Source organism: Nilaparvata lugens, chromosome 1, assembly GCF_014356525.2.
Source record: "Nilaparvata lugens isolate BPH chromosome 1, ASM1435652v1, whole genome shotgun sequence".
Lineage (NCBI taxonomy): Eukaryota > Metazoa > Arthropoda > Insecta > Hemiptera > Delphacidae > Nilaparvata > Nilaparvata lugens.
In genome coordinates, this window is record NC_052504.1 from 53,298,129 (window position 1) to 53,527,163 (window position 229,035).

Below are 229,035 nucleotides of genomic sequence, written 5' to 3' on the forward strand. Positions count from 1 at the left end.
TTTTTCACACACAAGTCATGAGTTGAATGAGACTTGAGAGCACGAGCAATTAGCAGCTTACAGCTTAAATCATTCTTTAAACATATAGCATCTACCTGAACGACCAATACTATACCTGAATTATACCTATACTATACCAGTTAGCCATGTCGAATGGGCTCACATCCAAAAGAGTTAACCTTGGATTACTATGTTTTCATCCTGTGGCACTTGGAATATATTATAACATGATTACTATCGTTTGGTTGGTTCTCCTGTACTTTATCTAAATATACCTCTTGTTTCTGAAATTAAAATCACAGTTGAGCCTATCGTTTATTATAATATTTTTTTCAATTATTGATTTTTACAAATAAATAATATTTAGAACGTAGTGAACGAGATACATTGATGAATGTTCTCTATATATTCGTTATAAGTTATAAGCACGTTATAAGTACATCGATGAAGGGAATGTTCTCTTGAGTGTGGAAGTTTAGAAAATAGCATATTTATAATATAAAGGCGACGAACTTATCGATGTTGATACAGTAGCTTATTGAGTACCTATACATTTTTGGATCTGGCATAATAGTGATAGCCTAATCCAAATCTAAGGTAACAAAAAATCTACAAGATAATCAAACAAATTAATGGACTTGAAAGCCTACCGGGAGGAAGAGATATTTTGCACTGTTTTTATCCTTATTTTCACCATCCATATCTTTATTTTCGACAATATTCTCTAAAAGTCGACAGTGGAACAGTTTTGGGCTGCTGAGGCTGGTGTTCTTTTGGTCATTGTATAATAATTATTAAAATAATATATTATTATGGCTATAATAATGATTATGCATATGATTATTTTAATTATGATTGTGAATAACTTGAAGCATTGAATGAATGAATATCAATGTGGGTTCGAGAAAGGATTCTGCACAAAATTCCTTTAGATGGTGCTTTAGCGTAAAAACATAACATTTTCCCAAAATTCAAACGCTAGGAAATGAGCAACACAAACTTTCGTTTTAATTTTTTTCCATTTAAGGTTATGCTTACTTAAACTGGATAATTTTTCCTGAAGTTACATCCCATTTGGATTAGACGAATTGATAAGAGTTCCCGTGAGGGAAGACCTGAAGTTTCCTTGTAATGCGTGCAACCAGTAGGTGATTTCCCATTCCCATTGTAGTAGCTCTTTACTATCTATCCTACTGTATTTAACGAACAACGAACAAATCGCCGATAGAAAGCGTTCTTGTTCACTTCAAGCAAGAACGACCTACTCGGACAAATCAGATAAGCGAAGCTCCGTCTTTTAAAAAATTTATACTCTATTGTTTGCGGTGACAACTTGACGTGGTGAAAAGATGGAGGTGCTACTGCCATGCCACAATAATTATTCTTGCCATTCGCTGCCTGGAATAGAGAAGTGGCTTGTGAACCTTCTAATCTTAAATCATAGCTTAAATCATTGAATGTACTTTTGAGGGTACAAGAGAAGCAAAACGCATCCTGGTTGTTAGTAATAACTCAACATTTCCGTAGAAGAGAAGGGAAAAATGGAAATCATATTATAGAGGTGTATGGATGGTGCTGGGTGCAGGAAGCACTTTAAGCTAATTGAATAATTAGCTTTTTCTAGTCGAATACTAGGCCCACCTAAATATTACCAAGAACTACCCAAGAAAATAGATGCATTCACACAAAAGTAATGACATTATTGGACTCTCTAAATGTAAATTCAACTTCAAATTTGAAGATTCTAGTAAAATCTGTTATAAATTCTTCTCCTGTGCTTTCGTCAAACATATTGTGTGGACTATGTTCTTGTCTGTAAAAATATATCATGTATGACAAACTCATTCCGATTTTCATATAATTCTATAAAAAAAAGAAAACGTACATGATACGTTCTGGAGATTGATACAATTCTACTGAAATATTCAAATTTTCGCAATAACTGAACTTTTTCCATGTTCAGTTTGATAAATTCCTTGTTTTTATTGTTAACATACGTATATTTAGCTAATGTTTGCTTTTTCTAAACAATTGTAGTAGATGGAATTACAACACTAGTCGGATTAGCAGGCCAAATATCAGAAACTTTACGTAACTCACAATAATAGGATTGGAGTAGTCTTCCGAGAAACGTTTGAAGCACTCTAATTCTACACAATCTTCTCTGTACCATTTGTAAATCGTATAGAGGAAGAAAAGAGATGAACAATATACTTTGTGATTCAAGCTCAATGGCTTCCCTTGAAAACCTTTCCTTTTTTTAGAATCGAATACGACACTCGAACTTCATAATTTTAACTAATTTGAAATTGAATAAATCTTTGAACATGCCCTGTTTTTCCTGAATGAATAATTATTCTAAATAAAACTGCAACATTATTTCCTACTAAATTTCCAAAAATGAACTTTTTAAAAAATTAATTTACAGTCTTTCATAATAAGTTGAGGATTAAGCGGAAAAGGGGCTCTTATTGTCTCAACTTCACTCACAATGATTGTGAAGCATAAAATAAAGGCATTTACCTAGGTACCTAATTTTCTATGAGCAGCAAATTCATTCATGCTTGACTTGATTGCTTAAGACCTTTAGCGTATTAGAATTTGGATGAAGCTTCCTTTATCCTTGCTTTTCATAGTTTAGTATTGTGAGCATACTCATAATATTAGGGTTGATCTTCGACTGTGCAGATAAAATGAATTATTCATGAATAAACATCAATAAAAGCAATGCAGTACAATACAATAATTGTAAGGAATTATTCCTTGGGGAGGTGGATTTTATCCACTATCTACTATTATCGACTATTAGAACAATATTGAACAAATGCTGACATATTTATCAAAAGCTGTATTAGAACAAATTTAATGCTGAACTAAATAAATTTGATAATCTAGAAATTCTTTTAAAATAGATTCAAGAATCAAATAGCAAAACCCAGTTGGATGTGTTTTTTGGGAAGGGTTTTCCATTGTCCTTATTTTTTTAATTTGTGTGTGTAGATGTGTTAGTGCTGGTTCCTGCTCCTGTCTGTGAATGCGCGTTAACGGTCAGCCCATTCTGGGGAGTAGGATACCTGTGTGCTTCTCTGCCCCCTGCATGTTCAGACACGATTCCAAACTCCATGCACGTATACACATGCTCACACTAACTCACACACTAACGCCATCAACACTAATCACTTCAACTCACAGACGCACAAGCTCAGGGTTCCAGAGTTCTTTTTCGTTTCACTGACTCCTTCTTTCCTCTCTTGTCGTTTTCTAAAGAAGAGATTCTTTCTCCTACCTTCAGATTATTTTGTGTATCTTTCATGCCTTTTGTTTAAATACATTGCTGTAAGTACAATTAATAAATAATAATAATAATAATAATAATAATAATAATAATAATAATAATAATAATAATATAATAATAATAATAATAATAATAATAATAATAATAATAATATAATAATAATAATAATAATAATAATAATAATAATAATAATAATAATAATAGGTTCTTGATCATAAACTTCAATTATGTAAAATAAGCAGCATCCTGTGATTATAAATTGAATTATTAATCGAATAATATTTTTTTATCATAATAAAACTACTTTATAATGATTTTATAACGATTGCATCAATAACTATTCATCAAACTTGATCAAAAATTTAAAAAAAAACTATCAAATTATAAAAATTATTTTAATTATTGCATGTCTTGTCGGATAAATGAAATTATTTGAAAAATGAAAAACAAATCTTGTGAGAGCCGTCAAAGTTTTCAAGATTTTTCTAAACCGAGTTGGGTTTTTTATAGATATTATCGGAAATAATTTATATTATGATTTATATGGAATAAACTGTTCAATATAAAATGAACAATAACTGAATTTCTATTATTGAATCTCACTGGAAATATAATATTTCATTGTTAGCTGATATTGTGACGAGTAGGCTGAAAAATTCCCCATTCTATGCTGTGATAGACATTATGTGTGACAAGTGAAACTCAATTCACTGCATCCTCTCGACTTTTGCAACGAAAACATACAAAAACCACAAGGCCAGCCGGCCCTGGCCCTCACTCACCCCCCCCCCCACCCGACAAACCCCTCACCACAGCAATCGATAATAAACTGAAGACCAATAAATGCGAATCAAAGTTCAACGCAGCAAAAATCTATCCTACATTTATCATTGTTCGCCTGAAAAGGGATAGAGATATTGAACCAGCTACATTATTATTGTAATCGAGAATACAAGGCCTTCCTGTCAGCTTTTGGCCCTCAGTAGTACTCCTAATCTTGTTCTATGACATAAGTTGATAGACCTTCTATCATTGAATATATCTTTGATTCAAATAAATTTATACATGCAATCTATAGTACTACCCATTTCTATCTACATTTCTCGGTGATAAATTTTTGTTTGGCTTGGAATTTGGAAAATACAACTAAAATTCCTGGTGATGTTTTTGTTGATAGTTTGGCTTGAAATATAGAAAATAATTTTTTTTTAGAAAATTATAGTTTGTCAGTAAATGGAATGAAAATATGAAAACATTATAGTATTTTAGCCTATTCCATAGCAAATTATTGAGAGGTTACATATATGAATGTTGCAATTCTTCATTCCTGTAGGTCTATGACTTTAGAAGATTACTGTAACACTTGAAGATTTAACCTTCTTCACAAAATTAATTCATGCTTTTCAGACAGGTAAATATGTATGACTGATTGCCAACGAATACAGTGTATGAGGACTCATTTTCGATAATGACATGCAGAGAGTAGCAAGGCAATTGCTTGTATCTCGTTATAATTTCATAACAACCGATATTATCAATTCTAGATTTATAAATTTTCATTTATTCGATACGGAATACGGACGTAAGTACCCAGTTTAGAATTTCATTATTACGTGTGAATTTTGATTGTATTCAGATTTGGAACGACCAAGAGAATATGAGATGTATCAGTGAATGATGAGAGATTGATGCAAGTTTGGAATAACAAACGTGAACGCATTTCGTGTTTTGGTTGATGGTGGCTTATCAGTATTCAAAGTGATCTCTGGCTACTGGCTAGGCCACGAATGATGAAGGCTATCTGTTTGACTGTTTCTATAAGCGCCCGATTTCTATACACCACACAGCACACTGTCCACCACTCTTGACGTCACAAACGGAAATTAAAATTCAAAATGTCTTTAAGGCATTAAAATCCTTATCGAGACGGCTATTACAAACAAACCGAAAAACATAACCGATGGACCCAAGATTATGCTAATGATATCGGCAAAGTCAGACTGAGACCAAATTCAAAAGACTCCTCTTGTTGACTGTTTTTATACCTGTAAGTTCTTTTTCAGCATTCGAGGACCGTTCAATAGTAGTTTGTAATGGGTAGGCAGGCTATTTTCAACGTCGTCATTAATAAGGATTATATCCTTGGTAATAAAAAATTATTATCGCCTTCAATACTATTATTAATTCAGGCTGAGGGCTGAATTTAAACAGATGGCTCATTGGATACTATAAACAGCCATAGTTTACTATCATGGGTTTATAAACTTGAGCTTTTTTATTTCCTCGGCAACTTATTTCTGTGAAATTGGGGATAGAAAAGGAAAGCTTGAAGAGAGTTTCTGTAAACGACATGATTCCCAGGATAGGGTAGGAAACTCAGTTTTTGTTATTTTTAAAAGTACTAACATAAGTTCCTAATCGGAATCTTGGATGGGGACTGAAACTCAATAATATCCATTTTGAATGCTCTAATGATATAGATAGGCCTAAGCTTCTATAGTGAGGTTCACCACTTATAGGCTGTCAAGAAAGACAGGAAAACAGCGTTGCCGATTCTATAGAAGATAGCTGGTCCTGGTACCAATAGATCTGATGTGATATAAGCTGTCCATTCTCCTTACAAATAATAGATTATATTTTAATCAATGACTTGATAATAATAAGTTTTAATAATTGAGATTTAACACTTTGTTGATTATATCTCTAAATTGTTGAAAGACGACCTGGCAACGAATTAAATATAAAATTAGAAACACCAATGCTGATCAAATACTACCATTATAACGTGGACCTCATTTACAATTCATTCCACCTTGTGATGTCACGTTTGACATACTATAAAATAATTCAGAAAAAACAAACCATCTTAGATAGAATTTATTATGGAACTGAAAAACAGTCAGCCTAGTCAAGGTAACATTCTAATAAAATTGAGTCTTCTTTTTGATAAGAAGTAGTCGTACTATCCATAAAGCGATAAGAGAGCAATGAAAAGATATAATATGCACTAGTTTGAATTCTTTGGCAGAAATAATATTATAATATAACTTAATTTGTTTATTGGCAGATCCAAAAATATCTATATGTTTTGAGGTTGGAATTCTTATTATGATTTAGCAAGTCACATGATCTCAGATCAGACAACAATTTATTTGATTTATTGCTCGGGCAATCAGCTGACCGACCATCCAACTATTATGAAATAAATATATTTTATTTTTGTAATTGTATAAGTATTATAATATGTTAGAGAAAGGTTTATATAATTGAAAAGCAGTGATTATTATGTTACTTTGGATATTTATTAATATCTAGAAAATATGAAAAACAAGAGTGTACAGAGCTCACATAAAAAAAATTTATTCATTATTACATTATTATATATATCAAGATTCATTCAATTGAAATTCTTGCGGTCTATCATGTAATTTATTTAAGCAAGAACTTATTCATTTATTGTGTAACAAAAAGCTGAGGAAGCCCTGAATCCTAAATAGCCAATCATATCACGTCTTACAAAGACTTGAAAACCAATCAGACGAGGGCTTACAAATTTTAGAGGAAGAGATGAAAATTTTTCTAGGAAGATCTCTCTCTGGCTTGTGATCTCGACCGATACAGCAGCACATGAGGATAGGGTTCTTTTTCAATTATTTTTTAAAAAGCATCAAGCCAGTCCCTTTATAAATGTTCAAGTATTTGTAATTAATGTTTGTTTGTTTGTGAACTCAGTGGATGTTGAAGAGTTCCTAATTGTAAATATTTCCATTCATAATTAATACTGATTGAAAATTATATATGATCTGGACCATACCTTAGCCTAGCAGAGTTGAAATGATTTGACTAATTAATTATTGGAGATAATTAATTATTCTACGAGAACTTCAGCGAACATCATTTAAGTGAGTGATTAAACTTAATGAGCTCATCAAATAAGACCTTTTAGTGAATTGGGGAGTTATTCAAAAGCGCTATATAAATTTTGAATGAAGTTTGAATACTTTGCAACGTGTCAGACACTATAGTATATTTAGTAAGAACTCTTTTCATAAATATATTTGGAATCGGTAGGAGGCTTATTTCCATGTATGGCACGAATCCATATCCCTGAGATTTGGATAATTATTTTGTTAATTATTAATTATTGATTGAAATATTTTTATTGAACCTATAGTCTGAACAGGCTCCAATTTGTTAAATTTTGAATCAACCTGAATTTTCATATATCAGTATTGATAAATATATATTTTATAGCCAACAGTATTGTAAATGCTAACAACTCCAGTGATATTAGAGATATTGGAAATTTTTTTACATTGATTATATTTATAGAATATATGTATCTATATATATATATAGATACTATAATTGTCAATAATTATTTGCTGACTGAAGAATATGACTATCATCAAAGGATGATAAGTAAAGGTTGCTCCAAATATATCTATATATATATATAGTAATATATCTATATATATATATATATAGTAATATATCTATATATTTTTTATGGGAATATATTTGTGTTTTTTGTCAGCATACAAAGTGTTAAAAATCTTTATTCTTTACCTGATTCACCTCGTGATATACAGTTTGAGCTGTCTTGGTACCAAACATTCTCGTTGTGCAGCATATGCAATTAATGAATCATTAAAAATTGATCTTATTTGGAGCAACCTTTACTTATCATCCTTTGATGATAGTCATATTCTTCAGTCAGCAAATAATTATTGACAATTATAGTAGTAAGTCTACAATATATCATATAACGATCCAGAGATCATCTAGAACTGGCGTTGTAAGTAATAAGGAATTTCGGAAGGATAAATTAGTGCACACCTGTATTCATGACGAGCATTTTGAGACTCAATTAGAAGAATAATAGTTGATTTTCATTATTCTTGATTGGATATAAATGGTTACTGTAAATTGGTCACTGACTATCTTTTTGATTTCCTTATTGGTATTCTTCAATATCTTCAAGAGAGCAGCGGTAAGAATTGTTAATTATCAGTTACTCAAACCCATGGTGGTTTATTATTGTGAAAATATTCATGCATCTATCACTGAGCTAAAGCTGTGTTCAGAACCCCTGTATATTTGCGAGCCGGACGGCCTTAATTTTTTGCAAATTTATTCACGAAGTAGGGATCATAGTGCCAATATTGGACACCCCACAAACCCAGTTTCACATAAAATATCACAACCAACGTGGGACATATATTGGTATATCCAAAGTGTCTTCACAACCTTTAGTGGTAAACAGACCATCCATAGTTGGAAAGAAAATAATGTTAATAATTCATAATCACAAAGGTATACTATACACTATCAATACAGTACACAATCATATAGTGTCACTTGAATAAAAAATAACCTGTTATCCTGGTAATATGCAATGCATTCAATGTAATACGATATTTCAAAATTAAGTTCAAAATTTCTTATCATATACAGAGTTGGTGAAAATTAAGGAAACAGCTTAAAATTTCTTTTGAAGGGAAATTTGGCGATAGGTTCGATTGAGGATCCTATTCAAAATAAAAACTGCTTTTCTGTCGTTTCACATTTTAGGTCCGCCATCTTGTAACCACCATTTCGAATCTAACTTAATCTTTTAATAGGAAGGTGGTCATAATGATACATTATTTCAATACATAATTTTAAGAGAAAATGAATGGCGAAAACCGCACAACGATATCTTAATCCATTTCAAAGTTATTCACATTTAAAGATCAATATTAATTTTTTTATAATTTCATGAAAACCGTTCTTATTACAGAAATATACAAGAATAACTTTCCTCCAAATTTTATTTTACATTGAAAAATATTAATTTCACTCAAATCGGTTCACTGATACTAATGCAGCAATTGCTCAAAATGCCGTCCTTCAACTTGATTACACAGTCTGCACCTTTCAATCATGGACCGTCGAACTGCTATAAAAGCATTTTCATCATCTTGAATGGCACCTGCTGCAGCAACCACTCTTGCCACAAGGTCTTCTTCGTTTTCTACTGGCGTGCTGTAAACAAGGTCTTTCATATGGCCCCAGAAAAAAAAATCTAAAGGGTTGAGGTCAGGTGAACGTGCGGGCCACGGTACTGGTCCACCCCGCCCAATCCACCGCTGACGATAGGTCATGTTCAGAAAGTCCGTAACAACATTTCCGAAATGAGCAGGATCATGTTGAAACCAAATATTATATCTGTTTGCAAGAGGCACATCTTCCAAAAGTTCTGGTAGTATGTCTCTTAAAAAAGTAATGTACGTGGGAGAATTCAGACGATTAGGAAGAATGTATGGTCCAATCACGCGATTACCTAAGATACCCGTCCAAACATTCAGCGAAAATCTATGCTGATAACCACGCACTTTGACCTCATGAGGATTGTCTAAGGCCCAGACGTGACTGTTGCGAGAGTTGAAGATTCCTTCTCTTGTAAAGCTGGACTCATCGGTAAATAACACATTTTCTAGAAAATTTGGTTGGATAATGTCTTGCTGAAGAAACCAACGGGCACAGTTTACTCTTGGCTCATAGTCGCGTTCAACCAATGAGTGAACTTTTTGAAAGCGGAAGGGGTGAAGTCTTTCCTTGTTTAGTACACGCCACACAGAAGAAGCACTTGAATTGATTTGCTTTGCAACTGCTCTCGTACTCGTTCTAGGATTGAAATCGAATTTCTGCAATACTTCCTCTTCAAAAGCAACATTTCGAACTGCTCGAGGCCTACCAGCAATTACCCTGTTCCGTTCAAATGAACCAACTTCTCTCAGCCGATTGTGAGTTCTTGTGAACACCTTGTCGGAAGGGAGACGGCGGTTTGGAAATGCAGCTGCATACATTCTTCTTGCTTCGGTCGCATTGCCAAGAGCTGCTCCATACATGAAGTGAATATCGGTGTACTCCAGCGAACTAAATTCCATTACAATAATTAAATATTTGTGTAGAAGCAACGTAAGAAAATATTGAAACTGGAAATTTAAGATAGAAATAAGACCTAGGAAACGTGAGACTAAGAAATAGGAAGCACTACATCTGGTTCTTTACTTTTAATGAAACAACAATACTTTTACAAGACAAACATTATCATCTGAAAACCATTGTAAAATCATCTGTTTGCCCATATGGAGCCATACCGAGTTTCAAAGCTTCATCTTAAATACATCTGGAATTAAAAAATTAATATTGATCTTTAAATGGTGAAAAGTGGTCATGCATGCAGTACGAAAAAAATCAATTTCTCTGTTATTCTTCGACCAATCTTAATAAATTAGGTATCATTGGAATCGTGAAAAAATTTGCTAACTTTTTTGTCTCTTGTAAATTTTCTGTAAAATGGACGGTTTTCGAGATATTCGCCATCAAAAATTTAAAATGGCCGCCATTTTGAAAAATTTCAACGAAAATTTTTTTTTATTTTTATAGTTGAGTCTTTATAGCATAAATATTCATGCCAATTTCAGATCAATACAACATTCGTTCTTGAGATAAAAATTTTTAAGTGAAAAAAACAAAATGGCAGCTATAAGGATAACCGCTGAGTTTTGGACACTTCAAATATGACATTTGTAGTCTCCTAGCATCCAGGTACAATACCCTAAAATTCTCGACACTACTTCTGAAACACCCTGTATGTATCTATATATATATAGATACTATAATTGTCAATAATTATTTGCTGACTGAAGAATATGACTATCATCAAAGGATGATAAGTAAAGGTTGCTCCAAATATATCTATATATATTCAGTATATTCTATAAATATTCTATATATATAGTAATATATCTATATATTTTTTTATGGGAATATATTTGTGTTTTTTGTCAGCATACAAAGTGTTAAAAATCTTTATTCTTTACCTGATTCACCTCGTGATATACAGTTTGAGCTGTCTTGGTACCAAACATTCTCGTTGTGCAGCATATGCAATTAATGAATCATTAAAAATTGATCTTATTTGGAGCAACCTTTACTTATCATCCTTTGATGATAGTCATATTCTTCAGTCAGCAAATAATTATTGACAATTATAGTAGTAAGTCTACAATATCTCATATAACGATCCAGAGATCATCTAGAACTGGCGTTGTAAGTAATAAGGAATTTCGGAAGGATAAATTAGTGCACACCTGTATTCATGACGAGCATTTTGAGACTCAATTAGAAGAATAATAGTTGATTTTCATTATTCTTGATTGGATATAAATGGTTACTGTAAATTGGTCACTGACTATCTTTTTGATTTCCTTATTGGTATTCTTCAATATCTTCAAGAGAGCAGCGGTAAGAATTGTTAATTATCAGTTACTCAAACCCATGGTGGTTTATTATTGTGAAAATATTCATGCATCTATCACTGAGCTAAAGCTGTGTTCAGAACCCTGTATATTTGCGAGCCGGACGGCCTTAATCTTTTGCAAATTTATTCACGAAGTAGGGATCATAGTGCCAATATTGGACACACCACAAACCCAGTTTCACATAAAATATCACAACCAACGTGGGACATATATTGGTATATCCAAAGTGTCTTCACAACCTTTAGTGGTAAACAGACCATCCATAGTTGGAAAGAAAATAATGTTAATAATTCATAATCACAAAGGTATACTATACACTATCAATACAGTACACAATCATATAGTGTCACTTGAATAAAAAATAACCTGTTATCCTGGTAATATGCAATGCATTCAATGTAATACGATATTTCAAAATTAAGTTCAAAATTTCTTATCATATACAGAGTTGGTGAAAATTAAGGAAACAGCTTAAAATTTCTTTTGAAGGGAAATTTGGCGATAGGTTCGATTGAGGATCCTATTCAAAATAAAAACTGCTTTTCTGTCGTTTCACATTTTAGGTCCGCCATCTTGTAACCGCCATTTCGAATCTAACTTAATCTTTTAATAGGAAGGTGGTCATAATGATACATTATTTCAATACATAATTTCAAGAGAAAATGAATGGCGAAAACCGCACAACGATATCTTAATCCATTTCAAAGTTATTCACATTTAAAAATACCAATGAATAATACAAAAATGATATAGGCCTGAATGAGTACCTACATTAAAAATTCGTCAGATCAAACTTTTTTGTTTGTTAATATCTAAATAATTAATATAATGTATTCATTCCGATCCATCATTAGGCCTTTATTTATAGAGAAGTCCAATTTCTCGTCTTTCTGTTTCTTATGACTTCAAAATAGTGTAAGTACTTTTTGTACATGAAAATTAAAGAAGCATGATGCTCGTCTTCTAACTCGATTTTTTCAATAAACAAAGAAACAGAAAGCAATTGCACAAAAACAATAACAGACATGTGTTTGTTTTTAAATCTCTGATTATTGTAACTCTACAACTTCAACCATCTAAATTGATAATATTTTGCATAAAGGTGTTGAATGTTGAAAGAAGAAATTTCTTAATAGAGATTCTTAACACTTTCTGCAATTCGTAGCTCATAAGCCAACATTTGTAAATAGCTTACATTGTAGCCAGATCAGAATAGAAAACAAAAATCGTTTGATTGCCCTATTTTTTCAACTTCTCTTGTCTCAATTGCATAAATAATTAAAAGTCCACATTTGCAGACTGGTTCGTAAGTTTCTAGTTTGAACGACACGTGGACAGGTTCAAGGCTTATTGATGAACAGAACATAGACAAGTTGGATTAGGTTCAACAAGCGTATACTCCTATCTACTATGCCTTGGGCTGTAGATATACACAGTACTCTGCTCTCATGAACAATATTGTAGTATTGACAAAGCCATCTGGATTAGATAGATATCGACTATCAACTACAACGCAAGCCTTCAAGGCTCTAAAGAGTCAGGTAATTAATTTGTCAATAACAGCTATGTTTCAACTAAAGGTGAATTTGGATTAAATCGAGGCTATTTGTTCATTACTCTGCTGTCTCCTAGGTGACATTTACATATTCTGGTACTGGTTTCAATCTATATTGATTGTTGTTCTCATTTTCTCACATAGAATATATTCTTTGTTGCAAGAGGTATTGATTATTGTAGATATTGATAATTAAATGTTGATTGTCAGTGATGGTTGTAGGAGTAGGACTGTAGTTCCCATCCCACCTCTTTAAGACATTTCTACTCACCTATTCACCAGTTTCATCACTCATTCAGTTCACCTCTTCGAGTTGGAAGTCAGATGAAATAAAAATAGTTTCACGAGGAATCCATATTGTTAATCAGATGAACAAAAAAACAGACAATTAAAGATTACAATTTTGAAAGTGATTTTTTTTACTCATACTCATTTGTTCGTTTTTTTACAATACCAGGTCTCAATTATTCATTATTTTATACTCAATCTAATATTATTTTTAAAATATTACATGACAATAATATAGCTTACGAAAAATTAAAAAAATGACTGCTCAAGTTGAATTTGATCTTAAACTCAACGAAACACTGAAAGTAATGGTTGGTGTCAAACCTTCTCAGGACAATAAGAGATACAATTTCCTGTCCACTTTTTTATTGGCTCAAACTGTGAGTACCAGTTAAAAGACAATAACAGTGGATTCTACCCTTCTGTGGAGTATATTTGTCCATTCGAATGTGAGAGCAGAGAGGCAGTTCATTTCCAAGAGCAATGATCATTAATAGGATTAAACGATGTAGGGTTGCCAGACCAAATAACTCTAATCTCTATTTTCCTCTTCTCCAGTGGGTTTGGCTTTTGGCTCTCTCTTATTAGTATCAGTAGAGTAGTCGAATGGTTTCTTTTTCGTACAGCTCTCTTAAACTCCACTGATAAATCATTCTTCCATAAAACTCCATTTTCTCAGCATAAATAGAATTAGACGATCAATATTTGGTTTTCTTTGCCTTTGCTCTTTGGCTTATTAAGTATTAAGGTGAGTATGCACTAGGTCGGTGGAGCGACTGGGCGCGGAGCGTAGGAGAGCGGAAAATGGAAGGTCCATGCACTGCGAGCGCGGCGCGGTGCAACGCGGCGCGGCAAGGCGCCGTTTTGGACTACATAGTTGGTCGTGACGAAGACTTGTCAACTGCGATTTGAATTAAGACATAGTTGTTGAAGTTAGGGTTCTAATTGAAGTCAGTTCTTATTTGAGGTTGTGATAAAGTGGCGGCAAGACCTGAGTGATGGATGACTCAGATGAAGAAATGTTATTTTTGGCAGTTGTGGATAAAGCAGAGAAAGAGGAACTATCAAGGAAAAAAGAGAAGATGTTGGTACATCCTATAAACTTACCGTAATCGTAGGTAATGTAATTGATTAGAATGTGAACTGGAAGACGTCAGAAGAGCAGGCTGATTACTAATGCTTACTAATGCAGAGTTCGAAAACAGCCGAGCCCTCACGAAGTTACCCGAAAGCGGAAAAATTCCGACCTACCCTTCGTGCACTAGGAGCGCGGAGGTACACTCGATCACTGGTATTTAATTACAGGTCGAAAATTCTACGCGCCGCGCCGCACCGCGTCGCGCCGCTCCACCTACCTAGTGCACGCTCTACTTTATACATTCAGTTTTGATGGCTTACTCAGCCTACTCTGAAGGTGGAAACTCAGCGAACTATAAATTAATAGTTTTGGGGCTGATTACAGAAGAATCTCCATATTATTTTCTATTTTTAGAATAAGTTTAAATCATTATCATTGAAATACTGAACCTTTAAATTTATGAGAATCAGTAAGATGATAGAAAAATTAATATTCTTAATTGGAAAACTAGGCGTAACAACTAATATTTCTGTAATGATATTTTCCATGATTTCATTTTTACGGGTTTTCTTTTTGATATCTCACTGCAGTACTGATGAAAAACAATTTGATGGAGATAATTTTTTCAGTACCCATTTCATTATCTATGAGAAATTCTTATTGCAGAAAACTCTCAGCATGTTCCAATTTTATTTTCATCTCAAGAATGACTTATCACATCAATAACATAGTACTTTACTCAAAGATTGATGATCATGAAAGCTATTTTTGAAACCTGTGTGAAAATAATATTTTTCAACAATTTCTCAAGTACTTTGGTAAGCTACTTCGGGTATAAAGTGATTTACTACAGTTGTGTCTTGTATCTACAATAAAGATCACTCACATTTTTTCATCTATCCGTTGATAGGTACCGTTATTGGAGATTGGAGTACCTGTTGAATAATTGGATCTCTATATTAAGGATAAGAATAAGAAATTTGAGGAGAATTTGCAAAATTTATACCTATATTTTCATCATTGGGATGGGGATGTGAGGTGGAATTATAATGGAGTTTCAGCATACAATACTTCCCAAAATTTGCTTCCTATGTGTAACATTTCTATTGAACTTTAGAATTATTCCTTCGCATTAAAAGTCCTTGTTAGCTCTTCTAAAATCTTGAAGAAAAGCGTCATTTACCATTCAATATTATAATTCCTCAAAAGGTCAGAAATTTTATGTGAAAATACAATTATTACCAAGATTGTTAAATATAAATTTTAACAATTTTTATATTATAACAACAATTATTATATTCTTATAATTTATTCGGCTCTTCAAACTTTGTTATTGTTCAGCCACAGTTACACAAGGCACTAGAGAAGCCATTGTTGAAAAAATCACATTGCCGAGTGTACTTATCATCTGGCAAACACACATTTGTTGTATGAGTATTTAAAGTCTCGAAAAAGCTCCAGAGAAATGAAACGAGTGGTAAACATCATAGATAAGACTTAAGATGTTTGCAGCAAAGGCAATTAAGAACCATGATAATAATAGACACATCAGTTTGACTCTGTTCATTAGTTTTTTTTCGGGCTACAAGGTCTTGTTGCGGGATTTCAAGTGCTTCAATATCAGTAAATGAACACTCCTACAATACACAAGTAATGTATTTTGGCGATATAGTTAGCTATGAGTTTAGGAGGTTGATCGACCTCATGTATAGTTGTAAAATTTAAACAATTCTAGTTGTAAATTCAAAACCCAAGCACATATTCAATTTTTTCATAAAATAATATTAAATAATATAATGCACTGTGATATATTACATAGTTATATTTTTATCTTATAAAGTGGTAATCTCAACAAATAAAATCTCCATTCAATCACTAAAAATTGATTAATTCAATTTTTGGAGTTGAGGCTCTGGGAAGATGAATTATATTACGGAGGGAACTAATATACTGTATCTGGAATTTACTCATCAAGGAATTTCATTTCACTAGTTTTTTTACATACCATTTTCCTGTTGAGAATGTGTTTTGAAGAGCTCATGAATTCATTTTCTGGTTTATCATGATGTTTTTGTTTCTGTTTTTCTGTTTTATCATTGAACGCGTCTCTATAAAACGAAACCTTCGCGGTAATTTTTCTTGAGCGATTTGTATGAATTCGTTCAAAGAAATAGTCAAAGTCCACTTACTTAAGCAGTGGCGTCTCCAGGGGGGGATATGGGGATGTTTCCCTCCAAAAAGGGAACCTGATTTTTTTGTGGCTGAACCAGCCACAAAAATTAGCATTTAATGCTATATTTTCGTTATATTGTACTAAGTAAGTCAAGAAATATATAAGGGATGAGAGAATAGCACTGCAATAGCAATTATAATAATGCAGCAGCTTCTTCTAGAGAGAGTTCCCCGATTATGATGAACGGGCGAAGTTTCTACCGTGGACAGGAGGGACACATCCCCCTAATATTTGAAAAAAATGTTCTATCCACCCCTCAAACCAATGTAAGTTTGAACACTCAAGTAAACATAATCTAAATTGGAAAAAATTGTTAATAAAGTTAAAACTAAGCCTGGACACATCCCCCTAATATTTAAAATAAGAATGTTTCATCCCCCCCCCATGAAATGAAACAATTCTGTGTATGTTTGTGTGTGTGTGTGTGTGTGTGTGTGTGTGTGTGTGTGTGTGTGTGTGTGTGTGTGTGTGTGTGTGTGTGTGTGTGTGTGTGTGTGTGTGTGTGTGTGTGTGTGTGTGTGTGTGTGTGTGTGTGTGTGTGTGTGTGTGTGTGTGTGTGTGTGTGTGTGTGTGTGTGTGTGTGTACGATATCTCATCTCCCAATTAACGGAATGACTTGAAATTTGGAACTTAAGGTCCTTACAATATAATGATCCGACACGAACAATTTCGATCAAATGCAATTCAAGATGGCGACTAAAATGGAGAAAATGTTGTCAAAAACAGGGTTTTTCGCGATTTTCTCGAAAACGGCTTCACGATTTTGATCAAATTTATACCTAAAATAGTCATTGATAAGCCCTATCAACTGCCATACAAGTCCCAGATCTGTAAAAATTTAAGGAGCTCCGCCCCATCTATGCAAAGTTTGATTTTAGATTCCCAATTATCAGGCTTCAGATACAATTTAAACAAAAAAATTCGTGTGAAAAAGATTGAGCATGAAAATCTCTACAATTAATGTTTTGTAACATTTTCACCTAAAATTGAAAATAAGCTCGAAATTCGAGAAAATGTGATTACCCAATTGCAAACTGTTGATTTGACAATTGGCAAGTGTTGATTCTATTAAATGATTCACTATGAAGAGATAGTAGACCTCGTATGTCTCCAGCGTTATTGTCCTGTCACCAGCTGGCTCAGATCTTTGTTTATAAGTAGACTTGAGATGCGCGTGAACACTAGCGTCAGGTGATCATAACGGCAAGGAAAGTTGTGTGAGTGCGCCACACCAGATTTTTTAAAATCTTTATTATTATTATTAATAGTACAAATACATACGAATAGTTTCAATTTATGTAGCCTACTAGATACTAAATACAGATAAATGTAATACACATTATCAAACTCCTGTAACGAATTCAGTGATAAACCTACCAAATATTCCTTCTATTTAATACCAAACTTTTAAATATCTTCTAAAACTTTCAATTGTTAGCAATTTTGTAAGAAATCACCTTCCCCTGACCTTCCCCTTCTTCTCACATTCATATCTTTAATCTCCACCGAACTATCTTGACGATTTTAGAATTCGTTACATATGAATGAAACGAGTATGATAATTGAAAATACTTGTTTGAGGGAATCTTTTTCTCTTTCACACTCACCCACTCACTCCTCTCTCACTGACTCTCTCTCTTTAGTTCCAACTTGATTATTGCGAACGAGATCGACAAGCTGGATCTCATTCAATGAGATTGTGTGAGAACTGGGTTTTCATTCGATATGAGAAAACTTCTCTCTTGAATCGAGTCACTCAAGTTTTTCAAGTAGGCCTACAGTAGTACGACAGCGTCTCTGTCACTGCATTGATCGCCAAGCTCCGATACTCGCGAGCTCGCGAGCTCACCATATAAGATAAAACAGGTTTTATGTCGACGCCTGTCTTTATTCATAGACACAAAAACAAACTACTCGAACCAAAAGAAAAACAAATTTAGAAGAGACAGGTTTGTGTTCCAATTCACCTCGCTTTCAAGAGCTCTGTAGTAGCTGAGCTGCTAATGCTAAGCAATAGAGTAATATTCAATTTTGCAAGAGAGCAAGAAATATTTCACTCAATCTCCATGGATTTATGATTTATTTGTGAATATGCATAGGTTTAATATTATTCTGTATTGCTAGACCTAATTTTGCAACTTATATTACAGGTGAAATATTCTTTATTCTGTTGGAGAATTTTTTGAATAGCTTCAGTGTTCATCTGTTTAACTGTAACAGCTTTGTTGTGACTTGTGTTGGATCCCGTTTTAATACCTGCTATTTATCAATTGCTGTTGTTAATTGCTATTTACCAATTTAGTTGTAATTTTTTTTTTTACAAAATTACTACTTTGACTATATTATTATTATTTTAAAAATATTTTGACTGTTTTTAATTTTATTGTATATTGAGTTTGTTACAACACTTTGTGTTTTATGACAATAAAGGATTATTGATTGATTGATTGATTGATATAAAACGAAACCTTCGCGGTAATTTTTCTTGAGCGATTTGTATGAATTCGTTCAAAGAAATAGTCAAAGTCCACTTACTTAAGCAGTGGCGTCTCCAGGGGGGGATATGGGGATGTTTCCCTCCAAAAAGGGAACCTGATTTTTTTGTGGCTGAACCAGCCACAAAAATTAGCATTTAATGCTATATTTTCGATATATTGTACTAAGTAAGTCAAGAAATATATAAGGGATGAGAGAATAGCACTGCAATAGCAATTATAATAATGCAGCAGCTTCTTCTAGAGAGAGTTCCCCGATTATGATGAACGGGCGAAGTTTCTACCGTGGACAGGAGCGACACATCCCCCTAATATTTGAAAAAAATGTTCTATCCACCCCTCAAACCAATGTAAGTTTGAACACTCAAGTAAACATCATCTAAATTGGAAAAAAATGTTAATAAAGTTAAAACTAAGCCTGGACACATCCCCCTAATATTTAAAATAAGAATGTTTCATCCCCCCCCCATGAAATGAAACAATTCGGTGTATGTTTGTGTGTGTGTGTGTGTTGTGTGTGTGTGTGTGTGTGTGTGTGTGTGTGTGTGTGTGTGTGTGTGTGGTGTGTGTGTGTGTGTGTGTGTGTGGTGTGTGTGTGTGTGTGGTGTGTGTGTGTGTGTGTGTGTGTGTGTGTGTGTGTGTGTGTGTGTGTTGTGTGTGTGTGTGTCTGTGTACGATATCTCATCTCCCAATTAACTGAATGACTTGAAATTTGGAACTTAAGGTCCTTACAATATAATGATCCGACACGAACAATTTCGATCAAATGCAATTCAAGATGGCGACTAAAATGGAGAAAATGTTGTCAAAAACAGGGTTTTTCGCGATTTTCTCGAAAACGGCTTCACGATTTTGATCAAATTTATACCTAAGATAGTCATTGATAAGCCCTATCAACTGCCATACAAGTCCCAGATCTGTAAAAATTTAAGGAGCTCCGCCCCATCTATGCAAAGTTTGATTTTAGATTCCCAATTATCAGGCTTCAGATACAATTTAAACAAAAAACTTCGTGTGAAAAAGATTGAGCATGAAAATCTCTACAATTAATGTTTTGTAACATTTTCACCTAAAATTGAAAATAAGCTCGAAATTCGAGAAAATGTGATTACCCAATTGCAAACTGTTGATTTGACAATTGGCAAGTGTTGATTCTATTAAATTATTCACTATGAAGAGATAGTAGACCTCGTATGTCTCCAGCGTTATTGTCCTGTCACCCGCTGGCTCAGATCTTTGTTTATAAGTAGACTTGAGATGCGCGTGAACACTAGCGTCAGGTGATCATAACGGCAAGGAATGTTGTGTGAGTGCGCCACACCAGATTTTTTAAAATCTTTATTATTATTATTATTAATAGTACAAATACATACGAATAGTTTCAATTTATGTAGCCTACTAGATACTAAATACAGATAAATGTAATACACATTATCAAACTCCTGTAACGAATTCAGTGATAAACCTACCAAATATTCCTTCTATTTAATACCAAACTTTTAAATATCTTCTAAAACTTTCAATTGTTAGCAATTTTGTAAGAAATCACCTTCCCCTGACCTTCCCCTTCTTCTCACATTCATATCTTTAATCTCCACCGAACTATCTTGACGATTTTAGAATTCGTTACATATGAATGAAACGAGTATGATAATTGAAAATACTTGTTTGAGGGAATCTTTTTCTCTTTCACACTCACCCACTCACTCCTCTCTCACTGATTCTCTCTCTTTAGTTCCAACTTGATTATTGCGAACGAGATCGACAAGCTGGATCTCATTCAATGAGATTGTGTGAGAACTGGGTTTTCATTCGATATGAGAAAACTTCTCTCTTGAATCGAGTCACTCAAGTTTTTCAAGTAGGCCTACAGTAGTACGACAGCGTCTCTGTCACTGCATTGATCGCCAAGCTCCGATACTCGCGAGCTCGCGAGCTCACCATATAAGATAAAACAGGTTTTATGTCGACGCCTGTCTTTATTCATAGACACAAAAACAAACTACTCGAACCAAAAGAAAAACAAATTTAGAAGAGACAGGTTTGTGTTCCAATTCACCTCGCTTTCAAGAGCTCTGTAGTAGCTGAGCTGCTAATGCTAAGCAATAGAGTAATATTCAATTTTGCAAGAGAGCAAGAAATATTTCACTCAATCTCCATGGATTTATGATTTATTTGTGAATATGCATAGGTTTAATATTATTCTGTATTGCTAGACCTAATTTTGCAACTTATATTACAGGTGAAATATTCAATATTCTTTTTGAAAGTTAGTTTGGGAAATAATATGACATGTACCGATCACAGTTGCAGTCTATATACCGCTGATAACCTTTCAAAGAATAATTATTATTATCAATTTTTTGCTCATCTATAGAGAAGCCATAAGGATGCAGTGTGGAGGGACTTACTCAAACCCTTGAATATTAAAGATTCTTTTCAACGCATAATAAAGCTTATTAAAGTATAGGAAATACTGTGCGATGAGGTAAACTGATACGCAAGCTATTAATCACAAATCACAAGAAATAATACCAAACTATCCACGGAAAACTTGATCAGAGCGTGGTGAACATGATTTAATATCATGACTTTTTTGTAATTTAGTTTGATGCATGGAAATTTTTTGTTGGACTACTCGACAAAATATAATGAATTTTCCAACTTTTTGAAATAATCACTTTTACTCACTAATATTCTTAGTACAGTTGGGATGTTCCAATAAAACAACCCAAGACTGAATCAATAGTCATTTTGAAACAAAGAGAGGAAGACTTATCTAGGAGGTGTAATAAGTTGAAGCTGACAGGATAAGTTATGTAACGCCTGAGTTTCCTCAGTGCTGGGCAATCTTTTTTTCAAGTAAGCTTTTTAGCCAAGGCAAATAGAGGTAGAGATAAACGTGCAGCTGCATTACAAGGTTGGCGATACGATAGTGAAGTGGCGTGATCAATGCTTACTCAGTCAATACTGTAGGTAAGTTCTTTGTGGAACAGAAGTGCTTGCTCACACACACACATACACATACAGGCAACATCGTTTACATTAATTTTTATTGTGTGGCAAAGATAGCGGGCTGTTATCACAGGCGTGAGTCATAGTAGGCTGCTCTGCTCTGACTGGCAGCCTCAGCCAGCTTGGCGTCTTTCGATGCAAAACGTCACGTATCAGGCCAACTGTGAAACGTCACGTAAAGCTGATTTGCTGCTAGCGGTCATTAGTGGTTGGCTACCTATACTAGCGAATTGCATCACAAATTGAAAGGAGGTCCAGTTGTTCAGTTAATACTAAGAGATTTCATATAATTCTTAAAATTAATCGTCACCACACTTTCTTTATTCTGCTTTTGTTTTCGTTTCAATTTCAAATTTCTAATTACAATTTTACTAATATTGTATTCTAAGCTCAAAGCATCCTCGCATCCTCGCATCCTCGCATCCTCGCATCCTCGCATCCTCGCATCCTCGCTCAGATTCTCTCGAAAACGGCTCCAACGATTTTGATAAAATTCATACCTGAAATAGTTATTGATAAGCCCTATCAACTGCCACAAGTCCCATATCTGTAAAGTCCCATATCTGTAAAAATTTCAGGAGCTCCGCCCATCTATGCAAAGTTTGATTTTAGATTCCCAATTATAAGGCTTCAGATACAATTTAAACAAAAAAATTCGAGTGGAAAAGATTGAGTATGAAAATCTCTACAATTAATGTTCAGTAACATTTTCACCTAAAATTTAAAATAAGCACGAAATTCGAGAAAAATGTGATTATCCAATTGCAAACTGTTGGCAACTGTTGATTCTATTAAATGATTCACTATGAAGAGATAGCAGACTTCATATGTCTCCAGCGTTATTGGCCTGTCACCAGCTGGCTCAGATCTTGGAATAGTAGACTTGAGATGCGCGTGAACACTAGCGTCAGGTGATCATAACGGCAAGGAAAGTTGTGTGAGTGCACCACATCAGATTTTTGCATATTAAATTGTATAGGTGTCCCTTTTTTGTGTCCCTTATTTGATATCCTTTTCACCATACTTCCGAATTACAGAATATAACAGTAATTGGGGTCTATTAAAATATATCATTATTCAACTGAACGATGACAATGCGAAGTTATTCTCAATGGTGTTCTTCACATAGCCCTGTAGGCTTAGTAGGTGTAGGCTTTGAAGTCTACTAGCTGAAACCCGTAGCATGTTTCTTATCGAAAGTAATACTTCTCAGTGTGACTAAATTTCAATAAATATTCCATCTAGATATAATTCACAGAAGATTTTCAAGTAGTTCCATGTTCAATATTGTTAGTAAAGCTTCAAATGTGTATGAAATTTCTAGAAAGTAAAATTATTTCGTCTTCCGTTGTTTCATTTGAATACTTTTATTTTCCCACAAATAAAAAATGAGAAAACCTGATGAAAATGTTTTATTCCGAAATACTGCTCGACATTAGCATTGACCCTGAGCCAAGAGTGTAAACAATAGTCGAATAATAACCTGAGTTATGCAGCTCCCTGCTAATAAGTGTTATCACAATGAATGCTCCAATGCTAATAAACTATGCCGATTTTGTGTAACCTTGACACTCAAAAACAGTGAGGGGTGAACTTAGCTATAAGTTGAGGAATTACGAATTACTGTCATCAGCTCATGCCTTATTCAACTAGCTATGAGTTGCAAATGTTCATGTTTGTACTTGAAAAGAGAGTGGTGGATACCACGACTTGTAGAGTATTTTTTCTATTTATTTCAGCACAGTATTTAAATAATTTACAAAGAACAGAGCATTAGCATATCGATTAAAAACGTTTAGCAAACAATAGAATCACCGAAACAAGGTCAACATTCAGTTCTGTTAAAAAAAGAAGATTATAAAAGTAAAACATGACAATCTTTTGTTTTCTCTGTCAGTATTTGTTTAGTAATAACGTTTCTGTCAATCGCCAGATCTAAATTATTGCTGTATGAAGTATTTTCATCATGCTTAATAATTTCAATATCATCATGATGGTTCCAATCTACGTTATGTAGTAGGTCTTGGGGTATTTGACTATACATCTAATCTTTTAAATTTGAGAATCTATAGATCCCTAAAATGAAAATATATAAGTAGGCTTGCGAGGAGATTGGAGAAAGAACATATGGCAGAAAAGGAGAAGAGTGAGTTCAAGTTCATAAATGAAGGTCAGTCTAATAGAAAATGATCTAATTAAGACTTACTCTTTTAACGATTTTATACACGAAATGAAATAAATCTTTATCAGGTAGAGTTAGGACACATCACTCTAAACTATCCAGACGCTGGATCAAACTCTTACAATGAATTATTCCGTGTTATTTCAAGAATTTTCTATCGTTCTTCAGGATAGAAGTACAGTAGAACATCATTAGCCCGGACACCACTTTCTCGGAAGTCCGAACACTGGATAGATTTTTGGAGAAATTTCCTATATAGTTCAGCTTTGTATGTGCATTGTAAAGTGTGAATATTATCTTTATGTTAAACTACTTTGTGTTCTGAATAAAGAGAACTTGGATTTTTTGTAAGGATGCCTACGTTCATTTCTTCTATGTTCTCCCCATTTTCCGGTTTACCCGGATTTTCGTTAGCTCGGACCGGCTCTATTTGGCCCACGTTCAGTTTCTTTTTAAATAATATAAATTTGCATAGTCAATTCAATTTTCATTTTCCTCATCTAATCTTTCACAATCATAAAAACTCATCTTAAATAATATTAATTATATCAATCGTATCTATAATGCATCTAAAACTCGTTGAAAGATCAGGAAAGAGTTCCTGTACTTTCACTATATTCAACTCCTAATCGTAGTTACATTGGCTTGCGAAATAACCAATCGAAGTCACATGAATATTTTACTCACAACCAATTTTTTCATTCTGATTCCCAAACAGGTCTCGACAGGCATAATTTAGCCTGATGAGTCACTCATCATTGCTAAAATACTATAGGCTACGATGTTGATCAAGTTTCATTCTGATTCATTCAAATTATTATTCACCATGAAGTAGGCTATGTACGTCAACCGAAACATATTTCGGTTTCATGATTCACTTTTCTATTTTAATCTAGTCAAGCATCATGTTATGTTATGCATTATGTTAATTTCAGTTAATTTATTTGATAAATTCATTCATACTCGTAAGTGTTATTTTTCTAATATCACTATATCTTTCTAAAATATATTAGAACAATTATTAGTTCAAGTTTCAAGTAATACAATTCTTTTCATTTAGATTATATTGAACCATAGAGAAATAAAATAATAATACTCGTATTGTCTTTAATTGAACTATGTTTCTATAATCATTGTTTTGTTGAATAATATTTACGTTCTCATGATTCATTGCAATAATTATTATTATAACTGAATTTGTTGAAAAAAGAAGAACAACACAACTTTTCATACAACACTGATGTATACATTTCTTGATGAGAAAAATGAGAAATTTCATTAGTAATGAAATCCTACGTTCACACAACAATATAATGTACTGTAGGAGGTTTTTGTAATAGCCTACTTATGACTTACCGTGTATGCATTTAGAATTGTGATGTGAAGTTGCTAATGAAGAGAAAAACCATTGTTAGGAACATGATACTGAACTTTACTGTGCTTTTAGTTCTTGAACGAAACGTGCTGAAACGAAATAAAAGGAATAACATTGTTGAATACCGACTAATTAGAAAAACATCTGAAAAATAAAGAGTACAATTGAAAAAAAAATGCATAGAAAAATTTAGCAGAAGAGTGGTTTTGCTCTATGTTTCATTTGGCAAAATTGTAGACTGAAGAGGTGGGGTAGGACATAATAGGAGTTTCAGAGGTTGTTTATCGAGAAAGACACTTTTAGAGACGACAAATAAGTCTTCCCTGTTATTTTGAACGAGGGTTATTGATTACCTTTCTGCGTGACAGTGGTGGTTCCTTTTTGACTAGAGACTGGGGTCCATGAAAGGAAAGGTTTTCCCCATGTTTTTGTGACGCTGTAAATTTTTTATGTTTCTGAAATTTCTGGCTCCTTGCACAATAAAAAAACCAAGCATACTGTCTTCTCTTCTCTGTTTGTCTTTCTTGTATCTTTTTTCTGTCCACTAGTCGATTGGCCATGTTGTTGTCTAGTAGATGGAGTGAGTGAGAGGGTCACTACTCTCTATCATCTCAGGAGAAGCTATCAAAAAAAAAAAAAAAAAAAACAGAATTGTGAAATAGGATAGTTTTTTGGAGGGCAGCTTTCTTTTCTGGTCTTTGTCAATTTCATTGTAAAAAGTTTCATAACTTGCACTGGGACTGTGATGGGGGGGGGGTTCATATCTCCTCTGAAGTCAGCATTTTGAATTGTATTAACTGTCATTGAAGTTTTTGGCTAAAATGAAATAACATCCTAATCAAAAATCATCTATCTATTACCTATTTACTAAAAATATTTCCATTCTGCCTGATCAAAATGGAGCAATATTTTTGCAACCCCAGCGCTACAAAACTTGAAGATTGAAAACCAAGATGTGATTTCAGCGAGCCTGGAAGTCCCGATTGACTTTTCGGCAGGATCAGATTAGGCAAGCAAAGTGATTAAGTTCAAAGAAAATAATAATGGTCTCTTTGAACGGCGAATAACTCTTTTAGAAAACATTTTCAATCCTATTATAACAACAGTAATTGAGTTGCCTGTCTTGAAACTACTTGTAGAGATGTCCTTTCACTGCAGCCAATATGCAACTACTGAAATTTTTTCTATATGACATTTATGTAAGTTCATCCTGTTAGTCTACAGGAAATGACATGTATTCTATTTCATTCATCGTCAGAAAATCATCTTCAGTAAACCGCCTTTAAAACCGGCTCTGATTGTTACGATTTTCTTTATCATTTCTGATTCTCTTGGATGTATGCAGGACAACGAAAGAGGGAAAGAATTGCAATTATGAATGCTTCCAACACTACTTAAAAAAATAACTATAACAACAATATTTTTCAACTGTATCCATTTTTGAAAGTCAAGAGAAGATGAAAATTTGAAGCTTATTGTAAAAATGCACAATCAAATCTATTATGTCAGAAACATTGCTGCCAATTGTTACCCAATTATTTCATTTGTAATGTTTGTGTAGGTTTTCGGCTTATCATAATTCTGATGAAAACATTCAGTCTATTATTTCAGTTCTGTGTAGACACTCATTTAACCAACAATTGTATACGGCAATTTGAAGTGAAGCGTACAGAGGCTTCAGAAACTGCATTCGAGCGATAGTAGAATCAACGAAGGTCATCTTTAAAACAGAGTTCTGTCTATCAACCATGTCTGAATACCATACTCTTATCTGAACAGACATACTGATATTCTGTAGCGATTACAGAAAATCAGTGAGCATGTAGAAATACTGCGACTCATGTTTTGAAACTGAGCTGTTTTTGTGGCCTGGTCTTCTATTTTTTTCTGCTTTTGAAGTTACCGTATTTTACTTGAATAATTTACTGATAAGTAATGTTTCATTATAACGACACATATTATTACATATCTACATACAAAGGAAGGATAATATATCACAACAAAAAACACAACAATCAAATTAGCATTACAGTATTATGTTATTTTCCTAATATTAGAATCTATTGAAATAACCCTAAATCTAATAACTAATTCAGTTTATGTTGTGAGGAGGAATAAATAATGGTGGTAAACTCATTATTTCATGGGTTACTGATAAGTTACTTCTCTTGGCCAGAACCAGTTTGATTCACATTTTTCAATGTATTGGTAAGTATTGTTGCAATCTCAGCTATCTGAACTTCTATTGATGAGAATATTCGTTAGAATACGTCTACGAAATGTGATTTCATTTTTAAACATTCATAAATGATTATCCTCAATATAATGGAAATAACAGAATGTCTATTTTTTTCAATAGAGAAAATGAATGAGTTTGCGGTTTACATGGCGATATTAATACAGGATTTTCCACGTTAATCTAACCGCAAAAATTGAGGAAATCTTGCGTTTGTTAGGTCACCTCCCTCGTACGATGATTCAAAGTGTTCAAATTTCCCGTTGACGTGTGATTAGTTTATTAGAATATGGTTTTGCGGGAGCTTTGTCATCCGTTGTAAGTTGGCATGACTCCCATAACTTGGCAGTTAACTGAGCATTCATTCTCCAACTTTAAGCCCATGTTTTATGCTTTAGTTGCACATACGCAGGAACTTGGAGCTCACTTCCAGATAATCCCTCATTGCTGGCCATTCTCCAGGTCAGATATTTCCATGCCACTTTTAGTAACAGCCCCATGCTATACATCTCACAAAGTAGCATTGAACCTCTTCCAGGCTCCAGTCACCAGTCACTGACCGAAATAGCTTTTAATAAATTAGTTCCAGCCTCCAAATTGCTTTTTTTTCATATGAGAGCCACGATTAACCGAAAAACTAGAGAGACTGCTCCAACAACTTCTGTTTCTAAATCCATGAATGAACAATGGTACAATGGTTCATTCTCAACGTTTTGTGTATTATAAAACCAGTTCAAAGGTATTATTTTATCTTGATTCTAAGATTGATTCATCCAAATATATTTTGTTATTTTCACTTGTGGATTATTCTGAAAAATGAATAAAGATTGAACTGTGACAACATGGTGGGAGGGGGTTCTGGGTGAGAACCTTTCCTTGGGAAATTATGAAAGCATTTGGAAAGTGTAGAATAGAATAGAGAAAAGCGTTTATTGAGACGTAACAAGCTACTTTAAGCAATTCTTGAAGAGTTTGCTTGACAAGGTATCATAAAAAAATCTAATTCAAATATAAATATGTACATAAGTGAACATATTTAGCATCAAGAATTTAGCCTACTTGAAAAAAATCATGATATTAAACTTGATAATGATAGGCTCAGGTCTAAAAAAATAAAAAACACCGCAATAGTAGGAGTTTTATAAATTTTCAGACTTGTTTTGAACTCATACTAGTTCAATCTTGGAAATATAATTTCAAGTTGAAATGGCGTTTCTCTATTAGGCTGAAACAAGTGGACAGAATTCTGGAACTCTATCAAAGTGGACATATTGTCATATTGTGATAAAGGATTCTAATGGATTTATTCATAGAAACAACAGTCTGCATACTATTCTGTAACAGCTCTCTTGAGAAAAAATTTCTGGCGAAACTCGGCTTCTTCCGATTTATTATATATTCAGTCTTTCAAGTTTTGTTAAATATGTTCATTGATGCTGCCGTTTCAACAAAGCTGACTGAATACATGACATCTTTTAGAAATGGAATTACATTATAGAAAGAAGAGAATGGAAAATTATATTCCAAGTGAGAGTTCAGTGGTATTATTTGAAAACATATAAGTTTATTATCTTTATTAGCAGCAAACGAAGGTAAAAAAGTTGTAATGAGAGTGATAAAACTATATTCCAAGTGAGAGTTCAGTGGTATTATTTGAAAACATATAAGTTTATTATCTTTATTAGCAGCAAACGAAGGTAAAAAAGTTGTAATGAGAGTGATATTATTTGAATAATATAATATTATTCATATCATACACAAACTTGATGCCAAATAAGTTTGACAAGTTTCTCAACTTCATCTTATGCATATGAGTTGTATGAAAATATCAGACGTCATAACTTGCGTTTGTTTTGTTTTTTTAGCATAATACATATTCTTTCATGAGCGCATATTGTTGAAAACGTGTTAATTTTCACGCCAATACACAAGCATGGATTTGTTCACTCTTAAGTGGTATTAACCTTCTACCCACCACCATCAACAAGGTCAAGTTTTCAATTATCATAGAAGCTACTTCTGTTGCAAGGCCGAATCGCTCGCTATGCCTACCATTCGTTAATATTGATTACCAAGCTCCCAATCACACTCTATTCAGGTGTATAGGTAGGCTATGAATTTTGATTATCTTGTAAACTAGTTCTTCAATATTGATGTTATTGAACTATAATGTTTACCTCTGTATTCATTCCTCAGAAATTGATTTATCAGACATAGAAGATCTGCCCATGTGACTGTTGGTTGAGGCTGTTATACACATTGAAAGATCGACAAGATTTAGATGTCAATATAGAGTGGGGAAATTCAATCAAGTTACTTGCCTTTTATCTTCTAATGGTGAAAGTCAATGAGTTTACCATGGAAATTTACAATCACGAACTGACAACCACGAAATTTGGATGTAGACAGTGAGTATGTGATTTGGACTAAGCTACTTCCCTTTTCTTCCAACTTTCCCTGTTTGATCCAGGTTCCAGAATGTTTGCTGAAAGTTTTTTCACCGGTATATCGTATACAGTGACCTCTAGTACAATAAATATTCCAAAAAACTCTGTTTATCTCCTCTGAGAATTTGCAAAATCTAACTTCCGATTTGATGAAAGGAGGAACTTTTTTGGCAGAGATTGATAGAGTTGGATGACAAGGCAGGAAATCTTTTAACAAACAGTTGAAAGAGCTGCTGCTGGTGAGTGGAAGTGGGAGATAGAAGAGGAAATAAATTCTTACTCGTTTTAGGGAATCAGTTTCTGACTCTGCTCATATTTTTTGACAAGAGAGGATGACAATCAATATTTCTTTCATTTCCGTTTATGCTGCTGCTGCACCCTTGGTTGTTGTGCCGATCAACACCCACAACCGGAACAGTGTAGCTTTGCTTGCTGCTGGAAACGACTACAGGCAACCAGTCATAACTTTCATAAAACTGCAGAAGCCCCTTGAGTCACAACAAAGCATGCCAAAAATAAATCGACCATATATTTCTGTCCCTTCTCATAACCCTGTGCTCCCGTTCACTTGGCTCCACATTGGGCATAATAAACTGTATATAGCCAGCAAGGAGTTGAAGCGGCGAGTGCTTTTATTTCCTTTCCATGGAAATGCGAAAACCGAAATGTCTGCACGGCGGAAAGGAGCTGTTCACCGAATACAGAGGCAATTTCATTTCAAGATCAACAAAATACTGATGTAAAAGTCAACAGAATCCAGAGAAAGTTATGGTTATGTTCGTGCAGTGAGTTATTTGCAACGGAACCGGCTTAACAAATAATAGCCTGATGAATAATATGGAATTCATTGCAATAATAATGATTGAGAGCTCGACGATCTCCTTGATTTTCAATAGAGATGACTATGATTTATCAGAAAGATTGTATACTTTTCAGAAGTATAGGACTTTAGGACGAAAAAGGGTATTTTAGTAGTTCATCACAAATCATGAGAATCATGCATGTATTCATGATAACGAACTCAAAAGTCAAAATAGTTTATATTATCAACTCTTCACGTAAAAATGCTGTTGCCAACTTGAATATTCATTTTTTATGAGCGAATGTTGGGCTAGAAACAAATTATACCGCTGTATTAGGCTGGCACCAGCTACACATACATCAGTTTTGGGGAGTACGATTTTTTGCCGTCCTTATGAATTCTAGAGGATTGAACAGATGATGTCAAACCGATGATGTTTGTCAAGTTCCGTTTAATCTAGTAGGATTCATCAAGCAGGACGGCAAAAAATAGAACGTCCAAAAATCGATGTATGTAACTGGCTGAACTCTTACAATTATTATAATAATTATTAACCTTAAAACTTGAAAATTGAGATAAAAGATTGCTCATGAATTAGGCTGTTTACTGATTTCTTGTCTTGGCTGTGAACCAGAAGAGTAATCTCGTCAGAAAGCTGTTTTTGAATTCAAATTGAGACTAGCATCATCATGAAATTTTTCATATTGTTATCGAGTGTGCTTTTCTAAAACAGAGTTCTGTTTCCCATGAATAAGTAAAAAAAAATTGCCACGAGTGTTGAATTTGGAAAAAGTTAATACACTGTGTAATATATTCGACCTTGATTCATGATTCTCATAATCAAATTATGAAATGTATCTCTATATGGGTATGCACTTTATTCTTACAATGGTGTATGAAAATCTGAGAAATATTTATACAGTAGTATGGATTTTGGAGTAGTTTCACGACTTAATCGTCCCTCATTTCTTTATAACATTATCGAGTGAATATCATTAAATAAACTTAGAGCAATCTGGAATTGAATAACTGACAACTAGTCTATTCGATAAATGAAATGATTTCAAAGTAATTTTTAATACTGTGAAAAAATTTTAAAAAATCTCAACCTCTTCTCATGTTTGTCATGAGGAGATTCATGATTGTCATGGATCAGTTCATGAGATGTCTATATTAAATTATTGGTCTTCCAGCAGAAAACAAAAATGTTGATAATTTATTATTTTTCGTTAGTCTAAAAAGACTATAGAATTGGACCAATAGCAATCTGTGTTCTATTGTATTTCTAAATTTGCTTTTAGCAGGCTCCTCCGCTCCTCATCCTACGTTTTACAATAATTAAAAGTAGTATTCTCAATCACTTATCTTGTTCCACAGTCTCAGTTAATCGTCTCAATGAATGCTCGAATATAGAACAGTAGTGCTAGATAACATTTAACCTTGAGCAAACAAATATGACCGATGCAGTCGTTATTTTACTCCTAATGGACATTGAATTGTCATTAACGTATTACATAATACACTGTACGTGACACTGTACTACCTTCATCAACTATCAGGAATAATAACTCAGTATTATCAGAACTGCCAACGATAACGTTCATTTTAATTCACTAAATAGAAAAAAAATAAGAGGAACACCAAAATGGGTTATGGTATAATTCCATCATTTATTAGTTAGAATGATATTATATTGGAGGTGATTATTTAATCGATATTTGAAATTTAACTTTCATCAGCATACATTGAAACAAACTCAGAATTAATGCTCAAAATAGAAATTCTGAAGCCTCTACACGCTTTATGTATGAGTACTGTATTTTATTTTGACAACAGCAAAAACCATGCCAAAACAATTTAATTGGAAGAGTTTTTCTGGCTCCGAAAACTTTAATTCTGACGGTAATGAAATGTGCCAGTGTTAACGTTGATTAACACTTGTATGGAGCATTCATCGCAGGAACTACATTTGCATGCCTAATGCTGGCCATGTTTTGTGAAAATGGAGTTGCTGAAAAAAGGACATGTTCCTTGTTGCTGAGCTTGCAAAAACTGCCAAAAAAGCTCTCTCACTCTCGCACAAGCTTTTTGTCGCACTCCTCTCTGTTCAACCGTGATCAATGAAGGTTTGCAATGAAGAAACGAAATATGTTTCGTTACACATTTGAAACCTGAATACATGCAAAGTCCTCATTTTCGTAGACGTACTTAATAATGTGAAATTAAGCACATTGATCGGAGTCCTCTACAAGAGTTTGATACAGAATTTAAATTACAATCAAACATTCCAAGAGTTTGCAAGTTGACGGATTTTTCTAAGTAATGAAATAAATTGATTTTTTACGTCTGTAATGCTTGATAGTTTGATTCAATAAACATTTTTTGTGGATGACTCACATATACACAGAGTGGGTGAAAAAGTCCGAGAACGACTTAATATCTCATACACAAAGGTAATTTGACGGTGGGTGTGATTGAAAATCCTACTCAAATTGAAAATACTACTTGACTATGACTTTAAATCTGGTCCGCCATCTTGGTTCCGCCATTTTGAATTCAACTTTATTTTTTTAAATAGGAAGTTGGTCATACGATACATGATTTCGATACGGAATTTCAATAAAAAATGAATGGCGAAAACCGCATATCTATATCTCAATCTGTTTCGAAGATATTATTCACACTATTTATCAATACTATTCAAAGCAGAAATAGTCCAGGCAATGAATGCTCAAAAAAGGGTATAGAGGGAAAAGTTTGTTCACCACAGAACAAATATTGTAGAGAATTTATCATGCTTTATTTTTGAATAGTTAGTCATGTCGGTTGAACGCATTTTCCTCAAGATATGAGCGTGTAAGCAAAACATTGAAAATGCAACTTTTAAACTACCCTCATCCCTTTAGCACAAGGGGAAGGGATGGGGACTTTTGATATGTTCACCCCCTAACTGGTCCCAACAAAGCGGCGAAGTCAAAAAATGTGTTCAAAACATTTTCTCCAAATTCCTTTGTCAAGTGGTCTATTTTTGCATAACTGAAGATCTCACACTCAACACTGAAGCTGCTGCAACAGTCGTGGGGATGTGCGTAAACTTGTGAAATTAAACATAAAATTGAAGAGAATTTGATGCTCTATAAGCTCATGACCATCATGGGTTTTCCCATCGATATTAAAAAAGTTATAAGAGCAAAAATAGCAAAAAATCGAAGGAAATGTGTTTTTTTAAATGTCACATCTTTTAGAGCGAATATCTCGAAAAGTGGAAGATATATAGAAGTTAATGGATCAATATTGTAGGAAATTATGTAAGCTTCAATATCTTATAAAATAGTCATGTCTGTAAAATGCATAATTTTCGAGTTATATGCGAGAAACCAAAAAATGGTACCTTTAAACCACCCCCACCCCCTTAGCACATTGGGTAGTGGTGGGGACTTTTTTATGTTTACCTCCTCACTACCATTAACAGAACTGCGGGGTCAAAAATTGTCTTCCAAACTTTTCCCTCTATACCCTTTTTTTGAGCATTCATTGCCTGGACTATGATGCTTGTGTGAGTAATGAAATATAAGATGATGAAACACACTGAGCCCGGGCGGGATCCAATCCTCAATCCAGCATTCAATTTCGCTGTACTATAAATAATGTGGAGTCAAGATAAATTCCGAAGGTTGAGAAAGGTTACAATCTTATTTTAGAAATATCTATCTTGTGATTTATAAATCTATCTCTTTCATCCTGTTATTATCAATAAATTAAACTATTCAACTATGAAATTTCAAAGAAATTGGATAACACCAATCTTACTAATTTTGGTAATCTATGTGCTTTGTAGTTGAAAGCTGCTGCAAGCGATCCCTAGGAAAGAGTCCAGCAACAATAATTATTGAAAGCAATAGTTTTTATATAGTCCTGTATGATATAGTATTATAGGTCCAATTTTGGTCTTCAGCGTTTTCATCAGAGTCTCTGAGTTGAATAAGAGTGGATAATACACTAAACTAGGAAGCAAATAATCAACTTTATACATTTCTGATGACCAAGGGGGGCGCGACAGTCGAGACCGACGACATTCGAGGCCTACGACCGTAGAGGACTGTTTTACAATCCTCTACGGTCGTAGGCCTCGACTGTCGGGAGTGTACGAAAATTAGAGTGGCCTCAACAACTGTCGCCTAACGCAGGCGACATTTGAGGCCACTTTTTCAGGAGTCCTCTCCCGTCGTAGGTCTCGACTGTCGGGGCTGTACAAAAATTAGAGTGGCCTCAACTGTCGCCTAACGCAGGCGACATTTGAGGCCACTTTTTCAGGAGTCCTCTACCGTCGCTGGCCTCGAATGTCGCTGGTCTCGACTGTCGGGCCTGTACAAAAATTAGAGACTCGCTTGCAGCAGGCGACAGTTGAGGACACATCCTACTGCGATTCCAGACAAAATACATTTTATAATGATTATAACTTCTGATTTGTTGAAAACTAAATAATGGAAACTTCCTTCATAAAAAAAGCATATGAACTTTGAAGGTAGATAGTGCTTATCCTTGAAGGATTCTCAGAACGATCATCTTTGTGAAGAATTACAGCTTAATCAGTCAAGTATTTCAAGCGTGATGAGCTCACATACAAACAGACAGAAAGACAGATACCATCTCGTCTTATAGATGGATAGAAGATAGATAAATATTTAGATTTGTCAATGAAGGAGGCATAATGCAGTAGTAATGGATTCCCATTACTTGAAAATATGTTTAGGGACCATCATCCAAGTACTGGAATGTATATGACTTGACCACCTTTGTTGACGAAACTCAATTGGAGGATGGAAAGATGCTGGTATCTTTATTTTACATGCTGAACTTTCAAAGTTACACGAATTTAAAGTTATAAAGAATTTAAAAGTTACAAAATTAATAAGCTTCAGAGAATAGAAAAAGGTTATATACAGTAGTATGATGCTTAGAGTAATGAACAAATTTACCTTTTTATATAATCTAGGAAGTTGATTTGAAAAATCAATAACTTTACATGAACATTCTTCCTTAAAAATATTTTTTACTGTGTTTTTGAGGGGGCGCGACAGTCGAGACCGACGACATTCGTCGGGAGTGTACGAAAATTAGAGTGGCCTCAACTGTCGCCTAACGCAGGCGACATTTGAGGCCACTTTTTCAGGAGTCCTCTCCCGTCGTAGGTCTCGACTGTCGGGGCTGTACAAAAATTAGAGTGGCCTCAACTGTCGCCTAACGCAGGCGACATTTGAGGCCACTTTTTCAGGAGTCCTCTGCCGTCGCAGGTCTCGACTGTCGGGGCTGTACAAAAATTAGAGTGGCCTCAACTGTAGAGGACTGTTTTACAATCCTCTACGGTCGTAGGCCTCGACTGTCGGGAGTGTACGAAAATTAGAGTGGCCTCAACAACTGTCGCCTAACGCAGGCGACATTTGAGGCCACTTTTTCAGGAGTCCTCTACCGTCGCTGGCCTCGAATGTCGCCGGTCTCTACCGTCGCTGGTCTCGACTGTCGCAGGACTCTTCTGTCGTTTGCCTCGTTTGACATCGACCCTGACCAAGCACATTCAAGTAAATGAAAAAATCTGGCGTGGCGCACTCACACAACTTTCCTTGCCGTTATGAAAATTTATTACCTGACGCTAGTGTTCTGGCGCATCTCAAATCTACTATTCAAAGATATGAGGCAGCTGGTGATAGGACAATAACGCTAGAGACACACGAGGTCTGCTATCTCTTCGTAGTGAATGATTTAATAGACCAACAGTTGCCAACAGTTTGCAATTTAATAATCACATTTTCTCGAATTTCAAGCTTATTTTCAATTTTAGGTGAAAATGTTACTGGACATCAATTGCAGAGATTTTCATGCTCAATCTATTCCACTTGAAATTTTTTGTTTAAATTGTATATGAAGGCTGCTAATTGAGAATCTAAAATCAAACTTTGCATAGATGGGGCGTAGCTCCTGAAATTTTTACAGATATAGGACTTGTTGCAGTTGATAGAGCTTATCAATGACTAATCCAGGTATGAATTTGATCGAAATCGTTGGAGCCGTTTTCGAGAAAATCGCGAAAAACCCTGTTTTTGACAACATTTTCGCTATTTTAGCCCCCTGATTGCATTTGATCGAAATTGTTCGTGTCGGATCCTTATAGTGTAAGGACTATACGTTCCAAATTTAAAGTCATTCCGTTAACTGGGAGATGAGATATCGTGTACACAGACGCACATACACTCATACACACACACACACGCACATACAGACCAATACCCAAGAACCACTTTTTCGGACTCAGGGGACCTTGAAACGTATAGAAATTTAGAAATTGCGGTACCTTAATTTTTTTCGGAAAGCAATACTTTCCTTACCTATGGTAATAGGGCAAGGAAAGTAAAAACTGAAAATAAGGTACTGGAACGAGGTTTAAGTCTATGTAAAGACTCAGTATTATAAAATAATGGAAAAAACAAGTCGTTGAATTAATCTGCGCAGCACATGTACGTATTAAATTTTAAAATGAATATTGTGTGTCTTCATATTCTGAATATCATGGAGCAAGGCTCAACTCAACTTACTTAACTTTGTAACTAGGCCTACAGTGCTTTGGATGCACATCTCTTTTTTACAGTCACGCACTCAAGCCTAAAACCAGCTGATAAGGATTAGCTCTCTTGTTCTGGTGAGTATAATGCTGAATCTCTCTCCAGTCGCCTTGTAAAGCCAAGGATTCAAGAGCCTTCAATCTATATCATAGATTTCAATCTCTTCATCCACGTCTCTCATTTTACTCCATCCTTCTCTCTCATGTTTCTCCATCACACTCCAATTCGTCTTCTTGAGATCTATCTCACTCAGTCAAATCTCATTTAGCTTCTTCTCTCTTCTTGCCTTGCACGTGCACTCCACTCCTTTATTCTCTCAATTGCTCGTTTTGTTTCTCAGACCGTCTCTTTCGCTCTTATCAAACTCTAGCTCCTTCTCTGTAATCTTTTTCTTATTAACTTCAGCCCTCTCTATTCAAATCAGTCTCTCACTTGTTTTCCTCATAGTCACACATTCTCTCTTTTTAGTTGAATACTTTCCAGCTGATTTCTTTCTCATTCTAGCTCATTCTTTCTTAATCTTATATGTCTCTCTCTCTCCTATTTCTTACATCAGTTACTTTCCTACAAGAAATCCATTCCGAAGATCTTTGCCTCTCTCTTGAGTCTCTCTTTCCACATAATCTTTTTCAGCTGATATATTCCAACCTCTGTTCCATTTCCTATCTTTTTTACTTCTCTTCTCTCTCACTTTTTTTCTCTCTCTCTCTCTTTCTCTCTCTCCCTCTTTCTCTCTTAGAACTGTGAAACTACATGTATCTAGGCTATAAAGTATGCTATTCTATCTTGCCTGTTGCACTCTCTCTCTATGTTTTCTCTTTCTAGCTCAATAACACATATAATATAGCATTTTATATCTAGAGTTCTCTCAACTCTCTCTCCAAATTGTTTCATTACACTCAAACATACTTTTAATACCCCTTACACCCCCTCACACTATATCACACACAAACACACACACACTCTCTCTCTCTATTTCTCTCACTCTCTCTCCCCCTGTCCGTCTGTCTCTCTCCTATTTCTGTTTGTATCTTACTTCTGTAAATCAATTCATTTTATTCATTTAATTTATTTTACTATATCATCATCGGCAATTCAAATCCCTCTTTCACAACTAGTTATAAGTTATAAGTTCGAACCAAAACTGGAAATTATGAGCTATTATTTTCCTTAATTCTGTCCACTTGGTTGATTACTATGTTGCTCTAACCCCTGGCGATTTCAGGAGGGTAGCCTCTACTAGGCTGAGAGACGGAGACTTTGGAGGACTTGAACTGAGAACTCAAGGCTGCAGCGTCCTAAAACGCGAGAAAGAGTGAATTCAATTCATCACAAACCACATTTTTTTATTAGAAAGGTTACAGCTGAAATTGGATGGCCATGAAGGAATGGAGAGTTGAACCATTGTTAATTCCATGATTAATTTATAAGGCTTGGATAGCCTCAATGAAAAAGCACCTATATTATAATTCAGAATATTATTACAGTACGGATCCAAGTTTTATAGTGTTTGGTTCACAAGTAGTGATTACTCTGATGAGGATTATATTGCAAATGCACATAGACCAATCAGCATATAGAAGTAGTGGGAATTTGTGATTTTTCAGCTCACATTTCAAATGCAAAAATAAATAACCTGTTGGCTGTTAGGTCACGAGATACATTAATCATTTGACGTGAATATTGAAACTTGAAAATATAGTTTTCATTAAAAATATTAAATGAGAATGATGGATTACCGTCACGATTCCCAATAAAGAATATGATTCTCTAATGACTATATTCTATTATGTTAATATGACTTTATCCTATTTGATGAATTCCTTTCACTGATACCTTGTAAAGATAAATCATTATATTATTTACATTTAACTTTTGTGAGATTGAAACCTGAAGTATGTACGGTATTATTATAAAATTGACGTTTCCGATATAGCATTGTTCATGCATTGGAGGAAGAAAATTATTATTCTTATTCTTATTACTTGAATTATTCCTTATCAATAATGGGAATGAGTAGTTAAGTAGTTATGATTACACTAAGATACTATATTAGCAGTACTCCTCCATGTTTCAATATGAAACACTTCTCAAAGTAGGCTACTATCGAAGATATTGTTTTTGCTCACATTGACGTTCATCTCACAATTTTTGCTTCAGTTATTCTGATCACTTTATTATCTGCATTTATATAAATCAACGTTTTTATAATTTCAGTGTTTGTGCTATAAAAGACTTTCTATGAGAAAAATGTCTTTCAGAAATGTCTTTGAAAGGCAATGGAGCACACTGAAATAATTTTGTGAGAGATCCGATGCAACTACTATTTTATATGCAAATTTACGGTTTTTGGAGCTCACAACAATTAATTACATTGGATTCTCACGCCTTTCCACTTACAATATTATTATGCATGATCAATGTGTAACTTCAATGCTAGGAGATAGATATATAATATTAAGAGTTGTGTGTGCGTGAGAGAGTGAGTGAGATGGTATAGCAGTTTAGGAGTGGGAAGTGAGGTTGAGAAAGATAGAGATACTGTAATAGGAGAGTTTGATTATTATTTACAATGTGAAGACAGTGTTGGAGCTAGTGGATACAGTTGTTCGCTTTTGTTGGTAGTTTTGACGGAGAGGGGCGATTGGTAAGGGGAGTGAAGGGGGAGTTACGAGTTGCCAGGACAAGGCTAAACACAGTCAAGGCAAAACTGGGGTTAGGAACCCACAAGTGGGGCACAGGTCCGTTGCCCCGTCCCCCTCCATCAAGCTTAAAACATCACCTCATCAAACTACCAACCTATCACTCGCGCTCTCCTTGTCTCTCTCACTCACTCTCTCTCACTCTCTCAACACTCAGTAGGGCTTCAAGCTTTACTCACAGTAATTTAAACATTTGGATCTCTGAGTAGCAGAGTAGCGTTCTGAGGAAAATTAGAGTACCAATTACTGCAATCCTACAAACCACCAAAAAATTAATTATATCGGCCTTCATGTGAACGTTGCTATAATCAATAATTTGTTTGAAGTAATGTTATGAAGAGTAGGACTTATGAGGAATGGAATACTTCAATAGATTACTTGTATTTTACCATAAACCATATTTCGTACTCATCGTCGAATACAATATTCAATATGATTGAAGTAATATAAATAGAATGGAATAGAACCACTACATACTTCGTGCATTTCAATATCAATAATATAGGCTATTCCAAACAAAAAAAAAACTCTTGACATAATTAAACTTTACGATTTACTTCGTTCACTAGTAATTCACTAGTTCACCAGTAATATTACTTTCAACCGACTTGTAAGTTGGGATGTAATTCAGGGTGCTGAGTCCCATCTTCAGCAGGCAGGGAGTGCCTTGATGACCACACTTATGTAAGTTCCACTGTGAAAATGAACGGAGTAATTGAACTTTACTACGGTCTACTTCGTTCAAGTTAGGATGATAACCATAGAAGAAACTCTTGAAGTTGTACTTAGAGAAGTCATCAATGAAGTTGCTAGCGGTATTCTAATCCATTATTCTGCAGAAATTTATCTTTTTCTTAACAACATATTTCGAGTGGGGATCTTCATACTTGTATCATACTTGTAGGCTTGAAATTATGTTCTTTAACCTTGTCACATCAACAAATTGTTTTGCAGTTCCATACACTTTGTAAAGTATTAAATCTGGGCAGATAAAAAGCCCTAACAGAAACAGTAATAGGTCTGAAAATAAAGTAACTGGCTAATATCGCCAAATAGATAATAACTAAGATTAGATAGCATCAGCTTGTTCTGGCTAAATGGTACAAGAACCTAAAAAGGATTTGAAGGAAGTTTATTGCTCATAAATAGATTATTATATAAAATATTTGAAGATTGAGGTTATGTACATGTATTCACGGATCGGTGACCTAGAGATCGATCAAACCGAGGAACGTAGAATCTGACCAAAACCCCTTGGCAGAGCTTTATTGCAATCAGATGGTGTGCAATGTGAAAAAACACCTGTCCACGTGGCTAATTATTAGGTAGCATGGAATTAATATTAATGTATAGAATATTAGCTAGCATGTAAAGAGCATAAATAAAAAACCAAATAAAAATAATTTAATGTATTCAGGAAATAAGAGGTACCAGGCGCATGAATACCGAATAAAATTTGCATGCACCAATAGTAAAACGGCAGTTAATAGGCGGCAACTGTAGGCCAATTCAAAAATATTTCTATATATTTATATAAATGTACTAGATTTTGTGTTAAAACTTTGTATAGTCTATGTTATCGATATGGCTCGAATGCAAAGAAATTATTAATCATACAATCTAAGCAATATTTTGGCATTTTTTGTAAGATCTATTTGAACCTAATGGCGGAGGACTAAGATATTTAAATTTTATGCTAATTTGAAAGTCGGAAAGAGGATCTGTAAAACTTGAGAAAGAAGAACCAGCACTCGCCAGCCAAATGCCACCATAAGAGGACCCCAAATATTTTAGAGCGTAGTACCTTACTAATGATTTTGTAAAAGTTAAAGTTAAAGTAATTATTAAATTTCTTAAAAGACTTCGTGATGCTATTGTGAAGCAGAAGTCATTTTCATTTTGAATTAAACTTATAACCCCTTGGAGGAGACGATTCCGGCTACCATATTCCCGGACCACATGGAGTTGGATCGACATCGGCGGCTTACAAGAAGATTTTCGACACGTGAGTGATTAATTTGAATTAGTGATGGGCGCCCTAGTGCTTCGAATTAATCTGATGATCAAAGCTAGCTCGCCGAAAGGGTTTTATTATAAATTGAGAAATTAATAAGAGTAATACTTGCGCAAGTAAAATTAGTATTAAAGGTATTTATTTGAAAGAAAAATATAGATCAATATTTCAGAAATTTCTATTAAATCAAAGAAGTACAAAATCTAGGCTATTAAAACATATGTATATAATATTTAATTTTTTGCAATACAATTTGCGATAATTTATTATAGCTCTAATTCACTAGATGAATGGCTCTACCTATTCCGTCAGGTGCCGAATCTTGCACCCTGAGATAAAAATATATATTCGATACAAATAAATCTACTAAGTACTAGAGATTTTAATATATATATATATTTGGATTATTAGTGGCCAATTCATCAAGCTGATCTTAAAGCACACATTTTTAATTGAATTGTCCAAGTCGACAAGTATTAGCAAGCGCATATCGCAGCTACATGCAACAGAATGCATATGATTTTAAGATAAAGGCACATGGTAATGATTCGTGCCATAATCTAGAATATAAAGTTTAGCCTGTGATATTTTTATTGATTTCAATTATTGTTCTATTTTTATATTATATTTTTCTATCGCTCTTTATATATTTTTGCCTCGATTGATCTTTGCATTATTTGTGTAATATATGTATGAAACGTTTATGGTGTGCAATTTATTTATTATTCCTCAACACTATTGTATAAGTATCATATTTATATATATTTATTTTTTATTGAATTACAAGAGTTATAGGAGAAGCTCATACCTAAGCCTATCAAGATTTTTTTTTTTTTTTTTAGACTGAATACTATTAGAAAACCACGACCTAATTATATCAAATCTCATGCTTTACCGACTGATGCCAAGCAGGAGGCTAATCGTTATTTAAATATAAAGAATAACGTGACAACTTCAATATACGATTCTCAACATATTACAAGTACTTGTAATAAGCCTACACACCTTGGATATGATACAAGTATGAAGATCCCCACTTAAAATATTCTGTTAAGAAAAAGAGAAATTTCTACAGAATAATGGATTAGAATACCGCTAGCAACTTCATTGATGACTTCTCTATTTGAATGACTCTTGCACCCTTACCTCACTATCAAAACATTTTATTTTCATACTAGAGTTAAGGTTGTCTGAGGACGAAACAAGTCTTAGATAAGAAATTCTATTCACCGAATCGTCGGACATTACCCCGACCCCAACGTTAAGTACAGAAGATGGAATAATATCGCGCAGGCCGCTAATTGGTTTTATAGCCTATGGTGAGTAAGATTACTACTACCATAAAGTAGAGAAATACTACATAAATATAAAAAAAATATTATTTCTTTAATCTATGCTACTACAAAAAACAATTATCATACCTATAACTTGACTCCCAACAGCACTTCCAACCACAATAATGCAGAATCTCCATTGATTTGAGTATTTTCAGCCAAGAAAATTATGTACTTCAAAACTCTGCATTTAGAAGGAAAATTCATTACTTCAACTGTATTTCACATCTGATTTTTTTAATTAGCAGTATGATATCGTCTAAAAATGTGCTTATTTATGTATCAAAAAAACTAATATTTCTCAAATAAAGTAAGTTAGTCTCACGAACTTCTTTTACTAACTTATTAAACTAATTTAACTGAAACCTACATAACTATGAGGCTATTGCATGTTACCCAATCACTTATACATTATTTTTAGATCCACAGACTGTACTTTCAGAGCGATAGATTTGCATCTCATGAAAATCAATGATTTACGTGAAAATGATGGTTGAATCCAGGAAGTCATTTGGGCAATGGAAATCATGAATGCTCAATGATCCATCGGCTTGTTCTGCTATCATCACATTCAATGAGCTGTGCATCTAGACCGTGAGACAAAAAATTACCCCAACGATGGTTAGTTTGTGGATGTGGTTTTTCTAGTAATTATTGTATCTGCCTGAGGGATCCTCTACTTGTCATTCATGAATTTGTTCTCACCATAGAATTAGCTCTCTCCTTCTGGGCCTACAATACCTGCATTTACGGTAATTACAGACTTATAACAGCCACTTTCTCGAACTAAACGGCAGCCAACTGGTTTTATCAAACAGGCACCCGTTGCACTCAAACTGATAATATTATGCATTTATCGTCACGGCAAACAAACTAGAATATTGATGAGTTATTGGTGCATACTATGTTTCCTATCCAATGGTCCGAGAAATTGAAACTCTCCATTAAACTTGTAAAAATCATAGACAGGTACAAATTAACTTTCCTATTATGGTTATTCAAAAGCACAATAATATTGTGAAAGATTATAATGATAGTAGATTATTGATATTGATTCTTTGATATTTGATTGAAATTTATGGTATTTGTGAAGTTTCACTTCAAGCGTTGAAATTTGTTTTCTTCAAAATCATTGTTATCTCATCATGGTAGGAATTAGTCATTCATTGGTCATCTTTCCTCTTCAAACAAACGCTCATCTCTTGTCTTGGAGGAATTGTCAGAGCAGCAGATCCGTTTGCATTGCAGACAGACTTCTTCAAATCTTCATCCAAAAATCTAACTTCTCCATGCAGATCTAAGCAGATTTTATATATAATACGCAGACGGAAGTCTGTGTGTGTTGCGACATTCGAACTCCGGGGAAGGACTTTTTTCCGTATGTCTGCTGCAGTATGCTTTAGCCTTTAGTACCACCACTTTTGCATTATTTAAACACACTATTAATTTGCTAGATTTATATTAGGAAACAAAGGATAAATCTCCTTATTTGTTTTCTATATTAGAGACTGCTAAATTCTAATGCAATTAAACTTTAAAAACTCATCAAGACCTCAAGAAATAATCATAATTTAATTGAATTGGGTTATATTTTTCCATGATTGTTTTCTGTTATGGGTGAGAAACACTATTAGTAAGTTCTGCAGTGGTTGTAGAATTTATTTTTGAATAGTCTCCTTTTATTAATTATTTATAGATGTTCTGATAGTTTGCCTCTCATTCAAGTGAATTCTGTCACTTGAAGGCTATTAGTAACAGCTTTTTCGTATGCACCAAAAATTAAACTTGAGTAACGTATTTAAACTGCAAAAGCTTCCGAAAGTTTTTACACCATCTAATCATACTTCAAAAATCAAAGACTTCATCAGCCAAATTATTTCCGTATAATTCATGAACCACACTTGAACGTTTACATGAATTTCACTTTGTTCATATTGTGAACACACGAAGTACAGACCCATACGACTGTAGTTCTCTTACGACTGTCAATCAAAGTGAAGGTTGACAGGGTTTCTCATTTCAGTTTACGGTTGAAAATGTGTGAAACGGTAATTTCTAGCCAGAATCCACAAGCAGGCCATTCAGATAAGAAGGTGCGACAAACACATAGAAAACAGAGTGAAATCCGGATGGAATTGTACCTCTATCAAATTTACGGCTAGTTTAATGTAGTTGCACTATGAGCTTATGATTTGAGTATTTTCAGCCAAGAAAATTATGTACTTCAAAACTCTGCATTTAGAAGGAAAATTCATTACTTCAACTGTATTTCACATCTGATTTTTTTAATTAGCAGTATGATATCGTCTAAAAATGTGCTTATTTATGTATCAAAAAAACTAATATTTCTCAAATAAAGTAAGTTAGTCTCACGAACTTCTTTTACTAACTTATTAAACTAATTTAACTGAAACCTACATAACTATGAGGCTATTGCATGTTACCCAATCACTTATACATTATTTTTAGATCCACAGACTGTACTTTCAGAGCGATAGATTTGCATCTCATGAAAATCAATGATTTACGTGAAAATGATGGTTGAATCCAGGAAGTCATTTGGGCAATGGAAATCATGAATGCTCAATGATCCATCGGCTTGTTCTGCTATCATCACATTCAATGAGCTGTGCATCTAGACCGTGAGACAAAAAATTACCCCAACGATGGTTAGTTTGTGGATGTGGTTTTTCTAGTAATTATTGTATCTGCCTGAGGGATCCTCTACTTGTCATTCATGAATTTGTTCTCACCATAGAATTAGCTCTCTCCTTCTGGGCCTACAATACCTGCATTTACGGTAATTACAGACTTTAACAGCCACTTTCTCGAACTAAACGGCAGCCAACTGGTTTTATCAAACAGGCACCCGTTGCACTCAAACTGATAATATTATGCATTTATCGTCACGGCAAACAAACTAGAATATTGATGAGTTATTGGTGCATACTATGTTTCCTATCCAATGGTCCGAGAAATTGAAACTCTCCATTAAACTTGTAAAAATCATAGACAGGTACAAATTAACTTTCCTATTATGGTTATTCAAAAGCACAATAATATTGTGAAAGATGATAATGATAATACATACATTTTATTTTTTTATTCGAAATTCTTGGTCCTTTATTGATAGTTTTATAATTTTTAGAAATGGTATTATATCTTGCGTGAAGCCAGCATGACATTTGACAATACTTTGAATCAGTCAGCTGCGTTCGAACTGTTTTAAAAACATCTGATCGATAGTAAACAAAGTGTAACCTCAAAATCAGTGAGCAATTCATAAATAATTCGTGCTTTATTTGCAGAATAATTATAATTTTATTGAATAATTTCTCTAGAAAATATTCGGTACAGAACGGTGCTCTTATCTAATATACAGTTACTGATAAGTAAGCTTTATCGCTCGGTCGCTAACTATTCCTTTAGCAAATTCTTTCATTTTAAAAGGTAATCACAATTTTCTCTCTTCTCATGAGGTCTATTAGAAAGATTCATCACAGTATTTAAACTGCAAAAGCTTCCAAAAGTTTTTACACCATCTAATCATACTTCAAAAATCAAAGACTTCATCAGACAAATTATTTCCGTATAATTCATGAACCACACTTGAACGTTTACATGAATTTCACTTTGTTCATATTGTGAACACACGCATACAGACCCATACGACTGTAGTTCTCTTACGACTGTCAATCAAAGTGAAGGTTGACAGGGTTTCTCATTTCAGTTTACGGTTGAAAATGTGTGAAACGGTAATTTCTAGCCAGAATCCACAAGCAGGCCATTCAGATAAGAAGGTGCGACAAACACATAGAAAACAGAGTGAAATCCGGATGGAATTGTACCTCTATCAAATTTACGGCTAGTTTAATGTAGTTGCACTATAAGCTTATGAGTTCAGTATTTATAAAAGCTTTCACATAATTATTATCTTCTCAGATTAAACTACTACAGTATGTACACATTCTCTTCCAGCTTTTATCACTCTCCTTTCTTCTTCACACCCACCTAATCTCTATCTCTCTTCATTCTATTGTTGACAAACTTTCTCATTTCAATCAGCCAAGAAACAAATAAAATCATAGTTACCTATTCATTCCATCTTCCAGAAGACTGAAACATTTTCGAAATGAAATTTTTAAAACTACAAATTTAAAAGGTTCATCCTGGAATAGATGATTGGATAAAGATTTCCTTTCTGTTCGAATGTGAACATTGTTAGCACAGGAAATGAGATGTGTGAGGTAACGAGTAACAAGCGACTGTTTCCTATCCGACAACATAAACTTGAAATGATGAGCACTAGTTTATGCAAACACGTACCTACGAGAGCTCATTGAATCAACATAATCCTAAGTCGTCTTGTCAGGAAATTCTGACAGCACTTTAAAATGCAAAGGATTATTACTAATTACAGTATAGGCGCCTATGTACATTCAGTTTCATTTATTACACACACTTTAGCTTCTCTTCTGATCATGAGGATGTACGATGCAGCATACAATTCCAAAATATGCATTCTGATACTCTACTACCTTACTGCAGTGTAATGTGAGCAATCGCATGTAGAGGAAACAATTGCTTGTTTTGATTGATGTATCGTTCCAAATCTTGGCTGTGGGCTTCAATGGATTTTCTCTAGATTTAGATTTTGTTAAATTTTCTCCAACTTTTCCTTTATAACAAGTGGAATTTTTTCCCTTTGGGATTTGACAGTAATGTGTTCATGAGATGTACTGTATGAAACTCAGGGATTGATGAAACATAATGAAAATCTAACTATCGCCTTCATTGGGCGTTGTTACGCACTGGAAGATTCAAATTGAGATTTAAGCCTAAATTTTGGTCAGCTAGGATGACGTGAAAATTTACTTTACATATACAATCGTACTCTTATTACAGTTTCGATTCTTCCTATCTCGAATTTGTTGGCAGGTTGCGATATATTGTTAGTACTTTGCTTAGTATGTTAGAATGTACAGTCCCGAGCTGGAGACATTGGAGAGAGTTATACCCAGGTTGAGTGAGGGAGGCACGGACACTCAAGCAAAGCAATGAGATTTGAAGACCTGAGGAGGTAAGGGCCTGTGCCGCAAATGGAACGACATTTGTTTCATTAATGATCCGTGACTGCAATTTGGCAGCATGGGCCTCTGTGGTGTGCGAGGGGGGTGCCAGGGGGCGCCAGGGGGGTGCCAGGGGGGTGCCAGGGGGCTCTCTTTTGGTGCTGACGTCAAACCCCGTTCCAAACACAACACTCGCGTACGCGTCCGCCTCTGCACGGGCACTAAACTTCTCCCTACTTTTCTGCTGCTGTATTGCTGAGAGACCCTTGATATCATTCGCAAAGGACCGCCACCGACATCTCTCACTCAACGACTATCACGCGTCATTCCGGATTCCATTCTGTAAATATCATTCCAGTCATTTATTTTTATTTCATCAGAATGCTTCAGAATAACAATGGTTTGGGCGAAACTTTATTGTTTCCACATGACAAAGATTTTTCTCCCCATATTGCTATCGCTGTTTTATGTCATTTGTTCTGCAATTTATGATATCATTGAGTATTTGATGCACCTAACTCAGATCACAACTCCCCTCACAATAGATTGACACATTTCAAGTTCAATGGAGAATAAACTGATCTGGTTGATTGGTACTTTCAAATGGGATATGAAGAGAACTGTCAGGACAGTATTGGCTGAGATGTTTAAGATATTGGGGGGTGAAGCAATGAAACAAGGGACAAAATCAAAGTTTGATCGCAAGTAGCCACGACATATTCTTATCCATACAGTAGTGTGCAAGAACGATTGATTATAAATTGACATATTGATTTATTTCAATATTATATCATATTCATTTTTATGTCTTCATTATATAATATTTACTTTTATTTGATACTATTTTATTATATATATATATTGAAATGTCCCCACACAGTGGAGCCTGTATAGGGAACATAAATTAGAAATAAGGGAACAATATTGCATTTGCTTTTTGCGATGTATTTGTTTGTTTATTTTTTTTTTGAAAAAATAATATTATACTTTGTAATAGAGCTCACTCTTACTCGACTTGTGACTTACTCGACAATATATTATTACTTCTATTCATTTGTACCAAGGTAGGTAGATTATCTACCTTACCTGGTCATTTGCAATAAGAAGATTTGATAGGTGATAGAGTATTTTATTTGGAGTAGTTAGAATTTTTCTTAATTAATACAAGAATATCGGGGGATCGAGCTTTGCTCGGGAGTGTAAAAGCATAGAAAATTTGTAACGAAAGATTGAATTTATAGTTTATATTTATTTATTCATTTTCTCAGTCGTACAATTATTTATATTACCGTTATATGAGGAGGCACAACAGGCTTATGCCCAAAACTGTCCCTTTTCAAATTTATACTACAGCCAAATCAAAATCTAGGTTAAGCTACTATCACTCATCAAAATAACAATTTATTCAGACTTCAAAAAACAAACACATCATCAATTACAAATAGATATACTACTATGAATTCAATTTAGAATGATATACTATGTTTGCTACAATATTTGTTAATATACTACGTATCACTAACAGCATCCAGTTACTATTTTGGACTTTCTGAAGTAAGCATGTTTTCTAATAAAAAGAGAAATAAACGAAAATGAGTTTCTCTTGCTGAATTTTTATTCTCGTAAGATCAGCTGGATGATCCCACCCACACACATGCACTCGTTCACTCTCTTCCATTACGGTATTGACAGACGGCAAAATTTCCAGCTGTTTTTCCAAGGACGTATTTATCCTTTTAATCTCCTTCAGCGAGTTATCCAAGGGTTGAGACCTATTGCAATCGAATCTTCATATCATGAACCTACTTTGTTCCATATTTCGTGAAAATCGTTAAAGCCGTTTTCGAGATCCGTTGAACATAAATAGCCATATAGCCAGATAACCAGATAACCAGATATAAAAACATGAAAACATAAACAGATATACAGAGATTGCTCGCTTAATATAATAGGATATTGATTATTTTGTACAGTTCAATAAGAGTTCAGCTCATTGGGTACATCCATCTTCGATGAATATAAGCCTTATAAATCTTTGTTAATTCCAATCCCATTGAATAATGATTTAGGATGATGAACGAGGATAAAACATAGTCTATATTATTGTCTTTTTTTGTCTTTCTATGTTTTGCTTTCCAGAAAACTGAGGGATATTATGTGAATATACAAATGCCGATACTTGGCGAATGATTCGTCAAGTATACTTGGCGTGTAATCTCATCTTACATTTTGCGAAGATAGCAAATAAAATTTGAAATGTAACTGAGCTGTGTGACAAGGAATGTATCCGTGTACGATAGTTTCAAGATGATGAAATCTGTTTGGGGTATTTTTCAGCCTCTGTCCCAGTGGAAAAGGACTGTTGAACCCCTTCTATTCGTTGTGTACTTGAGAATGCAGTTACCCAGTACTATTGAAAACTTGAGTGCTGTGGAAAACTTTACGACATTCATTCGAGTTCCCTTCTCGTCTCTCGATACCCTGGATCAAGAATTCAGATGTGCCAGCCATTGTCGAAGATTTTACTATTATTACACCCAGACTGTTATTACAGTTCCTATTGTCCTGGATGGTTCTTCACAGAATACGCATCTCGATAAGAGCGTTCTCTTTTCAGAGCAGAAGGTGGATTGAAAAGCAACATCGACGTTGCATAATGTAATTCAACCCTTCAAGCAGAATGGAGCGTGTAATCTATTGAGCCTTGCTACCCCAAGTTTCACGGTTCTTTTCAACTGCGAATTCTTAAAACCTCTTCAAAGTACCCATTGAAATAATGGAGCGATGTAAAACATTGTAGCCTACCATAAACTCCTTTCCAGAGATAGAATTGTATTAGAGACCTTTCAAAAAACTCGTCACTTCTTCAACATATAAAGTAAAATGAAACTTGCTAGAAAAAAAATAATTTCATAGAGATCTTTACTATAAAGTTCAACATTTTTCTTTTTGGTGATAGGTCGATAGGTGGAAAGAATGATCTTATCCTATTCTGTATAGATCGAAATATTGTCTTTTATACTATAATGTCTTCTTGTACCGTGATGCCTTCTTGTACCGTAATGTCTTCTTGGAATTCAATAGAATTAAAATAATATTGATAAGAGGGATTAGCTTTCTTAATCCTTCTTATAGTCTGTCCAAACTGCCATGAGCCCTGAAAGATTAAGCCGACCCTTGCTCCCCCACGCGCAGGTACACACGCCCGGACTACCTGCGCCATTGATATACTATGCATACTACATAGTATACAGGTAGGCAGACCGTCCGTTTACTCACACACACAAAAGGAGACTGCGCTTGTGTGTGTGAGTAGTAGGAGAGTCAGCCTAATCCTTCAGAGCTCATGCCTATTTGGACAGAGTATAATCAAGGAGCAACCAACCCCCTTGACATCAGTTGTATTTGTATTATATACCAAATGTCCTGAAACCTTGATGGATGCTATCTGTGAACTTATCAGGCTCTTCAAATTCAAATGCACAGAATAAAGCAATCATAATAAATCTATTCGCCTGGTCCATGTAAATTGTGTATGTGTGCCATACAAAAATCGGGAAGATCTGGGATTCATGCTTATCAAGCTTATAAGCTTTCCCAAGCTTATCTGATCACAAAAGTGGGATTGATCCAGTGGTGGGATCCATATCATTTAAGTGGTAGTTTTTGTGGTGGATAGTATTACATATCAGTATCTGATATGAGGTCACTGTCCTAGCAGTCAAGGATACGATATTCACTACCATTAATTGCGCCGATAAGAGTGCTACAATAGTTACTCTAGCTCTCGTTGCAAAATTAGCTAATTCTATACAGATAATTGGAGGTGAGAATGATTGTAAACGAAGCGATGGCTGCAGTTCTCGCCTTGGTCACGTCATCAAGCTGACCTCCGCCTCCAGCAGAAAGCCAAGCTACGTGAGGAGTTGCATGCATGATAGCCGCAATTTCCTTGTGACCACGAGATTATCGCTAATTAACAAACATTCAGCTGCACTCTCTCAATCTCAAATTGCTACAAATTGCTACATCTGGCACGTTTCCCTCAACATTTATTCCATCCTTCTCATAAGAAACAATGACGATGTATCATTCTAGTATCTCTCTTCGAAGTTTGTATAGTTGCAACAGAGGAGTGGTCAAATTTATTTCCTATTTATACTATACTAGATTCAAAATGTTTAGTTATTATTCTAGACCAGGAATATTTGTATTTGAAAGTGATGACGAATCAACAACTTATGGACTAATTTTCAATCAAAAGTAGGGAATGGAATATTAAGGGCCTATAAGTCTGTTTTCCATTGCCAATCATTCTATGATTATGTGTTTTTGTCTCTGTTGCATAAATAAATAAGTTTCAAACTATTCACTGAATAACATAGAATTATTGTATTGTAAGAGGTTGCATTAAAATGTTGCAGCTCCAAATTGTATGGAAACTCAACTTGAAATTCTCTCTTGTAAAATTGATAGCAATAAATACGAGTGTAATAATTTATCAACTGAGAATTTAAGTTACAGTACCTTCATTGTAAACTTGAAACGTAGTGTAAGTACTACCGTGTCAGTGTAATTTACCAACTGAAAATTCTAATTCAATTCAATTTATTTTATACACTTCAATTCTATTTACACACATACAAGTTTGATACAGAGATCAAACAACAACAACAACAACAACAATACACATTAAAAAAATAAATAAAAAGAAAGTGGTGCAAAAAAAAGAGTGGAAGATTGAAGGGTTTTTCCAACTATGGATATCCATGTACTAGGAAAACCTTCAAAAGGTATCAGGAAAAGTAAATAGACGGTAGATATGAAAGGATGGGATGATGGAGGAAAAATAAGGGGAAGTATGGAAAAAGAAACCGGTAGGACCAGGTGTTAAAAGAAAATTTGAAAAATTTGACTAGATGAATAATACAAAGGATTGCAGAAAAAGCAAGCACATAAGTCAGAAGAGTACAAATATCTCATAAATATAATATATAGTATATAATATAAATATTTATCATATTTCCCTTCCATTTGATTTGGTCCTTCTATTCTGTTCTACTCCTCTTCATATAATTTTATGCAATTTATGTAAATATAGGATGATAGTTAAAATATGTTTTCTGTCTCAAACCAGAGTATTGAAAACAGATAAGTATTTCCCTAGTTGATATTATTTGAATAGCCCCTGGCTCACATTTGTTATCTTGTTGTAGGATATCTCGTTTTGCTTCAGTAAACAGGTTACAGATATATTAATTGCTTCGTATCAATCTGTTGACAATAACTTCATTCTATTGAACACTAATATTCATAGCTCTATCAGCTATTCTACCAGCTACTGCTGTAGTCAAATAGCAGATAACGATAACTTGCAAATAGATACGACCTTCCATGAAGTATTGTATTCCAAGTTTTGTAGTAAACAAAGTTGTTTTTGTCTTTGCTTATCCCATATCAGCACATGAAAAACATCAACAAAAATAAAGCTATCAGTATCAATTATTCTTATTATCCGCCCACTCCGAACCACAAGTTTCAAAAACTAGTGTGATAAATGATTGCACCTATCTTCAAATGATATCAAAATAGGAGGCTCAAATTTACATTAGGATTAGGCACATACATATGAATATTTTATGAATTTCCAGAAGGGATGAGTTGATGGTCACTCAACTCATGATAAGCAGCTTCACCCAATGTAGACACCTATTTTTCCCACGCTAGACCTCATCAACTTACAAAGAGTACCATATTTAGTAGTTGACTTCTTTTTATTCTTAGCTCTGTTATCATTCACCTCATTCTTATTCTTAATTCTCAGCATATAATTCACATCATTCTTGGAATGATTCCTCTCTTATTATTTTCTCATATTGTAAATGGTTTCTAGTATTTATAGTATAGTCTCTAGTATTCAGTATATTCAGTTTCTCATAACATTCTTTTCTTCACTAATATTAAATAGTTTTTTCCATGTTTCTTCCTCTCGATTTTCAATTTCTTTGTAAAGTGATTATTGTAATTTTTTTATTGGGGAGCAATTTCTGGGGTTTTCCCGTATGCTCCCATATTGTTGTAAATGAATAAATGATTATTGATCCAATATTGAAATATTTCCATCCACAAATGAACCTTCTAGTCGTGACCCTGGGTCCCAGGGACCCGGGAAATTTTTATTTTAGTTATAATTTTGCTTCCGCTTGCTTTACTGTCTATTGTGACCCATGTAAATTCATTTCAGTAGACACTTGAACTAGAGTGTTAGTGCTCTGTGACTTGTTTTTTTCGTGAAATGACATTTCTGGGTCCCAGGGACCGAAGGGTCACGACTTACGTAACTTTTTTCGTTTTTGCAAATGCACATTTCTATGCAATAGTGATTGGATTTAAGCAGTCAATATGTTTATTTTGAACAGAGACTTCGAAGAATGTACAAATTGACTTCTAGATCTCTATTTCAATAACATTAGTGATGCTTAATAACTCATTCTCTGGTGAAGTTTTCAGAAGCTCTGTGGTATTCTTATGAGTAGAGTTTATAAAATTTACAAAGCATTTTAAAAAACATAATAATTTACTCATTCTCGTTCCAGGAATCATAAAGTGGAATTTCTTTATTATTCTTGTTGAATCAGGCTCAGTCCCATTCACCCTCACAATTCTATTTGAAAGAATTCTCATTCAGTAAAATAGGAATTTGAGTTGATCTATTTGTTTGACGCAAGCCATTAAAAGTCAATTCAAATTTTCAATGTGAGTAATATGATGTTATACTGTCTCAACTCAACTTAGTTGAAACTTGGCAAGCAAACTTTTGGTTCCCGCTCGTTTTGAAATCCAATTAGCCACATCATCCCTACACTTCTAAAGGCTTCGGTTATTTATGAAGTTCTAGTCCCTAAAGCGACATGCAGGTCAATTCCATCATGAATCAGCTTTCTCAGTGCACTGACTCATGGGATTTAGTATCACAGATACTTTTGTAAGGTATCGGGAAAGTAGCTTCCACGTGGAATCAGCATTGTCTTCTCCTACATCATCAAAAAATTACTCATAGAGTTTTGCGTTCAATAGACGTGTTTACTGCATGCCAGCACAGTAGTATGGCCTGCATTGATTTGGCCACTTAATTGATCTCATTAGAACTGTGATGAATATTGTTCTACAGAATAAAGCTTGAAGATTGACAATAAAACGTTGCAGCTGTAGAATTTGTGAAGCTTCATCTATTTGTGTAGTACAATAATTTTCATTCACCATTATTGATTCCAGAAAATTATGAATATCGTCCATATATCGTTTCTTGATTCATAAATTACTTCATTGCTTCAATGGATGGTGGCTTTTATCAGTTTCAAGCTGAAGCTTTGCAGCGTTTGATTTTATTGCATGAGTGACAAAATATACTTTTCCGATGAATATTTGAACTGTAAACTGTAATTATCAGCTAGCTGTAAGAGACATATAACACGTATCACCAATAATTAGTGCACGGTTGTAACACTGATCACACATTTCAGCCGGATTGACAGTTAAATTGAAGCTGTCCCAAACAAAATTGTTTCGAGTATCGATTTGGCACAATACCGCTAATCTAATTGAAATACAGTATAGGCCTAATAATGGTCATTGTAAGATGATTATTGTTTCACTGTAAAGTGAGAGGTGCCTAAATTACCTTCCATTTTTCAACAATTCAATGCTGGTCCACATAATCCTTTTAAACATCTGCCGCATATTTTATTGAATACTGACAATGTATCGAGAATAAATAGAAATACATTGTATGTATTCTTGGTAAATTACCAAACACTATATCAAGAGCTTCCTTCTCAAGGCTTTTAATTCTCGAGCAGTCGTCCAATTTTCAATGTGAATGCCATCAAATAATATAAATCGGTTTCAATCTGCAACTATGAACCTATGATTACTTCTCAAGATTTTCGAAGAAGAAAGTGTCATTGCTGTGTTCTATGTGATTGAAATTGAAGAATTACTCCTGAGATTATTGAAGTAAACTACTATGGTGCTAGTTCAATGGAAAAGGATTATTCTCCCAACGCCTCCAAAGATAAACTGTTATCAAAACATCCATAATTTTGAACAATGGGAACATCAAATAATAGCTACCCATTCACTTGAACAATTTCCCAATCACAACGAACCATCCATTGTATCTTCCCGGTCAAATTCAGATCAGTGATTGGGATTTGCAATAGAGCTGTGTCAATTGAGCTTTCTTTTTTAAATTGACTCAAACACTGGCCAGCTAGTTGCTAAGTGGAAAGTGGAACGAATCTGACCGGTTGGATATCGATTTTGAAAACAGATCTTTTATAATGAGAATCGATGCTCGTGATTTATTTGCCTTGCTATGGCCGGCAGCGACAAATTGCAGCGCTGTTCAGATCGCATAGTTCGCCTGCGATTTCTGGATTCACTTTAAACTGTCGGCATTGGTATGATGGGATTCATTGATAATAATAAATAAAGAATGCTGGCAGATTGGAGAGAATCTCACTGTTTACGCGGGTCGGTGTCCCGGAGTCGTCACCATTACCGACCGCATCAGCCAAGCTCAACCGCCTTCTTGATTTATTAATTTTTTTCTACGAATCTATAACAATCGTGAACCTTCTATCACAATCACTGATCGCATCGAGAGCTAACGGAACGACTGTGCGAGCCAACCATTGCTTCTTCCGTTCCTCCTGACCGCAGAGTGACCTTATCTCCTGCGATGCTTTCCATCGACAGTTCTATTGGCTTGTTGAAACGTGATACCGGCATACAAAACGATCCATGTTCAACGCTAGGCCCGTTAATAAACTTGTCGAATAACAAGTGAAACAAACAATATATACATATATATATATATTTATTAATCGTATCGAATGAACGAAGAGCGAGTGACAATTATTATTATAATGCTATATTGTGGTTTTGAACACCTGGGAGACCATTGACATTGGTTTCATTGATAGAAGAGGTTGATCTGCTTTGTGTTCTGGTTCTGAGATTCAATGGATTCTCGAGTTTTGAAGGTTTTCTAAACCTGAAAATTTTTGATTTTGTTGTTTATTGTTTATAATAATTATTATAAACAACAAAATCTTAAATTATCAAACGATTCATCTGTTGCATAAAATATTATAGCTACCGTATCATAATTTTGAATGAGAGAATGTTAATTTCATATTATTTTGTCAATCAGCTGATTACATTATTGGCAATCATAATACAGTTTGATTCGATAATATATTATTAATGATTCTTCATTCATTCATACATCATCAGAATGATAGGAAGAGAAAAAAATAAGGCAACCTTGTGCTTCCTCACCCAAATTTAGATAGTCCAAAAACATAGTCCTAAATGGATATAAGCAGATATTAGCAGATGGATTGTAACAATTCCTTCCTCCACCGAACTGATACTCCTATCACATAACTTGAACAGTCTTGAGTTACATAATTGTCTCTATTTTATATTCCTATTCTTCTCTCATATCATCGTAGGTACAAAATGGCTGTGAACCACATTCATACAAGATTTGAGGTTAGAATTTGGTCAGGAAACATATTCACACATGATTGATGCCTGGTTGCAGAGCCGTCACATAAAGTTGAAAACAGGCAGTTAACTCATTTTTACGAAGCCATAAATTCACTTTCCGTTGCACAGATGTCAAAGTAAACTATTAGCTCCCATAAAAATAAAAATCTGGTGTGGCGCACTCACACAACTTTCCTTGCCGTTATGAAAATTTATCACCTGACGCTAGTGTTCCCGCGCATCTCAAGTCTACTATTCAAAGATCTAAGCTAGCTGGAGACAGGACAATAACGCTGGAGATACACGAAGTCTGCTATCTCTTCATAGTGAATGATTTAATAGAATGAACAGTTGCCAACAGTTTGCAATTGAAATAATAACATTTTCTCGAATTTCGAGCTTATTTTAAATTTTAGGTGAAAATGTTACTGAACATCAATTGTAGAGATTTTCATGCTCAATCTTTTCCATTTGGAATTTTTTGTTTAAATTGTATCTGAAGCCTGATTATTGGAAATCTAAAATCAATCTTTACCTAGATGAGGCGGACCTCCTGAAATGTTTACAGATATGTGACTTGTGGCAGTTGATAGAGCTTAACAATGACTATCTAAGGTATGAATTTAATCAAAATCGTTGGAGCCATTTTCGAGAAAATCGCGAAAAACCCTGTTTTTGACAACATTTTCGCACTTTTAGCCGCCATCTTGAATTGTATAGAAATTTACAAATTGGGGTACCTTAATTTTTTTCGGAAAGCAGTACTTTCCTTACCTAACATCATATTCAGAAACCAGATGAAACTCTTTGCGATCTGCTCTAGAAATCTTTTATTTTCTGATTGAGCATTGATCGATGACATGTCGTCTTTTCTGCTGTTGAGCTTCGGTTGCAAATAAAATAAATAGTGCACTTTTGCACAAAGCGCCCAGCGCCATCTGCAAAGGGTGAAGAGTGGAGGGTGGCCAGCCAGAATGAAAGGGTTGAGCTTTGTGCGAGTTGTGTGCGAGATCTGGGTCGTGCTAATAGTGTTTACAGAATTTACTCGACACGGAATGGTGTCAACTCGGCATTCTGGCAAACTTGGCCTGCTGTCTCCTGTCTGCCACCAATAAACTATCATAATACAAGAGGGCAGCACCAGACTATATCTATAGCTACCAATGTATACAAATTAGATGTATGCGCCCTCGTACAGCGCTCGACCGAGCGAGAGATATCACATTGGTGTTGGCAAAAGCCCCAAACTGCATAGAAAAAACTGTTATGTATCTTCGAAATAGAAGTGAAAAGATCGGAATGAACGTTGGTTCTTTCTATTCAAGCCAATCACTTCAAACATTCAAAGTTCCAGCTGTATTCACGACCAACAACAAACACGCAAACTTTCAACCTATCTGAAAACATATACCTGGCCATAAATTTATTATTGTTGCCAACAGCTACCTTCAAGTCATTGTTACAGCATTTATGGTTTGTGTGACCACTATTGAAGTTGATATGACTGTGAGAAACTCTTCCGTTGGTATAGAGGGTGCTCCAATGTAGAAAAAATAGTTATGAAGCAAAGAATAAACTCTATTGATAGGATCAACAGTATAATATTTGGGTCATTGCATGAAAATTCGAGAAACTCACTGTACAGATAGTTTCCACTCATGTTGGATGTAAGTCTATACACCCAAAAATAAAAAGCTGACATCAAAAGAGTGAGTAAATCAGGCCCCACCAAGCCCAATGACGTACCCTCCCCTAAATAAATATTCCAAATTTCAGAACACAAAAATTCATCCTTGCATAGAGAGGTCGCGAGTCGTTATATTAAACACTACTGACCTTTTCTGGGACCACTCCCCAAAATAAATTCATTGATCATTGAGATTTTTGAAAACCAAGTTTTATATTATTTCTTTAAAAAAAAATAACATTAATAGCAGTTATTGCTGTTATATTGAGAAAGAGGATTGCAAAATTATTTATATTATTGTAGTTTCTTCAATCAACAATTCTTAATCTATCAAGACGATGCGGCATTATTGAGAAAAAATTGTTAATGATACAACTGTTAATCTGATTGATATTCACGTTCCATCATTACAATTTTTTTTATAATTCCATTGAACGAGAGACCGAAAAATCAAGCTTAGTTGAGAAATATTGCAAATAAGAATGAAATTATTGTATTTCTTTACATGAAAATGAAATTCTCTTCATTAGGCTGAGTTAAGACGTGAAAGTCTTCTCTACCACTCAATATTGAAACTGCATGGAAGTAGAAGTACATGGAAGCACGAACATTGATATAGTGAATAATAAAGCTATAATGGATCAGTTTGCGGCCGTATCCATGATTTGTGAAACCTAAGCGATAGGAGTTGAAACGTGTGGATGCCGATTCGATTAGCTGATGTTCGATTGAGATGATTGCTCTGTTGATATCAAACTTGGAGTGGTACATGGTGGACAAAAGGTCACTTTATCTGAGTAAAGCTTCACAAAATTGGCTCGACCATGTTGTGGCTTCCTGTCAAACGACCGCATCCGCAACTATTGCAAGAACCTGTTCGTTCAGCTCTCAGATTTTCTCTTTCACTCCAATCCATTCAAAATGTCATTCAAACCATCATTTCCTCTTTTTCCGCTTTGTTTCCTCTACTCCTATCACAAACCACAACTCACTCAATCACCCCCTCAAACTCTTTATTCTTATTACTCATCTCTCTCACTCCCCTGTATCTCACAGCTTCTCTTCTTTAAACTTACTCCAACACTGCTATCCATCCATCACGAACTATCTCACTCTTCTACCTTTTACAGAGTCTACATCTCCTTATTTTTCCACTGTGCCTTTTTTCGCCTATCAATTTTCGGGAATTCATCAACATCGATAATACTGAAGATTGAAAGGAAGGATATTTCATATTTTTCAGAATTTCCCTCAATCAATTATTATTATTATTATCAGTTAGTAGTACTACAGTACTTCGAGGTAGAGTGGTAGAGAGGACTTAAGTCTTAATTCCGCCTGATAAAGAGTTTTCATTTTTCCATTTTAATTTTTATAGTATCATCATTCTGAAGCTACTAGCTCATTCAACCTTAAATTTAATTCTATAGTTTCTCAACCAGAACTAATATTCTTCTCATGCACAAACGTATAAAGAGCCGTTTTATATCTGTGGCTTTTGTCATGAGAAAAATTTAATCCCAATTTTTATGCTTTTATGTCATTATTTATTCTAAAACTCGATCAGTAGCTCAACTATCATTCAGATCAGAATGATATTTTTTCTCCTAGCAAAATGTACAGTACCTCCCAACAACCTTGTAGCTTGTATGACGTAGTCGTTACTAGCACATTATTGCAACAGCCCATCAGAAATCAATATTGTAACTATTTTCTTCTGTAGGTAAACAGATCAGTAAAAGTAATGTGCCTTGCCTTGCACCCTTCGCCCCGCACATAGGTGAGCTCTTCAGTCTCCACTGCAAAGCGAGCTGACATGGTGATTGGACACACTCGACTAGCATCAGCTGATGCGTGAAGCCCATTTGTCTACGATTGTAATTAAACTTGATTTATAGATCGCTCATTGATCAAGGCTCGCTTTCAAGAGAGGCGCTAGCGCCTCCACTATTACTTTCTGCCATTCTGTCTGTGCTATCCAGCCGAGCGGAGAAACAAACAAAATAAAAGACTGTTCGTCCAGAATAATACTTCTGACCAGAGGCGCCAGTTCTCTATTGTTGCTAGAGTCCTATTGATAACAATTAATTTATTATCGTTGACAGTGGCTGGCGAGTGAGTTCTTGATTGAGTTAGGTAATACGATAGGGTTTAATACGGTAGCAGTCTTTATGATCTTGTTTGTATGTTATCATGCCTGGCTTATTACAAGGCTGTATCTGTATATTCCAATTAAATTTGATAATAAAATTACTGAACTCGGTTTCAAAAAGGGAGCTAATTACAGTACACCGGCACACCGCACCCGGGAGAAAAGCTTGACTGTGACGAGAGCGGGAGAATGTGTCGTTTTTAAAATAGTTGAAATTATAAGTTTATTTCATTTCGAGCATTCAAGCTATTTTATTCTATCCCTGATTTAAGTATGTGACTTGGGGAAACACCGTGCTGAATTTCAGCCGGAACGCACCAGAGCGTACTGGAGCTAAACATATCAAAACTCTATTTAATTTGATCAAATCTGTATTTGTTTCACGTTAAACTTAATTGAAAACAGACTTAAAACTGGGTTTAAAAGGCTAAATTTTTAAAAATTTCCCGGCTCCCTTCCCCTGGGGGGTATTCCATACCCCCGGTAGTCGGGCCAGCTAGAGTTCCGGCACCTGAAAATTTACAAATTAAGCACTGTGGAAACAGTTGTCAAATTTAGTGAATTATCATTTACTAACGCATGCTGAGGTGAATGGTGACTTTCTTAACAGTATTGAAAAAGTATAGTATTTGAGTTTGGAAAAGTGGTGAGAAGCTGTTGGTTCAACTTCAAAGAGGTAGTCGATAAAAATTGAATTTCTTCATTACAGTAATTGGAACTTTATAGGGACTAATTTTGCTTAGTTATCACTTATCAGGCATCATTGCTTCACGACTCCTTATTTCTAATACTTACTGAACATACAGCTGCCATGCATGTTGGATGTACACATCAATGGATGTGCATGTTGGATGTACACTGAAATATGAATAGCTGACATAAATTATCATATTTTGATTATGAGAGTAAGAATTACAGAGTACGAACTCATTAATCATAGGAGTTTTGCAAAACTGAGTTTTTTATTATTTCTTCAAGGAATGATCACTTTGATGTCAGTTATTGTTGTTGAATTGGGAATGGGTATAGCAAAATTAATTCTAATATTCTAGATTTTTATATAACAAATTCAAACTATCGATATAATCTATCGAGGCATTAGAGAGAAAAATTTGCTAAAGTTATTTTACTATTTCTGGTTGCTGGTTACCCTGATTAGCCTTCACTTCTCATTATTATATAATTTTATAAGAAAATGAGAAAGAGAGAGAATAATATTGAATTGATCTGCCTTTTATTAAGGGCGGAGTTAGGACACTAGGTCCTCTCTGCAACACTATCTTTAACATTTCATACAGAAAAGAATGCATATTACAAAATCTAATTTAACATGGAACAAATTAAAATAAAATAGAACTTCAAAAGATAATAGTAAAAAATAGGAAGAACTATTACAAAATCGAAATTACATGAAATTTAAAATGAAAATCAAACTACTAAAGATAATGGTAGAAAATAGAAGGAACTATATATAACAAAATCATAACGTGTGAGAGAGAGATTGAGAGAGAGAGAGAGTAAGAGAAAGATTGATTGATTAGCTGCCTTTATTTGAAGCCCAGGAGAGCAAAGTTAGGGCGCAGCCGCAGCTGGCTCTCTCTTACACTCAATCATCCAATACAATACTAGAACAACTAACTATTTAAACCAACTTAACTAACTAATTAAGAAGCAACCAAATAGAGTAATTAAGCAAACTAGCTCACAGAGATTATTCACTTTGTTATGAACAAAAGTTAGTAATTTAAATACTTAATTGTTTTCAAAGTAAAGTTGATAGGTGAAAGTTAATTAATGCAAACAAACTGACTGAATGACATAATTCACAATATAATGAACTAAAGGTAATAATAATAATTAAGATTAACATCAACACACGACTGGGAAATAAGAGAGAGAGAGAGAGATAAAGAAAGAATTGAATTGAGTAATTGCCTTTATTAAGGGGGGACCTAGGACACTAGGTCCTCTCTGCCACACAACCTAAAGAGAGATAGATAGACAATATTGCCTTTATGGCAATTATGTTGTACATGATAATTGATTTTGATAGTACTTTAGTACTACAATAGCAGAATGAGATTGAAGGCTCGGAAATACCGGACTCCAATTGAATGATAATTTAACCGGACTCCACTTAAATGATAATGATTGTCAAATTAGAAGCGAGTATAACGATTTTCATTTTTCTAAAGAATTTGTTGTAATTGAAGTGATAATTTTTTCAAGTTATAAAAAATCATTGGAATTCGCTTATCAAGCTTCAATACAATTTGGAAAATTGTTACATCGTGATCACTAAAAAATTATGAGAACCAACCAATATGAAAAAAGAAACTGAAAGCTCCGTTTCACGTGATGATACATGGAAGTGATTCATTGATGTTCAAAATCAAGCTTCGATTGAAGAAGTAAGAAACGTGAGGTCATGGCCACACAAAAAGTTCAATTACTAAAGAAGATTACGGCAATTAACAACTAATAATTATTGTAAGTGCCAAATTCTATTACTAGTGTTATGTAACTAAGTTATAAAGTATTCGGAAGTTTATTGCTCTACTTCGTGCAAAACTTATCTGATTATGTCATAAGAGTTTTTATTAAGGAATTCAAAATACAATTAATTCTTTCCTTATTTTCATCTGTTTTGTGTTTAATTATCTATAACCATAGATACAAGGACATTATATTATGTCATGGCTCCTACAAGTACTTTACAACTACAAAAAAATACAAATAAAATTCGGGAAAAACAATGATTTATAGAAACTGCTCATATTCTTCGTAAAATGATAATCACAGTCTCATGGGTAAAAAAGGTGTAATTTTAATTAAATATCTTCATATCTTTGTATTCAACAATAATTCTCTCCTCTTTCAAGCTGCGGCTTAGAACAATATAAACTTGTACAGATTCATCAACCTGAATCTCAATTCTATTAGTAGACTAGCTACTATAGAAAAACAATTTCCTAAATGTGTGGAGTAAAAATAGACTGTTTTCTACTGGAGATGTTTATTTTCGTGAACATTGTGCAGCGTTCTTCACAGATTAATTGTTTTCAAAGTAAAGTTGATAGGTGAAAGTTAATTAATGCAAACAAACTGACTGAATGACATAATTCACAATATAATGAACTAAAGGTAATAATAATAATTAAGATTAACATCAACACACGACTGGGAAATAAGAGAGAGAGAGAGAGAGAGAGAGAGATAAAGAAAGAATTGAATTGAGTAATTGCCTTTATTAAGGGGGGACCTAGGACACTAGGTCCTCTCTGCCACACAACCTAAAGAGAGATAGATAGACAATATTGCCTTTATGGCAATTATGTTGTACATGATAATTGATTTTGATAGTACTTTAGTACTACAATAGCAGAATGAGATTGAAGGCTCGGAAATACCGGACCAATTGAATGATAATTTAACCGGACTCCACTTAAATGATAATGATTGTCAAATTAGAAGCGAGTATAACGATTTTCATTTTTCTAAAGAATTTGTTGTAATTGAAGTGATAATTTTTTCAAGTTATAAAAAATCATTGGAATTCGCTTATCAAGCTTCAATACAATTTGGAAAATTTTTACATCGTAATCACTGAAAAATGATGAGAACCTACCAATATGAAAAAGAAACTAAACATTAGAATTGTAGATCTTTTCAAGTTCACAAACAGTAGCTGAAAGTTATGTACTTTTGATAGATATTGTTTTAAAATCAATTCGACACAAAGCTATTTGAATCGCTGGTAGGCAATGCGGAAATTCAATTACAGGAGCTAATGAAATCACTGGAGACATACTCCGCGAACAATGCACCCATCGTATACACCACTCATTAAATCACCTTGCCACAACCCACAAGGAACACTGCCATGAATATTCACACTCCAGGCATACAATAAACAATCTGTATAGGTTTTTGTGCTGCATGTTATCATAGATGATCAACCGCGTATTGTAGGCTATTATGAGCTGGGTATCTAGCATCTTGTGCAGGAAAAGTAATACGCTATTGTTTCAGTTTGTAGATTATTGTATAAGTAAAATTGTATAACTAAAATTCATAACATACTCATCATCAATTCCATTACTCTTAGAAATATTCCAACATAGTCAAATTGATATGTTAACTTTAAATTCAATTCACGATTGCAACTTTATCAATATACCACATTACACTTACACTCGTTAATTTACCTAAGTTTAATGGAATGCCAATCAAAATTTCAATGTAACTTTGGATGATTTACCATAAAGCTAGCGTGAAAGAAAAGAGTGGAAAGACAATCGAATGCTGAAAAAAGTATACAAAGTTCTGTAGATCATCTCATTCAACCTTCATCGCTTATATGGCAAAAGAACGCAAGAGAACACTGTTACACTGCCTCATTGTAAACAGGAAACATGAAATTATTAATACTTGGTTTATGGAACTGAATAGGCTACATAAAATTATATACGTAGAGTTAGTTTTATGGTAAAAGATTGTATAGTGTACAATTATAAGACCCTCGCAACAAGTATCAATCAATGACTCCTGACTTATCACATCAGTTCAATTCGAGTCATGGCCATTTTCTGTAGCTCTAGTTTCAGAAAAGATCAGTGGTGTTTTCTGGGAAGGGCATCAAATTCGTGTAACATTCATGGTACTAGAATACGATTTTTCGTCAAGGCTCCGCTAATTGACTGACGTTAAGAACAATTGAACGCTGCAATCTGCTGGCCTGCCATTTCCGCAAATGGTTTTATTCATTAGCGGTGGTAATTCGGTGGAATGACGTAGCCTCAAGATTGTAGGAGCCCCCGGGAGGCAATTGGCTTAGGTGAGTGGCTAAGTTTGCTAAGTATTGACGACACGGTCGACGAAATAGCGGAAATTTCCTGGAAACCGAGCAATATTATCTGTCGGAGTTGTGCGGTATAATTGGAAGTGGCTCCTGTGCTCCTGTGCCTCTAATTAATTCGCTCGCGCGCTCCAATCTTTGCAGGGAAATCGATTACTATCGAAATTGGTTTTGGGGACAGGAGATGGTTACCGTCAAAGCGACGATTCATCTCCGCTGGTGTCATCAACGAACCGATGGGCCTACGGCACATGACACACGACACAGAGGCCGTTAACCGGGCCTACGGCACACGGCACACGACACAGAGGCCGTTAACCGGGCCTACGGCACACGGCACACGACACAGAGGCCGTTAACCAGGCCTACGGCACACGGCACACGATACAGAGGCCGTTAACTACGGCACACGGCACACGACACAGAGGCCGTTAACCGGGCCATCCGTACACGTGCAGCCGAACGCATTCACTGCCGAACTCACTATGTATTTATTCTAATCTGTCAGGATTCTTTTCAAATAACATCGAGACTTCTCGTTCAACCAATGCTGACAGTTTTAATTGCATCTCACTTATAGTTCTATTCTCCGAGTCGCGCTAATCTACTCTCTTCTCTTTCAACTCGCTGATAAGAACTCATCGTGTACAGTAAACGGGTGACCTTTTCCACTGCCTAAAACCAGAACTGTTGATAATAAAACGTTAACAATGAATGAATTCTTTAGCACTTTTTCATTACTTGATTATACTCATTTGGCAATGGATTAGAGATACTATTACAGAATATAAGCGCGGATACGAATAATAGTAACTAACATGAAAGGGTAATATCGACATATTAGTCTGTGCTATAAGCAACTGTGAGAGGGCATTGAGTTTAATATGAGAAGGGTACTTGGATGTAAATTAATTATATTGAAATATAACTTTAAATTAATGTTGTTTCACATGACGAAACACTGTTGTAGTTTAGACAAATAAATTACAACTTTAATAAGTAAGACTGTCGCAGGAAGACTCGATATTCATTATATATATATATATATATATATATATATATATATATATATATATGAAAATGAATGTCTGTGTGTTTGTTTGTTTTTTCCCTATAGACTTGAAAACTACTTGACAGAACGGCATGAAACTTTGGGAATATGTTGTGTGAATATTGGGGATGGTTTCTGATAAGAAATTTTAATAGGGGGGATAATAATAATTATTATTTATTGATCCATTTTACAGTCCTATGTTTTCGAAATTGTCGAAAAACGGCTACCGAAAAACGGAAATATGATCATGATTCACGATCATATTGTGATAATATGATTTAGAATCTTAAGTTACCAGCTTTGATAAACACGCCACCCTGTGATAAATTGTGTACTGGTATTAAAACGGTAGTTTGGAGTTGAAGTGTAGTTGATCTACCAGCTGTAGATAATGGTTCCTTCGTAGATCTATACAAATAATATTATCACTCCCCTATCATTGAGAAACTGGAAAATGTTGGAAAAAAATATTCACCTCATGAAAGAGGTTGTTCATATTGCATTCATTAATTACTGAAGAGTGACAGAATAATTTATAATTTTTTTGAATTTAGCTTAGCTTATATTCCTCCTAAAATGGAAGATGGATATAATATGGAATTCTGTGTGATTGATCAAGGAATTCATCGTGCATCACATATTTCCTGGACCATCAAAACCCATGAAAACATCAAATTCATCTTTGAAACACTGATTAAACTTATCTTTTTTTATTTTAACACTTTACTGATAGATGTTACTACCAATTGATTGAAAATAATATGTTTTCGGAATAATAAATGCTGCATGACTAAGCACATAGGAAGTCCGTATTGAAATAATACACAATATCAGCTGATAGTTGCAGTGATAGTAGTTTTAATTTTTCTGCTCAAAATTTTCAAGTTTATTTCAATATTATTGAAACTTTCAGATTGTTTAGTGTTATTTCCGGCTCTTATCAACCCTTCGAAATTCAAAATTCATCAGTCATATCTCAAATAGGTATTCTCTGAGTGTTAATCTTTGGTGAAAACAGAAATTTTAAACTTAACCTCACTTTGGACTATTTATGTGCCAAAATCAAGGAATTGAAGAAGTTTTGGGCAATTGCCTGTTTCTCTTTCCAAATATCGTGTTTGTGACTGTTCTAATAAATGAATAAATAAATAAATAAATGTAAATGGAAATATTGATTGTCAGATAAATTTCATGGATTCACCATATAAAGTCAAGTGTGACATGAGAAACATTGACTTTTTGGCGGTACAAAGTTCGCCGGGTAAGCTAATTATTAATAAACTAATCGTCCCATTTGATCAAATTCAGATAACAGAATAAACACATGAACTTGGAGGAGAAGAAATATGAGAAATATAGGAGACCAAACTTCTCGTCACCAAATAGTATGATGTGAGATGTCACCCACAAAGCTCTTTATGTTGTTTTAATATTTTTCATAACTCAAATATTCAAAAAGCTCTCTATTTAGGATATTAGTGAATGAGGTCAATGGGTTGTGATAAAAAATTTGTTATGTTGATATGAGGATCCACAATAATATGAATGAGTTTAAGTTGATATAGGTATAGTTAGTTACTACCTGTTAACTTATATCTTCCATATCATGGGATAATAGATCTCAGACAGGGAGAGCCTCCGAATCATAATAATTGAATAATTCCACGTGATATCCATTCGAGTAGCTGCTACTATAAAAGAAAGGTTGTGAGGATCAATTTCTACATATCACATCATGGTTCTAGTGTCATTGGAATAGAAATTGAAAACTTTTTATTTCATTCATGAGATCACAATCTCAAGGAAGATGGGAATAAAACTTTTTCATTCCAACGCTCCTTACCTAACCAATTTGTAACAAGCAGTTTTAAGCTTCATCCACGTTCTACCACATAATCGTGAACTGAGGAATTGTATTCTCCACTTGCAATATTCTTCACACATACGAGTTAGCGTAAAGTGTAAACAAAACAGCTCGCTAAGCTCCTCTCTGAAATAGAAAAGTTATATTTAGACTTGAAATTTATTGCCAAATAAAACAAGTCATTTTGTTATTCCTATGCAAATTAACTTCAGTTCTTTCAAGGTTGAACCAATGTCGAAAAGTTTCTCAGCTTGACCAAAAAATCTAGTTTTGTTTTTTTTTCTAGATGACGATGAGAAAACAAATAATTATTCAACTTTCCTAGATCGCGTAGGTGAAAAATTAAATTTTGTAGAGAGAATCTAAAGAATATAAAGAAATACCATTTTCTTTAATATTTATCCTAAAAACAAGGAAAAATCAATGATATTTCAAACAATATTATTGGCGTGGCTGAATTAGAGTAGAGAAGCCATGCGCTGCGCTCCAACCATGAACTTTATGGATTCGAGTATGCTATTGCAAATTTACAGCGATTATGAATGCATAAAATAAGAAAAGAAACAAACATTAAAATTAAACTTTGATACTATATAAGTACTAAATAATTACACAAAAGGATATTAAGTAGTATAGTCGATAGATACATGAAAAGGGGAGTGCGTTAGCAATATATATATATATATATATATATATATATATATATATATATATATATATATATTCTGTTTTTGGACTATATCTCAGTTCTCAGCTATTTTCGCTTAATAATCGGACAGAAAAATGTTCGTCCATGCTCGCAAGATGTGGACGCACCTTTATACTGTAAGGGATGGTCAGACGAGAGAACAGATATAATTTTCATTAATGAACACAATCAAATCAGTCACATACCTAAGTTTACCAAAGTTTGGTGATTTTATTTCTCCAAATCTTAATCCGCAGGGTATTCCAAGCACAACTCTAATGATAAGTTTCTGGATTGTGAAAAGTTTGTTGAAATGAGTGTCATAGGCTGCTCTGTGAGTGAATAGGCATGATCATAATAGATTATTCTAATAATATAAAAATATTCTAGAAGGTTTATCCTGTTGACTATATTTATTAAATATTCAAGTTTAAAGCATAGGTTCTGGATGGATTTAATATGCTGGTTTTGTGTTGAGTGTTGAAATGTGATTGATTTACTAAGACTCGACTATTGGAAGACATTTAAATGTTTCGTTCCAAGTTGAGCCTTTGGAGATTAAATCAGTATCATCGTCAAATGAAAGGACAAAAACGTTCAGAATTTCCTGTCTTAATAATTCATTTATTGATTGAATAAATAATATCCATCTCAATTTTTTAATTTCATTCTATTCAGTTACCGATGTAACAGTTAGTGAAAAAATCCAGCTATTCGCCATACTGTGGTTGTCAAGACAAGACTATAATAATTTTAGAATGACATCAATTTCTGTAATCTAACAGTAAAAGTTTAGGGATTCTACACTCCGCTATTCTGAGTTATATAATGTTGAATTCCTCATTACTGTTTCAGTATATACTATTATTAGTATTGGACCTTATATACTATTCCAATTCTACCTTGTATTTATATCATCTTAGTTCCCTTCATTTGCTGTACAATTCACAGACTGTCAATTCTCCAAATTTTGAAAAGGTCAACATTGCATCCACTAAAGTCTATTGACGATCAAAGTGACAAAAGTTCTCTTGGAGTGTGTTATTTTTCTGCAAAAGCATCTACAAAATCCAGTAGACTGAAATCCGTCTGCAATGATTATCCTTCAAGATATTTGAAGACTCTTGACCAATTGTCAACCGCTATTCAACCTCATTCAAAGGGATCCCTCCCTTATAAATGTTTATTGTTACTTTTAATAGTTTATTCGTTTTCTTGTGCGTGGAGGGTTTGAAGCTTAGGGGAATAGGAGATGGAGAATGAGAGTGCTTTGTTATGTAAAGTTTTGTAGGAGGAAGGCTTTCTTTGGGTAAGACATGAGTATTTACGGGCTGCTGGCTATGGTTTCACAGTCGGCCGTTACTTCCTTCGTTCTACCTGTGAGGGAGGCCTGGGGTTGATCAGCTGAGCGTGTGAAAAGGAGAATAAGTGCAAAGCACAAGGAGACAGGTGCCCAGACGATCGATGACGAAGCCAGCCTCTGGAAACAGGTGTCTATCGTATCTGGATGATGGCTAATCCTCTGCTCCGGCCGTTATCCGCGTCTCTTCCTGGCATTGATTATTTTTTTGTGTAGAAGCAGAAGAAAAGAAGCATCGTGTCCTTTTCGCCTGCTCACAGCTGATCGACTCCCCGAGCCCCGAGCGTCACGCTCGGCTGGCCTCGACTCTGCTCGTCAATGCTTGGCCTCGTCCATGTAATGCCTTTCCAACAATGAGAATGCACAATTCCTTCTTTCTTTCCTCGAAAAAAATCCAATGAGAAATAACATCTAATCGCCGGGAGTTGCGAGCCCGATTTGCTCTTCTCGAGCAAAAAATCATAAATTTCTTTGTCAAGTTACAACTGCTTGTCTTCCCCTTTTCCTCTCAATAGATCTTGTTCTGAATGGTTTTCAATAAGTCATCTTTCAAAGCATCTAGATCGACAGGTATCATTGTAGGAATAAAATCTTTGTATAAAAATCTCTCTATTTTTTATAAAATAAAGCATTTGGGCACAGCCGTGCTGTGCTGAGAATATTTCTATGGCCTTGCAAAACTAAGTACTGGAAAAGATCTCAAAATCGTTCATAAATACGGCCCTTTGAGCTCATTTGAACATTAAAGTAATATTAGTTAGACTGTTATAACTGTATATTACTCTTAATTGAGACATGAGTACATAAAACTAACATTTTTTGTTTCAGGTATAGAATAGAATGAACCATATTTTTATTTGATGTACAATCATTATTTATAAGGCATATTACTGATATATCTTTTCGATTTTCAGGTTCACTTATTGACCCCATATTCGTTGGGAACAAACATTCAGAAAATATCTGCGGTTTTTGGGAACATGTGCAATTTCCAACATGATGGCTGTGTGAGATAGTGGAAGTTGGTGTATATTTAGTCACGGCAGGAGCGTTTCTCATGCGAATGAAGATGCAACGCTCGACAAGACTTGACTTTTGGAGCCGGTGACTGATTTTTCGGTGGAAGAACAGAGGAAGAGGAACCACGTGACGCTGGCCGTTGAAGGAGGTGAAGATAGACACTGAAAGAAGTTGAAGAATAATAAGAAGAAAGCGGAACAGTCAGCTGTGGCCGCGGCCGGCTGGAGTGGAGAGGCTCATTACACAGCCGGCGAATAGGGATACTGACTGACCCGATAACCTAGTGAACAGGTCCAACCGAACAATGAGTCACACCACTAATTTTCCATCATCACAGATATAATAGCTCTGTAATAATAATGGCAGTCATAAATTGCTGGTCAGCTCTGCTTCATCCTACATTGAAACCGTATAAACTAGTCAAATCCATTTCTGTAAACTATAATCAGGAAAGTTGTTTCGTTGGAGGATTAATGCAAGTGCGATAGATTAAATTATTATAACAAGTGTAATAGCAAACTTCTTGATCTACTTCATCTTCGTCTATTCTAATTCATCTACTATTCTACTCTTCCCACTCCTGCTTCCTCTTTTTCTCTGCATGTGATTCTTCGCTGCTATTCTTCTTAATTCACAAATTGTACTAATAGAACAATTGCTTTATTGTTGCAAAACTGAAGATTTCACACTCAACACTAAACCTGCTGCAACAGTCGTAGGGAAATGTGTAAAAGTGTGAAATTATACATGAAATTGAAGAGAATTTAATGCTTTATAAGCTCATAATCAGCATGTATTTCTTCCATTGATTCTTAAGAGGTTATAAAAGCAAAAATAGTAAAAAATTGGAGGCAAACGTGTTTTTTTCAAAAATGTCACACCTCAAGGAGCGGATATCTCAAAAACTATGAGAGATTTATGAAAAGTTGAGAGATAAAAAATATTCTAAGAAATTATGTAAGCTTCAATTTTGTATAGAACAATCATGTCCATAAGATGCATAGTTTTCAAGTTATATGCGAGAAATTAAAAATGGTACCTTTGAATCACCCCCACCCCCTCAGCACAACCAGTAATGGTGGGGACTTTTTATATGTTTACCTCTTTACTACCCTGAACAGAACTGCAGGGTTAAAAATTGTCTTCCAAACGTATCCTTCTATACCCTTTTTGAGCATTCATTGCCTGAACTAACAGCTTGAATCTGTGTTACTATATACTGTATTAAGTTATATAGAATTTGGGAACAGAATAGTTTTGGGCTTTGCTCGAGTCCTTTCCTGATCGTATTCATATGATTTGTAATTGTATCAACAAATGAATAAATGAATAAGTTACTTGGTTTTCGATCGAAGAACTGCTTTTCAATCTCTCCAGCAACAGAAGTCAAACGATGAATAAACATATACTATATTACATCATTATGCTATCTAATACCAAAATAAATCACTTATCACGGATAATATCAAGTACTTAACGTGTTTTTTTCTTGCTTGATGAGGCCTACATCAGCGTTTTAATTGTGCCTGTGTAATGAGATTTGATGACATGAACACACAGCCAAACGCCTGGTAGGATTTGAACCCACCACTAGTCTCACATCAATTTATTGAATTCACAGTTTATCCAATTGTGCAGTCTGTAAGTTAGAATATAATAACGCAATACATATACAGCAGTGAGGCTACACAGCTCTCACTGCTTAATGTGCCAATGAATGATATTAAACATAAAAAAGTATATAAGGCATAATAAGTCATTGTATTTATTCTGAACTGAATAGATGAAATATCTATTTCAATATCATGTTTATCAATACTTTTCAATACGTTTATCACATATCGTGCAGTAGAAAATATTCTTTCAAATAATGTTTTTGAAGATTTTTACATATAAAAAATTGAATGCCCAGCTGGATCAATGATCACGTTGTCAGTGTGGGCAGTAGTAAAAATAGTTAAGAGATGCATGTTAACATTGAATTTTATTTTTTGAGTTGACCTTAACTATCATCACATTTCCTGATAATGTCTACAAATTGAAAATAAACATTCAGAATAAAATCGATAGTAACGTTGACGTCAATCGTATCAGACAGCCCTTACAACAAAATAAAATATTGCTTTATCTCAAAATTTGAGCTATTGTTGTCAAAATAGCTGTCATTTCTTTGAAAAAAAATGTCTAGAATGCTGCTCTATGAACTGCTTCCAGTAGAGAATAATACTCGTAAAATCATTTTCAATAGTGAAAATAAAAAATAGCATCGCACTTGGATCTACTTAGATCTTCCAACAAATTGTATACAGTTTTTATCTATTAAAAATTTCAGGTGCGACTGAAAACTCAGACAACAGACCTGAGCTAGCCAGGCCACTCGATAATATTATTATTATTTATATTATCAGCTATCCGTTCATGATAAATATTTGTACCACCCTTAAAAATAATATTAATATTTCAACCACCCTTTTAAAAGATTAATCTATTCTATTCCGAAACAATTCCATAAAAATCTATTGTGGCGCACTCACACAACTTTCCTTGCCGTTATGAAAATTGATCACCTGACGCTAGTGTTCCCGCACATCTCAAGTCTACTATTCAAAGATTTGAGCCAGCTGGTGACAGGGCAATAACGCTGGAGACACACATGAGGTCTGCTATCTCTTCATAGTGAATGATATAATAGAATCAACAATAATTTGCAATTGAATAATCACATTTTCTCGAATTTAATGCTTATTTTCAATTTTAGGTGAAAATGTTACTGAACATTAATTGTAGAGATTTTCATGCTCAATCTACTCTACTTGTTTTTTCCGTTTCAATTGTATCTGAAGCCTGACAATTGGGAATCTATCTGCATTGATGGGGAGGAGCTCCTGAAATTTTTACAGATATGGGACTTGTGGTAGTTGATAGAGCTTATCGTTGACTATTTCAGGTATGAATTTGATCAAAATCGTTGGAGCCGTTTCCGAGAAAATCACGAAAAACCCTGTTTTTGACAACATTTTCGACATTTTAGCCGCCATCTTGAATTGCATTTGATCGAAATTGTTCGTGTCGGATCCTTATAGTGGAAGGACCTTAAGTTCCAAATTTCAAGTCATACACACACACATACACACACACACAAACACACACCACACACACACCACACACACACCACACACACACACACACACACACACACACACACACACACACACACACACACACACACACACACACACACACAACACACACACACACACACACACACACACACACACACACACACACACACACACACACACACACACACACACACACACACACACACACACACACACACAGACCAATACCCAAAAACCAGTTTTTTGGACTCAGGGGACCTTGAAACGTATAGAAATTTAGAAATTGGGGTAACTTAATTTTTTTCGGAAAGCAATACTTTCCTTACCTATGGTAATAGGGCAAGGAAAGTAAAAACTGACTCAGCTCCCGTAATACTTCTACACTGGTTGAATAACTTGCAATAGCATTTTCGAAAAAATATACAGGACACATGTTAGTGTAATGATTTTTTGTCTCCTTTCTTCTCACTACGAGTCAATGACCTCGCAACCAAACTAGAGATGTCTAAATCCGCATCTGCTCTGACCTGGAGCGATATTCAAATCAACTGCCAAACACATAGCAAATGTATATATTTATTTCATCATCGTTATTATCAGAGAATGAATGAAAAGCACAGACTGCCCTCTGTAGAGCTATGTAACAATACAGTATTTATTTATTCATTTATCATTATTTACAATTAGCTTAAGGACAAAGAAACAGACTACAGTCCAAAACTTCTTTGAAATCTTTGTACAACGCTACAAAACAAATCTTGAACATGCTCTGATTCTACATCAGTAAATCCATCATAACCGTGGAACATGATCCACAGCACTAATTAAATTTGTAAAAACCCAAAAAACACTTATTAATGAAACGATGGAAGACGATGATGATTAAATAAAGGTCTGCCAGCTTCCACATACAGAGCTCTTATTTTCCAATACAGTTTGTGATTTTTGAGCATGCTTTTACTAACATCAGATTCTGCTTTCCAAGGAATTTATTAAACCTGGACCTCAAGATTCCACATTCCATCCAGACCACTCAGACTCACGAATAAGAATAGACAATGATAATAATTACAATAGAAAACTTGAAATAATTGATATTCACATAGAAACAAGAATTTTTCCAGTTCAACAATTCAGTGTAATATATAAGAGAGAAGATCGATGTAGATACAATTCTTAAACACATTTCCCAATCAACCATTATAAGAGTTGTAATATGAGACATATCAACAATCAACAATTAAGTGAGTTGTAATATGAGAATTACTCCTAAATTCGTACTGGCTCTAACAGTCTAATAAAATGATTGTTTCCAGAGATGAATATTGTGGAAAGAATAATAAAATCGAGGTACATGATAATTTGATCTCCCTGATAAAATAGAGAGCGTTAGAGGGAATTTGTTGGAAGATCATTAGTGAATTGGAGAAGGAACCAGGTGCGCCTGTGAACCAAGGTGTCGAGGATTATGTTTAATTACACATTAATAAATCATGTTTAATTAATGACTGCACTATGTGCTTCCTGTTTCTCATTGTTGCTATCAAAGTCGAATGCACCTTGAATTATAAACTTTCTTTATTCAGAATTCTTCCAACGTACGACAACAATTTGAAACGATCGTCACGTTTACTGAAGAATTCAATTAGCTTCGATCTGAAATAATTATTCTCATGCAAAATGAGAGTGAAATATGTAATGGCGATTATTTAACACAGTAGGTAATCCAATAGTATCTGAATTTCACTGCTGTCTAGTGAGTGTGACTGAGTTTAATGTTTACTAATATATTATAACATGATACATTTTATACTTGTTAACTTCCAATCAGACGACGGAAAATATGATTATTCTTTTACAGATATCTTGGAATGAGTCTCGCTATTAATCTAGCCTGAACGATATAAATGAATTTCCATTACGGGAACAGTTAGAAAAATCATGACTATTGATACTCGTAACGTTTTCTGGTTTCCCAAAATCAAATTAAACTTGACAGACACACAATTCCGTCCATTGTATCCGGAACGGGAATCGACTAGTTTAAAATTTCGGTAGCGATGTTCATTGTTTGTGTATAAAGCCTGATTTGATTGGACAGCTCTCCTTTGTTGCATGCAACTGCATCCAGCAACCAGCTGAGCTGTTCGACCATACGCTTTCCACTACTCTACAGTGATACTCCATAATATACTGTAGTATCTATAGAGTGCTCTATAGAGTATGGTAGGAGGCTAGTTCAGTACAGCGCATAGAAAACAATGGTGCCGTCGTTCTGTAATGAATGCAAATTTATATTATGCTTTCGCTTTGGTTTGTCAGTTTTGGAGACCATTGTTCCGGCAATTATGGCTACAACGTCAGGGACCGCCTCTGCTTCTGTCCGCTTGCCTTCTAGCCCCCTGGAATACTTGCCCCTTGCACCCCTAGACCTCCGACCCCTCTGACTCCCTTGCCCCCCTGACCTCCTGTCCCAGCCTCTGCACGAGTCCAGATCCAGCTCCTCATCAATCTCACAGAGCAGCCTCTGCTGCTGTCAGACTTCACCCGGATAATAGCTCAAACTGATGGCGAACGGAAGTTTTCTGTTCCTGAAAAATGTAAGTTGGGATTACAAATTCATGTTTCCTAAGAAATTCAATTCACCAAAACTTGTAAATAATTGGAAAAGAAGTTCCTGAAGAGTTCAAATTGGAATTAGAGTAAATCCATGTTTATCAAGATATTAATTTGTTCTACATACTTGTAAATAATTATTATCGAATGAGAAGAAATGAAATAAAATGGCTCAGGGAATTTAGTACATTCCAAACCTTATTGATTAGAAAGCGTCTAATATGATGAGAGTATGAGAATTTCTGATACTCTGGTCAATATATATATATATATATATATATATATATATATATATATATATTATATATATATATATGGTTATGTGGTTATATGGTTATATGTATATATTTATGTTCAACGGATCTCAAAAACGGCTCTAACGATTTTCACGAAATTTGGAACAAAGTAGGTTTGATATTATATGAAGATTCGATTGCACTAGGTCTCAACACTTGGATGACTCGCTAAAGGATATTAATAGGATAAATACGTCCTTGGAAAAACAGCTGGAAATTTTGTCGTCTGTCGATACCGTAATGGAAGAGAGTGAACGAGTGCATGTGTGTGGGATCATCTAGCTGATCTCACGAGAAGAAAAATTCAGCAAGAGAAACTTATTTTCGTTTATTTCTTTTTTTAGAAAACATGTTTACCTCAGAAATTCCAAAATAGTAACTAGATGCTGTTAGTGTAGAATAGTACATAGTATATTGACAAATATTGTAGCAAACATAGTAAATCGAATTCATAGTATATCTATTTGTAATTGAAGATGTGTTTGTTTTTTGAAGTGTGAATAAATTGTTATTTTGATGAGTGATAGTAGCTTAACTTGGATTTTGATTTGGACTGTAGTATAAATTTGAAAAGAGACAGTTTTGGGCATAAGCCTGTTGTGCCTCCTCATATAACTGTAGAAATAATAATTATACGACTGAGAAATTGAATAAATAAATATAAATTATAAATTCAATCTTTCGTTACAAATTTTCTCGCTCGGTCCCCCGATATTAATCATCTTAATAATGATGTCTTCTCATCGAATTCAATAGTTTTTAGAGTTTATTAGTTTATTTAGTTCATTGATAATGATGAATAATTGGTACAGTATTGAAATAATATTATCATAATCCAATTCTTGTTGTTAATTCTTTCAAGTTCAACGTTTTCATCCTACAATAACTGGCCAACCAGACTAACAAAATTTGTATTGGACCCATTGTTTAAGCTCATAAATACAATTCAGCCAATTCCTGTTCGAGTTTCATCTTGAATTAATGATTAAGTATATTTTCAGAAGTGTACAAACATGATGAATTATGAATAATTATTGTCAAATAGCCCGCTCTGGATCAAACATAGGGATCTTGACCTAGTTTCGAATGAGGCCTGAGATGGTTGAAGCCAAAAATAATAAGTAAACTTAAAACTGAAACGAATTTTAAACTGTTAAAATATAATGTTCGCTATACTTCCGATTGGTTGCATGTTATAAAATCTATATTATTCGAATCAATTTCGAAATCACAATTCCCATGTTTAAAAATTTGATTTGTTATGTTTCATCAGAGTCAAAGTAATTCTCTAAGTGAGTTTTTAAGCTACTTGAGCTTGGTTTCTTCTCTGAGAAATAATGATTTAATATTTTTATTCTAATCCATGTTCGACTGACTAGAAAGAAGTGTAAAAAACCCATAGGCCTATACCAAATTTAATAAACCAAATTATCGTCTTATCTGTGGTAATACTAGCAAAACAAAGAACAAATTAAGAGAACAATGTTAAATTTCTAAAATGTATTTCATTTTAATTTTTGAATTCTCATTTATTATTCTTGTTTTGGAATGATGATTAGTTTTTTGATTCGAAATTAAAGGAAATCCAAGCAAACCAAGTAGGCTCCTTCTTGTTAGAAAGTTTTTCCTCGTAGATCCTTCATCAAAGACCCATCCACAGCAATATTTTCATCAGTCCTCTCAATTGAATTTTCAATGTCTGTTTCCAAGTTTTCTCTCGTAATATCTGTGATTACATGATAAATTTGCGCCCGATGTATGTTGTATTTCACTGATAGTTGGCGTTCTGATATCCAATAATTTGTCGAAATACATATTCATTACTTGTGAAATTGGCTGGAGCTTTTCATTAAAATGTAAGGCTGACATCATTATCTTCACAATGGCTAGCTGGTACTGAGTCGATGCGCTCGCATACATAATGCATAATGAGAGAGAAAGAGAAATGCAAGACCGCTGAAGAGACAAGGCTTTATTCATGAGTGGCCTGCACTCTGCTCTCTGCATTGAATTGTATACTTACTTATTACAGGCTTTACTTTTTCAACGATGATAGCAGGCTTATTTGAAGCGGGCGGAGATTGAGAGTTTGTGAAGCTGGTCGCCCTCGCCATCACTTTTGGTCTAGTCACGACTTTATATTCTGTAGCCAAATCGTTTCAAACTTGGCTTCATAACTACATAAAGCTATCAACTGATGAAACATTGAGCGTGATTTATTCGAGTGAGTGTAGATTCCAGAATTATAGATTGTCGATAAATTATGAGCTGAGTGTTTATTGAATTACATATTTATTCGTAAATTTATAAGATATTGAATTACAAAATCGAAATACACATAAATTATGCAGTTAACATTGTATTGCCAGCAGGTATAATTGTAATGACAGCTAACTAAAAATGCGGCCATTTTACAGAAATCACCTGTGACTCCAACGACCTTTAATCTGGAACTTGTTTTCAGATTCCCAACAGATACGTTAACGTTTCATTCCAAAGATTTATTTTGGATCATATAGCGACTATGTTCATGAATAGCAATTCTAACACATTCTTTAAAAAAATGAAAAATCTATTTTTCCTACAATCTCAATTTGGACCCCAAATTAGCATGGAAAGTTTGCGATGAATCAGAAGCGACATTTTTCTGGAAAAGTGAGACATTACGAAAATAAAAGTAGAGTGAAGAGTAGAGGCGAGGTTTCCAGACCAGTGCATGAATAAATTATAATTGGCCATTATAGTGTGGCAAACGAGGCCGGAAAAATCGTGCTGGCAAGAAGAAGGAGAAGTGATGGTGATGGATGTGTGGTGAAGAAGAAGGAGGCTGACTGCTGGCTTTGTTGCTGGTAGGCTATGCTGCTGCTATGGCCCAATGCTGGGTCATGCACAATCAGACCGATGACTGAGCGAATCTACTTTTTACATGGCAAGAGGTCAGTACTCATCTTCATTATTCTCATATCATTCTCTGATCATCTTATAAGCTTCCCTCAAGTAATTCTTTCATTCCATTATAAATGTCTTTCTCATCACTATCTTATCCATCCATCAATTTCAATTCTTATAAATATGATGCTATTATCATTACTTCTCAAATTTCCTCTTTTCTCCTTATTTTTCTCCCTTTCATTTGGATCTTCAAGTAAACCTAACTGTTTTTTTCTAAGAGTGAGAATGAAATATTTGCTTAATATCACATCTTTTCACTCTGTCATCCTTTAACTGTCAGCGATATTTTCAACACCCCTCTCATCTTCATATTTTTGTAATGGGGATTTTACATTTGAGTTGAAAGCAAGATTATTCATGTATAGATTTTGATAACCTCAACAAATGTTGATCCCGTAAGGAAGGGTTTTTGGGATTAAGACTTGAAGACTCCAGGAGGAAAACTGAGAGGTATGATGTACCAAGCCTATAGCACATATTGTGATCATTATTAGCATATACAGAATGTCCCACGAAAGGTGTAACATTAAACTAACATTTTCATTTATCGACCATTTTTTTTTTATAATCGACCATTTTTTTATAATCGACCATTTTTCAATATATTTCGACTTTTCGATATTTTTGAAAAACTAGTCAATGACTAGAAAACTATAAGTAAAAATCTAGTTCTAAGGATATAGTTTAAAAAAGGGAAAAATCCAATAAGATTCATATAACTTGTTCCTTTGTTTGACGTTTTTGAAATTTTTATTAGCTCTCAAATTTGAAAAAGAATATTCGTTGAGTTCAAAGCCAAATTTGAAACAGTTTGAACTCTCATGAAAAATTGAAAAACGTTTAACAAAGGAACAAAGTTTATGAATCTTTTTGGAAATTGCTTCCACTTTGGATAAAATCATAGATTTTGACGGATGGTTTTCTAGTTATTGACAATTTTCAAAAATATCGAAAAATCGATATATCTCGAAAACTAAAGTTATTAAAAAAGATTTTACTGGGCATGCTTTGTTTAACAAAGAATAGTTGCAAATTCTATTCAGAATCTATGGTCTTCGGTTGTTACACGTTTCGTGGGACAACCTGTATAAAATAACACATCGGGTGAGTGCTACTCAACACTTGGATGAGAAGTTCATCATTGACTCTTCAAGACAAGTGCTTGAAGCTTCACTTCCAGTTTCAAGTGTAGATTGTAAAAAAAGTAAAAAAAAGATTAGACGTTAATTAGTGTAGACGTTTATTTTAATCAGTGTAGATTGTGCTTTGTGATTTAGAAATATTCATAGCAGTTATTTTAGTACTATGATAATATAATATTGACTCAATCAATATCAACAAGAGCATCCACCGCAAAACTGTGACTGTGACCACTACAATAGACGCAGAACAAGCAGAAGTTATAATATCGGTATCAGCTAAAGTAAAAAACCAGCTGTTTCAAGATCAGCAACATCTACAATTTATTATCAGTATGAGCTGCAGCAGCATAGAACATCAGCAGAGTACTCAGGGGGTACATGTACTGTAGTTGCCTGCCAACAAACGCGACCCAAGTACAGTAATGTATTAGAAGACAGAAAACACACCATTGATGGTTGTGAGATTCACTACAAACTGTTAGTATTGCTCAAATGGGAAGCATTGATATAAGAGACTCTGGCAAAATGAGATGGATCAACACAAAAGTCTGGCTAACGGTGCAAACAATGAATGCTCGTCGACCCGCACAATATGCTGATAACATGATGTCTTCACGAACAAATCTGATTGAACCTGACGTTGCAAGGTTGTTTGATGTGGGAAGACGCACGTGTAACTTCATTATAGGCCCGCCTCCAAAACCGCATACAGAAAAGAAACATGACATTGGTATTCTGGGTACGAAGTGGAGAAGAAAAATATATTTCCGAATTCGGAAGGTGTAGACACATTTCCACCAAAATCTCCTCCAAATTCCGAGATGTCAGTCATTTTACCGATCCTCTCTTCATCTGGCCACTCTTTATAATTCTCGATCTACTCCCTTCATCTTATTACCATTTATCCATTTTGCCTTTGAATTAGGAATCTAGACAAAGTAAGAGGAGTAATATAAGCTATGTTTCACTTTCTCCTGGACCCAACCTGTGTAGGTGATGAATTCGTTGGTTAGATGAACATCTAAAAAGGGATTGCAAATCCAAAAATTAAAAAAAAAACGATTATAATACTCCTAGTTTGTCTATCTCTATTGCTTTGGTAGAGATTCAAATATTTGCCATGAAACATATAATTCATAAAAAAATCAAAGAAGAGTTCCCCAAACAATAAAAATATATTAATAACAATATTCTATCAACCTTGATTTTTTTAAAAATTGATTAGATTGTGGGTGCACATCCAGGCTGGTATAATAATATGATAATCAATCACAAAATACAGTAAAAAGATTGAGTACTATTTGAGGTGAGAAAAGATTACCAACTAGACCTTTTTCACGTTACCACTTGACATGGAACGCCTTGAACGGTTTGTTAGTGGGAGTGATAGGCTGACTTGCTCGACATCACGGTCGAATCCTTTAAAATGCAACACCCACCTTCACGCTATAAACACCTGGCAGTTGTGCTCAGCTTTCGATTAATAGCTTTGTTTTTCTCAGCTCCATTAGCTTCATTTGACTTCAATTTATTACCACCTCATAAATCAGAAAAATATCCACAATAAAAACTGGAAAGACAATGGCTGAGTGTAGTTTTACATGAGAACTGATATGGAAAGCCATCATAATGAATGAGTGCAATAAAACGTGGAAAAGCTGCGTGACTTGTGTTTCAAAGTTATCAACAATACATCACTTTGAAAATAATGTTGAGCAATTGTAATTAATTTGATTGGTAAGGCCTGAAACTGTTGGAGAGGATCTTCCACATGTGCTTGAATGATAGAATGAGAGAATACTCTTACTTTCTTTGTCTTCTAAATTTTTGTTTTTATTTCCTGAAATTTTGTACTGGAACTGCAGATGTGGAATACACAAAAACGTTTGATTCACAATTAAAAGGTTTCATCAATATTCAACTTCAAGCCAATCTCGAGACTTAGGAGTATTTTTACTCAATGCCAAAGGTGGATTTTACTTGTGATTTATATATTTCAAACAATTCTAATACTATTGTATCGCTAAGCACTGGTGATGAACATTCTCACATTTGATTCGTAGCAGAGAAAACTTACTGACCTAAAACTTATACAAACTTATAATACTTACGATTGTTCTATTCTATGAAACTTCACCCTCAAAGCCAATTGATTGAAGAAATTAATGATGATTTCTGAAATGCCGTTTGCAGCTCCAGATGCGATGAAGTTTGTACCACTGCTAATAACCATTTCATCCATAAATTATGCCATAGAATAAAACAATCTAGAATAAAACATCTGTATAAGTTTTCTATACTTTTATAAGTAATGAAAAAAGGCAAGAGTGTAGATGAAATCTTGATTGAACGATGACACAAGAGATGATTCAAAATTGAAGTAACAGTTTCAAGATGAAATTATAATTCAGGGGGGGATATAATTTTTCATGCATCATTAGGATGCTTTTCAACAAAATTGACAACTATCACTGATGCTTGTGATGATAGATGGATCTCCGGAGTCAAAGGGTTAGATGATTATGTTTTTACAGTCTTGGGTCAGTATGACCTTCAGCACCCTTTTTCAGTGCCTGGACTCCATCTAAACTCAGGGACCGAAGACTGAAAGCTCTCCACTCTCCACCAGCCTCTTCACAATCATCATTAAACACGCTCTTTTCCCCCTTTCCGCATTTCCCCTTATCCCTCCACTTCTATGCTCGTCGTGTTCTTCTTATTGCTTCCCCTACTTGTCCATTCCACCACATTCGAAGCTGATTTGCCCTTCTCCTCCAGATCTTATCATTACCTTCCACACCCAATTCTTCTAGAAAAGGAGAGGAGCGAGAGCGAAGATAAGACCGCTCACCTCCTCGTCCATTGTTCATTGTATTTGCGAGTAATTGTTTTTCGACGTACAGCTTGCTGTCGTGCTATTGCCATTATCCCGGGGCTAATGTCGTGGAAAGGAAGTGCACGTATAGGGTGAGGGTATTAGAGTGGAGAGGAATAATGCAGGATAAAATAGGCTACTATTGAACCATGATTATTTTATTCTTCAGTAGTGAATGATAATAATGCCAATGTCGTCAGTCTTTAGAACAAAGATAGAATATGATTTGTTATCCGCACTTGAAATAGAAGCTAATAGAAGCTATGGCGATCAAAGTGAGTCACTTTGGATGGGGAGTATGATAGGGTTTTGTTCAAAGTAGAATTCCTTCTAGACCTAGGAACACTTCGAATATGTTGAAAGAAAAGAGAGAAAACCATGAAGATACTTTGGTAGTTGAAGTTTTTAACATGTTCCCACACTTTCAAAAGAAAGGTTTCAACACTATTTGCTAATGAAAACAAGCCTGAAGTTCCTATGAGTCATCTCCGAAGACGGCTTTGGTTTGGTCTCTATGGGCTCAGGGCTCTTCGTTATGGCTGATTACCATTCTTACTCCAAAGGGTCACTTGAATGAATGCATCCTGGATCCTCGACGCCAGTTGGCGTCATTTTCTGTACATCTTTTGAAAACGTTTTCTAGGGATGTTTCGACAGAAATTCTCTATAAACAAAGTATCTTTGTGAAAACAATGAATTTCGGCAGATGTGGGAGAGAGTCCATTTGCTGCTCATAGCTATTATAATATGCCGACTTTGAAGCAAATCTGTTCCAGGCACGTTTCTCTATACAACTTTCATTCATTTCTTTTCCTGTTGAAAGAAAAGAGCTCCAGGTAAAGAATTTGAAACTATAGATTTTTGGATGTTCCCACACTATCAAAAGAGCTTGAGACAAAATTTAGCAGAACGAGATGACAGTCTTGAATTTATTATGCTGGGATTCCCATGACTATTTCATTATCAAATTGTGCTAGCTTTTTCATTCCATGACATTCTTCACATGACAAGACTTGCAAAACCAATTCATATCAAACTATTTGAATTGATACCATACGTGAAAACAATTTCTACTATGATTCTGTACTTTGTTAGAGCGTTAGACTACAATACTATTAATTGTTATTACTGTGTCAAAATATTATTTGATAAGATTGGAATATGCGACAATTAATGCTGAACGTTTCAGTAACCCTGTTTGAGCGATTGGTTCAAATACAGTATATCACGTGTGCAGCAAATTGACAGGGGGCTTCTTTCACATTGGCTACACGGTAGCCAATTACAACCACCATTGTGGTTATAAGGACCCGCCAATAATGGAATTCAAAATCGGAAGTATTTTGGTGATTATTGCTAGCAAGAATCAAGATTTAAAGTTGAATCTGTCAGAAAAAAATGTGCTTCCCACACACTAATCTGAGTAGAGAATATAATTAATTCCTATGTTCCATTCGTTAAGAGCCTCCTATGTTACCAAAGTGTAATGGTTCCAAAGTTAATAACATAGAAAGAGGTTGGAGAAAGTTTGATAGTCAGTCAGGAGCCACTTGAAAATGATCTGTATGCTGGATGCTGCGGTGCGGTGCGGTGCGGTGGTTCTCTGACTTCTGGCTTTACTCTTCAGATCGCTGCTGCTGCTGCTGCAGAGGTAGAGCTAGCAGTTGGAGCTCAAACAAAAACAAGCCCAGAGCGGCCAGCCTCTTGAAATAAACAGCGCTCAAGGCTGAAAGCCTTTCAAAATAATGGCCTGGCCAGATATTTATTGAACCGTTCCAGATGAAAGTGTTGGTTCATTTGGTTGAGCGTTCGCACGCACGCTGGCAAGCGCACACACTGATCTCAGATACTTGTATTCAAATGTGTTCACTGCATGGAACCTCAACCACACGCACGCGCCGCCACAATCATACTACACTATTCTGTTTTATAGGCACTGCTAGCTGGCTAGAGCTGTCACTCCAATGCTATCCAGGTTGTTTTTTCTTCAGAACAAAATTAATGTTCTGAACGTAATGAACACGATCTCCGAATTTTAATGAGTTACGTATCGTAGTAGCAATTGGACCTTCACTGTTTTATTCTATGTTTTCTGCTGATTATTTTCCGTTCTGTGCCATAAATTATTATTGTTATGATGGAAGTCATATCTGTTGGTGTTATGGCCAATGTATTTCACTTTTTATGACATACAACGGGCGTAGTTTTCAGGCAGGAAAATGCATACGAAAATTATACTGTTGAGCAGTAGTACCTTATGATGTGATGAAGTGATGCATCTTGTAAAAATCTGGTGTGGCGCACTCACACAACTTTCCTTGCCGTTATGAAAATTGTTCACCTGACGCTAGTGTTCCCACGCATCTCAAGTCTACTATTCAAAGATTTGAGCCAGCTGGTGACAGGGCAATAACGCTGGAGACACACGAGCTCTGCTATCTCTTCATAGTGAATCATTTAATAGAATCAACAGTTTGCAATTGGATAATCACATTTTCTCGAATTTCGAGCTTATTTTTAATCTTAGGTGAAAATGTTACTGAACATTAATTGTAGAGATTGTCATTCTCAATCTTTTCCATTAATTTTTTTTTGTTTAAAATGTATCTGAAGCCTGATAATTGAGAATCTAAAATCATACTTTGCATAGATGGGGCGGAGCTCCTGAACTTTTTACAGATATGGGACTTCTGACAGTTGATAGAGCTTATTGATGACTATTTTAGGTATAACTTTAATCAAAATCGTTGGAGCCGTTTTCGAGAAAATCGTGAAAAACCCTGTTTTTGACAACTTTTTCGCCATTTTAGCCGCCATCTTGAATCGCATTTGATCGAAATTGTTTGTGTCGGATCCTTATATTGTAAGGACCTTACGTTCTAAATTTCAAGTCAATCCGTTAATTGGGAGATGAGATATCGTGTACACAGATGCACATACACTCATACACACACACACACACACACACACACACACACACACACACACACACACACACACACACACACACACACACACACACACACACCACACACACACACACACACACACACACACACACACACACACACACACAACACACACACACACACACACACACACACACACACACACACACACACACACACACACACACACACACACAACACACACACACACACACACACACACACACCACACACACACACACACACACACACACACACACACACACACACACATACAGACCAATACCCAAAAACCACTTTTTTGGACTCAGGGGACCTTGAAAGGTATTGAAATTTAGAAATTGGGGTACCTTAATTTTTTTCGGAAAGCAATATTTTCCTTACCTATGTTAGTAGGGCAAGGAAAGTAAAAAAGTAATAATGCTCGATTAATACAGGATAGATTGATTCATAGGTAGAATTCACAACTTATTTTACAAAGGGGCAATTCGTGAACTAATGTAGTAGTTGCCTACTACACCATATAGTTAGGTTTAGGTTATTGTGTTATCACAATAAAGTCAGCATCTGATTAAATTTGGCTGCTATTGTCTTTCATTAGACAAAGCAGATAGCTCTCCTTCTCCAACTTCGCAACTTTGGCAAATTGTTTGTGAACTGTGTAGAAATATGATGAACTACTGAAATCTCATCTCAGTTACGAAAATGTATGACTTAATCATGAAATGTTATTATTTTTTCGACAGAATATATTTCAGTCCAATCATATAAATAGAATCAACAATATCAGATTTATCGGGATAACTTGAGTCACAGATATCTACTATTGAAGGCGGTGGAGAAGGATAACCAAATTGACAACAATGCCTTCCCATCAATATTAAGTTAATTTCACTATTCACCGAACTTTCTGAATGAAGTAATTGTAAAATAAACTTTACTCCATTGTGGAATGACCAATATTGATACCGATATGTTTTTATTCTTCAGAAATAATTATTGTAATCTTTATTTTTGAATAGCCAACTCATCGTCTCCACAACCTCAGATCTGGCAAATGCCTGATCTGCCTACCTGCAACAGCCATTCATAGCAAGCTAGCTCTATCATGAAACATTGATAATAATTCAACATCCACACCAAAGTGTCATGAATTCTTGTTTGAAAGAACTATTATTTGTAAATTCATGTCCAATAGACAATATTTTTATTCAATAATATTCTTGTACCTATTAAGTAGCCTACAGGTACGTTCTCATAACTAGATTGTACATAAGAGAAGTAACTTATTATCAATGTTTAATAATGCTAACGGTTGATAACTTTCTTAATTTTGAAGTTCTCGGATATTCAATAAACTAATTCCAAAATCATCTGAATAGGCAAGTCATCGCAAAGATTCCATACTCCCAGTTGAGAAAAGTGTTGGAAGCGAATAATCTGAATGCATCCTTAGCAGATTTGCTCTATAATAATATTCTTGCTTCTCGAATGTTCTGGAGGAAAAAACTATTGAGCTACTGTTCATTTCTGCTGGCACTAGGTCATAATCATTTTCAAGGTTTACCGGTGTGTCTAACACAATGACCACAGCCTACCTGATAAGTCATTTAACTGGTCCGGTTCAATGTCATGAGATCATGAGTTTGTTCACAAGCTAATTGAACTATTATTTGTAAATTCATGTACAATAGACAATATCTTTATTCAATAATATAGGAACTTCCATCAGGATGTTATTCCACATTTCTATGGACTGCTTCTTCAAGATTGAGTTAACATGATTGATCAACTGGTGACTGTTTGAATACCAGAAATCGCAAAGGATTATGTATAATTATTATCAATGTAAAATTACTTTCAAGCTTCCTAGTTTGAATTGAAAATTTGATGACTACTCTCACTAAATGAAAATGGTTCTTTAATTTTACAATTGAATGAATTATTACGCTTATCTTCTTCTATGGGATTTCCTGGATTTCAGTTGTTTGATAATACCAACAAGATCAGAGAAACTAGTCCAAATAACAAATTCATGTATTTTTGCTGGAATCATATTGATAATGAAATACCTTTTCACATCATGTTCTAGTTCTAAATCTAACAAATTATCATACTACAATACAGTCTGGTAATTCGATTGGTAAACGAAATGTAATGAAATGCTTTCAAAGAATTGAGAATATACAAAGATTCTCGGCCTATTATTGTGTTGATTTCATTATCAATGGATTTAATTTCTCCATTTCTCCACAAATAGCAAATATCACGTTTCTTTATAGAATGATCTTGATGACTGAGTTTCCTATTTCATAGGAACTAGTCCTCTTATTCTAATTGCTCATTTTATTCTTCTTCTCTCATTCTAATTGCTCAATCTTCTCTCCACAACAAAATACATTATCAGATAGACTATAATAAGCTTATTGTATCTTCAAAAAGTGCAGCAACAGCTTGGATTTTCAATTAAAAATAAACAAAATAGGATGAATTTCAATCATGCAAATAATGTACCATTATTCATATGAACCATATAATTTGAAATATTCTATCACAACTACTAATTATTGCAAGGCAACTAAGCAACCCTCCTATTGAATGTGTTGCTGATGAATACAATGGTACATATTAATAATCCCTTTCAATATTGTACTATTAATACTCACGAGTTCTACAACATTACAAAAACATTAGATTGTTTCTCAACGCGTGGAAATGAGTCCTGTCACCGAATTTCACGGTTCCTGTCAATGAATGGCGAACTGAGGAAAAAAGCAATCAAGAAGACAATACTGAAGACAAACAAACATTAAATATGTATGAGCTGCAGGAAACACAGAGCCACCCTTCCAACACGTGAGATAATGGCCTTTGTTTCTGGTCCTGTATCGATTGTCGCCTCCCAGAACACAGAACACCTTCTAGTTGACTGGCATTCGGGCCAAATAGAATTTCCGAGTTGCATTTAGATAGGCTGTTTAAGGAGTCATGATGCATTTGTGGTCTCTCCTGCTGAAAGGTGTCTGGAATATTCAAATCTGCTACACGAAGGACCGCCCTCTGTTATGTGTGTTTACCGCACCACTTTCATAACAACAACTTACACCATTTTCGAACCAATTCAGTTGTGAGGCCTATTTGACATCATCAAGCTAGGAGATGAATAATACAAGGCAGAGGTCTACCTTGTGTAAACTTGTGATTAGATAGATTGGCGAAAATGGTATATATTATCTTCACTGTTTCTACTGTTGTCAAATCCTTCAAAAAAGCAATCGTAAAAGTTTATCCATGATTCGCCCATCACCAATTCACGCAGCTTGCGACTATACCAGTATTGTTATTCCGATTCATTATTCGTCACATTTAACATTTATACATTTCACATAAATATGTGTGAATGTTTTGAATTGATCGGAATAATAAAATAGTGAAATTATAACCAAGAAATAACAAATATTCTAATAAATAATGATACCACAAATTGATGTAACGCACATCCTGCTCAGTTAAACTAGCATTGTGCAAAATACAATGCTACTATCAAAGTACAAGTTACTATCCATGAAGTAGAGTACTTGACACAAAATAATTTAATAAATTCCAATCTTATTCTTATTTCATAACCTGTACTTTCTCATAGGACAGGTATTCTTAAGAATATTTTCAACTTGAAACGACTTCAAATTAATCACTTGCATGGATAGCAACTGCATGAGATAAATGCAGGCCTAGACGAATAGCCTAGTGGCGTGTCTTCTCTAGTGCAAAAGTTTCAAGGCGATTGGTCTGAGAGTATTTGCAAATACCTATCATTTGCAATGCTTTATGATAGTCATGCTGTCTGTCGTGCAGAGGACACACATGCAAGTAGAGTTGGCTGCTTATTAGGAAAATTGCATTGCGTTTTTCTGTCGCTTAACTACCTTGACATTTCCTAGAAGAGTCATCGGAAAAGAACATAATCATTCAACACAAGAAGAGCAGCTACAGTTTGAGGCTTGCAAGCTTCAGTTTGAAGCTTGTAGGTTATAGCTTGTACAGGAATGCAGTAGTTCTACTTAGTTTAACTGCTCAAAAGGAGTGTAGTAATACTATTCAATTAATAGGAGAACAGAGAATATCTTGGAAATCACATTACAAGTACTAGTAGCTCGGAGAACAGTAGAACTCGCTACACTCACCAACATAACTACTCACACACGCTCGCCTATTCACACACAAATTGGATTTAGAGTATGATGATATATGCAATAGGATCGGTGGAGGACGCTGAGAAATAGAAGCTCTTTAAACTTTTGGGCTAGGATGCACGGTTGAAAAAATTTGAAACTTGAAATGTGGGACTTGAGATAAGAAATTATCGAATTCTTAATTTTTCAAAATTTTGAACATGTGATATATGAAATAAGACAACCTTGGAGCGCTGAAGAATGAAGGTCCTTTACACTTTTGAGCTCAGAAGCACGGTTGGAAAGATAAAAAATCAGAAATTTTGATTGGGACTAGGAAAAAAATTTTAATTTAGAAAATTTAGAAATTTGACCATGTGATAATAATATATGAAATAATACCGCTTTGAATCGCTGAGAAGAATGAGCTCAATTTGAACTTGATCCGAAAAAGTATTGAAAAGTTGGGTTGATTTTTAAAGGTAAAATCTCCGAAAAAAGGGCCGCGATCTTGAAACGGAGTTGAATTAAAAAAGTTGATATATTCGTTTCTGCGCTTTGTTTCAAAGTACTTGTATACCATATTTCATCCAAATCGGGCCATAAATGCCACTGTAACTGCGGTACAACAAACAAACATATATACAAACACCGATTGACCGATTGAAACATAAAATTCACTTTGCTCATTCAATTAATTAAATCATACAAGTACACATTAGGTAGTATTGGTTTCCATTCAACTCCATTTCGAGTTGTCAAGGAAAACCGTCGAATTATCCTCTATCAATCAATAATGATTTTAGAAAATTCCAATTGTTTACATCCTGGTAATTCCTGACGAGTTTTTCACACACATCTATTGTTACATGTTGCACAAACAACTTTTAGTTGATTCAGGTATGAAGATAAGAATACTAATAATTTTCACTGTCACAAAGTAAAATTGTGACGAGAAAATAATAAATAATATTATTGAAAGACGCTCGGCTATCAGCAATGCTAGCCGACCGCGGAGATAAGGGAGGTACCGATGGCGCACCATCTTCCGCGCATCAAGACGATTTCCACCGCCTCTGGCGGCGGCTCAACTCCATCCCCTCCACTTTGGGGGAGTATTTAAAGGCCGGACGAGCCCCAGACCACAGCATTCCGCTCACAACCTTCCTGCTCCTGGTACAGCGGCCCGTTGGCTGCCGTACGTCCCCGACCTCCTGCCCTGGTACAGCGGCCCGTTGGCTGCCGTACGTCCCTAACCTCCCATCTCCCTAGGGCACAGCGGACCGTTGTCTGCCGTCCCTGTCCTCCCATCTACCTAGGGCACAGCGGACCGTTGTCTGCCGTCCCTGACCTCCCATCTCCCTAGGGCACAGCAGACCGTTGTCTGCCGTCCCTGTCCTCCCATTTCCCCAGGGCACAGCGGACCGTTGTCTGCCGTCCCTGACCTCCCATCTCCCTAGGGCACAGCGGACCGTTGTCTGCCGTCCCTGTCCTCCCATTTCCCCAGGGCACAGCGGACCGTGTCTGCCGTCCCTGACCTTCCATTTCCCCAGGGCACAGCGGACTGTTGTCTGCCGTCCCTGACCTCCCATCTCCCTAGGGCACAGCGGACCGTTGTCTGCCGTCCCTGTCCTCCCATTTCCCCAGGGCACAGCGGACCGTTGTCTGCCGTCCTGACCTTCCATTCCCCCAGGGCACAGCGGACCGTTGTCTGCCGTCCCTGTCCTCCCATCTCCCTAGGGCACAGCGGACCGTTGTCTGCCGTCCCTGTCCTCCCATTTCCCCAGGGCACAGCGGACCGTTGTCTGCCGTCCCTGACCTCCCATTCCCCCAGGGCACAGCGGACCGTTGTCTGCCGTCCCTGTCCTCCCATCTCCCTAGGGCACAGCGGACCGTTGTCTGCCGTCCCTGTCCTCCCATTTCCCCAGGGCACAGTGGACCGTTGTCTGCCGTCCCTATCCTTCTTCTCCCCAGGGCACAGCGGACCGTTGTCTGCCGTCCCTGACCTTCCATTCCCCCAGGGCACAGCGGACCGTTGTCTGCCGTCCCTATTCTTCCTTCTCCCCAGGGCACAGCGGACCGTTGTCTGCCGTCCCTATTCTTCCTTCTCCCCAGGGCACAGCGGACCGTTGTCTGCCGTCCCTATTCTTCCTTTCCCCAGGGCACAGCGGACCGTTGTCTGCCGTCCCTATTCTTCCTTCTCCCCAGGGCACAGCGGACCGTTGTCTGCCGTCCCTATCCTGTCTGTCCTTCCTTTTCCTACTTCACTGGAGCGGCACCGAGGCCGTAAGGCCGATACAAAATACATCAAAGTGGTGTCATCAGAGAAGAGAGCGACCTTCACGCCGTCAGAAGCACCAGGAGGTGCTGTTCACGCCAGCTGAGGGACAAAGAAGAAGGAAGAGGAACTTCGACTTGCCTCCTTTCCCCGCCCACATTACGACTGAGCGAAGTCATCCAGGAGCAACACCTGGGTATCAATCACTCACCTCTGAAGCTACTCAGGGTGTACGTGATAGATTGGCGCCCGCACTTGGGGCACGAGGCAACGAAGTAAGAATCATGAGTGAACAGGGAGAGTCTGATTCAGATGCTCAACACCAGGAGCTGACAGAGGATCAGTCGGTCGAGGACATAAACCCCGAGGTGATAGCCGACCCCAGAGTTTCCTGGATCTATAAATTGAAAAAGGAAGAAGCATTCAATCTTCTACAAGATTGGGGCATAGTGTCATCTGGAACACTTGCTGAGTTGAGAAGGTTGTTAGTAGAACAACATAAGAAGATGGCTGTACGTTTTCCCAGCCCAAGACCTGGAATAGTGAGCAGAAGCAGTGAGGAATCCGGACATTCAGCAACAGGTACTCATGCTGAAGTTGGAACCAACATTCACACAAACCCCCTCATGGACCCAGGGGCGGTATGTGACAAAGTAAGAAGCTGGAGACTGTCATTCGATGGCCAATCAGATGCTCCCAGCTTCTTAGAAAGGCTAGACGAGCTACAACAAGCTTATGGGCTCACTGGCAACCAACTACTAGTCGCGCTACCTGAGTTACTAGTTGGTAAAGCTACTCTATGGATGCGTAATCGTCGTGACCAGTGGAAATCATGGGACAATTTTGTGACAGATTTCAGATCACGCTACTACCCACTTACCTATGAGGAGGACCTCGAGAATCTTATTCAGACAAGGAAGCAAAAGGAAGGTGAATCATTTGACGAATTTCTCGAAGATGTACTGACACTCATGAGGCGTAGAGGAGGTTTTACAGACGAGAATAAATTACAGAGAGTGTATAAGAATCTCCTCCCACGGTACAAATTGTATATTCGGCAATCAGATGTCATAGTATTAACAAATTGGAAAAATTCGCGAGGGAGTATGAACAAATAAAAGCAGAGGAGAAACAGAATAGACAGAATTCGAGAGTTCACATGATTGAGGACACGAAAAAGATTACAAGGCTCAAGGTTGAGACAGTTATAACCCCTACTAGTAACAGACCATCTCTTAGTGAGTCTGAACCCATGTGTGGGCAATACAAGAGACCGGAGCACTGGAGATCACACTGTCCCAATATCCCACCATGTAAAAGGTGCGGAAAGAGAGCACTGAAATGTGTCTGTGATGTGCAGAAGGAGAATAAAACTCCGAACAAGACAGCAGTGATGCGAACGGCACACAGGATTCCTGTGATTGAAGAGTCATCAAGGGACTACAGACTATTCATTACTGTGACAATCGGTGGTAAAAAGTGTCGGGCATTGCTAGATAGTGGTGCTGAAGCTAATTATATGAGTAATGAGGTTTATGAAGTTCTCCAAAAAATAGGGATGATAAGGAAGGTACCAACTCATCACCACACAATATTAGCTGATGGACGATCTACCCCATTAAATGGGAAGCTGACAACTAATGTTACTATAGGACAAATCACAGTTCCACTAGTGGCGTCTATAATGGAAGGACTTGGACAAGAGTTGCTATTAGGCATGGAATTTATGCGTGAAAACAGAGTGAATATTCACACATTCACGAGAGAGGTAGAGTGGGATCCTCCCCAACTGAATCCTACAAGTCCGCTAATAATGTCGCGATCTCTCTTATTGGGGACTAAGACAACAGCAGTCCCAACAATATCAGCTGTACAATCCGAATCTCAGGACAACAAGGATTGCGACAGAAGGATGTTCAAGCAGGATGGTTTGAACAGAGTCGAACCCAATGCCTTGATTGATAGCAAAGCAGAGTTGTCATATGTTCCAAGGCAAGCATCCTGGGGCAAAATAGTGATGGATCACAGGAATGAGATGACTGACTCTGAACGCCAGGCCACGATTCATGCCCCAGCCACCAACACAAGTGGTGAATCCGAGAGGGATGTGGAAGAGTCAATACCACCCCCTACTGTCATGGATGTGGAGGAGTCAATACCCTCCTCAACTGAAATGGATGAGGAAGAGCAAACGCAGTCTTCAACTACCAATGAAGTAGTCCCACCGTCCCAGGAACCCAGACCAGGCCCCTCTCGAAATATGGATCCAGTGCTGTGCCACCGCAACACATCAGGCAAGTGCAAACGGGCTGGCAAGCCACGCATAAAAGTCCGATTATCAAATGGACGATGTAAATATGTACCTGTGGACCAGGTATAGATGAAGCTCATAGCGAGTGTCATACACCTCTAAAGGTGATGCCTGAGAGGTGTACACCTCTTAAGGTGATGCCTAGATGGCTCACGCCTTTCAAGGTGGTGCCATAGAGGGCTCCGAACACCCCCCCCCAAGTAGGAGTGGGGTGTCACAAAGTAAAATTGTGACGAGAAAATAATAAATAATATTATTGAAAGACGCTCGGCTATCAGCAATGCTAGCCGACCGCGGAGATAAGGAGGTACCGATGGCGCACCATCTTCCGCGCATCAAGACGATTTCCACCGCCTCTGGCGGCGGCTCAACTCCATCCCCTCCACTTTGGGGGAGTATTTAAAGGCCGGACGAGCCCCAGACCACAGCATTCCGCTCACAACCTTCCTGCTCCTGGTACAGCGGCCCGTTGGCTGCCGTACGTCCTCGACCTCCTGCCCTGGTACAGCGGCCCGTTGGCTGCCGTACGTCCCTAACCTCCCATCTCCCTAGGGCACAGCGGACCGTTGTCTGCCGTCCCTGTCCTCCCATCTACCTGAATGGCGAACTGAGGAAAAAAGCAATCAAGAAGACAATACTGAAGACAAACAAACATTAAATATGTATGAGCTGCAGGAAACACAGAGCCACCCTTCCAACACGTGAGATAATGGCCTTTGTTTCTGGTCCTGTATCGATTGTCGCCTCCCAGAACACAGAACACCTTCTAGTTGACTGGCATTCGGGCCAAATAGAATTTCCGAGTTGCATTTAGATAGGCTGTTTAAGGAGTCATGATGCATTTGTGGTCTCTCCTGCTGAAAGGTGTCTGGAATATTCAAATCTGCTTCACGAAGGACCGCCCTCTGTTATGTGTGTTTACCGCACCACTTTCATAACAACAACTTACACCATTTTCGAACCAATTCAGTTGTGAGGCCTATTTGACATCATCAAGCTAGGAGATGAATAATACAAGGCAGAGGTCTACCTTGTGTAAACTTGTGATTAGATAGATTGGCGAAAATGGTATATATTATCTTCACTGTTTCTACTGTTGTCAAATCCTTCAAAAAAGCAATCGTAAAAGTTTATCCATGATTCGCCCATCACCAATTCACGCAGCTTGCGACTATACCAGTATTGTTATTCCGATTCATTATTTGTCACATTTAACATTTATACATTTTACATAAATATGTGTGAATGTTTTGAATTGATCGGAATAATAAAATAGTGAAATTATAACCAAGAAATAACAAATATTCTAATAAATAATGATACCACAAATTGATGTAACGCACATCCTGCTCAGTTAAACTAGCATTGTGCAAAATACAATGCTACTATCAAAGTACAAGTTACTATCCATGAAGTAGAGTACTTGACACAAAATAATTTAATAAATTCCAATCTTATTTTTATTTTATAACCTGTACTTTCTCATAGGACAGGTATTCTTAAGAATATTTTCAACTTGAAACGAAATTAATCACTTGCATGGATAGCAACTGCATGAGATAAATGCAGGCCTAGACGAATAGCCTAGTGGCGTGTCTTCTCTAGTGCAAAAGTTTCAAGGCGATTGGTCTGAGAGTATTTGCAAATACCTATCATTTGCAATGCTTTATGATAGTCATGCTGTCTGTCGTGCAGAGGACACACATGCAAGTAGAGCTGGCTGCTTATTAGGAAAATTGCATTGCGTTTTTCTGTCGCTTAACTACCTTGACATTTCCTAGAAGAGTCATCGGAAAAGAACATAATCATTCAACACAAGAAGAGCAGCTACAGTTTGAGGCTTGCAAGCATCAGTTTGAAGCTTGTAGGTTATAGCTTGTACAGGAATGCAGTAGTTCTACTTAGTTTAACTGCTCAAAAGGAGTGTAGTAATACTATTCAATTAATAGGAGAGCAGAGAATATCTTGGAAATCACATTACAAGTACTAGTAGCTCGGAGAACAGTAGAACTCGCTACACTCACCAACATCACTACTCACACACGCTCGCCTATTCACACACAAATTGGATTTAGAGTATGATGATATATGCAATAGGATCGGTGGAGGACGCTGAGAAATAGAAGCTCTTCAAACTTTTGGGCTAGGATGCACGGTTGAAAAAATTTGAAACTTGAAATGTGGGACTTGAGATAAGAAATTATCGAATTCTTAATTTTTCAAAATTTTGAACATGTGATATATGAAATGAGACAACCTTGGAGCGCTGAAGAATGAAGGTCCTTTACACTTTTGAGCTCAGAAGCACGGTTGGAAAGATAAAAAATCAGAAATTTTGATTGGGACTAGGAAAAAAATTCTAATTCAGAAAATTTGGAAATTTGACCATGTGATATATGAAATAATACCGCTTTGAATCGCTGAGAAGAATGAGCTCAATTTGAACCTGATCCGAAAAAGTATTGAAAAGTTGGGTTGATTTTTAAAGGTAAAATCTCCGAAAAAAGGGCCGCGATCTTGAAACGGAGTTGAATTAAAAAAGTTGATATATTCGTTTCTGCGCTTTGTTTCAAAGTACTTGTATACCATATTTCATCCAAATCGGGCCATAAATGCCACTGTAACTGCGGTACAACAAACAAACAAACATATATACAAACACCGATTGACCGATTGAAACATAAAATTCACTTTGCTCATTCAATTAATTAAATCATACAAGTACACATTAGGTAGTATTGGTTTCCATTCAACTCCATTTCGAGTTGTCAAGGAAAACCGTCGAATTATCCTCTATCAATCAATAATGATTTTAGAAAATTCCAATTGTTTACATCCTGGTAATTCCTGACGAGTTTTTCACACACATCTATTGTTACATGTTGCACAAACAACTTTTAGTTGATTCAGGTATGAAGAAAAGAATACTAATAATTTTCACTCTGAGAAGTAATATAATTATAATATCTGATTCAGGTCAGAATCAGTGGTTTGTCAAGGTTAAACATTTATTTCATGAATTAAGAAATTTCCAGAAATCAAGTGGAATTCATTCATTTTCTTGTTCAACTAGGCATAAAATTGACCATTAATTAAAAAGTTAACCAAAATTTTCACTAATGCCTCAAATAATGAGGTGGTACCTCTGTGAAACCACTATGAAAGTCAATACATATGTGAGTAAACATTAGAATTCATTCATTAGACATTAGTCACTGAACTTCAACTAGTCAATGAAAATGAAGAATTCAATGATAGATAGATTCCACAATATCAGTTTCAATCTGCAAATTTCACGCACTTTTTTAATTCATTTGCTTTTTTCGAATTTTTCAGTCTATGATCTAAATGACAGGATCTTCTGAACTACTTTGATGTCACGCTGTATGATAGGATTTATAGCAAGGTGGCTTCATCCATATCCAGTAACAAACATCAGTATTAGTCCATTTTAAACAGAAGAGTGCAATTTATTCATAAATGGCTTAACAAAATCTGTTGCAATCGAGAATGTATGCTTTCAGAGCAAATGGAGGAGATCAACCAAAGCAAACCATTTTCCATGCTCAATGAGGCTGAAGGTTTCTAACAATTCAATAAGCCACAGTAATGAGCAAATTGAATGGAAAGCTATAGAATATTTCTTGCAGACTTATCAGCTGAGAATTCTGTTTATAATTGACATACTGTAAGTACCTGATAAAACATACAGAATATGCTAATTGAAAAATTTATATTCTTCGAACTCAACATTGTGTGAAACCCATTGATAAAGTTTTCCTAATGATTCCAATTTCCTTTTGTTATACCACATTCAACATGTGAAACTTCACGTTATCAGTTAATTATTCAAATTAAGATTCCTGAGTAACAAGAACATCGTGTAACGTATATGTCATGAACTGAACAGTACGATATAATAATTATAAAGTATCTGTCATATTATGTATTGAATCGTCATCAATATTCGGTATCATTATGCGTGATGTAATACCTCAAAAGAAGTTTGTATTTCAAAAGAAGAATGTTTAAACATTATGAAAATTTTGTTCACTTATAGAAGAAAAAGATCATCGATTATTATATTGCATTGCATAGCATACACATTTTGCTCTTTCACCGCATTGAAATGAAATGAAATGAAAAATTCTTTATTTGGTGGAGTTAGGACGTTTGTACACTCAAACTCGCATTCAAAATGTTCCTACTTTATGCTCCCCAGTTCCTAGTTGTAGTTATCGATTTGTCGAAGTAAAATTTCATTGCTTTGTTCAAACGTAAAGAAGATGCTAAAGATGGCTAATTCTCGAAATATTTCCAGAAACCCACTAGAATTTGAAAATGGATTTTAGATTCTCGTAAGACGAAATAAGTTAGCCACGAATGAGTTTCTAGCTTATGACTCATCCCTATTGGATATTGATTTTCAAATCTTGAAACACTTGTCAAGTAAACAAGAAGGCCTTACAATAGGAACTATTCCAAACTACTGTATAAGTTCAACTTGATTGAGTTTAAACGTGATTGAAACATGGATTTAGAATGAAGCTGAAGTTTAGAATTCAGGTATTGTAAAGCTATTGTGATCACACTATTAATGAATGTCACTAGTATTGCACACCATGTAATCTACCAAGTGCTTCTAAAATCATTATTAGTTTGGAAGATTTTTGAACTCAAGGCCACAGTTGCTCCCCGTCAGTTCACAACCAGCTATTGTATGCTGAATATTGTTTGTTAAACAATACCGATATCTCATTAACAAGTGAAGATCTGTTCACCAAAAGCACTAATAGGAATAAAAAAAAAATAGTTTTAAAAATATAAAAATCCAATAGAAGATAAAAAAGTTTCAGGAGTTTACTTCCAAAATCTGTAATGTAGTCTAATCATTTAAAAGAAGAGGATATTTCTTTCAATTTCCTCTCAAAATTTGTGATGTGATCAGGCGTTTACAATCAGATGTAACTAAACTTTCATAATGTATGGCTGTGTATTCTCATGGAAGATTCTATGAACTAATAATTTGATTTTTATAACAATTATTTGTAAGAGGATTATTCCTTCAAGTCGATGATTGAGTCCTATCTTCTTCTTATTGTGCCTGTCCGCTATGAACGTGGACGATTAATGATTGAGTTCTATCAATGATTCATAATAATTCGTAAATTCATGATGTGGCAACTAGCCTGTAGAAAAATATCTCATCATGTAGAGGTGAGGAATCGATGTTAAAATTGAATATTTTTATTCACGGATACTCTCAAATGAAACATTTATCTCAATGAAAGCACGCTTGAGTTTTATACCACTTTTTCTGCTTGATCTGTATGGAGAAAAGGCAGAGCTGTTTTACAAGAGCAGAGCTCTTGTCTCGTTGCTCTTCCTCATCATCCATTTTCAAATTAATTTTTGCAGCTTGTTTCTGGAACCGAACCAAATTTGAATAGCATCCTAAGCTTGGAAGCAGAAAGTGTTTGAACCCTTAATTGAATTGGGATTCAGCTATCTTTAGAGAGAGGATAGAGGTAGAGTGGAAGAACTTTTTTAAATCCAAGAATTGTTAGCATAATCTTTAAAAAGAGGACTACTACTCATTTTGAATCTCTCCAATTAGAGAAAACATGATTCTTTTGTTTTGAATAGGAACCAGGAATAAAAGAGGGTATAGGAAAGGTTGTTAAATTATTGTTGGTTACTATCAATTCCATGATATGAATTGTGGGCCTCCATCCATCCCAGACAGTCATTAAAAAGAATGTTTCGTATTGTACTTGATGCAATGTTCAAAAATGCTTATGACATCGAAAATGAAATTTTCACGTGAAATAACGGTGAAAGTAAATAATTGTAAGTGATTTCGATTTTCATTATGTTTTAACGTTGTAGATTCGTAATATTTTTCATTTTAATAGACTAGTACAATTTTCAGGCACGAATAACAAAGATTTATAATAATATGGCATGGCTTCAGGCCTCATGGAAGAATTGTCAAATTTGTGCCATTGCATAGTAAATCAATACTCGAAAAATATTTTGCAAAGCTTCACACACACACAATAATCATCAAAGTAGCTAGGTCACAAAAACAATAACATGTTTATACCATGGGAGTCTTGTTTTAGATGGGGCTTAACTTGTTTACAAGAAATACTGTGCTACCTTCTCACAGACAAGTGAAAAAATTAAAAGATTAGCGTAGTATCAGTAGTAGTGATAGTAGTAGCAGCAGCTGAGATTCTTATTTACTTGTTTCTTAGTATATAGAGCTGAATTCTCAGCGCTCACGTTATAATCTGTAATGAGGTCGATGAAATTGGCAAAAAGTTTGGCTTGAACCCAGGAGTGTTGATGACAGAACACAACAAAGGGTTCTTCTTTTCTACGTTCGTTGCTCATGTAGTTCATGGGTTCACGCGCGTTTCAATCTGAATGTAAAAAAGTTGGCAAAGACATTATCGAGAGAGAGAATCAGCACACGAGCAACAAAATAGTGTCAACTGCTCACTGCTACGATAACAAACCCATGCTTCAGAAGCTTTCGCGATCCTAGAAAGATAAACCAAACTTCTGGCGCTTTATTTTTTCAGCGTAGTCGTTAGTGAAGAATTACTTCTCAAGTCGGAAAATAGAAACTCATCTGTAAGCAAATGCATTTCTCTGCTTCATTGAACGTTTGAGCTAGTTAATGTGCAAAAAACCATTATTTCTCATAATTTGTTTACTATTTATGAAATAGATAGAAGATAGAAATCAAGCTATAAAATCAATTATTCTAAATAGAAATTCATTTAACAGCCGCCATTACATTAATACTAATATGAGATACTGATTTTTGATCTGCTTTACAAAATCATACTGTGCATTGCTATAATTTATTATGTTACAAATACAATCAAGGAATGCAGGCTATACTAAATACATTGGACACAGTGATACACAGACCAATGTTAATCAATATGAAACATAGCCCAATTGAACCATGTAAAATCATGGTCCCATCACAAACGGCAACGCAAGGGTTCCTAGTTGAATTAGTAAACTTGAATTAAAAAAAAAAACACTTTTGAAGTGAAAAAGCACTTACTTTGGTAGTAAGTGTTGTTGGTCACTACCAAAGTAAGTGCATTTTCACTTCAAAAGTGTTTTTTTAAATTCAAGTTTAATTTTAACAGTGAAAATGTATGGATATGCAACAGAGTAATCACGCCGAGAGTTGAATTAGTAGCTTATTGTTATTATCTTCTGATGCAATATAAATAATTTATCCTCAAGCATGCTGCACTCACAATATTAAGAATTGAAATTTGATTGATGAACCAAACAGAAAGCATGATTCATGAGACGATTTTGATATTACAATAATCAATTATTATACCAAACAAAAAGATTAGAGAACAAAGCAATACAGGTGATTCAGGTTAACATTATTTGAACATTATGACCTAGTTCGGTGATGGGCGTGCAGAACAGTCATTACTTCAATGAATATAAGGTGATTAACGCCTTCATGACTCACAGCTCATAATGTGATCGAGCTCAGCTGATTCAAGGTCAACCTCTATCGTTGATCGTGGTGCTTCCTTGCTTCGGCTTCAGTCGACAACTCATAAAAAATCGCCGGCCGGCAAAGCTTCAGTAAGATTCACTATACTGTCTGTATTAGTTGAATGAGAAGCATTGATAGTATTTACAAGGTATACTGCCACTTTAAAGTGAATTTTGCTTGCTTGCTTGGAACAAACAACAGTCGAATGTGGCTGATGCAATGATCTAGCAGTTTCACTCATTCTAAATCGCTTCCAAGGTCAACTTTGTTTTCATCAACTTGGAAAACAGTTGTATTTCAATAATCGTGTTAATTACAAAACTATATGCATTTGAAACTCTGATAAAATTCAAAAGCAAATGCAATCATGCAAACACTTATATTGTTGTTGAAGGTGCAATAAAATATATTATATTGTTAGCTTTCAAATAAATGCTACTAAGAATACTCTATCCAATGCAGTATGTGACTTTAAATTTAAGAATTGTAGGCCTACTGTACCACAAATTTAACATCAAAACTCATGACTTTGGCTTTGATGATTTTAAAATGTTATTTGTTGTGTTGTAACTCCAAAGTTAGGATCGAATTGAATAGAGAGCCAGTGAAGTGTCATTTTTGTACTATGATTACTTCACTGGCAATCAGACAATCGTTTCAAACTCTATAATACATTAGTATCTTAAATATAAAACATTTATTCTAGTACTGATTTGACAAGACCTTATACCATTTAAACAGGTCACAAGATGATAAACATATTAAATATGAAAAATGATTAATATAGACTTGTGGGTGTAGAAATTCTTTAGTGAATAGATCAATAAAATCTTATTATATTAAGCGAGCAATCTCTGTATATATACAGATAATATATATATATATATATATATAACAGATATAACAGATATACATATATAACCTATATATGGTTATGTGGTCTTTTCTTCTTCTTCTTCTTCTCTTCTTCTTCTCTCTCTATACTCTTATAAAAGGCTAAGCCCCGACAGACTGAAATCACACCACAGCCCAAACTACTGAGCCTAAAAACTTGAAATTTTGCACGATTGTTTATGGTAGCCTGAAAACATCCACTAAGAAAGGATTTTCAGAAATTTGCCCCCCTGAGGGAGCTGGGGCCCCCCCAAAATTTTGTACTTTTGAACCGCTCATTTCACAGCAAAGTCATGAGGAACTTTTTTGTTCAGCTACGAAAAAAAATTAGATCTATGCAGAAAAATTTCGATCAGGAGCACAGGGGGGTCCAGGAGAGGGCATGTTTCGAAAATTTTGATGTAAAATCACACTACAGCTCAAACTAATTGTCCTACAGACTTGAAACTTTGCACAAATATTCTTCAAACATGCTAGACGCGCACTAAGAACGGATTTTGAGATATTTTGCCTCTAAGGGTTTCAAAGGATGGAAAAGGATCCTATTAAGTAAGGTTATGAACATGGTAAGGTGAGTGCCATATGGAAATGAGATAATTTATTTATTGACATGTGATATTCTAACATATGTTGTAATCATTGGAAATAATAAAATAATATGATAGAAATTCAAAAAAGAACATCTGTTCTATTATTGCTTTCTACCTGTTTCCACTCAACCTCAATAATATTGTTCTGATAATTGATAAATATGTTCAATAATAATATTATTATTATTATTGATATAATAAAAGTATTGTTTTAATAATTAATTATTATCATTAATATAATACCGTAGTATTGTTTTGGTAATCAATAAATATTTTTATTTTCAAAAACTCTGTATAATTTATAATGGTGAATGTGAAACAGCTGCATCAAAGAAATTATCTCAAAAACATATGTTTAGGTAAACCATAGTTTTGAACTTCGTTTTCGTGATGCAATGTATAAGCCTACACGTGGCATGTATGATTATTTTTTCAGCTAGAAGAGTTTTTTGAGACTGCTAAATAAACGTCTACAGTTTTATCAATGCTGTATCGGCAATATGAAAACTCATGCAGTTAATATGTCTTTAAATAAAGGTGTTGATATCTACGTGATAATATTATTCTCTACCATTTTTATTTAATTAAAATTTCAAAATTATTCAAGCCTTGATAGAATGATTGACTCACTGTATAGTCAGTCGAAGATTTTAATATTGAAATGAGGGGTATTTTGGCAAGCTGAACAAAAAAGTAAGGCCCTATGCACCTCTTTGATATTATTTCTTCAAATGAAAAATGAGTTTTGTGGGTTGTCAAAAGGTCAAAACTCCCCCTGAAAGAGAACTATTCATTTTATCCTATCTTTTAGTAAAATAACAATGATTTCTACATTGAATAACACCTATCTTCCCAACAAGAATCGAACTCTTTGTGAATTTAGATATGACCTACACTTTAGATTTATATAATTCTTTCAATAAATTCATGGAAATTGAAGTACTATTTTCAGTTAGTTGATGATTAGTTAATGGAATTGATTATCAATAGAGAAAATGATTATAATTTTAACAATACAGAATTAGTTGAATGATTTGTCGATGTAGGTACTGAGTTCTTGGTCAACAATAATTCAATATTGGTATTTATCCAATCATTTTTTTTTCAGAAGTTATTTCATTTGAATTAGAAAATATTTATAAGCTCCTATCAATTTATCATTCGTAACAATGAATTCTTCAAAACATGAATTTAATCAAATAAAAAATTTCCCATAGGTACTTCTGTATTCATGTTCGCATGTTTTCCACTTGTGATGGATAGCCAAAATATTTTGGAGCGAGCTGCACGGCGAATTGTAATCGAGGGCTCTGATTGGCTGAAAAGTTCGGAGTGAGGTGAGGCGAGTAGTTAGAACAGAGGCAAGCGGCACGGCGAATGGTTCGGAGTGCGGTACGGCGAATGATTAACAGCTGATTTTTAACATTATGAGACATATGCTATTGTTCGTTGAAAGGCAAGATGTTCGGAGGAATGCACGGTTTGCTGCGCGGTTCGAGGTTGGTTCGGCATGTGTGGACGCACCTTTAGTTGTTACAGGACATTTATACAGATCACAGGCCAAAGCAACATAATAATCTATCTTCTTTTTCTTCTTCTTCTTCTTCTTCTTCTTCTTCTTCTTCTTCTTCTGCTTCTTCTTCTTACTCCTCTTCTCCTTCTTTCTCTTCTTCTTCTTTCTCTTCTTCTTCTTCTTCTTCTACCTACATTTATTTGTAGCACGGCCAGAAAAAGACAAGCTTGAGTACTAGCCGTGAGTTTATTAAATATAACTCAATATATATATTTTTTGTTAATATTTTGTGAATAAAAATTACAAGTTGATGAGAGATGCGAGTAATTCCTTATATTTGATCCGAATGGTTATTCATAATACAGTAGTCGGGGTCACTGCAATCAAAATTTTTTTTATTCTATACGATACGGTAGCTAATAAATTTCATACGTATTGATTGTCCATAATGTATCCAGTGTCCATAATGGAAGTAATTGAACTACTCAAAATTAATGGCTTACTGGTCCCTCATAGATTTATAGTATTCCTGGTGATTGAGCCTGTCTTTTTCAGCGTTGTCTATTTATAGTAAAGCTTAATTTACAATTAGCTTACCCAGCGAACTTCGTACCGCCAATGTATCTCATGTTACACTTGGTGAATCATAAAATTTATCTGACAATCAACATGTTCATTTACATCTCAATACGGACTTCTTATGTGCTTAGTCATGCAGCATTCATTATTCCGAAAACATATTATTCTTCTCAATCAATTGGTAGTAATATCTATCAGTAAAGTTTTCAATTAAAAAAAAGGTATATCAGTGTTTCAAAGAAAAATATTCAATGTTTTCATAGCTGTAGATTGTCGATATATGGTCCAGGACATATGCGATGTACGATGAATCACACAGAATTCCATATTATTTCCATTTTAGGATGAATATAAGCTAAGCTAAATTCAAAAAATTGTAAATTATTCTATCATTCTTCAGTAATTAATGAATGCAATATGAATACTATACATATATACTATATAATATATATATATATATTCTGACGTTATTCTTTATATTTAAATAACGATTAGCCTCCTGCTTGGCATCAGTCGGTAAAGCATGAGATATTTGATATAATCATATAATTAGGTCGTGGTTTTTTAATAGGATTCAGTCTCATAAAAATCTTTCTAGGCCTAGGTATGGGCTTCTCCTATAACTCTTGTAATTCAATAAAAATAAATATATATAAATATGATACTTATACTATAGTGTTGAGGAATAAAAATAAATTGCACACCATAAACATATCATACATATATTAAACAATAATGCAAAAGAAAATAGATCGAGGCCAAAAATATATAAAGAGCGATAAAAAATATAATATAAAAATAGAACAAGAATTTAAATCAGTAAAATATCACAGGCTAAACTTTATATTCTAGATTTATGGCACGAATCATTACCATGTGCCTTTATCTTAAAATTCATATGCATCCTTTGGCATGTAGCTGCGATATGCTCTTGTTAATACTTGTTGACTTGGACAATTCAATTAAAAAATAGGTTCTTTAAGATCAACTTGATAAATTAGCCACTAATAATCCAAATATATATATATATATATTAAAATCTCTAGTACTCAGTAGATTTCTTTGTATCGAATATATATTTTATCTCAGGGTGCAAGATTCGGCACCTGACGGAATAGGTAGAGCCATTCATCTAGTGAATTAGAGCTATAACAAACTATCGCAAATTATATTGCAAAAATTAAATATCATATGCATATGTTTTAATAGCCTAGATTTTATACTTCTTTGATCCAAATGGAATTTTCTGAAATGTATTGATCTATATTTTTTCTTCACTAAAAATACCTTTAATACTAATTTTACTTGCGCAAGTATTTCTCTTATTAATTTCTTAATTTATAATAAAAACCCTTTCGGCGAGCTAGCTTTGATTATTAGATAGATTCGAAGCACTAGGGCGCCCATCACTAATTCAATATTTATCACTCACGTGTCGAAAATCTTCTTGTAAGCCGCCGATGTCGATCCAACTCCATGTGGTCCTGGAATATGGTAGCCGGAATCGTCTCTTCCAAGGGGTTATAAATTTATTTGAAATTGAAAATGACTTCTGCTTTACAATAGCATCACGAAGTCTTTTAAGAAATTTAATAATTTGATTTAACTTTAACTTTTACAAATTTATTAGCAAGGTACTACGCTCTAAAATATTTGGGGTCCTCTCATGGTGGCATTTGGCTGGCGAGTGCTGGTCCTCCTTTTACAAATCTTATTTCCGACTTTCAAATTACCATAAAATTTGAATATCTTAGTCCTCCGCCATTTAGGTTCAAATAGATCGTACAAAAAATATCAAATTATTACTCAGGTTGTGCATTTAATAATTTCTTTGCCTTCGAGCCATATCGATAACATAGACTATACAATGTTTTAACACAAATCCAGTACATTTATATAAATATATAGAAATATTTTTGAATTGGCCTACAGTTGCCGCCTATTAACTGCCGTTTTGCTATTGGTGCATGCAAATTTTATTCGGTATTCATGCGCCTGGTACCTCCTATTTCCTGAATACACTTAATTATTTTTATTTGGTTTTTTGGTTATGCTCTCTACATGCTAGCTAATATTCTATACACTAATATTTATTTCATGCTACCTAATAATTAGCCACGTGATCATGTGTTTTTTCACATTGCATACTGTTTGATTGCAATAGAGCTCTGCCAAGGGGTTTTGGTCAGATTCTACGTTGCTCGATTTGATCGATCTCTAGGTCACCGATCCCTGAATACATATACCTAACCTCAATCTTCAAAATATTTTATATAATACTATATTTATTAGCAACAAATTCCTTCAAATCCTTTTTAGGTTTTTGTACCGTTTAGCCAGAACAAGCAGATGCTATCTAATCTTAGTTATTATCTATTTGGCGATATTAGCCAGTTACTTTATTTTCAGACCTATTACTATTTCGGTTAGGGATTTTATCTACCCAAATTCGATGCTTTACAATATATATATATATATATATATATATATATATATATATATATATATAATATATATATATATATATATATTACAAAAACATATGTTTGTAAAATGGATTAATAAATAATTATTATTAGCCCCCCCTATTAAAATTTCTGTTCAGAAACCATCCCCAATATTCACACAACATATTCCCAAAGTTTCATGCCGTTATGTCAAGTAGTTTTCAAGTCTACAGGAAACAAACAAACACACAAACAGACATTCATTTTTTTATAAATAGATTTCCATTCGGCTCAAACAAAAGCCTCTCTAAATGAAGGTAGAATGGTAAGGATTCAGTTCTGTTGTTTTAACATTTTTTAAATCACTTTCAAAAAGTTCATGTAGTACCTACTATCTATTGTGTTTGAGACACTTCTGGCGCTATCATAGTTTCACCACTATTCTGTTCCACAGACCTATCTCTTGCAGTCGTTAACTATATCTATAATAATTATAAAAAGTAAAGAGCTGGCTTATGCACGTACGGGATAGGAAAATTATGTTTGACGCATCATCACGTCTGAACTACTGGACTAATTAACTTGAAATTTTGCTTATGGATTCTTAATTAACCAAGGATGGTTAAAAGGCCTATTCTCAATTCTTCAAAATTTCATTACGTCAAGTTTTCATTTTGTCAAGTTTTAAAATAGATCCTTGCGAAGCACGGGTTCTTGCTAGTCTAGTTATGTGGTTATATGGGTATATATTTATGTTCAACGGATCTCGAAAACGGCTCCAACAATTCTCACGAAATTTGGAACAAAGTAGGTTTTTGATATGAAGATTTGATTGCACTAGGTCTCAACCCTTGGATAACTCGCTGAAGGACATTAAAATGATAAATACGTCCTTGGAAAAACAGCTGGAAATTTCGTTGTCTGTCGATACAGTAATGGAAGAGAGTGAACGAGTGCATGATTGTGTGTGGGATCATCCAGCTGATCTCACGAGAAGAAAAATTTAGCAAGAGAAACTTATTTTCGTTTATTTTTTTTTTTGTAGAAAATATGTTTACTTCAGAAAGTCCAAAATAGTAACTAGATGCTGTTAGTGTAGAGTAGTACATAGTATATTAACAAAACTTAGTAAATCATAGTAAATCGAATTCATAAGATATCTTTTTGTAATTGATGATGTGTTTGTTTTTTGAAGTGTGAATAAATTGTTATTTTGATGAGTGATAGTAGCTTAACCTAGATTTTGATTTGGACTGTAGTATAAATTTGAAAAGGGACAGTTTTGGGCATAAGGCTGTTGTGCCTCCTCATATCACTGTGAAAATAATTGTACGACTAAGAAAATGAATAAATAAATAAAACTATAAATTCAATATTTCGTTATAAATTTTCTATGTTTTTACACTCCAGAGCAAAGCTCGGTCCCCCGATATTTGATATTATATGAGTATTCAGTTATACTAGTCATGTAGTGATATATTTAGTATAATAATAGATTACCCTATGATTAGTATATTATTCTGTTGGGGACAAATAGCCACTAATCAAATCAAAACAATTTTTGTTCAAGTATCCACCCAACATAGGGAATAGTGATATGTCGTTCAGAAACACAGGATTCACTAGAGTAATTACCGTCAATAATGCAGCCCTCTAGTGCTGATGTGAAGAATAATTACCACTTCTAGAATCCAGAAGATGAGAGAACCTGACACCAGTTCTGTTACTTTATATGCTTCTGAATCATTCCAATTCACCTCTCAGTGCATGTCAATGTGTTTGACATTTGACGAAGTGGTTATGGAGGGTAGCAAACCTGTAAGTATTTTTTGGCATTAATTGTCGTCATTGTGATGCTTGTCATAGCAGTCAACAATGATGTGATGGGATGGTGGAGGACACAATGAGGCCATAACGTCAGCCCTTCAGCCCTCCATGCTACTTTTGACAAGGGTCTGCGCAACAAAGGACCAGCATCTTGCTATGCTTCTTGGTACAGTACCAATTTCACGGCCAAAGGAAAGCAAAGAAAGTGTGAATGGGGGGAAATGCTTTTTGTAGTTTGGTGGATGCGTTTTGTTTGTGTACAGGTGGATGATGAAATGTTGAGCGAATTGACAACATCCCCGGCCAAGAAAGATCCTGTCGTCATTACCGATTGTACTGGTTTTGAAGTAACTCTCTGTTCATGTTTCATCAGATTCTCTGCATGTCGTAACCTGCAACAACTGGTTCTCAATTTATACAGAGGAAGTGAGTCAGGAAACCGATAGCGGTTGGTCCGCTTCCATTTTCAAGTTGAATAAAGGTAATAAAATAATTTACTAAATTTACGTGTTCAACTAGTCTTCAGTTTCCCTTCAATTTATACTCATCTTTCACGATTTAATAAATAATTATTGACTTCTTGCATAGGATAATTACAATTTTCTGTTTCTTAGACTAAGTGAAGCGTTTGGAAGTCACTCAAAGAAAATAATTTCTTATATTCTTTGGATCTAGACTGATTTAGCACTCTTATCAATCACACTTTTTCGTTCAAAAGTCCACCTCTCCACTGTGCTCTTTGTGTGTCATTGCCTACAATACAAATTTCAGTTTTTTGTTAGTTCTCAAGAATGAGTTGTTCAACATGACTTTGAATGACACGGTGCATTCATTTTGCCAAGAACCAGATAAAGAAAGTCTTCTTTAATTTATATTGAACTGAGAAAATGTTGTGATTTAGGTATAGCATCCGAACTGATGAAGAAAAGTATTCCTAGATTCCACCAACACAATTATGCTATAGATAGGCCTACTATGGTTATGCGACAGCTTGGAGATAAGACAGTAAAATGGAAATTGAGCTGTAGCCAATAAATTGATCCAATGGAAATTGAGCTGTAGCCATAATTATTCACCACATATTGCAGTTTAACGAGGTGTAGCAGGTGACAGACGGTTGCCATGGCAACGCACCAATAACCCAAGTTCTTGAGTAAAGAGTGGTGCACTGCACTGCACGCACGCACCCACATCCACGTACTCCACTTCACTTCAATATTCATCATAACTTTGATAAGTGACATGCTGTGGCCAAGGAGTATCAGATATTCCATCAAATTCAATTAAATCTGTTCAAATCCTGATCGATAATAAAGTATTGATTTGCTTTTCAAGTCTAATAGGAAAAATATTGTTCATGCATTAGTCAGAATAGTTCAGCTCAGAGTTGTAATATTATAATGTCATATTATGAAATTAAAATAATTATTAATCAGTATTGTAAGTGTTCAATTGGTAATTGAGCATTGAACTGAGTATTGCACTCTCTATACAATATGATATAAATTCATTTGGAAACTAAATTTAAAATGAGCAATTTGGCAATCTGGTAGCAGACAAAGTTGCACATGCAGAGGTAGTCTACTCTCAGGGGAAGGGATCAAAAAAAAAAAATGTTGTGGAGTCCTTGCAAAAAGGAGGACGGACCCTTTTTTGAAGGGGGGGGGTATTGGTTGTGATATTTCATCTAGGGGGTTTCATCAGTGGTCTTGGAGGACACCCCTGATTTATGTATGCCAGATCTAGCCCTGCACATACCCTGCTTAGTTGCATCAAATTATTATAGTGACTTCAATTTCGAATACATTATACTATGATTATTATAGAAGAAATTATAGATAATCTAGGTGATGCATTGAATTTACTACATTTAAAATAATGATGATTATCTATATCTGTACTGTCACGGTGAGATTCGCCAAACAGCTTTTATCAGTAACTTTCTATAATAATAATCTAAAAATTACGACTACCACTCTTTATCGGCTGTTGAAATCACAAACAAATTTATGATTTATTCATTATTAAGATCTAGATTCACAAACAGCTGTAAATTGTTCTCGAATAACCTATAACAGCATAATAATTAATGTTTGTTTACAATAAGGGTTAGTTTTCGTCAATGCAAACTGAGCCGGCTACGTTATTAGTCAGCTGATAAACGGCGTGTCTGTTTCTGACTATTAACTGCTTGCTTCGATTTTCAATATTTTATTATATTGTTTATTGTATACTCTGACCTGCTGAAAAATCTGCTCACTGTTCCCCTATATTTGTTTTGCTTGTTTCTTGTTTTAATTTGTGAAACTATTTACTAGTAGTTCTGTGAACAGTAGACCCACGCAGTATTCTCATATCTCATTCACAAGTACCTGATTGAAAATATAGACCTTATGGAAATACAGCTATAGACTGGCTTCTCCACACATCTGTGTAATCACTTGTCAGCTGATTTATGATGAATAATGCTATAGTCTGATTTTTACTCTGAGTGGCGTTACTCTGGAGGAAGCACCTTTTTCCTTTTATATTATCCTTGAAATGCAACATTTCCAAAAAACTTGTATATATGTCGACGCACAATTTAAAAAGGAACATATCTGTCAAATTTAATGAAAATCTATTACCGCGCTTCGCCGTAAATGCGCAACATATAAACATATAAACATTTAAACATTTAAACATTTAAACATTTAAACATTTAAACATTTAAACATTTAAACATTTAAACATTTAAACATTTAAACATTTAAACATTTAAACATTTAAACATTTAAACATTTAAACATTTAAACATTTAAACATTTAAACATTTAAACATTTAAACATTAACATTTAAACATTTAAACATTAAACATTTAACATTTAACATTTAAACATTTAAACATTTAAACATTTAAACATTTAAACATTTAAACATTTAAACATTTAAACATTTAAACATTTAACATTTAAACATTTAAACATTTAAACATTTAAACATTTAAACATTTAAACATTTAAACATTTAAACATTTAACATTTAAACATTAAACATTTAAACATTTAAACATTTAAACATTTAAACATTTAAACATTTAAACATTTAAACATTTAAACATTTAAACATTTAAAATTTAACATTTAAACATTTAAACATTTAAACATTTAAACATTTAAACATTTAAACATTTAAACATTTAAACATTTAAACATTTAAACATTTAAACATTTAAACATTTAAACATTTAAACATTTAACATTTAAACATTTAAACATTTAAACATTTAAAACATTTAAACATTTAAACATTTAAACATTTAAACATTTAAACATTTAACATTTAAACATTTAAACATTTAAACATTTAAACATTTAAACATTTAAACATTTAAACATTTAACATTTAAACATTTAAACATTTAAACATTTAAACATTTGAACATTTAAACATTTAAACATTTAAACATTTAAACATTTAAACATTTAGACATTTGAACATTCAAACATTTAAACATTTAAACATTTAAACATTTAGACATTTGAACATTTAAACATTTAAACATTTAAACATTTAAACATTTAAACATTTAAACATTTAAACATTTAAACATTTAAACATTTAAACATTTAACATTTAAACATTAAACATTTAAACATTTGAACATTTAAACATTTAAACATTTAAACATTTGAACATTTAAACATTTAAACATTGAACATTTAAACATTTAAACATTTAAACATTTGAACATTTAAACATTTAAACATTTAAACATTTAAACATTTAAATATTTAAACATTGAACATTTAAACATTTAAACATTTAAACATTTAAACATTTAAACATTTAAACATTTAAACATTTGAACATTTAAACATTTAACATTTAAACATTTAAACATTTAAACATTTGAACATTTAAACATTTAAACATTTAAAATTTAAACATTTAAACATTTAAACATTTAAACATTTAAACATTTAAACATTTAAACATTTAAACATTCAAACATTTAAACATTTAAACATTTAAACATTTAAACATTCAAACATTTAAACATTTAAACATTCAAACATTCAAACATTCAAACATTCAAACATTTAAACATTTAAACATTTAAACAGTTCAACATTTTAACATTCAAACATTCAAACTTTCAAATATTCAAACACTCAAACATTTAAACCATTTAAACATTAAGAGAAATGCCAAACCGTCGACTTGAATCTTAGACCTTACTTCGCTCGGACAATTATCAATCTATATGGCACACCTGAGCACATTTCTTCAGTATAGTCATCCTATTGGTAGATTGGTTTTTCTGGTCAGTGATTTGTCATTAAATGGTCATGTGACCTTTTCTTCCCCAGGCCTTGCTTCTCAATTTCTGAGAAGAGAGAGAGATTAACTAAGCATGCTAATGTAGCTCCTATTTTGTTACTTTTTTCGTTTAAATGTTTCATTGTTAAATTTTATGTAAGAGTGCTGAATTCAATTAAAATGTAGAGTTCCCGTAACGTTAGAATTAATTTGATCACTAAGTCTCAGTTAAAAAAGAAGTTATTGATTATTAAAATCGTGATCCAATATTTATAATGAAGCCTAACGACGAAAGATGCCAGCCATGCAGTTGATAAAAATCTACATGATTGAGTGCGCGTATATATTATGGGCCCATATATTATGTGTGTGATTTATAATAATATAATTTTTAAATCTCTTCGACTCAATTTTCAAAAGACAAAATGGTATATCGTTTGTAAAAATTACACTGTCCAAACTTGAGTCGGGCAACCCTTGGGTGAAAGCACGACATGCTCAACCTTATCAAATTTATAAACTTGAAAGAACTTTTTAAAATTCAAATTATATTGTTTATGGGCTTAATCCTACATTATCATTTATTAATTATTGAGAAAACAATATTCTTATTAGTACAGGAAATGAATGCACAAAAAGGGGATACAACGTTTTTCATATCTCCTCTAGTTTTCGAGATATCCGCTCTTTAAGGTGTGACATTTTTGAAAAAAAAAACACGTTTGCCACCAATTTTGTTCTATTCTTGCTCTTATAACTTCTCAAAAATCGATGGGAAAATCCATGCTGATTATGAGCTTATAGAGCATCAAATTCTCCTCAGTTTGATGTATAATTTCACTCTTTTACGAATTTTCCTGCACCTTTTTCAGCAGCTTTAGTGTTGAGTGTGAAATCTCAATTTCTGCAAAAACCAAAAATAGACCAATTGACAAAGGAATTTGGAGGGAATGTTTTAAACACAATTTTTGACTTTGCAGCTCTGTTGAGACAGTTGGGAGAGGAATATATCAAAAGTCCCCATTCGAAACTCATGTACTAAGGGGATGAGGGTGGTTTAAAAGTTGCATTTTTCAGCGTCTTGCTTCCATGCTCATATATTGAGAACAATGCGTTCAACCGACATAACTTTTCAAAAGTGGAGCTTGATAAATTCTCTACACTTTTTGTTCAGTGGAATCTTGTGATATTCCCAACAGTTCTCGAGATATTCGCTCTTGAAGGTGTGTTATTGTTAAAATGACAGGTTTTTATCCAATGTTTTGCTCTTCCAGGGTATATAACTCTCCAACAATGCATCATAGAAACTGATGCTCATCTTAGGTTTGTAGAGCGATGAATTTTCTTTGGAATGATGTACTATTTCACTATTCCAAGTATTCCTTTCATTGTTATAGCAGCTTCAATGTAGGGGATGAAATTTTCATTGCTGCAAAAAGTGTCTACTCAGCGGTTCCACAACTTCAACAGAGGTGATAAAGATGCGCACTTTTGATATTTTCACCTAATCCAGATTGAGCTGCAAAGTCAAAAATTGTGTCACAGAAACCCCCTTCAAATGTCATTGTCAAACGATCAATTATTGCAACAATGAAAATTTCACCCCCTACATTGAAGCTGCTATAACAATGAAATGAATACTTGGAATAGTAAAAAATACATCATTCCAAAGAAAATTCATCGCTCTACAAACCTAAGATGAGCATCAGTTTCTATGATGCATTGTTGGAGAGTTATATACCCTGGAAGAGCAAAACATTGGATAAAAACCTGTCATTTTAACAATAACACACCTTCAAGAGCGAATATCTCGAGAACTGTTGGGAATATCACAAAATTCCACTGAACAAAAAGTGTAGAGAATTTATCAAGCTCCATTTTTGAAAAGTTATGTCGGTTGAACGCATTGTTCTCAATATATGAGCATGGAAGCAAGACGCTGAAAAATGCAACTTTTAAACCACCCTCATCCCCTTAGTACATGAGTTGGGAATGGGGACTTTTGATATATTCCTCTCCCAACTGTCTCAACAGAGCAGCAAAGTCAAAAATTGTGTTTAAAGCATTCCCTCCAAATTCCTTTGTCAATATTGTTCTATTGTTGCAAAAATGGAGATTTCACACTCAACACTAAAGCTGCTGAAAAAGGTGTAGGGAAATTCATGAAAGTGTGAAATTATGAATCAAATTGAAGAGAATCAAATAAGCTCATAATCAGCATGGATTTTCCCATCGATTTTTTGAAAAGTTGAAAGAGCAAGAATAGAAAAAAATTGGTGGCGAACATGTTTTTTTCAAAAATGACACACCTTCAAGAGCGGATATCTCGAAAACTATAGAAGATATAAAAAAAGTTGTAGAATGAATATTGTAGGAAATTATGTAAGCTTTGATTTGCTATACGACAGCCAAGTCCTTAAGATACATAGTTTTTGAGTTTTATGCGAGAAACCAAAAAATGGTACTTTTAAATCACCCCCACCCCATTTGCACAGTGGGTAGGGGTGGGGACTTTTGATATGTTTACCTTCCCACTACCCTAAACAGATCTGCGGGGTCAAAAATTGTCTTCCCCAATTTTCCCTCTATACCCTTTTTTGAGCATCCATTGCCTGGACTATTGATTGTCAGGAAAATAATCTAGTGTACTCTAGACATTTTACGTATTTCGTGTCTGGTTAAAGACAAGGGTATTTCCTGAGACGGGAGTAAAGAAACCGGGTAGTCAAGTGGCTCAACCCGCAAGAACCACACACCAGGCAGGTTCCCTTCCCAAAACAGGAGTTAACCCTCAGATAAGTGCCGTCACTGACAGGAGACTGGTACTAATCATCACAGTACATGGAAACCAGATTGAATCATGTAGTAGAATATGTAATGCTTTTTAAAGATAAAAGATCTCAATATTATTTATTTTTTGATTCGATTAATTCTTTTGAGATCGAAATAAATGTGTGATGGTAATGTGATGTTCGGATGACAATCTTCACATTATATTGCTGTATCATCTTCATCCTCAGAATAGTAAAAGCTGTCCACCCTAAAAATTAATTCAGAACGTACTTGAGCACGATTGTTAGAAACGCCAACGACCCGTGAACAAAGGCAAGCAGGAAACAAAGCTAGGTGGATACACATCCTCTTGATTGGTTCAAATGATTTCCTTTGTCGCATTACCATCTAATACTGAGAATCAGTTCATTCCATAGTGTTTATCATCGATCAAAGTAATTGGATCTAGGGCTATCTATATTGATCTCAGTGAATTATTACTACCAATCAAAGAAAATCATAAGTAAAATGCAAATTGGTAGCCTAAACTTGAAAATACAGTAGAATCAAGTATCGGTAGCTTAAATAAATGTCGTTTCTTGTTTTTTTTTCAATAAAATTAATTTTGCCCAATATAAAATATTAGCATGAGAGTTAAATAAATGTCTTTATTGTTCAGTATGATAAGGTGTAGGCCTATGATAATATTCTGAATTTATTCCAAATATCAAGGGCTTGATATGTTATTTGCGATACCAACCCCGTTAATATGTTTTAAAAAATTTGGGGAGTGATTAAGAATACGATTTGGTAGTATCAAGACACTTGACTGAGATTGTTCCTGTTTCCCTGAAATATTATTGTGGTGTCTTTGAACGTCCCAATACCAGATCAATTATACACGCACCATTATTATAACTTGCTATGTTCCTCAGACCGTTTTTGAGAGGTAATTTTTAGTGTACAATTTCTCTTCGAGTCTTGGAGATTGCTACGATAATTGTTGCAAGAGGAACAGGAAAATTGCACTGTCATTTTCACGATGATCTCATATCTTGTGCAATTGATTTAATTGGCTGAACTTGTTTCAGTAGTTTCAGACTTGTAGTTGAGTAAAATAATATTCTGTCAAAAATGCATGTCATGCGCTTGAATTGAGTTATTGCATTTGGAGGGAAGTGGAGCGAATTTTTCAATTGCTGTCATGCTACACATAATATTTTAATTGAATCCAGAAATTAAAGTTTTCGAGAAATCAGTTTTTCTATGAGATCAATATTGGAAAATGTATTTTAAATCCTTCTACATTACCCTCACGGGAAATAATTTCTAATAATAATAATAATGGTATTCTTCAAATGATTTGTTATTGATCAGAATGAAGATAGAATGCATTTCGAATTTACATATTTCAATATTGTAATGTAACTATGGAGCATCAACAAATAATTGTCAATTCTTGGCAAGGATAAGTAACAATGTCCTTCCCATTGAAACCAAACCATAATTACTAAGAATGAAGAAATAAATATTTAACACATCTTCTAACATTTAATACATAATACACACACATTTCGGACTTGTAACAGTGGTTACAAGTAATTGGGAACTAGACTATGGACACTGTTAAACTTCAATTTAAACTTGAAATTCTCATTTTATGGGGGTTTGAGTTATTGCTCTGTAATCACAGAACCATGAAACCGGTGAAAAAACGGTTGCAACCCTTACTAACTTGATTCAGTTGATACAATAGGAAATATGTATGTAATGAGAAGGAGAGGCGTTAATACTTCCTGCTGAGTTGGGTGACTTTATTATGAACGCATGAAAAGTCATCATGACCCAATGAATAGTCTAGAGTAGTATTTCAACTTCTCAATTTCCTCTGGAAAGAACAGAATATTTTACACGGTGAATTGAATACCACTGACTTCCTTTCTAGGACCAACTGACAGCAATTTGAATACAGGGACATGTGCAATTAAAACGTTGAATGGAGAACTTGTGTTCATCAAAATTATAAATAATTTATTACAAAAGAAGAACAAAAAAGGTTTCTAGTCGAACAAGTTTGTAAAGCTTTTTACATGTGCAATACCGTGAAACTACATGGGAAAGTTGTAACTCCAACTTGATTCACTATAATGATACTACTTGATTTACTCATTATAATAGTTGGTGAGTTTGGTACAAAAGAATACTCCAGCAGCCAGCAGTTTATCTAGATTAAAAACCGTAATTAGCTCTCAACAATCATCAGTTTTGTGAGTACTTGCCACAATTATTTGCAATATCATAAAAATAAATAGAAGCAAATAGTATGCAATTTTTTTCATTGAATTGTGATTGATTCAGAGTGAGATTTTCAAAAATTATCTTTCTGAAATCGATTCAATCCATTGTGATTTAGTTCGAAAAAGTCTTTACAGAGAGACACTACTATAGGTTACTTGCTAGTATTTTTAGCACCAATTAATTTTCCGATTGCATAAATTCCAATCATGATTCATATTCCTCAAAACTGTTACAGGAAAAAATAAAATTCATTAATACAGAGGACTGACTTTCAATCGTCGTTTTTCGATACGTTGAGAATCCACACTGTTATTCGAAATCACTGGAGATAATTATTAATTGACCGAGCGAAGTGAGGTCTAAGATTCGAGTCGACGGTTTGGCATTTGGTTTAAATATTTATATGTTGCGTATTTACGGCGAAAAGCGGTAATAGATTTTCATGAATTTTGACAGGTATGTTCCGTTTTGAATTGCGCGTCGACGTATATGCAAGGTTTTTGGTAATTTTGCATTTCAAGGATAATATAAAAGGAAAAAGGAGCCTTCTTCAAACGCCGATATTAAAGTAAAAATCTGGTGTAGCGCACTCACACAACTTTCCTAGCCGTTATGAAAATTGATTACCTGCCGCTAGAGTTCACGCTCATCTCAAGTCTACTTATAAACAAATATCTGAGCCAGCTGGTGACAGGACAATAACGCTGGAGACAAACGAGGTCTGCTATCTCTTCATAGTGAATCATTTAATAGAATCAACAGTTGCCAACAGTTTGCAATTGAATAATCACATTTTCTCGAATTTCGAGCTTATTTTCAATTTCAGGTGAAAATGTTACTGGACATTAATTGTACAGATTTTCATGCTCAATCCTTTCCACTTGATTTTTTTTGTTTGTATCTGAAGCCTGATAATTGAAAATCTAAAATCAAACTTTGCATGGATTGGGCAAAGCTCCTGAAATTTCTACAGATATGGGACTTGTGGCAGTTGATAGAGCTTATCAATGGCCTTTTTAGGTATAAATTTGATCAAAATCGTTGGAGCCGTATTCGAGAAAATCGCGAAAAAACCCTGTTTTTGACAACATTTTCGCCATTTTAGTCGCCATCTTGGATTGCATTTGATCGAAATTGTTCGTGTCGGATCCTTTTAGTATAAGGAACTTACGTTCCAAATTTCAAGTCATTCCGTTGATTGGGGGATGAGATATCGTGTACAGAGACGCACATACACATACATACACACACACACACACACGATACAGATCAATACCCAAAAACCACTTTTTTGGACTCAGGGGACCTTGAAACATATAAAAATTTAGAAATTGGGGTACCTTAATTTTTTTACTTTCCTTGCCCTACACACACATAGGTAAGGAAAGTATTGCTTTCCAAAAAAAATAAGGTACCCCAATTTCAAGTTTTCTATATGTTTCAAGGTAAGGAAAGTATTGCTTTCCAAAAAAAATTAAGGTACCCCAATTTCAAGTTTTCTATACGTTTCAAGGTCCCCTGAGTCCAAAAACATGATTTTTGGGTGTTGGTCTGTGTGTCTGTGTGTGTGTATGTGTGTGCGTGTGTGTGTATGTGTGTATGTCTGTGAACACGATAACTCCATTTCTAATCAACCGATTGACTTGAAATTTCAAACTTAAGGTCCTTATACCATGAGGACACGACAATAAGAAATTCAATAAGATTCAATCCAAGATGGCGGAAAAAATGGCGGATAATTACTAAAAAACCATGTTTTTCACGGTTTTCTTGAAAACGGCTCTAACGATTTTCTTCAAATTTATACCATGGATAGCTATTTATAAGCCCTATTAACTGACATGAGTCTCATTTCTGGGAAAATTGCAGGAGCTCCATAATATTTATGAGAAAAATGGCGGATAATTACTAAAAAACCATATTTTTCACGGTTTTCTCGAAAACGGCTCTAACGATTTTCTTCAAATTTATACCATAGATAGCTATTTAAAAGCCCTATCAACTGACATGAGTCTCATTTCTGGGAAAATTGCAGGAGCTCCGTAATATTCTTGAGAAAAATGGCGGATAATTACTAAAAAACCATGTTTTTAACGGTTTTCTCAAAAACGGCTCTAACGATTTTCTTCAAATTTATACCATAGATAGACTCTATTTATAAGCCCTATCAACTGACATGAGTCTCATTTCTGGGAAAATTGCAGGAGCTCCGTAATATTCCTGAGAAGAATGAATTTTGTTAAATTTCTATCACGATTCTCTCGAAAATGACAACTTTCAAAAAATCCTGAAATTTCATAATTCAAACAAAGGAAAATGTACTCTGAACACAATAACAATAGTATAATCGTAGTTATTTAGTCGCCAATCGGCATAATGTTATTCCCCTAAATTATCCTCGTTTAAGAATGCGGCTTTTAGATCAATGAGCAAGGAAAGTTGTGTGAGTGTACCACACCAGATTTTTCAGAAAGAAATTCTTCCCTCACCTATGGTAATAGGGCAAGGAAAGTAAAAATCAGACTATAGAAATTATTCATCATAAATCAGCTGTCTAGTGGATTATAATACTACCCGTTCAAAAACATTGAAAATCTTGAAAATCTATCTTTCCATCAACGTTAGTAGACAGTTGACTATAATACTACCCGTTCAAAAACATCCAACATCTTGAAAATGTATCTTTCCATCAACGTTGTAGACAGTTGCAGCCAGACCTGATAACAGCGCTCACACTCACATTCCGGGACGACACGTCACGGTACGATAGAACAGAAAGCTCTATGTTTATTTAGTATATTTTCTAGATATTTAAATTGATAAGTTATTTATTAATTTTTGAGAAAACATAACAACAGGTAAATGTAACTTACGGTGTGCGAGGTCTACTGAACTACTAGTTATATGAGTGAGTATGCTATTGTGTTATGGATAGTTTTATTCGTAACAAAAATTAATTATTTATGCTTATTAGAATAAGATCATAACATAATACATATTCAGAATGATTTTCTCAAAATGTTCATAATAGAATGGAAGGTCAATTTCAATAATATACTGACGTGTGTTCCATCAGTCCTAGCTTACGGTAGAATGTTCCTTGCATAATCCAATGGTATCTTCCACATGATTACGGTGTATTATGGACGGCTACCTATTTGATTCAATCAATCAATCATCAATCAATCAATCAAGAATCTTCTTCATTCCACAATACAGCAAGTACAAAAATGATAAATAATATGAAATATAAAATACAAATTATTAAGTATTTAGATTAGGGTTTCATATTATACATTATGGAATGAGCCTACATGGGCACTGTGGCCTGTGCGTAGACTCGAGTTGGTATTTCAAGTAGAGTGAATCTTATGAAGGGGAAGAAGAAGGAGAGCCTAAATGAATTTAATAGATGAGGGTAATTTCATTCAAATGATTGTCATAGTTTCGTATTGTAGAAAGTCATTCTATATTGTTATGTCCGTCTGTAACGTATATATAGCCAGTCTGTATGGTAAAGTCAGTCGGTATTGATTTAGAGTCAGTAGAAGTCATGTTAATTATGAAGTCAGGTGAGTCCGCCGCCCGCCAAGACCAGAGCCACAGCCTCCTCATCACTTATTTCAAACAACCAATATTTCAATCTTTTTTTGAAAATTGCAAGACTTGCAGCTGAAAAAATGTTATTTTGCGGAAATAATCTCTTGAGATTACGATATATCACTTGGGATAAGAAGAAACAATTTGTTGTTGAGAAGGATCTCGTTAGCTGGATAGTTCTGATCCCAACTGTGGCTGCATATCTCGTGTTATGAAAATGTAAAGATGGCAGGAAAATTGAACCAAAATGTTTATAAACATGAATGAGTAAATCCTTTATGTATAATTTTTTCATAGTTAAAACTCTAATTTCCTGAAATAGTAAAGATGAGGGATATATTTGACATCTACGAAAGCCAGCTTTGAGAATTGCTTTTTGAATAACTTCTATTCTTCTTAGATGGGTGCGGTAGGCTGCTCCCCATGCTAAGATGCCATATGAGAGGCGAGACTGTACAAAGGCAAAATAAGATACTTTAAGTTCGTTAAAATTGAGAATTTCTCCAAGCTGCCTGAATGCAAATATATATTTACATAAGGTTTTCAATTGGAAGTCAATATGCTGTATCCACTTAAGTCTGGAATCAAAAATGATGCCCAGATACTTATATGAGAAAACGTGTTCAATACTTTGACATCTGCACGAATTATTTAAAAAGTCATTACAATTATGAATTTAAGATCCTCTAGATTGTAATCAGTTGTATGGGTTAATGCAATCGGCATGAACTTGGTTTTAGATATATTTAGTGATAATATATTTTGTTCAAGCCATTTTTTAACAATAAGTAGATCAGATAAAGCTCTGTTTTTGGTTTCACGCCAAGTGCTTCCCTGAACAAGTATTGAAGTATCATCAGCGGAAAGTAAAATTTCGCTATTCAAAGTTAACCGAGAGATATTATTAATATAAATTGAAAAAAGTATTGGGCCCAGGGTACTTCCCTGAACAACCCCAAAATTGATTGGAGACTTCTCTCTCTCTGCCCCACATATAGATACATATTGCTGTCTGTTTGTAAGGTAGCTGGAAAACCAGTCAATTGCCTTACCCACAATTCCTATTGCTCTCAATTTATCAATCAACACTATTGAAGGCTTTTTTGAGATCAAGAAATATCATCGAAGCCTTCATATTACCTGACACAGCACTTCACATCAAACATCACATCAGAAACACATCTGTCACTCCTAAAGCCATATTGCCGGTCTGTAATAATGTTATTCAATGTTAAGTAAGCAACAAGTTGCTCCTTGGCAATTTTTTCTAGAATTTTGGAGAAAACTATCAGTAGAGAAATCGGTCTGTAATTATTTTTATCTGAAAAACAGCCTGTTTTATAAAGTGGAAAAACTTTGGCAATCTTATAAATATCAGGAAAAACTCCATTTGTCAAACTCAGATTTATTATATGAAGGAGAGGTTCAAGGATTATATGGATATTATCTTTAAGGAGGCAGGCCGAGATCTGGTCGTAACCAGGCGCCGAACCACCTCTTAGTGCGGTCAGAATTAACCACCACCTTAACACGTCCCGCTCAGAAACAGGATGAAACGCAAATTCTGTGCCTACAACATAGTCAGTATCATTCACTATCAGAGCACCACCTGAATCGATCGAACGAGCTAGATTCTCTCCTACTGCAGCAAAAAAAAATGTTGAAATCATTTGCTACATCTCTGCAGACAGTGATAGGTGTATGTGGTGAATTGGACAGAAATTTATCCAATTAAGGAAGCTTACATTTTTAGGAAGCTGAATTGAGCTGATTCGTTTATTGAACTGCCATGTATGTGGAATTGTTTGTTGCAGATTGACAGAAAATCAAAATCAAATTCAATCATCGACGGAAGAAACTAAATCAACACTCTAGATATATATATTATTATTCTATTCTCCAGGACTGTAAACCTGTGATACATGTGCTAATCATCTCTAGTTAGTTGATCCACCTCCCAGATTCTCAAAAAAAGTAAACATTATGAACCCCATCATTTCCCAGTACATCGCGAAGAGGACTTTGGTTGTTATTATCTTTGTAGTAGGATGATAAGGCTTTTATATTTTTTTGTGGTGAAATGGTAAGAGTACCATTTCACAACAAGAGTAGTAGTAGATGAAGAGTACTTCTCCGTACATACTGAAACGCAGAAGTACGTACATTGAAAAAAATCAGTCCAATAAGCATGAAAATGAATTGAAAAGAAGGAAGGGAATGGATGGCAAGGAAAATAAGGACAAAGTGTTGATAGACTACAGAGCGTTACCCAGGACAATGAACCAAACAGACATCCCATGATCCCATGTGATGTTCATTGACCGCCATTGACTAGGCCTACATGTGGAATTCACGTAGACTCAACGTATAACTTTCCAAATCACTGTTCATAAATGATAAATATCGAACTACAATATGATAAAAAATGGGTTTAAAGGATTCTGAGCTTTTAAAAATATTTAACTATTCTTGGGTCGGTATACTATGCTTTGTTCTATACGGAGATTTATTCAACTGAGTCTGGAAAAGCATTGATTTGCGGCGGTGTTTGACAGAGTAGCAAGTAGAACAGAAGCACGGGTGTCATCAAACATATCACTCACATTTGTTATTGACATCGATTTCACTCATGATGCATTGTAACATTTATAACAATAAACAAATGTCAAAAGTTGGAGAATATTCAGCGGATCATCTATCAACATACCGCTTTTTTAAGTGAAGTTTCATGCTTTAAAAATGACTTGACGTCCTTCTACGGCTATCTGAAAGACGATATGTTAGCTTTGGTTCATGAATTTCAATGACAACTATTGTGAGGTGAGTCTCCATACTTTTAACGGGCTCACTACTGGACAGGCTCACATTTGTGGGTAAAATGGATAGATCTCACCGTATGGTGAAAATTTCCCAGCTCGCTTCAGATCGTTGGCCGATCCCTGCTGGCGTGTTACAGATTGGCCGGCCGGCCGACAGGTTGATGCTTTGACCCCGAAAGACATAGGCCGATGTCCTGTCAATTATTCAAATTTCCGTGACAATGGCCTCTCCACTGAATCACTCATCTCGCTCAATCACCCCGAGGAAAACTTATTCAGTCTTTCAGTCTATCCCTTATGCATCTTCATATTCTGTATTATAGCTTCTGAGGTAACACGATTAGAAAACCAATCTCAGTACTCAGTTCAAAGATTTGAATCACATCATTACATGATTACAATGCTCCCCAATCAATAAATATGTATTGACTTCTGGATTTTTTTATTCAAATCTCGTAACGGTTTGCAACATCTATCAAAGATACCCCTCAACAATATTCAGAGAAAGATTCCCTCGTGTTTCAATTGTAAATGAAATTTCGAATAAACACATTATTGTATAGAATAGACAGAAGATGAATAGAGAATAACTATTGAAGTTGGAAGTAGGAGTTGGCAACTGTTTGCTTTAGCGTGATGTGATCAAGAGATGAACTTCTCTTCATGTGATCAACTTTTTGAAACCTCTAATAAATGCAAATACTGTATTGTAATTTCAAAAGAGGTTGAGAATTTTTCTTCTCTTATGGACTAAGCTCCGGTGGTATAAAAGTGAGTGTGGTTATTTATTGAGACCCGAAATATTATAGATTGGAATACGGAGAGATCAGAAATGGGTTCAACTATTTTTTCAATGGCTGATACCCCAGCCCACAGCAGCTCACAGTTACTATTTTTATAACTACTGCACTTCATATTTTAACTATACAGATTGTTTCCAAACTCCCTACCAATATCCTCGTGCATTGTTCCTGGTTACGAAAAATGTCTTAATATATCATTTTCAAACCATCCGAAATTCCTAAGTTACTCACACAGCCGCCATTTTGTATCTTACACTAACTAGTTTTTTTCCAAATAATGGGTTTACTTTCGGGAGTGAAACTTTTCATCATTTATGATACAATCATTTATGACAGCTAGACAGGATTACAAAAATAAATTATCACAATTTTTACAATTCATGAAAAATTGTGGTCGTTTAGTTTAATTTCTTGAATAACCAAGAAACCGTCGATTTTACCAAAAAAATACAAGAATAGGTATAAGGTAAATGCAATTAGGGACGATTGATTGACACATAATTTTTCAAGATTGAACAAATATAAGTCGAAATATGGCAGCTTTAGTGATAGGTCATAGGTGACCACTGACGTTCATACCAAGGCATGCTGCTAAAGTCTAGCTCAATATAATGCAACAATCTCAATATGCTACATGTAATTGGTAAGCGATTTTAGATTATCAAAACAATAATAAAATGTTACATTATCTTCTGAAGGTAGGTCACCTACGTTATCACTAAATTTGCCATATCACACTCAATATTCGTTTAAAATCTTAAAAATCCAGGTACAGTATCAGCAATCGATTTGTTATTGAATTTACTAAAAAAAGTTATTCCTGTAATTTCTTTGTAAAATCAATGGTTTTTTATTTAAAAAATACAATTTTGAACGGCCGCCATTTTGTTTTATGAATTGGAAAAATTGTTATAATTGTTTTTTACCTTTGTCTAGTTGTCATATATGATTGTGCGAAATTTCACTTCCGTATGTTCAGCTATTACCTAGAAAAAAATGGTTTGAAAAACAAAATGGTGTCTGTGAGATTAATTTATACTCTGTACAAAAATACTTGTGACTTGGTGGAATATGCGGCGCAGAGAAACGGAGGGAGATCAGCCAATTACAGTGATTTGAAGGAATTTGTGGTCGCTGAATCCAAATCCGAAATCAGAATTTTTCTATCTTCATTTTCAAGAAAGATAAGTTTTGAGAAAAAGTGATGACCGGAGACATAGGATCCTCATGTGGAAGCGGCGATTTGTCCGCTAGTATCTCGATCAAAACAGGTTTCTGCTTGCCTGGAGGGGAAAAGACGTGACAAAAGGCGGCTCCTGGCTCGGGATCTCCATGTGAAAGACACGATTGGACTCAATGTACTTCGACAAAAAGCGTGAACATTGTTCAGTGTTCAAGTTGCACGTCTCCTATCGTGTGAAAGAGGCCTGGGTCTAGGAGAGTCGCATTAAGTTTTTTGATCTATCAAAAAAGAATTTCTTGTTGCTACACATACTATTATACTACATATGCCTACACTACTCACTATATTTGTTTTGAACAACTCCATAATACTGAACAGTTCCTCATAATCAGGGTATTGATACCCTGGTAATGTATGGTAATGGTAATGGTATGTCACGTACAAAGCATTGTTTTGTTGCTGGTACTTTGGCTTCGTGCTTTGAGTCATGTTTATTTAAGTTTGGCGGCTAACCGATCACAGGCTATTTTCTTGTCATCCATAACAATAGGAAATAAGTTGGAAATAAAAAATGCATGCCTGATTGAGAGTTGTCTAGAATCACAGACGAGACAATGGTGGCTGTCAGCCAAAAGGCTCGACACTCTGCACTAGCTGGCGTTTATTATGAATTTGAATGTTCAAATGACAATGAAGTACTGGTTCTATGATCATGAAAATATGATCTCATTCTCTCTCGCAGAACATTAATTGTGATTAATTTTACTATAGAACACAATCAACTAGTGCTCAGTACAGATCAATTAATAAGGCATGTTTTATAGAGCTGCAACTCAAGTATCACAATATATTTTCAATTCAGCTCTTCTCAATCAATATTATAGTCTATTGAACTTCACAGAGGTGAATAATTTAGTGAGTTCCACACAAGCTTGATTCGCATGATTTGCATTGCTTGACTTGCGAGATTATAATCAAGTTAATGACTGACAATGTACGCAATGCAATCAATCTATTCCCTATATCAATGAGTGGGCTTATTGGTAAGGGCTACTCTTATTTATTGGGGAATAGAAAAATATCAGTATTCTTTATAAAGGATAGCTTACTTGGATTTTTTATTTCCTGATAAGTGAGTCTATGAAGCCCATGTTTGAATAAGTTATTTTGGTACAATAATTTATGTAAATTATTCACAACTATGCTTAGTAAATTCCTTGTAAACCAGTTGCAGTGTGTATGTGGACGAAATAAAGATATATAATAGAGTCATCAATATATTTTATTAGATGGAAATCACTGAGATATTGCAATTATTCAAATGCTAATGAATTAATAATTATAATTGATATTTTTAGTTTTCATTTGTATCAATAAGCGACTTAAATATAATCTCAAGTTTGAATTGGTCATTACATATAATATTAAGATAAGGAATTGTGTTTGCATTATCTCTAAATATTGTGCTGGGCTTTTATCCTGATAGACGGATGCCGTGCTCTGGTTCTGTTAATCTACCAGTAGCGTGTTCCATTTACATTATTCCTTTATTCGAACCTGTCGTTTGGAGAACTTATAAAAAAAGTTTTTGATTGAATAGAAATAATACAATTAGAATAATTATAATCATTAATTAGCCCGATAATTGGAAATCTGAAATCAAATCTTGCATAGATGGGGCAGAGCTCCTGAAATTTTTACAGATATGGGACTTGTGACAGATGATAGAGCTTGACTATTTTAGGTATAAATTTGATTTTTGGAGCCGTTTTCGAGAGAATCCCGAAAAAACCCTGTTTTTGAAAACCCTGTTTTCGTCATTTCAGCCGCCATCTTGAAATGCATTTGATCGAAATTCTTCGAGACAGATCCTAAAAGTGTCAAGTCATTCCATCAATTGAGAGATAAAATATCGTGTACACAGACGCAAATACACACACACACACACACACACACACACACACACCACACACACACACACACCACACACACACACACACACACACACACACACACACACACACACAACACACACACACACATACACACACACACACACATACACACACACACACACACACACACACACACACACATACACACACACACACACACACAACACACACACACACACACACACACACACACACAACACACACACACACAACACACACACACACACACACACAACACACACACACACACACACACACACACACACAACACACACACACACACACACACACACACACACACACACACACACACACACACACACACACATACAGACCAATACCCAAAAACCACTTTTCTGGACTCAGGGGACCTCGAAACGTATAGAAATTTACAAATTGGCGTACCTTCATTTTTTTCGGAAAGCAATACTTTCCTTACCTATGGTAATAGGGCAAGGAAAGTAAAAACGCTCAATTAATGTTCTATCACCAACAACCTTAGATAGGTGATATGGAGAGAATTTTGAATTATAAGGAATTCTCAATAATTCAATCCAAAGCAGATTGACAGCAAATACCACTTTTTCATAGTGGGCTAGAGATAATAACTACAACCTCTAAATTATTCCTACAAACATCATATTCAGAAACCAGATGAAACTCTTTGCGATCTGCTCTAGAAATCTTTTCTACCTGGAATTAAATGCATATGATCAATTTTTACCCCCGTGCATTTGAGCGCGAAGCGGCGCGATGAAGGTACTCTTGATCACATGCATTTTATTCCAGGTCTAACATTTTCCGCACCACCCCGCCACTACGCCTACCCCGCACAATGGGTAGGGATGAAGACTTTCGATATGTTTATCTTCTAACCAGTCCAAACAAAGCTGCGAATATCTAACTAGTCCAAACAAAGTCAAATATTGAAAGTTGCATTCAAAATGGCGGATCAAAGATGGCGGACCAGATTTTTAAAGTCATAGTGAAGTAGTATTTCAAATTTACGTAGGACTCCCAATCACATCCACCGTCAAATTACCTTTGTGTATGAGATATTAGACTGTTCTCGGACTTTTCACCCACTTCATTTTAGAGAATTGTGTTCTGTTTACTGTTAGAGAATTCCGGTGTACAGTCATACCAAATCACAAAGAAACTGGCACTTCACGTCTATCAAATTATATAACTCCACACCTGACCACTTGAAAGTACTCACATGCACACAATTTAAAAAAATATTAAAAGCATTGTTGATTAATGAGTGTTTGTACAACGTACATGACTATTTTAGGATAGATTGGAATCTATGTGATGTGTTTTATGTGATTCATGTTATTTTATTGTATTGTACTGATACTGACTGATCTTGTGTTTGTTTTGACTCACTTAGTGTTAAAACATTGACGAAATCCATGTATTCATGTGAATATTTTATGACCAATATAATTCTATTCTTTTCTTTTTAAATAAATAAAAATAACGAGCGAAGCTATTAGTATAGATAACTGAAGAAGACATAATACAAAACGCTGAAAAATGCAACTTTTAAACCACCCTCATCCCCTTAGCACATGAGTCAGGAATGAGGACTTTTGAAATGTTCTCCTCCTAACTAGTCTCAACAAAGCTGCAAAGTCAAAAATTTTGTTTAACGCATTCCCTCCAAATTCCTTTTTCAATTGTTCTATTGTTGCAAAAATGGAGATTTCACAAAAAACACTAAAACTGTTGCAGAGGGTGTAGGAAAATCCGTAAAAGCGCGAAATTATACATAGAATTGGAGAGAATTTAATGCTTTATAAGCTCGTATCCAGCATGGATTTTTTCCGTCGATTTTTCAAAAGTTATAAGAGCAAAAATAGAAAAAAATTGGTGGCAAACGTGTTTTTTCAAAAATATTACACTTTCAAGAACGGATATCTCGAAAACTAGAGGAGATATGAAAAAAAGTTTGGAATGAATATTGTAGGAAATCATGTAAGCTTTAATTTGTTATATCACAGTCAAGTCCTTAAGATACACAGTTTTCGAGTTTTATGCGAGAAACCAAAAAATGGTTCCTTTAAACAACCCCCAACACCTTAGCACAATGGGTAGGGGTGGGGACTTTTGATATGTTTACCTCCTTACTACCCTCAACAGAACTGTGGGCTCAAAAACTGTCTTCCAAACATTTTCCTCTATACCCTTTTTTGAGCATTCATTGCCTGGACTATAAAGAATTTATCAAGATTCATTTTGTAAGAGTTAGTTGTCAGTTCAACGCTTTGTTCTCAATATATGAGCGTTGTGCCTGACCTTTTAAAAGGTAATGAAAAAGATAATTTGGAATAAAATTTAGAAGTTGGAAATAGGCCGACACATCTAGAAAATACCTGAGTCTATACTTAATTCATGCAGGTGAACGGGCTAGAGTCAAGTAAACTTCAATTAATCTTGCCATGCCTGATTTAATAGGTTTATACTATAAACTAGCACTACACTCAATAAACATTGGCAACTAAAATCAGACAAAGGAAACAACAATTTCATGTTACTTTGTTGACATTCTTCATCTGATTTGGGGGTGCATTACTATCCCTCGTTTAGATAGCAATACGTCACAAACACTAACAATATCAGTCATAAAATAACAAATTAATTTCAACATGAAATTACTCAAGAAAGAAAAGCCCATTGTACCCAAATTTCGTCGATAATAACCCATATAACCCATTTCATTAATCAATCCCCACTTTTGATTGACATTCTTGAATGAACCTTTTTTTCACTACACTGCACTTTCATTGGTGAAAGTGAACCCTTTGGTCTGAGGTTTCATTAGAGATGGTGGCGGAAGAACCATTACTGGTCAACGGCGGCTCTCAGGTTCTCCAGGAGGATCAAGACCTTGGTGTCAGGTGGCAACCGACCGTAAAACCATATAGCCAAAACCCCATATCCAATCATGAGGCACAACACAGAGAGAAAGCGACATAAGGCTAGGGCGTCCCCCTCAAGCAACGATGGGAATGTGGCACATACTAGGGCGTCCCCTGCAAGCGACGAAAACTCAAATAAGAGACACACTACATCAAAGATGGAACTACGTATAGGTTCTTGGAATATAGGTACAATGACTGGACGCAGCGCTGAGCTAAGTTCGATTTTAGATAGACGTGACATAAACATATGCTGTGTGCAAGAAACAAAATGGAGAGGTGCCAAATCGTGACAGATCGGAAATGGCTTTAAACTGATTTACAACGGAACAGAGACCACTAGAAATGGTGTTGGTGTTATTCTGGACCACCACCTCAGCAATAATGTTGTTGAAATATGCAGAATAAATGATTGAATCATGTCTGTAAAACTTGCCTTGGATAAACAACCATGTCTGAACATTGTTTCTGTCTATGCTCCACAAGTGAATTGCCCAGAAATGGAAAAGCAAGAGTTCTGGGAGGAGTTACAAAGGCATCTAGCAACCATAGATGTGAAAGAACAAACAATAGTATGTGGAGATCTAAATGGACACGTTGGTATGAATGGTGAAGGTTATGAGGGCTTCCATGGAGGCTTTGGATATGGAGAGCTAAATAAAGAAGGGGAAACAATTCTTGAATTTGCAGCCGCCCACAACCTAGCAATAGTGAACACCTTCTTTCAAAAGAAGGATGAACATCTGATCACATACAAAAGTGGAAACTGTAAGACACAGATTGACTATGTCCTCATTGACAGGAAATATCTTAGGCAGATCAAAGATTGTAAGGTTATCCCTGGTGAACCACTTACTTCTCAACACAGGCTATTGTTAACTGCCTTCAAACTGAAAACGCCCATTAAGATGAAAAGACCCAAAGTAGAGAAGATAAAATGGTATGCACTGAACGATGAGAAAGGAAATAATGTGAGACACAAAGTAGTAGAATATTTTAGCAAAACAGTCTCCCCAAGCAACCACAGCTCTTCGACAATATGGGCAAACTTTGAATCTTTCTGTGTTGCTACAGCAAGAGAAGAACTGGGAGTCACAAAAGGAGCGCTACATAACGCTAAAAGCACCAAGTGGTGGAATAAGCAAGCCCAAGACAGTGTAGCTGAAAAGAAACGCCTGTTCAAAATTTGGCAAAACACCAAAGATGAGGCTGATAAAGATAACTATAAACGGGCAAAGAAAGTAGCAAGAAGAACAGTGGCATCTGAAAAAGAAAAAGCTGAAACAAACTTATACCAGCAGCTTGAGCAAGTAAATGGAAATGAAATATATAGAATTGCTAAACATAGACATAATGAAACTAAAGATTTTGGAGCTACAAAATACATCAAGGATAAGCAAGGTACTTTACTTACTGAAGACAAAGACATCTGTTCAAGATGGTATGAATATTACCAACACTTGTTGAATGAGGAATTCCCAAGAGAGCCAGAAGTAGAGCAACCAAGGACAGAGGGACCTATAAATGAAATCACTGAAGCAGAGGTAAGAAGAGCTATCTCAAAAATGAAAAATCATAGAGCAACTGGACCAGATGATATACCGGCTGAGCTCTGGAAATTTCTCAGCTCGGATGGATTTGTGTGGCTTACAGAGCTATTTAATAACATCTTGACCAGTGGGAAAATGCCAATGGCATGGAGAGAAAGCACTTTAGTCCTGTTCTATAAGAATAAGGGTGATGTCCGTGAATGTGGAAACTTCCGTGGTATTAAACTTACTTCCCACACATTGAAGATATGGGAAAGAATTATAAGCAAACGTCTTCAGAATGTAATAAACCTGACCGAAAATCAATTTGGCTTCACTGCAGTCAAGGGAACGACTGATGCAATCCACGCAATAAGGCTGTTGATGGAAAAAGCCCGAGAAAACAATCAAAATCTCTGGATGGTGTTTATAGACCTTGAAAAGGCCTTCGACCGTGTACCAAGGACATTAATATGGCAAGCCTTGCGATATCAAAACATTCCTGAAGTCTATATAAATCTCATCCAGGACATGTATGACAATGTACAAACACCTGTTAGAAGTACAGCCGGTCTATCAAAGAGTTTTGGTGTAAAAGTAGGAGTTCATCAAGGTAGTGCTCTCAGCCCAATTTTATTCAACATTACAATGAACTACCTTACTGAGAAGATTCAGAGACCCCTGCCATGGAACCTGTTGTATGCAGATAATGTAGCATTGATATCAGACAGCATAAAAGAAATGACTACTGGTCCGAATCTAAAACACAATCATCCTTATAGCGCACTGAATTCTTCCAATAGCAAAAAGTTAGATGACTCCTCAAATCTCAACAATACTACTGCTTCTTTGAACTTGGATAACATAACTTTATCTGACGAATTGTCAAAGACAGTTGATGCTGATGTATTATCTACTGGTTCATGTGTTTTCAGTGTATCGAGCACCCCTTTGGTTTCAGGTTCTCCGGTTCATCTCAGCATAAATAATGATCTTCAGAACAGCAAGGATGAAATAATTGAATCACTTCATCTCAGCATAAATAATGATCTTCAGAACAGCAAGGATGAAATAATCGAATCTCTAAGAAAAGAAATTACAGACTTAAATGACAAAATGAGTACAATGAAACAGCAATGGAATGATGCAATAGATCATTCCATTGAAGTTGATAAGAAATTGATTGAGTACAATTCTGTTATGGATCAGATGAAAATAAGTATAGAAGTTCTAGAGGCGGAAAATTTGGTTCTCAAAAATGAGAAAAAAGTCCTAGAAATAGAACTGGACAATTTGAAATTCTGTTATCCCCTGGAGAACTTGAATAATCAAAGTAATAATAGTGGAGTAATGAGAGCACAGAAAGAAAACTGTAATGACATAGATAATAGAAAAAAGGCTGTTCATGGTGTGAATGTAGGAAATAGTCAATCGAATAAAAATAAGAAAATGAGAGAGAAAACAAAAAATAAGAGAGTACTGATCTTGTCAGCTAGCCACGGAAGAGAAATTGGTTGGAGTCTTAATGAGGAAGTCAAACAAAGCGGTTTTGAGGTGACTGTAATATCGAAACCTGGATGTAAATTTAACACAGTTGCTCATGAAATTGAAGATCTGACTAGAGATTTTGACATGAATGATAGAGTTATAATATTGGCTGGAGGTAACAATGTAACAGATGAATCAGTGCAGAGCACAGACTTCAATTTCGAAAAAGTATTCAATACAGCTAGCTACACTAATGTAACTGTTTCTTCTATTCCGTTTCGATATGACAGACCCCTCATGAATGTCAATATCAGTAAAGTGAATTCATGGATACTTGAACAAATCAATGGGAAGAAAAATATAGAAACCTTGGACTTGAGTAACTTTGATATCACAGATTACACTCGTCATGGTCATCATTTGAACAGATATAGGGGTAAACAGAAACTTATCAAGCTCTTCAAGCATCATAATTATTGGAACTCCTATTGAATCTACAAATGTAAGAGGTGTTGAATGTGACAAACGCTCAGAAGGAGATAGTCCCACCAGCATTCCCACCATCAATGGAATTGACAGAGGACATTTTTTAGAGGCTTCAACGTTTTCCACGCAAACTGCCAGGGTTTGCTCAATGCCAAACTGGATGTAGAGATTCTCTTGCATGAAAGATCAAATATTGACATACTGTGTTTCACGGAGCATTGGCTCAATATAAATGAATTGGATCATCTCTCTCTTCCTAACTTCACCCTTAAATCACAATACAATAGGCAAATTAAAACTAGAGGTGGGTCTTGTATATTTGTGCGTGATGAATCTGTCAAGAGCTGTAGAATTAGGACAGATTTACTCTCTTCAGCTGTGGAAAGTGTGTTTGAAATTTCGTCAGTGGAATTAAAACTTAAATCGATTGCACAGAAAATAATTCTGATATGTATTTACAGAGCTCCAAATTCTGATTTTGGCCGTTTTATTGAATTGCTTCGTTCTGTTCTGTCCAAACTTTCTAAAGAGAAAGGAAAAATTGTGTGTCTATGCGGTGATTTCAATGTCGATTTCTGTAAGGAAGATAAAAACAAGAGTATTTTCAGAAATTTACTTACATCATTCAAATTGAACAAGATAACAAATGGACCAACACGAATTACACCAACTACAGCCACAGAAATTGATTATATCATTTCAAATCATCCCATCAATCTTTGTAGAAGCGAAACAATCCCATGCTCCTTCTCAGATCATGATGGAAGTAGTGTAAACTTTCTAATACAAGAAACGAACTCTGATTCTCATAAGACTAAAAGATTGGAAGGTGGAAAAAGGAAAATCATACGCATCATCAACCAAACTGCTATAGCAACTCTCAATCAAGGCTTATCAGGGGAGAATTGGAACTCTGTGTATAGATGTAACAACGTTGAAACAATGTTTAATAATTTTATGTCCACCTACATTAATCATTGCAATCATTCTGTTCCGGAGAAACCAGTTGGCACTGCTCGGAGTGGTCACTTAGAATGGATTACTCCAGGTATTAAAGTCTCAAGTGATAGGCTGAAAGCTTTAAGTTTAATGTTGAAGAACCCATCCATGAATGACGAAATGACTTATATTGTTACAAATTCAGGCGCCAGAGTCATAAGATTGCTGGAATATTTCAAAATCTACAAATCTATATACAGAAAGATTCTCAAGGCAACCAAAAGAATAGCTGCTAGTACACTAATAAAAAATTCTGATAACAAGGTTAAAGCAGTTTGGAAATTAGTTAGAGCCGAATCTGCCAAGAATAATGTATCACAATCAGAGACTCGTATAATTAATGATTCTGGAATCTTGAAAACAGGTAAAGAAGCTGCTGACTTACTCAATAAATATTTTGTCAACACACCACTTAAAGTACAGAGCACAATGACAGGATTGACTAGTACGAATAAATTCTTGGATTTCTTCACCATTAATGAACAAAATAATATGCATCTGAATAATTTTGATCCAGTAGGAGTTGGAGAACTGGAGGAGATAATAAAGCAACTGAAGAATAAAAGATCCTATGATTGTTTTAATATTTCAAATAATTTAGTGAAACAAACAGCAGTACACATATTAAAGCCTCTTTCATTTATTTTCAATGGATCAATGCAAGCTGGTTATGTTCCATCCAAGCTTAAACTGTCAAAAATAGTTCCCATCTATAAGAAAGGACAACATGAACTTCCAGAGAATCATAGACCTGTGGCAAATCCTCCGATATTTCTAAAAATTTTTGAATATACTTAAAAGGTTAAGAAAGTATTTGAGCCAGTTACAATTGTTGTCACCCAAACAGTTTGGTTTTAGGCCTGGCTGTTCAACAGGCGATGCTCTTTTTTCATTCATGGATGAGGTGCTTACTTCTGTGGATGGTGGATCCAAGGCATGTGGATTAGTGGCTGATCTTTCCAAGGCTTTCGACCTTGTTAATGGAGAAATTTTGTGTCATAAGTTACAGATGTATGGGTTTCAGGATGTAGTTCTCGGATGGTTTCACTCTTACCTCTGTGATAGATATCAGCGGGTTGAGATTCAGTCACCCCCCTATATATATAATTCAGAATGGTTGAAGACAAGGAGTGGAGTCCCTCAAGGATCGGTGCTCGGTCCACTCCTCTTCCTTCTGTATATAAATGACTTACCATCTTATCTGGAACCGGCACACTGTGTGTTATATGCTGATGACGTAAGCATTTTATTGAGGAATAACTGTCAGAAAGAAATGGAATCTGAGTGCAAAACTGCTTTTGAGAAACTTGAGATGTGGCTGACTGCTAATATGCTGATATTGAATCATGGAAAGACTAAGCAATTACCTTTTAGAACGGCTAGAGAAGTAACTTTGGGAGTGGAAGACAGCAATGTGGAGTCTGTAAATGATATTAAAGTTCTAGGAGTTGTATTGGATTCTGAAATCTCATGGAAACCTCATATAGAATCTTTAAAAAACAAGTTGAGCTCTGTGGTGTTTGTTCTTAGAAATTTGAAATTATTATTAGACAATAGAACCCTCAAAGATGTCTATTTTGCAATGTTTCATTCTCTTCTGGCCTACGGAATCATTTTCTGGGGAAACTCAACTCAAGTAATAGACATCTTTCGAATCCAGAAGTGGGCAATAAGAGTGATGGTTGGAGAGACAATACGATCAAGCTGTAGACCACACTTCAAACATATGAGAATCCTCCCTCTTCCCAGTTTGTATATTCTAGAGGCTTTATGTTTTATTGATCAAAATAAGGACAAATTTAAAACTGGTGCACGTTTCCACAGTTACAGAACTAGACATCGTGAAGATTTAAGAGATGATACCCACAGAACAACTTTATATGAGAGAGGAGTTAAAAGTGCTGGGATTCGACTCTATAACAAATTACCTGCCAGCCTTAAAGCAACGACAGGCCGTAAATTCAGGGCCTTGATGAAAAATGAATTACTGAATATATGTGCATATTCAATTGAAGAATTCCTTACCTATTATGAGGTACAAAATAATTAGTTTGTAATGTTTTATGTAAGTTAAATGATTTTTTTTTTTTTTTCTTCTGAATAATATTGATTGACAAATCCGAATACCCCTTCTATAGGTGGTCAGTGGATGATTAATGATAATAATAATAATAATAATACAAGATACTCTGGAGCAGTGGCGAGGAGCTCTTGAACCAAATGGGCTGCGCATTAGCAGGACCAAAACAGAGTATATGATGTGCAACTTCGACCCAGACACATTTGGTAGGACAAATCCAGATCTCAAACTAGATCCATATTCTATTTCTTGTAATAATTTTTGTATGTACATTGTCAATTTGATTTTCTATGTTGTACAAGAGATGAATGAATAAACTTGAACTTGAAACTTGAAACTTGAGATGGCATCATACTACCTAGAGTGAGCAAATTCAAATACCTAGGGTCAGTAATCTCAGACGATGGCACAATAACAGCAGATATAACACATAGAACAACATCTGCATGGAACAGATGGCGCGAGCTAACAGGTGTCCTTTGTGATCCAAGAATGCCCATTAGAACAAAAGGCAGGGTCTACAAAACATGCATACGACCGGTTCTACTCTATGGAGGCGAAACATGGGCTTCATTGAAAACACATGAGCAAAAACTTCATATCACGGAAATGCGCATGCTGCGGTGGTCAGGAGGAGTTACCCTTAAAGATAAAATCCGTAATGAACATGTACGTGGCAGTTTCAAGGTAGCGCCTATTGCTGAGAAACTTAAAGAGTCCAGGCTGAGATGGTATGGTCATGTTATGCGAGGACCCGACGATCACGTGGTGAAAAAGTGCCTCTCCATGGCTACACAAACAAGAAAAAGAGGTAGGCCAAAAACTACCTGGATGACGAATGTCCAGAAGGACATGAAAAATTTGGATCTTTCTACAAACGATGCCTATAATCGGAAGGAATGGCGCCTCAGGATTGGTAAAGCCGACCCCGAATAACGGGAAGTGGCGAGGATGAAGAAGAAGAAGAAGACTGCACTTTCATTGGTCTGTACGTTGCTTTATTGTCGAGGTTACAGTATCTTGTTTTTGGCGGTAAAGTTTTACCGGTTGAATTTGGCTTGACGGCGACGTCATCTTATGTCCCTAGACCTGTCATCTGAACGGGTGTCTTGAAGCGGTATTACATAAAGTTGCGGAACCAAAGGGGTGGTACATGAAGTTAGTTTGGGGTCACACATGAACCGCTTAGCGGTTATTTGAAGAATAAATTATTCATACATGATGAAGAAATACAATCAAACTTTTCAGGACATGGCACTACTGGAAAATTTGAGCTTTGATAAAAATAAAACTAGCTCCTACATTAACTAATGATATAAACTTATAAACTTGCCCAAAAAGGGCGAAACATAATGACTACATCTTTACTCTCATAGTGCTCCTAGCAAAGTGTCCTCCGAAACGTAATCTGGTCTCTCGGCTGGGAAATCGCCCCACCACTGTATTTAGAAACAGGTCTTCTTTTGGGCAAAGGGTATCAATTTGACCAATCGTCACTTGGCTTCTAGAGCCTTAGGACCAAATAGTAACTGCAAAATCATTAGTTTGTTATAATTTATTGTAATACTTGCTTGTTTACTCCTTATCGCACTCTATGTCGTGACATGAAGGCTAAGTTCTAGAGATAATTTCATAATCTACATTCCTCGACGACTCAGATCCACCATTTTTAAATATCTTTCCTGGGAAACTCGAAGTAATGGCCGTTCATAATAGAGAAAGAAAATAATTTATTTCGCTAACTCACTTACAATAATGGCTCTAGTCTATTGCGTATTAAATTTACTATTATAACTTGGGAAAAGGCCTGAATTAAAAAATAGTGCGTGGAAGAAAAAAGCTGGAAAATTCAACTTTTAAACCTCCTTCATCCCCTTAGCACAGTTATGTCCATAAGATACATAGCTTTAGTGTTATATGCTAGAAACCAAAAAAATGGTACCTTTGAACCACCCTCACCCCCTTAGCAAATGGGTAGGGATAGGGGGGGAGCTTTTGATATGTTTATCTCATTACTACCCTAAACAGAACTGCAGGGCCAAAAATTGTTCTCTAAACTTTTCCCTTTATAACCCTTCCTTGACTGGACTACTGCTCAATTGATGATTAAACTATTATTTTTGAGCTCTACTAACTATTATTTCAATTGTTTCTTCTTTCTTTGTATAAACATATTTTTCATGACCCTTTCTTATACCCCCTCACTAACTTTCCTGAATCTAACTCAAATATCGTTCCCTTCCAATCTTATTAGTTATACTGAATCATTGTGAATATATTTAATGAAGTGCGACATTATTTTCTTTTGTTTTCCTTTTCAATTGTAAAATTGTAAAAGGTATATATAACTTTACACCAACACCGACACGTCAGGACAGGATATAATTCACTCTGATGGACAGTATTAGAGGAGGCTGTGGTTTTTAACTGCGCGAGGTCTATTGTTCACAGAGCTACTGGTAAAATTTGTTTGGATACTGTCTCAAATATTAAAATATATATTAAATTTTATATAATTGCCCGTTGAGTAGCCTTGAACCGATCAAGGGATGCACCCAATAATCTCTTGAACGACGTTTGTTGCGACGCTCTTTTAAAACTAGTAGTTCTGTGAACAGTAGACCTCACGCAGTATTCTCATCCACGAGTGTGTGTGTGTGTGGTGTGTGTGTGTGTGTGTGTGTGTGTGTGTGTGTGTTGTGTGTGTGTGTGTGTGTGTGTGGTGTGTGTGGTGTGTGGTGTGTGTGTGTTGTGTGTGTGTGGTGTGTGTGTGTGTGTGTGTGTGTGTGTGTGTGTGTGTGTTGTGTGTGTGTGTGTGTGTGTGTGTGTGGTTGTGTGTGTGTGTGTGTGGTGTGTTGTGTGTGGTGTGTGTGTTGTGTGTGTGTGTGTGTGGTGTGTGTGTGTGTGTGTGTTGTGTGTGTGTGTGTTGTGGTGTGTGTGTGTGTGTGTGTGTGTGTGTGTGTGTGTGTGGTGTGTGGTGTGTGTGTGTGTGTGGTGTGTGTGTGTGTGTGTGTGTGGTGTGTGTGTGTGGTGTTGTGTGTGTGTGGTGTTGTGTGTGTGTGTGTGTGTGTGTGTGTGTGTGGTGTGTGTGTGGTGTGTGTGTGTGTGTGTTGTGTGTTGTGTGTGTGTGTGTGTGTGTGTGTGTGTGTGTGTGTGTGTGTGGTGTGGTGTGTGTGGTGTGTGTGTGTGTGTGTGTGTGTGTGTGTGTGTGTGTTGTGTGGTGTGGTGTGTGTGTGTGTGTGTGTGTGTGTGTGTGTGGTGTGTGTGTGTGTGTGTGTGTGTGTGTGTGTATGAGTGTATGTGCGTCTGTGTACATGATATCTCATCTCCCAATTAACGGAATGACTTGAAATTTGGAAATTAAGGTCCTTAAACTATAAGGATCCGACACGAACATTTTCGATCACATGCAATTCAAGATGGCGGCTAAAATTGCGAAAATGTTGTCAAAAACAGGGTTTTTCGCGATTTTCTCAAAAACGGCTCCAACGATTTTGATCAAATCCATACCTAGAAACGTCATTGATAAGCTCTATCAACTGCCACAAGTCTCATATCTGTAAAAATTTCAGGAGCACTGCACCATCCATGCAAAGTTTGGTTTTAGATTCCCAATTATCAGGCTTCAGATACGAACAAATTCGAGTGGAAAAGATTAAGCATAAAAATCTCTACAATTAATGTTCAGTAACATTTTCATCTAAAATTGAAAATAAGCTCGAAATTCGAGAAATAAGATTAGTCAATTGCAAACTGTTGATTCTATTAAATCATTCACTATGAAGAGATAGCAGACAGCAGAGTGTGTGTGTGTGTATGAGCGTCTGTGTAAACGATATCTCATCTCCCAATTAACGGAATGACTTGAAATTTGGAACTTAAGGTCCTTACAATATAAGGATCCGACACGAACAATTTCGATCAAATGCGATTCAAGATGGCGGCTAAAATGGCGAAAATGTTGTCAAAAACAGGTTTTTTCGCGATTTTCTCGAAAACGGCTCCAACGATTTTGATTAAAGTTATACCTGAAATAGTCATCGATAAGCTCTATCAACTGTCACAAGTCCCATATCTGTAAAAATTTCAGGAGCTCCGCCCCATCTATGCAAAGTTTGATTTTAGATTCTCAAGTATCAGGCTTCAGATTCAATTTAAACAAAAAAGTTCGAGTGGAAAAGATTCAGCATGAGAATCTCCACAACTAATGTTCAGTAACATTTTCACCTAAAATTAAATATAAGCTCGAAATTCGTGAAAATGTGATTAACCAATTGCAAACTGTTGATTCTATTAAATGATTCACTATGAAGAGATAGCACTCCTCGAGTGTCTTCAGCGTTATTGCCCTGTCACCAGCTGGCTCAAATCTTTGAATAGTAGACTTGAGATTCGCGGGAACACTAGCGTCAGGTGATCAATTTTCATAACGGCAAGGAAAGTTGTGTGAGTGCGCCACACCAGATTTTTACTCTAATATTGGCGTATGAAGGAGGCTCCTTTTTCCTTTTATATTATCCTTCAAATTCAAAATTTCCAAAAAACTTGTATATACGTTGACGCGCAATTAAAAAAACCTGTCAAATTTTATTAAAATCTATTACCGCGTTTCGCCTTAAATACATATAAACATTTAAACATTTTTTAAACATTAGGAGAAATGCCAAACCGTCGACTTGAATCTTAGACCTCACTTCGCTCGGTCAATAAGTGCAGTCGCAAAAGCTATCTCTTCGAAATCCATCTTGAAACTGGTGGTTAGTTCCACCTTCCGCCCAGCTCACGGCTGTGAATACTTGTGAACCAATAGGCAGACAAAAGAATCCATTCTCGGAATTGTATTGTATAGAAAAGTTGCTGGGTCAAGACACCATATCGCATTTGAAGACCCAAAGCGATTTCTCCCATTTCACGGTTATTAGCAAATCATTCCGGTTCGTTGCGGACAACTATTTTTCAACCAGAACGTCTGCAGCCAAAGTTACACCAAAAACTTGCTGTATTATGTGCTCGCACCCTTATTATTATATAATTATAATTAGCCCTTATTATAGTAACTGATAACTTGGTTGGAGTACGGGAGCACTTTTTGTTTTCCAGCCAGCCAGCCAGGCGTATCAGCTTAGGAAGTCTCTTCTACTATTAACTATTTTGTTATTAATTATTATTTTGATGGAACGGTGCTACATGGTGGAGGTGGACATGAATTGAAAATATATCAGAGTTATCTCTGGCATGGAAGTAGTTGAATAATAAAAATTATCAAAATAATTATGACTGTCATGACGCTTTTATTAATAGTAATAAAAGTTGCCGATCGCAGGCGAGAGTTGCTCTGTGTATAGGCACGTTAGTAAACATCTGTGAAGTGCCGACTGCCAGCAACTTAACTGAACAGTTGCGCATCGGCTTTGCGCCGCATTGCTACCAACCTAACCAAGCATACTGGCGATCGAACAGTTGACTCTCGCACGTTGTGTTGTGACTGTTCTTGTTTGGTTGGTTTTACTTCTTGTCTTTTTGTACTTTTCGAAAAATGTCTGTGGGTGACAAATTAAAAGGTAAGATATAATCAATTATATATAAGACTGTTACACTGTGTTGAATTGTGGTTTAAACGTTTGGAAACTGTAAATCTTTTGTAAGTTCTGAGGTTACGTAGCACATGTTCATCCCGTAATGGCAACTGGCAACTGTCAAGTGGCAATAATGTAATAATCGCGACATCACACAACGGGTAGCAAAGGTAACCTAACCTAAAAGGAACAATTTTAATTGATGTTTCAAACGTAAAAGGGAGGTTACGTTTTCGCCAAAAAAAATTTGGTATTATTCAAAGTGTATCGAACATTTTCCATAAATGACAATAATCACTAATCATACTCATATCTCCTACAACACTCTCATGCCCGGTTTCACCAATTAATAGTCCAGTCAAATGGTCATTTTTCAGTAAACAGCCCTGAAAGAATTTCTCTCGAAGGTTCTATATGTATTTTGGGGCGCTGAATTCGAATCTGAAATTTGCTGACACGCCAGAGGGCGGCTTCAAAACCCAAAATTTCGGACTTTTTTCAATTTTCCCATTTTATCTCGTAAACCTTGAGTTTCTCAAGAAAAATCATTCTCGACAAAATTGAGGAGAATAAAATTTCCAATAAATTGAGTGGTCGCATAGGATTCTACCATTTTTGGTTCCGGAGCTACGAATTTTCAAAAGAGGAGTATTTTTTAAGGGGTTCTCAAAAATATGCAAACCTACCACTTCTACCGTATACAACTTGGATATTATTCTAGTATAGATAAAAAACCACTTTATGGAAAAACTAGCAGGGCACCCGTGCTTCACTACGAGAATTCAAAGATACAATTATTTTTGTGAAACATTTATAATCTAAATCCTACCAAAATTGTTATAATCATTTTTGAGATTAGGCCACAACTTGGCATGATAATTATCAAGTCAAATCATTCAAATAATTAATTGATGTGTTGGAAGTGCTCTGTAGAAGAGTAGTCTAATTGCAGCGAATTTTGTAGGATATGGTGAGTCGCCCTCGACTTTATTCATTGGCAATTATTATTATTTCCCATTGACAGTTATCGAATTAGCAGTGATCATGTTATTTTTGCTTTGGCAATTGAAGATTAAATTCCAAATTAGGTTGATTCGGAATTTGATGACTCTGATATCCACGGATCTCTTGCTTATTCTGGAATTTTTGGCATAGTATGTCACTTACTTTTTATTTCACTTATCCAAAAGTGTAAAAGCAGCCAATCCACTGATTCTTCCTTCCATGGAAGTCCATTCATACATACGAGTCCATTCATAATAGTATAACATTTATTGTGGCTGATTTCACATGTCCTAAACTCTACAATCATAAATATTAGAGTGGTATCATTTTAATGTGAATTTGCATGAATCCGAATAGAGTTTATTCAATTGCTTTGATTATTGACTACCATTATATGATTTCTTTCTTTGATCTTAGCTTGAAACCAAAAGCTTGGGGATGAAGATTTGGATGTAAACTAACATGTAACTCAATTTAATTTCTATCTAAATTGACAACTTTAGAATTTACTTGTGATCTATCAATATGAATAGGTTTGTCTTGTGTCATAATAACATAATGAAAGGGAATAAAAGCAGCTGATGGAATATTATGTTTTTTTTTATTTAGTTTTAGCTGATTTTGAAACATGAAAATATCAGGCCCAGTAGCACAAAAGCATGTTCAATTTCAATCAGGATTAAATTTGATGAGAATTGATCAGAGCAGGGTTTTTTTGATAAAGGCTTCTCTGATTGGTTCTTGTGATATTTAGTCGAGATTATGAATTAACAGACAGTGCAACTGTCTCTCTCAAGGCCATGACTGCGTACAAACATAGAGCAACAGAGGAACCAATACAACAGAAGCTGAAGAAATTAGTCGCATTTCTATCACCTCACAATGAACATTACATTCAACTACTATATGTTTGGAGAGATCGATTTTAAATTTATTTTGGTATCATCCGGTCACTTGCTGAACCTATTCTTCAGATGTTCCATGAATACTGCAATGTTTTGAAATAAGGTTGCCAAATTTGGTAACTCAACTACAGATATTATAATGTTTTTTATTTGCTCACACTTTCTTACGTTTTCAACAGAATATGGAAAACTTTTTCTGATCAGCTGCTTCTTGAGGGACCAATAATCCTTTCGCTTGGTAGTTCAACGAATTTTTCCAGAGTTGAGACCTGTTCCAAAATATTGTTTTTTGTCGCAAGCACAATATATTCCTCATTTAATCAAAATCGTTAGAGCCGTTTTCGAGATCCGTCCGACATAGATACATATATCCACAAACACACATATTCAAACAAATTGCTTTCTTAGTATAATTATTGACTTCAATTATTATGATTTAATTCAATGAGAGCTTAGTAACCAGATTATAGTAAGATTCACATCAATGTGTCAGCATTGTTTGAAAGGGGAGCATTGATGCTATTGATGAGGAATACTGACAGTCAACGAACTGTTAACTTATACATATCCTCCAATATTTTTATCAAAAGCTACCTTATATTTTCTTTGGTAATACAATCAATGTTTGGGAATAATTGATTCATGGGAAAAGCCCCTTACTTCTATGCAAGATATTTTCACATTAGGAAAAGCAACAACAGCTATTTGGCCGTTTTAATAAAATAACCCCTTTCTTTCGCCCAAGTTAAATTTTGGCCGAATTTCCTCATTCTTTTCAAACAGATTCCACAACGGACACTTCAGAAGTTTTTAAAATACCCCTTTAAGCAGTTTTCGCGATCTATCGGATATACAAACAAAATTAGTCTTGATAGAATAGGATCAATTGATAGAAGCAACTCCCGTAATAAAAGTTCGTTTTATGGAAAATAAAAATTATCTATAATCCCAGGAATAGCTCTGATTGAAGCAGCAGTGCCAATCAATTTGTTCTCGATAAATGCATTTTCATTTATTCTTCAACTTGGTGCCAACCTAATGAAATAATCTCAGCTTCAATTATAATTGAGAGATTGGGAGAAGAAGAATATTATACATGCTAAAAGACGAACTTTAAACCCTTAAAAACCACCCTTAGAGTTGAAATATCGCCAAAAGATTTCTTAGTGAGCACCTAGGATGTATGAGGAAGCTATATTCTAAGTTTTGTTGCAATCCATCCAGTAGTTTTCCAGAAATCGTGATCAGTGAGTCAGTGAGATAAGAATTTTATAAGTATAGAAGATAAAAAATTCGTCTTTTAGTGTATATTAGGCCCTATTAAAATACACAGAAAAATTGCCAATCTCTATATTCAAAACTGTGTATCTCGGTAACCCGGAATGATAAAAAATGGTACTTGGTCTTGATTTAAAGAACAGAATCTCCTCTTCCATGTGAGGTAAATGAATTTCGTAAAAATATAATCGTGAGGTAGGATACGGTTGATTCAAAAAATCAAGAAATTTGCAATAATTTCCTCATTTTCACAGTCTCGACTGTTTTTCGATAATAAACAGTCATGCATGGGTTTAAGGCAACGTAGCTGATAGAACATGTAATTTTCTTCCATTTGAGACCAATCGCAAGTTTCTATCATGTATCTTACTCGTTTTAGAGACTCTTGAATAACCGTAAAATCACAGAAAAAATGAAAAAATTTAAAATAATCATTTTTTCAATTACGGTAGCTGTAACTTTTGAACGGTATTGAAATTAGAAAAACGATTTATGGGAGCGAAAAGAGGAGAAAATTCTCTACAACCTTGACTACTTTTTCAATGTTTTATCTGAAGTGTTTCACAAGATACGCAACTTTGAATATGCGAAAAATTTTTGATACGTTAATCATTTCCACAGTCTCGCAGATACACAGTTTTAAATATAGAAATTGGCCATTCTTCTGTGTATTTAAATAGGGGCTAAAATACACTAAAAGACGATTTTTTAATTTTCCATATAATTTCAGTTATGATACATGATTTTGAACCGCCTTGACAAGCTGAGAAGAATGAGCTGTAGTACGAGGAGATCTGATCATTCTCTCAAAAGTTATAAGTGTTAAAGTTTGATCCTTGACGTATCCTTATGACGTACCCCCCCCTTCCACTAGGAAATACTGAAATTAAATGTTCCTAACGGGTGATTCTCTTAGAAAATAACCCTCTTGAGATGATTTCTGCCGAAATATGTATGTTTTTGTTAGGAAGGCCTAGAAAAGGTATTATGAAAAATTTGTATTTTGGCTGTAGGACATGATTTTCTATTTTTGGGTGTATTGTTCCTCCCTCACTACTGAATTCCTAAGGAATCCTGTTCATAATGAATTGTTCTTCCACGTGATGTGTGATTTTTCATCTATACTAGAAAAATATCCAAGTTGTATAGGGTAGAAGTGGTAGGTTTGCATAATTTTGAAAACCCCTTGAAAAATACCCCTTTTTTGAAAATTCGTAGGTCTTGAACCAAAAATGGTAGAATCCTGCGCGACCATTCAATTTATTGGAAATTTTATTTTCTTCAATTTTGTCGAGAATGATTTTTCTTGAGAAACTCAAGGTTTACGAGATAAAATGGGAAAATTGAAAAAAGTTCGAAATTTTTGGGGTTTTTGGGGGTTCTGGGGATGAAGCCGCCTCTGGCGTGTCAGAAAATTTCAGATTCTAATTCAGCGCCCCAAAATACATATAGATCCGTCGAGAAAAATTCTTTCGGGGCTGTTTCCTGAAAAACGACCATTTGACTGGACTACAACCGTTGTCAAGGCATTTGAACATGGTTAAAGTCTATCCAATGTTCAAATCAGCAATAATTCGTTCCACCAACACCTGTTACGTTCAACCACGGTCAAACCAATGGTTAAGTTTTACTGCCGCCGAACGGGCGATCAAACTATTTGAACATGGTCAAAAGACTGGTTCGATCAATTCCTTGCTTGATGGTAGGCTACGTTTTTGACGCAATGAAAACTTATAAGGAAGCTATATTCCAAGTTTTGTTGCAATCCAACCAGTAGTTTTCCAGAAATCGTGATCAGTGAGTTAGTGAGATAAGAATTTTATAAGTATAGGCTAGATTAAAATTTTTATCTAGGGTGAGCACCTTTCCGGATACAAAATTCCATGACAGTGACGAGACTATATTTATTTATTATTACAGTTATATTCAGCAAGAAATTTTTGTTTGTATGATGGATCTCAAGAACGATTATAACGATTTTAGTAGAATTTAGATTATAAATATTTCACAAAAATAATCTTATCTTTTAATTCCCGTAGAGAATCAGCCGAGGTTGAGCCGATGATTGTCTCATTTTGTTTTAGTGCTTAGCTGCCAACTTGATGCGATCCTGCTTCAGAATCTTTGAGAGGTAATAATAAGTCCAGAATAATAATTATCAGACCACACAATTACTCCAATATTGTCAGATTTGAATCAATAATTTTGCAAGAACTGATTGGTTAGATGTTTATACAATCAATAGTATTGAGAATAAATTTGTCCACGTTTTCAATAAATTTCTTTGTATTGCTGATGCAGATGCAGCTCTTCCCATCGGATGTGTAGAAAGTGGCAGATGTCCTACAGTTAAACTATTGCTGTACACTGAAGAGATTGAAAATATTGAGGAACAATGTTTACTTATGTACGACCTCTATTTCCGGTTCTACCACTCATAAAAGCATGTATAATCAGTTGAAAAGATCTTTTAAAAAAATGTTAAAAAAGACTAAACTCGATTACAATAACGATCGTATTTGCCTCTTTAGCTGTTTTAGGTGACAGAAGACCACCCTTAATCCAAGGCTTCAACTTTCTGCTTTTTGCTTTGTGAACATGATTTGTTGTATTTATTCCAATATTGAAATTGATAGAAGCGGTATCTACATCAGTTGATTCTAATACTATTTGCCAGATTTCGTTTTTAACGGAATCTGTTATATTTGGCCAGTTTATTTTCTTATAGTAGTTTTGATCTGAGTTGTCTGTTCCTGAATCGCTTGAATTGATATTGAGGCATGTGATGTAGTGATCAGTTATATCTGTCTTCAGTATTGAAGAGTAAGCAAAGAAGTTTTTAGGAAGTGGGATGAAAAAATGATCTATACAGGTATTGCTTGTGGGACGAGTTGCTCTATCAATGCATGCTACAAACCCATTTTCATATAAGATATCCAGCTAACGCTCTTCTTGTAAATTGGGGTTCAGAATGTCGCAATTTATATCACCGGCAATGATTTTCAAGCTCCTTTGATTCGGCGGCGCAGTACTGAATAATTCCTCCTGTCCTTTGTTAAAAACTGATAGTGATGAAGACGGGCTGCGATAAATACAGTAAATTTGACGAGGACAGTTAGCCCAGTTGAAAGATAAAACGAGGCAAGTTGCAACTCCTCCCACAATCAGCTGGTTATTAGTTACGTATAAAGATTCATCGATATATACGACAATACCGTCACATTGATTGATACTGTTGTAGGAACGAAACAACCTGAAGCCCTCAATACTCACAAGGTCACTATCATCTCTAAGCCAGGCTTCTGTTAGAATAATACAGCTATATTTGGTTTTGATTCCATGTAATAAAATTAATAACTCGTCAAAATTTCTATTGTAACAGCGAATATTTAGATGCAGCACGCTAAAACTATTTGACCCACGACAATCACCACTGGTATCATTGAAAGCATTGTAATCTACAATATTATTGAAATCAAAACAGTCGATAATTTGGTCGCTCGAGATAATCATCTTTATCCATGACTATCTTCTTAATCTCTTCAGCGCACCGGCCAGCTCACATTATTTAGAATTTAGAAAAAAAAACAATGTCAAGCCGCTTGAAAGTTGAATATTAATTTATGCAAAGTGAAGAAAATAATAGAAGTTCAGAGTAGCAAAATAGTTTAAAAAATTCCAAGCATACAAATAAAATGATAAACAAAAATAGAGCCTAATGGAGAACTTTCCTGAGATAGAACCAGGGAAATAAAAATATATACAAGGGAATCTGATTATCAATATTTGACTCGTCAAGAGAGGAAAAACAAAACTATCAAACATTATTAAAATAAAATTTTACTGAATTTGAGTTATTGGAAGATTTCCCAGAAATAGAAATAGTACAATAAAAATATATTTATAACCATTATTTTGATTCGTCACAAATTAAATGAGATAAAAACGAAAGTTCATTCTTTAGTGCTCAGCGATGAAGCTCTCTCCCCTTATCATCATTTTAATCAGCTCATTAATCAGACGAGTAAATATTGTTAAGTGACATAATTCACATTGTATTCAGAGTATAACAAAAATATAAGAGGGAAGAGAATTCTAAATATTATTTTCTGATGAAAAATCTCTTGCTATCTCTCCTATTAATTTTCAGCTTTACGCTGTACGAGTGGGAAAATTCAATGCAAAACTATATCATACATCATTATTATATCATTACACTGTATATCAACTTATATGCGATATATTATTTTAAGCGATAGTCTGGGGAATGGTCAGCATAATTCTGTCAGTGCTGGTTTGGTACATTGCTCTCTATTCCAGGAAAATCCCTCGATTAAAATATGGTCTGATAGTCATGGTAGGGGTATAAATGAGCTGTTGACTAATCGGTTACCTTCCAATACCAGATGTTATTCTTATGTTGCAGCAGGGGCGCCTCTTGAAATTCTGATTGAAAAAATGTTAGATAAGAGGGAGATTGGTGAGACAAAAAGAGGTGATTTTGTTGCTTTGATTGGGGGCACGAATAGTTTTGCTCATGGTTCTTACTCCCAGGATAATATTGACAACTTATCAGTAAAATTGTCCAAAGTGATAAATAGCTACAGTCATACCAACCTCATTCTTGGCACAGTCCCTTACAGATACGATCTTCCAGGGAGCTCTGATGAAAATCGTGTTATTAGTTGTGTGAATAGGGCTATAAGATGTATTCCTTATCATTACCCGCATTTGTCAATTAGGATTATTAATTTATGGAGCTACAATATATCTATGCATACCAACCACGGTCTGCATCTCAACAGAAAGGGAAAGCTGAGGCTAGCTAAGGATTTTCTGAATATAGTTGCTGAGTTAACTTTGGCAAAAAACAGTCTTCCTTATGAGAGTGTCAAATCTTTTAGTCACGTGAATGACAGGTCTGCACACGTACGCATGTCACCAGCTGGCCAGTCTTCATCAATGATTGATGGACAGGCTCTACAAGCTCTTCAAAATTCCAGTATTTTTTTAGAACCGGTAACCTAAGCCCAAGTGGTGGGTTAGATAATTTGGGCAATGATACTACCATTATGAGTCTCAACATTCAGGGGTTTATGGGTAAGGTTGAGTCTCTGGAAGCTGCTTTAGTGAGTGAAAATTGGCAACCAGCTATGATTTGTTTGAGCGAGCACTGGCTGAGAAGGGATAATTGTGGGGTTTTGAGCTCTCTTGAGGGGTATTCACTGAGATCAGCATTTTGTAGAGAAAGTAAGGCAAGAGGGGGAGTTGCAATCTTAGTTAGGGATGATATTTCTGGCACGGTTAGAGAGGATATTAATGGTTTTTCTTCAGAGAAGGTGTTCGAAGTTGCTGCAGTTGAGTCCGAGGGATTGTGTGGTGGTAAAAGAGAATGTTCTGTTGTAGTATCTCTCTATAGAACACCGGATAGTTCTTTGGATGACTTCTTTTCGTGACTGGATACACTTCTTTGCAGATTGAGTTCGGATGTCATGCGGAAGAATATTTTTCTATGTGGTGATTTTAATATCAATGTCTTGGATCATTACTCGATCCAGTGCAAACAATTCATTAATGTGTTCTCTTCTCATGGGTTTACTCTTTTGATCAATAGTCCAACAAGAATTCAATCAGGGCCGTTTTATACTACATCAACTTGTATTGACAACATAATAACCAATGTTGTATCTGAGAGCGTTTTGGGTGGGGTGATTGACTTGGGTTTGTCTGATCATCATGCGATATTTGTCAAGCTTATTGATCGAAAACAATGTGAGGATGAGAGGTATATAAGTAAGAGAATTTTCTCAAGCAAAAATGTTGGAGACTTTTTAGATTTATTGAAAGTGGAAACTTGGGAAGATTGTTTTACATCCTCTAGCTGTGATTTGTGTTTCAAGAAGTTTTTCTCTAGATTCAATCGATGCTTCATGGAGGCATTTCCAATCAAAACCATGAAGATTAAAAAGAATAGTTCAATAAAAAAATGGTTGACTCCAGGTTTGAGGATCTCACTTAAAACAAAAAGAGAGTTGTCAATATCTGTTGGTAATGAAACATGCAGCTCTTCTTGGTTACCTATGTCTCAGGGAGTACCGCAGGGTTCAATATTGGGTCCCCTCTTATACCTGGTCTATGTTAATGACATCGAGAGTCACGTCAATTTCAAACTCTCTCTTTTTGCGGACGACACTACAGCTTTAATCACCAGTAGGAACAGTGAATGTTTGATAAGAGAGGCTGAGAGGTGTCTTGCTGAATTAGATTCGTGGTTTGTTCAGAATAGTCTTAGTTTGAACTGCAAAAAAACTAAAGTAATTCCCTTCAGTAGAGACTATAAAAGTTTTGGAATAAACTTGAATACACAAAGTAGAGTTGAAACTTCTGATTCCACGACATTCTTGGGTCTGATGATGGAGAGTGATTCGAAGTGGAAGCTACATATTTCTCATGTCACTGGTAAATTGAATAGAGCCTTGTTTGCATTAAGTGTAATGTCTAGAGTAGGGAGTGAAAAAACTGTTCTTTTTGTATATCATGCTTATTTTCTGTCAGTTATGAGATATGGAGTTATTTTTTGGGGAAAAAGTATAGAGAATAATGAAATATTCATACTGCAGAAGAAAGCCATTAGGATAATTTATAAGATTAATACAATGCGCTCTTGCAGACCTTATTTTAAAGAAAAGAGATTGCTGACGGCTCCTGCTATTTATATATTAGATTTAGCAATCTTCGTTTTTAAAAATAGACGAATGTATGAGGAGAACCAGGTGAGTCATCCCCATAATACTCGATTTAGAGGTTTTGTTTACCCACATCACAGACTAAGCCTGCTGGAGAGTGGCCCGTTTTATATGGGAATGAAAATATTTAATTCAATCCCATCTCACATAAGAGAAATTGATGGCTTGAAGGAGTTCAAAAAAACACTCAGGGAATTCCTTATTGTATTGTGTCCGTACAGGTTAGCAGACTTCCTTGTTGAATAGTGTTTGATTGATATATGTTATGTGGGATCTGTAGTGTTTAAATAGGAGGGATGGTAGATAATAGATTAAACTTTGACGTGTCATATACTGCGGGATCGTTGCTCCCTTAATGCAGTTCAGTAATTGTGACGAACAAGTAAAGTATATACTCTGTATCTTTAAAGCAATTAATAGTTAATTCGATTACTTATGTTGTATCACTATCAGTCAAATGAAACCATTTATACAATTATACCGGGTTTACTCCTTTGCACTATGATTGGGTCTCACAACTCTTGCTTGGCGGCTGTATAACTGAGTCTTGAATTTATATATAGTTTTTTTTTTTAAATAGTTTATGTATAATTTGAAATTAATAGTTTGATTGTGCTGTTACCTTGAGTTTGAGCACTTATCTATTGACTGACGGTGGTTGTATGTGGCGGTGGCGGCGGAGATTGAGCAGCTGTATCGTGTGCGTCGGTGGCGGCGGGGGCGGCGCGGCCTCCAGTGGCGTCAGCAGCTGAGAGCATGTTGTCCTGAAGGTCCAGCAGACATCTGACTCGGAATGGACGTGATGTAGGATTTCTTTTAGCCATCACATGGCCATCGTTTTTCCATACGGAGGCCATCTTCTTCTCCTTGATCTTAGTCCTCGCCTTGTTGAAAGGGAAAACACTGGTCCCATTTGGTTGCACTGGGATTCCAGAAATCACGATATTGTTTTTTCTTGTTTGTTTTTGGAGATCGTGTATTTCTTTCTTAGCAGCAGTTAATTCTAGTTGTAGTTTAGACTTTTCAGCATTTAACTGTTGCAGTTTATCGTTTATTATGTTTGCTTCTCTGTAACATTGTCCACTTTTTCCTTTAAAAACCATTCATTTCATCTAACTTATTTTGCATGCTGTCTAGTCTTTTGTTCATATCACTTCTAAGCGCGGAAATCGTTTCTAGTATTTTATCGTTTCCCTGATCACTGATTCTTGATGGTTTATTCTCAAGTTCACACTTTCCACATATCCAGTGAAGCACGTGTCTTCGCTTCGCTTACACATGCTGTGTGGTACTGGGATTGGCACTAACGCATACACAGCATCCGTCCCTCGTCGACGCAATGTCCTTGGAGCATTTAGCACACTTCATCATGTTACACTTATTTTATAGTATTGGAATTTGAATACACACTTTTAAATTCACTTTCAAACTTTACTTCAATGTTGAACGAACCGGCCGATATGCTGTAACACGTCTAAGAGTTGTTTTGCAGCTTCAATAAACACCGATCCGAACTCATCAACTGTCAGATAAGAACATGTGTTGATTGAATGTAACAAAAAATACCTGAAAAAATTACCAAATTATTCAGTTAAATTATTTTTGTGGATGAAATAAATTTCTCAAAAATTGATATTTTGAAGATTTCATGAATTTTTCTTTTACCAAATTTGGAATGATCTGTCCCAAAAATTTACGCTTTAGGCACTCATATCTCAAAGAGTAATAATCGGAAATTTTTTTCTCTGAGAAAACGTTTTCATTTTGATAGGTTGATAGTAGTCTATCCAAAGCAAAAACTTTGGAAAATAATTATCAGCAGTAAAAAGTATTTTTTAGTCTTTAAAATTTATTTTTTGCATAGCCTTGTGTTGCTAAAACAAAAATATGTAGATCACTATAGTCTATACAAAATTACTTCTGACTTGGAGGGACACATATGCAGCAGCATGTACAGCAACAAGTAGGAATACAGCAGCGGGGATACTGCCGTTCTCAACCGGCCAGCGTTCTCTAATTTCAAGATACAAGGTTTCTTTCTTGCAGAAAACATTTATACAAATAGATAGCATCGTCATAAATTAAACATTTTAAATAAAAAGTATTTACATTCAAAGAAATAAAAATCTGCATACAAATAGCAAACAAAATACCCTCAAATTGGAAACTTCTCTTTTCTAAATGTTTGTATTTCTATTAAAATCTTTTTTATGGTTATCTTGGAATTACCCATTTCTACCTCCTTCAAATGTGCAGGAAGCTTATTATAAGCTCTTCTATCAAACTCCTTAGAGCAGTTAAATGTATTTTTGCATAATTGCACTGGTTAACTCTAAGAGATTTAGAAATTTCTATTGTAATGGTTGTGAATGTTGCTATTCACAGAAATACTTGCTAAATTAATTTTTACATACATGAGGCATTCAAGAATGTAAATAGCTGGAACTGTTGAAATCTTGAATTTTTTTATGAATCTATACAATGAAAACGACTATTCACATTAGCAATGACCCTTACTGTTCGTTTCTCCAACACAAATCGTTTTTTTTTTACATTTGTATCATTACCCGAGGCAACAACAACAATATACAAATGAGAATGTAGATAAGCAAAATAAACTGAAATTAAAACATTCTTATCCACAATGAACTTCAATCGATTCAACATAAAAATTCCCTTCGACAGTTTGCCACATAATATTTTGATGTGTAAATCCTATTTTAATTAGTTTTGAACTGTAATACCAAGAAACTTAGCATTGTCAGGTTGTAATCTGAATCCAAATTCGAAAAGTTGGGTTTTGTCCTTACACATGAATTGGATGACACTGGCGTGCTACCAATTTGTCCAATAGGTTTGATAGCTTTCACCTATCACCCAAGGAAAGTCATCAGTTCCAATTTTACTAATATCTTGATATATCATGAATGGATTTAATGCCTATGAATAAGAAGTCCAGTTCAGAGCACATCAAATTATAATTTTAAAATGATTCGAAAAAATTCAGTTTACACCAGAACAAATAATCATACATGGACTGAACATAGATTGAACATGATTCAGGTTACAAATATGTTTGATACGTTCATCAAAAATAGATTCAAAAGCTTTCTCAGAACTCAGAAATTTTCGTTCCAAATCTAGATCAAAATATAAGACTTACAAACTAAGAGTACTTATCTTTTATTTACAGGTTTTAGGCAGGCTTATGGCTTTCAAAATTGAACAAAATATTTAACACAAATTGAAAAGAAAAATTGAAATCTACACTTCACATATGTTCAATAACATCAATAAATTTTATAAAAACATTCAGATCTCAAACAAAACATCTTTAATTTCAATTATTTAGAAAATCCTCAACAGGACATAAACACTTCTACCATTAGCCAAGCCTTCAACAATTTTGAGAGAGACGCCTGAGAGAAATGCCTGAAAGAAACGCCTAAAGCTCCAAAGTGATACATAGACACGTAATCAATTACCAACCTCACTAATAAAGAATACAAGTTCACAAAATATCTATTATTTTCAATAAAACTTTATTTTAAAACTGTTTTGAAATTTTTATTCAACCTTTATGTTGTTTAGAATTATGTGTTTATTCAGAAAAATAACTTCAACATTAGTGTGTTATTCAACATCAGTGTATCTGATAAATTCCCGGTAAAAAGTTAAGTCTGCATATCGATTACACCGATATTTGCTATCAAGTGTTATTGATATTTTCAATATCGAATTGAAGATTCAATTTTAATCGAGAAAAATGTAATATTACAACACAATGAATTAGAAGCTGCCCAATCTTCAATTAACGGTAAGCAAGGTACCAGAAACACTATTATTTTTCATTTATTATATTAAATAATTTTCAATTATTTTCTCAATATTTTCAATCTCTTCAGTGTACAGCAATAGTTTTACTGTAGGACATCTGCCACTTTCTACACATCCGATGGGAAGAGCTGCATCAGCAATACAAAGAAATTTATTGAAAACGTGGACAAATTTATTCTCAATACTATTGATTGTATAAACATCTAACCAATCAGTTCTTGCAACATTATTGATTCAAATCTAACAATATTAGAGTAATTGAGTGGTCTGATAATTATTCTGGACTTATTATTACCTTTCAACGATTCTGAAGCAGGATCAGTCACATCAAGTTGGCAGCTAAGCACTAAAACAAAATGAGGCAATCATCGGCTCAACCTCTGCTGAGATAATCCTTTCAAAATGAATATATTGATGTAGAAATATTGTCAATACACGTCCCCTCACAATGAGTAGATTCACCTGGTCTAGTAACTTCATTCATTGTTAAATTGTTCTAGTGAGTGTTCAAGTTCTCATGCATACAAACATTCCTTTCATGAAAGCACTGAGTCCACTGAGTCTAATCGACCAATTGGCAACTGCGCTTCTACCTATGACTCCATTATCACTATAATTGACGGATCTCCCTCCATTTCTCTGCTCCGCGTATACCTCCAAGTCAAAAGTAACTTTGTATGGACTATAGTGCGATCTTGCCCTGGAAGCACACAACCGTATTCAATAGCACTGCTATTGCTACAATTAGCAAAACATTCTGTAATCGAAAATCAAATGGAGAATCGAATCAAATTTTATTTCATATTCTATTATTAATAAGAATAAACTATAGATAAAGAATATTTTTCAATATTATTGTATTAAAGAACATAATAAACAGATCAGTATCAGAAGATATGATTAAAATTTTAATGATTATAATTTTGAAGATACTCTTAAATAGATTCATGGATAGTTCTCATGCTCCACTATATCTATCTCTATTTCCTCTATAATAATGATCTGTTACCTATTTTCTAGGAAATGGGATATTGATGCTGATTGAATTGGTTTCCGAGTCACCTATCCTCTATGATACGAGATTCAAGGACTTCAACAACAAAGGAAAAAGATTACAAAAATGGATAGAGGTGTGTGAGAAATTGTACTCATCATGGAATACCTCCAGTGAAGAAGAGAAAGCCCTGAAAAGTATGTATTGAAATATAGTTATTTGTAATCTGTAGTTATCTATACAGTTGAAAATGAGGCTTTTTCTCCCTGAGGGGAAAGATTCTTTCACAACATAGCCTAACAAAATTAAACATCTTGCAGGCTGACAAGGTCTATAAATACGGGTCATGACACAATCCCGTGATGCATTGCAAAATGACCATTTTATGGGGTCCTAGTTCACCAATTTTCAAATTTATCAGGTGCTATCATTATGCATTGAACAACATGAAGTGTTATTTTGTAATATTGTTCAAGTGATATTGCTTGGCTCTGAATTGTAAAATAAATTGTTCCGACAGAATATAATAATATTTAGATTCCAACTAGGAACTGAATTGTTGATTTTTAGATTTAATTGATCGGGAACTTGAAACTCTTTTTGAAATTGGCCTCGCATATTTCTGTCTTGTCCCAATGCCTTTTGAATCATAATCCTTGAGTTACAAGAATAAGAACAATATTTTCAATAATAAATAAATGGATAATTGAAGCATTTATTATTGAAATTTCATTATTAAAAAATTGAAAACCTGAATTCACATATTATCTGAACTAGAATATTGTTTTTGAAATGCACAATTTTGTTACGAGCAAATTGAATTAGATTGGATTTTCAAATGTACCGCCATAAAGACACCATAAAATGGCCGCTCCATAAGTAACATGAGTGTCATGACCTGTATTTATAGACCTTGCAGGCTGACACTGCTGACAGCGCTATCTGTAGGCCAAAGTTGTAACAATGATGAGCATGAAATAAATAAATAAATATTTTTATTGCATAAAAAGCTGTACAATTACAGATATGGCAAATGTCTATTATTATAAAAACAAATAGAATACATGAAAATGATCAATGTCACAAAGTACAAAGTACAAAACACAAAAGTACAATAAGTTATGAACCACAGCTATTAATTGATAAGTACACAATATTTTTGAAATGTATCCACTAATTATCCATGTATTCCTTTATGGAATAGAAGCCACCATTCAATAAATATTTCTTCAATTCGGCTAAAAATACATTTTTATTTGTTTAAATAGATTTTATTTCATTTGGGAGCCTATTGTAAAAAATTATTCCTTGATAAAATGGATTTTTCTTTGCTATTGCTAAATTAACATTAGGTAAATGATAGTTATTAGCAGTTCTTGTTCTATGACTGTGGATATTGCTATTAGTGGGTAGAAAGTTATTATCAACGGTGCTAAGGATAGTCTTGTATATGAACAAAGATGGAAATGTGAGAATAGTTTCAATTTTAAAATAATCTCGGCAGGACTGATATCTCGTCAGTTTACACATACATCTAATGGCTTTTTTTTGTAAAGTGAATATTTTCCTCACATTTCTTTCAGAAAACTGTTACTCCATATCTCAGATGACATTCAAATAAAGCAAAATATATGCATTCAAGTATATTGGAAGTACAATAGCGGGATAGTGTTCTTAAAATAAAAATCACTGAACTTAGTTTAGAAGAAGTATGATCCACATGAGATTGCCAGTTAAGACTAGAATCCAGATGAATACCTAAAAATTTACACACTTCAACCTCTGAAACGAACTCATCATCCAGCAATAAACCAATACAACATACACTATTTGAAAAGGTCATTCCAACAGTTTTACTAACATTAAGATGCAGATTGATGCTGTTGAACCACTGACAAATGTTATTGACTGATACATAAGCATTCAACTCCAGCCGCTCACAGTCATTCTCAGCATTAAGGATGCTAGTGTCATCCGCATATAAAGTAATATCAGCTCCTAATCCACTGCCCTTTATATCATTTATGTAGATGTTAAAAAGAAGCGGACCTAGCACCGATCCTTGAGGGACTCCAAATTTGACTTCTCTTAACTTAGATTTAAAATTGCCATTGCTGTTTTTCATTTCAACATATTGTACTCTGTTAAGTAGTTTCAAGTAATTCAAGCAATCAAGTAATTTCAGTGCAAGCCCTCCAACGCCAATATTTTCTAATTTATTCAGTAGAATTGTAAGTTCAACTGTATCAAATGCCTTGCTGAGGTCAACAAAAGTGGCTGCTGAATGTTTTTTCTTAAAAATTATCAATAATTCTATTTACGAAGGTAACAACTGCTGTTTCTGTGGATTTTCCTTCTATGAACCCATGCTGGTCAACACTAAGAAGTTTGTACTTATTAAAGAAAGACACTATTATTTTTTCTAAAATTTTTCAAATATTTTTGAGAATGTGGATATAATTGACACCGGTCTGTAGTTCTCTATGTTATCCCTCTCCTCACTTTTGAAGAGTGAAATAACTTTTTCAATCTTCAAGTTTCTTGGGAATACACCCATCTCGAAAGATTTGTTTATGATAAAGGCAAGAGGTGTACAAATAAAAGTGTCACATTTCTTTACCAACCAGTTAGAGAATCCATCATGACCTTCTGACTTTTTGTTTTTGAGTGTTCTTATAACCTGCAGAACCTCATCTGCGGATACTGATGTCAAGTATATTGAATTTAATAAATTAGTTGATGTGTTCCTACAATATTCAAACCTCTTCTTTCCCCTGCCTTTCCGTATTACACAGATATATAATGATCATTGAAGACGTTGGCTATTTTCACTTGGTCTTCAACTTCTGAATCCTCTGTTTTGATTTTGATTATAGATTTACTTCTTCTATTATCAGCTCTATTACCCACCTCATTATTTATAATATTCCATGTAGTCTTACTTAAGATAAGTTGTCTGAATGTGATATTTGCCTAGTGATGAATTTATTGTGTTTTGCATGTGTTTGGAATGTTCTTGTATTCTTGTTTTTTTGTTTTAATAAGTTTTTGAGAGTATTAGTTTTGTATTGCCTATAGAAAAGAGCAGCATCTCTATATTCCTCCCTAGCTCTTTTTACATCATTATTCATCCATTCATTCTGTTTATGCTGTGATACTCTCTTTTTTTTACCGGGAACGCCTGATTTTTGTGAGAGGTTAATATTTTTAAGAATGATTCATACATTTCATCAACATTACAAGACCGATATACATCATCCCAAGATTCTTTTTCCAGTAGTTCATGAAAAGCATTCACATTATGCTCATTATAATCTCTGAAATACGTGAAGGGTGTTTGGGGTTTACCCTGAGACCTATCAACTTCCTCGCTAAATATTTCTATCATTTGGGAATGATGATCAGATATATATGTTTTTACAACTTCAGCCCTATAAAAATCTTCATTCAAATCGGTTGCAATATTATCAATAATTGTTTCAGAGTGTATTGTTTCTCTAGTAAAGGTATGAATGCATAAACTTAAATTATGTGATAGTAGCATGTCTCTGAGTGAACTGCTCTCATTTGTCACCTCGGCTGTATTTATATTGAAATCACCTAAAATTATTTTATTCCTGTTAATGGGTAGTTTTGACAGTATCTTATCTAAGTTTCTATTAATGGCTTAACCTCACAAGAAGGATTTCAATAATTATATCTCTTCATTCTGTAACTTAATTGATAACAAACAAACTTCAAGAACCTTCTCTTCGCAAAAATCCTCCAGCAAATGGGAGTTTATAACATTAAATACAATGTTTCTATCATTTTTGAAAAAGATTGATACCCCACCTCCTCTATATGACTCTCTACAAAAATATGTAATTAAGCTGTAACCACTTATATTGACAAGATTGATCTCAGAAGATTTCAGTCCATGTTCTGACAAACACAAGATATCTGGCTTCTTTTCATCTAAAACTACATCTAATTCTAAAAGTTTATTTTTCAAGTGTTGTATGTTCAGGTGCATAATTCTAATATTTCCTTTCTTGCAACCTGAATCTTTACCATTACATATTGAAGTTGGATTCTCATTAGTCTTCCTATCGAGTGATTGCTCAAGAGGTGAACAATCTATCCTAAAAAAACATCAGTGTTATCATGATTGTGTTGACCCAATGGAATAAGTTGTTTAGAAGATTCTACGGTGTCACTAATCTTAGCTGCAGTATTTAATATTATATCAACAATGTATTTCTTTCCGAGGTGGTTTAAGTGTAGACCATGAGACGTGTGAAATCTTGCACCCAAACAACTCAAATCTGAAAAAGTCACATTAGAGAAATGCTTACCAATATTTTTTAAGCGTTGGTTGGTTTTTTGGACCTCCTTATTAACACATGACCACTTGGGAAGATCATGTCGATGGGTTACGGAAAACACCAATACATTTGTATGCTGCAAATCCAACAGTCTCCTCCTGAATGATTGAATCAGATGGTTCGATTCGTTGCATGCCACATCATTAGTTTCTGCGATGAGAACTGTAAGGTCATCCTTCGTCATATCAGAACAAGTACTATTGCAATCATCAGTAACCGTTTCAAACTTGGCACCCGGCTTCATTATATTTAGAAAATTATGCTGACTCTTTGACAAGACTTCATTGACAACCCGCCTTCCCTGACTGTCAGAAAAACATCTTATTTTTACTGGCTTAAGATTGATCAAGCTTCTTTTTAACTGTTCCTTATGAAAGTCGTTTAAGTTGTATTGTTTGCGCCGGGTATGTGAATTAGACACCTCAGATGTGGTTGAGCGCGATGCTAGATACCTCTGGAAATGAGAAATGATGTTGTTCATCTGTTTGGCGTCTGCCGCGATCTCCTCAAGAACAATTATCTTTCTTCTCGATTCCTCAAGCTTGTCACCCAATACTATAATTTGGTCCATGAGGTTAGTGTTTTCCTTCAGCAAGAGACCCATTTGACCAACTTCCAAACTGTAAGGTAGTCGGATGCAGTCATTCACCAGTCCTGTGGTTTCATCGGTTTGAGAAGAGACTTCTCTGGACTGTTGCTCAGTTGTCAGTTCTGTAATCTGAACATCGTCGGTTTGAGAAGAGACTTCTCTGGTTTCATACTCAGTTGTCAGCTCAATAATTCGGACATCGTTATAGATGGATCTATCAATTGCAGCATCCCGTTCAGTCCTCAATCGTTCATTCTCCAGCAACAGGGTCTCCCTCTCCAGCGTTAGCTTCTTAATCACTGCGTTTTCTTCATGAGGTTCGATTTGCTCCATGCTCTTGTCTCCTTCATCCAACGATAATTCGTTAATAAGAATATCCTTATCCTTACTCGTCATATTTGGAGTTGAAGAGCAAGCACTTGAAATTGAATAATTTTTGGAAGTTGGAACCGGGTGACTATGATTAGCAATTGATAAATCAACTATGACATCAACCGACTCATTAGTCACCGATTGCGCCTTACAAGACTTGTTAAGACAGCGCCAGGTAATATAATATCACCTGTTGCTCTTGTAATACCCTTCCTATAATTATATTTCTCGTGTGTCAACTTAGGATTTCCTCGATTTGTTGTACCAATTACCAAAGAAACCATTCTAAATTCGCATCAGATTGAATGTACATTAAAGTTGCATCAATTAATACTGGTTCAAATAATATTCATTATATCAGGAATGGATGCAGAAGGAAAAAAGGAATGCCCAGAGAGCTATCAAGGCGCTTGGGTGAGAGAAGGGTTTAGCTCCTGAAAACATAGGTTAATATTACTTAATGGTTTTGAGAGAGATAGGATTCAGTTCGAATATTATTAAATATGAAGCGAGAGAAAAAAAAAACAAATCAAAATTACCGCCGTTACACTCCACGTGACAATGTTATTGATAATGCCGGTCCTTCTTTGACACTATCACAACAGCTGACCCAGGCTGTACCGTAGTATCTCAAAACGAAACGACAATCTTAACAGATAATTATTAGACTAGAAAGCACAACATTGGCTAGCCTGTATAGCCGGGAAAATGAAACTGTTTTAAACAAATGTAAGATTTAATACATAATATATAGATTTAATACATAATACCGTATTCTTGAATTCTTCAGTAGCTTGTGGCTAGTGGACGGTGTAAGTGTTTGTTGTTTCGTTATCAGCCGGCCGGTCTGTAATTGTTCGTCTGCACACGGCCTACGTCTCAAAATAAACCAACCTGCAAGCTGACCAAGGCACTTAGGCTCAAAAAAGAAAACGAATTTACACTATTAGGTGTCACAGAAATTCACGACTAAGTAAGTACAGGTGGAAAAACACTCGATTAACGATACTGTGTAACTGAATGGCTTGAAATACTGAATAAATACTTAAATTTCATTAAAATACCATGGAGCAATACTGAATACGATCTATATGCAACTGGCAGTCCTGCCAACTTCATTTGAGCCGTCAATGGTCCTTAAGATTGTCATACTTCAGCCGGAACCGACAACTTAACTTGCCCTTCCGTTAACATGGGAGTGACCTGATCAAAACGTTTTGGCTCTGAGAGGGTTCAAACCAGGATCTCTAGGTTGCTATGCAAGCACTCTATCCAGGAATGCACTCTATCCAAACTCCCCGACAGTCAAGCTCCCCGTTCTTTTAATACCACATTCGAGGGGGGAGCTCCTGAGGGAGGAGCTTGGCTGACGGGGAGCTTGGTTGTCGTGAGCATGCGAGGAGCTAGTTTGTCGTCTACCGACAACCAGTCCCCTCCTAACCAGTAGGGGATTAGCTGTTGGGGGGACACTTGAACACCAGCGTGCAAGGAGTTTGGTTGTCGTCACCGAATCCGACAACCAAGCTCCTCGCATGCTCACTTTTGAGTGCCGGAGTTTTCGCGAGTTAACTGACATTATTAAATTTCATGCACTTACTCAATAGATTTTGGAACAGTCCTCAAATCACGCCTGGTCTTCCCAGTCATTCATTGCTTTTTGATGAATTATATCACATTTTTCAAGAACCAATAGTTCAAACTTCATAGAGAGGTTCATCTTAGGTTCATATTTTTATGTTCTTATCCAAGAGCTACATTCAAAACAAGCCAAGTTCAAAATACCCTGTTGGGTGATATGATTTACTAGAGAGATCCGTTTCAATGGAATTCGCAGGCAAGCGAAGCAAGCCTGTTTGTCTCATTGACACTGCCAGGGTCCAGGGAATTACAGGCAGTGGCGGATCTAGAAGGGGGTGTCGCGTGTTCCCTGACGAAATGAATTCAAGGCCTCGAACAGAGATCTGATCAAACTGACCTGACGTGATCTGATTCTCAACTGACGACAGATGTTTGTGTACTATACTTATCATATTCTTACTTATTATTTATGTTTCAAGCTTATAACTTTTGCTGACACAAAGCACTGTTGACAACACTGGTTTATTAAAATCATTCTGTGGTAACAGTTATTTTCGGTGTCAACTTCTTTCAGTTTATGTCAGAACAGGTTCTGTCACGAAAGTTTTGAAATTTCATTTTTAATATTCATGTGTTGGTGGAGCGGTGGAAGAAAAATGGTGTGTACATTTAGGGTGAAAAGTACAGCATTTTTCCTTTGGGAAATTGTTGCCTTTGGCTTCCCCATAGGCAACAAAAGTTCCCCCTCATGGAGAAGAAGCTGTACTTTTCACCCTATATTTACAAACAACCATCTCAATCTATTATTATACATATTTTTGAATGGTTTACCCTGTTCAAAATTCCAGCCTATGATCATTTTTCATTAGCTGATCAAATCCCTCAGGACCAGAACATATGAAGCGTCTTTTCAGGCGTTTTAAGAGTCGACATGGCATGAAGCTCTCTGATTGGGTTCGGCCACTTTTGTTTCAACTTTTGCGGATACAAAGCCCTGTCGACAGTGCCAACTTCTATAGTGAGGTCTATGGCTCTGAGGTCTAACACTATAAATAGTGTTTATAGTGAGGTTCACTCAATAAGAAAATAGGAGACGTATTCTTAAGTACCATTTCGCCATAAAGAACAATAAGTGAATTTCTCCAAAAACCAATTTATTCACCTGAAAGGCCATACTTTCCTCTACTTCTTCGTGTGATTGCCATTAATATTGTGGCATTCATCGTATAATTGAGCCAGCTTTTGTATGCCATCGTCAAAGTAGATTGTGTATGGAGAAAAATGTTTGTGCAGCCACCTTCAATGACCCCAATCTATTTTCTCACAATCCCATCGCTCATAATGTTTTTATGATTCACTTTTATTATTCGGTAATGAATATGAACTGATTTGAAGCATTGAGCACAGAGAAACCATATTACAGCAGGAACTCCCAATGAGCGGGATTCCAAATAATGGCAAAAAGAGATTAAAGAATACACTAACAAAATAATGTCTGAAAGAATAAGACCTTGATGTTGTCAATACCACTTTAATTTATTCGAAAACTCATCTTACAGAACCAGGATTCATGGTAACACCTACCATATCTTCAGCTGGACTAATGTGTTTGTTATTGTTGAAGGAACAGGAAATTCAATTCTAGGTTATGTGTTGGGGTTGTAAAAGGAAAGGAGAATGAAAAATGTTAGTGGGAATAGATGAATTAGATTGATTAAACTATGCTTATATTTTTAGAATGGAAAATTACATTGTAAATGAAATTCTAGTTATCTTAAAAAATATATATACATCAATATGGTTGGTAGCTTACTGGTGATTGTATAATCATTTATAATTTTCAAATTTTGACTCAATTACAAAGTTGACAGTATAATAATTATAAAATTATAAAACAAGGGACATTATGATGTTTTATTCATAATAATTATGATTAACCTGATCGAAAACATACTAAATTTATCTATCTTATCTAAGAAATTTTTCTCTAATGCTACCATAAGGTTGGTACTGGTCATGGCACCAACTTGAATACAAACTTGATTTTAAGAATTTATTAAACTAGAATATAATTATTGTGGGTTATATGGATCAAAATCTTCCAATTAAATAATAAAAATTTTTGTTTTAAGTGATACGTTTATAAGGGATCAACGTCTTACAACATTAACGTATTATTCTTTCAATTATAGAGAAATACCACATCTCATACCATACAATAAAATTATTAAAATAATGTGTTAAAAAGTATGGTTCGGTAAACGCGTAAGATGGCTTTCCAACAGATATAGGCTAGATGACGCGAATGCGATAAACGGTGACTGCATCACTGCATCACTGCAGCAGCCTAATCTAACAACAATACTTACTTCAAAAATATACCTCGTCAATAGATTTTTCAGTTTAATAGAATGGGAGAATATCATAGAGCATGACTAAGAGTCTGAGCATGGCAGTAGATTATGAGTTGCAAATCACCTGAATAATAAAGCAAATTATGTACGGATTAGTTGCAATATGAATTGAAAATTTGAAATGTGATAGTAATGAAGCCCTATTTTGGACTTTTAAAATGTTATCTTAATCTAGGAGAGGAATAGTACAAGTAGTATCCTTAGTTTTCCTCTCCTGGTCAGTGCTTTCTTGTAAATATATAATAAATGAATGAATAAAATGAATAAAAAAATAAAAAGAATGAATGAAATAAATTCGCCAACTTAATTCCTCCCGCAATAGATTTCTCTTCCAAACTGAAGAAAATCATGTGAAGATGTCATTTACATAGTCATAGTAATAATAATAATTATATCGATATTGCATGTTCTAACGCGTTGTTGGGCATCCTCAAAGATCTGAAGATTTCAACATAATCGAGATTTCTGTTACTCAATTATTGTTTTTGTTTGCAGTGCAATTCGTTCGGAAGCGATGGAAAAATTTGAGAACATGTTATCAGAGAGAAATGAGTGAACTCCAAAGAGTTGGTCACGTACGAGGAAAAAGACGCAGTTATTTATACTTTGATCAACTGAGTTTTCTTGCACCAGTCGTCAACGAAAAAATTGCTGCAAAAGTTTGCTGTGATGGACTGAATAAAAACATTGGCAAAAAATCAAGTGATCGCGACCAAGACGGTCCCAAAGAAGTTGAAGTGTGCTCAGATGACAACAACGACTCTGATGAGGCTTACATCGAAGTTGTGCAGACCACCAAACTATCGTCACCAAAATCCAATGCAATAAGAACATCTTCCGAAAACAACAAAAACTCGGATATAGCATCTGTGAAGACAATAAATAAGAATAGAAAATTATCTTCCAACTACGAGCGATTATCAGCAGCTTTTTCAAAATCTGACGAAACTTTTGAAGATATTGATAAAATTGATGAAGACAAAAGTTTCCTATTATCATTGGTACCATCGTTTAGAAAAATGACAGATTCTCAAAAAATGAACGCGAAAATGGGCATTTTATCCGTAATGGCAACAACACTTGGAATGTCTGTCGAAAAATCAAATTGCACAAATTGTAAATAAATTGAATCTTCTCTTTTGTTCTATTCACTATTGTTCCTATTCAATAAAATGCTGTCAACTACTGCCTTCCACGTTATTATTTGTGTCTTTGTCAAGATAGTTCAAGGGCAATCCACAGCGTGAATAGTATATTTTGTGAGTATCATTAATATTTTGAGTGAAATCTAGCAGGCGATTTAGTTCTTATTCCTAATATAGGAATAATATTAGGAACAATGGGTAGTCCTACAAATCTGCCACGTTATGAGAGAACCCTGATCTGGATCCTGTTGTCACCTCAAACTGTTTAATGTCATAGTGACACCATTGGCCAGTTTCACATGGCAGAGTCCTCGCTCCTGGAAGATCATATTTCATATTTTGCAGCTCTCCTGTGCTTTCACATGGGGATCTTACGAATAAGCCGACAGATCTAACAACTACGCCGACGTTTACTAAAAGTATGACTCATCACTAAACTTTTTCTCAAAGTCTAACTTCCTTAAAAATATAGATAGAAGATTCCTGATTTCGGATTTGGATTCAGCGACCCCAAATTCTTTAAAGCGTAAGTCCCATTTTCAAAAATACCCGAAAACAAGGGAGTTATAGCTGTTTTTAATATAGCTTTCCATTATCATATGATTATATAGTACGTACTAACATAATAATACTCCTGCCTCACAAAGGGACAGGCAAAGGTTTCAAGAAGTATTTGAACACCTGAGAAGTTTAAACATAAACATTTTTAATTTTTAAAAGTTCTAGTTTGAAAAGATGAATCCAAATATGAAATCATAAATCATCTCCACTCATCACCCAATAAAATAGGAGGAAAAGGAATGTTGTACAGTAAAATTCACAAAATTTCAGTTGTCATTCAACAATCCAATTTATCAGGTTCAAATCGTTGAATATCACTTTAAATTCCCAGCAATTATTGACTATTTCTTTTTAACTTCCATCCAACTTTTGGCGACTTCATTCCGGTCCTTGAAGATGTCAAGACTTTTATCCCAAAGAGCAGGACGGTTGCAAACTGCAGTAATCAACAGCTCCACAAACTCAAACATCGCGTAATGACAGGTGTCAAAGTCAAGTCAAGTAAACAACTGACAAGTCAACAAGTGTCAACTGGAGAAGTGAGTGAGCAAGCACAGTGCTGCCATAATGCGAAAAGCATAACCATTGTACCAACTATTCTAAATTATCGTACTGTATTTCGTGAAGCCATGCTTTGTTAAAGCCAGTTACTCAGAAAGCGTTTTTTTGTTGTTCGATGTTTTGTCGTCCTTATGAATTCTGTTGAAGCAAGCAAAATGTTATTTACGAAGCTGTGCTGAACCTGTATAAAGAATTCATAGAATTCATAGGAACGGTAAAAAATCAATTTTACGAAAATCGATGTACATGTAACTGGATTTAGAAGATCAATACGATAATGTGCTCTATCACAATTTAATCACAGAAATGTTTAAGTGAAAACGTTGGGCGCAAACCTTCTGCCATGAGGAGACAAATAAATTCATGAAAAGCTTGATAGCATGAATAGTGATCTGATATTTGTTACACGTTTTTAGTCTAAGACATAATATATGTCTTAGACTAATTTTTAATGTTTCTTCAATCGGCAGGAAAACTTTGGTTTTTCAAAGTTATCTTACTCCCTTATTTTGGGGTATTCTCAGAAATCAAGATAAATATCCTACCAAATTTCCTACACGAATACAGTGTAAGTTGTATTATAATAGCTACAGTACTTACGTACTGTATAGTACAGTACCTGTTCGTTTTTACCGTATAATTATATGTTAATAGAAAGCTTTATTAAAAACAGCCATAACTTCCTTGTTTTCGGTTATTTTCGAAAACGGGACTTACGTTTTATAGAATTTGGGGACGCTGAATCCAAATCCGAAATCAGAATCTTTCTATCTTTATTTTCAAGAAAGATAGTTTTTGAGAAAAAGTGGTGACCGGAGAGACGTAGAATCACCATGTGAAAGTGACGATTTGTCCGCTAGTATCTCGATCCAAGCCGGCTTCTGCTTGCCTCGAGGGGAAAAGACGTGACAAAACTAGGTTCCTGGATAGGAGTCACCATGTGAAAGACACTATTTGACTCAATGTACTTCGACAAAAAAACGTGAACACTGTTCAGTGTTCAAGTTGCACGTCTCCTATCGTGTGAAAGTAGCCATTTGGTTAATCGAATATAATAAAAATAATAACTTTATTCTCGCAAAAGAAAACACAAACAATATATTACAGAAAATGTAAAGAAATGAAATAATATTTTGGCAATAGAAGTAAAAGTAAAAATAAAATGTCTATATCGTACAGTACTTATTTCAAAATACAAACAGCCTCTATTAAAATGAACATCAAAATTAACAGAATAGCAAAAGTAAAGGAAAATTAGTATAACAGATGAACAAAAATGGAAAAATAAAGTGGCTGACAATTCAATAATTAAAAAAACAATATATCTAATGTGACGAATCGTTCCAGTGGTTTCTTAAAAAAACTAATTCTTTAAATCATATTGTGAAAATCAAGGCATAGGCAGCAAACAATCTCGAAATATAATAGTTATCAACATTACCGCTAACTGATAACAATATCAAAATTGAATCAGTCTCTTCCAGTAAACCAATTGAGTTCATATTGCTTATTATATTATTTATTCTATAATTTTTTGTAAAATTATTATATTAAAATCACATCTATAGGTTAAGGGGAATGTTGTGGTGAACCTAACCTAAAACGTGTGAACGCTTAGAACACCAATATAGAGTCGAGATCGTTCAGACCTGCTTATTGTATAATATAATGTGATGGCATGTTATTTATAAATTATTATTTTTCGTTATTGTTTAGGAAAAAGGGAATGTATAATAATAAGCTAATCAAAATTATTAGCACAATAAATGAGTTTATTTTTGATAAACAAATTATAAAAAATAGGTATATAGTATTCTGATGTACAATAATAGCAAAAAGTTACAAATACTCTTTGTATGTAAGTCTACATTGACAAACGGTAGTATTTAATTTAATAATATTTATTGTTTGGATTATCAACAAATAAATATTAAATAGAAGCGATCTCGCTAGATTTATACCTCTTTGCACGAACAACCAATCAGAGGATAAAGAAAAGGATACCAAAATTTGAATTGTTGAGATGCAACATAGAATGTCGAGATATCTGTTATTGTAATTTTATGTATTATTATTAATTCACCTACACTGTTGGAATTGAACTGTATTTTGAAATGATTGAATTATATTTATGTTTTAATGTATTTATTCGTCTTGTAAGTCAGAGAATTGAATGTAAACCAAGGAACCATTTTTCATGAAAATATGACATGTGCACTACGTCACTCAGCTACAACCAATAGCAATCATCCTATGCAAATTAGAAACAAAGAGATTCCTAGAATTGTGAATTGAATTGGGAGGAAGAAGATTTTAGGCTGTTCTAGCACTGACCTTGCCCTAGTCACACGTTTTGAGTAAACTTGCATTCTTGTTGAAAAATTTTATGTAAATTATTATTAACTGTTTATTTGTGAATTTAAATGTTAAATAATTGTAAAGTTCCTTTTTGTTTGTGGAGATAATAATTAACGTAAAATACCCGATTAAATCTACATGAATCGCAGAGTAATTTACCAGCAACACGTTCTACTTGGAGGCCAGAAAATCCAGCACATGGCAGAAGAATAATTATTTGCGAACCAAGGAAAAAGGAAAACATAGTTGCGTGAGTGCTCTTCTAATAAATATATTGGGGCCCCATCTACGATTCATGAGTGATATAAATTCTAGTGAAAATTAATGGTCATGACCAGATTGTAATCAGGGGAAATCCAACGTTAATCCACATTATAATAATCATCATTAAATTAGATCAATTTGTAATAATCTGTCTATCGATCAAGCTATTCCAAAGCAGAACTCACAACCCTGTAATTATTATTTCAACATACATTTTCTTTCAATTCTTGAATCTATATTAAATTGTAATCTGTACATGTCTGGTATTGTTAAACCAGAACACGTTATACTGATCATCATCATTAACTTTAAAAATTATTATTTACTATCTGCTTATCTTGAAAATTGTCAATATATTGAAATAACTAAGCATATCTTCCAGTTCGTTTCTTTTCTGAAAACCTTGATATCGTCTTTGACACGTTACCATTGGTATTGTGATAGACCTCATATGGTCAGTGTCACAAGTCGGGAAATTGATTGAGTGGAAGGTTGTGGATGGTTGCTAATGTATCAGTGGATCACTGCGGGATTAATAAATACAATTCTGCTTACATTTGCTTTTACATTGGTCACTGTCGGCGACTTAGCTTATAATTTCCAGACTAAATTAAGCAGTGTATGCAACATTTTGCAGGATTTAAGTCAATGTAATCCAACACTGATAGGATTAGATTCTGTACTCGAACCCCTTTTCAGAAATTATATTTATTTAATAAAATATTCATCATCAGTTCTGATAGCGGTAAGAGGCACAATCATACATGGATTTGTGATCTTTGTTCGGGTTGCATTGGCTCTTTATCAGAACAACAACCAGGTAATAATTTTAAGATCGCTTTATTTAAGCTCAATATTATTGGAACACTCCAATCCTACATCTGGGATAAACTACAGATTTCTCCAACAATTAAATAAATTCTCATGTCTGATATTATACAGAGGGGCATATATTCATGCACCCGTAAAAGTGAGCACTTTCATAAAATTATCCATTTTTTGTGTGGTCCATGCCCTCCCTGGAGCTAGGTCCGCCACACATGACACTTCAGCGTGGGACAGGATCACCACACTAATAATAAGAAAGAAAAACTGTATATAAACATAACAGAACATGCCATTGCACCAATAAATCTTTGCGAAAATATTTATGTAACTTATGCTATTTCCGCATACCCCACACAGCACAAGAAGATCCTGAGAATGACCAAGGGATATTGCAACGGGATATTGGGGACATCCCATGATAATCCCACAAAGACCCAAAAACATTCTAAGTATATCCCTAGGAAATGCCTATGTCCGCCCAAATCCTGATCGCAGGGATATCCCTCAGGGAAATCCCAGAGATATCCGAGAATATTCTTAGCATTTTCTTGGGATATCATAAGAACATCCTGCAACAACCAAAACTTATTCTTAGGATATCCTTTCAAGTGCCAAAATTCTAATCCCTGGGATATTCTGCCAGGAAAATGCCAGGAATATCCTAGAAGCATCTTCTTGGGATTTTATGTTAATAGTTTTGAATAAAAAATTAAGAAAGATATAATTTAAACTCATTTATTCAATCATATAATAAACTTATGGTATCTAATACACATCTATAAATTCAATTGATAAATCATACACCTGGTAAAAAGGAATAATGATTACATATATGTATAAGGATAATATTTGGTTATAGCTGAATTTGGTTGAGTTAGAATCCTACAAAATAGCCTTATGCTATAATTTAAACTCATTTATTCAATCATATAATAAACTTATGGTATCTAATACACATCTATAAATTCAATTGATAAATCATACACCTGGTATAAGGGATAATGATTAAATATATGTATATAAGGATAATATTTGGTTATAGCTGAATTTGGTTGAGTTAGAAACATTTTACAATTTATGAAATATGAATTTTACAACAATATCAGTTACTAATATACAAACACATAGTAACAATATTTGTTAAATTTCTTCCATTGTTCAACAGTTTGTTATTACAATATATGGTCGCTGCCTAGTTCCATCTATAATAATGTTTAGTAGGAATAATATATATTCAAAAGGATAAAATAATAATATTCAACTACAGGAATTCCTGTTTTTTTTTCATTCCGTTCATTGTATCGTCATCAATATTTAAATATGAATAATTAATTACAAGTGGTAATGTAATTTGTATTCATGTAATTCCTCAGCTGTATTGGACTCAGCTAGACTATATTATATTATTTATTCAGGACAAAAACTATTATTGAGAGGACATTGTACAGATCATGTAAACAGCTATTATAATTTTATAACAGCAAAGTTATGATATTCAACAGAGCTAATACAAATGTTGGTGTGACAGTGATTCACATCCCAGTTCATGAGAAGTTAGTGGTTCCCAATTATTAATTTTGAGGAATTGAAATAGCCTAGATTTTAATGCATTTCCTTTATATTTAGCTACTACTATGGAATTAAACAGAATCTTGGCAAAACTATGGCGTCTTATTTGTAGCATGTGACCGAGATAGCCAATCAAAATTGTAACATCCAATGGCCACATTATGATTATACAGTCTCTACAGTTGTAACCATACCAATGTGATGAATCAACTTTTGCCCATGACGTGTTTCAAATCAGTATTTTAAATTTTGTAAAGTTGGGCAATTTAATTTACACAAGCAAATAGGCACTCCTAATCCGGTACTCTGATTATTTTTGATGCATCACAAAAAGATGTCGATGTAACTTGTTTTCATCGTTATCAGTTGTTGTTTTCATCACTGCTCATGTTTTTTCTGAAACAAAAACACAATGACTCTTAGTTGATTGAACAAAAAATCATTTACAGTAAGGTAGGTATGATAGCTCAATCACATGATGCTTATCTCCAACAAAGTCGACTTTATCTACAGTTGATACAATGTATCAGATTAGGTAGATAATTATACAGAAGACTCATCCCTCTTAACCGGCCACCGCTTTAACTGGTCGGTCTCGGCCAGAAATGTAAAACATTTTTTTTGATGGTTTTATCAACAAAAATAAAAATACAGTACAGTGTTGTGTGAATGACGTGAGCATTTGTGATGGATAAGTTTTCAATTTAAGTACGATCTTGTAGATTTATCTGTTTCATGTTCAATTATAATTGAGTTTAGCGCAATGCAATTGTTTACAGTTTCTTCTGAGCCCAAGAAATATCCTTTAGGGTGAGTTTTTTTAAATTAGAGGTCTCATACTACGTAAAATTCAATTCAGTTGTAAATATTTAATCGATTTACAAATTTACAGTAGTAATCCAATGACTTTCGAAAGCACGTCAGAGCGTTTAACCGGCTAAACCATTATCCGGCCAGGGTCCCGATCCCAAGGTGGCCGGTTAAGAGGGAGAAACTATGCAGTCAAAATTGGAATCACAAATCATACCTTCACGTGTATATTGATAGTTAATATTGATAAACATACTATCATTTTTAAGAATTAATTGTTCCTCTTTTGTATATCTAATGCAATTCATAGTTTTTGATTGTTTCTTTTGACTGGCCAGCATGCCAATAAAATCCTGGCTTAACTTCTCTCTAGTGTGTTCTCCTGGGTGTTCCCAAGAGAGTACGACTGTCAGAAGGCAAATCGATATGGCCATGTCTTTTCATTAATTTCAGTAAGTCTGAGACAGCAGAATGGGTTATACTGTGTTGTATGGCCCAAGAAGCTAAATCACTTTTTAGTGATTCATGATTGGCAGAAGGCCTATTTGAATTTATGGAAAAATCAAGTAGCTCATTACAAGATTCATAAGAAAAAACTGAATTGGGGTCTGATTTTTGACAACTTGACTCATCACTGGAAGTAGAGCTTTGGTCATCTTGATTATCTAAACATAAAGGCGGTATGCTAGTAGAACTATTGCTAGCATGCTGGTCATTAAATGTGTTTTGACTATCTGCTGTTTCAGTTGTTGCAGGATTTTGTACATTATCATAATCATTTTCAAGACATGCCAACCGCCTAATATGCCTCTGGCTAAGATTTTGGATTGGCTTTCGCCGTTTCATTGTAGCCTAGCCTATGTAAGACTGAAATTATTCAATACCACAGTACAACTAAAAATACTAAAAATAGAACTAAAATGTAAGATTCTATGAAAACACTCACAAAATTATAAGAAACAAATAATCTAATTTTAAAGTTTTGTTGGAGAAATTCACGTTGGACTATTATAGGCTAGTCTAACCTAAAAATATTTAAGTAGCCTAACTCATTCATACAATAACAAAAACCAAAAGTTGAATTAAGTTTATATTCACTACAAACACACACAGTCACTCAATCAATTTAATAACTATTATAACTTGAGCTCAACTTATTAAAAATAAGTTTATGTGAACTTACTGTAAATATTCAATCACAATAATTCACAACCTCCAAAAACTTGCAAACGCCAAGTCGCCAACCGCCAACACAGTCACTCACTCAATTTATTAACAACTATTATAACTTGAGATCAACTTATTAAAAATAAGTTTATGTAAACTTATTACTGTAAATATTCAATCACAATAATTCACAACTTCCAAAAACTTGCAAATGCCAAGTCGCCAACCGCCAAGACAAAAGAGAGAAGAAACCTCGTGCACGCCATCGGATACGTCATCAGTGCAGCAGCGCATGCGCGGATGCATCCATCTTGTACGCTTTGAAAAGCGGGCTTTATAAAACGAATTCAATCGATCATAAACCATTTTCTATCGTTGAAAATGTAAATTATTAAAATCCTGATTAATCCGTCAGATTTATCGATGGAAGGTGAATAGGTTTAAATGACTAGAGACATCAAATAGAGTGATTAGAATATATTTGAAAATATTCTATTAATTTTCCAATTCACAAACTTCACACTGCGGTAAAATTTGAAGATAACACTTGCACTTTGTTTTATGAGATCTGTTTTCAATTTTCATCTTTAATATCTCAGTCATTTGCTGAGATAAAATGACTATTTTTTAGAATAAAGTAGACTTTTGTAAGAGCTTACATATGAGTTTGTCAAATTTTTAAAATCGACAGTTATTGTTTTGTTTTTTATGTCATTTGAAAACATCATATCCTGGGCATATCTTAGGGATATTACCAGAATTTGAACGAGTCAAACTAAAACTTAGTAATTATAATAATAATAAATTATTATTTTAGTTTGAAATTTTTAAAAATGCATTATATTATTACTTCTTCAGAAATGAGTGATAATATAATAGCATTTTCAGATTTAAAAAAAAAGGATATCGCTGATATCCTTCAAACTTCCCTCGCACATCCCCGAAAGTCGATCACTAAATTCTGTTAACGGGTAATTCCTCAGAATATTCTGAGAATATCCCTATATTCCATGGGATTTGTGGGACCTGCAGGGACTAGTATGGGATATCCCTGGGACGTTGTGTGCTGTGTGGGACAGGAGCATCAGAAAAAAGAAAAATATCTTTACAAAAAATACAATATGAATATACTATGTTTTGGAAATTGATTTTCGAATCTAAATGAAATAGAAACAACCCTCGAGAATAATTTTTCAAACAGATTCACAATATTCAGGTAATAGCCTAAAGTTATTACATAAGAACTGAAACCCCCATACATCAGGAGCATCAGAAGAGAGAAAAATATCTTAACAACGAATACAATATACTATGTATTGGAAATTATTTTTCAAAATAATATAGAAACAAACCTCAATAATATTTTCTAAAACATATTCACAATATTAAAGTAATAGCCTAAAATTATTATATAAATGAAAACCCTACAAGATTACAGAAAACACTCGCACAGGAGAACATGAGAATGAACACAGAAGTCCTCACCCACAGCATAAAACTGATGTATGGAAGTTGTTGCAGAAGTAAGATCCTTCATGGTAACTAATGCACAAATCAGAGAGTAACAGAGTATGTTCTCTAGTTCATCGCTATCCTTCAACAAAAGCCGATTCCCGAGATGGAAATTGACTAGGATTTTTTTTCTTTACTTTAAAAAGTAGCTTCAACTGTAGTGGCATTGCATTAAAGAACTTTGGGGTTAGAAAAATGAATGCTTTCTTAAACAATGTACAGTTTGGTCTAAAATCACGAGTAATTATATTGTTGGTCTGTCTTGTAGAACGAGGCTCAACCACCATGTCACAGTATTAGGATAATAATTTGAACTTTACCAAAAAACGGAAATTCAAGAAAAACCTCCATTGAGTAGTCTATGTTAGAGTGGCAGTTTCCTTCCTCTGAACATTTTCTGAAAGACAAAAATTTCTATGAAATCATTCATTTTGTAGGGAATTACCTTCTATGCAGAATTTTTCCTATATAAAGCAAGGAAATTGCGTACGGAATACGAAATTTACTTTTGACTCATCATCAAGTCTGAACTACTGAACTTATTGACTTCATACTCTGCTTGAAGATTTAGAATTTGCGAAGGATGTTTGTAGGTCTATTTTCATTCTTATTAATCAAACACCGAGTAACCGGAGTTCTGCAATGAGAAAAAAATTGTGTTGTGAAACGCAATCTCCCTATGTCCAGTAAACATAGAAAAGAAATCATTATTTATTATTTTGTCGAAATTACGTGGATAATCTTCATCAGAGTTGAAAGTTTCCATCAATAAAAGAGTGTTATTGATATCCTTTGCATAAGTTTTAATGGAAATGATTCCTATTGGATAAGTGGAAATAGCCCTATTAGAAATCATGAGAATAATATATTTAATAAGCACAAATATGTGGGAATTCAGCTTCATATTACAGTAGCAGGCGAGTCGTCATTACATTGCATATTTCAAATCGAATGATGGTATCCAAAAAAACATTGAATTAAATAAACACTCTCTAACTGTTTTCAACTTTCTTTTATATTTATTTAATTAACTGAATTATTTTGAGATCTTTCTCTATTCTTCTGGTTATAGACGATTGATCTGAAAGGTCGTTCTGTAGCATTGGCCGTCTGGTTTCATTGTATCAATTTTGTTGAAAGGCAGCTAGGAAGCAATACCGCAACCTGCTTGCGTGGTGTATAGAAAACACTAATAATGAACGGCATGGCAATGGATCGCCTGTTGATTTCATCCGGCTGGCCGAGAGAGAATAATAGGATACGGACGTTTCAGGGCTGTTCGTTATAAAGCTGTGACCCTAATTTTCGGTCGTTTGTAGCAAAAGTGAGGTTAGGTGGATAGGTGCGCGCGACCGCCCTGGTTGTAGTGCATTCACCGGCGCCGCAGCCTTGGCACTGATAGGTGCTAGCACGCCGGTCACCGACCCTCCGAGCCGAGGATCTCGAATGTGACAGACAAACCTTCACCCTTCACCGTCACAACCACCACTCAACGTGATGTACCAACCAACGATTTATATATACTAACGATAGTATATATAGATCATTGGTACCAACTGCCAATGACGTGAACTATATCGCCTGTCACTCTTCCAACCTATCAAACAAGGCCGTTTTTTAATAATTTCGTTAGCCGATTTAATCTCCGATATTTTCCTACCAGTTTCCTGGAAAGGTTGGCCAATGGTGTTGCGTGACCTATTGAGTGGTCGTCAATCGATGAGTCTACCCCTCTAGCCTTTTAGCCTTTGTTCAATCAATCTTTTTGTCATCGGTCATTATTCGATCATAAATAATTGTACATGAGAAAACAAGCAACAGGAACGTTTCTTAGAAAACTTGTGAATGCTTCAGATTTGTCGATTTTTTCAACGCTATCACATGGTCGGGATATTGTAACTTGTATCAACTAGATTATATAGAACTATATTTCTTCTTGCATCATTTTTGTTGACTGCATGTGAAAAAATTATTTATATTTTGGGGCAAGTCTCCCTGTACACCTTTTGAGTAGTTGCGTTGGTGTCTGTTAAAAGCTTCCCTTATATTAGGGGAACCCAATACTCCTCATCAAACAAAGCTGCCCTGTCAGTGCATAAGCAGAGCAAACAAAGAGGTAGTGCTGTGCCAAAAACAAAAAAATCTGGTGTGGCGCACTCACACAACTTTCCTTGCTGTTATGAGAATTGATCACCTGACGCTAGTGTTCACGCGCATCTCAAGTCTACTTATAAACAAAGATCTGAGTCAGCTGGTAACAGGACAATAACGCTGGAGACATACGAGGTCTGCTATCTCTTCATAGTGAATCATTAAATTTAATAGAATCAACAGTTGCCAACAGTTTGCAATTGAGGAGCTGGGTAGAAAAACGACCCGAGGCCACTCGTGTCGTTTTTCCGCAACATGCTTCATTCTATCCGCCATTAAATTCTGAACAGATTGGTACATAAAATGTTGTTGTATCTTGAAAAATGATTGAGTTGTGAAAATTTTTTGATTGTGTGGCAAACCTGAAATTATTCAGCTGACAAGCTGTGACCAGCAGCCAGTGAAATCCTTATTTTGTTTCCTCACAAAAGAAGAAGCTGATTGATTGATTGATTGAGTACTTTATTTATGTAGATTACAGTATATACTGGCTTATACACTTATATACAATAGCTTACAATACAGCAAAATTATAGATGAATTTACATAATATAGACTAAGAAAATAATAATAATTATTGAACTGTATATGATATGAAAAAAGCAATTTGGAATAACTATACAAGATTATATTGTAATACATCTACATAAATTGGCGGAGCTTTGGACCTATCAATGTCCATTCTTCGGAAATAATATTAAAAATATCCTCCGAACTAACTCTCTACCAAATGAATGGTATAAGAAGATCATTAATACATCCAAGGGAACCAAATTATCCTCTAGATGATGGGAATAATGAAGAAGACACTCCTGAAGAAGAATCCGATGCTGAAAACATTGGGGTGTATGAATTTCCTGAAAATCAGAACAGTACCATGTAACATTCCAGAGTCTTGATTATGGGAAGAAACGTGTTCAAGAAGAAAATATCATCTTCAATTGTTCACTTCCAAATGACATTTTTTAGATCTTTATTACCTACTTATTAATTATCCAATATCATGAGCAATATATTATCATTATCACTACTCTTGATACGGGTTTTTCATCATTTTATTGAACCTCTGAACATGTAACAACCAGGGTTATGGAAAAACGACCTGAGACAACACACCTTATATCAATTAATATCAGTTAGCCTTGGATTACTGGCTAATTATGAATAATAGCATAAAGATCAATAAAGTTCAAATACTTGCAAGAATATTGCATTCTGATGAAATAATGAAGATGTGTACTAAATATTTCAAACTCAATTTACACAAAACTTGATTTCTTGACTCAGGTCGTTTTTCCACCCAACTCCTCAATTGGATAATCACATTTCCTTGAATTTCGAGCTTATTTTCAATTTTAGGTGACAATGCTACTGGACTTTAATTGTAGAGATTTCCATGCCAAATCTTTTCCACTTGAAATTTTTTGTTTAAATTATATCTGAAGCCTGATAATTGAAAATCTAAAATCAAACTTTGCATGGATTGGGCGAAGCTCCTGAAATTTTTACAGATATGGGACTTGTGGCAGTTGATAGAGCTTATCAATGACCTTTTTAGGTATAAATTTGATCAAAATCGTTGGAGCCGTTTTCGAAAAAAGCGAAAAAAACAGTTTTTGACAACATTTTTGCCATTTTAGCCACCATCTTGAATTGCATTTGATCGAAATTGTTCGTGTCGGATCCTTATATTGTAAGGATCTTAAGTTCCAAATTTCAAGTCATTCCGTTGATTGGGGGATGAGATATCGTGTACACAGACGCACATACACTCATATATACACACACACACACGCACACACACACACACACACACACACACACACACACACACACACACCACACACACACACACACACACATACACATACATACACACACACACACACACCACACACACCACACACACACACACACACACACACACACACACCACACACACACACACACCACACACACACACACACACACACACCACACACACACACACCACACACACACACAACACACACACACACACACTTACAGACCAATACCCAAAAACCACTTTTTTGGACTCAGGGGACCTTGAAACGTATAGAAATTTAGAAATTGGGGTATCTTAATTTTTTCGGAAAGCAATACTTTCCTTGGTAATAGGGCAAGGAAAGTAATATATGTCACGGCTGAGTTTTGGTGGATTCAATGTAATACATTAAAACTTGATATCATCTGTCTATGCCTATATAATATATAATTTATGTTTTAAGCCCATTTAGTTATCTTCCGCCATCTCTGGTGATCGTGGTGAATTATTTTCCCCCCAAAATTTCTCATTCCTGGTATATTATCTGTATAACTCCTTCTATGTTATACAGAGTTGGTGAAAATAATGGGAACACCTCAATGTTCTTTGGAAAGGATATTTGACTATATATATATATATATATATATATATATATATATATATATATATATATATATATATATATATATATATAACTATATATATAACTATATATGATACAGGTGATACAGGCAATATTCAACGGAGATGCTACCGAATTCTGACGTATTAAATCAACCTGGTGACTCTCACGACGAATTGAAAAACTACTCTTCTATCACTTCAAAATTTTGGCCCGCCATTTTGAATCAACTTCATTCTTTAAATTGGAAGGTATGATGCATGATTTTAATAGAAAATTTCAAGAGAAAATAAATGGAAAAAAGGCACATCGATATCTCAAATCGTTTAAAGTTATTCACATTTATTTTTCCTTAATGATGGTTACAAAGTTAGAAACATAAAGTATAAAATACATAAAAGAAGACTTAATATAAAAACAATAAAATGGAAATAGGAAAAGCAAAGGTGTAGAGTACAGTTGATAACAGACATGACAGAATTTGAATCGGTACGAATTCAATTTCCTATGCGTTTTTTAACATGCCCAACCGGCTTGGATGTGATGAAATTTTGTGGAATACTGTTGAAAATTCTTTCACAATTATACACATATTGTTTTCTGCAAATGGATAGGTCAGTTCGGGGACATTCTACTCTTGCGCTTCGAATATTGTATGGGTTGGGTGGGTGAAAGAATTCAAAGATACTAGGAAATCATACATAAATAAAAATATCGGGGCACCGAGCTTCGCTCGTTATTTATTTATTGAATTTTGATAGACCAAACACAATTCTTTGAAATGATTGGGGAAGTACTAACAGCCCAGCTCAAAACTGTTTCTTTCCCGAATTTTGATTTATACACTATAAATAGTCCAGAAAGTAGGTTATGTTCCATACACTTGAATTCAGGTTCAATTTTCTGTTCAAACATTTCAAAACAAAAAAGTTATGATTTAGATTATATACAAACCAGATTAAATAACAAAATAACACTCACTAATCACTTGAAATTGTCAAATAATGATGAACTTTGAAAATTATGATATACTCTAGTTCAGGAGGATTATAATGTCAAGACAACAAATTAGATTATGTTGATCATATCGATCAAATTGTCTAGCTAGATAGAATTTCTCGGTAATTGATTATGATTACACAGCTGGAAATAATTCTGTCTCTCTCCCACACAGGCACACGCATCTTCTGTTATCGAGAGACGACGAAATTATCATCTGTTTTCCAAGGATGAATTATCCTTTTAATGTCGTTCAGCGAGTTTTCCAAAGAATGAGACCTAGTGCAATCGAATCTTTAATTGAACCTACTATGTTCCAAATTTCGTGAAAATCGTTAGAGCTGTTTTCGAGATCCGTAAAACATAAATAACCAGATATAAAAATAACCAGATATATAAATACAGAAATTGCTCGCTTAATATAGTAGGATAAATAAATACATTGATCCACATATCAAACTTATCTGTTCAAAGTGTTGAATATGTGAGTAGATGTTACTATAGCTGCGTTCACACCGGAGTTAATAACACGAGTTATTAACAAAAAGTTATTAACTTGACTGAATAATCAAAAATTTCTCAAAAGTTAATAACTCATGTTTTTAATAGAAAATTCATTGCCATCAAAGGAAATGTTAATGACTTTTAACATCAGTTAATAACAAAAATGTTGAAAACTTTTGTTAACTATGGGGTAAACCCAGCGTTAGTGTTTACTAACACTTGAAAAAAGTTTATTCCGATGGTTACAATTTTTTTAGATTTTCAACTCACTCATTTATTTCATTTTTGTATGATTTATTCATAAATTTGAATGTGAATAACTTCGGAACGGTATGAGATAACGATGTGTGGTTTCCGCTATTCATATTCTCTTGAAATTCTGTATCATAAATTACATCCTTCCAATTGAAAATAATAAAGTTTGATTCAGAATTAAGGATCCAAGAATGCGGAACAAAATTTTGAAACAACAGAAAAGTAGTTTTATTAATTTGAATAGGATCACCATTGGAACCTTCTGTCAACATATCGTTGTAAGAGAAATTATTAAGCTACTTCCATAATCTTCATTAACTCTGTCTATGGAATCTGTACCATCAAAATAGCCAGAATATTATGACGAGAAAGTTAATTTTGAAAAAAGTCTTCATTTGTTGGGATTACACTCTCCTTCTAATCAAATTGGCTGCTCAAATTAGGCTTTCATTCCTTGAATACACCTAATAGTATACAGAGTGGGTGAAAAGTCAGAGAACGGCTTAATATCTCATACACGAAGATAATTTTGACGGTGGGTGTGATTGAGGATCCTACTCAAATTGAAAAAAACTACTTTATAATGACTTTAAAAATCTGGTCCGCCATCTTGGATCCGCCATATTGAATGCAACTTCATTTTTTTAAATAGGAAGGTGGTCATGCGATACATGATTTCGATACGGAATTTCAAGGAGAAATGAATGGCGAAAACCGCACATCGATATCGCAAACTGTTCAGAAGATATTCACATTATCAATCAGTACCATGCAAATCAGAAATGAAATACATGAGTGTTAGTGATTGATAATGTGAATATCTTCTAAACGGTTTGAGATATCGATGTGCGGTTTTCATTTTTCTTGAAATTCGTGCTCTAGCTGTATGCTCGTTTGGTTTAACCCCAGCCAATGAGAATTCTCTAGATAAGCATAATAATTCAGTTGATATTGATGTAATTGTTATAATCTGTATAATTTAAGTATGACAATTGTTACAATAAAGTATCGAAATTCAATTTTCATATTCCGTAAACAAACTTCTCCAGATTTGAAGCTGCAAAAATGTTTCTAATGCAGGTCTACCATAAAATTTTCTATATTTAATTCGATTTGAATGAGAAAAGATGATGCTCCTCTTCTTCTTTGTATACTGAGAGTTTTTAACTACAATCTGAAGCTACAAAGAATATTAATATGAAGGTGGTACCTTTTCAAGAAGGCATTCTAGTGATTCAATGAATTTTGTCATTGGAGCTCCTGATTAGAGAAATGGTACCAATGTATGTATAATCTCACGACTTATTTAAGTAGGTCTATGTGGACAAATGGAACAAAATCGTTTTGGCCAGCACCACGTGAATCAACACGTGCCTAATTGACGGAAACGTAAGCAACAAGAAATGTGTCAGCTTTTACGCTTTCATTCAGTATATTTTCACCTTATTATTAAGATTCTACACTAGTTATTCTGTGAATGTGCTCAATACATGTTTTCAATAGAACCTCAAATCAAGCATCCAATAAATTTCCCACTCATATGCATGGAATACGATTGGAAGTCTTTTAAGCTTTAAATCTCAGTTCCCATTAAAAAGAGAATGAAATAATCAATTGTAGAAAACGTTTATATCAAATTCACCACAACAATCAATAAGATGTTCAATAAGAATATTTACTAAAAATTCAAGATAAAATTTGTGTTGTAAAAAATAAAATTATAGATATGTGGTTAAAACTCAAGTTTGTATAATAAAAGCTTCTCATTATTGCAGTATATAATAACCATACTGTAAAAATTGAGTTGACTGCAATAGAATAATCGACAGTTGGAATATGAAAAGAGTAATTAGACGATTTCATGAAATTTGTGTGGTTCCAATTATTTATTTGTTATCGCATCTTGTGATTTTCTTACCAAGTTCCAGACGAGAGTCTAAATTACTGATATTTTATCAATATGTGACTGGAAAGGCCTACTACTTGATAGTAAGTGAGCTTCAATTATATTCAACTGAGAACTGAGTACTCAACCTACTCATCAATGCTTTATCATAGTATTGTTTTTGAGATAATTAAAATACAGTTTCCATGATGAAATGTGAGGAAATTTGCGAGGATGACTTTAGATAAATAGATTTCCATACTACACAACCCTTCTAAAAATACTTTTCTATTCTAGAGTAAAATATCCAGAAGACAACATTCATTACAAGTTGAAGGGTATTCTTTGTAGCCCATCCGAGGAACGGATAGAATGATCGAACCATACAGAAGAGTGAAGCTTGATAACGATAATAATTATTGTGCTGTTAGCTGTGTTCTGCGACTACAGGGACCACAATGATACTAATCAAAGGTAACATTTCCTCGACTTCAATGTGCAAGTGATAATGTCAGAGCCCGGCTGATCGACAGATCTCTGATTTAACCTTATCTACTGGCACTTTGAATCGTGCACTTTGACGTGAGCTGAGGTCAATAAACTCGTGCCTCTTTGTTGAAGTGTTGGCCGCGGTGCAATGCAGCCCTACAGCAGCAGCAGCAGCATCATCAGCAGCAAGAGCCTACTCACAAACTTGTTTCATAATGCAGTCCGCATTCAACTCCTATTTCGATCTGACAATATGAACTCCACTTGGGTAATACCACAAAAGGACTGTAATTTATTATATTTTCAATCCACAGCTCGCGGTCGTGTGTACAATAAGGTCAGGTTTTTGAGAGTCCGCTCCATCTCAGATTTGTTTGGCTGACATCGACCAATTTTCTTGAAAGTCCAGTGTTGTTACCCGCTTGTGCCTGTACTCGGTGGTTTCGTGCTTTCTATTCATTTATCAAAGTTCAATGAGGGTCAGCTGAACTCCATTTTCCAATCATCTTCGGATCTGGCACACAAGAATAATACCCAAAACAGAAAATAATAAGCAGCTTTCGAAGTTCACCTCTGATTCGATATGGTGAAGCGTATCGGAGAAATTAACTTTATGTCTGGTTCAACAATCTTAACAATAATTGGACTATATAATAGAAAATGATGCGCCTCATGAACATGTTCCGAACTAAGAATATGAATGTAATATATTTTTAATTTTAGAAATGGATATTTTATACTCATATTCATATTGCATCCTGTTCCTGTATGACTATACTACACGCATCATTGTATGATGTACAATCTGTATGTAAGGTATCTGTATGATCATACTCGAAAAAAAACTGCAAGTTAGTATTGGCCTTTGTTATCTGTTGTCCCCCTGTTCGCTAGACAATATTATTATTGGATCAATTAATTTCTTTGGAATCCTTTAATGGAGAAGAGATGCGAATTATATTGGACACTACGAACCAGAATTTAAAAATCAGATTTGTTCTAATCACAGTTCCTACAATAGTGAACTACGTTAAAAATATTATAAGGTGGAAAATATTGAATTTCAAGAATAAGCGAAACACACAACTCCATATAATAAGGCATTTCCTCCCTATTCAATTCAATCAAATCAATGCAAAGCCTCGGATTTACGAGAAGAAAAATTGTCCTTGTTGACAACTGAGCATGCTCCATTCGGTTAGTGAATATTTAATATTTTTCACAATCAATAGAGTTTTCAAGTCGTAATTCTATGTTGAAACTTGACAAAATTATCTTGCGAAATTTGTTCATATTCATAACCTAATCTATGTTGCTTATAATTAATTCACAATATTATAATATCGAAAAAGGATGAAGAAAACAAGTGAATAACATTATTGAGATTTGAGAAGATAGATTCACAAAAAATTAACATAATATCACAACTAATACTACACATATTCAAATTCCGTAAATTACTCAGGATTAATAAGGGAACATCTAGTTGAAATGGAGCGCGTGAGAAGACACCATAGGATTGCATGATACAAATTGCGATGCTAATCTCAAACCTGATCTCAAATTCATCTATTTCTTATACAGATTTAAGTAGTATGTTTCTATTACAATGATCAATTTTCCTCAATCAAGTGTATTATGCAACAGGGAGAATCAGTCCTCGAACATTGTAAGAGTAGATCTAATATTCAGAAGAAATAAAAACAGCTGCTGATCAACTTTCCGTGTATGAAATAAAAATTTCTTCACTTGAGTATGAATTAATGTTGGCTCCTTCTGACAGACGTTAATTCCCTGATAATAAACGACAATATATAAGTGAAGGTTTCAACTGAATTCACCTGTTTTCTCTCCCAATCATTTCAATGATAAGTGTTAATTGTACAAATAAAGGATCAAGATTTAACAAATGCCATGTATTGGTAGGTACATTTTCAGATACAGAGAACTATCAACAGAATACACTCATATTAAAATCATATTATAGACTTCGGAGTGATAATCATTATAAGAAATGTCTTCCATACAATAAAAATATACTGTGTTATTGAAAAAAAATCTTTTATACACACATAATACAGTAAATCACACTGAATTCCTTCTCCTGTTGGAATTAATAATGATCAATCTGCTTTTTTAAATAATGTCGGTCACAAGATAGACTGGTAGTTTAAAATATTAGCAACATGAATGATTCACCACCCACTAACAAAATTAAAACCTATCATATTAATTATTCAAAACGCTTCAAAAATTATTCTCACTTCAAAGACATATTGGATGTTCGAAACAAATGTTAGATTAAAATAAAATTTTGTATGAGCCTGAGTAAGTCCTCTAAACTTTTCATCTCGGTTCTCAATGAAGATCAAATTACCATACCAAAAGTGTAGAGTGCAATACTGAAGCTACAAAACAATACCTTCCAGGATCCAAGCACCTGTGAACTCCATGGATCAATTTGGGGAATCGCGATGATGAGGATGCAGCATGCAGCCCCAGGCAAGATGAGCAGCCTAGTGCTGTGACAGAGTGAGAGGGAGTGATTGAGTTGAACGCCCGAGAATTATGCAATATGCGTTGCATCACGCAGGTCATTGGCCTGACCTAGTCAGGTACCTACTGAGAGCAGGACCTTGCTTAATCCCCCCTTCGTCAACCCTCCTTCCAAAACACCAAGATTGGCAGCTGCAATCATCAACGTGAGGCTTCTCTTATCAACTACCACTGTCTTACCTTTAGCTTCAACAACGAATTGCAAATTCAACATTGAATAATATCCTAATTAATGACTAGGCTGTTCCTTTTCCAATTCAAAGGGCGTTCACCCTGACAAGACATCAGTCATGTCTCAAATGTATGAGAATTCATCATTTGTGGGGACATGAAGCATAATAGAAGCTTTGCATGTTTCATTAGTCTATTCCAGAGCAATCCAATAATATAAGCAATGACATAATAAGAAATCCATACACAAAAATACCACAAGAAGGCATTGGCACTTCAATCTCATTTGAAAACCTAAATTATATTAAGCTGATCCAATTGAATAGATTGCTATTATCGTACAGCAGGAGTATTTAGAACTTTACTTGAACTAGAATATCAAAGATAAGGTAGTTTTTGTTGTGTAATGTTATAAATCGTTTATACACTCAGTTTTCAGTGGTATTATATGTTTGTTGTTGTTGTTGTTGCTTATCTCACATCAATAATTATATTAAGTAACCAGTATGAGTGATTTTATGCCCCAACATGTACTACATGACCCAAATGATTTATGATTTATATACGAACAAATTCTATGATAATTGATGCTTTATATACAGTATATGCGGGATCCGAGGATACAGTAAATGCTAGGTGAATGAAGTAGTGAACAAACTCATGAACAAAGAACAAAGAAAAATTATCATTGATAGCAGACTGGGGCTATGGCACTTCAAACCAGACCACTAATTTTGGTTTTCTATATTACAATACAATAATCATCATCTGTTATTATTTTTTTAATGTACTAGCTGGTAATCTGTGCTTTGCACTGGGGAAAGGAAAACTATGTGTTGTGAAAAGCAATCTACTTTTGTCCAGGAAACATAAAAATGTAAAATTATTATTTATTATTTTGTTAAAATAACGTAGATGAACTTAATCAGAGTTGAAATTTTCAGGAAACAAAGAAGAGTTTGATGGTCACGAATCCGTAACCACAGAGGAGAGAACACGGTTACACTTTTCCATTCACATGCTTCCTTCTTCTGTCTCATAACCTTCCATTCATGAGTTGCGCGTGCTACCAACTTTGCTACGGAATAACTTGGAGAAAACTCTGATTGGTTGCACTATTATAGTTACGTGAACATTGAATAGCAAATTGAATGGATTTGTTTTAACTATCAAATTAGAATTAATTGATTAATGGCAATAAAATTGAACATTCATATTCATCCTCGGTAAATTCAGAATCTTAGGGTCGGTTTCCGAGCTCGGGAAGTACAGCTGCAGTCAGAAAATTGGCTTTCCGAAATGGGGCGTACTCGCAGTCACGTTTAAATTGAATTTCGAGAAACTAGAAAATTGAACACAAAATAAAATAAATAGAAAATAGTGTAAAGTTTCAGCTATTTTGAATTATTTAGAAATATTTCATTTCGTCAAGGAAAAACGTTTCTAATCATAGGAATTTGAGAATAAAGATTATCATAAAAACTACGACTACACCCCATTTCGGAATGTCAAGTCTCTGACTTCAGCTGTTCAAAGTCTAGAACAATGGTTGCCAAACTTATGAGCCTGTGAGCTAGAATAGAATTTATAAATCTTCTAGTGAGCTACCAAGGAATATTAGACTGAAGAAAGTACGGTACGCGAAATGAAATTTTCACACTTTTATTGCCTATAAAGATACATCTCTAGTGTTAAAATCTACTTATCTCATAGCAAAAAGTATAACAAAAGTTAAAATTTACATTTCAATGAAAGCAGTGGAACTCTTTTTGGTCATCAAGTATTTTCTTGATGTTTGGAGTGTATGTTGTAGCCGCCATTCTGATTTGCCCAAATGTTCATCAGTCAGTCTGTTCTTGTATCGATTTTTTATGAATTTCATACTTGAAAAGATGCTTCACACAATTAGATAGAGCTGAACAACTCTAACAACTTTCAACCCTAATTCAACTTGAATAATATTTGGATATTTTTCTTTGGGGACTTGAGGCCAAATATTTCCAGTAGTAGAAACTGATCTGAGAGACGGATTATTTTGAAAATCCACAAATTCCATTTCAACTGAAGCCTGATCTCCACCAAAATGTTTCACTGCACAAGCTGCAAAATCTTCTGCATAGATCTCTACAAAAGAGAGTTGATGAATTGTACCATATTTGATATGCTTTTAAAATCTTGAAATGGTTGATCAAACTGTTGTCTCAAGTCTTAAAAAATTGTAACGTATTCTTGGTTATTGCTGCAGTGCTGTGGAGAATTTTTCTCGTCATTGATTTTCTTCAGACTGGGAAAGTGTATATATTCAAACTGGACGACATTCTTTTACTTGAGCGTTTCTGTGAGCTATCAAAAACTATCCCACGAGCTACCGGTAGCTCGCGATCGACTTTTTGGCGACCACTGGAGAAGTTAGCTAAATTCCGAGCTCGGATACCAACCCCTTATGTTAAAATGCAAGTTGATCAGTTCATTAGTGATTATTATAAGTGATAATGAGTCATTCGTGTATCTCCCATTCCGTACATGTAAAGGCCGATTACTTTCTTCATTAATAAGATGACTGCAATACATTAACTTCAAATGAGAAAACAACTCAATACTGAAGGTTTCTTCAAAATGCAGTACTCAAGAATAATTTCCTCAATTATGTCATTCATTTTCGCACTATTGAAATACTGTATAATTGGCATCAATCCTCTTCACCCCTGCGGACAAAATTCTCTCATTCAGGACGCAATTCATCATAAATTATCAATTTCTTCACATTGAAACCCATATGGATTTTGGTAATTCTAAAATGATAAATTATTGGAATAATTTTCCAATTCACATTCACAGCTATGTTATTACTTTCCAATATACCGGTACAAAATAAGGGCCAGACCATATTGGGCGTTTTTAGGCGTTTTCAGACGGCGTTTTTAGAGTCGGCAGGGCAGGGAGCTCTCCAATTGGCAGATTTGGTTTGCGCTTGCAAAAAAGCCTGGAAAAACGCTTGATAAAACGCCTAATTGGTCTGGCCCCAAGTAATCTCAAATAAAATAATTATAAATCACACTTTATCATACTAATTAATCATATTACTCTCTCTTGAATGATTCTCCAAGGTCAACTTGTAGCCTATAAGAATTGCGTTTTTGCAAATGCCAAACAACATTGTCAACTTAAATGCATAATATTTTAGCTGCACATTATCAACAGAAGCAGCAAGCAACAAGTTCTAAGCATACATGGAGCTTATCGCACATTTATTGCTAATGTATTCAATAAAGGTTGTCACTTCGAACAAGTAGTGAGGAATTATGACCGGGCACCGACAGCATAGAGGAAGAATCATCATTTAAATTATTCATTGAACCTTTTCCACTCTCACAACGAGGAACAACATGAAGATTACATTACCGGTGATTAGTGGTTGTGGCAGCAGCAGCCATGGACTTACAAAATACGGCTGCTGTTATACGCAGTTGGCTCGTAAACGTAAATGGAATTGTGTAGTACCATTTACGACCAACTAGCAGGCCTTTCTTGCTTGTTTTAGAGGCTAACCAAGATATATGCCAGATAGGATGATCAATAATAAATGTACAATACTCGAATACTGATGTCCTCCCTGCTTCCGACTGCTATCCTATCGAACTTTTGATCAGAATTTCGAAATTCGAATTTTGACATGGCTAGACATAAGAACGATAGAGTTGCAATTCTTCATTGACAAATTGCATAAAAGGTCTTGGAATCAATGAATAGCTAGCTGAATATTTCGATCAGTATTTTGTCTTCCATTCAACAAATTCTAGTTCAATATGTTTTATTGCATATTCATCAAGTGAATATGAGCTTTGTGAAAATATCCAAATTGTAGGCCTACTCTTAATTGATTTCTCACTTCTTGGTGAGTTGGAGAATCGAATTACGTTATTCTTTCAATCATATTACAGGAAAATGTAATGTGTATCCTAGGAATAATATTGTTAGATATTTCAAGTAGCCATAATTTCCTCTAGAATAGTACGAATGTTCAAGTACACATTACAATATTATATATATATAACATTTGTTTGAAGTGTTTGAAAGTCCTGGTTCTGAAATTCTGTTGTATTAGATGTACATCAAGGGAGTCATTAAAAAAAACATTTGCTTCGAAGATATAGAATATTGAATATTCAACTCAGAACATATCATACTCTTTCTTACTCTTGAAAATCATTTCTTATCTCATGCAACATAGGCTACGTATATTTCTTCTTCAGGAAATATCCTCCCTCAATCTTCTACTAATTTGACAAAATCAATGATGAGAATATTTCAAGAAATCAAAAAATGTTTGCATATTATAAGTCATACCAAGTACGGGACACATGTAGCTTACATAGGTATTCTCTATTCCTGGATACATGTTTTCTGTTGATCACCAATCACGGAAATCAATAATCTGATTACAAAATATGAACTCTGTATTTGAAAATCATGGTCATCTCTCTTAAGTTAAATTTCTGATTTCCGTGTTATATTTCGGAACCAAGAGTACCATACAATATCATAAGCACCAGTTCTATTGAGAGATTTTCAATATGACAGAGTACATGATAATCTAATAGCATAATTTCCGTGGTTGAACCAGGAATCTATCAAACTCCATCATGAACACCAATATAACTGGAAAATTTCCAATATATGACGAATAACATGAACGATGTTGGGTAATAGTTTTGATTTGAGGTAAGTGGTTGAGTCGTTGGACTGCAGTGTTTGAAAGGGCAGTGCTCCCGAACTGTGTACCGCACCGCAGGCAATGGCGGTTGCATAAGTGCGCACCGCTGGTGAAAGCTGGGCAGTGCGTGTACGCACACATCACAGCTGGAAAGAACAGTCCAGATAAACAGCAGAGTATATCTATGTTCACTGTTAGGTACCATATTTATTGAATAGCTGAGTGGAGTGGAGTAGCTCAGGGTAATAATATATATGTGTATACTGGAAAAAGCAGTTCAATTCTACAGAAAGTATACCTCTGTATGCTGGGAGATACTATAGTTATGGTACAGCTGAGTGGAGTGGAGAAGCTTGGAAGTATACCTATGTGGGCAGAGAGGTGTTATAGCTGGAAAGAGCAGTCCAGGTTCGCAGAAAGTATACCTGTGTTGCAATGCGATCCTATAGCTATGGAACAGCTGAGAGGAGCGGAGAAGCTTGGTTGCATAGACTATCATATCTATCTATGTATTCAGTGTGGTATATAGCTGCAGCTCAGCTGAGGGCCAGCGGTCGTTGACCCTTGAACGTGCACTTTCACTGTTTGCCGGTGCGGTTTGGCCTGAACGCTGCGACCAGGAGGCAGCAGCGATGCTCGACCCTCGACCTAGTTGCGTGTTGAGTTCGCTGCACAGCTGATGACTTGCCGGCCGGCCGGCTAATGTTGAGCCGGGTACCGCCACCGGGTACACTCAGATAAATATTATCAAGGAATACTTTTTATACAGTCTCCCTCAAAAATAAACCTCACTGTTTTAACGGTGTTCATAAGCCGAAAAAACAAATTACCACGGAAAAAACTTTCATTTCTCTTTATATTTCCGTGAACCAACTTTTTATCTATATTATATAAAAGCGAAATGGCACTGATTCATTCATAGTCAACAGAAATAGAATCACTTTTTGTGTAGTTGAGAAGTTGATATTGTGGTAATTATTCATATTGAATGAAATTAGTTAATTATAATTTCTTAGAAATAGAATTATACTGAACCAAATACGTTCAAATTAGACAGTTATGTTCAGTTGGCCTTCTGAAGTCGCACTAAGAACAGATTTAAAAAACGTCATAAGAAAGAATAATTTTTATGTACAGACTTCAACTCAGAACTTGGTTCTGAACCACGTAATATGGTTAATATGAACTTTTTCAAGGACTTATTGATATGAAATTTCCATATCCGTAAAGGAACGTACAGAGAGGCTCATATAGAGTCTAAAAATTCTTTGCAGAGAGAGATTCAAAAGTTCGCCAGCGATACGCCGAAATTTGCGTTTTATAGCGTTTTCTGCGTTGTCGAATGAATAGAGCCTAAAAGTCTGTATTTGACTATTTGACGAGAAGATGCAAGCTCAAATGAAGAATGCTGCAATTGAATCCAAATGCAAATGCTGAATTGAATCCTCAATTCAGGGATGATACATCCGGGGTCCACTGGCTAGACAGATAAGGCGAGCGAAGCGAGCCTACCAGATTGTCTTCCAATATAATCTATATCTCGTGGATGATCATCATCATTCCATATTTGTTTTCACTGATTATTGAATAATGACAGAATAGATAAGTATAGAACGTGAATCTTTTGTGATAGATCACTCTAAAATCGTCTAATCGTCTAAAATGCACTCTAAAATCATTATTATGTAAATTGTGAGTGTTTGAAGAGATTAAATAAAGATCTTCAATGCTTGGGGTGAATTTTGAATGTTTCAAGTCCAGAGCTACTTTCAAAAATGAATGCTGTGATTCTATTCCTACGAGATACTGTACAATAATTCGTTGGAAATAAGTTTAGTTTGCTCCCTCAAGTAATAAATTATTCCAAGTTGAAGAAGCCTACTCATTGGCGTATGATGATGATTCTCATAGAAAGGATTATATAGTGGACTACGGGAAAACAAAAATAAAGTTTTGCTGGATGTATTGATATTTGTCATCAAATCTACTCTGTTGTGAATGAAATAAATAGGCAGGTTAGGCCCAGTCATAATCAATTTTATGCATTCTTATGATTTCTCCCTCTGATCGAACTGATCTGGATTTGAATTCACCAGTCAGAAATTGATAGAGGTGACATTTATAATCAAATCATCCATATCAATTCATCATCGTGCAACCATGTGAACATAATGTTATAATTGAACCAACCCAGCTCTACAAACAGGGCAACCACCCATACACATGGGTTTGTGATTCAGAGATAATTTATTGAAGCACTAGTGTGCAGGAATAGTGGTGTAAAGGAGCAGGAAATCAACTTGGAACATCTCTGATAACACAGTTAGCATGCGATAAAACTAATGACTTTAATTTAGCATTAAGTTATTACCATACGCTTTCACGTATGAGAATTAATATATCAAGAGTTGCGTGATTAATCAGTGGATGATAGACCACAGTATGATACGGGACATTACTGTTCAGAGCTATGATAAATAGCTTGCTCGTAAACCCCAGTAATTTATGTGGAGTGAGAGAGGAGCACCGCTCACTGGAATCAGTCGTAATCAGCTAAATTATTTAACACTTTATTAGTTTTAAGGTCCTTTTATATTTCCCCAGAGGTGTTCTAATAATACATTAGACTCTAATGATAAGAGTTAATTCTGTAGCTTTGCGTAACTCTGTGACAGAATCCAGAAAATATTGTTGCATGTTTTATACAAAATGGAAAAGCACTTTAACAAATCGTAAATGATTCAATTCATTGAATAGAATTGGACCTACTTAGAATAAAATTTTGAATGACTCAATGTGGATACACATGCAGACAATTTGTAACACTCAAGCTCTCAGAGTAACAATGTAAAAAATTCAAAAATCTATTTACAATCGTGTTATTAAGGAATGGTTATTCGATTTTTACAACTTCTTAGTTTGATTTTTCATGGAAATTCACTTCACTTTTCAAAATTACGTCAATTCTAAGACTATTGCCGAGCTTTTTGCAAAACATACATTCACATTACGATTAGCTTTTCAGTCTCATTGCAGAAATGATTTAGAAAATTCAAGACAGAAGTGAATGGGAAATACAGATTAAAAATTAATATATTTCTGAAATTTCTTCTCAACTTATTCTCCCATACACCACAATCCTTCATACATCCTACAGTCATTTCTTATTTGAGTAGATTTTGTAAACGAAACCGTTATGACTGAGCTTCCAGTAAACATGCCTATAGTATCTCAAAATAAGATCATCATGAATAACTAAGATATAGTTAGCACCTCTCATACGAAGCATTTGAATGCTTGCACCAGTTGTTAGGAACAGGATATATTTCTCTCGCTTCTCTCGTCTCTATAATAACTCATATTCGGTCAGCGAGTTTCATCATGACGTGACGAGCTCCGAGAACTATTGTCTACGAAATGAATCCACGCGAAATATCAGATAACACAGATTCTTGGATCCAGTTCAGAAGGTATAGATTATTATTGTGTGTACAATAATGATAATTGCTGGTGGCTTCCTTTTCAAAACTAAATTCATGCATTGTTCTTGAGTTCTGGTATAGTTGCTGTGAACCGACTGTTATTTCGGAGGTCGCTTATATTATAGGAGGTCACTTATCGCATCTGCCTTGCGCTGAGCCTTTGCTTCTCATTCGAAAGCAGCCAAACAGCTAGCAGCTATATTCCTGGCAGATATATATAGGCATAGAGTAACATAGGTTTGTATATACTGTCCTTTCCACTTAGCGCTGAACGCTGAGCTGCTGCTTTATATAAGAAACGACACAGATCCAACGACTCCAGCTTGCTTCCTATGCAAACTCGTGTCGCTTTTCATGCCGACCCTGCTATTAGCCCAGTCAATGAAGGCAAAAAATAGGCATTTGTCGGAACTAATTAGTGAAAAGCTGAAACTTTGCCCAATGTTACATTAGTATAAGAGAAGTTCCCCTACAAAAGTCCCCGACCCTACCCCTCTTGCTTCCCCCCCCACCCCCTTTTTAAGTTAAAATGTCGATGTTTACTAGAAGCTCGATATCTCAGTAACCAATCATCGAATAAAGTTGAATTTTTTTTAAAAAGGTTGCTAATATAATGGTCTACAATAATGGGTCTATGCTTTTTCACGATAAAAATGATAGTTATCCTGATATAAACAAAAACATCTAAAAAAATGAACTTTTTTCAACTAGACTCATTTTTGTTTCCCAATTTACTTATTTGTAAGCAATTTTATCGAAAAAAACTTTCAATGAAAGTTTAAGATCTATTCTTTCTCAATCCAACGATATAAATCTTGCTTACAAAAAATCGGAAATGTCGCTCTGGGAGGGGGAAATAGCAACGCGCTACACTTTTACGCTACGAGCTACGCGGTCCCCTCACATCAAGCTCGCACAAGCCATGCGTCTATTTGAAAAACGAGAGATTCTCAGTTATATCTTATTCTTCAATACTCATAGTTCAGATTGATAGAATAGTTTTTATGTTCAATAGAAAAGTAGCTTGTTTTTGTGGCTTTAAGTTCATAAAATTATATTTTTAGATTTTAAGAGAACCATTGTGACTAGATGTTGTATAGAATGCATAATATGGATATTTTTGAAGATACAAATGCAGAGTGAGGCTCATAGCATAACTATATAACATATAACTATATTATATACAAAAGACTAAGTATTTTGTATGCTACATTTTGACAATACAGTGGTGAGCTGGGCCCATAGAAATAGATGACATCTATTATTATGGCTGGGCCGGGCAGTAGGGGTGCGGCGCTAACGTTGCTCCTCTCAATATTGTTTTTGTTGCTAAATAAAGAAAAGAAACTCGTTTTTTGCATTCTCGTATGAGTGGCATTTTCATCCCTCATGTCAGTTTCAGAGGGAAGTTTGCCAAGTTCGGACGTGCGTGGTAGACTTTTCGTAGTGAAGCACGTGGTAGATTTTTCGTAATTTTTCGTTGTGAAGCACGTGGTAGATTTTTCGTAATTTTTCGTAGTGAAGCACGTGGTAGATTTTTCGTAATTTTTCGTAGTGAAACACGTGGTAGATTTTTCATAATTTTTCGTAGTGAAGCACATGGTAGATTTTTCGTAATTTTTCATAGTGAAACACGTGGTAGATTTTTCGTAGTTGGTGCATTGATGGTGACAATTTTTTCACACAGTTCGATTATGAATTTATTTATTTGTGATCCCTTCTGAGTGATTACACACAAAAATATAGTTTTGTAGAAATATCAGTTCGGCGTGATGTGCTCTCTGAAAACTCTCTGAAAAAGAATTAGATCTTTTCATCAACAAGGGATATTTTACTGTGAAAAGAACAACAAGATACTGGTCAGGAACATGGACAGACATGTGCATAGAGCAATGTCTGATGAGGCCAATGAAATCTGTAGGAGGACTCACTCATGGAAGGGGAATGAATGAAAGTACTGTGAATAAATGGATTCTTGGGACACCATACTTCATAAAGATTAATGAAGCATTAGAGGAGTTCTTAGACATTTCTATTACCCACAGTGAACAACATGTTGAGCTGAGAAAGTCAAGAAAACTCAGAGACCAAGCTGATATTGATAAGTTCACCACATGGTTCAGACAACACAATCCATTAAATAAGGAATCTGGAGAGCTAGTTTCATTATCATCTGGTTTCATCAGTGATGAGTCAGTCAACTGTGACCAAGCCTATGACATAGGTTGTGCTGCTATGAAGACAATGGTAGGAAAATCATTTGGGAAACTGACATTAAAAAGAAAGGACATGGTTAAGACCCAACTAGCACACAAATTAGTTAAAGTCAGATCCAAAGAAATACCAGTCAACTCTCAACAGCTCTTCAATAGAATACTCTGTGTGTGTGATAGCTCTCAAAAATTGAAATTGTATCTTGAATATGAACTGTCTTCACATCCACCATCTCTCTTCGACAATGTTTCACTAAGAAAAGGAACTAAATCATCATCTATCCTGAAAGTGTTTCAAGATGCTGTAATAGAGGAAGAAGAAATTGATCAAACAAATTTATGTGTGATTATTGATGGAGGATTTCTCCTTCATTATGTTCCCTGGCCACAAGACTCCACTTATGGAAATATCATACACATTTATCGAAAATATGTTGTAGAAAACTTTGGAGAAAATGTAACGGTTGTATTTGATGGCTATCCAGAAGACTGTACAACTAAACAAGAAGAGCAGAATAGAAGAGCAGCAAAAAAATCCTCAAATGACATAGATTTTGATAGGAACACAAAATGCTTAACATCAAAGGAAGAATTTTTAGGCAACAGAAGAAACAAGAAGAAGCTTATATTTTCAGTTTCTGAAGAGCTTATAAGTTCAAATATCAATACAATTGTTGCAAAAGACGATGCTGATATTTCCATTGTGACGACTGGAATAGAGGAGCTGAAGAGACACAAAACTGTTATGTTGTATGGTACAGACACTGATTTGTTGATACTGTTGATAGCTCTTGCCCCTGAGAATCAAGAAATCTACTTCTGCAAACAGATAACAGGAAGATTGCATGGAAAAGTGTTCTACAGCATTTCAAAGATAATAGATAAGGTGAAAAATACAAGGAAACGTGATACAACTTCTTCTTTTTTCGGCCTTGGAAAAATAAAATCTTTAGAAATTGTTCAAAAATCAGAAGAAGCTCAAAGACAAGCATCAGTGTTCATTTGTGAAAATTCATCTAAAGAAGAACTGAAAAGAAATGGTGAAGATTTTATTCTGAATTTGTATGGCCAGAAAAAGCACACAAGCCTCAATGAAGCACGTTACTTCATGTTTACAAAACTAGCAAGAAAATCAAAACTCAGATCTAATTTTGATCTTGCTAAGCTTCCTCCAACGTCTGAAGCTGCACATCAACATATATTTAGAGTGTATTTGCAAGTGCAGACATGGCTTGGAAATAGAATGGATGCTACAGATTGGGGCTGGAAGATGGAAATGGTGAAGAAAAATGGTGATCACAAGAAAAGTTTAAAACCGGTACAAAGCACCAAACCCTTTGCACCTGATGACCATCTGCACCTTGTGTCTTGTAGCTGTAAGACATCATGTCTTAAATATTGTGAGTGTCGGAAAGTGGGACTTGATTGCTCTGCCATGTGTGAGCACTATGATGGTCTTTCTTGCGAAAATAGTCCTAATATTGATGAAATTATTGATCACGAGATTGAATTTGATTGTCAAGAACAGTAAAAGAAGGAAGAGAAGAGGAAGAAGAAGAAGAAGAAGAAGAAGAAGAAGAAGAAGAAGAAGAAGAAGAAAAGGAAATGAGGAGGAGGAGGAAGAAGAGAAGAGGAAGAAGAGGAGGAGGGGAGGAGAAGAGAAAGAAGAGGAGGAGGGGAGGAGAAGGAAAAAGAGGGAGAGTGATTTTGAGAGAATGACTATTGTATATAGTGTGAATATTAATTTAAGTGGTGGGTGGGCGGTCCGTGATGGTGTTTGACACCTGCTGGTTTGAGCCAGTCCGGGACACGGCGGGTCCATAGGTGGTGGATGATGGAACAACCCTAAATGAGGGTTAGGAATAATCCCCCGAACCAAAACTGGCTCTCTTTATATGCTTTTGAAATGCTTCTACTGCCAAACACTGAGATCTAATTTTGGGGGTTGAGGGACCCCCTCTACCCCCCTTCTTCATGTTTTAATGAGCTTGGTAGTATCAAATTTGAGCTAAGCGCCCAAAAATACATATAAAACAACTGAAGAAAGATTTTCCGTCCGAGTGAATGTGTTAATCATATAACATGCAATAATAATGATGATAATGAAGGGTCGCGTCAAAGCGTAGCACGTTGCTATTCCCCCTCCTAACTCAATATTTCTTATCGTTGGTATGCTAAATTATACATCGTTGGATTGAGACAGAATAGATCTATAACCTTTGTTGAAGGCTTTTCTCGATAAAATGGCATACAAGAAAGTTAATTGAGAAATAATAAAAAATTTAGTTGTAAAAATGCAATTTTTTTAGATATATTTATTTTTATCAGGATAACTGTTGGGTTTATCGTGAAAGTGAATAGAATCATTATTTTAGACTATTATATTACCAACTATTTGAAAAAAAAATCAACTCTATCCGATGATTGGTACCTGAGATATCGCGTTTGTAGTAACTACCTGTTTTTTCCAACTTCAAAGGGGGGTGGGGGGGGAAGCAAGAGGGGGAACTTTGGGGACTTTTGTGTACAAACTTCTCTTATACCAATATAACATTGGGTAAAGTTTCAGCTTTTCACTAATTAGTTCCGACACAAAACCTTTATTGACTGGGCTATATAGCTTGTGGCCGATTTTCCGCTCGCCTAGTTTCCATCTGAGCCCCATGTTGGCTGTATCCATAAAACCATATCTATAGTTCTACAATGTATAGACTTCTATAGCTGCAACCAAGGCCTGCTGAGCATTAGCCTTTCTCCCCTCCCCCTTCGCCAGTGATAACATCTCCTCGCCTCCTAAATGTTTCGTGTCCGAGTCCGAGAAAAAAACACACACACACACCAAAACGAAGATTTTATCGTGCATTCTTATTTACTAACGTAAAACTCTAGAAAGTAGCACCCTGTCGAGAGATAAGACTGTCTTGGTTAGAGCTGAGGATAGTTTTAATATTGTAGTGTGACATATATTATAATAAATTCACGGTAGAAGACTCTGGTGTCCAATAAATTCTAACTAATGATTATTAGACTACTGCTGATCATAAATTATGTTATTTTGGAAGTACCGTACTTAGGTAATGAATCATTTGAAAATGACAATGAATTATTGTATTTGGAAGTTCAAATAATAACTATTTGGAATTCATAGAAGACGCTACTTCCGAGATAATTCTCATCCCTACGGTGCATTTATTTTTCGGGGCATCCTCTGTGTACGATTCAACAACTATGTGAAGAAGAAGAGAACAATAAGCTGTTATATATTGTATTAAAGATTCAATTGAACTTCATTTTTTGGTCGATTGCTCAACTGACTTGAAGTCCAGTTCAAAGCGTCATTTTTATAATTCTATCATTTTTCAGAGTTATATTGCGATTGCCTGCAGTATAGCCAAGGATAGCCGAGATGACCCATGCGTTCAGTCTGATGGCGCTACCTGGTCTTGAGTTTGCATCACGCCGGTAGGCATGGACGATTGATCATCTCATCATATCACAAAATACAACGATGAAGCATTGGTGCGTGGAACAGCTATTCAATGCTTGAAAATTGATTTTGAACAGGAGAGTTAATCTTAAGATGAAATTAACGATATGATATTCTTTCTTACAAGGCCATAATAAACTCACGATGAATATAATACAATTAATTCACTACAGTTTATGCGCATAGCAGTGCATTAATTCCATTTATGAATAAGGGAAATCAATAAAAAAAGCTTCATTGATGATACTGTTGCCATCTGTAAACACATTGTCTTCTATGATAGAATACTCATGTTTGACAGTGTTATATTGCATTCAGTAGGCTATCTAATAACATACGTATAAAAATGGAGATATCTTCAATAGAATTCCTTTGCATCTATAGTCTCATTGATAATCATTTCACGGTGTCCTCGATTGACTGGAACTTAGCCTATCAGAATAATACATACTACTAAATTTCAAATATAGATACAAAACTCCAATATTATAACCAGCGGTTCTCCTTGAACGGACAATCGGATCTTGACTAACAATTCAGAGACTAAGTATGTATGAACACAGGGAAGAAGTAAGAGTAGAGTAGAGTAGGAGTAAAAGTAGAGTAAGAGTGAGAGTAGAAGTAATCTTCTACTTTGTGGTATGAATCAACTTGCAATTTGAACAGGACACTAGTTTTGAAGAGAACTTGGCTTTTTAACCCCAATCCCAAACCACTCGAATTCCTGGCTTCGGTAGTAATAGATGAAGTTACACGGTCCTAGTCAAACGAACTCGACATGAAAGGCCAAACGCCCCTTGTGTAGAGTTTCACTCTGTTCCTCTAATTCGATATTCCAAGTTCAATAATGCACCGCATACTTGGTAGCATTCCGCAGAAGCCAATGGAAACCGTCAGCCTAAGTTGCTACTTGGAACATTGATTGCATTTGAGATTTTCTGATAATTTTCTCCGTATCCCATAAAAGCTATCTTTCAAATTATACTGTGTTGATGTAATAGGGGATTAAAAGTCCAGACTTTGAAGCTTCTTGGAAACATAATTCTAGTGACATCCACATTATGACACAGGCATAAATCTCCATTCAGTTTTGATAATATGGGACAATGTTTAATAATGAGAATTACGTAAGGGTACGCTGAAAACATTCAAATGAAATCGACATTCAAGATTTCGAATAAAACATTTTATTCTTCATAGTAGGCTACATTGATAGGGCTACATCCCTTTAGCTCCCATACAAAGATTCCATGACTGTATAATTATTATTCGCTTTCTGGAGCCGCCTCAATGGGCAGCTCAATATAACAGTCCATTCATGGATATCAACTTCACTTTTGACGGTAGATTCTGTTTTGAAATCAAGCATAGCAGATAGGTAACTTCACCTCTTTGGGAAAATGAAGAGATATTGATTAACTTCACTTATGATTTGATATCAAATACTTTTATGAGTTGATATGACTGTAAATTGTTTACAATTATCGATATAATTGAAAAATTGTTGTGACTTTGTTCGCTCAATAAATGTTCCTTATTTTCTTTTACATGTTGTAGACTGAATGAGTTTTAGGAGACCTAGCAAGTTAGCAAGCTATAGTTATCTTTAGTCCATATCCAATAAAGAAACAAGTAGCTCAATTAGACTGACTGTGAATTCTCAAATGGACAACACAGTTTGCTTCTGCTAGGTCGTTGACACTGATCAATAATTATATGTTTCGCGGCAAGACTGCAAGTTCAAAAACTCCATGTTTTTGATTGAATAAAGTGAATAAGTACCCATTTTTCTCGGTAACAAATATCAGCAGTAATTTGGAATGATTGCTCACTACTTGTTTGGTTGATGTATGAGTGCGAGTGCGTGTGTGAGCTCTCTACCAGAGAGAGAGAGAGAGGAGAGAGAGAGAGAGAGAGAGAGAGAGAGAGAGAGAGAAAGAGTGAGATAGAGAGTGAGAGTGATAAAAAAGAGAGAGAGAGAGAGAGAGAGAAAGAGTGAGCCTGTGAGAGAGTGGGTGAGTGAGTGTGTGTATATGGGAGAGAATGAATGAGTGAGAGGGGAAGTACGATACAACTTATTAGAGGGCCAAGCTCTAACGTACCCTCTAATAATGTCTCACTCACAATAATTTTTTTATAGACATTTTTCATAATTATTGACAGTTTCATCTCTTTGATTATCTCTGAGAGATGGAGCAGTGAGAAGTAATCTTGTAGCAATCTTATGGCAAAACAAATTTTTTAGATAACACTCGAAATCTAGAAATTATTATCAGAGAGCTATTTTTCTTACAGATTTCACTGGCTGATCAGAATAGCTTGCAAATGAATTATTGAATGCATTTACTTTTCAGAGTTATTTAAGAAAAGTGCGGGCTTTTAGAAAATTGAAAACGTATTATTAGTTAGACTGACTATTTGAATGCTGAAAGCTGAACTATTACAACTAAATAAATATTCAGAGATACTAGATAAACACCCCAGGTTCACCCCAGCCTTGATTCTTCTTAAATGGTCTCATTTTCGTTTAATAGTTTTCTGTATGAGATTGAACAATTTTCTTCTCTTAAAATCTTCTCAGTTATATCTGTGAGAAATTCAAAATTTTGTAGCCATGTTTCTCAATGCAAGGCGTTGTCAAGCCAAGCATTTCTGTGAGCTACCAAAAACTACGCCACGAGCTACCGGTAGCTCGCGATCGACTGTTCGGCGATCACTGGATTAGATAATAACAGGTATCCTGGCTACAATTCGAACAGCCAAATAGAAAAGAATTTTATTTGCTATTTATTGAATTATATAAAATAATGAAATTTTGAGGTTAGGCTATAATACTTACTGGTCAGCAACCTAAATAATCGATCAAGCCATATAATTTGAAATTTAGCTAGACACCTTTGGCAAATTTTAGTTGTAAACAAATAGCATTCAACCAGAGGATTTGGTAACCACATGGCATGTTATTGTAAATGGAAAAACAACTTAAAAAAATTTATTGTGTAAAATGAGCATGTACAAAATATGTGAAATAAATAAAAATATTAAGGAAGTATGTATATTCTATCAGGCGCATGGATACATTTGTAATTTTTTAGATGAAAAATCAAATTGCAGTGGCTGATTGGCGGTAATAACGAGTCGATTCAAAAATAACCCTCCGAATTTATATAAATGATAAGAATATGTAAGTTATCACTACTCAGTTCATGTACCGGATGTAATCTGAGTAATTATAAAATATAACACATAAGATATAGGTAATAGCCTAGCAGATTGACACGGACTATTTGATTATACAATGGCATTGTGCCGAGCACTCCTTTTAATTCAGGCCTATTCCCAAGTTATAATAGTAAATTTAATACGCAATAGACTAGAGCCATTATTGTAAGTGAGTTAGCGAAATAAATTATTTTCTCTCTCTATTATGAACGGCCATGACTTCGAGTTTCCCATGATAGATATTTGAAAATTGTGGCTCCGAGTCGTCGAGGAATGTAGATTATGGAATTATCTCTAAAACTTAGCCTTCTTGTCGCGACATAAAGTGCGATAAGTTGGAAAACAGCAAGCATTGAAATTATAACAAACTACCGAGTTTGCAGTTACTATTTGGTCCGAAGGCTCTAGAAGCCACGCGACGATTGGTCAAATTGATTCCTTTCGCCCAATAGGAGACCTGTTTCTAATACAGTAGTGGGGGGATTCCCCAACCGCGAGACCAGATTACGTTTCGGAGGACACTTTGCTAGGAGCACTACGAGAGTAAAGATGTAGTCATTATGTTTCGCCCTTTTTGGGCAAGTTTATAAGTTTATATAATTAGTTAATGTAGGAGCTAGTTTTATTTTTATTAAAGTTTAAATTTTCTAGTAGTGCCATGTCCTGAAAGGTTTAATTGTGTTTCTTCTTCATGTACAAATAATAATTGTTTCTTCAAATAACCGCTAAGGTACGTAGAATAAGGTTAAAATATAATTTAGGGAATTAATTGATTGAAACTTCAATCAAGAGTATTTTATCAACAAAGCCTGTTATTTTTCAAGTTGATAATATTGATTGAGAATAATCCTTTTGATTTTATTAGTGATGGAAGATAATTATAATTTTTTTCTAAAGAAGTATAGAAAGTTTTCAGTTATGTTACATTTGAGTTATTGTTTCTGGAGATATATTATCGTAGAGTATTGCTGAAAGTCAGGAAGATAGCCTTTAAATTGGAATGAAATTTTTAAGATTATGTTCATATTGAGTTTAAGACTCATTTTATATTTTTCTGACTGTGTTTTCTCATGGCGTTAAGGCTTTTAACTGAACGCTAATTTATTAAATTATAACAGAACTTTTGAATTATTGTGAAGAAAAATCCATTAATTCTGATACAAAGAATCAGTAGTTTAAAGATAAAAATCTATATAAAATGAGGATTCAAATAGAATGAGAGAATTTAATTAATTGTAATCAATAGATAACTCCTGTTTTAGCTTTTGATGAATTGTAGGAAGAGTTAGAAATTAATGCTGTAATACATTTATTTACAGCGGTTCATGTGTGTCCCCAAACCAACTTCTTGTACTACCACCCCTTTGGTTCCACAACTTTATGTAACACCGCTTCAAGACACCCGTTCAGACGACAGGTCTAGGGACGTAAGAGGACGTCGCCGTCAAGCCAAATTCAACCGGTAAAAGCTCACCGCCAAAAACAAGGTACTGTAACCCCGACGATAAAGCAACGTACAGACCAACGAAAGTGCAGTGTAGTGAAACAAAGGTTCATTCGAGAATGTCAATCAAAAGTGGGGATTCAAAATTATTATGAAATGGGTTATATGGGTTACTATCGACGAAATTTGGGTTCAACGGGTTTTTTCTTTCTTGAGTAATTTCATGTTGAAATTAATTGGTTATTTTATGACTGGTCTTGTTTGGTTTTGTGACGTATTGCTATCTAAACGGGGATAGTAATGCGCCCCCGAATCAGATGAAGAATGTCAACAAAGTAACATGAAATTGTTGTTTCTGTTGTTCGATTTTAGTTGCCAATGTTTATTGAAGTTGTTTGTATTTTTTTTTAATTATTTCAAAGTGTAGTGTTAGTTTATAGTAGAAACCTAGTAAATCAGGCATGGCAAGATTAATTGAAGTTTTCTTGACTCTAGCCCATTCACCTGCATGAATTAGGTAAAGACTCAGGTATTTTCTAGATGTGTCAGCCTATTTCTAAATTCTAAATTTTATTCAAAATTATCTTATCTATCATCTTTTAAAAGGCAAAGGCACACAACTGCGCCACTCTGCTGTCTAGAGATATTTAAGTCTCTGGAATTCAAATTTTCTAAAAAATTAAATTTTTCATAACTCACTCTAATCATACTAGATCAATTTTTCTGAGTCTATACTTGATAATTCATTCTGTGAACATGTAAACTGTCAATATTTTAGGTTTGGAGTTGAATTAATAATTTATAGTTGCTACTCCAATTTTTCTGATGTTTAAATAATTGTAGATGAAATAGGGAAGTTATTAAGTTCAGTAAATCCATTAAAATGAAAATCTTTTGAAGTGCTTAAAGATAAAGTTAGGTATCATTGATGCTTAAGTTGAAAGTATTCTAAAACTTAATATTGAAATTGATTTTTGAGAAATTAAAGGTTTAACGGTAGAATAAAAATTAGTAGAAGAAACTAGCATAGGTGAAAACTACTGATTCTAAGTGCTGAATAATTTTTTTGCATTCTGTAATTCCGTGAATGATGATAGAAATTATTGTAAGGTCAACGTACGTATTCTGGTCTCACGTCTGGTAGTTGAATATCATTATAGTAGTAGTGAAAGTGAATATTGAGATTTTAAAGGTCAACCCAAGTAAAATAGGAAAATTCGGAAATTATTATGGGAGAATGTTTGAGGAAAATAGGAAATTTTTTTTGATAAGTTTAGGTAGATCGAAGGTAATCAGAGAATAAATAGGAAACTGTTTTATTAGTTATTGTTGATATGTAGTTTTGAAAAGTTGATGAGTAGTTTTGGCCTTGAGATGTTTAAACTAAATAATTGGGTATTGTAGATTAGAGTTGAAACAATGATCAAATCCTTGGGAATTTGTATAAGAATAAGTTGATTGAGTTGAGGTTGTTAAATCCCTTTATCAGTAATGTTTATTCTCGAAAAGGTGAATCAGTTTTATTATTGGAAATATTTTTTTTTAGGGTGTGATTTTTGCGGTAGGCATGCGTAGTGATAGTGTAAAGATCCGTTGTGTTGATGACGTTTCCTGTAGACTGTGAGGAATTTTTTTTGTTTGTTTAGTTGAGACTCAAGATTTAGAGGAGGACAAGGGGATGTCCTGCCTGTGTGTGTTATTGTTGAATTTAGGTAATCGGCGCGAGTGTAGGTCCGTGTCCAGAGAGAACGGAGCACTGCCCGATAGTTGTCCATGTAACAAATCAAGGAATTTAGCTGTGACTAACCTTGCAAATTTGTACGGTGGAATTGTATAATTTTAGCAAAAGGCACCGAAGATGGTGTGAGCTAAGATTTTTTTTTTGTATCTAGTAAACGGTCTGGTTCATTCGAGAGTTATGGGGCTCGTCAGTAGAATAACATAAACCGAAATCTAGAATATTTAGTGAGTCTTTGTAGTGATTGTAAGGAAAACAATCAGCGTAATGCAGTTCAGGGAAGCCCAGTCAAAAGGTTCGTTAATGTTTGGTGGGAAAGTCAGCCGCAAAAACACAAGTAATAATTAGTAAAAAAATGGGGTATTATTGAGTTTAAAGTTGCTTAGAAATTTGGTATGGTAACGAAAATTGAAAGTTTTAGACAATGAATATTTAAAGTGATTAGTTAAGGTATACAAATAAAATAACAGAGAAACTTTTTCGAGTACCTAGGTAATGTTAAAATGGTTATCAGTGAAAGTAGAAATAAATATTGGAACAGTACTCAACGGGTTAAATTAAAATAAAATTAACAGTGAAATTCTTCTAGTTGAATTTGAAATAAAAAGGGAAAATCTCTTGAGTTAAGCATGAGTTTAAATTATTCTGTAGTTGAGAGTTGAAAGGTTGATTAAAAATTTAATTGGGGATATGAAAGTAGAAATATGTAGGAAAATTCGTGTCAAAAAGGAAATAGAATTTTTGTTGGGAATATTAAATTGAGGTAATTAACAGTAGTAGGACCCTTTAGAGATAAGTAGTCAAAAAGTATTAATAAATAAAAAAAAATAGGAAAATCTTCAATGAAATGATCAATTTTTTTAATGATGAATAGTAAAATTGCAATCAAGTTTTCCATGTGAATAAGTTGGGATGTTTTGAGATCTAGTTAAATATGATGTTTATAGTTGAGGAATAACTATGTGAGGCTCCAGTAAGGTTGGAAATGTCAGGGAACTTGAGAATCAGTAATAGTGTAATAGTAGTCTATTAATGTGTTAGTGTGTTGGTAAATTCAATAATGTTGATAATCAGAAGTCAAGCAGTAGCAGTCCAATGCTAAGATAGTTGTTCCAGCTGAATTTTCATATTATTAAATCATGCCTTGAGAATAATAAATTTCTTCCAGTGTTTAGAGAATATGTCACGTACTTTGAGTTTGCGATAAATAATAGCCTGGCACTCGATCATAGTTTTGTTTTGACTAGCGTTCTGTCGTAAAGGTTTCCTACTGGAATATTATAATGTAAAATCACGCTTGAGTCATGTTGAAAAATATCCGAAACAGATCAGGAAAAAATAGGAAACAGATCAGTCTATTGAAGACAAGATTTTTTGTCGTGAGTTATAATTGGATAAGTTTTTGTGAGTATGGCGCCACTCTATAGCCTTGTCTCTATACACTCAACGAGATGATTCCTAATGAATGAGAAGGAGAAAAGAGAAAAAGAGTTATGATAAAGATATTTACCGTATTTGTTAGAAGGATTCATTACGGGTTCATGAAGGGTTTATTAGTCAAAGATTTTGTTACGTGACAATATAATGTATATAGAAGAAATTTCGGAATGTAAATAACTTGCGCAACTAGATTAGTCATTAAATTATGTTATTAACTTCGTAATATTAAATATATTTAGGTAGGTGAATTAGGTTTAATTTTATTTCATGCACGGCTGCATACTCGCGGTAAATGAAATAATTGTACAGTTTTCCCACGGTAGTAGATAATTGATTGTTTGGTAAATCGGGTGATGATCAATTTTTGAAGTTATCAACAGTCATAATATCCAATATAGCAATGTATGTATGTGATGTCTCTAATAATAATAAGTTATTTAGCATAAGACGATTTATCATAATATTCTATACTATACACATTTTCAATAGCTTAATACTCATCCATTCATAGTTAAGAATTATACATTTACATAGTTAGGAGTTAGTACATATAGATAAAATATATTCTCATTCATAAAATAATAAGAATAATGTCTAAGGCCTCATATTTTATATTCTATTCGCTTTATATTTCATATTATTTTGTTGATATCCCTATTCTTTATTAGTTTACCTTCCGTGATTAATACAATTATAAACTTATCATAGGTGTATTCAGTTTAACTGCTTCCGTTTTAGTTCACTTAATATAATTCAGTGGTAGAGATTTCCGGCTGGAATACAATAATGGATAGAAAATTTTCATAGCTACAGAATGTGCATCAACCGTGTGTCATTGCTCTCTGATGGCTCGCTAGCATTGCAGTTTCAACCATTATTATCTTTGAATCGTAGCCTATGTAGAATAGTATTGCCTACTGAATTGCTTTATATTGTTAAAAATATGTTGCACTCTCAACTCTATAGTAATGATAGTTAGATTTCAATACATTCAGCAGAGTAAAAAAAAAAAAAGGTTTCATCCTTTACTTTATAATCAATGTGCTTCATATTTTACAACAGCAGAGTAACATAGAACCAATTAAAACAATGTTGTCTTTTAAACGTTTTTCCATGTTAGAGTTTGCCAAGAAAATAACCAGGGACTCAATAAAGTGATTGAAGTATTCAAGATTATTATTAAAGATTAAAGATTGATATTCAAGATACTCGGTCCGTCTTTAGTACCTACTCAAAAAGTGGACACGCCCATATTGTTTTGTCCTGACTCTTGCCACTGTTTTAAAGACTCTTGCCCAAATCTCAATTAGTTATACATTTTGCTGAATTTCGGAATGATTAAAGAGATTTCTTTTGAAGAGGGCCCGCTTCAAATTGGATCCTACTATCAATCCAGAAATTCGACTCTCCAAATCATACAGAATGCCTCTATGGTAACATATCCTGATTAGATTTCTTTTTGCGTGTTTCACACCGTAAGGAGGGGGAGTGTGCCGAGCACTCCTTTTAATTCAGGCCTTTTCCCAAGTTATAATAGTAAATTTAATACGCAATAGACTAGAGCCATTATTGTAAGTGAGTTAGCGAAATAAATTATTTTCTCTCTCTATTATGAACGGCCATGACTTCGAGTTTCCCATGATAGATATTTAAAAATTGTGGCTCCGAGTCGTCGAGGAATGTAGATTATGGAATTATCTCTAAAACTTAGCCTTCTTGTCGCGACATAAAGTGCGATAAGTTGGAAAACAGCAAGCATTGAAATTATAACAAACTACCGAGTTTGCAGTTACTATTTGGTCCGAAGGCTCTAGAAGCCACGCGACGATTGGTCAAATTGATTCCTTTCGCCCAATAGGAGACCTGTTTCTAATACAGTAGTGGGGGGATTCCCCAACCGCGAGACCAGATTACGTTTCGGAGGACACTTTGCTAGGAGCACTACGAGAGTAAAGATGTAGTCATTATGTTTCGCCCTTTTTGGGCAAGTTTATAAGTTTATATAATTAGTTAATGTAGGAGCTAGTTTTATTTTTATTAAAGTTTAAATTTTCTAGTAGTGCCATGTCCTGAAAGGTTTAATTGTGTTTCTTCTTCATGTACAAATAATAATTGTTTCTTCAAATAACCGCTAAGGTACGTAGAATAAGGTTAAAATATAATTTAGGGAATTTAATTGATTGAAACTTCAATCAAAGAGTATTTTATCAACAAAGCCTGTTATTTTTCAAGTTGATAATATTGATTGAGAATAATCCTTTTGATTTTATTAGTGATGGAAGATAATTATAATTTTTTTTTCTAAAGAAGTATAGAAAGTTTTCAGTTATGTTACATTTGAGTTATTGTTTCTGGAGATATATTATCGTAGAGTATTGCTGAAAGTCAGGAAGATAGCCTTTAAATTGGAATGAAATTTTTAAGATTATGTTCATATTGAGTTTAAGACTCAATTTTATATTTTTCTGACTGTGTTTTCTCATGGCGTTAAGGCTTTTAACTGAACGCTAATTTATTAAATTATAACAGAACTTTTGAATTATTTGTGAAGAAAAATCCATTAATTCTGATACAAAGAATCAGTAGTTTAAAGATAAAAATCTATATAAAATGAGGATTCAAATAGAATGAGAGAATTTAATTAATTGTAATCAATAGATAACTCCTGTTTTAGCTTTTGATGAATTGTAGGAAGAGTGAGAAATTAATGCTGTAATACATTTATTTACAGCGGTTCATGTGTGTCCCCAAACCAACTTCTTGTACTACCACCCCTTTGGTTCCGCAACTTTATGTAACACCGCTTCAAGACACCCATTCAGACGACAGGTCTAGGGACCTAAGAGGACGTCGCCGTCAAGCCAAATTCAACCGGTAAAAGCTCACCGCCAAAAACAAGGTACTGTAACCCCGACGATAAAGCAACGTACAGACCAACGAAAGTGCAGTGTAGTGAAACAAAGGTTCATTCGAGAATGTCAATCAAAAGTGGGGATTCAAAATTATTATGAAATGGGTTATATGGGTTACTATCGACGAAATTTGGGTTCAACGGGTTTTTTCTTTCTTGAGTAATTTCATGTTGAAATTAATTGGTTATTTTATGACTGGTCTTGTTTGGTTTTGTGACGTATTGCTATCTAAACGGGGATAGTAATGCGCCCCCGAATCAGATGAAGAATGTCAACAAAGTAACATGAAATTGTTGTTTCTGTTGTTCGATTTTAGTTGCCAATGTTTATTGAAGTTGTTTGTATTTTTTTTAATTATTTCAAAGTGTAGTGTTAGTTTATAGTAGAAACCTAGTAAATCAGGCATGGCAAGATTAATTGAAGTTTTCTTGACTCTAGCCCGTTCACCTGCATGAATTAGGTATAGACTCAGGTATTTTCTAGATGTGTCGGCCTATTTCTAAATTCTAAATTTTATTCAAAATTATCTTATCTATCATCTTTTAAAAGGCAAAGGCACAGCAAAGTAGTTGAATATTTAAATAATATGCAAATTTGGAATACAGATCGGAGAGAATAGGGGTAGATCAGAGCCCACTTGCTTGCTAGATGTCGTCACCATGGAACGCCACTAATTTTATAGAGCAAAAGTCCCTTTTTCGTTAATAATTGTACGTTTGAAAGATTTAAGTTAAAATTCAATAATTAATTTTCATAAGACTTAGTATTAAAGTGTAAGTCATACAGATATTTATTTATTCCCTTGGAGAGGACGACTTCGGCCACCAGAAAACCCAAGACGATGGAAAATTCGGATCGCCATCATCATCTTGTGAATTTCGTCACGTGAGTTATAATTAACAAGAAATATATTTATCTAGGGCGCCCTCAGTGCTTCGAGTGAAACAAGATTTAAAATATTGAAATTAATATCAAACTTGCACAAGTCTTACAAGTCTTGAGATGTACAAAAAACGATTTTACTAATTGAGAACTATATATCAGATTCACATGTCTAAGTATGCACAGATGAAATAAATATTTAAATTTAATGTTATAATATAGCCTATATATGCTCACTCGATCATTAATTTTATTAGTAAATTATAAAGATATAAATGAAGCTCATGTTCACTGGATAAATTGATTTATCTAATTTCCACCAGAGGCCGAACCTTTAGCCCTGAGATATACATATTAATATATTTGAGATTTAGAATTTATTAATTAATAATTTATATTAATTTGGAAAGAAGGTATATGAGATTTTATTCGACAAGCAACAGCAAGTCGATAACTGAGCTGCATAATCTAAATGCATAGGATTGATGATTTAAGAAGCACATGGTAATTTTTCGTGCTAAAAGCAAAAACCTAATAAGTGAGCTAATCTGTGATATTTTTTGATATATATATATATTTGTTCTTATTTTTATTTTTTATACTTGTTGCTCTATATATATATATTTGTTTATTCGTTGATATTTTGTGTAATATACTTGTATCAATTTTGATGGTGTATCCTTTATTTATTTCTCTATCTCCATGCATGACCAATCTCGTTATAATCTATTTAGTTACCAGTATTGAAAATTTATTAAGATTACCAGCCAACTATATTCTTCACCGAATAAGTTGGGGAAAACAGCGATATACAGCATTGATTATCAAATCTTTGGAAATAATACGTTCCAGAGATTTATATAAATTATCCAGTAACAGCAAATCCGATTTGAAGAATCTCAAGGTCATAGTATTAAGTTGCAGCAGCGTAAATTCTCGCATCTGTATTTGCGGAATTCGACAAATCAGTCACAGAAATTAATGTGGACTGTTGGAGCAGCAGACGTCAGTAACCAGCAAGAGCAGAGAACTGCAGGAGCTCCTGGGCGAGCCAGTAAGAAATTGGTATTATTATTATTCTAAGAACCAGAAAAAGGATTATATATCTTGTTATTCATGCTCTACCGACTGCAGCCAAGCAGGGCAACTCGTTATTGAAAAAAATAACGTGACACCATATAACCACATAACCATATAAATATATGTATACAGAAATTGCTCGCTTAATATAATAGGATACATTCATTAGAATTTGAATAATTGCAATATCTCAGTAATTTCCAGATGGCTATTGAAACATTATTGATCTAACTAAAGCATGATATTAGTGTCAAAGACCGAAATCTGCGTTTCAGTGAGAGAGAGAGAGAGAGAGAGAGAGAGAGAGAGGGAGTGAGGGAGAGAGAGAGAGAGAGAGTGAGTGAGAGTGAGCCCGAAGGAAAGGGTATTTGTGAGAGTGCGAGTGAGAGATTTCGATATATAATTATGCTTTATGGTGGGTGAGGAATCATAGTGTGCCCCTTATGACACCTATACTCATAGGTATATAATATAATAAATAGGATATATATATATATATATATATATATTATATATATATATATATATATATATTATATATATATATATATTAGACAATAAATGATAAAAAGACATGCCGCTTCCAAAATCGATGGATATGGTCTCTATCTTTTTATCATTTATTGTCTAAGGGTGGTAAAAGAAGTTTTCTGCATTCCATAACAACAATCTGCAGACTGACGTCTCGGGTATTAGAATACAATGGCCTTGCCGTTCTTGTTCTTGGTACCTTATATAAAAGGGACTCCATAATACAAAAAGAAATCAGCCCTTGCTGGACAAAGCTAGGGGGGGAAGAAGAAGAAGAATAAGAGGAAGAAGGTGAAAAATATATAGATAGGAGAAGATTATAACCGTTGATTACACTATTGTATCTATGACCACTCGTTTGACGAGTTGAAAACTTATAAATTACTTGTGGTACTCCCATACAGTAACAGTCAGGAGTGTATTCAAATACCGTTGGATGACATCTTTCCAAAATTGTTCCATCCATCTAGAAGTATATAATCTGTACTCTCTTACATTGATATCACTTATGTATAAGTTGATTTTACTGCAGTATCAGAATTTGGCCTTAACCTTTGGCCACAAGAAAGTCACATTGAAATAGTTATTTTGGAGTTTGATAGAAATACTTACATGGAACTCAATTTATCCATTGAAGGCTATCTACATAATTCCAATAGGTTCTGATAACCCATAATGATAAAATAGGTGTTCAATGAATAAATGAAGCCTAACAACTTGAAATTATTTCAAATTATTTAAGATTAAATTGATTCTACCTCGGTGCTAGTCAGCTTTACATTTTGTACATGTACCATTGTATTGAATTATTGAACAGTGGACCTCGCGCAGTTATAAAACACAGCCTCGTCTCATACTGTCCATAAGAGTAAATCCTGTCTGTATGTCGTGTCGGCAAGATGTCGGTGTGAAAACGGCTAATGGCTGTTGGGGTTAGTGTATCAAAAATATGCCAACACCAAAAGCTAATCTCCTTTAACACACTGGCAACAGGTCAGCCCGAGTTGAAAGCAGAGAAAGGTCGAGAGAAAATACTATGTTTACTTTCCGTTATTAATTGCATGTGTCATTGCATGCAATGAATAGTCAACACGACAGCTAATTGTTCACCAAGTTACATTGAGATATAAATTGCATGCGTTATTGCATGCAATTAAAAATCCACTCGACAGCTGATGAATGATTCTATTCTGATTTTTACTGTAATATTGGCGTTCGAAGGAGACTTTTCCTATTGTATTAACTTTAAAATGCAAAATTTCCAAAAACCTTATATTTTACGTCGAGGCACAATTAAAAAAGAAATATACCTGTCAAATTTCATGGTAATCTATTGCTGCGTTTCGCCGTAATTGCGGAACATAATTATAAACATAGAGAGACATGCAAAACCGTCGATTTGAATCTTAGAACTCACTTCGCTCGGTCAATAAATCGAAATTTTAAGAAACCACAAATATCCTGGATGAGAAGGGGAATCAATTGTTATGTAGATTTTAATCTAAATGTCTAGGATCCACTAAACAGTCTACTAAATTCATCATTTTTCCTCCACAGGAGAAACGTTTAATGCTGGCATCAAAATGATGTCACCACATTATTTACATATGTAAATTATATATTTATATAATATGTATGTCACGTGGATTGAAGGAGCGTTGTTTGTTGATTGAAGGAAGATTCTATTTTACTATATAAATAAATCATAATGTAATTCACTTATCCACTTCGAGATTTACATAGTGATAATAAGTAGGAAATGAAATGTACAGCAAACACTTCAGTTTGCTATGTAGGCCTACTGTAACATTATTTTAAATATGTTAGTTTATCTTATTTTTTACTAAAGTGATGAAGTATCAGAAAATACTATTATTCAGCATTTTAATGTATTATTTTCAATGTCATTATTTTTTCTTTCTTTTCAATAATTTAAAATTTGTTATTATTTTGAATAAGAAGATAACTTAACTATTGTTTGTTTTTAATCTTATTTTTTTTGTATTGTTATATTACTTGATAGAGAGTTGAGTGTAAGAGAGGGTCGACTGCCAGCGCCCTAACTTCGCTCTCTAGGAAAAATAAAGGCAGTCATTCTATTCTATTCATGTCACCATTTTATGTATATATATTAAAAAACAGTTGACATCCAATTCATTAGAACAAATGGAATGCCTCCATCTTCATGTGTAGGCAAGACACCACACCAATTTGTTCCTGTGAGACTGACCTTGTCTTTGTGACACTCCACTTGTTCGAATGGGACTCTATCCCTTTACTTGTTCCAGTGACACTACTTGTTCGAATGAGACTCTTCTCTACTTGTTCTAGTGAGACTCTACTTGTCTCTGTGAGACTCAGCTTGTCTCTGTGGGAACTTGTTCCTGTGAGACTGCCATTTATAGAAGTACTTGTTCCTATGAAACTTGTCTCTGTGACACTAATATCGTTCAAAAACACTACTTGTCTCTGTGATACGGACCCTTCAATTCCATTTAAATTAATTCCACACAAAATATATTAATACAATAAAGCGACACAATTATTTAACATAGAAGCTCATAAAACTAACTTTTTTTTCATTCTTCTTAATTGAATATTGGGGATAAAGGAATATATGAATTAAATGTACGTAGAATGAATTCTAAGTTTATTTAATAAATCACATATCATTCAAAATATTCAAATGATCACATCCTTGATAATTACAGTATTAATAACTAGCAATAGAAATCTGATATAACATGAACGGGTAGGACTCGGCTTACCCGAAATATTGGCAGCTATTTCAAAGTTATATGCAAATATCAATAATTAAACTCATACTTGGATAAGGAATAATACGTATTATATTATCAAGTGTTTATAATCTCTGAGTAATAATATTGATGACCTCGTTTCCAAGTAGAGTGGGAGGGAGTTCTGGTAATAGGAACAAGAATAACCAATATCACAGAATACAGCATATTATAATATATTGTATTCTGGGCTGATATCAAGCAAGTTCGAGACTAGAGACAAGTTTTGTGACACTTCTGGACTCCACAGATAACAGCACTTGATGGATGGAAATCTCCATTTTTACTTTACCTATTCTCTCCTGTTAGTCAGTTGACGTTCAACAAATCAAAATCCAACTCAGAATTCTGATTCGGGTAGATGACAGTAGATGTTGGATGTGTATGATATGTTACTTACTCATATGACACTTCTTATAATGTACCGTAACTGATTCAAAACTCTGCCAACAGATAGCAGCGATTGATGGGTAATGAGTTGAAAAAGAAGGTACATCGTATTCCCAAGTTATATTTGAATATAAATTACTGATTTATTCACTTTCTAATTGATAACAATAGTCATTGATATCAACTAATCATATTGCATTAACATTTTGTGAACGTTTCCCCCCTCCAAAATATCCCCCTCTAGTATGTCATTTTTTATGATCGACTGTTATCTGAAAATTTAATCCTGTAGCCGACCCTGTTAGTAATGCCAATTCAATTTACTAATTTTTTTCATAAATTTGCACATCCAATGTTAAGCTGTTATATTATCGAGAAGGTTCAATGAATAAGTGCTTAAAATTTGAAGTCGATTGCTCAAAGCATTCATGTCTAAACTGCAACTTTGTTTCGGTCGTTCATTAATTGTTCAGATCATTTTAAGTAAAGCCTACTGTTCCGAGTAAATTAAAGCTTAATTGAAGGTTGAATCACAATGTGTACAATAACATCATAGCTTGATTCAAAATCCACACACTTTCCAGATTAGTTTGAAGTTACTCTATGCCAAAAGGCACCAAATTTATGCATTATGATTATACGGCATAAAGATTATGAGGACGAGTGCTTTCACTTCTGGAGAGGACTGTACATAGAGTTGTTTGGTTTATTTCATCTCCCACACATTCATTACTTTTGAGTGGAGACACACCTTCCTAAGAGACGTTTGACAACGCTCCTTCATAGCCTCATCCATATTCAATAGATAAATATTTTATTCCAGCCGCTTATGAATATTCAAGTGGTGGAACTCGAAAATGACTGTTTCTGCTTTGTGAATTCGTATTGGAATAAACCAGAGAACAATATTCGGCAAGAGGAGAATCTGATGCAAGAGATGTTCAATATACGAAGAATCAAGGAGACCTATTCAGCAAGTTATCAGATTTGGGACTTATCGACCCTGAGGCTGTAGAAGGACTTCTTTACTATAACGAAACCCAAGATTGATGAGAGTGTTGACCGGTGAAGGAGAGACCTTGACATAATATTATCTGATAGATGCTTGTTGAATTGAATGCTTTTGATAAATTCAGAAGTATTTTCATTGACAAGTCAATGAAACCTCAAGTCAATGCAACCTCGTTCATCAGGAACAGAGTTTGGTTCGAACCTACTGACTCCAGACGTGCCAGGATTGATAACTTAGTAGAGGTTCCATATTGTTTATCTCCATTTTGAATTATTGGAAACAGTCTTTTAATGCACCACTTGAAATGGAACTATCTAACGATGCCTTAGAACTATTTGAAACAATCGTTTTACTAGTCAGGCATTTCGGATCGCAAACAATACAATTGGAAGCAAGTGCATCTTGTAAAGATGTGGATTGCCAACCATTCATATGTGGTGTGGTATTTCTGATATTCATAAGAGCGGTTGCTAAAATCCCTATTTTGCAAATAAATTCGCAAAAAGTTAAGGCCGTCCGGCTCACAAAATTGCTGGGTTCAAACCACAGCTCTAGCTCAGTGGTAGATGCATGAATTTTTCAAATATAATTAATCACCACAGGGTTCAATGACTGGTGATCATTAATTCTTACCGCTGCTTCCGTGAAGTTCTTGAAGAATACCAATAAGGAAATCAAAAAGATAGTTGATGACTGATTACCAGTAACCATGTATCCAATCGAGAATAATGAAGACCAACTATGGTTTTTTCTAGTTGATTTTTAAAACGCTTGTCATGGATACAGGTATTCACCAATTTATCCTTCTGAAATTCCGTAGAACTTACAACGCCAGTTCTTGAAGTTCTCTGGATCCTTATATGATATGACTGGAACCTTATTAATATAATTATCAATATGATTTTTCTGGCGGACTAGTATGACTATCATCAAAGGATGATAAGTAATGAATGCTCTTAATAAGATCAATATTAATTGATTCATTAATTTTATGTGCTGCAGAATATTTTTTCTTGGTACCCAGACAGCTCAAACTGTATATCACGAGATGAATATAGGATATAATAAAAACTTCCATGATTTTGTATGCTGACATAAAACATGAAATATATTCACATAAAATAATATATATATGAAATATTCTTATATCTATAATTTATTTAAATAAATTCTTTTCTATAATTTGAATAATTATCACAAGGCTTAATAGCATTCCCTGTCGTGAGCTTTAAAAATTATAAATTTGTATTTAATACTGATACATGGACTTCAAGTCAATTCAGAATTCTACAACTTAAATCCTGTTCGGCCTGTAGATTTAACATGACATGCTTTAATCAATGAGCAAATAATAATTAACAATTTAATGATCTCAGGATTTTTATGAGTTTGTGCCGTGCATAGAAGTAAGCTTCCTACATAAATCAAATAAATTCATAAAACGTTCTTATAGACTATATGATAGCACTCAACACGTTGCGAATTTTTTAAACTTGAATTAATTTATATAGCGCTTTGATCAATTCCCCAATTCACTATTAAAAAGCCTTTAAAAATGAGCTCGTTTGAGCTAGTGTATATAATACATATTTTGTGAGTAAACTTTATAATTCAATTTATACTGGTTGATCGAGCAATCAGCTGATTCGTTAGGTATCGATTCAAAGAACTATCGATTTATCCTAGATCAATTGATTCATTTAAAACAAAAACAAAGAATTCTAACCTCAAATGTACATGCAAACTTTTATTTTTTATGATCTGCCAATAATAAATAAGCTGCTTTATAATTTTTAATTCTGCAAATGAATCCTCATTATTGTTGAATTACAATTTTGCATGATTTTCTTATCGCTTTAGATAATATGATTACTCTTTATCATTAATAACATTCGATTTTACTTGAGTGGTACTTTGACTAGGCTATCTTTCCTTTCTATTTTATAATTCTATTAAAGCTCAATAGTTCATTTCAAAAATATTTTGTGGTGCTAAAATACCACGTGACAATCTTTACAGCCTTGCAAAACTTACAAAAGCTAAGAAATTATAAATTTGATCTTCAATTGAATTGCTGATTTGAAGAAGGGGATGAGGAGCAAAAATTTAATTGGACTCGTTCCCTCAATTTAATGAGTGATCCAATTTCTCAAGAACAAAGACATGCTCAAAATAAGTTTTCTCTTCATGTTGACTATTACAGTTGTTACCTATAACAAGAGAACTTTGGGACACTCTGTACAATGTAAATATATACAAAGTAGTTGTTATGGTGTCTTTCAAGTATTGTGCAGAGCAACAGAATCGCTTGATTGATAATAATATTAGCTATGATCTTCCTCCATAATTTCGGTGCTTTGGAAGATTGATGGTTGAGGGCTGATCATATTAATGGTGACCGGGCCAATCTAGCGTCAAGTGCCCTAATGGTCGCTTTTCTTCTTCTAGTGCATGATCTCCCTCTTGTGGAAAGTACCTCTCTCTCTGTCTGCCGGACAGAATCGCTGCGGGATCATTATTCACCATGTAAACACAACGTATAAATTACACTGCAGCACGCTATTCTCTGGCTAACCGGTTTCTGAGAGCTTAGTTTGATAGCATGCTTTTTACTATATAGCTTAGGGCCTCGGACCTCTTCCAGCTACAAGCAATACCATAACATCATGACATCTCTTGATTGAGGCTGTAAGAAGACGAACCCCTTCTGCTGGTTGTTACAATGGGCTGAACGTAGCCCTCAATCAAAATGAGAAAACTGCTCTATAAGACAAATAAAATATTACCCTCTTCTTCAATGGGTAGTATTTTTTGACAACCCATATCACATTAATCTTGGGGGAAATGGTTTTATCGTATAATGTTTTCAATCGACTTCAATCTTGATTAATCAATTACAATGGAAATAACCAATAGGAACTCTTAACATGATTAATTGGATCTCTATAATACATTTATTATGGTTGTTTTATTGATTCATTTGTTTTTATTCAATATTTATTACGCTACTTAATCGTGAGACTACTGTTTAACTATTCTGTTCCTAAATTATTCAGGACCAAAGTAATATGATTTATTAGTATAATAACATGTTAAAATATCATGACGTTTGAAAATAGAATTTGAGAGTTTTATAAAATATCAGTGTAGTAAATTTATATTTTAGATTTCAACAGTGTAATCCTGAGTGCCAGGA

The 229,035-nt window shown here is 34.7% G+C and overlaps 2 protein-coding genes and 2 long non-coding RNA genes across 6 annotated transcripts; 3 read left to right on the plus strand and 1 right to left on the minus strand.

The window, feature by feature from the left end:
• Positions 1-21,664: 21,664 nt before the first annotated feature.
• LOC120353310 lies at positions 21,665-73,799 on the plus strand. The gene is made up of 2 exons (XR_005572290.1): positions 21,665-22,232; positions 73,185-73,799. It is a non-coding gene; the product is annotated as an uncharacterized LOC120353310 (long non-coding RNA).
• Positions 73,800-82,235: 8,436 nt separating this feature from the next.
• On the plus strand, positions 82,236-173,491 carry LOC111056194. 3 transcript variants are annotated; one of them, XM_039436542.1, is made up of 4 exons: positions 148,042-148,201; positions 161,344-161,967; positions 163,008-163,178; positions 172,797-173,491. In XM_039436542.1, the coding sequence occupies exons 3-4, from the start codon at positions 163,022-163,024 to the stop codon at positions 173,423-173,425; spliced, it is 786 nt and encodes a 261-aa protein (XP_039292476.1). In that variant the 5' UTR covers positions 148,042-148,201; positions 161,344-161,967; positions 163,008-163,021; the 3' UTR covers positions 173,426-173,491. The 3 variants fall into 3 exon arrangements, with proteins under 3 accessions (XP_039292468.1, XP_039292476.1, XP_022199221.2); XM_039436534.1 differs by lacking the exons at positions 148,042-148,201; positions 161,344-161,967 and adding an exon at positions 82,236-82,260; XM_022343529.2 differs by lacking the exon at positions 161,344-161,967 and having other exon boundaries at positions 148,054-148,201.
• A 6,415-nt stretch (positions 173,492-179,906) lies between these two features.
• On the minus strand, positions 179,907-181,814 carry LOC120353314. Its single transcript, XR_005572295.1, has 2 exons — positions 181,581-181,814; positions 179,907-179,983 (listed from the first exon to the last, which is right to left on the minus strand). It is a non-coding gene; the product is annotated as an uncharacterized LOC120353314 (long non-coding RNA).
• A 22,671-nt stretch (positions 181,815-204,485) lies between these two features.
• On the plus strand, positions 204,486-205,178 carry LOC120353312. The gene is made up of 2 exons (XM_039436557.1): positions 204,486-204,937; positions 205,080-205,178. The coding sequence occupies exons 1-2, from the start codon at positions 204,569-204,571 to the stop codon at positions 205,095-205,097; spliced, it is 387 nt and encodes a 128-aa protein (XP_039292491.1). The 5' UTR covers positions 204,486-204,568; the 3' UTR covers positions 205,098-205,178.
• Positions 205,179-229,035: the final 23,857 nt, after the last annotated feature.

Coding starts and splice junctions, on each gene's coding strand:
- LOC111056194 (XM_022343529.2), top strand. CDS start 148,177: ATGTCTGTGGGTGACAAATTAAAAG. Junction 148,202..163,007: donor TGTGGGTGACAAATTAAAAG/GTAAGATATAAT, acceptor CCTATTTTCTAG/GAAATGGGATATTGATGCTG. Junction 163,179..172,796: donor AGAAGAGAAAGCCCTGAAAA/GTATGTATTGAA, acceptor TTTTGTTTGCAG/TGCAATTCGTTCGGAAGCGA.
- LOC120353312 (XM_039436557.1), top strand. CDS start 204,569: ATGTGCATAGAGCAATGTCTGATGAGGCCAATGAAATCTGTAGGAGGA.